Genomic DNA, 277,640 nt, shown 5'->3' with positions numbered 1-277,640 from the left:
CTGGGCAGGGCAGGCCGGAGGCCTCGCCCGGTCTGCACCCGAGCTGGGCTGTCCCTGACCCGGGCCTCCGCGCTCCCCGCTCCCTGCTCCCGAGGGTGGCTGCGGGGTCGATGGACGCCGGCGAGCGCGCAGCACCGCGCAGGGGCAGAAGTCCAAGTCTGCGCGCGCCCCGCCTGCAGCGGAGCGGGCCGGCCCGGCCGGATCTCCTCCGAGCCCCCCGTGACGGGCCGGGGCACCTGGGTGCCCCGAGCGCCGCCCTGCGCTCCAGAGGGCAGAGGGGCGCCGGTCAGAACGAGCGAGGGACGAGACCCCGCACACCCCCGCTGCCGCCACGCCCAGGGAAGCCCGGTCCGCGCAGGACTCCGCCCCTTCCGCCCGGCCTCTCCCATCTCCACAGCAACCGGCAGCGGTCCCGCCTCCTCCGGGTCCGTAAACAGGAAGTGGCCTGAGAGCCATCGCTTCCGGCGATCTAAAGTGGGAGGGACCGAACGGCGGCGGAACTAGGACGCAGCCAATCCTGGGACGCCGGGAGCGGGGTCGTGGGCGGGACTATCAGGATGCAGCCAATCGGGAGAGACCTCCAGCGAGGCGGGGCCGGGGGGCGCGGCCGGGCGGACGGCAGCGGGCGGTGGGCAGCGGCGGAGGCCGGGTCGGGGTCAGGCGGCGGCCGGCGCGGGGATGCTGCAGCTGCGGGACTCGGTGGATTCGGCGGGCACCAGCCCGACGGCGCTGCTGGCGGCGGGCGAGGAGGGGGCGGCGGGCGGCGGGGCCCGGCCGGGAGCCGGCGCGCCCCTGCGCCAGACGCTGTGGCCGCTCAGTGTTCACGACCCCACGCGCCGCGCCCGCGTCAAGGAGTACTTCGTGTTCCGGGTGAGGGCCGGGGAGCGGGCCGGGGCTCCGCGGGGGGGGGCGGGGGGGGGCCGGGGCTCCGCGGGGGGGAGGGACGGGGAGGGGGCTGGGGCTCCGCGGGGCGGGGCGGGGAGGAGGCCGGGCGGGGCTCCGCCGGGGGTGGGGTGGCTGGGAGGAGGCCGGGCCTCCGCGGGGGGGGGGGGTACGCGGGGAGGAGGCCGGGGCGGAGGCCGGGGCGGGCCCTGTGGTGACCTGCTGCCCGGCCGCACCCAGCCCGGCACTATCGAGCAGGCGGTGGAGGAGATCCGCGCAGTGGTCCGGCCGGTGGAGGACGGCGAGATCCAGGGGGTGTGGCTGCTGACGGAGTAAGCGGGGTGCGGTGTGAGCCCGGGTCGGTGGAGGCGTGGGCCTGGCAGAGCCAGGCGGGACACCTTGTTGGGTCCCCCAGAATGGCCTCCACGGCCTCCCCTGGTTCATGGTCTCAGGACGGCCCGCGCCGCGGTCCGGAAGGGTGGGAGGGCCAGCACAGAGGCCCCAGCTGACTGGTCTGGGCCTCCAGGGTGGACCACTGGAACAACGAGAAGGAAAGGCTGGTGCTGGTCACCGACCAGTCGCTGCTCATCTGTAAATACGACTTCATCAGCCTTCGGTGCCAGCAGGTGGTCAGAGTGGCGCTTGGGGCCGTGGACACCATCTCCCACGGGGAATTCCAGTTCCCCCCGAAGTCGCTCAACAAGTGAGTACATGCAGAGGGCCCAGTCACTGGGTGTCAGGGCAGTGGCCCACCCTGGTCTTGTGTCTACCCTTATGAAGTCCTCAGTTTCGTGGGGCAACGAAGCTGTCCTTTAAGTAGAGGTGAGTGACTCTAGGGCATCAGAGGGCCTCTTGGAGAAGGCTGCTGGCAGGAGACAGCTCTTAGGCCTGCAGTAGAAGCAGAGCTGGCATACTAAAAGCAAACTTGGAACTTTCTCAGATAAGTACAGTCTATCTCCAGCAAATTACATGGTAGTGCTGTAGCCCTTACTGTCTGATGTTCAAAAGAAAAAAAAATAAGGTGCTATTTTTAAATTTATAGATGTTGCTAAAACTTGGATACATCTGAAAATACCTCATGGCTGATTTTCAGGAGCTGATCAAGGCTTTAAGAGAAGTTTCTGAAATAAGAGAAATGTGGACATCAGTACATAGCCAAACTATAAAACTTAAGAGATTTGGAATTGGGGAGACTTAACCTGAGGAAAAGTTTTAGTCAACATTCACTAGGACATTACAGAAAAAAGGCTGGGCTCTAGTGGACCTCTCATGCTGTAATCCTGGCTACCCAGGAGGCTGAGATCTGAGGATCGTGGTTTGAAGCCAGCCTGGGCAGAAAATATGCATGAGACTCCAGTTGCCAACCAGAAAACCAGAAGTGATGCTATGGCTTGAAACAGTAGAGAGCTATCCTTGAGCAAAAGCAGCTCAGGAACAGTGCTCAGCCCCGAGTTTAAGCCCCCTGCCCACCACCACCACCACCACCAACAAAAACCAAAAACCCCCCAAAACTCCACATGGGTAGATTAATATGTTCCCATTCATTTGGGGTCCATGCGGGGAGGTAACCTCAACAGGGCCTTGCAATATAGTCCAGGCTGTCCTTGACCTCATGACCCTCCTCCCTCCCATCTCACCTCCCAAGTGGGGTTACAGGTATGGCCCGTTGTGCCTGGCTGTGATTTTTTATTTTTAACTATGGAATGATTCACAAAATTTTATGTGTCCTTGTACAGAGACCGTGCTAATTAATCTCTTTATATAGTTCTAATTTAATAGGCACATAAAGGTGAAGTTTAGTGTACCCAGACAGTAAATTTATAATTTGTTACACTTCAGAAGGTCTTAAAACAGTCCTTTGTGCAGATGGTAGTGGCCACCGAACTCCATTTGTTTCCTGTTGGGCCCGTGTGCAGGCCACTTCCGTGGCGCAGCCCTGGGTGCTCAGGGCACCGTTGACAGCCATTCTTCTCCTTTAGGCGAGAAGGCTTTGGGATTCGCATTCAGTGGGACAAGCAGAGCCGCCCATCTTTCATCAGCAGGTGGAACCCCTGGTCTACCAGCGTGCCCTACGCTACCTTCACAGAGCACCCGATGGCAGGGGTGGACGAGAAGACTGCGTCTCTGTGCCAAGTAAGCAGAGGACAGAGGCCCAGCGCGGCTCCCTCTCCTCACAGCACTGCCTCAGTGCCGCCCAGCGTGGTGCTCCACCGGCTGCTGAGTACTGAGTGCAGCTAGTAGTGAAGAAATGGCCTTGCGTTTTTAAGAGGTTCAGTCAGGATGCGGCCTGGGTGGTGGGGGCTCCCGCTGTCTTAGGGAAGGAGAGGCGAGTTTGCACTGCTCTGGGAGCTGAGCGCAGCAGTGAGATTCCAGTGGCTAGAGGGTCCCAGGGTCTGGCAGAGGCCACACACACAGGTGCTGAGGGACCATCCAGGGCAGTTATGCCTGTGCTGCTTCCGTTAGCATGGACGCGTGCACAGACGTGAGCAGCAGTCACAAGTCCTGTCAACGTGTGGCATCGTGCTTGTCTCAGGACATGTGGGAACACATTCCTCGATTGTGGGGGACCATGCTGGCCGAACAATCTTCACTGTCAATCCTATAAAATTCCGTACAGCTCCATGTTTAAACTCCAGGTTCAAGCCCTGGCACTACACAAAAGTAAAAATCCCCACAGCAGTGCAGTTACATACATATAGGAAGTATACTGGTCACGCTGCCCATGACTGGTTTATATGTTTACACCTGAAGACCACAGTATACTCCTTAGAACAAGAATTGCTTCATGCCCACCTGTTGTGCCTCTGCCTCCCAGGTCTCACTTACACCCAGTGTTTGCTCTGCACCACTTTCCTTCTGCCAGCTTGTCCTTTGGTGTGTGTGGGGGGGTGACCTTCTGTGATGCACTCCTCAGAACCTGCCTTTGTCCTGATGTCACGCGTGACTGTGTGGAGTTTGGAGGGGCCTAAATTCTCAAAACGCTTATTTTTTTTTTTCCAAGTAATGGGTTACTCTGGTATTACCAAAAGGTTAAAGCTCTGTTCTCCCCCCACCCCCCTTCTCTTTTTGAAGTTGGAAAGCTTCAAGGCTTTGTTAATCCAAGCTGTCAAAAAAGCCCAGAAAGAAAGTCCCTTGCCAGGACAAGGCAACGGCGTGCTGGTGTTGGAGCGCCCACTCTTCATCGAGACCTACGTGGGGCTGATGTCCTTCATCAACAACGAGGCCAAACTGGGCTACTCCATGACCAGAGGCAAGATAGGCTTCTGAACAGCAGCACAGGCCCACCCCAAGGCTGGCCGGTGGACTGGGTGTGGGGAGTGTGGCCTCATGCTGGCCCCACTGTGGGGTGGGTGTCACTGAGGGATCTGAGCAGAGTTAGAATAGTCAAGTGTATTCTATGTATTTAGTCAGATTTCGGGTGCCAGCTGATGTGAGCTTCCAAAAGCATAAAGACAAGCTGCCGTGCCGCTGGTGTTCCCCGAGTCCGATTCCACGAGTCTCTCCTGTGGACCTGTCTGGTCTCCCAGGTTCCTCCCAGTCCAGCCCTCCAGCACGCAGCCATCCACTCCCATGGTGCATTGTGCACACTGCACACTGCTGAAGGTGGGGCCCTACTGTCTCAGTGCCTGCACTACTGCACAGATGTTTACACTGGGCATGGAGTTTTGTATTAGAGATTCAATCCACGTTTAAGTTCAGTCCTCAACAGCCAGCAGACTGGTCACGAGCAAGATGCAGCCTGGGACTGCTTGGCTGTTGGTGAGCAGTGGCTCTTGTAAATATGTTCCACTAAAGTCATCCTCCTTCTAGAATCAGTCCAAATCCTGTTAATAATTGGCATCTTGCCCAGGCATGAAAAGATTAGTCCTTAACACGATTTGTAACTTGAGAAAGTTACCATTGATCGTTATTTGCACATAATTTTGACAGCTAGATGTATCCTAAGTTTACATTCTATTCATGTTTAAAGGGGGCTGAGGAGTTTGCTTATTAAAGATGCACTTTCAAAAAAGGGCCACATTAGATCCTCGTGTCATCCCCCCCAACCATTCCTGCAGCCCTTGCATGGCTCCTGGGCGGTATCCGAGGCTCTCTAAATGGGCCTGAGCTTTGGTGAGCCTCCCTGCATCCATAGCTTCCCACATCACTGAAGCACTTGGTAAACAGCCATCGCTGCTGTCAGTGTGGTCATCCCCAGTGCCGGGGCGGCTTGAGGCTGAGCGGCATGGGTGAGGAAGGCTTCCCCGCTGACTCGTGTCTCAGCGCGTGCTTCAGTCTTGTAGTAAAGACGTTTAGAACCACATGGACGTCGCTGTTGCCCTTTCTTGAAGTTATTGTGGTTAAAATGGCACACCAGCTTAGGAAGCAGCTCGAAGGAGTATGTGCACAACTGCAGGCCTGTCCACTCACTCTGGTGCTCCTGCTGGCTGCCTGGTAGGCACCGGCTGGAGATGCCCAGAGCTGCGCTGGACAGGCCAAGTGTGCCCTTGGGGTAGGCCAGCCTCCACCTGCTGCCCTTCAGGGTGTGTCTAAGGTGTTGGGGGCCCATGCCCCTCCCCACAGAAGCTCTGTCAAGAGCACTGTGCGATGGATGGCGTGGCTCTAGCTCTGGAGGAAGGGAGGGAGCTCCATGACCTGGGGCCCCCCACAACTTTCCAGGAAACAAGTGAATTGGCAAATGTTTATTTTAAATATGAAAATTACAGCAGTATACTATACATATTTACAGAAATCCTGGACTCCGGCCTGAGTGCTCCCAGTCTGCCCTCAGTGGGAGGCTGTGCAGCTCTGCCTGGGCAGGTCCTATGCATGGCCGTCCCTTTGTCCTGAGGCTGGGCTGACCCCCTCTGTGGTCTCCAGGAAACACAGACAGAAGTGGTCCTTACTGAGGAGGGCCAACGAGTCCCCACTTAAATGCCAGCACAGGGAGAGCACTGGAAAGTCACCTGGGGAGAGATGTGCATGGCCACAGATGAGCGCGGAGAAGTCAGGATCTGGGGGAGGTGTGGACTGGAGATGCCCATGGGAGGGCCGCCTGCCAGGGAGCGGGGTGCCCGGTTAAGAGGTGGGGTCAGGCAAAGCCCAGAGCCCCCTCTCGCCAGGAAAGCTTCAGGCAGCAGGTGCAAACACTGGGCGGGGCCTTGGGTGAAATACTGCTGCCACTGGGCCCCCTGGTGCCCACGGAGGGGAGGCAGCGGTGCCGCCCCACAGAGCTTACCTTCCCCGGGCACCTGCACGGACACACAGCCGGCAGGGGACCACAGGTAGACCTTGCTGCTCCCGGTGCAGAGGGCCAGCCTGGGCTGCTGCGGGTCCCACTGGAAGGCGCGCACAGGGGCCAGCTGCTCCAGCACCACGAACAGCCTCAGCCTCCGGATGTCCCACACCCAGACGGCATTGGGGATGTTGTCTGCAAGGGAGCAGGCGGCGGCACTGGGTCAGGCGGGGCAGCAGGGCCAGCAGTGGAACAGAGCACACGGGCTCCACAGGCTGTCCACTCGGGACACAGGCCCACAGGGGAAGCCTGCCCCAAGAGGAGCCAACAGGAGTGGGCAGGGCGGCGGGGCACTGAGCTGATGGCACAGCTGCTAGCCAGGGAAGGAGCTGTGCCCCGCATGGGGAGCCAATCATCTCCCGAGGACTAAGGACAGGGTGGACACAAGCTGGGGGCACCACACTGACCATTCCTCGTCGCCAGGAAGTAGCTGTCAGGGCTAAAAGCCAGCATCCCTATGCCCATCCTGGGGTTCGCTCTGTCGGCCAAGGGCTTGAGGGTCTGCAAGGCCACTGGCATAGAGGCGATCTCATCTGGGAGAAGAGAGGGAGCGAGGGAGGGAAGATGGCTAGGAGAAAGGGAGGGAGGGAAGGAGGCAGGGTAGTGGGAAGGCAGGGGGAATGGGAGGGAAGACTGCACTGCAGTATCTCTGAGGTTGCAGCCAGAGGATGGAACTCCCATTTCTTGTCCTAGGGAGCCCGGCCTGAACAGAAAGCATGGGGTTGACCTCCGCTGACACGGGCTCAACTGGGAGCCACAGTCCCTGGGGTACAGTGGTGCCACCACCTGCAGGGCCTGGAGCAGAAATGGGGCAAGAGGGTGCGGCAGTGTCTCACGTCCAGCTGTGCCCAACCAGCAGGAAGGCCACCAGCAGCTCCAGATCCGCTGTTCTAGCCATGGTGTCAGCTATTCCCACCCCTCCCAGCTGCTCAGCTCCCCACCTAGCTGAGCCCCAGCCTTAGCTGCAGGAAGGCTTAGTGGTGGCAGCAGGAGGTGCTTAGGTTTCCACAGGCCCAGGGGAATGCACTTTTTCCACTTCCCTGCAGAGCAGGCCCCAGGCCTGTGTCCAGCCCCTGCCCAGTCACCCTCTACTCTTTCATTCAGGGAGTTTAATTTTCACTTAACACTGGACGGGCTGAGCGACTACCTGGAGCCCATGCAGACAGTGGGGGGAGGACAGGCTGAGGCAGGCTGCAAAGGAGATGGACTGCCAGAGAACACTGACCTAGCACCCAGCGGCTCCAGAGCAGAGTGGACAGCAGTGCCAGCAGTGCCAGGCCACACTGGAAGTTCCCAAGACCCACAAAAGCAAAACAGCTAGGGCATAACTCAAGGGGCACAAGTGCCTGCCAGCATGAACAAACCAGGTCCTGGGTGCAACCTCTAGTACAGAAAACAACAAAAACTCTACAATTCACCTGGACAGAGGAACTGTCTATGTCATATCTAAGCACAGAGAAAAAGCACTTTCTCCCACACAGGAAGGGGCCTGGGCTGCTCACATTTGCTCTCGGAGAGGCGACTGGTCACGGGGAAAGCCAAGAGGTCCATCCCCAGCTGTGTGCTCTTCTTGGCTTCCTTATATACAACCTGAAAGACAAAAGGCCACCTACCGGTTTGTGACAGGAATGAGAAGCCCGGTGACCCGGGAAATGGCCCTGAGGGCCTGGCACACAGGCCTGACACAGCACCAAGATCTGTCCTCGCTGGGAGGGAGAGGTGGCAGTGCGGCTCCTGCTCGGCCCAGCACCTGCCCAGGTCCTCTGGCCAGCCCGCCCACCCTTCAACAAGTGGGCCCCAGTACATAGACATGCACTGTTTAGACAGGAATGTCACATGCACATACTGTCTCTCCTCCAGACTCTGCCTGAGACCCACCTGCCTGGTGCCTCGTACTCCCTGCTCCTCCTCCACATTCTGAGCAAGGGCAGCTCTCCTAGCCTTGCCATGCGGCCCCCAGACCACTGTCCCGGTCTGGGCTATCTTTGCATAGGTGCACTCCAAAAGGGAGGTAGCATTTGTCTTTGTTTGCTCCTGTCTCCCAATGACCAGCAGTCAGCAGGCCTGGTACTCTTGACACTGCTAGATGGATAACCAGGTACCTTCCCCTCCACTGTGGGTCCTCAGGCTCTCCCCACTGCAGCCCCCTCAAAGACGCCTAGCTCTCCAACCCTTCCCTGACGGTCCCTCTGCCCCCACTTTGCAGAGGCAGCGTTCTGTCTGCTCTTCTCTGCCTGAGTCAGAGAGCAGAGCCTGGCACAATGGATGTCTAGTACTTTCTGGCAGAGGAGGGTCCCCTCTGTGGAAAATAAGTATCTGTAACACGCCTGACCAAGCACAGGACTCCTGGCTGGGGCTGGCAGTAAAAGTCAGGCCTGTGGGTGATGAGGGAGCCTGGCACCAGGAGAATGTGCTGACACCAAGTGAAGGGGCAGCTCCTGCTCTGAAACCCCACTCTGCTTGAGCAAAGACCCGCATGGCAGACTCACTATCTTGGCATCGCTGAGGGCAGCAGGATGAGCAAACTCGGCGATCACCCTCCAGGTGACGTGATTAAGGAGGCGAACCTGGGGAAGGAACCACGGAGGGTGTGACTAGGTCCCTCCCCTCCACCCCTCCCCAGGCGTCCTGTGCCCTGCTCTGTCTCCCACCTTTCCATCGTAGCTGCCAACTGCCAGGAACTGACTGCTGGGGCTCCAGGCCACAGACTTGATGCCTAGGGACCATTCATAGGCACAGTACGAAGAAAGCAGCCGGCCGTCCAGGGAGTACAACAGAATCTTGTACTGCAGATGAAACAGTCAGATGTGCCAGGTGTGCCAGGGGCATGGCACTGCCACTGCTACAGGTGAAACCCCTACTGGCGGCAGCAGGGGTGGGACAGGGCCAGGCCTGGACCTCCAGATTGGGACGAGAGCAGAGGGAGGCACTGATGGCCTGTGAGGAGAGTGCCCTCAGTGCTGTCACCATGGAAGCCAGGTGGCAGCCCCCGCCCCCCACATCAAAGGCATCAGGTAAATGCACATGCAAGATGGAAGTTCTTGGTCGAGAACACATCCTGCCTCATACCTCCAGGCAGGAGTCCCACACTGCCAGCACACAGCCATTCGGGGCCCACTCGATTCCAGCTAGATCCTGGGTGTCTGTGTCGAAGTGCTTCCAAGGGAAAGGCAGGGCGACCGCTTGAGGACTTTCCAACACAGCACTGCCTTATATTACAACGGATGCTTCTAATGTTTTGCCTTCTTCCCGTGTCCCAGTCCTGCCCTTTACACAGGCGTCACTGGCAGTGCCAGCACGGGCCCTGCCTCTAGTGTCCACCAGACAAGACGCTCCGGTGTGTCCCCGTGTCCCTGTGAATCCACACCTTCCCCTGCCCGTGAGCCTCGCTCCTCTAAGACCAGTGCTGCTGGGGCCATCTCCCCTCCCTCCCTTTGCCCTTCCCAACATGTCTCTTAACTATTGCCCTTGTGCTCAGGCTCTGCCATCTGCAGATGCTCTGTGCTGCAGCCCCTGCCATGTTGCTCAGACCCAGCCGTGTCAGGGTTACACTCAGCCTCGTTCCTCCTGGTGAATGCTGTGCCTGATGGCTGCGCTCAGAGGACACCACACAGAGGGGTGCAGTGGTCAGTGCACAGCACTGACAGGCAGTCCTGGAATCCTGAGCCCCCCCCTCCCCTCCCCTGCCCTGCAGCCTTACCCGGAGGAGCTGCCAGTCACTGCACACAAAGATGCTCACATAGTCCCTGCAGTCTCGACGCTCAGCCAACGCCAGGTACCGGCCATCTCTGGTGAAACTTATTCCTGCCGAGAAAAGAAAAGCAAGGAGTGTCGAACAAGAGAAGGGTACAGCAGTACCTGCCAAGGAGGGGTACGGAAAACAGAGCAGAGGTCAAGAGAAGGAAGCACCAGGAGTGCAGGCTGCAAATGTGCCATCCAGCCACAGGGAAAACCCCTGCACTGGTGTCATCTCACAGCAGGAGATAGGTGGTGCTCTCTCTGTCTCTGTCTGTCTGTCTTTATCTGTCTGTCTCTCTCTGACATCACACACACACACACACACACACACACACACACACACACACACACACAGTAACACAGTACCACGCAGCACAGAATTTCTCTGAATTATATCACATGATCCTGAGGAATCTTCCAGAAAGAGCACAATGCCTTATGAATTGCCAACTTCTATTTTAAAAAAAATTTGGCACCTAGGCCAGTCTGGGGCAGGCAGGCTGTGGGTTTCAGGCCAGCCTGGGCAGCACAGCGAGACCTTGTCTCAAAGACAAAAGTCAACTTTGTATGGTATTTATTTTTGCTTTTAAGTTTAGTCATTTGGAAGAACTAATTCTTTGTGTGTGTGCCGTTTCTAGGACTTGAACTCAGTGCTGGGGTGCTGGCCCTGAATTTTTGTGCTCAAGGCCAGCACTCTACCATGGAGTCCAGTTCCATTTCCGGCTTTTTGGCGGTTGACTGGATATAGAGTCTCATGGACTTTCCTGCCCGGGCTGGCTTTGAACCACGATCCTCAGATCTCAGCCTCCTGAGTAGCTAGGATGACAGGCGTGAGCCACTGCCCCCCAGCCAGGAAAACTAAAAATTTAAGATACTTAGAGACACCAGCTGTCCCACTCTACAACCAAATAATACACCCCGTCCCCACAGTCTGGAGTCACTAGGTGTGCCTGGCCCAACCACGCCCTTCCACCCAGAGCAGGAGGCCAAGCAGCCCCATCACCCAGTCCTTTGTAAGGCCCCACTGGCTAAGAGCTTGGTTTTGCTCCAAGAAGAAACTGGGGAGTTAAAGCCAACAGCCAATCCCAGCTCTGCCTGAGCAAAGCACCTTGTACAATGAAGGCTGGGCACAGGATGCCTTTTGGAGGCCAGGTGCAGGCTCACGGCAGCCAGGAGCCCTAGGGCTCACCAAGGGCTAAGTGGCTGTGAATGCTACTGTTCGGAGCTTTCCACGTCAAAAGGGTGGAAGGTCCCAGAAGCATGACAGAGCCGCACACAGGAGGGCACACCACTCACCCTGCTGACAGGCTTTGGGGTACTTGATGTAAGATATGGACTTGGTGCACAGAGACCAGACGGTTGTCCGCAGCTGTGGGGAGGAAGAAAAAGGGCTCAGCATGTACTGAGAAGTTCCCTATTTATTTTTGAGACAATAGAGCCAGAATGTGGGAAAAAAAACCCTAAAAACTATAGTTAACTATAGGGATCGGCCACTCTATCAGCGCCTGCAAATGACTGGAAGAGCAGAGCTCACTGGGCCACGGTCGGCAGAGGATGGCTCACCACAGGACAAGGGCCTGTCAGGAGGGTTCAGAACACTGCTGAGGGCAGAGAAGGGCCCACCACACACGAAGCTCTGCATATGCAGCCAGCAGGATTCAAGGTGGAACAGCAGGCAGTGCAGGCAGGTGGGCAGGCTGGCTGCCAGAGGCTGCCCGTGTCGGGAAGCACAGAAGGGAATCAGCCCCAGGACACGAAGTACCCCTGGGCACGGTATAAAGGCTCAGTCCTGACCCTGGGGGAACTGTGAATGAAACAACCATGTGGTGGTGTTTACCTCATTGTTTTACCTTTCTGCAATGTTGGGGAACAACCCTGGGCCTTGTGCATATGAGGTGAGCACTCTACCACTGAGCTGCGACCGGTAAGACACCTGGCACAGGCTCTGGCGCCATGTCGGCATCACCAGTGCACTGACCACCAACCACCCCAAGATCAGGGCCTCCAGGAAGTTTCTATTAAAGCTCACTTCCTACTGCTGAACTAAAGAGACAGTTTAAATCCTTGAACAAGTTTTCGGTGTTTTATTTTTTTTTTTAAACTGGACAAGAATGTTACGCTGGGTATGTATTGAATAAAATGAATGCTCTCACTTATGGTGGGCAAGCTGCTCCACCCGCCTTTCATGTTCCCAGGCCATCTCAGGAGTGAGGTCAGATCACCTGGAGGGTAGGTGGGTGGAAGTGGAGAGCAAGGCTGATGGAAGATGAGGTGGGTGGAGGAAGAGGAGAGTGCTGCAGCATGAGGTGGGTGGAGGACAAGCACAGGTAGCAGATGAGGAGGGTGGAGGATGAGGAGTAGAGGATAAAGAGGAATGGAGATGAGGAGTAGAGGATAAGGAGGAGTGGCGGATGAGGAGTAGAGGATGAGGAGGAGTGGAAGATGACGAGGATGAGGTGGGTGGAGGATGAGGAGGAGTGGCAGATGAGGAGGATGAGGGGATGGAGGAGGAAGAGTGGAGGATAAGGACTGGAAGATGAGGAGGAGTGGAGGATGAGGAGGGTGGAGGACTACCAGGGGCTGGTGGAGGAAATGCATACTCACATGGAATTCGGTCGTATTCAGAATGTGGCGTCCATCTGGGCTCCAACAGGAAGCCACCAGCCCTGCAGAGCCTTCATCAATTTTGCAGTGCCATTCAGGCTGCTCCAGAGACCACACCTAGAGTCATGAGAGAGAAAGAAAACCTGGTTGCAAACTGGCCACCTCACCCCACCCAGCTCTGCAGGGCAGAGGGCAGCTTGAAGAGGGATAAAAGGAGAACCACCATGAACTTTCAGCACAAAACGCTGGTGCCCAATCCACTGGGACAGCAAAACACACTTCTTGGTAACCTCCTTCTGTGAGAATTTCCTTCAAAGCAGTGTATTTACGTTCCACGCTCTATCCCAGACCAGCACTGCAGCTAGTTAGGCTTTGGGTATGTAATGAAACATTGCCCTCTCTTAGTACCTTCTAGAGCACACAAGTCAAAGGTGCAGCCTCTGTTTAGTAAACACCTGCTGTTTGTATTTGTTGGCAAACTAAGAATATTTTGGCTTTTCTGATTTTTACAAGTGTTTCAATTCAACTATTAGAAGACTATAGCTCTAAATGAAAACTGATTGGAACTCACATTTTTCCAAAATTTTACTCAACAAAATCAGTGCTTCAAAGTACCACTTCCACAGAACATTTATCCACAACAGAGTACCTGTATGAGCCTCTGAAAACATGGCTCACATTACACACCTGCGTGAGTCTCCATCTGTGCATGGCACACACCCGCACAAACCCCACTGTACAGAGCACACTCCTCTGGACAACTCTCTGCCTGCATAAGGCACACGTACCTGGACAACTCCCCGTTTGTACATGGCACACAAGATGAAGAGGGAGTCTGCGGACCACTCTATGTGCTGGACCTGGTCCAAGCAGGTGTACAGCTGTAGGATCTGAAGGGTACTCACATCCCTGATCACTAACCGGTACTGGACACAGGAAGCCTAGGAAAAGAGAAGAGAGCAAGGCTTTGATACCTCTAATCTTCAGGGAGCTCCTTCCCCATCTCAGAGGCTTTATATCTACAGAGCTTTGTGCTCATCAACCACAACGCAAATCCCCCAAACAAGGTGAGTTATACAAAGATAATGCTGGAACCTGTAAACTGGGTTTTAAGACTACTACCAACTTGATCATCACACTGTGTACATGTATGTATTCAAGAATCACATGTACTCAGATCTCGGCCTCCTAAGTAGGTAGGATTATAGGGCTGAGCCACCGGCACCAGGCTTACTTATTTTATGATGATTATTTCAGTTGTACAAATTTAAGGAGTACATGTGTTTATTGGTTCAGAGCCAGCTTGGGCAGGGAAGTCTATGAGACTCTTAACCACCAAAAATGCCAGAAGTAGAGCTGTGGATCCAGAAGAGGGATGGCCTTGAGCACAAAAGCTCAGGGACAAGCCCCACACACAGGCCCTGAGTTCAAGCCTCAGAACCATTTATGTACAAGATTATAAAACCAGTGTACCACAATGCTGAGTACCAGCCCCTAAGCACCAAAATTACACACACATATAAAACCTCTCACAATCACTGAAACTTTCATAAACAATAAAAAAAAGTTATGAAGGGACACCTTGAAAAACATACTAATTTTGGGGGGTGCCACTTAAGTCAATTTTCTACTTTTTTAGCTAAATGTGGTTGTGATTTAGAATAGCACCTTTATAAACAAAGTAAACATGAAACTTGAGAGTGCAAAGGTAATAGGAATGACAAAGGCTCAAACTGGGAAAAAGAAAAAAAAAGCACTGGTTAACAGTAAAAAGTGGATAAACACTTTCCGTCTCTGGTATTGGGGATTGAACTCCTGAGTGTTTTGCTGGGTAACTAGAGATAAAGATTTTCCTAAATTTTGTCTGCTCTGGCTGGCTCTGAACCAAGATCTTCAGATCTCAGCCTCCTGGGTAGCTAAGATTACAGGAATGAGCCACCAGTGGCTGGCTTCAAGGCATACTTTCCATGAGTCTTTTCTCCCCCATTTAATGGCTTCCCGGGGTCACATATCCACCTCCCTCTTTCTCCCTCTTCTGAGGATTTACTACACTGGTCACATTGGTATTTCCTGAAACAAAGTAACTGCTCAATGTTTTCAACACTTTTCTGTCACTCCTGGAACGAGCAGTTTAAAAAAAAAAAATCTAGTCTTGCGTTGGACGGAACGCTTGTCCAACCATTTGTTCCCATGTGGCAAGGACACAGAGCAGGGCAGCCCCACCAGGGGTCCGTCTGTGACAAGGGAACGATCCATCTGCCTTTGTGACAGTAACAGTGGGCCTCCAGGGCGTACAAGCCGCACTTACTTATGCCTCTTGCCTCACTGACCTCACCGGGCTCGGGAAACCTGTGCAGGGGAGCTGGCAGCTGCCGGGCTGGCCCTCCTGCGCCGGGCCCCTTGACCCCTACCTGGGCAATCGGCCCTTGCCGGGTCTCACCCGGGCCGGGCGCCGGCTCAGGTTCCCGGCCTACCCCGGGCACTGGCCGAGTTGCACCTTCTTAGGGCACCTGCCCAGGCCGTGCTCCCACCTCGGGAGCCTCTGCAAGCCCCGTCACCTGTCCAGCTCCCACTCCTGCCCTAGACGTGCTCCATGGCTCTGCCTGCGTTTGCTGCTGCCCAGGGCCCCCGGGCCGCCGGGGTCCGCGCCGACCTGGGCCGCCCGCCCACCCGCCCGCCCGCGGCCCCAGGGCCCCCGGCCCGCCCCACGCCCCGGGCTCCGGAGAACTAGGCAGCCCGGCGCCTCCAGTCGCGTCCCCGCCCCGCCGCGGGTGCTGGCCGTGGGCGCCGCCGCTCACCAGGTACTTGCCGTTCGGGGAGAAGCTACACAACAGGTTGGAGAGCTTGAACACCTCGGAGAAGTTCATGGTTGCCGCCGCGCGGGCTCCGACCGCCGCCGGCCGCGGCCCCGGAAGTGAGGCGGCGGAAGTCAGCCGCAGCCAATGGGCACAGAGGGCGGCCGCGCTGCATTGTGGGTCGGGGAGTCCGCGTCGCGCTCGGGGCGTGGCCGGGCGGAGCCCCGCCCCGCCGGCTCGGCCCGCCGCGCAGCCCCGGGACCCCCGGCCTCCGCCCCGCCCCGCTCGTCCCCCGAGCTGGGACCGCAGGCTGGAGAGCGGGATGCGGAGCTAAACTGAACTTCCGCGGGACGGTGCAGCCTTTGGGCTGGGGCATGGTTTCCCCGGGCGTCCCCGCGTTCCCGGCACCGACAGCCAGGGCGCCCGGGAGCTGGTGGGCCCGGGCGTGCCCACGCGCGAACACGCGCGGTCCACAGCGTCGAAGCTGGAAGGGCGCTGTGGCTCCAGTGGCAGAGCACCAGCCTCGAGGGCAGCAGTCAGGGGCAGCGCCTAGGCCCCGAGGTCAAGTCCCGGGACGGTTAAATTCGTAAAGAAAGAAAAGCACCGTCTTTCCATCTGAGCCTCCAGAGTCGCCAGGACACCAGCTTGTGTTTGCTAGTGCGTGCGCGCGCGCGCGCGTGTGTGTGTGTGTGTGTGAGAGAGAGAGAGAGAGAGAGAGAGAGAGAGAGAGAGAGAGAGAGAGAGAGACAGAGACAGAGACAGAGAGAGGGAGAGGGAGGGAGAGACAGAGAGAGAGAGAGAGAGGGAGAGAGGGAGGGAGGGAGGCGGGCCGGGAGGTCGTCTTGCTCCCGTGTGTCCCAGGCCACGGATAGAAGGAATCTGACACGGGCGCCGCGCGGGTCATTCTCTCCCGCCTGCTGGTTCCTTGAGCGAATCTGGGCTCCAAAGCCCTCGAAGAACGGAGGCCCGTGGGCGCCCGCGGCTGGATCCCCGCTCCATGCTCGTGGACCTGGGACGGGGATCCTGCGCGGTGGCTTGGCTCCTTGTTGGAGGGCGAGTGCCTTGTTGGAGTGCCTTCCCGACACCTCGTCTTCCCTGGACAGGGCCTGGCCATTCCCGTGCCCAGGATACCCCCCGGTGTCCATGCAGCCTCTGTCTCCCGCAGACTGACCCGTGCCAGACGCTGCGTTCCGAAAGTCCAGCGATGCCCCCTCCCCCGGGAAGCTCCCCAGGGGTGTAACCAACACCCCCAAAGATGGGGGTGAGCACTCAGGGTGCCTGCAGGCGTCATGCGCGGGCACTATTAGCCTTTTCTGCCCCCAGGCCACGCCGCCCTCCGCCGTGGTATTGGTCTCTGCACCTGTAATGCCCAGAAACTTGAAGCAAACTGCAGCGAGTCGTTTATTGACGGGTTCGAGCCCGGGTCTCTGCGCACTGATAGTCGAGTGCAGACCAGAGGCCCCGAGCACGAAATTACAGCACCTTTAATACATTCTTTGGTAGGGGGAAGGTCCCAGCAAGCATTGGCAACAAATCAATACACCACACGGCAAATTCATACCACGATTCCATTAAATGATTGGCGCAATACAAAGAGGGAAGAGGGTCGTGACCAAAGGGTTTGTGACTAAGCATTGGTGGGTTTAGCGAGCTGTTGTGCTTTGAACTGATTGGCTAATGGGTGACCCAATATGGGGTCAGTGGAGAAAGACCTGACAACAGGCTAACAGTTGGCTGGCCCTCGCAAGTCCGGCCTTGTAACTTATGCTCCAGATCCGGGAGTGTCTGGGGCCCAGGGGCGAGTGCATGGTTGTAGATTAGCCACCAGACCTGCAGTTACATCCCTCAGGGTTTTAGCAAGCAGGTAGACAGAAGCAGAAAGGCAAGTTAAGAAAAGACAAGTATAAAAATACAAATGGCTAGCATAGGTTTATAGAAAATATATATTTTCTACGCTCCTCACACCCCCTCGCAGAACACACCATAGGTGAGCAAGAACTGTAGTAGGCTGAGGTGGGGCCCGGGGTTCGAGACAGCCCGCCTGGCCGGCCCTGCGTCGGGCAACCACTTTAAGGCAACCTCGGCGGCTCGGCGAGATGGCCTGGACAGGACGCCGCCGTGGAGCCTGGCCCTGGGTCTTGCGACCATCAGGTGCCCGGCGAAGGGCCAGCGGGATCCTCCAGCCGAGGCGCCGCCTCCCGGGATGAGGTCCCGGAGGCCCCGATCTCCCGGCAGGGAGAGAGCGGGGCGCCGCGGGGTCCGGTCGGGTGAGCCCTCGCTCAGCCCGAAAGCTCAGCTCCAGAGCGCCAGCGACGCCCCCCTCTGAATCGAGAACCGTGAGCCCCGGGTGTCCGGCGCACCGCCCGAGGGGGAAGCGGCTGGGTCCGCATGCAGAGAGGCGGAACCTGGGGGGCCGGGGCCGGGGCCGGGGCGCGCGGAGAGCGGCCCGCACGGGAAGGGCGCGGCCGACCCTCCCCGCTCCGTGCCGTCGGCCTCGGCCCCGCGGACCCAGATGCCCAGCGCTCTGCCGAGCGGGTCGCGGAAGGGCCCGGGGGTCGGAGGATGGGGCGTCCGGAGCCCAGAGAGAGCCGGGGAGAGGGGTCCCGGGCGTCGGGGCGCGGAGAGCGCGGCGGGGCCACCCCCTGGGCCCCTGCGCGCCCGGCTGCCGCCCTCAGACCTGCGGGCAGTGGCGCTCGCGTCCGGCCCGCTGCGGGGCTCGGCGCCCGGGCCGCTTCGAGCCTCGCTCGTTCCGGCGAACGCGACCCGGGCTCAGCAGGGGAGACGCGCGCCAAACCGCGGCGGGAAGCGGGCGGGGCGGAGCGGGCCCGGACCCCGACTCGGAGAGGGCCAGCTGGGGAGGCGGAGCGCGGGCAGGAGATCGGGGCCCCGGCGCGGCCCCTTCGCCGGGCTCTCCGCCTGCCTCGCTCGACTGCCCGCGCTGCCTTCCCGCCGCCGGGCCGCGAAGGGCGCTAACGCCCGCGGCCGCCTCCCTTCCCCGCGGCACCTCCCCTCCCCGCGCCCATATAACCCGCCTCGGGCCCGGCCGCCCGCCGCCCTGCCAGCCAGCGGAGCCCGTCCGCCCGCGCGTCCGCCCACCGAGGGGGCCGCCGCGAAGCCCGGGCCGGCGCCAGCGCGGCCCGGACGCCGATGCCCGGGGCTCCAGCCCCAGCAGGTAGGCAGCGCGGAAACCCGCTGAAGGCTTGGGGTCGGCCGGGCTCCGCTCTCGGGGGGATCTCGGGGGGCCCGGCCGGCTCGGGGCTGCGAAGCCGGGAGGTAGAGGTGATGGGCAGATCCTGCCGAGGCCCAGGGGCCCCGAGACCAGCCGGCGGCCGGGCGTCGGGGCGCGGCCCGCGGGGGTCCGGGCGCGTCTGTCCGCTCGCCCCGCGGCCGTCGGTGGAGCGGGGCGGCCTGCAGCGCATGGGCGGGCGAGGCCGGGTCTCGGGGCGGGGGTCGGGAGTTGCGGAGAGCCCGCAGGCTCCTCTCCGCCGCGCCCATCCCAGGCGTTCGCTCCCCGGAGCCCCGCGCCCAGAGGGCCGCCCGGGCCTCGCCCTGGGCCGGGGAGCGAAGCCCGCAGGGGCGCCGGGCTGCGGCGGCCGGGGCTCCGACCTTGCCAGGGCGTCCAGCCCGCCGCGGCTCCAGGTCCAGGGGGAGGGAAAGAAGTCGGCGACGAACTCAGGCTCGGGTTGGAGCGCGTTGGTTCTTTCCCAGCGCTCCCCCTTCCAGCCTGGGAAGCGGCTATTATTTTGCGTCTACTCAGCTGGCCATTTCTTAGGGGCCATGAGGAAGAAACGAGCCTGCACACACCTAGGTTCTCTAGGACACAGAGCGTGTCCATGTGTGTGGGGGGGTCCCACCATCTCGGGGTCAGGAAAGAGTGCACCTCTGACCCCAGCCCCCTGGGCTCCCTGTGTGCCGGGACCCTCGGGACCGCTGCCTCTCATTAACCCCTAATATCTGACTTTTTTGTGGTTGAGTTTTTAAAGTTACGATGATTGTGGTTGATTCGTCTCATCTTGATAATTCGCTTTAGAGGAAATGGAGTAAATGAAAACAAAATAAATTACCCCTTGGCTGTGTTCTGAAATTCGTGCCATCCATCCTTGGATTTATCCCATAAGAGACTTTAAAAATAACAATGATAATAGTAATCATAAAGCATTGCTTCGAGAAGAATGAGAAAGTTGTTAGGCGATTTGCTACACGAGATTTTCTGGATGTGATTTTTTAAAAAATAAGAAAAAGGCACTGAAAGCTTCAAAGTTGTTGCTCACCAGTCAGTTGGGGCTTCAGGTGGGCCTGGGAAGGAGGGCCTAACCCACCCGTGGCTAGCATCGGTAGAAAAACAAGTGGAGGCAACATCTGCCCTGTGGTCTTTCTGGTTAAGGTTGTGGAGAACACCTGTCTGTCTGCTAATTCTGCTGGCAGCCCCATGGAAAAGCCATTCTGGACTAAAGGTCAGAAGGCAGGAGTTCAAGTTCTTCTTTCTGTCCTTGGGCCATGAGCAAGTCACTTAACACCTCCAAGCCTCAGTTTGACCCTCCTACAAAGTAGGGTCAGGAGAGCAGTGAACAAGCTGTCATATCCAAAGTGCCCTGAAGAAAGCCTGGCACCCACTGGGTGGCCCCTAACACATTGGTGTGAGTCCTAGGTGCTGCCCCTCTGTTGGCGGGGGAAGCGCCAGCTCTCTGAGGCATCTGGGGCAGGGTGATGGCAGTGAGGCAGAAGCCTGCCCACAGCCTGGGTGGCATCTGGGGCTATTTATAGAGCAGGCCCCACCCAGGCCCAGGAATGGATTTACAATGCTGACCACAGGCAATCTCTGAGATGAAGAGAAAGGTTTAAGAGGAGAGGGGGGCCACGGGGCCCAGGGGAAGCCCTGTCTGTGCTCCCCCCAAACAGAACTCATTTTTATTAGGGCATAAATGTAAGTTGTATATTTATTTCAGTGGGAGATAGTTTTCTGTCACCTAGTTCAGGGATGAGTGACCTATAAGTGCCTACAAATGGCACTGTAGACATGGCAAAAAAAAAAAATCAGGAAAACATCATCTGTGTGGGTTGCCACCATTTTATGGCAGACTCATTTACAATTTGGTGGAGGCAGAGCCATTATTTTAAAACACGGTATTGCCTCACGGTCCTACTTCAACAGTAAAAGAGAAAGAAGAAAGGTTGGTGAGTAATTAAGTGATCATGTTTACGCCAACAGCGCACGCTGATCCTGAGGCTTGAACCTCAAGACCTAGCTGCTGCCCCTTAGCTTTCTTTGCTCAAAGTTTGTGCTCTACCATTTGGGCCACAGATCCATTTCTAGATTTTTGATGGCTCATTGGAGATAAAAGCCTCATGGGCTTTCCTGTTCGGGTTGATGTTGAACCATTACCCTGAGATCTCTGGCTCCTGCATAGCTGGGATTACAGGTGTGAGCCACTGGCCCCATGCTATGATTGCCTTTTCTTTTTTTTTTCTTTTGGGAATATTGGGGTTTGAATTCAAGGGCTCCCCTTGTTAGACAGTTGCTCTCTTGCTGAGCCACAACCGCAGCAAATTAGCCCTTTAAATGTGAAAATGGACAGACAGAAATTCCCTGGTGCACATCTGTAGGAGGACACAAGTCAACACTCTGGGTGTGGTAAAGGTGGCTGGTTCCCTTTGGGGGCTCAGGGGGAAAAGGCATTCCAGGCCCTTCTGCAGACCAGGGTCTGCGGGCCATTCTCACAGCTCACTGGCTTGTTGATGTACTCACCGTCTCTGTCTCTGTCACACACACCTTCTCCCCATCCCCACACCTACCTGATGAACCCAGGAAGATCTCCTCATGAGACCCTCACCTTAATCACATCTGTAGAGATTCAAATTCTGAATAAGATCACACTCTAAGATCCTGATGGATGTTTCTTTCAGGGAGAGACTGCCATTTATTCAGTGCATTCAGATAATTACAATTCAATCATTGGTGACGATTTTGCTTTAGGCATGTATAACCTTCTTCCCACAAGGAAGTGTTCCTGTGGTCTCCAGATACACACAGAGCGAGACACATCCCAGTTACTACAAGAGGACTGCGGGAAAGACTAGTGAGGGCATCCCAGCCTAGGTAGCAGGGCCAGAAGGTCCAGAAGGCAGTGGGGCAGGGGAGGGAAGACTGGCACCCCAGGGCAGCTCTACTGAACCCTGAGGAGGCCAGGTTGCAGGATGTACCCTGCTGGGGACAGAGCAAGTCAGGTCTTGGGGCAGTGGAGGAGATGGAGTGGGGAGAGGAGTGCGTGGGGACAGCTATAGTAGATTTCCTGTTGAGGTAGGCTCTCCAAGGAATGAGCTGTAAGGGAGAAAACCTTGCTTCCTTCCTGGTGTGTCAGGTAGGCTGTGACATAAATTGACATGACACAGATCCACAAGGGAAAAATAAATGTAGAGCTGAGCGTGATGGCAGAATCCCATCACTGTGGAGACTGAGGCAGGAGCAGCACAAGTTCAAGGCCAGTCTGGGTTACATAGCAAGACCTTATCTAAAAGGAACTTAAAAAAACAATTTTAGTGACACAAATATGAGACTTAAAGCATTGACAAGATGAGCACGATGTAGAATCAAGTGATGCAGAGCTATAGCAAGGGCCGAGTGCTTTAGGCTTCCCAGAAGGGAGCAGAACTGGGGAGGGTGGGGTATGCAGGAATCCGTGACTGGTGACAGGTGCCTGGGCTGCAGACGTGTGTTGCTCCGCTGATAAAAGTTGTCGTGGAGGGCCGGGAGTTTGGCGTAGTGGTTAAAGTGCTTGCCTAGCATGCATGAAGACCTGGGTTCGATTCCTCGGTACCACATACATAGAAAAAAGCCAGAAGTGGTGCTGAGGCTCAAGTGGTAGAGCTCTAGCATTGAGAAAGTCCAAGGACAGTGCTCAGGCCCTGAGCCCAAGCCCAGGACTGGCAAAAAAAAAAAAAAAAAAAAAAAAAGTTGTCGTGGAACAGCTCTCAGGACTGAAGGGCCGCCCTAAACAATCTGCTCAAAACAATCAACGTGTCAGTGTGGCATTCTGGGCTCCTTCAGTCCTGATCTGGGGTGGAACATATGAACCCCATGTAAAACTTCCCCAAGAGGGCATCCAGAGGAATTCAGTCAGGGCCAGTCCCTTGTGGAGACAGACAAGGACACCTAAACACAGAAAACTAGCGGCAGGTGCATTCAGGTTTCCTATAGAAATGCAATTTTTCTCTAGAGTCTTCCTTTCTCTATTCAAAATATTTACAATGGACTAATTCATCAATCGAAATGTCAAGTCTCCTTGTCCTTGGCCTGATGTGTGGAGGGCTGGGGAGAACACCTGCTCGGCGTGGGTTCCATTCCTGAAGAGAACCACGAATTTACCTGGATAGTTACCCTAGCTGTGACTGTGCAGGTTCTCTTCAAGTCAGCCTCGCTGGCCTTGGTAATAAGGAATCTCAGATTGGATTTTAAGTCTTTGGAGGCCAGGAAGCCAGGCTAGCACAGCCGGTTATCAGCACCTACCACCTATGCCTCACACTCTGGTGAATTTGCTTTTCAGAGGTACAGAAAAAAGTGTGTGTGTGCGTGTGTGCGTGTGCGTGCGTGTGTGCGTGCGTGTGTGTGCGCGTGTGTGTGTGTGTGCGTGTGCGTGTGTGTGCGTGTGTGTGTGTGTACTGGGCTTTCACCTACACTCTGTTCTTTTCTCCTCAAGGATGGCCCTCTACCACTTGACCCACAGCTCTACTTCCAACTTTTTTATGATTATTTAATTTCAGATAAGAATCTCATCGATTTTTTTTTTTTTGCCTCATCTGGCTTTGACCCTCGGATCTCAGCCTCCTGAGTAGTGAGGATTACAGGCGTGAGTGAGCCTCCAGGGTGCTAGTTCTCCCAAATATTCCTGTTTCTTGGTCCTCCCTGAAAGTGAGGGTCCTTATTCTGCCTATAAACTAAGTAACAAGCTACACTGATTTTTTGAATGTATGTAAATATTGATTTGAAAATATGAATTCTGGGAGAATCACATAGTTTCAATTCTGTCTACAAATTCTAATTTTTGCAGATGTTGTAAGCTATAGCTTCCTCATTAGCATTGTGGAGATTGGTACCCAGTTCAGTACTGTCATAGTAATCGTATCAGAAACCTGTGCCGGGCAGTGTTCTTCGAGTTCTCTTTGAAGATGGACACTCAGGATTAGACTTGTTTGGAAAAGCTTTCAGGAAAGCCTCAGAATGCAATTAACTTCAGATGACCAAGGGGAGGGAGGCGAGCTTTTATGCTGCTAAGAAATCTTGCCATTTGTCACACGGTAAGAAAATAATTCAAATTATAACCAATACAGGATATATAGATTTCTTGGAATCTTACATAGTTTTGACATGAAAGTATAATGTAAAGAAGGTTAAATACTTGATAATCCTTTCCATGCAAATAAATAGTTTAATATCCTCTAGAAGGAAAATTAGTGAATTCTTTTGAGATATTCTGGGAGAGAAGGGCATCTGAAAATTCCAGTGTTAGAAGCAAGAAAAGATTTAATTTATAATCTGATTTTTGGAACGCTACCAAAATTGCAAAAGTATTAAACTTGGTTAAGTAAAAATCACAGATCATTCTGAAATAGCAAGTATGTAATTTTATCAGGACAATAGTTAAATATTTCAAAGACAAATATAGAAGGTTATACAATTTGCAAAAAGCCAGAACATTAAATATTCAGAAGTTTTTTAAGCATAAGGATAAAATAAAGTTCAGAAAGGTACTTTCATAAAACACAGAATCTTCTTATTTTTTGGCAGATCAGCTAGAGTTTGAAGAAAAATTTCTTACAATCTTGTATCAAGATCAAGCCAATATGAATGTTGTAAGGGGTGACATTGATCCAGACACATTATACTCATAAACTGCTTTGTTGAATGGCAATATGTTTGTACAACTACTTAAAGATAATAAAATATATTTCTAAAAATTAAAAATAAGATCAAGCCAATCCTGTAGGAAAACTGTAAAAGGGAAGTAGAAATTCTAGCTTTGCATCCATTTACTTCTTACTCTTGTTTTTTGTTCATTTCAGAGCTGAGGCTAGAACTCAGGGTCCTGGGCAAGTATTTTACCACTTAATTAAGCCCAGCCCACATCAGTTTACTCTTGATGTCAGTGCCCTTTTGTGTGTGTTTTTTCTGCCCCCCATATTTATGTTTATACTGGGGCTTGAACTCTTAGCTTTTTCTGCTCAAGGCTGGTAGCCTACCACTTGAATTCTAGTTCCAGAATTACTGGTTCATTTGGAGATGAGAGTCTCATTGGCTTTCCTGCCTGAGCTGGCTTCAGATGGTGATGCTCAGATCTCAGCCTCCTTGGTAGTTACTAGGGTTATAGCTGTGAGCCTATGAATAGAATTCAGTTTTAGGAAACCTCACTACATAAGGTTTTTCATCTCCCTCTGTCTCTTGCTAGCTGTCTATGTCCATTTGGTTTTCTTTTTCCCTTCCCTTTTTTCCTTCCTTCCTACCTTGGAAGCAACCTTTATGTTAGATCCATGCATGACCTGTTCATTTTCCAGAACTAAAAAAAGCATTCCTGTGGCTGTTCTTACCCAAACCATGCCTTATGTTTCTTGTATGCTGAATAGTTTTACCTTTTTTTTTTCTATTTAGCTTTTCTTTTTTTTTTTGCCAGTCCTGGGCTTGAGCTCAGGGCACTGTCCTTGGACTTTCTCAAGGCTAGAGCTCTACCACTTGAGCCTCAGCACCACTTCTGGCTTTTTTCTATGTATGTGGTACCGAGGAATCGAACCCGGGTCTTCATGCATGCTAGGCAAGCACTTTAACCACTAGGCCAAACTCCCGGCCCCTAGTTTTACCTTTTTTAATAACACATATTAAACATTTAACTCTTCATTACTCTAATTTCCAGGGGGATATGAGGAAGCAAGCAAGAGCAAGCTATGACGCTAGCATTCTATCTATAGACAGGCAAAGCCTCACCATTTTTACAAATACGTGGCTCCTTGTAGTTCAGTTTTTCGATGTGGCACAGGTGTTTACTAATAGACACAAATACCTTTTGTGCTTTAGTAAGAAGCCAAAAGTCGGGTTGGGAGCATAGATCCGTGATAGGAAATTCACCTAGCATGCACAAACCCATCTATAAAAAGACACTATGCTGCCCTTGGGAAGATCTGCTGGGTGGGGGGACAGGGGAGAGAGGAGGGGGGAAGGGGAAGGAAAAGAAGACAAGAGAAGGGAAAAGAGGGGGAGGGAGAAAGGGAAATGGAAGGGAGAGAAGGGGAGAGGAAGAGAGGGGAGAGAAGGGAAGGGAGGAGAGGAAGGGTATGGAATAGGAGTGAAGCAGAGGAGGGAGGGGAGAAACGGGAGAAGGAAAAGATTCCTATTCTGTCTTATTTGGAAGTGATCTAGACATGCTATGAATAGATATTTACCTTAGTATACATAGCTTTTCAGGAGCAATCTACCCAAGATGTGTGGTGAACATTTGTTTTATGAATGGTAGTAGCATACATTAGTTACATAGGGGAGGGTTTTCTTTTTTTTCCTTTTCTTTTTGCCTGTGTGACATTTCCACACATGTGAACAATGGGTCTCCGTGAAGCTTGCACCCACCCCCTCACCCTTCCTCACTCCACTCCCCTTCTCAAAACACTTTCAGCTGGAATTTTATACATGGACAGCAATCACAGGGACTGTCTTTAGCCTCGTCATCCTCTTGGTCAACCGTTGCCATATGAGCGTGTTTTACATTCATTTTTAGGTATATTAATTGTACACAGGGGTTTCACCAAGCTATTTTAGACATGCGTACATCATGTTCCACTCAGAACGGGAAACTTTCTGAAGCAGACTTATTGTCAAACACAGCTGTTGATAAGTTTCTTCACCAAATTTTGTTCTACTGACATGTTTAGTGTTTGGTTTTTAACTATCACAAGTGCGTGCGTGCGTGTGTGTGTGTGTGTGTGTGTAAGAAAAATCTCATGAACATTTCATGATTTTAAACAGAGCTAATTATGATCTGAAGTTACTTTTCCCCTGCTGGATGGTTCACAGGAAGAGTCAGGAAAGCAGAAACCTGGCAGTTTTATGCTTATTTCCTGTTCCTTTTACTGCTATGCCTACATGTAAGGTGACAGGCAGGGGACCACTGTCCCCTGATTGAGCCCTCGTTAGGCATCCAGTGGAGAGAAGCAGCTCTTGACCAGGGACCGGCAGACGCAGGGAAAGCACACATGTGTTTCCACATTTTTTCTCGATACTGAAAACTGGGAAGATGTGAAGGTTTAAATTAACCCAGCAAAGTTAAATTATGTATCAAAGATTATTCCAGCTTACACGAACTGGGGTCAACCTTGGGTTCTTTTTCTACTTTCCTGGATTTTGAGGACTATTTAATCTAAGTGCTTATTTCTTTTTGAGCAGTTAAACAAGGCTCTTGTCTGATCATACAAAATATTTATTGAAATGAACTCTAGGAAAAGACAACAAGAAGTTTTTCCCCCTGCTTTTGCTGTTTTAGTGTTCATTCCTTTTTGTTCCGTGTCTGTTCATTTATCTATCTTTGGGAGGGGAAGAGGAGGCACAGAGGTGGAGGGACAAAGGGTTAACAAACACAGCCATGGTACTTACTGGACACTATGTTGAAAATGAACTATACAACTTATGAATGGGGATGGGAAGGAAAAACTGGGAGAGAGCCAAGGAAGGGGTAACATTGTCTCCAGAGAGACTTATGTAACTGTTACCCCTGTGTATATCACCTTTATAATAACAAATTTTTTTTTGCCTGTCCTGGGCTTGAACTCAGGGACTGAGCACTGTCCTTGGGCTTTCTCAAGGCTGGAGCTCTACCACTTGAGCCACAGTACCATTTCTAGCCTTTTCAATGTATGTGGTACGGAGGAATCAAACCTGGGTCTTTGTGCATGCTAGGGAAGCACTCTACCACTAGGCTAAACTCTCGGCCCCCTATGTATTTTTCTTTTTTTTGGTCAGTTGTGGGGCTTGAACTCTGGGCCTGGGCGCTATCCCTGAGCTCTTCAGCTCTAGGCTACTGCCCTACCTCTGGAGCCACAGCGCCACTTCCCAATTTTTTTTTTTTAAAGAAAAAAATTGGGTTCTCACACAAATGAATCTTGCAGTATAACTTGAGATTAAAAAAAAAAAAAAAACATGGTTTGAATTCTCTGCTCCTCTTTCTCGAACTCCCTGGCTAGTGACTCAGCACCCACACCAGTAACACCTTTATGACCACCACGGGCGTAAGACCCCTTCAAATGTGGGTCCCGAATACACAGCTCTCCACGGTCCTGCAAGTTCTTTTCCAGAAATGGGCTGGACAGGTGGCTTCAGCACCCCAGGTGGGCTGGGAAGGAGGGAGGAACCAGTCTGGTTGACCAGGGGTGCGGGGTGAGGCATGGGTCTGCTTGTCTGTGAGGCACGAGGCAGCTGCTGTGGGAGGGGGGTAGCTGGCTGGGACTGAGCAGACAGCCAGGGCCAAGAGGACCAGGCCGCTTCTGCCTCGGCTTCCTGTTTTGATGAACACCTAAGAAAGCGATGGCGGAAGATGACTGGTGCAATGGGTGATGACTGGGCCAATGGGGCCATGCGCTTGGGATGTGACACAGGTAAGAACCTCATCCCAGTTTAGACTGAAGGACCCTCAGCAAGGGCCACCACTGTTCCCATGAGAGCCCTGAACTTGCTCACGTGATGGAGCCCCACACAAGGGTGAGGCTCGGATAACGGCAGCTTACGGCCTCCGGAAGGATGGAGAGGGTTTGGGGCCTTTGGGGTGGAAGCGGGAATGAAGGGAGGGATGAAGATGCCTTGCTAGGTAGACACTTCAGAAGTGGGGCGCTCTCTCCCTGGAATAGAGCCTGGGTGGATGGGCACGCCCTTTGCCCATGTCACTGGACCCACAGATGGGCACTCATGGCTACCACATGTCTGCAGGCCTTTGGAGCAACCAGCTAGAAGTACCGCAGGTGTTTCTGGGCACGGGTGGGCACAGCTGTGATCCTAGTGGTTCCGGAGGCCTGAGGATTAGCGTTCAAAGCCAGCCCTGGCATAGAGAGGTCCGTGGCTCTTTCCTTTCTTTCTTTCTTTCTTCCTTTTTTTTTTCCCCCTCATCTGAGACCAGGTCTCAAAGTTGGTACCTGACATTGTCACTCATTTGCTGGTGTTCTACCAATGGAGCCACCGCCACCTCTCTCTCTCTCTCTCTCTCTCTCTCTCTCTCTCTCTCTCTCTCTCTCTTTCTCTCTCTCTCCCTCCCTCCCTCCCTCCCTCTCTCTCTCTGTCTCTCTCTGTCTCTCTCTCTGTCTCTCTCTCTCTCTGTCTCTCTCTCTCTCTGTCTCTCTCTCTCTCTGTCTCTCTCTGTCTCTCTCTGTCTCTCTCTCTCTCTCTCTCTCTCTCTCTCTCTCTCTCTCTCTCTCTCTCTCTCTCTCTCTCTCTCTCAATGTGCCCAACACATGTGTGTTAGGGTGGCCCACTCCAGTCTCTTACACTCACGTATTGGGGAAGGCTGACCCAGACTCCAGACTCTGACATAGGTCTCACTCAAGGCTTTGGAGAGGGCCGTAGGGGTTCTGGAGCTGCACACTCTGGGCCCTGAAGATGGCCTCAGTTTCTCTAAAGAGTCAGCATGAGATGGAAGCAGGCAGAGTTGGCCCAGGTCAGGCCTGACCCAAGGGCGGGGACAAAGGTTCTCAGAGAAAAACCCCTGCACAGAGGGAAATGTGCTTTGGTGTGCCCAGCTGTAGACTGAGTACATGAATGAGTAAGAACCAGGTCAGGAACCATCTTCTGGAACCACCTCTGCTTTGAGTATGCTGGTGGTTTGCTCATCTGTTCTGGGTTTGTTAACAACCCACCGAATTTCAAGATAGGGAGAGAGAAGCCCAGGAGATGAGGTCAGTGGTCGAGGTTGGAGACAGGTGTGGGCTGCAACTGCCGGCAGACAGCAGGGCCTCCGCCCATCCTAAGCTGTTGGAGGCCCCCAGGGCAAGAGGCAGCTAGGGAAAGCCCCAGCCTGAGTGAACTTGAGCATTACGTGACCTCCAGAAGTGAGGCCCCAAAGACAAGCAACGCTGCCTGGCTTCCTACGAGGTCAGTGCAGGCGTGCACAGAGTCAGTGTGGGGAAGAGCGTCGGGGCAGAGGTCCTGGTTGCCTGGGGGCCGTGTGACGCTCGATGACTTGGGCTCTACTCTGTGCCTGGGCACAGGAGCATCTCTCACTACCCAGAGGTAGACTTAATATTTTGTTCTTGTTGTTCTAGTATTGGGTCTTGTGGGTGCTATTGTAAGTTGTAGGCGCTGTGCCTTAGCATGTTTTGGGTTGCTAGCTCTCTACCACTGGAGCAACAGCTCCACTTCCAGCTTTCTGGCGGTGAATTGGAGATAAGAGTCTCACTGGCTTCCCTGTCCAAGCTGGCTTCCAGAGAGGCCCCGAGGACAACACAGGGCATAAGCATTTAGTGTCTCCTACCCTACCCTCTGGTCAGTCAGGCCAGGGCCTGAAGTGGGCAGGGCCTGGGCCGGGCCCCTACCTGGGCAGGCTTTGTCATTCTGCTCTGGGTGCTGCATCTGGGAAGGGTCTGGCACCCTCTTTGTGGCCCTGTGCCATGGCAGCTGGCAGGCCACTCCCCGGAGGACAGGCTGGGCTCTTAATTGCTTTCCTACTGCTCTGGGATAGCAGCCTGTGGGTACATCTGGTGTAGCCCCACTAATTGGGCAGGTGGCTTCTGCTGGGAGGGAGGCCTGCCTTTTAGTTCCTCCCGCCATGCCTTCTCCTCTCCTGGGCGGCTCCTGGACTTTGGAAGGCACTTCCTGGCGGCCCCATGCCCGCTCTTAACAAGACCAAAGGCCCTGGAGCCCACCTCCTGCCTTGCATACGCCTCTCAGGCCAACTGGCCTGGCCATGGTGAAGGCTTGGCTGTGGTGGGGGTCCAGGAGGGCAGCCCAAGGCCTGGTGAGGAGCTGCCTGCCTGTGAGGGATATGGGGGGGCTTGTGGCGGTGTGGCCCGGGGCTCACTTCCACTGAAAACCCAGCAGTTCCTGCAGGGCGCAGTGGGGCCCCAAAAGGAAGCTGAGCTCACCCCTTCTACCAAAACCCCATCTCTTGGATTCACTGCTGGTGTGTATCCGCTGCTAACACCACAAAAGGAGGACTCTGTAGGCACCTTCAGGCCTGGATTCCCCAACTCCAGGGAGAGGTGCCATCTTCAGGCCGCTGGCCCTCCTTTCCCTGGTCTCATCCTTCACCTCCTTTGGTCAAGGACTGTCAACCAAGCCCTGTAATTAGAGCAGCCTCCTGTCATTTCTTTCTTTTGGAGTCAGGCATGCTCCAGCTTGCTCCTGGGTCCTTAATTTTTGATCAGGGATGGCTGTTTGACTAATTATTTGGCAGTAATGAGGGAGGAGAGTTGAAGTTGAGAAAGTGTCCCTGAGCTTCAGAATGAAGCTGCAAATTAAAAAAATGAGGCATGGTAAACAGGACGCTAATTGGATTAATGTGAAAATGATGGATCCTGATTTAAAAAAAAAAGGGAGACAGGCCATTGAAAAATTGAGGTCAATGTAATTCCAAGAACATTATCCATCTCCAGTCTTCAGCTGGTTGATGTGATTTTTGAAAGTAGTAGAACCACGGAGAAGGCCTGTCCTTGACATCATAATAGCAGCTATTCGTGTAAAACGCTTTTGAACCAACAAATACTTGGGGCGGGGTGTGTGTGGGGGAACACATAGAAATCATTCTTTAGGTTTCTTCACTATCCAGCCTTGAGTTCTTCTGAGAGATGCCAGAAGTCTAACTTGAGCCAACTTTGTCTTCCTGCCCCAAATCATAATGTGAACTCCTCGTTCTCTCTTCTGTGTTTCAGCCAGCTCTATGAAGAGCTGCAGTAGGAGTGAGGTGGGAGGCTTGTTTCATGCTGGATGCTTTTTAAACTTTATTTATTTATTTTTGCATACTGGGGTTTGAACTCGGAGCGTTACACACTCTCTAGGGTAGCGCTCTTCCACTTGAGCCATATTTCCAGCCCTGCCTTTTGGAGATGGAGTCTGATGAACTTTTCTTTCCTGGGCTGGCCTCCAACCATGATTCTTGAGATCTTAGCTTCCTGAGTGGTGGTTGGATGCACTGGGCTGCTTTCATATTCTTTGGCAAAATATATGATTTTAATTGTTATTATTAAGATATTGTTGTAGGGGTGGGGAGTTTGGCCTAGTGGTAGAGTGCTTGCCTTGCATGCATGAAGACTCGGGTTCAATTCCTCGGTACCATGTACATAGAGAAAAGCTGGAAGTAGTGCTGAGGCTCAAGTGGTAGAGCTCTAGCCTTGAGAAAGTCCAAGGACAGTGCTCAGGCCCTGAGCTCAAGCCCAGGACTGGTCAAAAAAAAAAAAAAGATAATTGTTGTAAAGAGGGGTTACCATTTTTTTTTGTCCGCCATGGGGTTTGAACTTAAGGCTGGGGTGCTATCTTTGAGCTCTTCAGCTCTACCACTTTGAGCCACAGCACCACTTCCGGTTTTCTCATGGTTTATTGGAGATAAGGGTCTCACAGACCTCCCTGTCTGTGATCCTCAGACCTCAGCCTCCTGCGTAGCTAGGATTACAGGTGTGAGCCACCAGTGCCCAGCTGAGGGGTTATCATTTAAAAAATAAAACATGTGCACAAAACAGCACAGTTCTTCAATCATATCTTATAACCCACCGAGGAGCTGTGAAACAGCCACCATCCCGTGCATTCATGCTGCTGCTCAGATTACTTAGGGCCAGAATGAGGAAGGGTCTTGCCCAGGGGGGTGGGACAGGCTATGCTTGAACTTGAGATGTAGCCACCAGAAACTGCAGAAGCTGACAGGGAGTCTCCCAGGGTCTCCTCGCACCTACTCTCTGGGGCCATAGTCTCTTACTTTCCAAAAGCCACAGGCAAGGGTGAGTGGTAGGATAACCCATCAGATGTGAAAGGAGCACATGTATTTAGCTAAAAAAATCAGAGAGGAAAGATGCATTAACACAGCCCAAGGCCAGCAGGGTCCTGGATGTACCTCAGTGGGAGGGTGAGGGGACATGGGAACCATTTTCCTTAGTCCAGAGGACCAAGACCCTGCTACATCTTGACCTTAGTTCCAAGAGCCCCACTTTGTTTGGCAGACTGTTAAAAGTTATTACCTTTGCTACTGAAATCACAGGATCCTGGGACTGGGCTCATACGCGCACTGTTGTCTCCAGCTCTCACCCTGATGGAGAGAAACAAGAAGTCCTTTTCCTTGGAGTTTACCTGCTCCACTCATCTTAAGTAGGGTACTGGCTTGGGATCAGTGTGACAGTAATAGCTCTGTGTGTGTGTGTGTGTGTGTGTGTGTGTGTGTGTGTGTGTGTGAGAGACACACCCCAGTCCATTGGGCTTTGGAATCCTAAGGGCTAAGGACACACAAGGGGGGGACATTTGCTTAGTTCTGAGGGCCCCTCAGCCCCTTTCGCCCATTTCTGTCTGTCCACAGGGACCTTCAGCCTGTCCTCTGGACTTGATGAGGAGCACACTTCGTGTGGGAACAGGGCACCCACACTCCTGTCGCATGTCATGCTTTTAAACTTGAGTTTTTATGGATCTCTGCTCATTCCCCATGGCTGCTGAAACAAGTGGCCACACAAGTTGGTGGCTTATAATAACATTACCATGCTTTCATCCCCTCTGGAGGCCAGGTCTACACCTGTCCAGGTGTGGAAAGCCGGGTCTGTTCAGGAGGGTGGTCTGTGTCAAGGAAGAGCCCGCTTCCTGGCCTTGTCCCGCTGGGCTGGCCGCCTCTACCTTCAGAGCCAGCAGCTCCAGGAGCTCACCAGCTTCCCTCCTGGGAATTCCTCCACGTTCCATCAGGCCCTCTTGGATCACCAGAAGGAATTCTTCTGGAAATCTAATGTGGTCCCACCTGCAATGCCCCGAGGGTGGGGATGATGGGCAGAGGTATAGGGCAGGTCCCCAGACGGGAGTGGGGCGGCTAGCAGGGACACATGTGGGCCGGGGAAAGCATCTTAGGTGGCATTAGCGGAGCTTGCTGTGCGTGTGTGTAGGACCGAGTCAGCAGAACACCAGCACTATCCCCTGTGTAGCACCAAGCTGGTCCTCCTGTGGGAAGCCCGGGCAGACACGTGGCAGCTGAGGTGACTCAGGGGTGGAGAGGGGGCTTTCAAGCGGTCCTGGAACGGAAGACATACTGAGGCTGCCCTGCTGTCTTCTAGCGAGTGTGGGTGGGCATTTCTGCATGGGAGTCAGGCTCCGCTGACCCCCTGCCCTGTCGCCTGGACCTGGACTTGCTCATGCAGGAGCCTGTCCTGAGCCACAGAGGAGGGCAGGAATGGCACTCAGGCCAGCGCCTTCAGGTCCCCAGCCCCAGGGCTCCTGGCCTGGCCCCGCCCCCAGGCCGCCCTTTGGCTCCAAGCTGGTCACTGCCTCCTGCCTTCCGCAACTCCAATGTCATCACCTAGGCAACCAGGACGCTGCTGCCACTGCCCGCCTGCAAGCTGAGGGCCTCCAGCCACCTTTGCCTGGCCCCACCGGGCCGTCCCGGGCCCAGGCTCCACCAAGGTAGGCATGGGCTCTGCTGGCCTCTTCCCAGGCCCCAAAGCAAGGGTTCTTTTGACAGCCCCCAGGACAGGGGCCACTCAAGGGTACAGAGCCACCTCCCACTGGTGGCCAGCAGGCCAGCTGGTGGCCAGGCCAAGCTGAGGAGGACCCACCTGCTGTTTCCCTGGTGAGACAAGCCACTCTGGCATGGCGCCTTAGAAGGCCAACTATGTTCTGTGAGGGCAAAGCCAGGGACGGAAGTTGTTCTGTTGCAGCTGCCTCCACCCCCTCTCTCTACTTCCTGTGAAGGGGCACTAAGTGGCCTCCCAGGCCCTGGCCAGGGAGCGCACGGCCAGGGTTTGGCTTGGCTGGGGATCATTAATGCTCAGGTGTACCTGGACAGCCTAGACCTCACTGTCCGTCCCCTTTCAGCACTATTCCACCTGGCCTGGTCTCTGGGTACTCACCTGGTTGCCCACTGGCCAGCCTGAGTGGGGACAGCCAGCGGAGGAGCCAGCCACTCCCCTCTCTTTGCACAGCTAGCCTGCATTAGACTGGGCATCCTAGGTCAAGAAACTGTTGAGGGTCCTTCTGAGTCTGCAGGCAGAGAGCCCACCCCCGTGAGCGTGTGTGCACACCCATGCAGCCACATGCAGGTGCAGTGTTAGAGGTGAGGAGCAGACCAGGGCATGATATGGCAGTCCACCCTGGGTGTCCACAGAGCGTTGGGGCCACCGTCCTCTCCTCTACCCGGGTCCTCATCCCCCTGGGACCTGGCCTGCAGGAGTGAGGTCTGGAGGTCTTTCTGGCTTGCCCCCTTACTTCACCACCTTGGCGACACTTCTCACCGACTCCGGGACATTTGTCCCTCCAGCAGACACTGATGGGGCAGTGAGGGGACCCGCAGGGTGTGGGCTGACCTGGGCAGGCCCATCTCCTCTGCCTCCCCTCCCGCACGTGAGCTCTCAACAGACCAGAACCCGGGGGAGGGGCTCAGGTCCTTTCATGCCTTGGTGGAAGGAAGAGCAGATGGTCCTCCCCAACCCCAGGACCCCATGGCACATAGCTCACCTCTCATGAGAGCCTGCTGCCCCTCTGTCTGGTGCCAGCTGTGTGCTGAGGACTCCCTGGGAGGCACGGGCGGCAGTGCTACACAATGAGAGCAAGACAACCAGAGCTGGTTATCTGCATGACATGCAAATATGCAGGAACCCCTACCTAGCAGCAGGTGCCCTGAGCCCAGGAGCACAGGGTAGGGACGCTGAAGAGCAGACCCCACAGGCATTCCTGGTCCTGTGGATGACCAGTCCCTCTGAGTGTAGAAGCGCCTGCCCTGTTCATACAGTGGGCGGGGGGGGGGTTCAGGGCTGGCAGGGATTCAGGTGGGCTGGCACCCCTGCCCGGGTTCTATTAGGCTAAAGAATGGGCTCTTGAGACGCCAAGCACGGGGGAGTCTCAGAGAGTGTGGGGTGAGGGGCAGGACTGCCCAGCAGGAGTCACCTTTCCTCTGGAGGCTGGGCAGTGGCGGTACTGACGCTGGTGTGATGCTGGTGACGGTGATGATGAGCCTTGAGGCAGGAAACGAGCGTGATGATTGTATGTGTGGGTGTGTGTGCACATGCATACATGCATGTGTATGCGTGTGCATGCATGTGTGTGGTTTGTGGGCATTCCTGGCAGGTGTCTGGAAGGGCGTGGACGCGGGGACTGCAGGCCGGGGTTGACATGTAGGACATGTGGAGTGGAGGTAACCAGAGGCGGTGTCTGGATGGGAAGGAGAGCGTGAGAGCAATCTGTGGGCTGCTGTGGCAGGATGAGGAGCACTTGTCCGAGAAAAGAAGGTTCCAGAGGACTGTGCAGGTCCTGGTGGCTTGTAGGTTGTCAGCCCCCCCTTCTCCCTCCCCGCCCCCTCCCCCCGCCCATCTACTCTCCTGCTGCTCTAAGTCCATGGTGAGAGTGAGCAGAAGTACAGCCCCACACCGCTCCAGGCCACGGGTGAGGACAAAGATGAAAACCAAGGCTCCTCTGCTCCCAACCCCTTCCAATGGCCTCAGCTGAGGCAGAGGGCCGCGAAACTCAGTCCCAGAGATGGCAGCTTCACTGGGCTTCCAGCTGTTTCACATTTCCTATTCCACAGAGTTCACCCCACCCCAGAGTGGAATGGCTAAAATTGTCCTTCATGACCAGTGCTCGGCTCCCCTGGCTCCAGGGGACTGGACAGAGCGGGCATGCGGCCATCGTGAGGGCTGGCTGCCCCAGCACGCAGGTCTGGACGCTGGGATGGAGGTCCTCCATGGTGGGGCAGGGAGTGGGGGGCTGCGGCCATCTCCCCAGCTTGGCGGGAGGGTCACGTCCTGATGTCCTGCCCGGGCAGGGCTCTTCGGGGCACTGCCCATCCCCTCGAGGAAGGGCCATCGAGGGACTGAATGGCCTCCTCCTAAGGTGACCTGAGGTTTGTTTGGTATTTTGGTTTCGGTCACTGACATGAAAGTGGAAGACCACGGCAGGAAAGCAGCCACCAGAACAACGGAGAAGCTGCTCCCGGAGAGGAGCTTAGCTGAGGCGCAGCCCAGGCAGGGTTTTCCCCCACTGGCCTGGACAGAGGAGACCCCCACCCTGGAAAAGCTGGAGCTGTGGATTGCTGAGGCCGCTGGGGGCTTCTTCTTGGGCTAAATATGATCCGCTCTGCTTTGAGTTCTACGTGGGGTGCTTGGTAGCAGGGACACTGGGGCGGGGCCCTGGGGTGGCTGTGAGGGTCTTAGCTGACAGGACGTCATTGTGGAGTCTGTCCTTGGCCAGGGCTGGGGGATGAAGCCAGGGCAGGCAGCCCCACCTCCTATGTGAGCCTTCAGTGTGGCCACAGAGGACATATCCTGCCTCTTGTGTGTGAATGGGGACAGGAAGGGGGCTTGAGGTCCAGGTTTCCCAGATGACTGAGCCTGGCCTGACAAGGAGAAGTCACACAGGACAGGGGACAGAGGGGGCTTGCTTAAGGCTAGGGCAGAGGTAAGAGGATGGAGAGGGAGGTTGTTCCAGGGATGGCCAACCAGGATGGGTGGGTGAGTCAAGAAAGCTGGAGACCCCCTGGGGGACTGGGTCAGGAGGGGCCCTGGGGTGTGGGTGAGGCCCTCTGCTGGGGCCCGGAATACCCAGCCAGGGCTTGCTCACCCCTTCACTGGGTCAGAGGCTCCCCTGAAAGTGGTGAAAATCCTGGACACCCTGAAAACCACTCACTGGCCCCAGCCATCACAGGGGTTTTTGTGGGACCTTTGAGCAGCCCTCCCAGCCTCTCTCCTCTGCAAGTGGCTGCCCCTTTGCCCAGTCCACCCAGTGAGTCGAACAGAGAAAGCAGGGTGCCCGGGGTGGTGTGGGGGGCTTGTTCCTCAGGTTGGAGATTTCAGAGGCTGCAGCATCCCTGCATGCTCCCCTCCCTCCCCTCTGTGTTCTGGCCCAACCATGGTTTGGGGGCTCAACACTGTACCTCTGGGTCACAGGTGCTTGCCAGCTGCGATCACCAAGCTTGTGGACCCTGGAACGGAGGATGGAGAGCCGGGCAGTGGGGGGCAGGGGGCTGAGTCCTGCTTTTCTCACCAAGGGTCTCCAGGGCTTCTCTGGTCTGTGGGTCCCAGCAGTACTGGACTGGGAGCGGGTGGCCTGTGCAGCCCAGCAAGGTGGGAGGGAGCCCTCTGTGGGCTGGGATGCTGGCTTGGGAGGTCAGAGGCAATGGGGTCTGCTCACACACGGCTCGACCTGTAAGTCCCCACACAGCCCCCTCAGTTCCCTCACCTGACCTTGGGGTTGGAAGCCAGGACAGACACCAGGCCATGGTGAGCTCCCCAGACGGCTGGGTGGTCACCACACTGGGACCATGCCCTTCTGAATGGGAAGGTCTCCTCAGCAGGTGCTGGGTGGGTGAGGCTGGCCTCCAGCTTGCTCTTGGTTCCTTGGTCTTCGTGGGGAACCCTGCTGGTTGCGGCTTTGCATTTTACAGCAAATGCCATTACCTCTCCAAATGTCTCAGCATTGCCCCCCATCCCCTCGCAACATGACTTTTTTTTTTTTTTTTTTTTTTTTTGCCAGTCCTGGGCTTGAGCTCAGGGCCTGAGCACTGTCCATGGATTTTCTCAAGGCTAGAGCTCTACCACTTGAGCCTCAGCACCGGCTTTTTTCTATGTATGTGGTACCGAGGAATCGAACCCGGGTCTTCATGCATGCTAGGCAAGCACTTTAACCACTAGGCCAAACTCCCGGCCGCAACATGACTTTTAAAATGATCTGTGACATCAGGGAAATCAGTTTCCATGTTGTCTGTGGCTTTGCTCCTCTTGAGACTGCAGCTCTAAATGGAAAGAAGGACGGGTCACCGGGGAAATCGGATTTAACCTCGAGGATGTTGTTTTGGGGTTGATTTGCTCTTCTCACCCCTGAGATTGCCACGTGAGATGCTGGGGCGGGGGGGGGGGGGTGGCTGCTCCTCTGGCTGAGGTAGGGCCCTGTGCACACAGTGGGTGCAGAGAGAGTGTCCTTGTGTCCTGGTCTTGTCCCACTAGCCCCGAGGTCCCCGAGCCACAGGCATCAGTGGTGTGAACTGGCAGGGCTGGGCTCAGCCTCAGGAGACCTGGCCAGGACCTGTGCACAATGCCGGCACTTCCCAGTTGTGTGGGAAGCTTTTGTGTAATCTCCGTTCAGTTCTGCACACATGGATAGATGTCTGGATCCCCTTTGTCATGGAGGGAGCCTTCTCTTCTCTCAGAAGAGGCTGGTAGCTACCTACGTGACAAGGGTCAGCCCTGGGGAGCCCTGGGCTCCTTCACAAGGTCCTCCCACCCCCCACCCCCCACAGGGTCCTGTTAGGAGCCCCGCTCGCTCCCCTTCCTCGGGCCTGGCTGTCACAGAAGCTCCTGGAGGTGGCAGCAGAGGCCTGCGCTGAGGGCTGGAGACTGGGTGGGGATCTGGGGACAGGCAGGGAAGGGAAGGGAGCTGAATGAGCAGGGACGTCGCTGGCTGTAGGGGGACATAGCGGCCAGCCAAGGGCAGGGAGGCATAGAACTCCAGGGACCTGCCTCTACTTTTTCCTGTCCTTCAGAGTCTGTCTCCTTCTATCTCTGCCTCTACTTTTTCCTGTCCTTCAGACTGTCTCGTATCTCTGCCTCTGTCCCTCTGTCTTTCTGTCTCCTCTCTCTCCCCTCTGTCTGTCTGTCTGTCCCTCTCTCTGGCTTATGACCCCAGACTTGGGTTTTAACCAAGACTCGGAAGGCTCTGGGCAGGAGGGCATGCCTAGCTGGGGCGGGGGCAGCGGTGCAGAGCTCAGGACTGGGCAGGAGAGCCCCGTAAATTCCCCCCCCCAGGGTGGAGGGGCGGGGGGGGGCGCAGGGGGATGGTGGCCAGCAAAGGGGCTCAGGTTTGGTCCTGAGCATGAAGGGCACCTTGAGGGCAGCCGCTCTCCCTCCTCTCCTGTGTCAGGGTGGGTGCAGAGCCTGGCTGGGGTCTGAGGGACAGGTAGGGATGGGGGAGGGGCAGATGGCAGCATCTGCCACAGAACCCATAACACCATTTCCTCCTGCATCTCCTCACTAGAACCCTGGGCCTCTGCTCTTGCACCTACCATCTTCCAGTGTGGGGCTGCGGTGCCTCCAGGTGCCCATTCAGATGGCGTGGACTGGAGGGGAGAAGATGGGACCCCTCACCCCGTCCTAGATTCCTCAGAGGCCCCACGACCTGTACATTTGACCCCGGATGGAGCCAGCCTGAGGTCAAGGCAGGCACCATTAGGCCAGCAATGTGGCCTGGAGCCAGGGGCAGAATGAGGAAGCAGTGCTGAGGCTCTGCCCTGCCCGGGGTCTTGCTGCCCTGCCCCAGGCTGCCCCATGCATGGTGCAGAGGCTCAGGGATGGGTGTTGGGGGCCTTAGCCCAACAGAGCTCGCCAGCACCCCAGGGCGGCATGGCTATGCACGAAGCATGGTCAAGGGCAACCGTCCACCACAGCCTGTTCTCTAGGCAGCCGCTACCTCTACACAGTCACCAGATGAAGGCCCCTTCTCACGAGCACCACGCCTCTCACCTGCTGCTAGCCCCTGGCCCGCCTGCCTCATCTCTCCAGGTTTGCACACATCACAGGGTGGCTAGCCTCCTCTCTGGAGCCTGTGCTGTCGTCAAGGCCCACCCACACCAGGGTTTGAGTTGTCGTGACTGTGTTCTCTCTTCCTGTGGAGAGAGCAAAGTGACTGTCTCAAGTGACCGTCTCCCAGTGGAGCCCGATGCTTGCTCACATGGGCCACAGCCCACGAGACCCCCCAGGTCTCGCCCCACTCACCCCAAGAGGCCGAGCCCTGTCTGTCCCCGTGATGGACAGTCCAGCAGCAACGTGGAGGTCCACAGCCCAGTGATGCTCGGGGGTAGGACGTCCAGGGTTGTCATCTTGGATCTCAACCCAGCCCCTGCCGGCCATCGCTCCAACAACGGCACCCTGCCCGGCCTGTCCCCCCAGCTGGCTGGCCCCAGAGATGGCTCACAGGAAGTTGGCCAGTACAGGCTAGGCGAGTTCCTGCCAGCCGGGCACTAGTCGTAACCCTCGAACCATGCGGATGCCGGGCCAGGGCTGGGTTTGTCTCTGACTCCACGGAAGCCCGCTGGGTCACTCACTCCTGCCCTTCCAGCCGGATGATGTTGGACCAGCGGGGAGCGTGGTCCGTGCCAGGCAGCCCTGCAGAGTCTGAATGAGACTTGGCCTGTGGCCCGCAACTCTCCCTGCTGCTCATCCTGTGCCATCCTCAGCCACTGGCCGGGACACCACCCTCAGACTCCCCCTCTCTCATACCCGCCAGGTCCCACAGGGGCTGGCGAGTGCCACTCCTCTAGGGACCCACAGCCTGGCATGTGTCAGCCCCAGAAGCATGCCATGGGCTCTGCAGTCATCTGTGGACAGAAGCAACAGATGATAGGCTGTGCCCGCCTCCCTGCCAGTGGGCAGGTCTGGGCCTGTCTGCTTGGCACAGCAGGGTATGGCCAGGCTGATTTCTGAGAGGCCAGCAGGGGAGCCCAAGGGAGATGTTCACCTCAGCTTGGGTAGGCCCAGAGGGCAGGGGCTTGAGGTCCCTGCCCCTGCTGTCCTCTGTGGGCTACACCCCATCCTGCTGGCCGGGTCTTCTGTACCCTCCGGTGTGGTGTGCTATGGAGGAGGGCTCTGAGGAACCAGGCAGGGTCTGGGGTGAGGCTGCCTGAGAACCCACAGTGGGGGGAAGCTGGGTCTCAGGGCTAGGGTCTGGAGCCCAGTCCTCTGCATTCCGAGGTGCCGGCTCCAGGGCCAGAGCCTCCCTTCTGGATTTTTCCAGCTCCAGAGTGAGGCCGCCCCAGCCTCTCAACAACCTGGGCACAGCAGTGCCCAGCCATGAGCTCAGGGCTGTGGGCCCCCCACAGTGCTGGTACCAAGAGGGCAGGCGCCTTGCTGATCACGGCTCTTAATCCCACATTGCCATACTGGGAGATGCGGTACATGGTAGCCTGGGGTCTGTCCCCAGGGCATGCTGCTGTCACCCCACTTCCTGTCTCTGAGGAGCCTGGAGTCTGAGCTCAGCCTCCAGGGCAAAGTGGTGGGGGGTAGGCGAGTGGGGGCTGAACTCGGATGGGGGACCCTGACCAGTGCTCAGAAGTGGCCAGCGCCGGTCCACCTGCTTTGCGAGGAAGGCCATGGATTCACTGCCCTCAACTGTCGTGTTTCCTCCCTCCAGAGTGAGCAGCCCTTTGGGGGCCAGGGCAGGGATATGGCCCAGTCCAGCTCCCCGTCCCCTGACGAGGCGACCACGTTTGAGCACCTGTGGAGCTCCCTGTGAGTATGGCCTCCAACTCCATACCACTCCCTCCACGCTGCTCTCGGGCTGGCCTCCACCAGATGACAGCTGACAGGGGAAGGGCAGTGAGGGGCCAGGCAGGGCTGCCATTCTCCTGGGAACACTGCCCAGTGTCTGGGGTCTCCCCCCATGGCTAAGTCTCTAGAGAGTCCAGGCCAGCCTGGTACCCACCAGTCCTGAGGGGCAGGCAGAGGGTGGGAGGATGAGGGGATGGGGGAGGAAGGCTGGAGGAAGGTTCTGGTAGACTAGGGGCCCTCCTGGGACAGAACCATAGGTCTCACTGGTTGCCATGGGATAGCCTTGCACCCTGGGTCCAGTTGGTTTGGGGGCGATGCCCAGGCTGGACACTGATGGCCCCTCTCCCTCTCCCCCGACAGGGAGCCAGACAGCACCTACTTTGACCTTCCCCAGTCCAGCCGGGGGAACGCAGAGGCGGCAGGCAGCGCCGAGGCCAGCCCTCACGTCTTCCACCTGCAGGGCATGAGCACGTCTGTCTTGGTGAGTGAGACCTACAGGGACTGGACTGGCTGGGGGCAGCTGACGTGATGGAGGCAGGACTGGGAGGCAGCTCTTCACCACTTCTCATCTCAGGGGCTTTCCCTGCCCCCAGGGCCAGAAGAGGAGGAGGAGGGGAGGCGGCGGAAGGGGGGGAGGAAGAGGAGGAGGAGGAGGAGGAGGAGGAGGAAGAGGAGGAGGAAGGACCCATCCTGGCTCCTCTTGGCAGACAGTCAGGTGTGATGGCTGATGGGGTCTGTTCTGCTTTCCTCTCTGGCGACTGTTGCTGGGCTCTGGTGGAGCCAGGATGTGGGCAACAGAAGTGTGGTGTGTGCCAGAAGAGGCTGCAAAGACCTTTGACCTGGGGAGGCCTGTGAGGCCTGCTGTCTCCTCCGCCAGTGGACCACTGGACAGCTCCAATGGGGGCTTGATGGACGAGCTCTGGCTGGGTGTGTGTGGGAGGCCCTCCAGTGTAAGTGAGCCTCCAGGCACAGCTTTGTTACCTCATCTGCAAGGGACCTGTGTGCAGGGAGTGGGGAGTGCCTGAAACTCTGCCTGGCCTCCGCTTCCCAAAGCTGCCCAGGTAGCAATTGGAGCCCCTCTCTTTCCTCAGCGCACCCCTGTGCAGGTGGGTGGCCGGCCCCCTTGGGGCATCCAGCAAATTAAGGGCTCAGAGGCCCCATCCATGAGATGACAGAGTGTGTGTGTGTGTGTGTGTGTGTGTGTGTGTGTGTGTGTGTGTGTGTGCATGTGTGTGTGCGTATGTAGGTGTATATTTGCATGTGTGTGTGTGTGTGCGTGTGCGTGTAGACATGTGGGGAGGGGTGCGTGTACACATGTGGGGAGGGGCTATGTCTTCTATTCTCTCCATGGAGGTCACAGAGCCACAGGCCCATGTGTGGAAGTCACAGCCTGGTGCAAGAGTTTCTGGTGGGCAGTGCCTCATGACATCTGCTTCTCAAAGGTCTCATCTGTCCCTGCCATCTCTCCTGTCCCTGCTGTCCCTCCTGCTCCTCTCATGAGGTCATCTCAATGCAAACCTCAAGCTAGAGCTTGGCGCCTGTTAGATTCAGGCAGGTAGATGGCAGAGTATCCCTTAGGAAATGAGGCAATGAGGCTCTGTCCCCCACGTCTGCCCCCTTTGTGTTCTCTGCATCCCTGGTTGCCCCCAGAGACGGGGTCCTGGCCCTCCCGTCTAGAGCCGGGCCTCTTGCTGGCATGACCTGCTGGGCTCCTGAGAGGAAGGGCTTCTTGAGCGGAGTCCGGGAAGGTGTCTGTCTGTCTAGGAGGTCCTGGAAATGCCGTCCCAGCCCCAGCCACCCACCTCCGTGCTAGCCCCAGCAGCTGTCTTGGCATGGGATCTCAGTCCTGGAAATGCCGTCCCAGCCCCAGCCACCCACCTCCGTGCTAGCCCCAGCAGCTGTCTTGGCATGGGATCTCAGCGAGAGCCACTAGGGCCATTAGAGGACCTGCCATCCCATCGTGGCTCAGATGCCTGGTGCCGAGTGCGTCTGCCAGGGTGCTCACGAGCCTTGGCCTGCTGGGGCACGCGGCTCCAGGAAAGGGGGGGCCCACGCTCCACAAACAAGGGGCCCACGCTGTCAGGTAGCAGCATGCCTCACGCTGAAACCATGTATGAAATTCCTGGGTGCACAGCTCAGTTCTCAGACATGGGGATTCCCTGGGCCCAGACCTGGCGCCCCCCCAAAAGTCTCATCCTGACCTGTTCCCAGCTCCCCGATCTCCAACAGCTGCTGCTTACCAGCCCCCACAGCCCCAGGGTGGAAATGGAGGCTGAGATCCAGCAGTGACCACTTGGGTCTTCAGTACATGGGGTTCCTCCCCCCAAGATGGGCAGAGTAGGTGGGTTCAAGTCTCTGTGCCTCCATGACCTTGCTTGTGCAGTCATGATGATGAGGGTGGGTGAAGTCCGGAGCAGGGGATGCCAGCTCACCCAGCCCAAGGTGGGGGGCAGGGTTGATTCTCAGCCTCCTGCCACCTCCTGTCACGCTCACCCGGCTGAGCAATTAGGTTGTTGAAGAGAACGAGGTGGGCCAGGAATGTGGCTTGGTGGTAGCATGCTTACCCAGCATGCACGAAGCCCTGGATTCCACAGCACCGCATACACAGAAAAAGCTAGAAGTGGCGCTGTGGCTCCAGTGATGGAGTACTATGCAAAAGAAGCTCAGGGACAGTGTCTAGGCCCTGAGTTCAAGCCCTGGGACTGGGGGCGGGGTGGGGGGAGAAGAGAGGGAGAGAAAGAGAGAGAGGGGGGTGGGGAACAGGCTATACAGGACTAGCTGAGCCCCCAGCCTGCCCAGTTTTGAACTTCTTTGGCACCCTCTCTGCCCCCGAGGGCCTCAGCAGGAGTCAGACCAGCGGGGTTGCTGGCCAGGTGGCTGAGGGAGCCAGAGCCAGAGAGTGAGGAGGCTGGGGTGGGGTGGGTCTGAGGGAGGACTCAGGAGGGGATACTGGACAGTAGGTGGTGTCTGGTCCTCTGAGGGCTGTGGTAAATGACAGGCTTGGTGGTGAGGCCGGAGGGGGCCCTGTGTTGACCAAGCTCTGTTTCCTCAGAGTCCTTGGGCAGTTCAGGGAGAGGTCTGTTGGGGCTCCCCACCCTGGCCCCTGCATCAGGGCTCCTTGGCCTCAGTGCAGTCTGTCCTGGCAGAGCCTCAGGGACCCCACAATGATAACAGACCTGTGGCTGGGTATGGTCCATACCAGCCAAACCAGCACCGGTGACTGAGGCTGGGGAAATGGAGTCCAGTCCCAGGCCCCCTATACTGCAGAGCAAGGTTGCAGCTCAGGGGATAAATAAGCAAATCAGCCCAATTGGATGGATGGATGGATGGATGGATGGTGGATGAATGGGAGGATGGATGAATGGTGGGTAGATGGATGAATGATGGGTGGATGGATGGATGGATGGATGGGGGTGGTGGATGGATGGATGGATGGATGGTAGGTGGATGAATGGGAGGATGGATGAATGGTGGGTAGATGGATGAATGATGGATGGATGAATGGATGGTAGATGGATGGATGGATAGATGGATGGGTAGATGGATAGATGATGGATAGTTGATGGATGGATGGATGGATGGTGGGTGGGTGGGTGGATGGATGGATGGATGGATGGGGGCTGGTGGGTGGATGGGTGGATGGATGGTGGGTGGATGGATGGATGGGTGGGTGGGTGGTGGATGGATGGATGGGTAGATGGATTGATGATGGATGGTGGATGGACGGATGGTGAGTGGGTGGATGGATGGGGGTGGATGGATGGATGGATGGTGGGTGGATGGATGGGTGGGTGGGTGGTGGATGGATGGGTGGTGGATGGATGGATAGATGGGGATGGTAGATGGATGGATGATGGATGGTGGATGGATAGATGGATGGGTAGGTGGATGGATAGATGGATGAGTAGATGGATGGATGATTGCTGGTGGATGGGTTGATGGGGGATAGATGGATGGATGGATGGATGGGGGGTGGTGGGTAGATGGATGGGGGTGGTGGATGGATGGGGGGTGGTGGATGGATGGATGGATGGTGGGTGGATGGATGGGTGGGTGGGTGGTGGATGGATGGATGGATGGATGGGGGGTGGTGGATGGATGGATGGATGGTGGGTGGATGGATGGGTGGGTGGGTGGTGGATGGATGGATGGATGGATGGGGGTGGTGGATGGATGGGGGTGGTGAATGGATGGATGGATGAGTGGGTGGGTGGTGGATGGATGGATGGATGGATGGGGGTGGTGGATGGATGGGGGTGGTGGATGGATGGATGGATGGTGGGTGGATGGATGGGTGGGTGGTGGATGGATGGATGGATGGATGGATGGGGGGTGGTGGATGGATGGGGGGTGGTGGATGGATGATGGATGGTGGGTGGATGGATGGGTGGGTGGGTGGGTGGTGGATGGATGGATGGATGGATGGGGGTGGTGGATGGATGGGGGTGGTGGATGGATGGATGGATGGTGAGTGGATGGATGGGTGGGTGGGTGGTGGATGGATGGATGGATGGTGGATGGATGGATGGGTGGATGGGGTGGTGGATAGATTGATGGATGGTGGGTGGATGGATGGGTGGGTGGGTGGTGGATGGATGGATGGATGGATGGTAGGTGGATGGATGGGTGGGTGGATGGGGTGGTGGATGGATGGGGGGTGGTGGATGGATGGATGGATGGTGGGTGGATGGATTGGTGGGTGGGTGGTGGATGGATGGATGGATGGATGGGGGTGGTGGATGGATGGATGGATGGTAGGTGGATGGATGGGTGGGTGAGTGATGGATGGATGGATGGATGGTGGATGGATGGATAGTGGATGGATGGGTGGGTGGATGGGGTGGTAGATGGATGGATGGATGGTGGGTGGATGGATGGGTGGGTAGGTGGTGGATGGATGGATGGATGGGTGGTGGATGGATGGGTGGGTGGATGGGGTGGTGGATGGATGGGGGTGGTGGATGGATGGATGGATGGTGGGTGGATGGATGGGTGGGTGGGTGGTGGATGGATGGATGGATGGATGGGTGGTGGATGGATGGGTGGGTGGATGGGGTGGTGGATGGATGGGGGGTGGTGGATGGATGGATGGATGGTGGGCGGATGGATGGGTGGGTGGGTGGTGGATGGATGGATGGTGGATGGGTGGTGGATGGATGGATGGATGGTGGGTGGATGGATGGGTGGGTGGGTGGTGGATGGATGGATGGATGGATGGATGGTGGATGGATGGGTGGGTGGATGGGGTGGTGGATGGATGGGGGGTGGTGGATGGATGGATGGATGGTGGGTGGATGGATGGGTGGGTGGGTGGTGGATGGATGGATGGATGGATGGGTGGTGGATGGATGGGTGGGTGGATGGGGTGGTGGATGGATGGGGGGTGGTGGATGGATGGATGGATGGTGGGTGGATGGATGGGTGGGTGGGTGGTGGATGGATGGATGGATGGGTAATGGATGGTGGATGGGTGGATGGATGGATGGATGGATGGGGGTGGTGGATGGATGGATGGATGGATGGTGGATGGATGGGTGGGTGGATGGGGTGGTGGATGGATGGGGAGTGGATGGATGGGTGGGTGGGTGGTGGATGGATGGATGGATGGATGGTGGATGGATGGGTGGGTGGATGGGGTGGTGGATGGATGGATGGATGGTGGGTGGATGGATGGATGGGTGGGTGGTGGATGGATGGATGGATGGGTAATGGATGGTGGATGGGTGGATGGATGGATGGATGGATGGATGATGGATGGGGGTGGTGGATGGATGGGGGGTGGATGGATGGAATAAAGTTAGAGTCCTGTCTTCAGGAGGAGGCAGGGAAAGCCGTGGCTGGGGTGGGAGGAGGCCCCTGTACTCTAGATACCTGGGGGTGCCCTGCAGCGGGGGAAAGTTGGAGGCTCTGGATGCTGTCAGAGTGGGGATCCCTCTGGATCCCCACTGCCACACTGGCTGGGAGGAGCATGGAGAGGGAGGGTCTGCATCATGAACACCAGCTGTGCCAAGGGGGTGAAGGGCACAGCCTAGGGCCGGGCTCTGAGCTCTCAAGTGGGTCTGGGTTTGGGGTCCGTCTGTCCCCCTCTGAGCCTATGAGTCCCAGGGTCCCGGCACTGAAGCTGAGGCCTCTCCAGCTCTTAGGATGCAGGAAGCGGAGGAGGACCCAGAGGACGTCAGAACAGAGGCTGTGTGGCAGATGTCCCAGACCTGGGCACAGCTCTTCCTCCCCTGCACTCTCGCCCAACCTCCTCCAGGAGGCCCCCTCCCCTCTCAGAGTCCCTTCCCGCCTCTCCCAGCGCCTTTCTCTGATGACAGCTGTTGGGGGCAGGTGGGTCATGGGAGGGGGTGCTGCCGCAGGCCAGGGCAGAAGGTTCAGCTGGGCTCTGCCTTTGGCGGCAGGGGCTGAGCGAGGTGGAAACTCCTTGGGAAGCAGACAGCGTCCATGGCGTCCTCAGCTCTGGGTGGGCTGTGCAGTCCCACATGCACTGCCTTGTTCCCAGAAAGGGGCAGGTGGGCAAAAAGGACAGGCTTTCTTTGGGGGGGGGGGAACATGCCTCTTGAGCAGGGCGGGCTTGAACTTGAGGGGGCAGGAACTGGACATCCCAGCCACCCAGGAAGCCCTGTCCAGCCACAGCTGGTGGTGAAGGGTGACCTTGAACCAGAACGGACAGGTCACCCACAGGGGCCTGTCCCCCCTCCTTCGTGGGGGTACAGAGAGCCTCCCTCCCCCCCGCTGCAAGGATCATAGAGCCAGGCATAGAGAAGCCTGGGGAGGCAGCCAGGCCTCACCAGGAGGAAGGGAGGTTCTGCCCGTGATGGACTGGCAGCATGCAGGGTGGTCTCAGTGGATCCCAGCCCAGCCAGACCCTCCACCTGGGTCGAGCAGGCTGCATCCTTTCCTGGCTCCTGTGTGGACAGAAGACTATCCGGTGCCTTCCCCATCCCCAGCTCTTCTCTCCGCTGTCTCCTGTGGGGGGGCAGCATGACAGGAAGCTAGCCGCCCCAGGTCCATGCAGGGCTGACCTGTCCCCTTTGACACTTGAGGACATGGAGCGGCAGTGTGGACAGTTGAATCACCACGAGTCACCCTCTGCCTCTGGGAGGGGAGCAGGACCAGGCCCTTTCTGTCTCTGCAGCTAGGACAAGGAGCTGAGATCACTGTCTCCCTGGAGTTCTGGGGAGCATCCTCCCTGGGGTGTCATGGGGGGCTTGCAGGCCTCCTCCTTCCTCCCAAGAAAGGAGAAGCTTGCTAGTTCAGAATATCCTGCTGCGTCCCACATCAGGCATTCTAAGAAGAGATTTCCCCAACACCTCTTCCCAAAATCTGACCAGCCAGCAAAGTTTTAAGTTTTCTTTTTTTCTTCTCTTTTCTCCCTTCTTTCTTTTATTTTCTCCCCCTTTCTCCTCCCCTCTCCTTCTTTCTCTCCTTGTGCTGGTCCGAGAGTTTGAAGTCAGGGTCTTGGTGCTGTCTCTTTGCTTTTCTCCTCAAGGCTGGCGCACGGCCATTTGAGTCGCAGCAACACGTCTGGCTTTTTGGTAATTAGCTGGAGATGAGTCTCGTGGAGTTTCCTGTCTGGGCCGGCTTTGGATCATGATCCTCGGATCTCAGCCTCCTGTGTAGCTGGGAGTGTAGGCATGGGCCACCGGCTCTATTTTTCTGCATGGGCTGTGGTCACATTCGGGCCTGCTGGTTGGGTGCTCACAGACAAGGCCCCGTGCAGCCCTGGGGCAGAGCTGAGCCTTTATGGGCCTTGTGGACATAAGTCTCCAACGCCAGCCCCAGTGCACCAGTGAGGCTCCGGGTGATGCCACACCCGGCTGCCTCAGCTCTCTAGGAAGGCTGCAGGTGGGTAGGAATTCGCTAGGAAAAGTCCAGACGGAAAGGGTCCTCCAGCTCTTGCCGTGGGCTCCAGCTGTTCTGCTTTCGGGGCCCAGAAACTCCAAGTCCCACCATTCATTTCTGCGTGCATGAGTGTCCATGCTGGGTGTGCTGGCAGGGAGGGAACCAGCCCTCCACCAAGGGCAACTTTGTACCAGGGATGGTCACAGTGGAGCAGAAAGCCAGACATTCCTGAGCAAGGGCGTGCCAGGGACCCTCCTGAGGCGGGCTGCACCAGCTGCTGCTGCTGGGATGGGGGGACTGGGCCACCAGTCTGTGATGAGTAGGGTGTGCTGTCCCTGGGCCTGCCCTTTGGTGACCGTGGCCATGCTCTGCTTCCTAGGGCTTGGCAAAGGCAAGAAAAAGGGACCCCGGGTCAAACCGCGCTCTGGGTTCTGACCCCACCTGCTACGTGGGGCCTTGAGGGTACTGGACCACGCCCCGGTGCCCAAGAGTCCAGGGACTCCAGATTCCCCGTGTACCTCATCTGCTTGTGGGGCTCTCCCCATGGACGCCCCATTCCCGGGTGGGAGAGAGACTCGCCCGGCCTGAGTTGCCCGGTCTCGAGGTTGGCAGTGTTGGCGGTAGGTACCACCTTGCTCTTTGGGAGGCCTCAGGGCCCTGGGCTCACTCTGCATGCTCAGAGGTGGCGGCTGTTGGCGCAGTGAGCTGGTGGGCCCTCCATCCTCCCCGGGCGACGGTTGGTTCAGGAGGAGCAGGTGAGGGGTGAGCCCGCCACGATCGCCAGCTCCCCCCACGCCACCTCCGTGGTGTGGTCCAACACATCCCCGGGCAGGCCTTGGCTTGCCCGTGTGTGGATGAATACTCATGAGGGACGGAGGGAGGGGCGGGGCTTGGTTTTGTTGTTAGATGCAGCCAGTTGACAGAAATCAGGGAGATGGCAAAGGCAAAAATGCCAACAAACAGCCCACATGTTCTGGAGCAGCCTTGGCTCCTGCCTCCCTAGCCACAGAGCCTCGCCCCCTCAGTCCACCCCTCCGGGCCGCCCAGACTCTGCCCTCGCCCTCCCCGGCCACCCAGACCCATGCCTCCACCCACAGCACACCGGCTCCCCGGCGTGTGCGGACCCCTGAGCTCCTGCCATGCTGTACCTCGGTGACCCCAGGCGGCACCTCGCCACGGTAGGTGGGGTGCGCCCTGCACAGGACCCCCTAGGGGACCCGGGGCCATCTTTCTCGGGGGCTTCAGTAGAGGGCTGCTTGCTATTATGGTGGTGATTGAAAAGGGAATCTCTGTCTCTGTCTCTGTCTCTGTCTCTCTCTCTCTCTCTCTCCTCTCTCTCTCTCTCTCTCTCTCTGTCTCTCTCTCTCTCATCTTGCTGAGTGTCTGCTGCTGGCTGATGAGGCAGAAGCAGGATGGGAGGCAGCCAAGGGGAGCTGGAGGAAGCCCCGTCCCGGGCTGCAGGCCAGACAGATGCTGAAGATATGGAGATGCTTGTCCATATCTGAGGACCAGGGTCTAGAGAGCTGGGCCTGAGACCAGCCCTGGAGTTGGTGGCTCCCCATGTGTCTCAGCTTTGGGGTGGCAGCTCTGCCCAGGCTAGGGACTTCTGGAGCTGCCCTGCCCTGTGCTGCCAGACTCAGCTAGCCAGGGTTCAGAGTGCCTGGAGGTCATCTTTGCTCCTGGGCTCGGGCATGCCGAGGGCATCCTCACGTGGGAGTTGGTTCACTTGACAGCGGCGGCGGTGGTAGGGTTTCTTGTAGTGTGGGCTCTGCTTGGTTTGGGTGTGAGCTGCAGGTCAAAGTCGTGTAGCAGGCTGGCCATGGGGCCTCCTGTCCCTTCTCGTGCAGTGGCAGCTGGTGTGGCAAAGGGGACTGCAGCCAAGGCTTCGCCTGAGCCCTGGGGATCTGGGCTCATTTCCAGACTTGCCAGGTCCCTGGGGTCAGGCAGGCACCAGGCTGCTAATTGAGCAAGTTGAGAGCTGTTCCACAAAGGGCCACTTTCCCTGGGAGGGCTGCAGGTCCAGCGACGGGTGAGGAGCACTGGGCAGCTGGACAGATCCAGTTGAGCCCTGCTGACCGAGGCTGAGGACCAGAGGCCTCCGGAGAGCATGTGTGTGACAGTGTGTGCTTGTGAGCTGGGATGTGAGTGTGTGCTTGCATGTTCGTGTGTCAGAGTGTATACATGTGTACACATGCAGGGGGGAATGCATGCAACGTACATTGTCACATGTGTGTGCGTGTATAGGCTGCTGTAGGTGTATTTTGCTTGTGTGCTACAGGTATGAGTGTGCATGTGCATTATCAATATATGCACATGTGTGCAAACTGCTGTGGGTCTCGTGTGCAGCTGTGGCTGTGTGTGCATCTGTGTTACAAGTGTGTGTGTGTACAGGCTGCAGTAGGTGTCTTGTGCAGGTATGATATGGGTATCTGGGTGTATACATGTGTACCCACATGTGTGCAGGCTGCTGCAGCGGTGTTGTGCAGGTGTGCCTGTGTAGTGATAGTGTATGCGCATGTGTCAAGACTGGTATGTGTGCTTCTCTCTGCAGTAGAGATCACAACAGGATTGAGGGAATGGTGAGAGTGTGTGCAGCTCCATGTGGCTGCAAGGGAGTGACCTGAGCACACAGCTGGACCCCGGCATACTCCCCTCATCCGTGTGCACAGCCTTGGTACCTGAAACCCAGCAGAGAAGGGGTGCCCCCCGTCTGCCCCCCGCTCATTCATTCCCTTGTTTATCCAGCGCGTCGTGGTTGGGAGCACAGCGTGGGCTGGGCTCTCAGAGGTGGGTCTCAAGCCACAGGTGGCACCGCGGCCTCCTGGTCTCAGGGGATCTGGTTATCATTGCTGGAGGCTGAGCTGGAACTGGGGCGTGGCAGCCCGTGGCTGGCCAGCTGTGAAATCTGGAGCAGCAGCATGTGTGACTGTTTTGGTGTTTCCTTTCTTGGGGTGGGTGTTGCCTGATGCCGCACGCATGGGCCTTCCCAAGATCAGGAGGGAGGTCGAGGCTGGCTGTCCTGGGACCCTCCCCATTCCCCAGGAGCCACAGGCACCCATCTTTCCCCTGCTGTCCAGGCCCTACGACCCGCAGTGCCTTCCACGCCATTGCTCTGCTTTCCCTTCAGGGGTGGAGAATCTTCCCCTGCCGAGGGCCACTGGATGGTGTTAAGAGCCATATGAAATGACCAACCCAGGCAGCATCAAGAGGCCGCCAGAGAGCCAGCAGGAGCGTAGTTCTCCCACACGTACCAAGGCATTTCATGTTCTCTAGCTCTCTGTGGCTTGTTCATGCACTCATTCCTTCATTCACCCCATCAACAAGCATTCAGCAAGCACCCCTTATGTCTGGAGCCAAGCCTCCAGGGCAGATAGCAGTGGAGCCCAGCGTCCTCTCGGACTCCATGGCAGCTTCTCCCCAGGGGAGCCTTCCTGAGCTGGCTTGTCTTCATCTGGGCAGGTGACTCAGTTTCCCTGTTCCACTGAATGAACAGCTCAAGGTGAGTTAGACCTGAATGAACAAATAAGACTATTGATGAGGGTGACAGTATCTGCCATCCATCTTTGTTTCCTCAGTCTGAGTGCATTGGACACTGGAAGCCCATGAAGGAAGCCCAGCCCCGGGGAAGAAGGATCTGGTGCCTGGCTGGATTTCCTGCTGGATAAATGCGCCTCAGTGTGGCTCAGGGTTGATCTCAGACTCTGGCTCTGGCCTCGGCTAGCGGTGTTGGGGAACCCTGGTTTCTTCTGCCTAGCTGTGGGGTATCAGTGGCAGGTGCTGGTCATTGGCTGTGCCAATCCTGGCATCTACCGGTGGAGATGCAGAGAAGCCAGACCTGGGACCCTGATGCTTCTCTTTCCCGCTCTCTGTTTCCTCGTCTGTACCCTGCGGTGTCAGTTTAGAGCGGTGACGTGTCCTGCAGCGGGTTCCTGCAGGGCGTGGCCTGAGGCTGGCCTGGGATGGGGCTCAGGTTTTTCCTTCATGGTGGGTAACAGCCCCGCCACCTACAGTGGGGCTTTCTGTACAGATGAGGTGGACGTGGTGGCCGGCATGTCCTGTTCCGCTCCTCCGATTTCCTGAGCAAACTCTACCCGCCCACCAGGCTCCTCCTCCCTCAAGATGCGAAGGCTATGCTGTCGTTCAGAGCCTTAGCATCTCAGGAGGCAGACGAGGGAGCAGCAGGCTCTTCTGGGCCTTGAGTGGGGTGGGTTTGGCATCTTTGCAGATGGCTGCATGGGCACAGGTGGGCCCGGCTGCTTCCCCGCCTCTCTGGCATGGTGTGTGTCCATCAGCAGTGTTGTGTGGATGAAGCTAGACCCCCTGGAACCAGTCAGCATCAAAGGACAGGAGGTCACAGGGCGTACAGTCCTCCGAATGCTGTGTGCAGCCTCCTTGGGGACGTGAGGCGGCCTTGCCTCCGGGCTGGTGGGGTCCTGGGGATGGGCCCCAGGTGGGGAAGCAGTAAGCACTTATGCAGTGCCTACTGTGTGCAAGGGAGTAGTCACTATACAAAAGAGAGGAGCCATTATTGGCCTCCCGTGTATGAAGAGGTCTGGGTTCATATATTTGGTCCTTGAGTCTCTCGAGTGAGTAGAAGGAAGGACCGGTGCAGTGCTGGCAAATGACCACAGGAGGGCGGGGTGGACACCGGCAGCTGGGAAGGGGCTGGACTGGTCCAGGTGAGAGATGCCGGCACCTAGACCAGGTGAGGAGGGGTGTGAGGAGGTAGGGTGCCAGCAGGCTGGCTGTGGCCGGGAGGTGGGGGAGCAGAGGATGGTCTGAAAGTTTTGGTCTGAGATGGTGAGCACGGCAGGACTCCGCAGTGAGACCTGGGTGCCACCCTGGGCTCGGGGCACCGTGGCCTTCACCCAGTGAGAGAGCCGCACACAGGCAGAGAGGAAGAGAGCAGAGAGCGAGGGGTTCTGAGGCCCCGGGGGATGTGCAGGGGGCCCCGGGGGCCCCCAGTAAGCATCTACGGGGGGGGTGGAGAGGGGTGGGCTTGCAGGCACCTTTAGGAAAAAGGACAAGTGGGGTTTGGGGGAAAATGCCTGGTTTCCTTTGGAGGCGGCTGTGATATGGAGGAAGACTGTACAGGCACAGTGGAGGTGAGCATCCCAGCCACTCGTGTACTCAGGTGTGGTGGCACGTGTGCAGGAGGGCACGGGGATGCAGCCCTGGGCATGCACGGTGGCACTTAGACCTGAGGATGGGGGGGGGTGAGGGGGAAGCAGGAGAGAGCTGAGATGCAGAGGGTGTTGAGGAGACTGGGACAAGAGTTCTCTAGGATGACAGACAGGCGGAGAGGTGGGACACAAGGAGGGCAGGAAAGAGACCAACGCTGGCCTCGCAGAGGTGGCTGGGCCCCCTGCTACATGACTAGGCTTAGAGAGGACCAGGTTGCAGTGGGACGCTGCGGGCTGTCCAGCCAGGAGGCCCGCTGCTAGGGGCGGCCCCTGCTTCCGGCACCTAGGAAAGCTCAGGAAATGGGGTTGAAGACATGCGTGGCCTGACCTGGTAGGGAGCTGGCTCAGGTCCCAGGGCCACAGGGACTGGCTACTCTAGGGCCCCTGAATTTGCGGGGTGTGAGCAAAGACAGGCTGGCTGTATCTGAGGCTTGGGGCTCTGGCCTCAGCCTCGATGGCTGTCTCTCCCCCTCCCTGCAATCTGTCCTGGTCTGCCATTGCCATCTTTGGGTCCTGGTCCACATGTCACTTTGCTTCTCACTGCGGGCCATCACAATAGTCACGCCTGTGCCGGCCTGGCTCTCACCGTGCCGGTACTGTGTGTCTTCCTCACATCCCGGTTTCTCAGGTCTCTACCCCCTACTGAACTGGGCTGGGGCTGGGGGCCAGGGAGACCTTTCCAGCTGCCTCCGCCTGCCACATCCTCAGTGAAGACGCAGCCCCGTGAGCATCTAGACAAAGGACAGGCAGGTGGATTGGCCCTGTGGAATGGTGGGGCAGTGGGTGGGTAGGAAAGCACAAGTGGCCATGTCACCCCTGTGTTACTCCAGGGGACTACTCCCCTGTTTCCCTGCTCTGGGGCCCTCGGGACCTGTGTTCGCATGGTTAAATAAAGTTCTCTGGGCCACAGCCTGTCACAGGCAGCACCGGAGACTCCCAGGAGAGGCCAGCATGGAGGCCCTGCAGGGACCCTTTGTGCTGATGCTCTAGTGCCAGGCCCCGTGTGCCGTGTGGGCTGAGACAGGGCAGGGAAAGCAGTGGGGTCCCTGTGTGGTCCTGCACACACAGGGCTGGTGGCAGAGCTTCTGGGGGCATACTTCCCGGGCAGAGCAGAGGTGTGGAAAGTTCCACATGGCCTGGCATGGGGCTGGGCACAGCCTTGCCTTGGCGGGGAGAGGAGGGTGCTGTGTGCATACCTGCAGGGTGGCAGCCCTTCCCCCTCCACGCACAAGTCATGTCTTGCTGGCATTTCCATCTGTTTAATCACAGGCTCGGGGAGACTGTGGGAAACATAGGCGGGATGGAGGTCTCTGAGCGGGCGAGCGAGCGAGCGAGGGAGCGAGGGAGGAAGCGAGCAGGATGGCTTGTCTCCTGCAGGGCCGGGCTGGTGTCAGTCACTAACCCCAGGGTGAAGCTGGGTCTAGGCTCAGACATGCCCGCCGGAGAAGAGCGGGGATCTGAACACTCTCTTACTCCTAAAAGAATTCACCGCAGTCCGAGGCTGGTGTTGTGCAAGTGGGAAGGGGGGGAGGGGCTGATTCTCTGTCCAGAGTAGCTGTGACACCGGCCCAGAGTGAGGGGCAGAACCCCAAGACCAGACCTGTCCTTCCCCCAAGCCGACTGCGTCTGCAAATGTGGGGGAGTAATTGAAAGGGATACACGCAGGTAGGGGAGGCATGGCCTCACGTCATGGCTCCTACCCGGAGCTGCACCCCAGTCGGAAGCCCAACAAGCCAGAGGAAGAGCAGGGAAAGTGACCACTGCAGAGTGGGCAGTGCTGGGGCCGGAGTCTGGGACTAACCATGGCTGTGGAATGGAGCATGGGAGAGACCGACAGCGAATCCTCCATCCCTCATGAAGAAAGATGAGAAAGGAGGGAGGGGGAGGGAGGAAGGAGAGAGAGGAGAGGTGAGAAAAGAGGTGAGTGAGAGGAGAGGCAAGGAGGAAAAGGAAGCCCGGAAGCAGCTCTGTCTCAGGTGACAGGTGGATTTGGGGGGTACCGGGCTCATGACCAGCCTCTGCACTGTCAGCAGCTCCTCCATCTCCATGGACTAGCAGTTGCCACCGAGCAGCTTCCCCCTCGGGCACTAGGGCCCTTGTTAAGGCCCTGCGGAGGTCACGAGGGAAAAGAGCCAGCAGGACCCCGGATCTGTCAGGACTCTGGTGCAGCTGGGGTGTGGAGCTTACCTTCCAGAAAGCGTGGATTGAGTCTGGGGCATGACAGACTCTTGCTGGAGGCTTTGATCCAAGGGAGCCTCACTGCTTACTGTGGGCTTTATCTTCTTCTGTCTGCCCAGACCTCATGCTTCTGCAGGGAGCCCCTCTTACGAGCACACCGGGTCCACCCAGGGCCTGGGGTCCCCTGTGGTGGACACTAGGCTAAGAGGTCAGTGAAGACTCGGGACCTGTCTTGCATGGAGGGAGGGGGAGACAGCACAGGACCCTGCGGGGGTGCATGGTAGCCAGGGCCATGGGAGAGAAAGCCTCGGGACATTGGGACTGCTGGAGGATCTAGAAGCTTCCAGGGGGAGGAATCTTGGAGGCTGGGCTGGTGATGAGCTGGGCAGGCATTAGCCTGGAGTAGCAGGGAGGGAGATTTAGAGGAGGAATGACCAGAAACATTTTAAGTTGGACTGGAAGGCTTTTCCGTGACTATTTTCTTTAGAAAAGCAATCCTGTGGAGAAGACAGTGTATGATGCCGAAACACAGGCTGGTTCCATGTTGCCTGAGCTCAAGATGCAGCCGGGGTCCATTTGAGCACCTCAGACTCTGATAAAGGTTGCCACAGATGCCACGGAAGAGGTTAGAGGTTAGGGGAGGGGGACCATAGATTTGAAAAAGAAATTTACTTTCTTTCCACATCTAAACACAAGTAGTTTGAGATAATCTATTTATCTGAAACAGGGAACACATAAAATGTACATCGTGTGTGTGCGCGCGCACGCACTCATATGCATGCATGCACACACATCTGTTGGTACTGGGACTTGAACTCAGAGCCTGAGTGGTATCCCTTAACTTTTTCACTCAAGGCTGGTGCTTTACCACATGAGCCACAGCTCTGCTTCTGGCTTTTTGGTGGTTGATTGGAGATAAGACTCTCATGTACTTTCCTGCTAGGGTTGGTCTTGAAACGCCATCCTCAGATTCAGCCTCCTGAGTAGTGAGGATTGCAGGCGTGAGCCACCAGTGCCAGCCAGGAATCTGTTAAAACCACAGAATACAACTTCCTGTGGGAGGCCACGGCCCAGGTGGTAAGGCCAGGGCCCTGTGCCTAGTGATGCTTGTTTCTGGTCAGGATAGGTGAGTCCTGGGGAGGGAGGTAAGGATGGAAAGAAGACCCCCATCTTGTTCAGTCTTCTGCAGGAGAAGCCCGGGCCCTGGGCACCACTGGGGTGGGGGCTGGGACTGATCAGGACAGTGGCAGCATGCGGGTGGGCACTTCCACTAGAGGCTCCTAAAGGGCTGCTGTCTGCCCATTTTCTGATTCATTTGAGAGTTTCAAGGAAAGTCTCTGTCACTCAGGCAAGCATTTTTGAGCATCCAATTCGGTGCCGATGTCAGCAATGCCAGACATAGGAGGTAAGAGACCCTAGTTCCCACCCTAGGGCACACAGCCCAGGGACAGCAGTCCTGCCTCCATGGAGTCCTGGGCCTGGCAGTTGTCCTCTGATGTGGGGGTCTGTTTCCCTTGTGCCTGTCAGCCAAGATTCCCCCTCGGCCGAGCTTTTGTGACAGTAAGATGGGGTACTGTAGCCTCAGGAGAGGGTCTCTCTGAATCCCGGTCCTCCAAGAGTGAACAGGGCCATCCCTCCCCTTGGACAGCCACTGGGGACAGTATTTCTGGGCTCGTTGACCTCACAGCCAGGCAAGGAGATGATGAAGCCGGGTGATGTGGAGCTGGCTCTGTCCCGGGAGGCCTCTTTCTTGTTCCTCCTCGGCTTCTGCCATAGGATGTTGCTAGAGAGGGCAGTGCCCTCACTGGACCCAGACAGCAGGTCTTGAGGGTGCCCACCTCACAAGGACCCTGCCCACTATCTCCCTTTAGCCAGAGGACATCCTTGGACCAGGCTGCTCAACTCCAACCTAGGAGCTGAGCTCCAATCTCCCTCTGCTCCTGGGCAGACAGGGAAGAGGCAGGTGGCACCTTTGCTTAAAGGACTTTGGCACCTGGTCCTGGCTCCCTGTGGCCTGTTTCCTGGTTCTCTGAGAGGCCTGATCACCATCTGGCTGTCACTTGAGACACGGCATAGAACTGTCCACAGGGACAAGGTCTGAGAATAGAGCTGCATCTTGAAACTGGTCAAGGAACTAGAACGACTCTAATTTGTGGTGGCTGCTCCTGGCCCAGTGAGTTGGGAAACTTTGGCCAATCTTCAGGGACAAGAGAGGAGCCCCGAGGGCCTGGGGACTTGGAGATGGAGAGCCTGGTGTACCCGGCAGAGGAGGGGTCCCCAATCACGGGATCCCCAGATTGTTGCACCCTGACAGCAGATCTGATTTCCCTTGGCCCACACTGTGTCCTGCTGAGAAGAAAACCCTGGGTGTGCATTTGAGGAAACACCTTGGGGGTTTGGTGGCCTTCCCAGATGGCCTGCCCTGGGTGGACAGTATCTGGCGTGAGTCACCCGCTCCTCAAGCCCTGAACGCCGGCTAATGCGCTCATCCGCACCCTGGACAGAGGTCCCTGCAGGGCCTGGTGCACGCCCTGAAGGACCCGTGGCCTACAGGAAAGGCCACTGCTGGCTCCGTGGCTCGCTTTGCTCTTCTCTGCCTCCTTGGGCTGCGCCCAGGAGCCCTGCATACACATGTAGGCACTTGTGGGCCGGGCATGTCTTAATCAGCCCACTATCTTGGGAGTTCTCATTGAAAACAAAACAAACCAAAAAAGCCCTGGTTTTGCCCAGGTCTGTCACTGTTGCCAAGAGGGGTCTCACGGAAGCCTCTGGGTGGCCTCTGGCTCTGGGGGACCCCGAGGCTGCTGCAGGGGCCCGTCTAGGCCTCCCCACATGGTGTTCGTGTTCCAGCAGTTGCACTAGAGGTAGATTGGGGTCCTAGACAGAGTCTTGCAACCTAGGCGGGAAGAAGGTTCCAGAACGGGACCCAGGGGAGGGAAGAAAGGCCAGGTGGTGGGGAATGCAGAGTCACCTTCACCTCCTAATCAGTGCGTCTCCATCATCTTCCTGTGCCACAGATGACACGGTGGCCAGACATGGGAGTACGGGACATGTCTCTGGGAATGCAGTGACAGAGCAGACACGGAAGGGCCAAGGTCCACTAAGTACAGATGCTGGCCCAGCCCATGCCCCTTAGAAGGGTCTTCAGAGGGCCCCCGGCCAGGAATTGTCATGGAGTCTGCATTACAGAGGTGGGGAGGGGAGGAGGGGTGGGCAGGCTCCATGATGCTGCAGACGCAGGAACACCCGGCATGTCTCCACCCCTCAGAGCTCCCGGGCTGCTCTCTGGCCGCTCCATGCACCTCTCACAGCTCCCACTCTGGGCTCTGGGTTTCCTCCTGCCAGGCTGCTCCATGCAGATGCTATCGGCTCTCCCGTGAGTTCCATGACTAAGCCCTTGGCGCTACCCTCAGACCATTAAAGAATGTGGACAAGTTCAAATATGAACTTTGCTGTCGTGGGCCTGAACCTGCTTCTCCTGAGCAAGGGAGCCTGGGCTCTTTGCCCAGGCCCTTCCTGTTATCAGGATGGGGCAGGGATGGAGATTGTGGGGTCTTACCTTTGCTCACTTTCCTGACCTGAGAGGCCTCCTCTGGGCAGAGAGCCCAGCGATAGGCCACTCTTGCTTAGGGAGCTTGCATGGGTGCATGAGAGAGTGTCTCCAACCCTAATGTAGCCTGGATCCCAACAACAGGGAGGACTCTCAGGAAGGACCAGGGCTGTTCCTCCACAAGAGAATCTTCTCAATGTGTGTGTGGCGGGGAGGGCCTGGGTCATGCCCTGTCCTCTTTCCTGGTCAACTGTACCAAGAACCAAGGATACTGGCTGTCATCCCATAGATAGGATGTGGAGATACCTGTACATATTCCGGCTGTCATCTTATAGACAGGGCGTGGTAGATACCTGAATATGTATCTATTATCTTTTAGGACAGACATATCACTGAGCTGGGCGCGGTGGCTCACACCCGTCACCCTAGCTACCCAGGAGGCTGAGATCTGAGGATCACAGTTCAAAGCCAGTCCCAGCACGAAAGCACATGAGACTCTTATCTCCAATTAACCACTAGAAAATGGGAAGTGGGGCCGTAGCTCAAGGGGTAGGGTGGTAGCCTTGAGCTGAAGAGCTCAGGGACAGCGCCCAGGCCTAGAGTTCAAGCCCCATGACTGACAAAAAAGAAAAAAGAATGACATATCACCTTCAACATCTCTCTGTCCATCCATCCATCCATCCATCCATCAGTCCAACCAACCATCTGCCAATCTATTCACCCATTTTTCCATCCATCCCTCTCTTTTCTACTTTGCTCAGTCAACAACCTCTCCATCTCATGAAAATATGGAGGTCTCATCCAGTGTCATCCAGTAGAGATACAATGGATGGAACCTACTTATGTTTGTGGTTTCTGCTATGTCCGTGAAGAGAGATGTTCATCCAGAAATGGCTTATAGTCGAGGGGAGTATAGTTTGAGGGTCTATATAATGCCATACCATTTTATATATGAGATTTTCAATACCCATGAGCATCTAGGTCCATCCTGCATGCATACAGAGGGACAACTGTCTGTAGAATGGACACTACATGCGGAGTTCTGCACTTGTGAACAGCCACATGAGGTGAGCAGGGCAAGACTGGAGGTGTGGCTCTAGCACCTGTGAGCATATGCAAGGCTCCAGGCTTGATTCCTAGTACTGTAAACCAAGCAGACAAAGAAAATGAAAATGAACTGATGGGTATGATTTAATAGTTCACTCAGCCCAAGCTGAGATTGGTTGTAAACACAGGATGCCCAATGCTGGGGGTGGGGCCAGGGTTCCAACCTCACGTGTCCACTCCTGCTATGCTCAGCTCAGGGTCTCCTGGGCTCACAGTCCAGGAGATGTCTCTGAGGAATGGCCCGTGAGAGGACCTGGCACTGGACGTGCTGTCTGATGTAGCTGAGGATGGTTGCCCCCTTGGAGTAGAGGCCTCTGAGATATGGAGTCATGATGGGTGGGGGAGGTTGTGTCAAAGGCCAGCACAGGTCCATGAGTCTTTAGAAGCCCTAGGCACTGGGGAAGAGTCCAGGATTCTGAGCCAGGCCTGTCCTGCTTAGCCCTTCCTTCCCCTGGGTCACTCCATTGCCTGAAAGGGCAGCCAGCCTCCCTGCCAAGGTTCTGTTGGCATGTCCTCAGGGAGAGAGTATAGTGTCTCTGATTCGGAACCCCTCACAGGGCTCAGAGCTTGTTGTAGATCTTCGTGGTATGGGTAGCTCTCACGTAACCACGCCTAAGAGCTGGTGTCAGTAGGACCTGGCCCTTTCCGGCATGTTTGTGGGCTGTTGTTGCTGTTTTGACAGAGTCACAGCATAGATGTCCCAGGCTGGCCTTGACTTGGTGTCAATGGCTCCTTTTTCTCATAGCTGGGGAACTCCCAGCTTCTTTGTGCATTGGCCTGGGGTAGCCACTGGTGTCTCAGGAACCCCTGGCACAGGAAATTAGGAGGACTGTCATACCCCATCTAGACGGGTCAGTCGGCCCTCGGTGGCACCAGCTGGGTGGGCAGGACCTGGACCCATTGGTGAGTGGGCCCACCAAGCACCTGTTGTGCCTGCTGGGTGGTTCGATATGATGCCGGGATAGTTCAATTTCACCAGGTCCTCCTGCAAGGCCCTGCCAGCCATTCCCCATGTGGCACATGCCAGGCAAGGGCAGAGGCTAGCAAGAGCCAGAGTTTGTCCTTGCTTTGTCCTGGCATTGCCACATGAGCTGCCCCACCACTAGCCTTGAAAGCTAGTGTCACTTTCATGAAGAAACAAGGCCAAGAGACTAGTAGAAGGCTGTGATTCCTGTAGCCCACAATACACTGTAGAGCACTACCCACTTAACGTTCTCCATTAGCGTGGATTTCCCTGGCTAGTTCATGTTTGTTTAATCACCCTCGGATCCCTTTTAGAATTCCCAGTGTCTGCCTGAATTACTACGACCTCCTATCAGATCACAGATGTGCAGAAGATTCTGTTTTTGTCCTGATACTGGTGCTTGAGCTCAGGGCCTAGCTTTTTTTGCTCAAGGCTAGCACTCTATCACTTTGAACCACAGTTCCACGTCTAGGTTTTTGGTGGGTAATTGGAGATAAAAGTCTCAAGGACTTTCCTGTGAGTGCTAGCCTGAAATTGCTACTCTCAGATTTTAGCTTCCTGAGTAGCTAAGATTCCATGTGAGCCACTGGTGCTTGGGTTCTGTAAAAGAGTTCATTTTAATTAAGTTAATTAATCTTTTTTGTTTGGGGTTGTAGGCTTTAATTCCGGGCCTGGGCTCTGTCTCCCAACATTCTTACTCCAGGCTAGCGCTCTATCACTTTGAACCACAGCCCCACTTTTGGTTTTCGGGCGGTTAATTGGAAGTAAGAGTTTCCTGGGTTGGCTTTGAATTGCAATCCTCCTATATCAGCCTTCTCAGTAGCTAGGATGACAGGCATGAGCCACCAGTGCTTGGCTGTAAAAGAGTTAAGACAAGAGAGAGGAGCAGGGCTTGTCACTGTCCCTTCCTTGCCCCTGTGTCATCCCCTGGGGATGATCTCCCCATCAAGAGAGGACCCCATGTCTGTTCCCTTGGGAGGCCCAGCTGGGCCCCTGTGGCTTGGACTCTGCACCCAGCAGGACCAGAAGGGAGGGTGTCCCTGTTAGGCGACACGGTGGAAAGCTAGGGTACCAGGGGCCCTTGGTTGGAGGGCTGGGTTGCAAGAAGAGCTGAGCACAGGATTCTCAAGTCTCTGGGGCCCAACTGAGGGTCCAATATGGAATTCTGGCCAGACCCAGGTGTCAGGAAAACAGTTGCTTTTTTAGTTTAGATGAAACAGGCTGGCAGAAGGAGAGGTGCACACATAGATCCTAGGGTCCTGAGTCCTTCTTTACCAAGGCCTCAGGCTGTCAGCTTCTCCAGCACTGCTACGCCGTTGTCATTGGAGTAAGTGCCATGTATCCTCCAGCCTGGACAAGACCTGAGTGCAAGAAGGTCCCTAGCACAGGGGCAGAGAAAGAGCATCCCAGCGCCTGCAGTCAGGGCCCTCCCTGGTCAGCATGAGTCTTTCTGTACTGTCCCCTCAAGTCCTCCTCTTTTCAAAGCTGCAGGATGTAGACTCCAGGGCACCTCCAGCCCGAGATGCTACTGGGATACACAGTGTGAGCCAGGGTCCCCTTTAAGCTCCTGCTGCAGGCTGGCGCTTCCATGGAGCCCTGAGGCCCTGTGGAGGAATGCTGAGGAGGCCAGCAGGGTCTGCGGCGGGGGTAGGGGCTAGGGGGGACTGCCCATTCAGCTGTGGGGGGAAGGATCATTTCTAATGGAGGTGAAGCAAGCCAGCTTAAAGGAGCCTCTGGTGGGGTGCTACCACTCACCTGGAAGGTGAGACCTATGAGTCTGATTCGCTCCCCCACCCCCAGGATGCCACACAGCCCCAGCCACCAGAGCCTTCTGCCCCTGGCCAGCCCCCCTGGCCTGGCTCCTGGAGGCCAGGCCCGCCTCCCTTTGACCTGGGGCTGGGGTCGGGGGTGGGGAAGGCCGGCTAGTTCAGGATGGACGGTGTCTTCCCGAGTGTGGTGGAGCCCACGGGATGCCAGGAGCAGGAAGCCACCCCGAGAGGCAGCTCTGCTCTAGGTGTGGGAAGCTTGGATTCTACCTTGCTGGCAGTTGGGTGGATCCCCAGAAACCCTGGCACCCGGGGAGGCGGACGGAGAGGGGCGGGTGAGGTGAATGTGTTAGTTTATCCCAACACAAGTAGTGGCCTGTTGGAGTGGGGTGGGGGCCCGAGGAAATATTTGGGATGACTTAGAGCCGGCTGGCCCTTTAAAGCTCTGGTAACAAGACACCTCCCCAATGGGACAGCAGCTCAGGGCTGGGGCTTCCACCCTCAGCCCCACGGTGTGTGTGTGTGTGTCTCCCCTCCCTCCTCCCCCTTCCCTGACAGGCCCAGTTCAATTTGCTCAGCAGTACCATGGACCAGATGAGCAGCCGCCCGGCCCCGGCCAGCCCCTACACCCCGGAGCACGCCGCCAGTGTGCCCACCCACTCGCCCTACGCACAGCCCAGCTCCACCTTCGACACCATGTCACCAGCGCCCGTCATCCCCTCCAACACCGACTACCCAGGTCCCCACCACTTTGAAGTCACCTTCCAGCAGTCCAGCACAGCCAAGTCGGCCACCTGGACGGTGAGTTGCTCTTGGACTGCGTCCTCCTCGGGCACCCGCAGGGCTCCCCCTGGGGCTGGTGAGGCTGGGCCCTGGGCACTCAGGTCCTCTGAGTGGTTGAGCACACTTACTGTCCACAAGGGCGGGTCTCGGGGCTTGCCCACCCCACAGACGTGTGGCCAGAGCCAGACAGCCAGAGTCCCCCAGGGACCGAGAGAGGTGGATGTGTTTGTGCTGCTGCCAGCGTGGTCCAGGAGGCAGGGCAGGCTGTTCCCGCCAAGGCTGGCTGGCTTTCCTGGGCTCTGGTCCTGAGCAGGAGTGTGAGACTGCTGAGAATCCCCTGAGACTGGCTCTAGTCCAGAGGCCGAGTGGCTGCCTGCCAGGCAGGAGGACATGGGCTTTGTCCTCGCTGAGTGGGGGGTGTCGTCTCTAAGCACTGACAGGGGATGGGGTACAACCATGGCACTGAGGATTCTGGTCCTCAGTGAGGCTCCAAGTCAGGAATTTCCTGGGTTGCTAATAGCCCACGTGCACACTGCCGGCCTGCCCTGCTCATTGAAAACCACCAAGAATCCACAAGGTGGAATCTGTTATGGTTCCTGCTTTATAGCCAGGAGGCTGAGGCACTGGGTGAGGAAGTAGCTGGCTCAGAGCTGCACAGATGGTAGGTAAGTTGAGGCACTGGGGTAGGGCAGTGAGAGGAGAGAGGACTGCCAGGAGAGGCAGGCTGAGGGTTTAGGACCCAGTGTGAGGGGCACTGGGAGGAAAGGGCAGGCTGGATTCCTCCTGGTCTCCCTGTCTGGTTGAGGAGGGGAGGCTTGTGGGGAAGCGTGCCCTCAAGCTTGGGGAGCTGCAGCCCTGTACCCTTCTCCCTCCTGGAAATCAGACCCCAGGGGTAGAGATGATGTGCTTTCCCTCTGTCAGGGAGCTTGACATAGGGCCTCCTCTCCCAGGTCCCACTGTTGGGTTGTGTCTGTGCCCCCCAGATTTTCTATGCTCTTTGGGGGCCAGAGGACAGGGTAGAGCTCAGAAGGTTGACCTGGGTCTGCGTTCCGAGCCTACATTCCTACAGCTCTCTCTAGCTCCTGCTCGTGGGCTGTGTCGGATGGGATGTCACTATGTGAAGACCCCACCCAACTCCCAAGGCCCTGGTGGGCACAGAGGGGGTGGACGACTGTGGCTCTATCCAGGGCTCCCACCAAAGTGGGTTGGCAGCTTCCCGTAGCCCCTGGCCTTGTGCTCTGTGTCCCCATATTTCTAAGATTATTCCCTATTACCCCAGGGTGGTGACAAGGGCTGTGGGTAACAGTGCCTGCATGAGGGACAGCACAGAGGCCATGCCAGGCTGGGGTGACCAGCAACCATCTGCCTGGACTCTTGAAGGAGCACCTGCCAAAGGCCTCGCCCGTCAGACGATGGGAGGGGCTGGCCCCGCCCTCCACCCCAGCTCCCAGATCCAGCAGAGCACCTGTGCACCCTGTGACCGGAGGCTTCTTACAGCTCTGCTCTCAGGCTCCCTAAGTCCTGCCTCCCTGCCCCAGGGTGGGGGGTCCTGGTGATTTCTGGATAAAGCCCCCCCCCAGGAGTCCCGGTGGAGCTGGCTCCGATTCCCCCAGTGTTTGATGGTGTTTGGGGTCAGAGCCCTCAGACGGTCTGAGCAGTTCCCAGGAAGAAGCAGGAGCGGCCCCCGGGTGGGGGTTCTGCCGCCCTCTGCTACGGGTGTAGCGTCAGGACTGAGGAGACTCATGGCTTGTCCAAGGGCCCCACGCGTGACTCCCATGGGGTCATCTACAGAGGACCGAGGCAGCCCTTCTGGCTGGTCACACTGGAGGGCGGAGGAAGCTGGAGCCTCCAAGCGGGTCCCTGTCCCAGGGCCAAGCAGCGAAGCCCAGCACATGGGGGGGGGACAGGAGGGCAGCCAAGCCCAGCTTGTGGGGGGACAGGAGCTCGCTGCCGTCTGCTCCATGGCCCCCTCCCCTGTCCTACCCAAGAAGGGTGGAGGTGGAACCAACATTGATAATGAGATTTTGGCACCTCAGCTCTCTGGGAGCAGAACCCCCAGGGCATTTTTCTCCTTGCTCAGGGAGGGGCAGGCTGTGACCGCTCTCCATTCTTGGGGTCCGGCGTGGTGGCTGCTGCCCAGACTTGCAGCCCAGGTCTCCACTTTGTGCCTCCCTTGGCCTCCACCATACTACCACTGGTAACAGACAGATAATTCCTCTTTTTCTCAAGTCCACTTTCGCGGTTGCCTGCCTTCCTCCCGCCATCAGTGATTACACCCTCGCTAGCCCCCAAGTGGCTACAGCAGCCAGTGGGGTCTTGGACCTCTGTGTGGCTAAGGCCCACAGCGCGCACCCTGCAGACATGGCTTCGCTCTTCCTGCCCATCTTCCTTCAGCTGTGAGAACTGAGTGCCTACCACAAGCCTCGGCTCCCGTCACCTTGGCTCACACGCCTGCAGGCATGCACACTCACATACACACACAGGTGCACACGTGTCCAGCATGCACACATCCCATGTGAACACATAGGCACGGATGTGCCCTTGCACGCACACACACACACACACACACACACACACACACACACACACACACACACACACACACAGAGGTACACGTAAATACCCACGCTATGTGGCAGCCCCTGGCCCCACAGAAACCACAAAGTGAGTGAGTGGGACTGCCTGAGGAGGGCTTTGTGTTTGTGTGTGTGACCGGAGGGGACACACAGGGGGATGAGGTGGAGGCGAGCTGGGTGGTATCCCTGGTCCCACCTCTGCCCACGAATGAACCAGCTGCGCTCTTCCTCCCTGTCTGTCCATCCTCAGCTACTAAGGGAGGAAGAGAACCGAGGAAGGGGCTTCTTAGACCAGAGCCCCGTGCCTGGGACGTGCCTCACAGAGTCCGTTGTGTATGAGCCATCCTGTCCTGGGCCTGATCATAAACTGGACCATGTTTGGTCCATCGCGACACCCACTAGGGAGTGGGGGAGAGAGGGTCACTGGGGCTGGTCACAGAGGGAGGGGACTGGTGCACCAGGGACTCTGAGGCTTTGTAGGTGGGTGGATGACTGGGACCTGGGGAAGATGTGGCTTTGTCTGTCTCTCGACCTCCCTGGCACATTACTCAGTTATGGGAGCCTGGCCTTTGGCCTTGGTTGTCAGTGTTATAGTCCCAGGAATGACTGGATCCATGTCGTTGGTCCATCAGAGCAGCCGGATTCATGGGTGACTGGATGCTGTCCAGCTCAGTTCAGTCTTTCTACTTAGCTCTGATGTGTCTAGGGAATACGGCTGCCCTCAGTCTTTGGGGTCTGCAGTCAGGCACAAAGGCATCTGTGGGCACTTTGGGGGCAGGCTTTGTGGAGAGACAGCTACCAGGAAGACAATGGAGGGGATGCTACTGACTTCTGGAGGCCTCCATAGAGACACTTGGCCTGGCTAAGGCCCCCAGCTGCCCGGGGACTCTGTGCACATGTCTGGGGCAAGAGAGGGCAGGGAGCCCGAGGTTCCAGCAGGGATTCCTGGGGAGGCCGAGGTTGACTCAACGCTAATGGATTCGGAGCGAACTTTCCAGTCCCTCGGAGGTTTGCAAGCAGGAGAATAGCGGAGGTGTCCCAACACGACTGTGATATCAATTGCGTTATCCTGAGAGTTTATGGAATGCATAAGTGGAATTAATACCTTTTACTGGCACCAGGGGCAATTATGTGTATTTAAAGCAGAGGGAAGAGTTCTAACAATGTTCATTGTGGAGATGAAACGTGGGTTATTAGGGGAAACAAGGGCACTTAGGGAAAAATTACAGTGATCGCTTGTATTGTGTGCAGCTCTGCAGGGGGAGAGGAGCTCCCAGCACCAGCTCTGGCTGGGGTCAGGGCCTGAGACAGGTCCTCGCTCCTCTTTCTACCATGCTGGCAGCCTGGGAGGCTCCTAGAGGGTCCCTGGTTCTGGCCATAAATGGGCAGTCACTGACTGACCCCTGTAGCTACGGTGGCTGCAACTCAAGCCACCAGGATTGTAGCTGGGGAGGCAAGGCAGGACCCGTGAGTGACAGGGTGTTAGCGGCTGTGGAGGAGGAGGATGCCCCAAGTTACATGTCACATTCTGAACTAGAGATGGCTGCTTAGGCCGGATGCCTGGCTCTGTCTTTGCAATGGCCCCCTGAATGCACCCAAGCTGGTAATTGTGGCAGGGGAGCCCTGCAAACGCCCCTCTCACCAGTATTCCATTGTTGCAGCCAGTGACGTTGTCTTTACAAACACACCACCCAGGGTGGCCAAGAGAAAGACCTTAGCATGAACAGGAAGTCTCAATACATGCAACGGCTGTCACCGCAATCTTGTAGCACCCCCAGGCCCTGTGGGCAGGCAGGTGCACAGGGGATAGCCAAGGGCAGAATAGGACCCCCACCCGTCCTGGGCCTGCCCTCCCTCCACTCACCATAACTTCTAGCTCTGTGGATTGGGCTGGGACCCTGGGACCTCTGTAAGGAGGCTCTGGCCCCTTGGAGGTTCACCTGCTTGCCTCTGGGGGACAAAGGATTCTGGAAGGCCAGACTGTTCCCTGACCCCCAGCAAGCTTTTGTTGCTGTCTGGTAAAAGAGAGACCTGCCATGGGCCTTTGATGAGCAGGTGGAGTGGGTGCATGCACTGCTCCTAGGGCTTGAGCTCAAGGCCTGGACACTGTCCCTGAGCTGCTTTTGTTCGAGGCTAGCTGTCTACCACTCAAGTCACAGCTATTTTTTTTTGCCAGTTCTGGGGCTTGAACTCAGGGCATAGGCATTGTCCCTGAACTTCTTTCTACCACTCGAGCCACTGCTCCATTTTCCAGCTTTTTGTGGGTAGTTTATTGTTGATAAGAGTCTTATGGACTTTCTTGCCCAGGCTGGCATCAAACCACAATCCTCACATCTTGGCCACTTGAGTAGCTAGGGAGACAGGTGTGAGCCACTGGTGCCTGGCAGCCTTGGATGGTTTTAAGGGCAAATGGGAACTCCTCTGAGTGCTGACCAGGCTCTTTGGGAAGGAGTCAGATGAACCTCCTAGCCCTCTGCCCTCCCCCATCCCTGCCCATTGCTGGCCCCTGGGCCATCAGGAAGCTACAGGGCCCTGAGGGAAGGCATTGAATCATCCATGTCCACCTGTACCATCCATGGCCACCTGTACATCCATGTCCATTCTCACCAGGCCAAAGTCAGTATGTAGAAGAGTGATAGCCAGAAACCTCAGACTGTTCTGTGGATCCAGAGCTTCCTTCCAATCCTCACCCTGACAAATAGCTGCAACGAATCCTTTCTCGTGGGGGTCACAGTCAGGGGGCTGAGCCGATCAGGGTCCTCACTGCCACGGGCAGGGCAGACGACCACCAGAATCCTGCTGGCCCTGTGCTAAGAAGCACAGGGCCTTGTCTCCTTGCTCTCCTTGCAGGACCCATGCCTGCATATTTTCTCTGAGTCCAGTGTCTGGAGGCTGGTGAGGGGCTGCCCAGTATGGGATGTCCCCTCCAGGGCAGAACTGACCAGAGTGGCTCTCCAGCTGGCCAAGTCTGAAACCAGGTTGGTGGTAGAGAGGCTTATCTGGGCCCAGCTGTCCATGTACTCAGAATACTGTCTGATCCTCTCTCCCCTAAGGTCCAGAACGAGGGCAGGTGGAGTCCCCACACTGCCCAGGCTGAGGGAGCCAGGGGAAAGGACAGCAGCCTCTGACACCTCATGCAGTGCTTCAGAGAGCCCCCCTCTGATGGGACAGAGGCCTTGCATAGCTACCTGGGAGCCCCCAGACAGGCAGCTGTGTTTTCACACCCTGTTGTCAGGAAGATGACACCAGAGGACCAGGCCAAACCAGGCCCCTGTCTCCTCACCCCGTCAGGGATATGAGCCCAGCCCAGAGCCATGCATGCTGCCTGCCAGGCAACCTGACCGTCCACCTGCCTGTCCAGGCTTCACAGAGCCCAGAGGTGCCGAAGGGCAGATGCCCAGACCACAGCCTCAGGTCCCAGGACCCATCAGGCCTGGTGCTGATGGAGGCCAGGAGATGGAGCTTGGAGGGCTGACCATGAAAGAAAGAACCAAACTCAGACTCAGCCTCCAAGACTTCTGTGGCCCGACAAACCTCCCCACCACCCCGCCATCAGCAAGCCTGCCCTTCCCTGCCTCCCTGGGCACAGCCTTTTGGGAGCTCCTTCATGGAGGCTTCATTATGTTGTCTCAATTGATTAATCACTGACCTTTATCCCCGCCCCCCAAGGCTGTTGAGTCCCAGCCCTCCAATCCAGCCCTCGTCTTGTCCCGACCAGCCAGCTCTCGGCAGCCAGCCGTTAGCTAAATCATGAACCCATAAAGACACGATCATTTTGAAGAGTCTCAGGATTTGAGGTGCTGTACGCCAGGAACCAGATAAGTCCACCAAATGTATATTTCACAATATAAGGGCACACAGCCCTGACTCAACTGGCAGTTTGGGAAGCAAAGCTCTGCTTGCTGAAATAGGCCAGAGGTAGGGTGGAAGGTTGGGGTGGGCCCGGGAACTGTGGAAAGTGCAATTGTTCCTAGCTCCTGAGAGGGGCCACTGTCTCCCTGGTGCCTGTGCAAACCTGAGGTTTTACCTCACCACCTGCCTCCCCCCCAGGCCACTGGAGGAGGATCCGCATCTCCCAGGGGTCACCACCTTCTCTCCCCAGCAGGTGTCCCTCGCTGCCCAGAAGGACAACCCACTTCCCCCTCCAGCTCTGATCCTAGCCGAGGAATGAGGCAGCGCAGGCTTCTGGGCTGAGCAGGACAGAGCCCTGTGACCTGAGGGCCTGTGGGGAGGCATGGGGACGCCCCACATAGCTCCTGTTCTCCTTAGTACCTGGCTGGAGTCATGGTAGGACAGTCCTTGCTCATGAGACCCACCCCTTCACAGAGGGCAGTCTCTTGTCCCCAGTCTCCTGGACTCTGACACCCACTCTTAAGGACTTACAGTTGCCTTGTTTATCACTTAGCTGTGGCCTTGAAGCTCTCTTCTTGGCACACGGACCCTCACTGGCCTCCACTGACCTGATCCCAGGGTGTGCCAAAGCACACAGGGCACTGCCACATGTGACCCCTTCCCTCCCCAGAGCGAGGACTTCCCTGGAGCCGGAGCAGGCCTTCCTTCCCCTCGGCCCCTGAGCTAGGAGGGGTCTACCCCATGCCAGCTGGGACTGAGACACAGCTGCAAAGGGGCTGGCATCACCAGGAGACTGGAACTTGGGGGCCCTGGATCTGGAGACCCATTTGCACCCATTTGTATGTTCTATGGTTCATTCTGCCATCCGTGGTAGAGATAAAGAAGGCCTGGGGCCTGGGGTCCCACCTTTAAGGGGGGTCTCCAAACCCCACCTAGGGGTAAGAGGAAAGAGAAATGTGGCTTTCAACACACATACATGCACACACGTGTATACACGCATGCATGTATGGAAAACAGACAAAAGTGAGTTATGAAAAAAATCATTTTAAAAACTCAAAGCCCCCACGGCTCCCGTCTTCTAGAATCTGTTGTAACAGATTCACCCAAGCTGGTTAACGGTATTTGCGGTTTACAAGATTCAACATGTCCCGGGAAAATGACAGACAAGTTATTATCACCTCTCCGCTGTCCTCCTGCCCAAACCTGCCTGTGCCGGGCACCCAGCTGCCGGGAGCGGGTGCGAGGAAATTAACAGCCCTGTGCCGTGCCCGCCCTCCACCCGCCCTCTCATCGCCCCCCCCCCAGCCTTGCCAGGCCAGGGCTTCCAGCCAGGCCGGGGCCCATCTTGGATTGGAGTGGGGGAGGAAGGGGAGGAGGAGAGGCAGAGGCGCCACGCGGGGGGACGAGCTGCTCCAGTGTTTGGGCAAACCGTTTCCTGCAAGCACCGCAGAACACACGCATCCGAGCAGGCAAGTCTGGACCGCTCTGTGTCAACAGCCGAAGATAAATAAGATTTTATCGGCTCAGAATCTGTTGAAACACATCCATCTAGCGGTTCTAGGGGAGACAGGGGGTGGGGGGGCAGGCTGAGAGGAAGCATCTCCCGGTGACCTTGTGCAGAGGCCATGCCCACCCAGGGGCCCTGCCTTGCCCCTTTCTTCAGACCCTAGCCCTGAGGGCTGACCTCACAAGCTGTGCTAGGGCAGGGGCTGGAAGCCACACTTACCCCCACCCCCATGGCCCCTGCTTCCTCAGCTCCCATGTATGGGGACCCCAGGAACCTCTGCATCCTGAGGTTCCTTCATGGAGCCCAGGGCTGAGCTGTCCCAAAGGCCACTGTGAGGGGTGGCCCTGAGGGGAATGGGGCGGGTAGCCTTGCCCAGAGCATAGAAGGGAGAAGGGGTACTAGCCTCACCCCGGGGGCAGTAGGGCCCCTGTTGTCTGGCATCTCCTTCAACACTGGGGTTGTCCATACCAGAGCGGCCGGGAGCTCTTGGAGATGGTGGGTACCAGGGACAGCTCCCTGAGCTCAAGCTCCTCCCCTGGGCGGGGCGTCCACTGCCCTCCCAGCCCAGCCCTGCGGCAGGAGTTTGAGGGATATGTGTGGCCCTGAGAGTTCCTGGGATCTCAGATTGGGGGGCATCCCTCATGCGCCCGGGGCCAGGATGCATCTCCACACAACACAGGGCTGGGGTGGCCTCAGCTCCCGGAAGCCACAGGAATGCATGGCAGAGGGTAAGGCCCAGGCCTCTGGAGGAGAGGGGCTAGCGGGGCCGAGATCCCTGTGATCCCTGGGGGGCTGGGGTCTTGTGGTTTCCCAGGTTAAGTGCTGTGGTCCAGCAGGGCTGGCTGCCTGGGAGCTGTAGGGACCTCCTGAGCCCCCTCCAGAGGCTAGTAACACAGCTCCATCCCTGTCACAACTCAGCCAAGGAGTCCAGGCCCCGCCCTCTCTGTAGACATGTCGGGGCTGCCCAGGAATGTGGCCACCAGGCCCAGTCACACCTGGCCCAGCTAGCCGGCACTCTCAGGCTGTCTTAGCCCCAGCCTTGGTGAGCTTAGACCCAAGTCTCTGGCCATGACCAGGGCACTGGGCAGGTTGGAGCCCCTGGGTGGAGAGTGGCCCACCCTGGAAAGGCCTGCATGGCCCCTGGGGCCCACTTGGCTCCATCTCTCCCCCATCTCCTCCATCAGCTGCCCTTGCCCATTTTCCTTAGGCAGGCCCAGGCCTGGCAGACAATGGGCGCTCCTCACCCGCTTGCCAAGGGATGGATGTCCCATCCCTGGTAGCCCTCTGTGGCTACTGGAGGGGCTCTCCTCCACCAGGAAGCCCCCTCTGGCTTCCCCCAGGCCGAGCCTCTCCGCACTTGTCTGGGACTCACTAGGTGTTCCTGTGTGAGCAGAGGACTTGCCCTCAGCCTCGCCTGGGAGGCACAGGAGGGATGGGCCACATGGGGCCCCAGGTGTTGGCTTTGGGCTGGGTGTGGGTTTCCTGAATGCAGCGGGACTCTCGGTACTCTGTAAGCACTGCTTCACCCCAATACCTCTCCCAGGGCCAAGCGCCAATGCATTTGTTGAACACCAGCTGTACCCCTCCATCTGCTCTATGCTGTTGATAAGGGGGTCTGCCTCCCTCCGGATGCCTGCATTCCATGGGGGACGTGTGCATGGCAGAGAAGAGGCTCCTAGTGACAGCTAGCCTACACACAGAGTTCCCTGAGTCTCAGAGAAGCTCAGCCACCTCCTCCCCACTTGCCAGCCTCCTCACTTGCCTCCGGTGCTGGCACTCTGCTGAGCCTGCCACCACCCCACAGCCCCTGGCCTGCTCCTTTGTCCCCAGCCAGGAAACCGTGCTGCAGTGTGACAGCTCGTGGGGGCCTTGTGCAGAAAACCAGAGTGCAGACAACGCACTCAGAGGCCGGACGAGCCTCCCACCCCAACCCCGGGTCTGAGTCTGAGGAATGGTGATAGAGTCAGGACAACAGCATTGCCCAAAGGACTGCTTCGGGGAGCCCAGGGGCAGCATTCACAACGATGGGGATTCTGCACACAGCACACCCCTCAGGAAGCAAGACTGGCCTGCAGCCACACAGAGGCTGCTCTGTCACCACCTGAGTTAAGCCACAGAATGGGGGAGCTGCCTGCTTTTTTGGTGTCTCAGTCCTCCTGTGGGGCTGTGCATTCTGGGTTTTAACAGGACCCCAGGGGCACACCGTCCCTGCTGCACGGCGCTGGCACCAGGGTGATGTCCATCTGATCCTTCTTCCTTCCCTTCTGTGTCACCTGTGTCAGCTGGGTACATCGATTCCTGTAAACCCACTGGGGTTGGGGTGGGGGATCTATTGTCTGCAGGAGCTGCAGCCTCTGGAGTGTGCGAGCTCCACCTGAGCCTTCCTGGTTTGTCCAGCCAGCAGTTTCCTTTCTTTGTCCTCAGTTTCACAAACTGCACCATGGTGGACTTTTCTCAGGGCATGTAGCTAGTGTGAATCCCTATTCTGAGTCAATGCAGTGTGCCAAGAGTCGGGCACTGCATAGGGAGCACATGAGAGCCTCTGGTGCCAGGAACGAGCCGTGGGGGTCCACTATCCTAGAGCTGAGGGGCGCTCCTGATGAGTCGGGCTGCAGCAGTGCAGCCTGGCCACAGGGCAGAGGCAGGAGGTCCCACGGGAGGCTTGGTTAGGAAGGGCCTCTCATCGGCCCTTGCTGGCCCTGGATGGGCCTCCATTAGATCCCGGGCTTGGTGGTTTAGTGCCCCAAGAGTGGTGCAGACCAAGTGTCAGACCAAGCTGCCTAGACTTAGTCTAGAGAGAAAATGTCCAGGTTTCTAGCCAGCAGCCAGACCTTACTGGTTCAGGGAATTCTCCATCAAAGTGGAATGCATAAGGGGTCCAGCTCACCTGTGGCTGTTTCTTCTTTTTTGCTTCTGGGTTTTTTTTGTGCCAGTCCTGAGGCTTGATCTCAGAGCTTGGGCTCTGTCTCGGAGCCTTGTTGTGCTCAAGGCTGGCTCTTTACCACTTGAGCCACAGCATCACTTCTAGCGTTTTTGGAGTTCAGGATCTTATGGACTTTCCTGGCTGTGCTGCCCTCAAATATCATCCTCAGCTCTCGGGCCTCCTGAGTAGCTAGGATCACAGGCGTGAGCCACCTGTGTAAACCTCAGCATTGGGGACAGAGGTTTGGACCTGGAAAGCAAGGCCTGTTCCAAGCTGCCTCATTCCTAGCCTTCAGCCCTGCCTGGCTCTGCCTCCCCCCGCCAGCCTCTGCCTTCCACAGTCTGGTGTGGGGAAGTGCCACTGCAGCCGTGGGGCACAGGGGTGAATCACCAAACGAGTGCTGAGTGGGTGCCTGGGCAGCGGGGCCTGGCTCCAGGCCCCGAGGGGGGACTGCCAGGACGGCTTCAACAGGGAAGCAGCAGAGGGCTTTGGGAAGGTGTCCTGGGGGAGTGTGACACTTGAAAAAGTGGGTACCACCCGGGCAAAGGTATGAGCCGGATGTGGCCTCTCCCTGCCCAGTACTCCCCGCTGCTAAAGAAACTGTACTGCCAAATTGCCAAGACGTGCCCAATCCAGATCAAGGTGTCCACGCCGCCTCCCCCGGGCACTGCCATCAGAGCCATGCCTGTCTACAAGAAGGCGGAGCACGTGACCGACATCGTGAAGCGCTGCCCCAACCATGAACTTGGCCGGGACTTCAACGAAGGTGAGGCCCCACCAGTCCCCAGCTGCCTCCATCACCAGGGCCCGCAGCCAGGGCCTGGCGGAGGGAGAATTGGCTGGGAGCTGCCCAGCCAGTGGTGCAGGGGGGCGAGTGGGGGCCGAAGCCATCCCTTCTGGGGGGCTTTCCAGCAAGTGTCTCCAGAGCCCCCCAGATGGACTGGGGGTGATGCTTTAGCAGGGCAGGTGGCTGGGACAAGCCTCTCAGGGCCCTGGGAAGTCAGGGAGGGGCCCCTCCTGTGTGTGTTGAAGCCTGTACACCCAGAGAACAGGAGAAGTGGGGGGCAGAGTCCCTGGTTCTGGCTTGAGGGCACAGACAAGAAGGAGGTGTGAGCCCCATCTGGGAGGCCCTTGGGGCCATTTTGGGGGGAACCCAGCTCTGCAGCCAGCGGCTGGCTCAGGGGTAGTCTGGGCTGCCAGCTGGGCAGTCTCTGAAGCAGTGTCCCCTCCTGGCAGGACAGTCTGCTCCAGCCAGCCACCTCATCCGAGTGGAAGGCAACAACCTCTCACAGTACGTGGATGACCCGGTCACCGGCAGGCAGAGCGTGGTGGTGCCCTATGAACCCCCACAGGTAGGCTAGGGCCAGGCTGGGCCCAGGGCTCTGGAGCAGGCCCTGGGCTCACTTGGGTCCACTCCGATCTGGGTACAAGACCAGTACAGGGCTCGTCTTTACTCTCACTGACACGCTCATGACCTTCTGCTGTGCACAGTCAGGGCCTAGATTCCAACTCGGCCACTGTCTCAGCCTTAGTGTCCAGTCCTATAGTAAGGTTGGGCAAATAACCTTCAGGCCCTTAGCCCTGCCTTTCTGCAAGCTTTCCCTCTTCCAGCCAGCTCCTCTAAGGGCTGGTACTCCCCAGGAGCCCCTGGGCTTTGGATGAGAAAGCAGCAGGTTTCCGGCATCTTAGACTCTGACTGGCTGAGACAGAGCCAACCCATCAAGCGCTGGCGGGCGGGGGGAGAACAGTAAATTCTGTGCTGAGGACTACAGTTGTAGAAGGTTGTAGTTTAGGCAGTAATCTGGAAGGCAGCTAGTAAACTAGCACAGGATGGCAGGAAGAGGCAGAGACAGGTCTAAGAACCTCAGCCCTGCAGGGCCAGCTTGGTGTTCAGTGGATACTATGCCAGTTGGATGGCTGGATGAGGGGGTGGATGGCCCCTGTATCTGGCCTGAAACCACCCCACATGCTCTGCCCTCACTTACCAGGCCTGCCAGGGAAGCAGGACTTGGGGGATGGGTTGTGTGTGTGGCGGGGCGGAGGGGGGGGGTAGAGAGCCTTGGCAGGCACATGTATGTGCATGGCTCTGGAGTGGGGTGCAGGCCAGAGGGGATGTGAGCCTGGGGTGCATGTGGAGGCCACAGCTTCAGGGAGTTCAGGCTGCGGGTGAGGGTCACAGGCTAGTGGGAGTCACAGGCTGGAGCTGGAGAGCCCTGGGTATCGGTGATAGGTACAGCAGATGGTTGGCACACGCTGGAGATAGAGACCTGGGCTAGAGACAGGGGTGGAAGGGGTAGCCAGGTAAGGACAGACTGGGGCCAGGGACTGACCTTTGACTTAGGACAGCAGGAAGCTCTGGGGTTGAAAGGCTGGGTTGGAGGAAACCCGAGGGACGATGGAAGGATGGAGAGTCAGGACAAGAGGCTCTGACGGAGTGTGTGACAGCAAGGTGTCATGTCCACATCCAGTGTGAGACCAGACTCCCAGGCCCAGGCCAGCGGTGGACAGGGCTGGAAGGGTATGGTCAGCCTTCTGCACACTCTTTCCTCATCTGGCCAGCCTGCCCAGGAAGCAGGCTCTCCTGCCCCCTGGTGGCCACCAGATTCCAGCAGTTTGGTGACAGACGGCTGCTTCTCAGGTCTTCTCTTTTGTCCCCCAACCCAGGGAGACCATGAAAACCAATCATTTTGTGATCTCAGAATGTCCAGCGTGGTCATGAGATACAAGTCACATCTATTCCCCAAACGTCCCCAGAAAATAGGGGATGTCTTGGGGTAGAGGTTCACACATGACTACCACCCTTTCTACACAGCCACTCACGTACAACAAGCCCATAGGCTGTGTGCTTGTGTCAGGAGAAGCTTGGCCAGCCAGACTACAGGCTTTGCTTCCTTGAAAACAGAGACCAGGTCTAAAGTCTTAGCTATCCCAGCAGGAGCTTGGTATTCAGTGAACTATATGATGGGAAGGGAGGGATGGACAGACGATGGATGGATAGATGGATAGACAGACAGCCAGCCAGCCATGTGACTGTATGGATAGATGACTGGATGAGTGGGAGGATAAAGGGACAGACGGAGAGACAAAAATAGACAAAGGAAGGAAAGAAGGAAGAAGGACAAAGGAATGGACACGCTGATGTATGGATTGGCAGATGGAAAGATGGATGGGTGAATTAGAAAGTGGACAGTTATACGTGTGGGTAGGGAGACCCACGGCGGATGAGTGGACAAGTGGGTAGATGGACGGTTGTGCCCAAGGGTGAATGGGTGACAGGACCACAGGCCTGTGCTGGATGTGGAGTCCAGGGACCTCCCCCTCTAGTGAATGTCCCTCCCTGCGGACCCCAAGCCCTCTCCCTGCCTCTGCCGCCACAGGTGGGGACGGAATTCACCACCATCCTGTACAACTTCATGTGCAACAGCAGCTGCGTGGGGGGCATGAACCGGAGGCCCATCCTCATCATTATCACCCTGGAGACCCGGGAGTGAGTCTGCGGGGGGCTGAGCAGCACTGGGCAGGGAGGAGGAGGACGAGGGGGAGGAGGAGGAGGAGGAGGAGGAGGAGGAGGAGGAGGAGGAGGAGGAAGGCGTGTTATGGGCACAAGAAAGCCAAGGCCAATGGCTGGTGGTGCGTGCTGGGAGCCGCGGAGGGGGGAGTGGCTCTGTAGGTTGGCCCCGCCCCAGCCTGCAGTGATGCTTGGAAAGTTCTTGCTGCCCTTGACAGGTGTCAAGGCCTGCCCCACCGGGTTTGAAGGAGGTGTGCAGGAATCGGTGGGGCCCCACACTCACAGTTCTTCCGTGTCCCCGCCCCCATCCAGAGGACAGGTGCTAGGCCGCCGGTCCTTTGAGGGCCGGATCTGCGCCTGCCCTGGTCGTGACCGCAAGGCTGACGAGGACCACTACCGGGAGCAGCAGGCTCTGAATGAGAGCGCCACGAAGAGCGGGGCTGCCAGCAAACGCAGTGAGGGGGCTGCAGGTGGGGCGGTGGGTGGGCGGCAGGGCAGGACGGTGCGAACATGGCTCAGTGCGGGCTGGGACAGCACACTGGCAGACCCTGGTGAGCTCCCGCATCCAGAGCCCACTGACCTCCTTGGCCGAGTCCCTGGGCCTCTGGAACGAGGGACCTCAAAGGTCCAGGGCCCAAGTGGCACCCTGTGTCCAGCTCCAGCTGGCATGGGCAGTACTCAGGTTTACCCTGTGCCCGTGCTGTACCCAGGCATGGGTCAGCTCACATGGGGCCGGGGTGGGGGGCCGGGGGGGGGAGGTGGGTGTCCGCTACCTGGGAACCAGGCCTTGCCTACCACATGTGGCTTGGCTCACCTGGTCTCTCCTGCCCTCCAGACTTTAAGCAGAGCCCGCCTGCCATCCCTTCCCTGGGGGCCAATGTGAAGAAGAGGCGTCATGGGGATGAGGACATGTACTATATGCATGTGAGTCTGTGCCCCACGTGCACACACACACACACACATGCACACGCACGCACACGCGCACGCATGCATACACATACACGCACACACGCAGGGGCCTTCCTGGGCTGGGGAGTCCCAGAGGTGGCTGGGAGAGGGGAGACCCCAGCCCTGCAGGAGCAGGAGCTGAGAAATAGAACGAGCTCAGAGTTAGGCCCAACAGAGCCAGGCCACAGAGAGGACCAAAGGGCTGACCTGGGTCAGCCGCGGGGAATCAAAACCCCAACTGTGTAACAGTGCTTCATGCAATTGGCTGGCCAAGCTGTCCTGTCCCCTAGGGTACACTGCTATTGGCTGGCCAAGCTGCCCTGTCCACTAGGGTACACTGCTATTGGCTGGCCAAGCTGCCCTGTCCCCTAGGGTACACTGCTCCTCCGGAAGCCTAGCAGGCAGCATGGGACAGCCATGTCTATGACTGTCTGTGACCACTTGCCTGGTGAGCTCAGGTACCCTAGCCTCGGATAGAACTCCATGCCTGATGGAGAGTGTTTTCTCCTGAGCACTCTTCAAGAACAAGTCCCTTCTGCAAAACCCTGCGTCTGTTGCGTGGAAAGAAGAGGACCAGGGCCCAGGGCTGGAAGGAGTGGGTACAGTTCCCCTGCACAAGGCTTCACCACTGGGCAGGTCTGGGGACAGACAGAGAAAGGGCCAGAGGAACTGGGTGCAGCGGCTCAGGCCTGTAACCCAAACTATCCAAGAGGCTGAGATCTGAAGATTGCTGTTCAAAGCCAGCCCAGGCCCTCTTATTTCCAATTCACCACTACAAAACGAGAAGTGGGGCTGTGGCTCAAGGGGTAGGGGTAGCCTTGAGCTGTGGACAGTGCCCAGGCCCAGAGTTCAAGCCTCATGACCCACAAAAAAGCGGGGAGCAGAGGAGCTTTTATCTTTGGGGTTCTGGAGGACCAGCTTTGCCTTGCACCCCAGGTCCCATCAGGGGCAGGGCTGGCTGTGTCCTGTGTGCCCTTGGGCACAGAGCCTGCCTCTCTGTGCCCAGGTACGAGGCCGGGAGAACTTTGAGATCCTGATGAAGGTCAAGGAGAGTCTGGAACTGAAGGAGCTGGTGCCGCAGCCCCTGGTGGACTCCTATCGCCAGCAACAGCAGCAGCAGCTCCTGCAGAGGCCGTGAGTGAGCGGCGTTCAACCTGGCCCCCGGGCCCAGCCACAGCACTGGGTGGGGAAAGGGGGAAAGCCAGGAGCACTGAAGGTAGGACCGCCGGACAGGCCATGGGACTAGGGCAGCCTTCTGGAACTCCGGGCTGCCCTGGAGTCCCTAGTGCATCCCCACCCCCACCAGGAAGCTCAAGAGAAAGGGAGGCAGGCCTGGGAGGCCAGGATCCCGCACACATAGCTCCCCCACCCACAGGCTGAGCACCTTGTTGGAGATGCAGACAGGGTGGGGCAGTTGGAGGCTGGGCATGAGGCAGTTCTGAGGATTCGCTGTACCAAGGCACATCGTGTAGGCGCCAGACGGGGGCAGAGGTGCCCTTTGCTCTCTGCCCTTCTGTGAACATGCACTGTTGCTTCTCAAGCAGGAGCCACCTGCAGCCTCCGTCCTATGGGCCCGTTCTGTCCCCCATGAACAAGGTCCACGGTGGAGTCAGCAAGCTGCCCTCAGTCAACCAGCTGGTGGGCCAGCCTCCCCCACACAGTGCCACGGCTGGGGCCAACCTGGGGCCCATGGGTGAGTCCTTGGTCAGTGGAGGACCCGAGGGGTGGGGAGACCTGGGGAAGGGCGTCTCGCTGGCGGTCTTCCCCCAGGGCTCCGGCTTGCAGGTACCCAGGTGGTTTGTGCTGCCGGCTCCTGGCTGGGGAAGGGAGGGCGGTGTCTGGTGGAGGCAGAGGTGGTATGACTTAGGCACAACCATGAGTCTTCCCTGCCACCCGGCAGCCTAGGGAGCTGAAGGCTCTGAGCCTCACAGAGCTTTGGTTTCCCCATCAGCAAAACAGCAGCAACGCAAGTGCTAGGTTTCCTTGCTCCATGGATTCAATGCAAAGGCTTGTCCAGGGCCCAGACATGACAGGAATTGGACTGGGTAGCTGGGGCCTTGCCCAGAAGGCCCTTATGTGGGCACAGTGGCACGACCACGGTGCTGTGAGGCCTGGCACGAGAGCCCTTGGGACCCACTGCCACTCAAGTGCTTGAGGCAATCACTCACATCCTGCACACAGCCACCCTCCGCCCCTGCCTCACGGGGAGAGGAGACAAGACCCAGTGAGTCCTACCCTGCTCAGGATCCACTGGCAAGGCTGTCATTGCCAGTCCTGGGAGCCTCCATGGTGTCTACAGCCTGAGCAGGGCTAGCTCCCAGGAGCCAAGCCCAGCTTCCTCTGACAGCCCTCCCTGCCCTCGCCCAGGCCCTGGCATGCTCACCAGCCACAACCACAGTATGCCAGCCAGCGGGGAGATGAACGGTGGCCACAGTTCCCAGTCCATGGTCTCGGGGTCCCACTGCACCCCACCGCCTCCCTACCATGCAGATCCCAGCCTTGTCAGGTGAGTGGCCCCCAGCTCCTGACTGCCCCCTGTCCACTAACCACTCGTGGCTCCTGCTGTAGGGAGGGAGCGGTCATATTCACATACTGTCCCATCCTGTCCTGTCCCGTGCCACCCTGTGTTTTAACCAGGCGGCTGTTCTGAGGGCAGAGGGGTAAGAAGTGTCCTACTGGGGGCCATAACAGATGTGGGGAATGGTCACCTAGAAAGAAGAGCATGGTGAGCCACGGGGGCTAAGGCTTTGCAGGGTGGACATACCCAGGTCCCAAGGGCCCACCTGTGGGCAGTGGGCAGCAAGGGCTGCTCTTTAGGAGGCCCTGCTCACCCCAGCTGGGGTGAGGAAAGCACAGCGGGGAACTTGGAGTTAATGCCGCTTTGTTTCTCCAATTCTGTCTGCAGTTTTTTAACAGGATTGGGCTGTCCAAACTGCATCGAGTATTTCACGTCCCAAGGGTTACAGAACATTTATCACCTGCAGAACCTAACGATAGAGGTAACCACCGGCCCATCTGCCCAGCTATGGGCGGAGATCCTTTCTTTTGGCTGGGCAATTTGCAGACCTTTCCCTCAGTCAAGCAGAGATGTGCCACATACAGACTCCCCCCAGTCAGTGTTCCAGTCAGGAAGCCAGGTGGACACGACCTGGGCCTCTGAAAGCTGGGCTTGAGGGGTTTTCTTGTTCAAATCTCCTGTGCCCCAGAGGACCTGCTTTTGTTAGCTGGGCATGGGCCATTTCCAAGACATAAAAAATTGAACAATGAGGGTAGGGACTTTGGCCTAATGGAAGAGTGCTTGGCTAGCATGCACGAAGACAGGGGTTCGATTCCTTGGTACCATATACATAGAAAAGGCCAGAAGTGATGCTGTGGCTCAAGTGGTAGAGTTCTGGCCTTGAGAAAGTCCAAGGACAGTGCTCAGGTCCTGAGTTCAAGCTCCAAGACTGGCAAAAAAAAAAAACAAAAAACTGAACAATGCAGGAGCTAGAGGAAGCTGGTGGTAGTTCGGAGTTGTGTAAAAGTGGGGAAACTGAGGCCTAAAGCAGTCAATTAGCAGTCCAAAGCCACATTTCCCCTCTGGTACATGTGGCCACCAACCATTTTGGGTTGACCAGATAGCCAGGGCTCACCTTTGAGCTCCATGGAAACACTGGCAGGCGGCCTCGGGAGATTTGTCTGGAAGCTAGCACGCTGTTCTCCTTGAGAGGCCCATGTTCACGGCAGCTGGCCTCGTGTCCTGGGCCTCTGTTTTGTGCCTTGGAGCTCTGTGCATCCCCCGTTCTCCAGCCAGCTGGTCAGCCTAGGCCAGAGGCCAGCCCAAGTCCATCCGTAGCTCAGGGCCCTGGCTAGAGATATGGATGGCCAGGTGTGACTTGCCAGTCCCAACCCTTCTGTGTGTCCCTAACTCCCCCCGCCCCCGTGCCTCAGTGGTCCCTGCTTGGCAACTTTGAGGCCACACATTAACCCTTTCCTTACTAGTGTGCTTCATGTGCTTGTGGCTGAGCTGGGAGCTCAGGGATGAACTGGGATGGTTAACAAGGGAACCAGCCCAGAAGTCGGAAGGCAGGTGGTCCTTCAGGCCTCCATCTCCGCTCTGCGGTGGTCAGGGCCCCGGTTGCACACAGCACCAGGAGAGACCTCTCTGAAGTTCTAATATGGCCATATGCACCCTGCCTCTCAGCACACCCAAAACAGTGTGGGGAGGCACAGGTGCCCCCCACGGCTTCTGTCTCCCCACTCTGTCATATCCAGGACACAGTGGGCCCTGGGGCAGGGGCCTCCCAACAGGTGGGACACTCCTGGCTGGGGGGGAGGGGCGCTGGCCCTGGGCCACGTCCCCTTCCTCCCTCTAAGGCCAGGCTGTTCTCGCAGGACCTCGGGGCCCTCAAGATCCCAGACCAGTACCGCATGACCATCTGGAGAGGCCTGCAGGACTTGAAGCAGGGCCACGACTGTGGGCAGCAGCTGCTCCGGTCCAGCAGCAACGCGGCCACCATCTCCATTGGGGGCTCCGGCGAGCTGCAGCGCCAGCGGGTCATGGAGGCCGTGCATTTCCGCGTGCGCCACACCATCACCATCCCCAACCGCAGTGGCCCGGGCGCCGTGGCCGGCCCCGACGAGTGGGCAGACTTTGGTTTTGACCTGCCAGACTGCAAGTCCCGGAAGCAATCCATCAAAGAGGAGTTCACGGAGAGTGAGAGCCACTGAACCCGTCCCCGGAGTCCGGACCTGCCGGCCGTGTCCACGGGAAAGGCAAGGACCTTCCAGCAGGCGCCCTTCTCTAGGGGACGTGGAAAGACTTCACTGGTCCCCAGGGAACAGCCCAGGGGACACTTTTCGAGCTTTCCGACCTGGTTGTATGTGAAGCCCAGGTGTGCTCACACCGAGGCAGGGGCCGTCTCTGGGCCTCCATGCCATTGGGGACGGCACGAGACTCTTCTGTCGGGTGCCTATGGACTGCCAAAAAGTATTCTGTGAAGTCCTCCGCTTCCAGGTGGCAATGGACAGCCAGGGGACACACTTTCTCCCAAGTTCATTCCAAACGGCGTCTCCTCCACAGGGTGGCTCTGTCCCGAGCACGGGCCCATCCCTCCTGCTCCGAATCAAGTTGTCGGACTTGGAGAAGACGGTGGGTGGAGGAGGGCTAGGCCTCTCCCGGGACACGAGAGGGCTTCTGGCTCAGAACCCCACCAATGTGCTAAAAAGCATGCTGGCCTATAAGCTGTGCCATCTCCCTGTCAGCACAGAGGGGTGGCACGCCGCTTAGACTACTGGAAGTTGTCCATGTTTGATAAAATGATACTTTCTACATGGTGGGTCAGCTTTTTCTTTTTAAAAAAATTTCCCCACATTTCTTGCAAAGACCCACTTAGCACATTCCTGGATTTTTCATGTTGTCATCATAAGCTAGACTAAAAAACAAAAACCCTGAGTGGCAAGGCAGACAAAGCAGCCGCTTGTCCCCAGCATGACTGGATGGTGAAGAAACCCAGAGAGTGTGTCTGGGGAAGGGCTGCCTCTGCCCTCTGCCATGCTTCCTGCCAGCCTGGGAGGGAGGGAGTGCTGCAGGGGTCAGAAGTCTAGGGCCAGGGCTCAGGGGCCAGGGCTCAGAGGCCAGGGCTGTGCTGAGGGTGGTCTCCTGTCCTCGAAGGACAGCATGGGGGCAGATGCGGGGCCCAGGCCTTTAGGAGGAGGAGGTTAGGGAGACCACATCAGCACACACCCTCTGATAGAGCCCTCTGGGGCAGGGAGCCTGCAGGAAGCCAGGCTTCGGTCCACAGTGGGAGGGCACACCTGGTGGCACTTTCTCTTTCAGCCCACTCTCCTCTCCCTGATGTCATTTGGCAGAGGAAGCGGAGGCCTCAGGCAGAGGCTGGCATAGACAGCCCACCAGGACCAGCTTTCCTGCGGGGCCTCCTGGGAGTTGGCCAGTGTGCTGCCCCCAGTCTCAGCAGGTGCTGACCTGGGCTCAGAGACCCACAGCCCAGACACTGAGGAGGCCCCTGCAGGGGTCCAGGAGCCTCCAAGCAGAGGTCAGGCTTACTAGCTGGTGGGCCTTTCCAACCACAGGACACGGTCATGGCTGGGCCTCTGGGGGTCTCTGGGGAAACCCACACTGTGCCCCAGTGCCAGAGCAGACAGTGCTTCCTGGCTTGGGTGTGGCAGCCCTGGCTCATGTGACACAGCAAAGGCTAGATGGGTCCAGGCCTTCAGTGTTGGCTTGCAGTCCAGTTCCGCAGGGCCTACCTCAGAGGCCAGGCAGGTCCCTCCCGGGCCTGTGGGGCCCAGCTGTGTTCTCAGGCCCCTTCCCTGTCAGACTTCACCCCGGAAGGGCTGTCACAGGGGCTGTACGAGATAGGCTGGGGCCTCCAGCTGTCCCCAGAACCCCAGCCAGACCTCCAAAAAAGGAAGAGCCAGCTTCATGGCGACGGGGGCAAGGGGTAGCCCGCCCATGTCTCCTAGGACCCCGCCTGATCATAGAGCCACAGAACGAACCCCAGAAGTGGTACCACAGCTGGAGGAGCCGTGGGAGGAAGGGAGCTGCTGCCACGGAGAGGACACACAAAGAGCCAGGAACACGTATGCGCGCTGGTCTAAACCCTCCATTCTACAAAACTCAAGAGAAAGAAAATCTGTCAGGCATTGGGGCTCCATCAGTGTGGGGACAGTGGCCTGGAAGTGGTCAGTGGTGGCCGGAAAGCCACCTGCTTGGGGAAGATGGGGTAGGAGGGCTCTGTGTGCCCACTCACTGCTCCACCTTGGCCGCCCTCAGGGTCTCCACAGCCATGGCTCATCCCATGTCCCACCACGCCTCTACCCTGCTTTCCATGAGCTACAGCCTGTCAAGAGGTTTTCTCCAGGTCTGGGTCATGGAGAGGGAAGAGCCACCTCACTCTGCACGGCCAGCCCCAGACCCCCAACTGTGCAGGAATCTGGCATCCTTTAGAACACAGATGCAACTCGGCCTGTAATAGCACCCAGACGCTTTAACAAACAAACAACACGCATGTCCGAGTTTTCAATGTAATATAATGCTTCGTTGAGCAGTATTAATGGATTTATTCCAACTATATTAGTTCTTTTTGGTAATGTAATCTTAGAAAAATGTGTTATTTTTTTAGCTGTGTTTTGGTGGGAAATGTTGTTTTTGTAACATAATAAAGCACCCTTTCTGATGACTGAATCTCATGATTGAACTGTCCCTACATTTGTCCCTTGCTCAGAGGCAAGGACAAGGGACAAACAAAGTCTGGGTATGGCCAGAAAACCAGAAGCAGCGGGTGCTGGCAGCTCATGCCTGTAATCATAGCTACTAAGGAGACAGCTCTAAGGATGGTGGTTTAAGTCCAGCCGGGGTAGGAAAGTTTGTGAGACTCCTTATCGCCAAGAGTATTCAGGAAAAGCCGGAAGTGGTACTGTAGCTCAAGTGGTACAGCACTAGCCTTGAGCACAAAGAGGGGGGCTCAAGGACCCAGCCCAAGCTCCAAGATCTAGCCCCAGGCCTGACAAAAAAGGAAAAAAAGAAAGACAGCAGAAAATAGACTACCCCAACCCCAAATTGGAGGTTCAGCTGAATTTCTGCAGCCTTGGTGTGTCCCATGGGTCTGAGGGACTCAGAGAGTTCCTCTGGGACCCAAGGGCATCACAAAGTGTCTAGAGAGAATGGCTTAGAACAACCACAAACCCAACATGGAGGCTCAAGCACCAAGTTTTTCTCCTACTTGCCGTTAATTGTGTTTCTGTAGACTGTACACTCTGAACACTCTCAGGAGACTGGAGGTGGGCCGTCTGCAGGGTGAGTAACGAACGGTATTCGCTTAGGGTTTGAGGCCTTAGGGAGACTGCCTGTGATGAATGTCTGTCTGGGAAGGCTGGTCACCTGGGAAGTGGGAAGCTGAGCTACATTTAAGGTTGTTCTTGCATTTCCCATCACGCATAGCTAACTGCTCCTGATCAGCACTGTCTGAGGAGCTCTCAAAACAACCGCTGGCCCAGTCACCGATGGCGCAGGTCTGGGCACGGAGGGACAGGAAAGGGTCCTGTCCAGCGATCCCAAGACACTGGATTGTCAGCTGCAGCATCTTTGGAATCACACGCCCAAAGACTCGTGGCCAGCCTAGAGTCACACACACCAGCCACTAGAACTGGCCGGCGGCACAGTGAGACCCGTGTGGTGATAACTCGTGATTACAGACCGAGTGGTCATGTGACACTTTCCCAGACTGTTCCAACCCTCTGCCTCTGCACTCTGGGCCTTGGTTCTTCTCTTCTTGCTACCAAATAAAGAAATATGAGGTAGGGGAAGTGAGAACAGAGGAAAAATGAGAGTAAGATGCCAGGGAAACGGGGTCAGCCTCCTACCTACTGGTGGGTTGGTCCAAATCCCCAACCAGGATGCTTGGCTGTGAGTGGCACCTCATCTAGTAGGAGGCCCCATTACCTGGCTCCTGGGCAAGGCAAAGGAAGGGAGAGCACAGGAGAACAAGAAGGAAGCCCAGAAATCCATAGTCCACCAGCAGTGTTTATGGGCCGGTATTCTATAGTCCTTTGGGGTGAGCTAGCTGTTCTGGCATCTGGTTGTTCCACTGCCCATCTCTCCCCAAGAGCAGGGTGCCTTTCCGGCATGGCTCTGCTATCTCCGTTTCTGTCCTCAGGAAGAGGAGAGGGCATTGTCTCCCCCACGGGACAGCACACACTCTGGGTCCTGTCTGTACAGGACCTATGGGGTTTTTGTTGTTGCTGTTTGTGTTTATTTTTGGTTTTGCCAGTCCTAGGGCTTGAACTCATGGCCTGGGCACTGTCCTTGAGCTTTCTTAAGGCTAATGCTCTGCCACTTGAGCCACAGCACCACGTCTGGCCTTTTCCACTTATGTGGTACCAAGGAATCAAACCCAGGGCTTCATGCACCCTAGGCAAACACTCTACCACTAAGCCATGCTCCCAGCCCCTGTTCTGCTTTTCTTTAAGAGCAGTTACAGTCCCTTGTCATAAAGGTGTTGATTGGTCTCAGCTTTCCCAGGTTCCAAAGTGACTACAGAGTGCCTGCCGAGAGACTGGCCTAGACCAAGGACACAATGAAACCAGCAAAAGCACCTTTTAAACACCTCTTAGCCGTGAAGAACTGTGGCGTTCTCTGAAACAACATCCCTCTAAAGCAAGTCACCATCAAACAGCTCCTTCAAGCGGTGAGGCCAAAGGAAGAATGAATTCTCATCGGTGCACACTGGGAAATGGGCTCTTGCTGGGGAAGTTGAAATTCCTTTCGAAACAAACATAAATATTTATGGTGTTCTGTACAGGGACACTCTAGAAATGTCCTTGCTAGATTTTGGCTCCCACTCACCCTGTTCCACTCACAGATGGTTTCCTGTGATGGGCCTGGCTGTGTGTGCCATGCCACCTCTGTCCAGGCACCAGCTCTTCCTCTGGCCCTTTCCTGCACGGATGCCTGCATCTTCTCCGAGGCCACATTTAGGGAAGAGAAATTACAGATAAGAGTTTAGTTCAGGAAATTGTAAATTTGATACCCACTTGAGCCACAGCGCCACTTCTGTGTATATGGTACCTCGGAATTGAACCCAAGGCTTCATGCGTGCTAGGTGAACACTCTACCCCCAGGCCATGATCCTGGCCCAGCCTGTATGTTTTATTTAAAAGCATGGCACATGACTCAGGTATCGACAGCTCATGTCTGATTCTAGATATTCAGGAGGCTGAGATCTGAGGATCAGAATTTAAAGCCAGTCCCGATGGGAAAGTCCATGAGTCCTCAGTTAACCACCAAAAACGCTGGATGCAGAACTGTGTTAGCCTTGAGCAAAAGAGCTCAGGGACCGGGCCTAGGCCCTGAGTTCAAGTCCCAAGACAGGCAGGGAGAAAAGATCCATGGCATAGAGACAGTGAAAGGAGAATCAGTGCTGGGGAGTGTAAGGCGGGGAGCCAGACTGAAGTCGCAAAGTCATAAGAAGCACAGAGCGGTAGGCATTTCCTACCTCTGCACCCAAGAAGCAGCTGGGACACTCTGGGTGATAAACTCAGGGGAGACTTCAGCAGATCTGCATGGAGGTCCCCTGGAAAGTGGTGCCTGTGTGCATGCTCCTCGGTGAAACACTGCCTTCCACAGCCCATGGCATCTTCCTAGAACAGCAGCTCTGGCCCCGGAGTCCTCTGTGAAGTCTGAGACTACCTCATCCCACAAAGGTCCAGTCCACCTTCCATAGGAAGAGAAAGCCAGCAATGCCTCTTGGTGGTCCAGGGAAAGGAAAGCAAAAGGCCAGGGCCAGAATTAGAAAGGAGAGACAGCCAGAGACCCATAGCTCAAGCAGTTCTGCCCTGAGAAGAAAAGCAGCCAGCTGAGGCCAGAGTCAAGGCATCGGCATAAGTCCCGCTGCGTTCCCAGCCTCAACTCTGGCCAGGTCCACAATGCCTGTCCTTCCTACCTGTGCAACCCATGCCCAGCCAAGCCCAGACTGGACTTCCCTGTCCTCTCCTTGTCCCGAATGTCCACTCTGTATCCCTGCAGAGTCTATCCACTAAGTTGGGTTCCAGTGAGGCCCTTGGAGGGTCAGCCTTCTCCTTGTTCCTCTGAATAAGCCCCCTTCCGCTCATGCTGTGCTCAGGGGCGGCTTTCTCTGAGCCCACTCAGCCCACATCCCTCCTCCCTCAGCCCAAGCAGCAATTCCTGTGCATGCCTGGCCCACTGGGGACCCTGGCCAAATGGACCTCTTGTCCTCTGTCCCTTTGCAGTTCTTGAACAAGGTTGGGGCTGGACTGGGTAGCATCTCAGCCTCAGAACATTGTAGAAATGCTACCGCTTCAGGTCTGGAAAAGCCCTAAGAACAGGTAGATGTTTCATGAATGGGACTCCAGCTGCCCAAAACACAAGAGCAAGTGTCGACAAACAAGACTATCAAACTTAAAGGTCTTGGTGTGTCACCACCCAAACAGACAAGAACAATGATCAGAACCCAGAGCCAACCCACAGAATTCCAAAACTCTAAGTCAGGGTCTGCCCCAGGGGCCATGAAGTCTGTGACTGCCGAGTGCTGCCGAGAACTGCCGAGTGCCGCAGTCTTTCCCCAGCCACTGCTGCCACTGGGGAGATTTCCACTGGCAAGGAGCTCCCTCTCCTGCCAGGATGAGGTATTTAAGTGTACAGTCGTTTGAGCCCAGTAACTAACTTCACTGACGAGGCTGCTTTCAAGTTATCCATTTTAAAAGTTTTAAACAGACTGGTTTTTGTTTATTTTTTTGCAATTAAATAGTAGAGCTTGAACTCAAGGCCTGGCACGTGCTAAGCAGGCTTTCTCCCCTTGAACCAGCCTGCCAACCTACTTTTTTTTTTTTGCCAGTCCTGGGCTTAGACTCAGGGCCTGAGCACTGTCCTTGGGTTTTTCTCAAGGCTAGAGCTCTACCGCTTGAGCCACAGCACCACTTCTGGATTTTTTCTATGCATGTGGTACTGAGGAATTGAACCTGGGTCTTTGTGCATGCTAGGCAAGCACTCTACCACTAGGCCAAACTCCAGGCCGCCAAAACAGGCAAAAAAAAAAAGCCATGGTTCCCCCCCCTACCCCCCCGCCTCCTGCCTCATCTTTTCTCCCATTTCCCCAAGGGAGAAAATGCAAACATGTCCTCACAGCCCAGGCCAGGCCAGCATACACCTCTCCTTATCTTGCTTGCTGCCATAGAAGTGGCTGTAGAGACTAACACAGACCAGAACATGGAGTAAACAAGAGACCCAAGGCCTACATTGGGCCCAAAGTCTCACGTCTGGGCTTCCCTTTAAAAACCCATCCTCCATGATGCAAGACCATAGCTTCCTTTCTTTTTTTTTTGCCAGTCCTGGGGCTTGAACTCAGGGCCTGGGCACTGTCCTTGGGCTTTCTCAAGGCTAGCACTCTATCACTTGAGTCACAGCACCACTTCTGACTTTCTGTGTATGTGATACCAAGGAATCAAACCCAGGGCTTCCTGCGTGCTAGGCCAGCACTCTACCACCAGGCCACGCTCCCCAGGCAAGACCATAGCTTTCTAGAGAGCAACACTTTAGTCTCGCTTTGTCTGGACAAATTAACAAACCTTTACTTTCTTTTCCACACGAAGCCCTCCTGTCTCTTGTGAACTGGCACTTCATATGGAAGACCAGGATCTCTGGTACCAAGGGGACACAGACTCCCCCATCGTGCTGACTTGGGCAGGCCTAATGTGGTCCTGGCTGGCTAAGACTCCCGACAGCCTACCCACCTGCCTGTAGCTCAGGTCAGAGATTATCAGGATCCAGAAACTGCCTCCCTGGGGCCCAGCTGAGAGACAGGGCCCCAGGCCAGGGTGGGGCTCTGGAAATGGGCTGGGCTCTGGCTATGTGTGGGGCCGGTCATAGGACGTGGCCTTGATGGCTGAGCAGGGCCTGAGCCTGGTGGTGGGGGCAGAGGCTGGAGTAGAGACAGCTGGGTCCTGCCCCCGGCACAGCTGTGGCCTTCTCAGGGGCACCAGTCTCCAGGTGCCGTTCCTACCTGGGCACTGTTTCTCTGCCTGTTATCTCCTGGGTGTTGGGGCCCCTCCTCCCAGAGGAACCTCCTGCCCCACAAGGGAGCTTTCCTTACCCATTTCTACCTCTAGAAAAAACTGGCACTGCAATGACAAAGAAATGCAACAACAAAACTAGGTTTCTGGCCATCGGACTTTGCAGTTGATTGGGTTTTATGAATATAGATCCTCCAGGTGGTTGTCCCGTGAGGGACCAAGCTGAAAGTGAGGCACAGGACAGTGACACGCGCTCATCAAGGTCCCTGGGCCCCCGTGCCATAAGCACCTACTGGTAAACCCACACCACCAGCCCTTCATCACCTGCCCTCATCACAAGACCACTCCCTCTGTAGGGCCACCACAGCCTGTTGTTTACCTCCCCAACCCCCACCCCTGCGGCCCAACTTTCAGAGTCTCCCACTCCCTGAGTGTGTTTTCTGGAACCAACACGGGCATTGAAAACCCACTCCGAGCACATCACTGGCAGTGACAAGACCATCCTGTTTCCTGTTTGGTGATCATTGAACGGTGACAAGAGCCTCAGTTAACTGCACGGGGCATCTCCGTGAGTGACTGGAGAGACTGGGGTCCTTATGAGCTGACTTTGGAAGAGCAGTGTGGGAAGCAAAGGGAGGGAGATTTTCCAGAGGGCAGGAGCTGCCAGAGATGCTGCAAGAGCCTGTGGCTCATTCTTTAAAGGCTTAGCGTAGCAACTGTGAGTGTAAGCCAGGTGTTGTGGATGAGAAGATCTGAAGAGTGAGGTTCAAAGCCAGCCCTGGAAAAGATCCCCTTATCTCCTCTCCAATTAACCAGCAAAAAGTCAGAAGTGGAGCTGCAGTTCAAGTGGTAGAGTGCCAATCTTAAGGGGGGGAAAAAAAGGTCAAGGGAAAGGGCAAGGCCCTGCATTCAAGCTTGAGTACTGACAACACGGGAAGGAAGAGAGAACGAGAGAGAGGAGAGAGAGAGGAGAGAGAGAGAGAGAGAGAGAGAGAGAGAGAGAGAGAGAGAGAGAGAGAGAGAGGAGAGAGAGAGAGAGAGAGAGAGAGAGAGAGAGAGAGAGAGAGAGAGAGAGAGAGAGAGAGAGAGAGGTAATATCCAGTTACTTGGGATGACATGAACCCCCAACAATAGAGTCCCCACTAAGCTAGGAGTCATTTTAATTGCAGCACAGGGACCATACTCCACCTTCAGGCTGCTAGACAACAGCCCTAAGCTTCAGTGGAGCTGAGCATTTAAAGGTAACACTACACACCAGCGATCATAACCCCACACAGGTGATTGTCACCGTATGCCACCACCTTATGATGCCACAGTCAATAACCACAAGGTTGGAACCACACGCAGGTGATCAAACAGGTGAAGCATTTTTACAAAAAAAAAATTGGCAGCTATGCTTGACAGGAAGAAAAAAAGAAAGAAAGATGAAGGAAGGAAGGAAGGAAGGAAGGAAGGAAGGAAGGAAGGAAGGAAGGAAGGAAAATTACACTGGGGTGCTGGTGGCTCATGCCTGTAATCCTAGCTACTCAGGATCACAGTTCAAAGCCAGCCCTTGAGACTCTTATCTCTGATTAATCACAGAAAAAGCTGCAAGTGGCCCTGTGCCTCAAGGGGCAGAGTGCTAGCCTTGAGCAAAAGAAGCTCAGGGACAACGATCTAGCCTTGAGTTCAAGCCCCAGGACAGGCAAAGAAGGAGGAAGAAGAGGAAGAGGAGGAGGAGGAGGAGGAGGAGGAGGAGGAGGAGGAGGAGGAGGAGGAGGAGGAGGAGAAGGGGAGAGAAATTTCATGCACAAGATCACAAATAACTGGCAGAAAGGAATCTGTCAGATGAGAATCATTCCTTAAAATCCTAAAGGGATAAAACAGTTCCATGACTTACTAAAAGACTTGAAAGTTCACATGTGTAGGTTTGTTTATCAAGCTTATAGTTGACTGCAAAAATGAAGCTGGGCGTGGTGGCTCACGCCTGAAATCCTAGCTACTCAGGAGGCTGAGATCTGAGGATCACGGTTCAAAGCCAGCCAGGGCACTAAAGACCATGAGACTCTTATCTCCAATTAACCACTAAAAAACAAGAAATGACACTGTGGCTCAAAGGGTAGAGCAGTAGCCTTGAGCCGAAGAGCTCAGGGACAGTGCTCAGATCCAGAGTTCAAGCCCCAGAACTGACAAAAAAAAAACACACCAAAAGATGAAATTAAAAGTATTAGGGGCGATATGTTTTTAGACATTTCCGAATAGATGAGTTCATGAATCTCTTTGTAAGTGAAAAACATGATGAAGATGAGAAATGAAAACCCAGAGAGCCAATCATGGATGATGCCAGCTGCCAATCTTGGGCCACATCCCCGGGACTGTGACATTCTGAGATTTGGTTGTCAACAGATTCCCCAGGTCCCCTTTCCAGTTCTTTTTCATAATTGCAGGAAACGGAGGAGAATTGGACCCGCTCTGTTTCTATGGAGACATCTGTGATGCCACAGTGCTCCCAGCGCCCCCACCGGAAGGGAGTTTTCAAAGCTGGTCCACTCGGTGTGGATCTGACCGTGGGTCCAAGCTCACAGCCTTCGTGCCCTAGACAGCCCGAGCCAGGCAAAGAGCAGTCTTTGGGGGTGAAGGCCGGCCAAAGGAGAAGGCTCTGTCTTTCTCTCCTTCCTCCTGATGCTGCATAAGAAGAGCACCTCTTCTGAGAAGCGCAGCTTGTCCCTTCACCCCATTGCTAAGGGCATGAGGGTCCTTCAGAGCGTGGCCACTCGCGAGTTCCAGAACTTGGAAGGGAAGCATCTGCGGAGCCTGAACAGATCTGTCCACACCGTCACCAGCTACTACTCCAAGACGGTGAGGCCTGGGAGAGGTGCCGCCAGGCCCGGGGCCCTGGGGGGGCTGCACCATGCTTGGTGGTGGGCTGCCATAGCAGAAAGGATGGCGGCTACTGGTGGGGAGAACCTCAACCCCTCCTTCCCAAAGGGCTCTGGCCAGCATCCCGGGCTCCCAGACACCCTGGCAGTGGGGAGGCAGGGGCTCTGCCAGGCTTCACTCCCAGGATCTCAGAAGTAGAAGATGTCTTTAGCCATGATTTGGAAGGGAGGGGGAGGAGAAAGCCAGGACGGCCTCCTGCTCCCATCATGCACTGGGGAAGGGGAGTACGTATGTGCTGAGATGGTGGCCACGGATGGTGGGGCCTGAAGGCCAACTGAGCAGAGGGTCTTTGCTCAGGGTCCGAACCACCCTTGCAGGGCGTCCTAGCTTGCCGGTTGGTGGTGGGTAGAGGGGGGAGAAAAGGGGAGGCAGCCAGTTGCCATCTCTCAGTGATGGTGATCTCATTTCTTCTTCCCCATCTTCCCCCCGTCCCTGAATGAGCTAAAGGACATTCCCAGCCCCACTGGCTTCATGTCCAAAATGGAGGAACTAAGGAAAGTGTTTCTTATGCGGCCCGGATGCCCCCAGTTCAGTACCAAGGCTACATCCATGTTACACTTGGGTAAGAGTCACACTAAAGCTGGGGAACTTGCCACAGGGATGAATGACTTCAGCCCAGGCCAGGCCTTCCAGGCGGGCACAGGGGCGGAGCAGAAGCTTCAGGGGTGGCTGGAAAGGAGAGGGTGGATGGAACAGGGCTAAGGGCTCCCCTGAATCACTATTGTCGTGTGCAGTGCAATGCGGGGGAGGGGAGGTTTCTGGAGCTCCTCAAAGCTTCAGGAGAGGCGCCCTTGTGGCCTACAATGGCCTGGTGGGAAAAACATCCATAAGGAGCCCCGGAAGCCATGGCATCGAGTCCTCCCTGTCCTAAGGGAGCACAAGGCTCGGAGAAGGCGGCGCCATGTCTCCTACATGGCCAGAGTCCAAGCCCCATCCCAACCTCCCAGCTTCCCACACTGTCCCCGAGGCCGTGGGTCCCCCAAGGCCGTGGGTTACAGGAACGGGGGAGGAGGAGGCCCCACTGGACCCTAGGGGACAAAGTTCACCATGTCTTCAGACACCTCACCGTAGAGGCCAAGGCCCAGAAAGGGCAGACCGGGATGCAGGTGTCCTGGAGAGATGGCAGTGGGGTTAGGGGAAAACTCACCTTTTTGAGGGGCTCCCTGGGTCCCGAACACCTGAGCACTTGAGACATTCTGGCTGTTCCATTGTGTGCATGCTCATTTGGGTCCCCGCTCTGGGCTGTCTGCTGGGTCTGAGTCTCAGTGATCAAGATGCATGTTTAGCTGGCGCGTTGTTCTAAGACGTTCCTTTAAGTCAAGTGTCCCTCTGAAAGATGAGTATTTCTTTCCTAAATACTCTGTGCCAGTTCTGAAGCTTGAACTCAGGACTTGGGTCCCATAGCTTTTCTTAATCGAGGCTGGTGCTCTACCACTTGAGCCATAAGTAGAGCTCCACTTCCACTTGTTGTTGGTTTTCTGGCTAATTGGAGTTTCAGGTATTTCAGGCTGGCTTTGAAACCACAGGCCTCAGATCTTAGCCTCCTGAGTAGCAAGGACCAGAAGTGAGAGCCAGCGCTTTCTAAATGCTTCTCCCCAGGACAAATGTCTCTCTGGGTTTCCAGCATGCAGTCTTAGCTTGAGCTGGTGGGCAAGGTCAGAGGGAGAATGCTGCTCTCTCCCCCCCAACCCCAGTCCTGGGCTTGAGCTCAGGGCCTGAGCACTGTCCTTGGACTTTCTCAAGGTCAGAGCTCTACCACTTGAGCCTCAGCACCACGTCTGGCTTTTTTTCTATGTATGTGGTACCAAGGAATCGAACCCTGGTCTTTGTGCATGCGAGGCAAGGACTCTACCACTAGGCCAAACTCCCGCCCCGCCCTCCCCGCCCCGCTTTTTTTTAAAACTGGGTTTTTAGCTCAGTGAGGGTGAGTGGAGCTTAAAGCACAGGAAATAGAACTTGTGCTTTTCATCAAGCTATTGGTTAACACAGCACCAACCTGCATTCCCAGCCTGTGCCCCGAGCTGTCCTGTCCTGATGAGAAGGCCCTGGGGTGGAGGTACCCTGGCTGTAGGGGTCATGCAGGGCCTCACTGTTGGTCCATGTCTGTCACAGTCTGTCCACCTCCCTATACCTTGTGAGTAGCTTGGGCTCTCGTTATGAACCACCACGTCCAGCTTCTTGATTGAGATGGGGTCTCACGAACTTTTCCCCAAGGCGGAGCCTTGCAATCTCTCTGCCTCCTGAGTAGCTGGGATTCCAGGAGTGAACCAATGTGTCCTACCCTGCTCAGATGGCTGTCGTAACTGTCTCTGCCCCGCAGCTCTCGGGGAATTCAGATTCTCCGCTCACATGTGGCACCTTGTACTCTGTAGGCTCAGATAGCATGGTTACTCTGCCCGTGGTATGTAGCAGCTCTCCAACCTGGAAGGTGTCTGAGTCTCTCTTGGACAGGCAGAGTTTCAACATGAACGAATATGGTGAGGAAACCCTGGGCACCTGGGCTCCAGGCTTACTTCCCCAGGGACAGCTGTCCTGGTCTCGGGACCCCTGACCAGGCCCGGGCCACCCAGACCCCGCTGTGCATGCAACAAGGCTCTGCCTTCGCTGAGTTGTGGCAAAGCTGCAGTTGTGGAGGCTCTGACGGGGCTCCTCAAGTGACACTCGAAGCACACCGACAGTGACTTCTCCCATCGTGGCTCCTGTCTCAACTTGAAGAGACCTGGGGCCATGGGACTGTGCTCCTCTCAGACGTGAGAGAGTGGAGTCTAAGGACAGGGCCACAGATCCAGAGGTGTGGGGCCACCAGAAACACAGAGCCGCAGCAGGAAGACCCCTCCCCTGAGTCCCTTGTCCCCTGGACCACCCAGGCCACTGTGTGTCCTCTGGGCCAGGAGAGAGGCCCCTGTCCTTTTCATGTGGCTGCCTGCGGGTTAGGACATGGAAGATTTGGATGGCGGGATGGGGGCAGGGTTAAGAGACAGATGGGAGCCTTGAGTCACACACGGGTCTTGGGTCTCGGGAGGCCAGAAGAGCGGGTGTCTTCACAGAAGGGACCAGGAGGGCTGCTGGCCTGCTGTTCTCTGCTTCCTGGACAGGGTACCCCCTCAAGTTCAGCAAGAGTGCCTGCGAGCTCAGCCACCTGAGTAAGGAGAGCGAGAGCCCCACCCTGAGTCCTGACCCCTCGGCTTTCCTGGTCACTCCGGACCACAGGGCTCCCTGGTACATCTCTGTCATCCGTGAGAAGGTATCGGCCGCGGCCTGCCCCACGTGGCCTAAGATGACCCCAGGCTCCTACTTGGGCTGTTATGAATGAGCCAGAGGTTTAACCAGTCTCTTCATCCTCATTTGTCTCTGTTCCAGAGGGTGGCAGTTAAAGCTGGCATGAACTTGACTGGCAACCACCCTCTTACCCGTTGGCCCAGAAAGTCCCACTTTGGATTGAGTATTCTAAATAATAGGAATAGTACTTTTCAACCTGGTATGCAGTAGTTCATATGTGAGACAGCAACGTGTGCGATGGTAGCCTTTCATTTAGTTTTTTAAATCCATGTCAAGGAGAGAGACTGGCTTATAATTTACTCGTCTTATAATTCTTCTCCTCCTAAATTCTTGAGCTGGATATTCAGTCATTGATGTGTTCCATTCTCCGTGCATCGATGTAACTCAAGGCTATGAGTCTGAGTTTAACCTCAGCACTAGCTGCATCCTGCAGGTCTCGCTACATCCAGGCATCGCTATGCCCGATGTCGTTTAGTTCTAAATGCTTCCTCACTTCCCGTGTGACTTCTTTGATCTGTGAGCCACATGGAAGATAATTGCCTTCATTGTACACCCTTCTATTCTGCTGGGATCATTCCTCTTTTTTTTTTTCTTGTGGGTCATGGGGCTTGAACTTAGCCTGGGCACTGTCCCTGAGCTCTTCAGCTCAAGGCTACTGCCCTAGCCTTGAGCCAAGTCCCACTCCCTGTTTTCTTTTTTTTTTTTGCCAGTCCTGGGCTTGAGCTCAGGGTCTGAGCACTGTCTTTGAACTTTCTCAAGGCTAGAGCTCTAGCACTTGAGCCTCAGCACCACTTCCGGCTTTTTTCTATGTATGTGGTACCAAGGAATCGAACCCGGGTCTTCGTGCATGCTAGGCAAGCACTTTAACCACTAGGCCAAACTCCTGGCCCCCCACTTCCTGTTTTCTAGAGGTTAATTGTACGTAAGAGTCTCAGGTCCTTTTGTGCCTGGGCTGGCTTTGAATCTTGATCCGCAGACCTCAGCCTCCTGAGTAGCCAGGAGGACAGGCGTGAGCCACCTCGCCCAGCTAGAATCATTCCTCTTCCGATTGGAGAATTCCTTTTCAGAATTCCTCCAGGTCCAAAGACCATAGTTTAGACTTAGTTTCAGCCTCAATTTTCTTGAAGACATTATTTTGTCTTCAATTCTGAAGAGCTAGGGGAGTTGAAATTTTGAGAAATGAGCCCCAAGGATCTTGGAGGGGCTCCTCCTGAAATGTGAGGGCAGAGTAGAAGCCTGGCACCCACATTACAGTAGGGTGGGGCAGGTGGCATGCTGGGGTGCGGGAGTAAACATCCTGGATAGGATTTAGTGTCTGCTCTCAGACTAGGGCTGCAATGAAAGGCTACATATTTTGGCCTTGAGGTTGGGGTAAGGAACATGGCCGAGGCAGCTGGGCCACCCCTCCTGGGCTAGAAACTGATACCCTGCCAGCTGGGAAGATGGCCTGGAGGGGGTGGGCTGCCAAGCAAAAGCATCACCAGACTGGTGGTCCAGGCTTCGCCTGATCTTCTGCCAGGAGCACTCTCTCCTTATGATGGCAGAAGAAATGCAGCGCCTGCGGGAGCTGGAGGGCCTGGTGCAGAAGAAAGACCAGGAGATCCTGCTGCTCCGCAAGGAGAGGGAGGTCCTCAAGAAGCAGCTGAGAGCCCTCATCAGGAGCAAGAGCCAGGAGCTGCCCACGGGCTTTACCAGGAGGGTGAGCCAGCGCCCGCGGGCCGTGTGGGGGCTCGAAGAGCTCACACCTCCCAGGAGCTGTGGGCTCTGCTTCCAAAGTGCCCAGCCCACCCGCCCGAGGCCCACAGCCCCCTGGCAGGCCCCAAACCTCCTTTCCTGACCCCTAAAGGAAAGGCACAGCTCATCTGCGAGCCTGCAGGTGGACTGGAAGTGGAGACAGAGTGCAGGTCTGGAGAGAGGCCTGGGCTGAGACCCAGAGCAGGTCCCCTCCTTTTTCTAAGACTTGACTTCTTTCCCCAGAGGACACAGTCAGGACTTATGCTAGGCTGACTTGAGGGGCAGGGAGAGGGAAGACCCAGGGAGCTCTCTCCCCAGGGCCACTGGGTGGAGACTGTGTGTGTGTGGTTGTGTGTGATTGTGTATGTACGTGTGTGAGAGTGTGCGTTTGCACACATATGTGTGTGATTGTGTATGTACATGTGAACGTTTGAGTAAGAACGAGTGGATGTGTGCGTGTGTGTGATTGTGGGTTTCTGTGCGTGTGTATGAGGCTGGGCTCCCCCAACTCCTGCACCTGAGGACATGCTCACGGCATGGCTGCTCGCAAGGGGACTGCTCTCCTGGGGTCCGGGGCCTCCTGTCCTGCAGGGCTGGCCATCCCTGCTGTCCCCGCCCGCTCCGGGGTCGTGGGTGGCATCACGTGGGTGTCCTGTAGGAGTGGTCCCTGGGAAGGCTGAGCATCCTGAGGAACATCTACAAAGACGAGGAGGAGATGCAGCACTGGATCCAGGTATGGAACTGGCTTTGGGCCCAGCATCCTCTGGGGCAGTGCCAGCAGCCAGTGTCCCCAGGCTGCAGCCCACGTACAGGCGAGGGTGGTGGGGGTCAGATCAACCTTCACAAGGCACAGGCCAGGAGCCACACTGGGGCCTGGGCTGCCTGGGCTTGAGTTGGTGGCTCCCTCCCCTATGCTGGGGGCAGGGGCCACCCATCTCCCTGCCTGCCCTCCTTCTCCCCCTTCCCCAGATGCAAGAGGCATATATCACCATGGAGCCCGCCAAGGAGCAGCAGCAGGAGCTGGATAGCGTGGAGGAGGAAAAGAGCCTGGACGAGGCTGCCAAGGCTCAGGCAAAGGGCAGCGTGGGCAGGGAGGGGGCCACCCCTGAAGACACTGAAGAGAGGACAGAAGAGGAGCAGCCGGAGGAGCAGCAGCAGGCAGAGGAAGAGGAGGAGGAAGAGGAGGAGGAGGAGGACCAGGATGGGTGGGAACTGCCCGAGGAAGATGAGCACCCAGTCAGGAAGCTGTACTCCCTGACCGACTCCTTCGAGGAGGAGCTGCTGGCCCAGCTGGAGGAGTACGAGCGCATGCTGCTGGACTTCCAGAACGAGCTGGAACTCACCAGGACCAGGCACTCTCTGGCCGTAGGTGGGAGGCTGGCCCTGCAGGCCCTTCTCTGCCTGGTGGTCAGGAGGGGGCCCAGGGCATCCATGTCTCTGGGCCAGGGAGGGTGTCCTGGAGTCACACCTGACTCCTGCCCAGCTGGTTGGCCCTTGCCACCCTCTGGCTCCACCCATCTTTACATCCCTCCCTCCCTCCCTCCCTCCCTCCCTCCCGGCTCCTCTGCAGGAGCCATCACCTCCCTACACAGACAACTGGACTTTCAAGAATCCCAGCTACGCAAGGTCAACATGGAGAACGACCTGCTGAAACGAGAGCTCCGGGAGCGGAAGCAGCAGCTGCAGGCCATGTCTGACAAGGTGACAGCCACTTGAGCTCCCCAGGCCCCGGCAGCTCCCACAGGACGGGCCTGAGGGCAAGGCCTCAGGTTCAGAGTCTCTGAGCACCCGGCCCAGAGCTCCAGGGCTGACAGACAGAGCCAGGATTTCCCTGGGACCCAGAGGCCGCAAAGCCCCTCCTCCATTTCTTCCACCCCAGAACGTGTGTCCCCATTTCCTACAAAAGTCTCCTGGTCCACACCCACTCAGCCAGCTCTTGTTCTGTTACATACTTTCAGGTTTTTCTTATTTTAATCTGAATTACTCGTGCCTGTCACAGAATCCAATAGTTCCATGTTTTGTTTTGTTGTGTTTTTCTCATTTACCTTTGCCCCCAAAGCAAAGTCTTTAGAAAAAAAATCTTACATGGATGTGCTGGTCACTCACTCCGTTAATCCACGCTACTCCTGAGATCTGAGGACTGCAGTTTAAAGCCAGACTGGGTATAGACAAATCTGTGAGATTCTTATCACCCAAGAGCCAGGAAAAAAACCCAAAAAACCAAAAAAAACAAAAAAAAATGTATGGCTCAAGTGGTAAAGTGGTAGCCTTTCATGATAAAGTTGAGTAAAAAGATGAGCTGGGAGTGTGGCCTGCCTAGCACGCAAAACCCTGGGTCCAGTTCCCTGGTACCACATTCAGAGAAAAAGCCAGAAGTGGCGCCATGGTTCAAGTGGTAGAGTGCTAGCCTCGAGCAAAGCTCAAGGACAGTGCCCAGGCCCTGAGTTCAAGTCCCAGGACTAGAAAAAAAAAAGTTTGAAGCCCAGAGTTCAACCCCCAACACACACACACACACAGGCACACACACACACACAGACACACACACACAAACACAAATTTCTGTATCTTGAAAAGGCATGCTTTTAAATGGCCTTTATAGGGTTGTCTCTGTCATAACCTAATGCCCTCCTTTTTACCCCCACTGTCCCCACTCCCAGCACATGCCCCTTCACCTACCCACCCCCCTCCCTGCATCAACCCTGGTGGGGATCCAGCTATTCTAGCTTCATTCTCTCAAATGGCACAGCTCTGCGTGGCCGTGTGCCACTCCCTGAGAAGCTGGGAGAGCCTGACTTTGTTCAGGTGACCTGAAGCCTTACAAGGCTAGGCCTGATTGATTGAGCATGTGGTAGCAATTTGGAAACTTCTGTGTGTAGTTCTGGAACAATGTATGATTATTCTTTCTCCTCTTCTCTCCCCCGCCCCATCCCTTCTCTCTCCTCTTTCTTTTTCTTGTGCTGGTACTGGGGCTTGAACTCAGGATCTTGTGCTCTCCTCAGTTTTATTCTGCTCACAGTTGACCCTCCACGTAGAGTCATGCCTCTTACTCCTGGCCAGCCTGGGCTAGCTCCAAACTGCAGTCCTCAGATCTCAACCTCCTGAATGTGAGCCTGGAGTCTTTTATGGTTTCATTATTTGAACTTGTTGACCCTCTTTGTTTTGGCCTTCCATTGTGGTATAGCCGTGCTTCTACCTCTTGCACTTCTACACACTCCTTTCCAGTGTGTCTTGCTTCTGGTCATACCCGAAGGACATTCGCTGCAGTGCAGAGCTGCCTGGAGGCTCTGGGTGAACAAGTGACCACAGAATGCCCTGTGGCAAAGCAGTGTCCCCTGGAGGACAAATGCAAGTCTGTTGTGCGGGTCTTTCCTGTTGGTTTGGCTTCCCTCATAGAAGCTGGGAAACCTCAACTATGTCTGCCTGCAGACCAAGGCCTGGCTTGAGAGTGCTCAGGGCTGGTGGAGAGAGGGCAGGAGTTGTCCACACTCTGTCTGCATGCACTCATGGAGGGGCCCTGCAGGCCTGAGGCCTTGAGTTCAAATTCAGTATGAAACACAAAGCAGAGTCTGTGCCTGGCAGTCCCTCAAGGCAGGCGCCTGGGGCTCAAGGTCAGGGCTGAGTCTGGGGCGCTTTGAATGCCCAGACTTGTGACATAGCCGAGCACCAGAGTCAGGTGTTGCCACTTCTGAGACTCGTAGGAACTAGAGTATGAATCCAGCTGGGTGTCAGCTCTCCCCACAGGCAGTGAGGACTCCTTTGCTTTGATCTGTAGCATCAGACACAACCCAGGCCCACCCCACTTTCTGTGTTCCCCGGTTCAGTCTCCTGTGCAGTGACCCCCCACACTTGCACTTTGCGGGGGGCCCAGGTGGGAAGGCAGGGAGGCTGCTGAGCCCTCTGTCTGCCTTCCAGTTCTCCAATCTCCGAGAGAGTAAGAAGCACCAGGAGATGATGGGCCTTATCGAGAGGGAAAACCTCATCCTCAAACAGGTGAGTGCCGGGGGCCCTGGGGTCGGCGGGATGATGGCTGAGTCAGGATGCAGTGATGGACAAGGTGAGGCTGGGGCATCTTGGCACCTAGCCTGGGCCTCTTTATCCAGACACACTTGTGATGGGGGTGGGTGGGCTAAAAAAAAAACCCAGGAGAGAGGAAAGGACCTACACAGGAGAAGTTCTGGCCACATGGCTACTTTCCTGTCCTCTGGCTCGCCTTAGAAAATAGCAAACTTGGAGACAGATGTGGCAGAGCGCAACCTGGCCATCTCCCAGCTGGACAACAAGGTGACAGAACTGCAGGCTCAGGTGGACCAGAGCCAGAACCACCTGCAGCGGAGGAAGCAGCTGCACGAAGACCTGCAGATGAGGAATGAGATGATCCAGCAGGCAGAGCAGCAGGCTCGGGTGGCCCTGGAGAGCGCCCAGTCCAGGGTAGGACCAGCCCTACGTTCTGGGGGCCTCAGCCTGTGACAGGCAGGCACACAGCAGCTCCCCTGCTCACCAAGCATCTGGTCAGGCTGTACACTAGCCAAGTGGCTATAGCAGGCAGAGGTTCTGGCTCATATGGCCTGGGATCTCAGCATTCAGCATGGAGTTGACCCTCAAGAAATGTGGAGGTCTTCATTGGCATGGTAGTTCACACCCGGAGTCCCAGCTACTTAGGAGGTAGAGATCAACAGGACTGAGGTCTCAGGCCAGCTGTGGCAGAAAGTTAGCAAGATCTCATTTCAATTAATACCTATGCATGGTGGTGGTTGCCTATGGTCCCAGCTCTGTGGGAGACCATAGGAAGGGAAGGGTAGCACAGGGCCAAATTAATGTGTCGTCGTCGTCGTCGTCGTCGTCGTCGTCGTCGTAGTGAAGTAATATAAGCAAAAGGGGCTGGAGGTAGAGCTCAAAATGCCCGTCTGATAAGCCTAAGGCTTATTAGATCAAGTCCAAGTACTGTAAAAAAGGAAGCAATGAAGGAAGGATGAAAAGAAAGAAAGAAAGAAAGAAGCAAGAAAGATGGTGGAGTGAATCTTCCTTGTTAGTTCATGGAGGAATTGGGTCTTGGGTTGAACTGTCAAGATGCAAAAGGCCAGGAAGGAGAGAGGCTGAGCGGAGGAGCAGTAAGAGTGGCCCATTCCCATTTATAATTTGTAGTGGCTCCAGGCCAGCCACCATGGTGAGTGGGGCACAAAACCATCTCATTATCATTTCACCCTTGAACAAAGTGACAGAGCCAATTCTTTTTTTCTTTTTTTGCTGTTTTTGATGGTTATTTTTAAGGCTTATAACAACAACGTTGTTATCATTTCATAAGTCAGGAGATGAGCACAAGGCTTCTTGGGCAATATCACCCCTTCCTTCACCCCCACCCCCTCCACGAATGATATCGTGTCCATTTTCCACGATGCATATGGAATACAATGACCGCACCAGCTGGCTTTGCTCCTCAGTCCTCCCAGTCCCCTCCTGGGTAGCTGAGGTTACAGGCAGGAGCCACCACAGCCAGCTATTATTTTACTGATTATTTCTGTGGTGTTGCAGATACACTGCAGGGTCTGGTGCACTGTAGGCAAGCACTCTCCACGGAGCTACATCACACACACGCGTGTGCGCACACACACACACACACACACACACACACACACACGTGCAGATCCTCCTTCTCCAATGGTAAGAAGAACAGATGAATGAAAAGGAGCATGGCAAAGCTTCAGTGGTTGATTCTAAATTAACCTGGATCTGGGTTTTGGCCTGGACCCCTGACTGTGTCCCCCACCTTGCTTGCAGCTGGAGCGACTTCGGAATAAGGTCATCCAGGCTGCCTTCAGTGCCAGCGGGACCAAGGCCACCACAGAGATCTCTGACAACTCCATCCTGGAAACCCTGCAGGTGTGTCCTGGTGCTGGCTGCCCTGCCTCCCATCTACAGCTGGTGGGGGGGGGGGTGATGAGGAAGGCCCAGCCATGCTGGGGTGGGGGTGGGGTCAGCCGTGGCCGGGGTGTCCACCCCGTGGGAATGGGGGGGTATCCTGAGGAGAGCTCACTACAGCTGCAGGGCTGTTCTGGGGGGCTGGGAAGGCCACTGAGGGTGCTGCGGTGTTTCTGGGCCAGAAAATCATCTTGGAAAGGAATGAGTTCTACAACCAGCTGAAGCAGAAGGGAGTCAAGATCCCACCTCTGCAGCCTTCGGACAGCTCCCTGCCCACAAAGCCCAAGAAGGTTACTTCCAAGTAGGCCCGGCCTGGGACCTCAGCGGAAGGCTGGCCCAGCCTGGGACCCCGGGAAGGCGGCCCAGCCGGGGCCCCCGGGGCCTGGCCAGCCCAGAGACGGCCAGGCGCCGGCGGGGAGGGCGCCGATGGGGGGACCTCTGCCTGAGACGGAATTAAACCCTGGCGTCGGCTGTGGTCTTTGCTTCCCTGGCACCCACGCCCGTTCCAGAGCTCGGCCCTGGGGCCCGCACACTGGCAGCGGGCCGGAGCTCCCTCCTGGAGCCCACGCCACGCAGGGACCCTGGGCCTGCCGGCCCCCGGCTGGTGGACGCCCCTGCCCGCGCCTCCCCACCCGAGACCTCCCGCCGGGGCCTCGCCTACACTTTGTTTTCCGGGGCGGGCGGGGGGGTCCCCTCCCGGCTCTGCGCGCCGCCGATCGTCTTGACACCACGGGAATGCTGAGGACGGACTGTCGGCCGGTCCTCCCTGCTCCCGGCCGCGCCCGGCCCGCGCCCCTTCCCCCCGGGACGTGCCCAGCCCGCCCGCCGCCGCCCGGGTCCGCGTGCTCCAGGAGGCAGGCAGGCCACCGCCGGCCGGACCTCCCTTCGCCCGGACTCTGAACCTGCGCTGCCTCCCGGAACCTCCGCCGTGCTGGAGCGGCCCCCGCGGGGCCTGGGGAACCGGGCGCCGGCTGCACAGGGGCGGGGAGGGGGGGGGGTCCCGGCGCAGACCCCGCCCTCCGTTTCCTCGAACGCCCCGCCCACCGCGGCCTGACCCCGCCCCGGCCACGCCCCCGGACGGCCACGCCCCGGGCAGGCCACGCCTCCGCCCGCCCCGGTGCGCTGGAGAGGCGTCTGCAGCGCGCGCGCAGCGTCCCCGGTGGGCGGTGCAGGTGAGATCCCCACGACCCCTGCACGGAGGCTGTAACCTGCTCGGGAGGCCAGGGGAGGAGGTGGGCCTGGGCGCTCCACGCTGGGGCCCTCCAGAGCTTTCCGGGCGCAGGAGGATTGCCCCGGGTTAGGGAGGGCTGTCCAGGAGGCCCGGAACTGCCTGCCCACCCCCTCCAGGAGCCTGCGGACACCCTTGGCCAGCCTACGACGTCTCCCTTGGCCTTGTCCTTTATTTAAGGCTGAGCATCCTCAGGCACATCACACCCTGGCCTGGCCAGCTCAGAGAAGGTGGGAGCCCCCTCCCAGGCTCTAACTGCCTTCCTGGGCTCAAAGCCGCTGCTTCCAGACTTGACCTGTAAGTGCGGGGTCTCCAGAGGCACATGGGGGCCAGTGATTCCAATGGGCAGGGGCTGTATAGGATTTCTGGGCTCACATTCTCTCAAGTGGGGTGAGAGAGCTGGTTCTGAGGGCAGGGCCTGTAGCTGATCTGGGGTGAGGGGAGGCCTGGCTGAGGGCTCCTCACTGGCTCCTGGCGGCCTTGCCTCACTGGATAGCCTGGAAGCAAATAGCTGGATGCCACTGTCCAAGGCTGGAGACAGTTGGGGGTCACACTCTTCATACCACTCTTGCCTGTAGGTGGGCGACTTTGGAGGCAGCGCTAGCTGCGGCTGTGTTGCTCTTGTACCTGGCCGAAGGGAGGCTTCCAGCCAGGAAGAAGGAAGGAGTAGCTGTTAGAAAAGACCAAGCGGATGAAAGGAAAGAAAGTCAGTCAACAGATCAGACCAGTTTAATCCTTGCCGTAGAGGGGCACCAAGTACCCAGAGCAGAGGCAGAGACACAGGGGTGAGTGGGGGGGGGGGTCTGGAATCTAATTATAGCAAAATGAGGAAATTATTAGTTGTGAAACTGGGCAACTACCGCAGACAGTCTTCCCAGAGGCAATGTGCACTTTTAGAAAGGGCTGGGCTGATGTTTGTCCCAACACTGGCCCTAGTGGGTGGGGGTCAGTGGGCTGTACCAGTGTGGGGTTCTGAGCAGTGCAGTTCCATCACTGGCTGCTTCATGAAAGCACCATCTTCTGTGCACCCGGCACCTGGCCCACAGAGAGTGACTTGGGAAAGGAAACCAAAGGTATGGTGCTTAGCTTAGCCCAGGAGTAGCTGTCATGTGGTGTCAGCTCCCTACTGCCAGAGGCAAGATTGGAGATTCTGCCCACCTCGAGGGATGGGTGAGCAGGCAGCCAGCTCTCCAGAAACCTCTCTGCCCAGCACGCCCAGATGGTAGGGTCCACACACCAGGGACCACTTCAAGGCTGAGTATCAGCTACCAGCTCCCACCTGTGGCTGTGAAGCTGCACTTACAGTCCCTCCTCCTCCCAGCAGTCTGGCATTAGGGCAGGATGGGAAGTTAAGAGCAGGCACTCCCTTATCCTGAGTTTCAGGACTGCTTTCTCACAGAACAGTGGCCCGCTGTGCATTCAGGCCTGTGGGTGCAGGATTTCTCAGGAGAATCGGCAGCTCGGTTTCCAGGAGTGAGGGGCTGCTTGCCTAGGCCGCCCCTACAGGACTGGACACTATCAAGGGACATTGAGTACCTGACATGGGAGACCAGGGCCCCATCCCACAACTTAGGTGAGCTGTGGCTTTCTGTCTCATCTACACTCTGGGTACACAGGAGTCTGAACAGAGGTCAAGGGGTAAGGGAGTCAGGAGACCCCCTCCGCCCCCCGCATCAGGGGCAGGTAGATGTGGCAGCTCTAATGTGACTGACCCACATTCCAGTCCCAGCCTGGTCTCTGCTCTTGGGGCATCTGGCACTGAGCTGAGTCCCAGCACAGAGTCAGAGCCCAGCCCAGCCGGATCTGGTCTCACGGTGGGGTCCCCTGCCCTGGGCTGTGTGATCTCCTGGACCCCATGGGCTTCCCCAGGGGCCTGGCACAACCCCTGCAGATGGGATGAGACAGGGGGGCCGGGGGACAGCTGTGGGCCCCTCCCTGGCTGGCTGCACTGGCCGTACCAGCCGCTGCCTACTGCTTATCCCTTCCCTTGCCAGCCTCTGGAGAGCAGCCCTGGTCTTATCTTCAGGGCACAGGAGGAAGAGGTGTGGGTTGCAGAAGCTGAGCTTGGCCACTGGGTCCTAGTATCCGAGTTGTGCCAGCTGATCCTGATAAGTCCACCTAGAGGAGGCCCTGGGGCTGCTCCCATTCCTGAGGCCGGGCCTGGGCCTGAGTCCACGTGATCCTGAGAGCCTTACCACTCTGGTGAGTCACGTGTGCACAATCTTGGTTTCTCCCCCCCAGGCACCCCCTGGCTGGCCCCAGTCTCCCCACCAGGGGCAACATGCAGCCCCAGGAAAGAGGAGTCCACTACAGCAGGTGGGATGACAGCAGTCGGGACGAGGTCAGCATGACATCTGAGTCCAATGGGGAGGAGTCCTCCAGCAGGAGGTGAGAACCCTCAGGCTGCCGTGCAGACAGTCCTGGCCACCATGGCCCCTGCCCAGTGCTAGCAGCCAGCCCATGCCCAGCCCTTCCCTGGCTTCCGACCCTAGCAGGGGTCCCGGGCCTCCTGATCAGGCTGGCAGCCTCCCTTGAGGCCTGGGGCTGCTCGTGTCTACCCCAGCATGCTCTAGAGCTCTACCTGGGTCCGTGTCTTGGCCAGGCCTCACCTCTCGCTGCTTCTTGATCTAGGATCTTCCAGACGTTCTGCACAGGCAAGCTGGGGGTCGTCCTGAAAGTGCTGGGCACAATGACCCTTTTCTGGACCATCTTCACCCTGGGATATGTCACCGGCTACTACGTGCACAAATGCAAATAAACGCTCAGTTACATGTTCAAGGCTGGCCACCTGCTGGGGCACAGGGATGGAGGGACACTCGGCATGTCTAGATTCCCTTCGTGGATGTACTGTGGTCCCTGACGAGACAGTGCCCTGCACACAGGTGTTGGCACTGGCCCACCAGGTATGATGTGTATGGCTGGCTCAGACCCACATGAGAGCATGTAGGCACATACCTGCAGCGCATGGAAGGCCTTCACAGGACATGAGACGCAGCTGTGGCACAGCTGGCCCTTGGGGCACGGGTGGCTGCAGACCTGGACCGCACAATTTCTGGCCATCCTAGGCAAGGGATAAGGGGTTTAATGTAGACAACCCAAACCCACCTTTTCTTACGTAGTTGTGCGGGGTGGGCTCTGACACCAGTCCTGTGTTCTTGCACCCCTCCTTGGGTGGGGATGAGGCCTGGCTGATAGTTCCTGTGCCACGCAGAGGGCCACCTTCTCCCAGGGAGCACATTAAATCTTCCTGGCCACCTACTTCCTAGGGGTGGCCCACAGGAGGCCCGGAGCTGGCCTGTCAGCCACAGCATGTAGGCTCCAGGCTGAGCCTGTGCACGCTTGAGGGATCAATGAGGTTTGTTCAGGAACCAGGCACTCACCCCTCTGTGCCGCCCGGCTGGCTGGTGAGGTGTGATGCAAGGCCAGGCCTGTCCTTGCAGCCCTTCCTGTTTGACCCTGCCTTGGAATGTGCCCCTTCCTGTCTGGGCCCTCCTCCAGGGACATGGACAAGCCTGAGGGTCAGGATGTGCTGGGCCTGTCCCTCCCCACCCACCCATGTGTGGACCAGGCTGTGACTACTCTGGGGCTGCTGCAGCTAGCTTCCCTGGGGACTTTGGTCCCAGTTCTGCTCTGGGCTATTGTGATATAATCCAGGCCTCTAGGCCCTGGAAATATTTACCAGAAATACCACTCAGCAAATTCCCTCACCTGGGGTTGAGGGAGGGGTGGGGCAGCTGCTGGGCTCAGGCCTCAAGGAGGCTGGATGGCAGTTTCAGATGCTGCCAACTCAGGTGGTGCCTGGTTCCAGGGGAAGGAGGGGAGGGCGGCTCAGAGCTGGCCTCCCATTCCCAAGAGGCCTGTGGTGTCCACGCAGGGCCTTGTGGCCAGGCTGGGCAGAGGCTGAAACAAGGGGGGCCAAGACTCAACACTGCACAGGAGTCCCAGGGACTCCTAAGCCTCGGTCACGAGCAGCAGGAAGGTGGGACAGAGGGGAGACCACAGCATGGACTTAAAGGCAACCAGTTGCTCTTCTGACTGGCCCAGCACTTCAGCTAGTGCTGGAGTCTGCGCTACCTGGCCTACCTCACCCCACGCCTTAGCCCTCAGCCCTGGCGTTTCCTGGGGTCTCCAGCGTGATGCCTGGCTAGCACCCGGGTGGAGCTGAGGCCAGGGGAACGGGGTGGGCAGGCACTTCATTGCACTTCTTGGGCTACACGGCTCTTTCCCCACTGAAGACCCAGGAGCAGGACAGTGCACTAGACCAGCAGGAGTCATGGATGGAGTACAGATCTGGGCAGAGAGGGTAGGGGCAGTCAACAAAGACTACACAGGCCTGAGCCTGCGCCTCCCCCCCCCCCCCCCCCAAGCCATAGGCAGACCGGATAGACTCTATAGCTCTGTAGCAAAGCCTCTGGTAGTGCCAGGGGCACAGGTCACCGGTAGACAGGAGACATTTTCTATCAAATGCTTTTTTTATTAGAGAATTGATGGGCAAAAAGAACATCAAAGGAGCTTCTGCTGTAAGTTCAACCCTTCCCGGAATCCAGGCCACCTCAGAGAGAAGCACACGAGTTGGTTCATCACGGCAGTGTGCTGACGGCTGCTGGCTGTGGCTGGGCCCTGTTCTTGGGAGCCCAGGTTCTGCCCCATCCTCCATGGGAGCTGCAGCAGGTCCTGGCTGGAGGAAGTACCCACCACGGCAGCAGGGGCTTGAGGCTCAACAGCACGGGGGGACAGAACCACCCTTACACATAACATCTGGGTTTCTGGGAACTGGCTGGAGGAAAAGCAGTCGCCAGGCACGGCCACAGCAGCCTTGCACGCAGCAGGAGTGTTCAGCCCAGCATTCTCAGCCTCCAGGAAGGCCTGGGGGGACCTAGGGCCAGGCTGGGGAACAGAACAGCTGGCCTGTGTCTCCTGCAGCTTTTTGGAAAGTCACCCGGCTTAGGACTCTGGATCCCTGTGGGCTACTGGGCACTTGCACAGATCCAAAACAATCGTGTCTTCTATACAAGATAAAAATGGCCCACTCAGGTCAGAGACCACCAACGTGAAGACAGTGCCTTCAAGTCGGTCTCCTGCAGCCTGGTAGTAAGGCATGAGGTCAGGAGGGCTCTCTGCAGTGGACAGGTCCTCAGGACACAGCACTCCAGCCCCAGGGAGGGTGTGGCTCATGCTGCACATGCATGCACGAGTGTGCGTGCGTATGCGCACACACACACACATGTCTCCCAATGCAGTGCATGTAAAACAGAGGAGACACACCTGGCACCCATACTTTGTGATTTTTGGTTAGAAAGCCTGCCACCTCCCCCAGTCAGCCCTGGCACTTTGTTAACAGCCTTCTGTTTGCTCACAGAGAAGCATGCATCCTCTTAAGAGCAGGGCAGAGGGGTACCTACAAGGCTGATGTGTGAGCCACCCCCAGCACAGCCACGCCAGGCACGTCCTGCCTCTCCCTGCAGGACCCGGGCTGTTTTCTGGAAGGCCTTGTACAGCTACCTGCTGCCCCTTGAGTACTGACAGCCAAAGCCAAGAGGGTAACCCTGCCACCTCTAGGGTCATAGCTGGGGAGAGCGAGGGACACCACTGCAGTGCTACAGAATCCAGGTCCTCAGCTTTCCCAGGTCACAACTGCGCGTTCACACCACGGTCAGGGTCATTCTTTTCCGAAAGGAGTTACTTGCTGGGGCTACATGATCAGAACATCTTGAACAGTTAATCCTAGTATTTGGGAAATTCCACAGAAAACAGTAAGATGGGGTTAGTGACCACGTCACTTTACACCACAGCCACCTGGAAGCCAAACCAAGAATATAGACACCTTAACAATACCCAGGCAAAAAAGTACCCGATAACATATCACCACACACAAGCCTCTGCAAAACCACCACCAGCTCCTGTGCATGCCAGCCTGGGGCACCAAGGTTGTGGCTGTGTGTCAGCGAAGCACAGTCACGTGGGGAGGAGCCGCGGCCAGGTCGGCCTTGGATGGGTACACCACCTTTAGGGTCCCTTCCAGGTCCACCACTCGGACCTGCTCTACCACCAGGGCGCACGGTCCATCCTTCCCAGGGGTTGCGTTCTTCTGGGAATCTGAAGGTGGTTCAGAAAGTGTGTCAGCTTCTGTATCTGAGAGAGATCCTTCCTCCTTGTTTTCTAAAGTGTATCTGTTTAATTCTGCCATTTTCTGCAAAGGAAAAATTGCCTTTTAACTACATGAGTGGACAAGCCACTGCACATGTGCGGGGAGCAAGAGGCAGCCGTGGTCACTCACCAGTAACAGGGCGTCCATGATGTCCTTGCAGATCTGCAGACTGGTGGCACTGGTGACTTCCAAGAACAAGTCACAAGTTGTTTTCTTAATCTTAAGTTAGATTTCAGAAAAAAAGTCACAAAACGTAGACATCAGCAATTACAACACAAACCAAGACCAGGACTTCTAACGAGGTCTGGACGAGCCCAGCACCACCAGAACACACACAAGCACGCCCATCCTGTCACCCCACCTTTGTCTTTTCGCTGTTTGTTATTGGTGGGAAAGAAATCACATCTCCATCTGCATCCACGAGACACGGGTAATTCTCCTTCCCATCGAGTAAGTGCAGGTACCTGGGAGGGACAGGTTGAGAACAGGCTGAGGGCACACACACCAGCTAGCCTAAGCAGATGGAGGGGTGCCTGGCTGGAGCTGGCCCTGCCTCAAGGTCCAACTCATCAAGCTACCGCCTGTGCTGCCTGAGCCCCCCTGGTGCTGTCCTGAGGGCTAGCCTGCCTCTGAGAAGGGGGTGAAGTCTCCACGCAGTGCCACAGTTTCTCTGGGGAGGGCTTTCTCCTGCCCAGGCCCTTGAGAGCAGGCCACCATCTGCCTTTTGCAGGAGGTTTGGGGAGATTCCTGTCCCCTCGCAGACCCACCAGCTTCAGGGCCCGCAGGGCCAGCCAACCCACCTGTGCAGTCCTGACACTGTCTGCCTCTTCTTCTGCTTCCTTTGCTCCTCTGCTTCAAGCTGCAGCTGCCGCACTAGCTCCTTGGCCTTGGCTTCTTTCCGCCCCAAGGGGACGATCTGTCAGGATGGAAATCCAGACACTTGGCGACCACACAACCCCAAAAGCTCACTGTCCTACTGTTCCTGTCTGGATGCATTAAAGACATCGGCTCTGCACTCTCCCTACGACTAATCTCTAGACAGAGCCAGCACGTCTCAGAGCAGAAAGCCGGTAGCTGAGGACCCAGTGCTCTCCCACGGGATCACCGCTCACGGACGCTAGGCAGGCAGCGCCTTTAGAGGTGCCTCTAAATGCAAGCACTTCCAGAGCTCAGGGTTCACAGAGCTCAGAAGGCCGAGAAGACAGGTCTCAGCAGGCAGAGCTGGCCAGGCCAAAGGACTCACCCAAAGTCAACCCTGAGGTAGATGTTTTACAGTTGGTTAAAACTTAATGAGCAGGGGGTGCCAGTGGCTGACACCTGTATTCCTAGCTGAGGAGACTGAGAGCTGATGATTGTAGTTCAAAGCCCACACAGGTAGCAAAGTCTGTGAGACTCTTATCTCAATAAACTAACAAAACTCTGGAAGTGGTGCTATGGTAGAATGCTAGCCATAAACAAAAACAAGTTCCAGGACAGTACCCAGGTCCTGAGTTCAAGCCCCAGGTACATACATTTAAGTTAGTGAAGAAATGCAAGAGACGGCTTTTAAATTTTGCTGCAATGGGAATCAGACTGCAGAGGGGACGTGGCATCATTTCACCTGTGTACTTGCTAGAAGCACACCAGATGTTTTAGCACTTTGGAAAAACGGTAAGAGCCGAGGGACAGGGCAAGGCAGGCGGCACCTTCAGGTCCTGAGGTGGCCGTGCTGCGTAGAGCAGGGGGCCCCGCACGGCGAGGAGGTCGTGGGTTGCGATGGTGGCTGCTGTCCTCTTCTCACAGAGGTCCTCATGGAGCTTAGTCTACAACAAGGAGAGGAAGGTGGGCACAGTGAGACAACGCAGGCAATCCTCAGCCTGTGGACCCCACAGCCCTGCCTCCCCTGACCAAGTGCTCTCATCTGGGCACAGCAGCACTGGTTCTTTAATTCTAGAATTCTGGGTTTCAGGAAGAACCGGGCTGGGAATGTGGCCTAGTGGTAGGGTGCTTGTCTAGCAGCAGGTGAGGAAGCCCTGAGTTTGATTCCTCAATACTACCTACACAGAAAAAGCTGTGGCTCAAGTGGTAGAACAGTAGCCTTGAGCACAAAGCAGCTCAAGGACAGTGCCCAGATCCTGAGTTCAAGTCCCAAGACTGGCAAAAAAAGAAAAAAAAAAAAAAAAAAAAAAGAAACTTCCCAGTAGCTCTCCTACCACAGCACCCTGGCCAGCCACGGCAGGCTTCCTCCCCTGGGTCATGGCAGGCTGGGGGTGGGCAGAGTGAGCAGGATTCCAGGCAGATGGGAGGCCTGGCACTGCTGGGCTCACACACAAAGGTGGCTTTCTGTCTTAAGGAGCTGGTATCTCAGACAAACAACTTGGGATGAGCAAAGTCTACCCAGCTCAGTCGCTGCTAAGGGGGGGTGGGATTACCATGACCATTACCATTGTCTACAGAACAAAATGTGTGATTTACTATATGGTCGGAAAAATCCACCTGGAGCCCAGAACTGAGGTAGCTGGCATACATTTTTGGTGGTGATAAAGCCATTCAGAGTGCAGGGTAAAAAGTAGAAGCTGAGTATGAAAGAGCAAGGGCAGAGGCCAGGAGCCCATATGCTGTGCCCACCACAGGACTGAGCAGAGGGTGCTCTGGATACCAAAAAACAGGAGCTCCTTACCAATGCCCTGTGGACTGGGGCGTGCCGACCTATGAGCTGAGATGCAGGGCGGCACTGACTCTCTGACCACTGGCCCCAGCGTGTGCCCAGGACCTCGCCCTCCCCTGGCCAGGCTGCATCGTGCCCCACCTGAGAAGTGAGGAAGCGCCTGAGTGCATTTCCAGGTTCCAGGTTCATGCCTCTCACTACCGTGCCCACGAAGTACGGCCGGACCTCCCGGACCTCAGGGCTCACTCGGACGGTCAGGGGCGTGGGGTTCTCAGAGACATGCAGGACCCGGAGCAGCAGCTTGGCTGTGTCGGCGGCCTCTTCCTCCCCCTCGCCACTCTCCCGCCTCTGCTTCCGCTCCCTGCGCTTCTTCCGGCTGTCTTCCCTCTCGGAGCCGTCGGCTTTGCCCCTGCACCGGCCACCTCCTCGGCCGCCGGCACGGAGGTACTCCAGGATGGACTTGGTCTGGCAGCTGCTGACCATCTTCTCCAGGCGCTTGTCTCGGAGCTTGTTCCCTCGGAAGTGGATCTCCTTGAGCTTGGGGCAGTCGGCCAGCTCCGCGGGGATCTCACTCAGCTGGTTGTTAGCAAGGTCCAGCATCTGGGAAGAGAACGGAGCACAGGTCAAGGGACCCCCAGGGGCCGGGAGCGTGGCCTGGCGGTACAGCGCTTGCCTAGCATGCACAAAGCCCTGGGCTCGATTCCTTGGTACGACATACAGAGAAAAAAACCAGAAGTGGTGCTGTGGCTCAAGTGGAAGAGCTCTGGCCTTGAGAAAGCCCCAGGGCAGTGCTCAGGCCCTGAGCTCAAGCCCAGGACTGGCAGGCAGAGCAGGAACTCTACTGTGACTCTTGGGGAGCTGCAGCCACATGCAGCTATCCACCTGGATGCTAATCTCTACACATCTTTTTGCTTCTTTGTGATTCTTGGGCAGGAATTCAGGATCTGGCTAATGCCTTCACTGCCCTTGCCCTGCTTTTGCTTTTTTTTTTAATTTTTGAGACAGGGTCTAGACCTTGAACTTGTGATCTGCCTTTGCCTCTTGGGTAGCTGGGACTATAGCTATGCACCATGGCAGCTAAACACACCATCTCTATCCTGTCACCCACAGGAAGGAGCTGTCTGGGGGCCAGTCACCTCTGTAAAACCTTTTCTCTGACTCAAGCATCTCTCCTGCTTAAATCCTGGTTATGGCAACACCTCTACTTCTTTTAGGTTAGCCACTGAGCTAGAGCAGAGTAACTAGCAGGTGAAGAACATGAATGCCTCAGGAGCAGACCAGCACTTCTTCCATCTGGAACAAGTTCCCACATGGTACTGAGCAAAAAACGAGAAAATGGAGCAAAGGCTCCAGACAGCACTTTCTGCCCGTGTTCAGACTTGAAGCTGTAGGGATGTGGCCCATCTCTGCTCTTCCCTGTCACACAGTTGTGGGAACCCATGGTAAACACGAGGTCCGCCTCACACGGGGCCCTGCACAGCAGAAGTGAGCTCACACACGGCTGTAGTGACCAGCGTCGGAGGCCACCCAGCACATGAAGTCAGATGTGAAATTTTCTGCACCATGTCAGTGTTCGGAGGTTTCAATGGTGGGTATCTGGGTGAGGGATACTGAACCTCTTACTTCCTACCTCTCCAGATACCCTTACACTGGCGCACAAACCTGGGGGTGGAAGCCTTACCATTCACCACCAGCCTCTTCTATCAGAAGCAGAGTCTATGCTGACAATACCCCTCGCCAGCAGCATGGGAATCACCACTGGTTCGGAGCCAGAAAGAGCTCGGCATTAGAGCAAGCTGGGGCCAGTGCTGCAGAGGGGGCGGCCAGGTCACCAGTCCAGAGGATTTTGTGCCTGGGTGTAGCGTTGGATGTCAATACACAGTCCAAAGGGGCTTTGACTTGAAAGCTCCATTAAGACAAAAACTTTTATGTAACAGAAAATTCAGACAAGGGAAGATTTGTCTAAGATCTGCCAGGAGGTCTGTGAGACACAGAGGGGGAAAAGGGAGAGCCAGAGAAGAGAGCGAGACATAGAGAAGCACTTAGAATGGTATCATGCAGTATAAGACACAGCTCTGCAGGGCAGAGAGACTTTCCTCGAAAGCACACTCAGCGCATCCCTGGGTACCCACAGGAAGCAAGGTCATGGAAATGGAAGTAAAGCCTCAGGCTTCACCGTGGACAACCCCTGGTGGGAACCAGCAGCCTCCAACCTCCTGCACAGAGTCTGTGCCTCCAGACAATGCCAAGGGAGCTGTGAGGCTGAGCTGGAGCTGTACTTCAGCCTCCTGATGCCTGGCTGAGTGAGTTGAGCATCCTCGGCCCTCTGGCAGGGACAAGGCCTCCGTGGAAAGGAACTAGCTACGTGGCTGTGGCAGGAAGAAGAATGCACACATCACCACCGTGCTATTCTTCAGACCACACCCTGTCAACGGCTGTTGAAGAACCTGGGTTCTCCAGGCCCTGCAAATGCTTGGCCACCTCCCAGGAGCTGAGAAACGTGAGTGTAAGGGATGGTTAGTTCTTCCTGGCAGGAGACTTCAAGTCCAAAGCTGAGGTTCTCTGTGAAGCCTGGCCCTGGAGGAGTTCTTCTGAGCGGCAGGAAAGTCTGTTAACTAGCTGAGGTACTGTGCCACTCCTCTCAGCTGCCCCAGCAGGACAGCGCCATGGCCTGGGGGATGGGCACTACAGAGGCACGAAGGAGCAACTTGACATCCCTGCCTGTGCCACCACAGCCCTGGTGGCACTGCACCTGAACCTGGAAGATGGCAGGCTACTCCAGGGTCTCTCAGGTCTCTCCCAGAGGGAAGCCAAGCAAAGCAGATTCAAGACAGGACAATGAAGCCAACAACACTGGCAGGCAGAGGACAGGAGAGAGTTGCCAGCTCCTCAGGTTCCTTGTCCTTAGTGGCAAACAGGGTCCGGGACTTCCTGTTGCAGAGAAGTGGGCCCCAAAGCTAGGCCAAGGAGCTGGCCTGGAACTGCCTTCCTCTGGGAGGTCAGTGGGGAGGCAAAGGCCTCTGCTGGGACTCCTACCCTTGATCTACACGTCTCCTGAAGTCTGCCCAGTGTCTCTCCACACCTGAAGCCTGGGTTCTGCATGCTTCTATGACCGGATAAACTGGGAGATGTGGCAAAATGCTACAAGTCTGCACCTGAAGGGTTGGCAGCTTCTTTTGTGGTAAGAATGCCACACTGTCACCTGATGAGGTGATGGAGAGGTATCATGATGCCACACAGGGTAGCAACCAGGCAAGTGACTGGCAACATGAGCAACTACACTAACCAACTGAGCCTGGGCAGGCATGTGACTGTGAAAAGCAGTATAAGCTGAGTACGCACCTGGCTTAGGGGCCTTGTCAAGACCCACACTCAGCTCAACAGATTGCTGAGAAACCAAACCATGCACCGTGAGGACAGGCAGGATAGATACAGTTCTCTACCTTGGGTGGGTGGGGGGGGGGGAGTCCAGCCACAGCCTCTCCCTCTATTTTTAGTTGAAAGCTCTCTCTCCCTCTCCTCTCTCTCTCATGTACATGCACACAACACAAAAGCTTTGCAGATGCAGGCACATTTGCCAAATGAGTTGCACTCCCTCAGGGGCGACTTACTGCAAATTTGTTTGCTAAGCCATTTATTTTTATCTTCATAAGAAAAGCCTGTGTAGGGGCCGGGAGTTTGGCCTAGCATGCACGAAGACCCGGGTTCGATTTCTCGGTACCACATACATAGAAAAAAAAAAGCCAGAAGTGGTGCTGAGGCTCAAGTGGTAGAGCTCTGGCCTTGAGAAAGTCCAAGGACAGTGCTCAGGCCCTGAGCTCAAGCCCAGGACTGACACAAAATTAAAAAAAAAAAAAAAAAAAAAAAAAAAAAAAGCCTGTGTAAACTCGAGGCGGAGAAGCAGGGGGAAGAAAGCAGGACTGCCTGGGAGGGGTGGATGAAGAGAAGACTGGGAGAGAACTCGACTAGATAGATGCAGGTCCTGCCTCCGGTCCCCGGGACGCACGCCGCCCTGCTGGGGCCAGGCCAGTCACGATCAACGGACTCCCGACCCGGCACGCCTCGGCTCTTCGGGGATCAGGCGGAGACACCAGGACCCCGGGAGGCCCTCGGGCTCAAGGGCGCACCATGTAGGGGAAGCACCTTGCCTGGCGCCCTGCCGCTTCTAGGCTCGCTCCCCTTCACAGCCCCACACAACAACCAGAGCCGGGGTCCCCGCGGCCGCCTGGCGTCCCCGCGGCCGCCTGGCGTGGCGTCGGGAACCCGCGGGCAGGCCAGGGCGCCGCGAAGGGGCGCCGCCGTCCTCCGCCCGCGGCCCCCGCTGACCTTGAGCGCGGACAGGTGCGCGACGTCGGGGCTGAGCTCGCGCAGGCGGTTGTCGGCGGCCGCCAGCTCGCTGAGCAGCGGCAGCGCGCCGGGCCGGAAGAGCTCGGCGGGGAAGGCGTCCAGGCAGTTGCCGGTGAGGTTGAGGGTCTGCAGGCGCGGGGCGCAGCGGGCCAGGTCGGCGGGCAGCTCGCGCAGCCGGTTGCCGCTGAGGTTGAGGCTCTGCAGCTGCGGGAGGCCGGGGGGCTCGGCGGGGCCCAGGCCCGCGCCCGGCGGCAGCGCCTCCAGCGCGTTGCCGGACAGGTCGAGCACGCGCAGCGCGGGCAGCGGGCCCAGGCCGGGGCTCAGGCCCGGGCCCAGCGCGTTGCGCCGCAGCACGAGGCTGTGCAGGCGCGGCAGGCCCTCCGCCAGGCCGGGCCCCGGCGCGCGCAGGCTGCCGCAGCCGCTCACCTCCAGGTAGTGCAGCAGCGGCAGCGTGAAGAGCCGGGGCGGCAGCCGCCCGCCCGCCGCCCGCACCCGCTCCTCCAGCCCGGGCCCGGTCAGCAGCAGCTCGCGCCGCCGCTCGCGTTCCGCCAGGTCCAGCTCGGGCCAGGCCTCGGGCGCCGCGGCGGCCGCCGCCATCCCGCCGCCGCCGCCGCCGCCGCCGCCGCCGCCGCCGCCGCCGCCGCCGCCGCCGCCGCCGCCGCCGCCGCCTCCGCCGCCGCCGCCTCCGCCGCCTCGGAGCGGGGCTTCCGGCGCGCGCGCGCGCCACTTCCGGTCTGGCCGGCGAGCGGCCTCCGAGCGCGCGCGGGCGCGGGCGGGACGGCCCGGCCCCGGGGACGCGTCTCGGGAGCGCGCACGCAGGAGGCGTCTCGGGAGCGCGCACGCCGGGAGGCCGAGCCCTGAGCCTGGACCAGCGCTAGCCCGGCCCGGCCCGGCCCGGCCGGAGTCCGCAGCGGGGCTGCAGCGAGCCTTCCTTTCCGTCCCGGGCTGGAACTCAGGGCCCGAGCACTGTCCTTGGGTGTTTTTTTTCTTTTCTCCTCCAGGCAGCGCGTGCCAGGCCTTAGAGAAGAGCTGGGTCGCGGTGGGTGTGCTGGGCATTGAGACCCAGAGCCCGGCCTGGCTAGTCCAAGCCCCCTGGCGAGCTAGAGTCCCACCCTCTCAATCTGTCCCACGCCAGATCCCCTTCCGCGGGAGGGTGTGTGCCACCTGGCCCGCGCCAGGCCAGCCTGGCAGTGTGCATGCGACAAGAGGCCAAAAAAGCATTTATTCCTGTTCCATTTCAGGTTTCGGCAGAGTTGGGAGCCTGCTGGGAGACTTCCCCCTGGGCTTCTGTCCTCCTATTGGTCAGGGTGGGTCTGCCCTGTTAGGCCATGGGAAGTGCCCTGGTCAGGCCTGGCTGCTGGCCTTGTCACCAGGAGTGTTTTCCACAGCTGCTTCTGTCATGGACAGCAGTGGCCAATTGTTGTGGTGAGTACACAGGTAGCCAGGTGGACAGGCTCCGAGGGGCACTCCTTGGGGGTGCACTGGCACTGTCCAGTTCCCAGTCCCCCCCTCCACACACATACCACTGCGGGACACACATCTGAAGTAACCATACTGTTTAAATGCTGTGACTTCCAGCTGTAAGCTAGTCTGTCTGCGTGTAGATCAGGGCTTCAAAACAGGATCAAGTATAAAACCATAAAAACAGCACTCTGTGCATCCAGGGCATCCTTGGACTGCACACGGGCTGTATAGCCTGTCTGTCCAACAGAAATGCAGGCACTGAGACAGCCTTCTCCATCGCTGCTTAGAGCACTCTCAAGTTCCCTGCAATTTGCTCTGATCTACCCGTACCTTCAGATCTTTTAGGTAGGTACTTCAGCACCAGCTGCTCATTTCCATGACTGACCTCAGGGACCCAGCTAGGTCAGGGCAGTTTAACACTGACAGTTTCTTCCTGGCCACCCGTTTACCCTCTTAAAGGCCCAGCCACTCTCCATTTGTGTCTACTGATGTCACATTTACAAATTGCTTGTCTCACTGTAATCTTCAAATAAAAGTGACAAAACATCTTTAGTGATCCTTTTATTGTATTAATACACTTGAGATGAGTTCAATGCTTATGCCCTAAAACAGTAACAGTAAAAATATATTACTTATTTTATAATTCTGGTACCTGAAATAAAGACAAATAGAAAAGTATGTTAAGACATTAAAAACTTGCAAATTTTCATTAAAAGTATTTACATTTGTATTCTCATGTCAAATGTATAGATATACTTAATAAATATTCTAAGTTATGAAAGAATAACAATAAATATTAAATATCCGCAACATATGCATAAATGAAAACTCAGTTATTAGTGTCCATATTTATATATTTATTTATGAGTGGCCAATGGTCTTAGTACTTAAATTTTCTGTCTTTATCCATGCTCCCTGTGTGGGATTAAGCTCACACTAAGCACAAATGGCTGCCAGAATCATTCCAACAGTGGCACACAATTCCTCTGTAACTGACATGGCTAAGTCCAGCGAAATGAAGTATTTGGACAAATACTGTCTTGGAGCTACAGCAGATGAAAACCATGTAACTTTCTTCATTTCAGTCAGAGAAGAGAATAATTCCTTGATTGGCTCTTTCATTATTGTTTTATTTAAAGAGGTATTTTATGAAAAGCCGGTTAGGAGGTAACGGAGGGCCTGTCTGAAGAAGCTGCAGCATGTGTAAGGTTCGTGCCTTGCCAGCTTAATGAAGCTTTATGCCCTGCAGGTCCCGAACAGGTGGTCTGTGCTCGCCGACACATCCAAGGACTTCGCTCCTCAAGTCCCTATTACTGTTTAGTGTTCCTGTTCTACATGGTCATGATTGGGAGATAAAAAAAAGACACACTAATTATAGCACTAATTTCCTTGATCCCCCAACATTTCCAATGGCTTTTTGAAGGCCCGCCCAAGCAACCTTAGGAAGTGATCAGAGTCCTGGCCTCAGGGTGGACAGGGCGCTGGGGAAGGGCAGAGATGGGGACTGGAGGACGGACACACACTGCTTGGGAAAGGGCCCAGGCACCATGAAGGAGGAAGGATAGGGCGGCAGGGTTGGTAGGGAGGCTGGTGGAGGAGGCACGTGTGGGGTCCATGTCACCACAATGGTTTCGAATGTCAGATGACCAGGGCCATCAGAGACATCAGTGATACCTGACTTCCCAGGACTTCATCTCTGTGGAGAATTTGAACCCCTGAACAGAGGTGTGGGGGACCTCCAGTGTAGAACATGGCCAGGTAGAGTCCTAGGAGCCGCACTCAGGAGTGGGGTGCAGTGCACTGGGGACCATTCTCAGGGTGGCCTTCTTCTCGCTTCCTTTCCCACCCTGATTTCTTCTTCTGGTGGAAACATGAATCCTGCAGCTGCAGCTCCGCCTCCTGTGACCAAGGGCACTGCCCAGAGGCCTAGCAGACAGGCCGCAGGGGTCCAGGCACAGCTGACACTGCCGCCATTGGCCCAGGGTCACTGGGCTGGGCCTGGGCCAAGTGCAGAAAAGGAAGTGATGCTGGCTGCTGTAACCCTGGGCAGTGGGCACCTGGCCCTGTGGCGTTCCTGCCCATGCTCAGCCACAGTGTGGCCAGACCCTAGCCTTGGGTGGGCTCTTTGGTCAGATCTATGCCCTGTGTTTACGTGAAAGCAGACGCAACGAGCCGAAGGACAGAGCACAGGACTCTCAGCAAGAGAGTTTCAGATGTGGTTTAGAAGCAGGAAACGAAGACACAGGAGGCAGAGGACCTGTCACCGCTGGGTGTGCGTCCTGCGAGAGCTCTTACTCAGGCCTCCCCTGGGGGTGGGGATCTTGCTTCCGATCTTGGCCATGGACGAACATGATTTGGCTGCAGTGGGGCCTTTACCTAGAGTGAAGACAGGCATCGTGAACAGAGACTTCTCTGGGACAAGGGGAATGGCTGGAACAGACAGAGCTGTAGGGGCCTGGGGCTATTAGCTGTCTTCCAGCCTGGTGGATATGTGTAGTGGGCAGTGGTGACAGCCTGCAGGTGACAACCACAAGGAATTGGTGCCTGATGGAGATGCTTGCTGGGAAGCATGAGGACAACGGGCAAAGTCTTAAGAGGGAGGTCTTTTGCAGGGGCAAAAGAAGCCAAGATCTAGCTGTCAGCTCAAATACCCAGCAATGGAACATAGTAGCAGAATGGGTGCATGGCCAAGAGAAACTCAGGGCCAGGGAGCCTCAGCTTCTGTCACCTCAACAAGAGGCTGGACCAGGATGGCATTTGACCATGTGAACTTAGAGCACAGGCCCAGTGCAGTCTGAGCAGTGATAAGAGCTCTGGTCCCACCACAGGGGTATCACTCCTAAACAAAGGCACACTCCCTCATGAGGTGTTCTGTGCCTGAAACAAACCCTCTACAAGGATGGTTTATATAAGTAGTGCTACTTATGAGTCTATTTAGCTCCATGTTTCCAAGCCCTTGGAGTCCATATTGTAGGGAGAGCCATGGGCCATGTTTTGAGTCTGCCTTTGTCTCTAGAAGGGCTTCAGGCAGAGCAGCTATAGCCTGCTGCCCATCAAGAACCCGAATCAGTGCTGGGCGCGGTGGCGCACACCTAGCTACTCAACAGGCTGAGATCTGAGGATCGTAATTCAAAAGCCAGCCTGGCACTAAGCACTAGTCTCTTATCTCCAATTAACCGCCAGAAAACTGGAAGTGGCACTGTGGATCAAGGGGTAGGGTGTCAGCCTTGAGCTGAAGAACTCAAGGACAGTGCCCAGGCCCAGAGTTCAGTTCCCATCACTGACCAGTTAAAAAACAAACAAACAAACAAACAAACAACAACAACAAAAAAACCCCACACAGAATCTGGGTCATGACTGGCCTTCTGCTCGTTAAAGAACCAGAGTGTTGTGTTCAGGGATGTGGCTCTGAGCCCCTAGGGGACAAGCCTCACCTGGCTGTGGCGCCTGGGCCTTGTGCAGGATGTGGGTCTTGCGCAGGTTCTTCGTGCAGCCGGTGGGGCTCATCAGGTGGGCCTTCCAGGCCTGCAGAGGAAGAGGAGATGGTCAGCGCGGCCACTCACTAGGCTCAGGGGTGCAGAGCTCGGAGGCTTGAGACCTGGAGGACTTGGCAGACCTGGTATGCGGCTCCACCCCCCGCCAGCGCCACCTGCTGTGAACCAGGGCTGGGATGCAGGTCCAGCTGCAGGCCAGGTCCTGAGTGAGCACAGGTGATACGGGCTGAGCCAGAATCCCATGTGTGCCCACTCAGAAGTAGGGTCGGGTGAGATGGCAAATGGAGCTAGCCATCTATGTCCATCCGAATCACTGAGCGTGTGGCACTGTTCCCCAGCACAGACGCTGTAGCAGGCAGTGGTTCCCAGCACTGAGGTGTGAGTGGAGGGGCACAGGCCACCCGCGGATGGAGTGAGGGAAGCAGGCCAGGAAAGGGGAGCCCATGTGCACGTAAGTGCTGCTGGTGTCACAAAGCGAGTGGCTGTCTAGGCCAGGGCGGGGATGGGACAGCTCCGTGTGCTGACGTGGGATGGAAATCACACAAACTCCCCTAAGGCTTGAATGTAAAATACACAAATGCACCTAAGTGCGTTTACAGTTGGTGCATAGCCAGCTGAGCTGTGGAGGCAGAAGCAAGGGCTGTGGCTCCTGTCATCAGGGTGCCTGGGAGGGACAACACGAGGTCCCGAGTCCTCTCACTAGCCACGGTGGAGTGGAGGGCTTGTGCTGCTAGTTCTGCACCTCTGGGGTCTTAAGGAGTGAGTGAAGCCTGGGATGGAGGATGGGGCCCTGTGGAGAGCTCAGGAGCTCGAGGAGGCCTTGCAGCTGAGACCACGTTCAAGGTGAGAGAACCAACACGTCAGTGCTACGGGAGCAGCAAGGACCTGACCTTCACACGGAAGCAGCTGTCGAGTGGGGCAGGGGAGCCAGGATCCTCCAAGGTCCGGCCTGCACGAGGCTCAGCTGGACGCCTGAAACACCCAGGGCAGCGCTCGTGCGCTGTGCAGAGCCATGGACTGCTTGCCCCAGGGATCCGTGTGGCCTACGAGCGCTGCCTCCCCAGTGAGTCACCATGCGCCGGGGTAGGCAAGAACCACAACGGCCAAACTGCACGGGACAGGCTGCACTAACCCAAAGTGGCCACGATCTACAGATGACAGCCATGACCAGCCAGGCCATCCATCCTGACCTCCAGCAGAGCGGAGGCGCCCTGGGTGGACCTCCGATGAATGCTTGGAAGGGAACGGTGGGAGGGGCAGGAATGTGGCACCCACACAGGTCCCTCCTGACCCTTGGCCGTGGTCCAGCAAAGGTCAACATCCAGTTACTTCCATGTTTCCTCCAGACCCTCACTTACCTCTTCACCAGGGGTGAAATTTTCATGGCACAGAGGACACCGGTTTGCCAGCTTCTCTGATTTAGCAGCTGAAACGATTTTAGCAAAACTGACTTAGTTGAGCTGCAGGAGTGGCTCAGGTGGTAAAGTATCTGTCTAACAAGATCAAGGCCCTGAGTTCAAACACCAGTATGCCCCCTGCCAAATAATTTAGTCGCACACCCAAAAGTTAAACAAGGGACAGAAACAGAACACATGGATGGTCTGGCTGGCAGACAAGCTGCTAGAGCACCATTCCACGTCAAGCTGCCCAGGCCTGGGCCGGCCTGTGGGATGTGGGGTGCTCAGGGTCCCCCCTCCCTCATCCCCAGCTTCCCAGGCCCAGGCCCAGGCCACCCTGTGGGATTGGGGATGCTCACGGTGGCATTCTCTGGCTTTTATATGCCTGGGAAGGTCCTCCTTGGAAACAGCCTCGCTGCAGCGGTGGCACTTTCCAAACTCATCCCTTTTGTCACATTCTGTCAGCAGGTGCTCCGTCAGGCTTGAGATCTCGACCACCTGCACCGAGGAACCCAGGGCACACAGAGCTGCAGCAGCATCCTGGGGGGCCTGCACTGTACCCCCACACAGGAGGTTTGCCCACACCATCTTAAGCCCTCTGGCCCCATCGCACAAGGGAGCTGTGGGCCCGTGAAGCCCTCTCGTCACCGTAGACCCATGGAAGGCCCGGCTGATCTGCGTGCTCTGTCCGCCAGGGCTGGGGAGTTCATCAGTGATTCCGGGCGGGGCTCTGGATTTATGAACTCGGGGCCTGGGCACTGTCCTTGAGTTCCTTGAGCCACAGCACCATGTCTGGCTTTTTCTGTGATTCGCTGGAGTTTCCTGCTGGGGGCTGGCTTCTAACAGTGCTCCCCAGATCTCAATCTCTGGAGTATGTAGGGTTATAGGCATGACCACGGGTGCCTGACATTCCCTAGTGTTTCTCAGAACGGGCAGAGATGGGATTTGCTTGCCAATTCACACATGGGGCATCCTGAGCTCTGCCAGTGGACTCTACCCAGCTCTGGAGAGGACCATTGGGCCGGGGACAGACCTGGGTCTGTGTCTCAGAGAGCCCGAGGGAGGGAGAGAGGCGTCGCCTTCTCCTGTAAGAAGGAGGGTGGCTTTGTACAGCTACTTAAGGACGATAAAAAAAAAATCTACCATATATTTATACACAACAGAATTCTATGCTACTGTCAGAAAGAATGACATCACTTCATTTGTAAGCAAACGGAAAGACTTAGAAAAAAAATCATATTAAGTGAAGTAAGCCAGACCCAAAGAAACATAGGCTCAATGGTTTCTCTCATTTGTCATAATCAGTAGAAATCTTGGGCTCTCCTAGCAGAGATTTACAACAGAGCAAAACCTAGACACCTAAGCCCATATAGGATGATGCTAACTGGAAGGACCTCCAGGATACAGAAGGACCGTTGTCCTTAATGTACTGTTATCTTTCATCTCTTTTGCTATCCTTTGGTTATCTCATATTGTTACAGCATTTTACCTTGCTATCTGATATATTATATATATGTCTATCTGGTTATTTCAAACAGATTAGGGAAGGGGGGAAAACAAGATAAGGGGTGGGGGTGGGGGGGAGGAAATGGAGACTAAAACATGAGAAAGGGTATCAATGTTTGTGAAGTAATGCACCTTCTATCTGGTGAATATAATGTAACCCTTCTATTAATTACAATAAAAGTTATATGAAAAAAATCTACCATAAGACAAAGACAAGTTGGGAAGGTGGCTCAGTGGCAGAGTGCTCGCCTAGCATGCATGAAGCATGGGTTCAATTCCTCAGTACCACATACACAGAAAAAGCTGGAAATGGCACTGTGGCTCAAGTGGTAGTGCTAGACTTAAGCACAAAGAGCCTCAAGGACAGTGCCCAGACCCAGAGTTCAAGCCCCAGGACTGGCACACACACACACACACACACACAAAAAAAAAAAAAAGGAGCATGGCAGCATGTGGGAAATGAACTATGTGACTGTGGGCAGGGATGGGAGGGGAAACAAGGAAGCAAAGGATGGGGTGACATCTTCCAAAAAGAGAAATGTATTCATTACCCAACTTATAAAATGTAACCCTCCTGTACAACCCCGTACTAATAACAATAAAATTCTATGAAAGAAAAGGAGCATGGAGCAGGTACTGGTGGCTTACGCCTGTAATCCTAGCTGTTTAAGGTGAAGAGCTGAGCATCGCAGTTGGAAGCAGCCAGGCAGGGAAGTCTGTAAGACGCTCTCCAGCATACCAGTAAAAAGCCGGAGGTGGAGCTGTGGCTCTAATGGTGGAGAGTTACCCTTGAAACAAAAGCTTAGGGACAGAGCGCAGGCCCTGGGTTCATACACACACACACAGAGTGGGGCAGAAGGAGGCCAGTGTCTGCCCACGTCCAGCTAGCACACGGCCCTCAGTTCAAACCCCAGTGCTGCCAATACATAAGCAAAATAAGTAGATTTAGAAATTATGGTAGAGAAGAATTCTCAAGCAGCTCCTAAAAAGCATGCATCATAAAGAAGACTGGTGATGGCCGCACACGGCACAACTCCCCTCAAACGGCCCCAGCAACCAACACTGATGTGTGATGGCAGAAGGAAATGGGGATCCCTTCGGGGTGGGGACAGCCCACCAAACAGCACAGGGGCGGCAGTGGCCGCCTCTGCTGGGCTCAGTCTCTGCCCAGGCCTGACCTGCCGGCAGTGGCCGCATCTCGTCAGCATGAGGCAGTGCTTCCAGTAGTGCAGGTCCAGGCCCTCCTCGGTGAAGGACTCGCTCCTCTCCCCACAAAAAATGCAGAGACTGCAAAGGAGCACACGGGTCTCATGCCAAGGCCATTCCAGTCCCAGCCCACGTGGACGCTCCTAATGCATGTCCTGAACTGCCAGGCTTGCTCTGAGGGCCAGCTGGACCTCACTGGGAAGGGGGTAGGGCTGAGGGACGTCAGGTGCCAGGAGAGCCTTTCTGCCAGGAAGGTGGCTGGAGGCTCCTCTGAGTTTGGACTTTGTTGGTAATAGTCAACATGCAGGAGAGAACTTGGGCTTGGTGGAGCTGGTGATGTGTGCTGGGGTGGGGACGGGGACAGTGGCCCTGTCGACGTGTGCTGGGGTGGCGATAGGGAGAAGGGAGCTATTGACCCAAGCCAACTGCTTGCTGGTGCAGGGTGATTTCCATGCTTTACCATCATGGTGAAGAGCCCCCTAACTGGGGAATCCCAGTGACCCAGGGAGAAAACGTTCACTGCCATAGCAGTCACACGTGCGGTTTAAAGAGCTCGACTCACTTATCCAAGCAGTGGTCGTTGGGAATGTCAGCACCGGGGGCCTGGAGCGGGGCTGCTTTCCTTTCCTGCGGGTCTGGGAGATCAAAAGGGGACAATTTCACTCAGTTTTTGTAGAACCACTTCTTTTAGCAGCATTGGCTGTTGGTGCTGGAGAATGAACAGAAGCGGTTTCCAGGTGTCCATTTACCTACCCTGATCCCTTGGCATCACAGCTCCACTCTCCTTCTCCTGGGACACAAAACAGAGGCATCCATCAGTGTGAGTTTGGACTTCGCTGGCAATAATCAACAGGCAGTGCAGTTTCTATCACAAGGAAGGACCCCTGAGATCCCTGCAGCTTTGTCACAGCCACTGACTGCTGAACAGCGTTTTGTGTTATAAGAATGTGCAGCCGTCTGGGCTTGAGTTTTCCGCTGCGGCTTGAGTACAGCCAGGCTCAGCTCTGTGATCTCCTTATGCCTCGTACTCCTTGTGAATTTTCCTGACTCCTGGTCTCTGGGGGCAAGCTGCTGCGGCTGCTCTTTCCGGCACACTTTCTAATCTTCCCTGTGTGTGCTATAAGAGCATGCAGAGCTGGGCAGCTGCAGATGCCAGCAAGCACTGCGCTTTGCAGAAACATTTCTTCTTTGTTTTTCTTTGCCAATGCTAGAGCTTGGCCTCGGGGCCTGGGTGCTATCTCTGAGCTTCCTTGTTCAAGGCTAGTGCCCTGCCACTCAGCTCCGCTTTTGGCTTTTTGGCGGTTAATTGGTGATGAGTCACATGAGCTTTCCTGCCTGGGCTGGCTTTGAATCACACTCCTCAGATCTCAGCCTCTTGAGTTGCTAATGGTACAGGTATGAGCCACTACAGCCTGGCACATCCCTTTCTTCTTAAGGCGCTTTCTTTTAACTTAGGAACTTAATCACAACACACAAGTCTCATTCCACCCCAGGACACATTTCTATCCAGCCAAAGAGGGTCTGGTCCCATCACGGATGCTACGGCCACAGGATTTGGTGCAGAGCTCCAGTGAGGAGTATTTACAGACTGAGATCAGACCTTCCGTCAGGGGCGATAAACTGTACCCCTCCCCTCCACCTCCCTCGACATCCCTACTCCCTGATCTGGACCTCTTCTGTCTATCTGCAACTAATTCCCACAAGCCCCACAGCTGGAGGGGTGGGAGTTTTGACATTTGAGTCCAACTCCACAACCTAAACAAACTCAGAAGCAGCAAAGATACCATTGGTACCAAGCAGCAAAATAAAGTGCAATGGAAACACAGATCTAGGAAGCATGGACTTTCCCGACCTGGACTTCAGCCTGAATTTCCTTCAGGGCTGCCAGCTGCCCCTGCAGTACTTTGATTTCTTCTTTCTTTTGTTTTTCTGCTTCCTCTGTAGCTACTCTTTTCTGTGCCTGGAAAAGTAATTTTCCTGTGAAGAGGGCTTTCTCACTCTGGGAGACACCTGAGGTTTGTTTCTGACACATTATAATACATAGTGACAAGAATATAATTAGGATTAAGTAAATCCTATAGGTCAACGTCCTAAAGGCTTAACAGCAGACAAAAGTCCCATCCACTGGTCTTCCCGGGGTGGGGTGTAAAGGTCAACCTGGGTTGGCTTTGAACCGCAATCCTTAGATCTCAGCCTCCTGAATGGCTAGGATTACAGGCGTGAGCCAACAGTGCCCAGCTTTTTTTTTTTTTTGCCATTCCTGGGGCTTGAACTCAGGGCCTGGCCACTGTCCTTGGACACGTTTTGCTCAAGGCTAGCTCTCTGCCATTTGAACCACAGTACCACTTTGTCTTTTTGGTATACGTGGTACAGAGGAATCAAAACCAGGGGTTTGGTTTTATGCTCAAGGTTGGCACTGTACCACTAGTGCCACATGGTAGTTTATTGGAGATCAGAGTCTCCTGGACTTTCCTGCCTGAGCTGGCTTCAAACCACGAGTCTCAGATCTCGGCCTCCTGAGTCTAGGATTACAGCTGTGAGGCACGGCCACACAGCATCATCATTCGCGGTGTGGGAGCCAGTCCTGAACTAAGGGAAGCATCCACGTGAGCTGTTCCTCGACACCGCTTGCCCGGGCTTCCCGTGCATGGGGCTCTATCCATCTCCCACGGGGGCAAACTCACCCGAATTTCGGCATCTGTGGGCCTGCCATCTATTTTAGCAAATCCCTCAAAAATGGTCTTGTAGAGGAGATTGCGGCGTGTGCTGCTGTCGTCTGGAGGGAGGTACTCCAGGGTGAGAGCCTGATGCTGCCGGTACATGTCCAGAATCACCCGCACCGCCATTTCGCGAACCTCATACACCCTGTGCTCCAGGGCGCTCACTGCGAACTGAAAGGACGGTGGAGGCCACTCTGGTTGTTACCGATGCTCAGATTCATGAAGGGAAAATGTAGGTACATTCTACAAGTTTAGTAAGTAAAGAAGGCGCTCAGGCCCCCCGAGTGCATGTTGTTTTCTTGCACACACTGCACAGGTGGGCCTCGCGATCGCTCCACGCTGCACAGACTTCACGTGAACATCACAAAGGATTCCAGCCACTCAGAATTAGATACCACTGTGGTGGGCCTTTTTGTTTTAAGAAACAGGAGTAGGGCAGCGGGGCAAGCCCCTTCTTCGCCTCCCTGAGCCCACCCTCTTCCTGTGGCATCGCTTGAAGCTGATGTGCACGCACAGGGCGGCCTCTGGCCTATCCTGTGATAGGGACTGCACCCTGCTGGCCTGCCACCTTCCCTTGGAGCCCTGCTGGCCGGTGTCCAGCCTGTCACTGCGGTCGTCTCTGCTCTCAGGGACCCTGGTGCACTGTGACTCTTCCTTCCTCTGTGCCGTGAGCCCCAGGGAAATGTGACGCAGACACGAGGACTGCGTGGCTGAACACTCCAGACACAAGCCACACAGCGGGGCTATCCAGACTTCAACCTAACAGAACCTCACCCTCCATTCTCAGCCATGGCTGACCACCCTGTGGGCACAGCCCAGCCCTGGTCTTGTCTGAGGCCAGCTTGTCTTTATCACTTAGCCTGGCCTGGCCGCTCAGGCCCCTGTTCTACTGCTCCCTGGCCCGGCGTCCTGCTTTATCCAATGCCCTCCAGCCTTGTAAATGGCATGGGCCCACAGCCACAGAGCATGGTCAGCTTTTAGCTAGTGAAACCTAGTGTTTGCCACACACTCGCTCACTGCGACCAAGGCATAGTCTGCTCTGAAGTGGGGTGGTGTGGGGTGCCACTGCAGAAATCTGAATGTGTAGGCAACCTTTCTGGCCATGGAGAAATAAGGACTCAAACTTGGGGGGCAGGAAAGAGGATGAGACCAACCTAGGTGTACTGACACAAACCTGTTAGCCTAGCACTCTGATTAAAGCCCAGTTTGGGACCACATAATGAGAGAGCCTGTCTTAAGGCTCTGGGGAGCTGGTGGCGGTGACTCAGGCTAGAGAGACTGTACTGATACGTCTATTCACTGCGGCTGTCTCCTCTCTCATCTGCCCACTCTGATTTGTGCAAACAACACACCACTAATGGTAGGCAGACAGAAGACTCAAGGTGCTCTCAAACACAGGATAGACGTGGCTATTTTTCTAGCCATTCATTCACTCATTCATTCGTTCTTTCGACATTCCCCAAGCTGCCGGTCACACGGTGGTCACCACGGTGTGGTGGCCAGTGACCTGAGGCGGCCTACCTTCATCACATTGTCCACGGTGAAGCCGGAGTTCTCTGTGCCCAAGTCCCTCAGCAGGCGGGCCAGCAGGTCCACTTGGCTCATGGCCAGATGAACGGAAGTGTTGGGTCTCAGCGGCTGAACCAGGGATGGCGGGATGATCTGCAGACACCTGACCTCCTTAAACAAGGCCATTTCCTACAAAGCCAACAGCCACAAGCAACCTTCAAACCTAACGCCGATGTAAGTGAACGGCAGGTGAATCACGAATGGATAAACTCACATTTCTATCGGCCACATAAACGCCATGCACAAGAAATAAAGACATGGAGATTAATGGGGGCTTCAGGGAAAACCGTGGGGAATTTGCGTCTGAGTTGTCAGTATTCCTCTGCCTCATGGACAAGGTTAATCTGAGCCACACAGGAGGCACAGACTGGAGGCTCCTGATCTGAGGCCAGCCTAGGCAGAAAGCACAAGATCTATAGAAAAAATAACCTAAAGCACAAAGAGCTGGAGCAAGTACAAGGCCCTGGGTTTAAACCCAAGTATTATTTTAAAAAGTCTGTATGAAATTATATCTTCATATATAATAAATTAAAAAATCTTAAATGATGAAGCCATACATGTTTCCATCTCCAGTATATTCTTGGAAAAATGTCTTTTAATGATGACATTATAGAACACTAAAGCACTTAAATTACAATATGGGAATAAACCTATTTTTTTTTTTTTTTTTTGCTTTTGAGACAGGGTTTCACCATGTAGCCTAGGCTTGTCTTTAATTGTCAGCTCTCCCTCAGCTTTTGGAGCGTTGGGACTGCAGGTGTGAGCCACCATGTCTGGCTAATAGCTCCATGGATTACCTCATCTAAACCTCTCATTCTTCAGCACAATTAACTTTATGTTTGGGTCTCTGAGTTAACCGTACAAATACAAAACACCAAAGAAGAATAAAAAACTTGTTCAGAGAAGCATGGGCCCTCAGCAAACTTCTTAAGCAACAAGTAAGAGCTATAAATGTGTGGCTGCTCACTTGGCATGCTTGTGTGTGAGAACCCAGTCCCTGTGGCATTTCACTGCAAGGCCACCTGGACCACTCAGGATTTCATAAGACTTAAAGGAAACGAGGCGTGGCGCAGTCACACACCTGCAGTTCTGCTACTGGAGAGGTTGGAGCCTAGGAGTTCAAGGTCATTCAGGGCAAGAAAGAGACACATTGTCTCAAGGAAAAACAACACATCCTCAACATTTATGAAGCTTAAAAAAATTAAATGAAGATCAATACATGCTCCCATTGCCTTTCTTGAAAACTGACATTTTGTCGACGTTTTATACTATATAATTGAAAATATGGTGACACTTCAATATGGTTTTTTACATTCCTATTATTTTCCATAATTCATTTCACTTAAAATTTATTCAAATGGAGGAGATTTGAGGCTCTTCATGTATTAGGAAACGACCTTTTGAGACAGGAAACTATTAGATCCCTTACTTTGAAAAGATGTGCATACTCACAAGATTCTGCATAGAACTTTAAGAAAGCCTACACTGGAGTGGCCCTGTGGCTCAAGTGGGAGAGTATTAGCTTTGAGCTGAAGAGCTCAGGGACAGTGAAAGTGCCCAGGTCCAGAGTTCAAGCCCCATGACCCCCCCCCACCCGCAAAAAAAAAAAAACCCTACAGTGGCTAATTAGGGAGAATAAAGTATTTCTATAGTGTCAAGAATCTCTTATCTGCTCACATTTACTCACTTTTTCCTAAACACCCAGCCTGGAGATGGCATGTTTAGTCAAAGAATGAAAAATTAGATTAATTGGATTAAGAGTTATACATTATTTCTCTCCTCATATTCTCTAGTTTAATATAGGTGTGTGTGTGTATGTGTGTGTGTGTGTGTGTGTGTGTGTGTGTGTGTGTGTGTGTGTGTGTGTGTGTTTTGCCAGTAGTAAAGTTTGAACTCAGGGCCTGGGGGCCTGAATAGGGCTGGTCCTGTCCCTGAACTTGTGAACTCTATCACTTTGAGCAACAGAGCCACTTCTGGTTTTCTGCTAGTTAATTAGAGATAAAGAGTCTTCTGAATTTTCCTTCCTGGGTTGACTTTGAACTGTGATCTTTAGATCTTAGTCTCCTGAGTAGCTAGGTAGCTAGCTACTCACTGGCACTTGGTTTATTATAGGTCTCTCTCTCTCTCTCTCTCTCTCTCTCTCTCTCTCTCTCTCTCTCTCTCTCTCGCTCACTCGCTCTCTTGATCTCTCGCTCTCTCGTGCTCTGTGTTGGTCTTGAGGCTTAAACTTAGCCTGGCCACTGTCTCTGAGTTTTTGTGCCCAAGGTTAGAGCCCTTTCACTTGAGCCACCGCTCCACCTCTGGCTTCTTTGGTGGTTGATTGGAGATGCAAGTTTCACAGGCTTTCCTACCTGGGCTGGCTTCAAACTAGATCTTAGCCTCTTGAGTGGCTAGAACTACAGGCACGAGTCACTAGTGCCATGTCAGGTTTTTTTTTTTTTTAATTTAAAGAATAGTTAAGGGTTGGGAGTGTAGCCTAGTGGTAGAGTGCTTGCCTAGCATGCACAAATCTCTGGGCTCAATTCCCTGGTACCACATATACAGAAACAGCCAGAAGTGGTGCTGTGGCTCCCGTGGTAGAGGGCTAGCCCTGTGAAAGCCCATGGACAGTGCCCAGGTCCTGAGTTCAAGCTCCAGGACTAGGGGGAAAAAAAAGTTGATGTTGGATAAAAGAAAGATTGCAAAAAAACCACTCATTTTACTTAGTTTCCGTCTAAGTGAAAACTCCTCTCATGGGCACAGGGAACAGGAAGGTGGCTGGGGCCTGCAGGGTGCATGCATCGGGGTGAAGCTCAGACCTGTATGAAGTTGGAGGCCATGGCGCGCAGGCGCGCGGACGAGTCTCCGGTTCTGGTGAGCAGCGTGGGCAGCGTCCTCTCCACGCAGTGAGTCGTCTCGGCCTTGCTCAGCCTGTGCGTGGGGATGTACTGGGTGATGAGCATCTTCAGCAGCTTCAGAGACGCCTGGAAGACCTGAGAGGAAGCGGTGAGCCATGGCAGCGGCTGCATCGCACCTGCGGCAGACGTGGTGCTCTCCGTCACTCACGAGCACCAGCAGCACGGCCCGCGGGACGCGCTGCCTGAAGAGACTGCTTTCCCGACACTCCCTCCTGCCCCCACACAGCTCCTGTTCTTGTCCTGCTGTCAGGAAGGGTGCAACACACTGCTGAGACCTGCGGCGTCCAACACCGCTGCCCGCACACGGGCTCTCGCACCATGAGCCCGTCCAGGCCGAGGCACAGACTCTTCTTTGGTGGTGGGACCCGACCCATGTCATGTGCCAGGCAGATATGCTACCACCGAGCCACAGGCGTGTGCCTGTGCATGAAGGACACAGCATCACTTCAGGCCAACAGCTCATTTTGCTCACCAGCAGGAGTGCAGCGACTGCAGTCCTATCTCCCCGCCTGCCGAGGTGGCAGGCATGCATTCACAAGCTCCAGGTAAAGCCACTGCTTTCCTCCTCACCCCAGACCACAGAGAGGGAAGGGAAATTCAGGATAGCAGAGACGGTGCTCTGGACATGAGTGCCTTTAAACTAAGTTAATAGTAATGACAGTAGCACTGGCAGCTCCCGGGCTTCCAAGGTCTAATGAGAAAGTAAATGTGAGCTGAGGGATGGGCACGCGGAAAGGCAGGCCCCTGCACACGTCTGCCGAGGACCGTGGAGAAGACGCCACTGTGAGACACGGAGGGCCAGGCGTGGACAGCTGCACCTCCGGAGTGCAGCTCCTACTGGAGGCCATCAGGAATACGGTGATGGCCACTCAGGGCTGCACAGGGGCCAGGCTGTCCTATTGTCATTCTGGGCCACTGTGCAGCTGTGGGACCTGGGGAATGGAGGACCTACCGAGATCACAATATCCTTCATGGCTCTTCGGATGAGGAAGACGGAAGCCCTCACCATGTTCTTTAAGTCTTCCTTTGGGGTTCCCACAGGCAGCTCCATCAGCCTTTTACACAGAGCAAGCAACGCATCCTCTCGGCAGGACCACATCTTGGAGTAGGCCCCCGCCACCTGCCACAAACACGAGTCTGCCTGTGCTTCAGGTACCGTGGCCCCACCCCATACAATGGCCCCCGGACTGCACAACCCAGATGTGGTTCATGCTTTACATGAAGGAGACTCTGTTCTAGTATCAGACCCTCTGCAGGACAAGTTTGTGTGTCAGACACCATCTCCCTAACGAGGAGATTGCATGAGCATTAAAATTCGACGGGGAAAGCTGAGGCTGGGGAGAGCTGGGCAGTCCTCTGGGGCATTTTCACTGGACGCCGCTGTCTCAAGGGAGCTGATCTTCACCACGAGAAGCCTGGTCTTACGTAAATGCTCATGCAGAGAATCTGGTATTTTAGCTCCTATTTTCAGTGTCCATGGCTAATAATGAGGGGCTACCCCAGGGAAACCAGCAACATTCTAAAACAAAGCCTGGCTGTTCCCTCCCGTGTGCATGCCCAGGATACTTTGGGCTCTCCTCTTTACCAAGGTCTCTCCCAGCACGTCGATGGCGGAGCTGGCTTCTCGCAAGGCCTTTTCTGTCAAGGGCTCTGGCTCCACTGTGCCACCTCCCCTCTGAGCACCATGTGAGTTGGCCTCACTTATTTTAGGCTCCCCTGAGGCGTCTCCCTGTGGCTTGTGAGCAGCTGGGAGAGGCCGTTCGTCGTAGGGCAGAGTCTCTACCTGCAGTGGGAGGAGAGGAAGCAGTGAGGTTCTGGGGGTCTGAGTAGGGTTTCCCTCAGCAGGGCTTCCCCCAGTTTACCATCTTACAGGAAATGAGTAAATCTAACGGTCTGTTTTCTAAGACAGTAGTATCATCAGATTATTTATATTATATTATCACAGTATTTTATACTACAAATGGGATGTAAATGACAAAGTTGGACCAGGCTTGCCTGCTTGCCTGCCTGCCTCCCTTCCTTCCCTCTTCCCCCACCTGTGCCATGCATTTCCAGCTGCACTGCTGGATAAATGCAGGATGAATGAATGTATGTATTTGCAGCTTCCCTGCCAGGGCAAGTTGACAAACCTAGCTAACAGCTCCACCGAGAAGGTGTCATTTCACTTTAGTCACACAGGCTATGAACATGAAGGCTATTCTTTTTCTGACAAGGTCATTGATGTTTTCCTAATCCATTGCTTAGGATTAACTACCAAACTTGACTTTAATAGGCGTGCTCATTTCTGGTAGCTGACCTTTAACAAGCTCTCTCTGCCCTGCCTTGGCAGCTGCCATTCTATTTATTGCCCACCAGTCCAGTCAGCACTTATAGCACTGCTCCTGTCCCTCCCCCCCCCAGCCAATGAAGGAGATGGACTTCCTGCCCTCAGGGCTTGGTCCTGTCCCCGTGGGGACACAGACATACAACTAGACAAGCAAGCACAGAGCAGAACTTCAGGGGATGAGGTGAGACCAACCCATGCCCTGAGCAGGGGCCAGGGTGGTAGTGGAGCCGCCTCAGCACTCCTGGAGCCACGGCAGGGAGCATGCACCACGAGGCTCTGCTCCTGTTCTAACATCTGCTCAGTGGGCAGAGCCGAGGGGCGAACAACGACCACTGCAGGAGTCAACCTCGCAATGGTGGGGTGCTGGGGAGATGCTGGTGCTCCTCTCAGGGTGCCCCGGACCAAGATGGAGTCGAGGCTGTGGCTGTGGCTGTCCTTCTGCTCCCCCGTGGCTGCGGGGTGCCCTCTGCTCCCCTGTGCTCATGCTGTGGGGGTGCAGTGGCCCCTCCTCTCCTGGTGTGGTGCCTCAGATATCCCAGAAGGCCCTCCACATCTCTCCTCGGCTAGAGGCTGGTGAGGTGTGTGGCTGAGGCACCTCTGGAGATGACCTTGAGGATCCACTTAGCACGGGGCACATGCTCACCCCAGATAGTGTAAGTGGGAACCAAAGCGAGCCGAGTGCTAGGAAGAAACCGGCTTTCTGTGGACATGGCTGGCCTCGAGTCTAGCCCTAGACTCCACGTGATGGCTTACGCTTCTAGTTGTAGGAGCCAACACAACCCCTACTCCAGTCATGCTCGGTTATTTCTGACAAAGTAGTCAGGCAGTTCTGGGGTTTGAACTCAGGGCCTGATGCTCGTCAGGCAAGTGCTCTACCACTTGTGCCACGCCCTATCCCTGCCAACTGGCCCTTGCTTGTGCTCAGTGGGCCTGCCCCCGTCTTAGGACCTGGCATGGTACGTATCCTCCACAGACCACTGAGGATGGGCTGTGTGGCAAGCAGAGGGACTTACAGGGCTTCGTGACAGAGGGCCAGCAGCGGGCGGGGATGGGTCTGCTGCCAAGCCCCGTGAAGACGCTGCCAGGCTGTGTGGCGGGACTTTGTCTTGAAGAAAGGGGTCTGCAAGCAAGTTTTCTGGCACCGCCTCTTCTGGCTGTGGTGGCGAGGGTACTGGCTTCTGGTGGCGAGGACTGCTGGGATGTGGGAGCGGCTGGAGGGGCAGAGCGCAAGGCTTTCGCACCTGGAGGGGAGGAAAGGACGCTGCACTCAGGGCCTTGGCCAGTGCTGCACACCAACAAGCCTCGGAATAAAGCAGAGCTCCTACTGCCAGCGTCCTGCGCTGTCACCTGGCCCTCCCCACAGTCAGGATGGGGGCTGCAGAATCACTACCCACACCCAAATCCCGGGGTGAGCCCGGGCGTGTGCATGCAACACACACATATGTCCCAGGAAAAAGCAGGGCAGGGGCAGACGGTACTTGGGCTGGACTCGGTTCAAAACTGGGTCCCGCTATCCACTGTGTGTGTCAAGTGGTTTTGTGGGACGTGGTGGCCACTGTCTGGTGTGGCTCCCAGGCCTCACCAGGGTTCCTGGGATCTCTTGTCTCCAGTACTGGAGAGGTGGAGACACACCGCCAGTCCATCAGCCAGGAACCAGGGGCGGGGATGGAGGGCTGGGTGAGGCTGGTTCAGTGGGACTCCGGGCCCAAGCTTCCTTACTGCACAGGGCTTTGGTCACCCGCCTGTGGGAGCCATAGATCAGAAGGCCAGGACAGCATTGGTGGGCACCGAGGCTGTACAGGTGCTCCTCCACGATCCCACATGCCCCAAGGGAGCCCTGGACAGAAGTCATGTCTCATGTACTAGGCCCAGCGCTGGAAGGATGAGGAGCTCTGGATCAATGCTAGTGCCGCGGCCTCCTGACCCCCTTGTTCCCTTCCTTGTCCATTGTAAATGCTCAAACATCTCATCACAGCAGAACCTGCCAACCACATCCTGGGGGCCCCCAGCTCCCCTGCAGCGTCCCCCCTAGGCCTCCTCACCTCCAGCTCTCCCTGTAGGAGGCCATGCAGCTCCAGCTGCTCGTACACCTGGGCGCGGTAGCGTGCCATCTGCTGCTTCTTCTCCTTGGCCAGGTCGTAGTCCTCCTTCTCCACTGCACAGCGCTTCTCCACCTCGTACCGCCCCAGGCGCTCGCCCACCTGTGGCACAGAACAATCTCAAGAGTTCTGAGATACTGACTGCTGTGGAGCACCAGGGCAGAGCAGGGCCAAGCACAGGAGCACTGTAAGACGGGCTGTGTGTCTCCCTAAGGTCCTGCTGCGGTCCCAGCACCCATAAGCCAAGAACCTCACACAAAGTCTGGACACCCATCATCCCTGCTGCAGCGAGGACTGGGAGCCCTGGCTTTGGGCTGTCGTGATGGGAACCTGGGCCACACATGCCTGTGGGTGCTATCTCTACCACCGACGGACAGCCAGGACCTGGCCCCGCGCTAGCTCCTTGGCTTTCTGGACCCTGCACACTGCAGTCTATCCCTGGCAAAGGGGAAGGCTGCTCTTCACACGCAGCACCTTTTGCAAGTCGGCGATGGCCTGCTTTAGTTTCTTGGCGTGATCATAGCGCTCCTTCTGGACAGCTTCCCGTTTCCTCTCATCCAGCTTGCGTATGATCTGGGCCACTTCAGGATCTTGGTACATGTCAAAAGCCAGATCATCAAGTGGGGAGATGTAGTCAGATCTCCTGAGGGCAGAAAAGATCTCTTGGCTCTATATGCTCATGATCACTGCTGGGGAAAGGTGCTGGCTCTCCACAGTCCCTCCAGCAGGAAAGGCCAGGTAGCCTTCAGGCCATGGGCTCTAAGAGTGGCCTTTCTGCCTCTAATGCCTTGCTCCTGATGCTCAGCTGCCTGTGCAACAGGCCTCTGAGCTGAGGGTACATCCGTGCAGCCATCCATGCATCCAGCCATCATCCATCCACCCATCCATGCATCCATCCCATCTATCCATCCATCCATGCATTTGTCCATCCTTGTATGCCTCCATCCATGCAACAAACTTTCCAAGAACAGATCTAGGCCAAATGTGGAGTTAGATACAGATGGGGAAACAAAAGAATAGAACGGGTGACAGCACCCCCCCCCCATCCCTGCTCCAGCCCAGCTGATATAGGGCCAGCAGTCCAGTCCAGGCTCCACATCAAAATAATGCCACACTAACTCTAATGACATCCCTACCACTGGGCTGTATTCAAAGAGTTACACTGTATGATTTCACCATGGGTCTTCCATTAAGTTCTTCTAGGAATCATTTTTTTTTTCCTGGTGATACTAGAGTTTGAACTCAGGGCTTTGTGCTTACTAGGCTAGTGCTTTGCCAGTTGAGCCATGCTTCTAGCTTGCCTTTCCTAATTATTTGAGAGATGGAATCTAGTGAACTCTTCTGTCCAGGCTGACTTTCAGCCATGATCCCCCAAGTCTCAGCTTCCGAGTAGCTAGAATTATAGGTATGAGCTACTAGCACCTGAATATAAATGATTTTTTTGGTCAGTCCTGGGGCTTAAACTCAGGACCCGGATGCTGTGTTTTGCTTAAGACTAGTGCTCTACCATTTGAGCCACTAATGTGGTACCGAGGAATTAAACCCAGGACTTCATGCATGCCAGGCAAGCACTCTACCATTAAGCTACCTTCCCAGCCTTAAATGACCTTTTAAATTATCTGAATATCCTACTTCTGATTAAGAAGTGCCTTCATTCTTTGAAATTCTACAACAGGACAACCATCTTTCTTCTGAGGCAACAATGTAGGTCTAACTATTCAGCAGAGACTCAATATAGGACAGTTTTTCAGAGTCTCTGAGCCTACTGCATTAATGGCATGGGGTGAGTCAGGTCTTAACTGTGATATCATTACATATAGGCAAATTATAATAAAAACCATCATAAAAATTTGATTGGACCACAGGGTGCTGGTGGCTCATGACATAATCTTAGCTACTCAGAAGACTGAGATCTGAGGATCGAGGTTCAAAGCTAGCAAGGAGGAAGTCTATGAGACATTTATCTCTTAATTAAGCAGCAAAAAGCCAGACTTATAGGTATGGCTCAAGTAGAGCATCAGTTGCAAGAGAAAAAGACAGGTGAGAGAAAAGGTCCTGAGTTCAAGCCTCCAGTATCAGTGCACGTACACATGCATGTATGCGCTTTTTCTCTCGCTTGCGCGCGCTCTCTCTCTCTCTCCCCCTCTCTTTCCCATACGCCCTAGCAAAACAACAACAAAACAACAAAACAGTATTCCATGGCTTGGTATTCAGAATTGCAAAGACTACTGCTGGAAGCCATTGTGGAATCCCGGTGGTGACAGTAGATTCTAAAGTCCCGCACCCCTGCTTATGCTGGCTCTCCCTGGGGGAGAAGAGCCACATAGGCAGGGCAGGAAGACCACCTTGGGTGCACGCATGGCCATCCTAGGATGGGGCCTGTGCAGTCCTGCTGCATAGTGTGTCCCTTCTCGATTTGGCACTGGTGGCCGGGAGCTCAGGACTCTGTCTGTGGGTCCGAAGCATGTCCTTGGGAGAGAGTAGGTGAGGAAGGGTGAGGCCATTTGGCTCTTTAAGTTTCCCAACTCTTGACCTGACAAGGACACATAACACTGCAAGAAATGAGATTAAGAAGAGGCTGTAGTGGGCACCAGTGGCTCATGCCTTTTATCCCAGCTACTCGGGAGGGCCAGGTCTGGGGACTGCAATCCAAAACCAGCTTGGGCAGGAAAGCCTGGGAGACTCTCATGTCCAATTAAAACAAAACAAAACAACCAAGCCAGAAGTAGAGCTGTGTCTCCAGTGGTCCAGTGCTAGATTTGAGCAAAAAAAAAAAGCTCAGAAAGACTGCTCAGGCCCTGAGTTCAAGCACACGCATACGCTCACACACACGCAAACACACCCCCATACAGAGGCAGCAAAAAAAAGAAGTGTATTCAATGGTTACACAAAGAATGATTTAATGGGAAAGAGAAAAATGGGTTTTTAAGAATTTATGTGACATGCATCTATCTAACTTTAAAAGTAGCCATAAGGGTCGGGACTTTGGCCTAGTGGTGGAGTGCTTTGCCTAGCATGCACAAAGACTTGGATTTCATTCCTTGGTACCACATACATAGAAAAAGCCAGAAATGGTGCTGTGGCTCAAGTGGTAGAACTTTAGTCTTGAGAAAGTCCAAGGACAGTGCTCAGGCCCTGAGCTCAAGCCCAGGACTGGCCCGTGCCCCCCCCCCAAAAAAAAAGTAGCCATAATATGATCTTGTCCAACTGATCATTTGTGTCCAGCAAGACCTCTGAATTCTGCCTGTCCAAGGACATCTGACGGTTTTTTCCATTGGTACCTGAGGGACCAGGGATACCTCAATGCCAGAGTGAGGTAGCCTCTGAAAGACAAAGGCGCAGGCTGGCAAAGTCGGTCGCAGCGGCCTTAGTCTCTACGACTGGTGACACATTCTGATCAGTTGCTTATCGCCTCCATGTGCATCCAGAAACCCAAAACCCAGAACTCTGGACATGACGTGACACTGGTGACTCTGACGATGGCCATACAAATTTCTTGTGGCGTAGGGGAGAGGAGGGTCTTACCCAGCGTAAGTTCCTTCCAGAGCTGGGTCTTCAGGGTTGTGCCCAAGATAATGGTCGATGAGCTTCTCTCTGGAGGTCTGCAAGAGCAGATTATTGGCTTAGAATCTCAGCGAACAAGGGACAATACACAAGTGTCCTTTACATCTATTTGCTAGAAGGTTTTAGCGAGATTCAGTGATTCTGGTCTTTTGGTAGTTAAAATTCTTGAGTAGGGGGCCGGGAGTGTGGCCTAGTGGTAGAGTGCTTGCCTAGCATTGAACCCGGGTTCGATTCCTTGGTATCACATACATAGAAAAAGCTGGAAGTGGTGCTGTGGCTCAAGTAGTGGAGCTTTAGCTTTAAGGAAGCCCAATGCTCAGGCCCTGAGCCCAAACCCAGGACTGGGAAAAATAAAAAATAAAAAAATCTTGAGTAGAAGAAAAGTTATAGGTGCTAGAATAATTTGACAATTATTCATCAATCAGTTTTTCAAAGATGTTAAAAAAACCTTCTTGACGGTGTTAATGATACTTTTTGTGATGAGATAAATGACTTGGAAAGAGACTCCCAAACTTACAATATTGTTCTTGTCACCAAAGTCCGCAGGGTCTCCAATGATATTTATTGCAACCAAAGCAACCTAAGGAAGAGTTAAAATCAATGAACTATAATGCTTTCATAACTGACTGTGAGCTGCAGGGTGTGGTGACAGGGATGACATGTATGTATCAGAGTGCGTCAATGGTAAGTGTCATCAAAGTATATAGGATGAATTGTTTCAACACGAGTTGTGTGCAGGGTGCTGGTGGCTCATGCCTGTTATCCTGGCTACGCTCAGAAGGCTGAGATCTGAGGATTGTGGTCCAAAGCCAGCCTGGACAGGGAAGTCAATGATATTCTCATCTCCAGTTTTAAAAGTTGGAAGTGGAGCTGTGGCTCAAGTGGTAGAGCGCTAGACTTGTGCACAAAAGGTAAGGGTGGTGCCCAGGCCCTGAGTTCAAGCCCCAGGACTGGACACACACAAAATTATGAGAAGTAATAGTCTCATGCTGAACTGGCTATTCTAGCCATTTAAAACAAGGGAGGAACATTTTTCCTGCCACAGACTGTTTGTGTATTTGTAACTTCATTCATGAGGCATATAAAAGTGTCAACACACCAGACAGCCTCAGGCAGCTGAACAGAAGCAGGTGCCTGGTCCACCATGGACCAGATCATTTCTAGGGTCTTACATGGCCCGAGGCTCGATGCTCCCAGGCTTCGTTTAAAGGACATAAAAGAGCTGCAAGTATGGCCCTCAGTCTCCCTTTCTGCCCTGCATCTTAGAAGTCCTGTGCCCTGCTCTCAGGCGCACGGCTGCATCCCAGGGTGACCACAGGAAGACAGCCTGGCTGCAGCCAGGAGGAGTGGTGACCTACCCCCAAAGCTTCTTTGTGGCCAAGTCTTAACATGCACCTAAGAGAAAACATGCAGACACATCTAACGAGCGCGGGGCATTAGCCTCACCTGATTATATATGTTGTATTTGTTGACGTGGTTTTCATGAAAGATCAGCTTGAGAAACTGCCCTACTGCATCCACATAAACAGACTTCAGTTCCCGGGCTTTGCAACCTGTCTTTTCATTGTCACAGAGAGAGACATAGCTAAAATGAAGAAACAACATAAAAAGCACATGTAAAGAATATGTTGAAGACAAAAGTACAGTGTTTCTTACTGGAGTTGATAGGTTTAAATAAAAGCTCGGCCTGACAGAGAAGCCGAGGAAACCCCTCAAAGTCCAATTCTAAGCTATAGTCTTTCGTTACGGGAGTGGAGTTTGAACTCATGGCTTCACACTTGATTAGCAAGCACTCTACTACGTGAGTTAGCTTTTTTTTTTTCCTTTCAGTTTTTCAGGTGGGGTCTTGGACTTCTGCCTGGGCTTGAGTTGGTGTGCAATCCTTTTATCTCTGCCCGGTGAATAGCTGGGATTAGAGGCATGTCTCTCTAACTCCTATTCTTGAGAAAAGCTCTCTATGTGCTGGAAGCCGCAGATGGGAAAGTGCTATCTATGCACATGCCATATGAGTCGGTGCTGGTACCAAGACAGGGAATCCACTAACTCTTAAGAGACCCGAGGGGAATGTGGTCAGGCCAACCATCAACATTTTAAAATCCCATTCTTACCCAAGTCTGCGAAATCGCTCTGCTTGGTATGGTGCAAAATATTCCGGTAAGCTTTCACTAATGTAGAACTCGATTTTACTTGCAATCATGTACTGGTGGGCTAGTAACTGCAGCTTTCGTATTCGACATCGCTCCACCATCTGAAGAACAATTTCTTGTGGAAACTGGCAGAATCTGTAAGCCAACATATATATCCTGTTTTCCTAAGTAATGCTGGGCTGGGGTGGCAGAGGTGGTCACCTGTGCTTCTCAGAGGGACAGTTGAGCCTTGGACTGGACAGCGTTGACTGGACCTTCCAGCTGCCAGCACAAACCTTGCTTTAGGTAACTAGACAACCGTTTGAGGGGAGCCTGAAGTTATTATTGACAAGAATAAAGCAGGCTTACAAGGCTGAGCCAAGTGGACAAGGAGAGGCCAAGGCCTGTAGGGGCTCCTACCCAAGAAAAACACCCCACAGTGCAGTCACAGGACCTCACACCACACTGGTCGCTGGTGAACCTTGGAGGATGGTGTGACTGGCGATGGGGCAATCAGAAAGGCCTCTTCTACATTGCTGGGTAGGTGACCCTGGCCTCACTTCTCTCCAAGGCCCTGAGCAGCTTGGATGAAGCCTGCCCAGGCTCCGCCAGCAGACGGAACACCCTCCAGAGCTGGCCGGCCTGGACCCTCACCTCCCCTGGCCAGGCCTCTGCAGCATCTTCCTGCCTCTGTGCCTGGTCATTTCTGTCCCACACACATTCTGGACAATGTCATTTTAAAGCTACCCTTTGATGACCCTGTATTCCTCTTAGGTACCCCGCACTTCTCAGTAAATATCACTCTGCCTGCAGTCACACAGTGACTTCCTCAGGCCCCTTGCCCAACCCTTTCCAGGAGAGCCCCACAGTGGCCACCGTGTCTTGTTCTACGGTGCTTGTTGACTTGTGTCCCCCTGCCTTTCTGTCGGGAGACCCTCAGCGACAGCCCTGACTTTGCTGTACCTTCTGAAAGTACAGGGCCTCCTGCAGGAGGCCATGCCAATGCTCAAGAGGGCCAAGTCAGGGCTATTTTTACAAATGCCATCAAAGAATGGTCCCTGTGCTCTACGTAAGAGCCTTCTAATGGTGCACCGTCTCTGAAGAAATGAGGCCAGCATAGATCTCTGCTGAAGAAAAGGTTGCAGGGCGGCCTTTATGTGCTCAGTTTGAACCCTGGACCTTGCACGTGAGAGGCAAGTCCTCTGCCAATGAGGTACTTGCTTTTGGCCTTTCTGAGCCTGAGCCTAGCTTCACAGTCCAGGTTTTCACTGTGGGCTAAGCTGCCATCACTGCAGACATGTCTCCAGAGGGCTATGATTACAGGCATGCACCGTCACGCTCTGGTATGGTTTCTTGAATGTGGGCTTATTTTGTAAAGGAAACAGCTCATCGAATTTTCTTTAAAAAAAAAAAAAAGCCGGGGCTGGGAGTTTGGCCTAGTGGTAGAGTGCTTGCCTAGCATGCACGAAGACCCTGGTTCGATTCCTCGGTACCACATACATAGAAAAAAGCCAGAAGTGGTGCTGAGGCTCAAGTGGTAGAGCTCTAGCCTTGAGAAAGTCCAAGGACAGTGCTCAGGCCCTGAGCTCAAGCCCAGGACTGGCAAAAAACAAAACAAAACAAAACAAAACAAAACAAAAAGCCATTGAGATGATTGAGATGTATAACACTGAGGCACAGTTTGACAATCCTGTGGCTCAGGACATCCAAGTTATAGTATAGCAGACAGAGGAAAGGGAGTCATGTGACACTGTCTCCAGCCTCCCTCTCTCTTCACGTGACACTGTCTCTCCACCTCCCTCTCTCTCCATTCCGGCTTTACCTTGGTGACCTCCAGCCACTGATGGTGGGAGCGTGGATCATTAGTTCCCGGGCACTGAAGCCGTCTTCGTGTCCAGAGGAGCTGACCACCACGAATCCAATCTTGTGGGGCATTCTGCACACTTGGGCTGTGTATAAGAGCAGGGGCATTTTCTTTACAAGAATTTGCTAATCCAACACTGAAAGTGCTGGTTCATGCATGTCTAATAAACACAGTAGTTCACAAAGATTTCAGAATTTTCCATCACTTTTCACAGACATTTCTACTTGAAGTAGAACTTACCTTGATTTCCTCCCAAGTATTTGCTCAAATGTTTGGCTTGTGTTGTGAATGGACCCATGTCCCCAAAGATGTTCAGTTACTACCTTGGCACATGTGCATGTGACCTTACTTGAAAATGGGGCCCTTGCAGGTGTGAGCCAGTGAAAATGGAGTGCAATGGGAGGGCCTGATCCAACATGGCTGGAGTCCTGCTAGGAAGGGGGAGGAGCGGGCACAGCTCAGTACTTCAGAGGGAAGACGCTGGACTAGCACGTGTGAGGCCCGAGGTATAATCCCCAGAGCTGCATCAAAACAAAAACCAACCAAAGAAGAATCCAAACAACACAGCAACAAAATATGCACGCTAAAGAAGAGAGTAAGAAACAGACACATCTACACGTGGAGAACGCCTCATGATGAGGGAGGCAGAAATCGGAGCCCACGAGGAGTGCTGGGGGCTTACGTAAGCCTCTTGAAGCCAGGAATGGGGCAGAATGTCGGGGTCCTTCATCCCCAGTCCCACTGGACTAGTAGGAGGGATGGGGAAAAACCCGCCCCGACCAGGACTAGCCACGAGAGGCTCGGGCCCCCGTCCTCCCGCACTCAGCCTTCCTATCCCGGAGCACGAACAGAGACGCCACGCAGCTTCATCAAGGCAGGAAAATCTCTCTCTCTAATAAAAAAAAACCAACCCTCCCGAGGCAGTCCCTCCAGCTAATATCCCCTCACTCTAGGTCCCAGCAGAGAGTGATAAACAATAACACATAATAACCAAGCATAATCAAGTCTTGCGCCTGCCTCTCGCGCCTTGCCGTGCCTCAGCAGAAAGTTATTAGACATGGCGCTACTCAGCCCCCAACAGCAGAAGTCTCCCCTGGAGCATGCACAGAGGGGAGGGCCTGCCGGCATCCTGACTTCAGCCTTCCAGCTCCAGTTTGTGATGCTTTGTAATGGCAAAAACAAAGTGTTCTGCTAGGCTACAAAAAGCAAGTTTTTTTTCTGCATTAGTTGGGAAACTAACAGAACTGGTGTGTAAACTAGTAACCAATAGCAAGGAGACGTGGGGCAACTCACAAGTTTAACAGTGATGGATCACTGGTGTCCCAGAGTTGGTCAGTAGGTCAACAGCAATTTAAACACTAGGGTAAGTAACAGTAACCGATCACTGGGGTAGCAGTGATTGCTATGTGAGAATGATAGGTTATCCAGCACCAACTTGATGACTGAAGAGACTGGATGACTGGCAGACTCAGGAGGTATTTAAAATTCCACTAGACACTAGGTGTTGGGTGGCTGAAGCCTTTAATTCTAGCTACTCAGGAGGCTGAAGGGTAAGGGTTGAGGTTTGAAGCCGGCCCTGGCAGGAAAGTCTGTGAGACTTTTATCTCCAATAAACTATCAAAAAAGCTGGAAGCGGTGCTGTGGCTCAAGTGGTAGATGCTAGCCTTGAGTAAAAGAAGCTCAGGGACAGCGCCCAGGTTCTGAAATCAAGCCTTAGGATTGGCAACAAACAACAGCCCACTAGGAAAACACAATGTTGACAGAAAGTACATATCTGCATATAGGAGAACGAGAACAATGTCCATAGTTCTCTCCCTGTACAAAAATGAATTCCAGGGGGCCGGGAGTTTGGCCTAGTGGTTAAAGTGCTTGCCTAGCATACACGAAGACCCGGGTTTGATTCCTCGGTACCCCACATACATAGCAAAAAGCCGGAAATGGTGCTGAGGCTCAAGTGGTAGAGCTCTAGCCTTGAGAAAGTCCAAGGACAGTGCTCATGCCCTGAGCCCAAGCCCAGGACTGGCAAAAAAAAAAAAAAATGAATTCCAGATAGATCAAAGATCTGAACGTAAGACAAAAAAGAAAAGCTGAAACTTACTACATACTAACTATACAACTTGTGGGTGGGAGTGGCAGGGAAAAACTGGGGGAGAGCAAGGGAAGGGGGTGACATTGCCTAAAAAGAAATGCCCAAATTGGGGTCGGGAGTTTGGCCTAGTGGTAAAGTGCTTGCCTAGGACTCAGGTTCGATTCCTTGGTACCACATATATAGAAAAAAGCCGGAAGTGGGTGCTGAGGCTCAAGTGGTAGAGAGCTGGCCTTGAGAAAAATCCAAGGATAGTGCTCAGCCCTGAGCTCAAACCCAGGACTGGTAAAAAAAAAAGTACAAATTACCTGACTTATGTAACTGTAACTCCTCTGAACATCACCTTTACAATAATAATAAGAATTAAACAACAAATCATGTCATATCAGAAAAAAAAAGAAATGAAATGTTGAAACTGCTAGAGGCAAATAGGGAGAATTCTTGAAGGCACAGGTATTGTTTTTCTGAACAGAACCTCAATTCCTCAGAAAATGAGAGTAACAACTGAAAAATGAAATTACATCAAATTAAGAAACTTCTGTACAGTGAAGACCACTGTGACTAGAATCACAAGAAAGCCCACAGGCAAGGGGAGGGCCTTCAATTGTAAACAGCACACTAAAAGGCCAAAAAATCCAACCAATAAATGGACAAAGGGGCAGACAGTTCTCAAAACAAGTACAATTAAACACATAAAGAAACGCTCCATGTCAGCCATGAAGGATGTGCAAGACAGAACAACATGGAGATTCCATCTCACCAGTCAGATTGCGTGCCACCAAGAAAACAACACATCCTGGGCAAGAGAGGGCCATGTGAACTGTGGATGCATTTAATTAACCACTGTGGAAATCCCTGCAGGGGTTCCGGAGCTATGGAATGGTCCTGTTACAGCATTCCTGGTGAGTCACACCACGTAGCAGGGATTCCTGCACAGCCATACTTGTCCACAGTCAAAATACGGAGTAAGCCCTAGTGCCCATGGGCTGACAAAGGGGTAAAGAAAATGTGGTAAATGTACACAATGCAGTATTATTTAGCTGTACAAAAGAATGGAATTACATCCTCTGTAAAGACTGAGAAAGACAAATATTGCCTGTTCTCTTTCTTATGTGTACTCTAGTCTTTAACACCAGTGGCAGGCAGGTTGGAGGAGTGGCTCAAGTGGTAGAGTGCCAGCCAGTAAGGGAAGGCAGTGTCAAGAGATTTTTGAGGCTTAGTTTTGGCTAAAAAAAAAACAGTGAGAGGAAGGTAAACAGGTCTTCCTGGGGGCAGGTACCTGCAGGCGGGGAAGAGTGAACGGGAAGAGTGAACTCAGAGAATGGTGGGGGTGAATATGCTTGACACATTTTCTATCCACGCATGAAAACTTCAAATTATTTTTTAAAGTGGGGAAGTGGAGTGGTAGATGGAGTGAGTTTCATCGAAGTCCAGTTTGCATGTATGGAAATATCATGTTGAAACTCCTTTGGACATTTTGTAGTTACTATTTAAAAAACTCTCCTCTCTCCAGACGTCCCTTACACAACAAAAATGCCAGAATATAAAAAGTGAGACAAGGACATTCACTGCCTAAGTTTTCCACATTGTGACTTTGTCAGCAGGTGGGGGGTGGACTGGGGTGCCTACCGCTGAGCCTGGCACCCATGCCGTCCTTGCTGGCAACAGTGCTACACACTGGTTTTCCTTCGGTGCCAAGGTCTGTTCTCTGGCCCTGGTGGGCTGCCCACCGGCCCACCCAGGTCCTCAGGTGACCTGCACAGGGCCCATCTCAGGCTGGACTAGAACAGGAATCCCAGGTTCCTCCACAGGAAGGGGCTCTCACGGGAACACACATTTGTGGCCCAGATGACTCCATGCCAGCAGAAGGAGCTGCTGGACCACCTCTGGCGGAGGCTCAGGGCAGTGGCACCGACAAGGCAGAGGGCCCCTTGTGAGGTCTTCCATCTCCTGCCCTGCTGCCAGACTCTGGGTTACTTTTTCAGTTACCAGCCAATCAAAGCCCTGCTGAACAAACCACTGGAGCTAGGTTAAATCACACGGAAAACAGAAGAAAAAAAACTTAAACCATCGGTCACTAAGTCAGAGGGTTAAGAAAAGTCCATTAGAAATTTCGCGGAGATAAAGCACACTGGAGTTCTTTCAGAGGTTACATGAAACCTGGCTCATTTTAACATGCCTAATGTATAACCTCCCTCTCTCTCATGGGGCATCACTTTCATAAACCAATGACTGGCTGGCCTTGGTAATGTTTCTTGAAGTGTATGGGTAAAAACGCATTAAAAACAATAAGCCACTTTGCACTACATCTTGTGCAAAAGTACTTAAGAGGAAAACTCAGTTAAACTAACCCAGAAGATAACAAAAGGCAAGCACAAAACCAAAGTTGAGTGACATAATGCCTCACCTGCCCCCCCCCCCAGCCCCATCTGCACTCCAGGCCCCTATTCCCAGGAATGGCACAGCCTTCCCTGATGGGCAAGGTCACTGGGGCTGTGAGCCTGGAGCTTACCTCCCCCCCTTGGCCACACCCACCCTTACCACCCAAAGCCATGTGATGTGCTACAGCCCTTCTACCTTCTCCAAGCCCTTCTTTACTTGGATTCTAATGCTCAGCCAAATGTAACTGAAGCACACAGGTAGCATCCTTGCATACCGATTTTCTCATTCCTTTTATTACCTTTAAGGACAGGGCCTTGTCAGTCTCTGTCTATCATATTAATAGCTTTTGTTCTCAGGCAGCTAGGTTCACTCATCCATCAATATATAGTATAGCACAGATATACAATAGATATTGACGTCCAAATACAAAGGTGTCTCCCAGGCTACCCTCAATAAATTACAAAGTAATCAGCCTGAAGATCTGCAGGAGGATGATTGGCCACAATTTTTATTTTTATTTTTTTCTTTTGGTCTCAGTACTGGGGCCTGAGTGCTGTCCAGCTTTTTCTGTTCAAGGCTGGCACTTTAATACCTGAACCATAGGTCCACTTCCAGCTTTTTGTTAATTAACTGGAGGTAAGAAGTCTTTCTTTTTGGGGGGGCAGTCCTGGGGCTTGAACTCAGGGCCTGAGCACTGTCCTTGAGCTTTTCTCAAGGCTAGAGCTCTACCACTTGAGCCACAGCATCACTTCCAGCTTTTTCCATGTCTGTGGTGCTCAGGGATTGAACCTGGGTCTTCGAGAGTGCTAGGCAAGCACTCTACCACTAGACCAAACTCTCAATCCAAGATAAGAAGTCTTATGGACTTTCCTGCCCAGGCTGGCTTGGAACTGAGATCTTCAGATCTCAGCTTCCTGAGTAGCTAGGATGATCGGTGTGAATCACCAGCGCCAAGCTCCACTGTGGTACCGACATCTGACCATCATTCCCAAAGGCCTGGAGTCTTCCATTCCTAGGTGTCTTCTTCATGCACCTCCAGCCCGTCAGCTTCACTGACACGCTGGGAGTCCTGCCAGCCCGTCTTCACCAGGGGCTTGCGTGATCCAAGCTGCCACCCCACACCTGCAGCAGCCCCCCCCCTTCTCCCCCGGAGTGCAAATCACTTTTCTCCCTCGCCAAGCTTACTTCTTGCAACCAGAATACGCGACGCTAAAACTCAACAGTAGCAGCTTCCAGATACTTTGTTACACGATCCTGGCGCTAAAGTGGTTTAAGTCACGATTTCAGAGGTGGGGCGAGGTCATCCAAACAGACCGAGAGACTTCGGCGAAGCCCCAAACGTAACCGAAAACAGATCAAAGCCCAGCCTCCCGTCGTGTCTTGGTCACTAGTCCCCGCGCACTGCAGGGCAGGCGGGCAAGGACTAGCGTCCAACCAGAGCACGGGGTGCCGGGCCGGGCAGCGCGGCCGGAGCGCACGGGCGGCGCCAGGCCCCGCAGGCCCAGCGGGCAGGGCCGCGGGAGGGGCCGGGCCAGGCCGGGCCCGGCGATCTCACCATCGCTAGCACCACGCCACCCGCCCGCCGGGCCTCGGGTACCTGCTCAGCTCCGACGACTCGGGTGGAAGCGCGGGCGGTGGAGGAGCGCGGTGGGCGGGCGGCCCTGCGATGACCTCCGCCCTCTGGGCTCGGGGGTGGCTCCGCCGCCACCCCGGGCCGCCCGCACCCCGAGGCCGCCGCGGCGGCGGTGGCAGCCGTCGAGCAGCCCGGGCCACCTCCCGCCCGCCGCCCGGGCCGCGGCCGCGCTCTCATGACAACCGGGCCCGCCGGTGCCTCTGCGCCTGCGCGCAGCCCCGCGGACCCGGGATGCGCCTGCGCACGGGCGGCGAACGTTCCGACCTGCGCCTGCGCACAGGACGTGTGCTCCGGGACGCGCCTGCGCGTGAGGAGAGAGTCCGGAGCGCTCGCGATCGGAGGAAGCCGGGTGGGCTCGGCGCTCTCGGGGCCGCACTCGCCGCCGCCATGTGCGCGGTGCTCCGTCAGCCCAAGGCCGTCCGGATTCGGGCTTTGCACAGCTTGCAGAAGTTCGGTGTGGCGGCGCGGAGCTACGAGGAGCTGCTGCGCAAGAGCTGCCTCCGCTTCCAGGTCGGCCGGGAGGCTCCCGGGGTCGCGGTGGGGCGGCCGGGCCTTCGCGGGGTCCCCCCTGGCGCCCTCCCGACCCCCGGCCCCGCACGGGCTCGCGTGTTCCCCCGCCTCCGAGGAGCGCACCGCCGTCGCCCCCCGCCCCGGGCGGCGTGCGGGCCTCCGGGCGCCCCTTCCCGCCCACCGCAGGCGAGTCCGGGCCGCCCCTCCAGCCTCTGCCCTCCCCAGCTCCCCGAGGCCGGCTCCCGGCTGTGCCTGTACGAGGACGGCACCGAGGTGACCCAAGACTTCTTCCCCGGCATCCCCGACCACGCCGAGCTCCTGCTGCTCACCGCCGGCCAGGCCTGGCAGGGCTGTAAGTGCAGAGCCGATCGGGAGGGACGGCGGCTCGGGGGTCCTGGGGGCTTACGCCGGGGCGCAGTCAGGAGCCCCGGAGGCGGAGGCTGGGTGTGAGAGGGGCCAGCTTCCTGCCAGAGTTGGAGCCCAGTTGTTCAGTTATGTTTTGATTTTGTCGTTTTACTGACCAAGACAAAGGGGAGCACTGGTCAGTACAGGCTCTCCATGCTTTGCTCCTTTTTTGGGGGGGGGGGTTGTCCACACAGTTCCCAAGGCTGTAGGGAGGGGGCTGTCATACAGGTTGCTTGCTTTGGTGGATGGTTCTTTAAGGGTGTCTGTGTAGGAGACCCCCGATGGGAACCAGGTTCTTCACCTCCCTACACCCCTACACAGATCCTCTACCCATTTTGAATTCGATTTTCTTTTTATTATAGAGTACAAGAGTCTCTTGGATTTGTGCATCCAGGGTAGCTTTGAAACACAATCCTCATTTCAGCCTCCTGAGTAGCTAAGATTACAGGTGTGAGCCACAAGCACATGCTGTCTTGTTTGGACACAGAATCTGAGTGCTGTCCCTTACCACTTGAGCCACAGCTCTAGACCTGCCTTTTTGGTGGTTTCTTGGAAATAAGACTCTTATGGAATTTCCTGCTTGGGCCGACTTTGAACTGTGATCCTCGGATCTTAGCCTCCTGAGTAGCTAGGATCATAGGTGGGAGCCATAGTGCCTGGCCTGGCTGTGGTGACTCTTACAGGGTTTGGCCATGGATCTCTTTACATCCACTCTGGTCTTGTTATAGTTGTGAAGGGTTTTTTGCTGCTACTTTTGGTTGAGATCTTTAGGACACTGATTTCACTGGACATTAAGTGCTTTCTAGGGGAGCACAAAACTGTTGGAGAAGTGGAGTGGCCCCAGGAGAGCCGGAAGAAGTGGGGGATGGTGAGGGGGCACAAGGCCAAAGGAGGGGCAGATGTGCCTGGGTGGTACTGGTGTTCTCTGAGGTGCCAGGAAGAGGACTGGTGATGTGGTGTGTCTGGGAGCTGAGGGGCGAGACCTCTGTGCCTGTCCCCTGGACTGAGCAGGGTTCTGTTTGTTTCCTGTTGGCCACAGATGTGAGTGACCTCAGCCGCTTCCTCAGCATCTTTCAGGAGCCACACTTGGCTGTCGTTCAGGCAGCCCGGCAGCTGCTGGCTGACGAGCAGGCTCCGCTGCGGCAGAAGCTACTGGCCGACCTGCTGCACAATGCCAGCCAGAACATCGAGGCTGAGACCCGGGAACAGGACCCACCCTGGTTTGAAGGTGGGTAGGGAGGGGCCTCCTCAGCCGTGCCCTGGAGAAATGCCATCTGTCAGGTCCCCTCGGCCTCTTGGCTGGCCTGGCCTTAGGGAGGTCAGGACAGATGCTCACTGACAGCCTGGGCTGTGAGGCCAGAGCCTGAAAGGACTTGAAGACAGGTAGGGAAGCCTCCTGGGTACTTCTGGCTGGTCTTGATATGATTTTTAAAATTGGCTAATGCATGTAACATCAATTTACCATTTTAATCTTTTTTGGTGGTAGGGAGGTAAGGAGACTGGGTCTATGCTTTCTGTAGATAATTGGCTCTAGATTCCCCTGTTTGTTTCCCTAGATTATTTTTCTATTAGGTTTGTGTGTCCTCATCTGGTTTGTGTGTGTGTGTGTGTGTATGCACTTTTATATATATGCATCTGGTTCACATATATATATGTATGTCCTGGAGCTTGAACTCAGGGCCTGCACACTGTCCTTGGTCTTTCTCAAGGCTAGAGCTCTACCACTTGAGCCACAGCACCACTTCCAACTTTTTCTATGTATGTGGTACCGAGAAATGGAACCTGGGTTTCCTGCATGCTAGGCAAGAACTCTACCACTGGTCCAAACTCCTGGACCTATAAAACTTTTTCTTAGGTTTCATTCTATATACCGTATGTGGTTTTGGCCTATATAAATCTTATGTTACCTACATTTGGGACTGCTGGTCTTTGAGACAGGAGTCCACCAGCAGTCTTCTGGCTCTCCAATAATTTGGCCTCTTTATATGGTGGCTTCTCTGTTTTTTACAACTGAGTTTCCTTACAACAGTAGTGGGGTTTGAACTCTAGGCCTCCCACTTGCTGGGCAGGTGCTCATATCACTTGAGCCATGTGGGAACATGGCTGCCAGACCTCCCTTGCTTTAGTTATTTTGTAGATAAGGTCTTAGTTTTTGGCTAGGGTGAGCCCTGGACTGCAGTCCACCTCCCAATGCCTGCTGGGACACTGGTCTTGTCGATGTGGATGACCATATGTGGCTTGTTGCGATGGGGTCTTGTTAACTTTGCCTAGGCTGGCTTCAAACCTGGATCCTCTCAAGCATGTCTTCTGGGTCAGTAGGGTTACTGCCCTGAGCCACTCTGCCCAGCCACCTCAGCCATTTCTAAGAACTTTGTCCATTGGTACCTGAACAGGATCCACCCAGGGCGCCTCAGAGTACCACAGTCCACAGATTTAGGTTGAGTCCCTGTATGGAAGGTGCTCAGGTGACATCACACATTGCTGTATTGTTCAGAAAATGACAAAAACAGTCTGTATGTGTTGATTAGAGTTAAAGTCTGGCCAACAGAATCTCCTTGGGGGATTGAGTCTGCACTGAAGCCTGTAGGTACACAGCCCGGGGCCACCAAATCTGTTAGATATAAGAGGCTCCTGGATTTGTCTGCCTGGACTGCCTTTCAGCCTGGGTTCTCCGATCTCAACCTCCTGAGTAGCCAGGATCATAGGTGGAGGCTATTGCTGCCTGGTTTGCGCCCCTTATCTCCCTCCTAAATGGAGTCATACATATTTTATCTCTTGGTAATGGCCTGTCATGTGGCATGCTGCCCTGTCAGACTGTCCTTCTGTATTGAGGGCCACGTCCTGTTGCCTGAACAGGGCACATTTTATCAGTTATTTTCCCAAGGATACTGGTGTTGTTTGCATGGAGGGACTGGCTTCTGGGAGCTGGGAACCTGGGAGACAGTAGCTCTTCTGGGAAAGGAAGGCTGAAGGGGAGAAGCCAGGAGTATTTGAGGTGCTCCATAGCAAACCCCACATGGACCTTGAATGTCACTGTCAGGCGTTTCTCCAGGTAAAGCTGTCTGATCACAATGTTCTGCCCTCTGTCCTCATCCAGACTGCCCCGTGGGCTCAGGGGGTCTCTCTCCTTTGTAGGCTTGGAATCCCGGTTCAAGAGTAAGTCTGGCTACCTGAGGTACAGTTGCGAGAGCCGTATCCGAGGCTATCTGAGGGAGGTAAGCTCCTGTCATGGCCAGGTCTTCTTTCTGGGTGGGCTCTGTGGCTAAGGTGGGTGGCCACCCTTCTGCTGGTGTGTGCCTGTGTGGCTGCTGACCAGACCTTGCAAAGAACCATGAATGTAGAGAGGCAGTGACACCTTAGTCTCTGCCAGCTGCCTCAGCAGCACCAGAATCCAGGCCATGAGGCCTTGGCCTGTGCATTTCCTCTTGTTACAGAGGCGTCCAGGCCTGCAAGTGTCTGCTTGCCTGCTGGCTGGCAGCCTGTCTGAGATTCCTGGTCTTCATTGCATCTGTTCTCAGTGACGGACAGCATCACAGATGGACAGTGGCCTCTCCCCCAGCTTTTGCTCATTGAGTCACCGCTGCTGTGGGGCAGAGAATAAACCTGCGCAGGGCTGTTCTTCACGATCTAGGCTAAGCGGTCCCCGGTCTGCCTCCCTGATAGCTTGCTGGACACCTGGGCTTCTTGCCAGTGAAGTAGAGTGGAGGGTGGCCCTTGGGCCAGTGAGGCAGGCCTGAGTCTGGGGAAGAGGTATCTGTCACCAGTGTCTTTCACCAGGGAGGTCCTGTCCTTGAGGCCTTGCACCCACTGCACCTAGGTCCATTCAGCTTCCTCAGATCCTCTAGGCAGGACAGAGGTGGCTGTGGGGCAGCAGTTTGGCTGGGAGGGGCTTTGTGTCAGGCTCATCTCCCAGCCGGAGCCCAGCCATTGATGGAGCTGGTGGCCTCTGTCCCATCGCCTTGTTTTTGGTCTCTCATCCTTGTGGTATGGATGGAGGAGATCTGGAGGCTGTCTTGCACCCCTGCTTGAGTCTCCCTGTTGCTGTGAAGCCTGTACTAGATGTTAGTTCGCGTGGAAGCAAGGAGCTGTGTGCTCCTGGGCACCCTGCTGGGCTGAGGTTCCTGGCCTGTGTGGAGCCCTGCCTGGCCGCCTGGCCTTCAGCGTGGCTGGTCTCCAGGTTTCTCAGGATGGCATTCGTGAGCAGTGGCCAGACCCTCAGACCATATGACGCTAGCCAGAGTCCCTGAGGGCCTTGAATGGGACGCGGCCGTGGGCTTTGGAGCATTTCCCAGGCTCAGCAGTGCCCTGTGGCCTTTCCAGGTGAGCACTTACACCTCGGTGCTGGGTGGAGAGGCACAAGATGAATACAGGCGGATTTTGGACACCATGGGTCAGAAGCTGAAAGCTGCACAGTACCATGGCAGCTACTTTGATCGCAGAGCCCAGGCTGGAGGCCGACTCTGCACACCGGAAGGCTGGTTCTCCTGCCAGGTGAGCTGAGGACCTTTTATCCTGGGGTCACCTGGGTGGCAGAGCACAGCCCTCTTGGGGTGGCCAAGATGACATTCAGCTGTTGGCCTAGGAGGTGGTGTGAGCCTCATATTCAAAGTGGGCACCGACGTGAGGCCTCTGGTGTGGTCACAGTGGTGAGAGCACTGGCAGGAGCAGATGGTTCTCTCCAGTGTGGACACACCTAGGTTCCAGAGACGCCGGCCATTTCTGGGACAATGATAGCAACCTGCCTGCACCCTGGACCGGGGAATGCAAGGTTGATGTCATGAATAGAGAGAAAAAGTGAACAGTTCCTCAGACAGAAAGAATTTGCAGTTGCTCAAACAGCACACAACTATTTTGTTTTAAATCGAGTCTGTTTATGTAGCCCAGGCTGGCTTTGAACTCTGCTCCTTTTGATTCTGCTTCCTTTCCACTGGGTCTACAGGTGTGCCCACCATGCCTGGCTCAGATAACCCTTCAATGAGCAGTGAGGGGCCTCGGGTCTCCTGCCCTGTCCTTGTCCTTGCAGGGCCCTTTTGACCTGGATGACTGCACGTCTAAGCACTCTATCAACCCCTACGGCAGCAGGGAGAGTCGAGTTCTCTTCAGCACATGGAACCTGGACCACGTGTAAGTGCATGTGGGCCTGGACTTCCAGGAGTCTCTGTTGCTGAGACCCACTAGAAGGGCTGTCCTCCGAGCCTGTCTTCACCGAGGGAGCCTGACTGTCTTCGCTGCTGGCCGTTGGTGCTGCCCATGTGGTCCTGGCTGGAAGCTCTGATGTGCGTGGGGAGGGGGTGGCCGGACAGACATGCTTCCACTGCTGTCCAATCCTTGGTGCTGACCTTCTCCTCCTTGCTGTCCAGCCTCTGCCTGTGCTTGCTCAGCTCAGCCTCTGGCCCCTGGCTGCCAAGCACAGGCTGCCAGCGGTGGTGGGCTGCATGCTGGAGCTCTCCAGCCAGGAATGGAGCAGCTCTGGCAGTTACGGGGTGGGGAGTGTGTTCTCCAGGAGGCTGGGCTTTGCCCAGGATGGTCTCAGCTCTTGCTGAGCTAGGGCAGGGCGAAGGCTGCTTGGTCATCCTGGTCTTCGCTGTATGGGTTTTTGTTTTGTTTTGAACTCAGGGTCTGTGCTTGCTTGACTTAGTGGCTGGGCTGGCATTCTACCACTTAGGGAACCCTTCTGAGGCAGGGAAAGCCAAGAATGCAGAAACTCAGCTTAAAGCAAATACAGGAGAATTAGCTTCCCTTAAGATTCAGGGACCAAAGTTGTTTTAGAGAGAAATGAGTCAGGATAGACTAGGGGAAATAATGCAAGACATCAGAGAAGCAAATACTTGGGAAAACGGCTCCTTCCAGCACAGAGTGCTCACCTCAAAGGGTATATAACTGTGGTGGGATGCTTGCTTTATCTTGAGGATAAACACTACTTTTATTTATTTATTTATTTAGCCAGTCCTGGGCTTGAGCTCAGGGCCTGAGCACTGTCCTTGGACTTTCTCAAGGCTAGAGCTCTACCACTTGAGCCTCAGCACCACTTCTGGCTTTTTCTATATCTGTGGTACCAAGGAATCGAACCTGGGTTTTGTGCATGCTAGGCAAGCACTTTAACCATTAGGCCAAACTCCCGGCCCCTAAACACTACTTTTAAAACACATGGCAGAATATATTCCTAGAAGGGAAGCTCAAGCATAATGGTCATATATTTAAAGTGCAGTCTTTGAGCACCAGTGGTAAAGATAAATACGTGCCTGTATAACCTTATGTCAGACTCCACTTTTATCATAGAAGTGTCCTGCCATCAAAGAACTCATCATCTCTCCCTTTGAAAGCAGCCGTACTGTTAGAGTGGGCCTTTGTCCTTCTGCTTGCCTGTCAGATTGTCTGCTTGTCTGTTCACTTACTTAATAAAGTTCTGCCAGATTTTCATACTATTATGATTTGTCCAGAAATTCTTATTGTAAGTAAAGAGTCCCAACTTTTAGAGGGAAACTTCATAATTATTACAAACCCAGGGACACTTCCAAGCTAGCTTTTTATTTTTATTATTTTTCTTTTTTGAGATGAGATCACTTATTTTACTCAAGGCTAGCACTTTACCACTTAAGCCACAGCACCCCTACTGGCTTTTTCTGTTTATGTAGTACTGAAAAATCAAACCCAAGGCTACATGCATGCTATGCAATCATTCTACCGCCAAGCCACATTCCAAACCTGTTTGCAGACGTCTCTGCCCAGGTGGGCTTCATCTCTGCCTCCAAATTAGCTAGGATCGTAGGCGTCGTCCATGGGTACCTGGCCCTTGACTCTTGTTAGTTTCCGCCTTTTGTCTCTTTCTAACTGAGGCTTTGTCTTGATTTTGCCCTGGAATGTTAAAGCTGTGGGTCTCTTAGGTCCACATCTGGCCACCATAGCCATTCAGTAAATATTTGTGTCTCATTTCCTTTGGAGGGCAGGTGAAGGGCCGTCTGCTCTGGATGGCTCTGGGTTCCCAGGCCTTTGTCCTCCACCACTGTCTTCTGCCGTCTGCTTCTGTGGGCCACCTGAGATTCTGTGTTTTCAGTGGTAGTTTTCGGAAGTGATATACAGGTTGGCGTGGGTCTTCTCCATCCTGAGGAGGGCTTGTGTTCTCTGCTCTATGGCAGGTTTCCTTTGGGGTTGAGAGTGGCTTCCAAGCTTCTCGGGGCTCTCGTGGGCTGGCTGGCTGGCCTCATCTTGCCCTCGTGTGCCATGCCTTTCCACCGTCTTGCTCTGTGCTGCTGCTCCCTCTGGCTGACTGGCTGCGTAGGCTGAGCTGTGTCCCCAGCTCCACACTGAGACTGTCCCCATTGTGATATGCCTGGAGTCGTCTCTTGGGAAGGTATGTGGCACTGGATGGGGACTAATCTGCAGGACCGATTTTCCTCCCGCAGGGAGGGAGGAATCTCCCACTTGGTCCCACTGCCCCGGGTGGGTAACATGGCAGGCTGGCCACCTGCAAACCAGGAGGCAGGCTGTCATGATCTGACCATGCTGTCCCTTCACTGTGGACTTTAGGCTTCCACGCTCCCCTTGTTGTGCCCAAAGTTCCCAGTCCCCCTGAAAGACCACCAGTGTCCACGACCAATGCAAGCAACAAAGGCATTTATTAGCAAGCTCGAGCTTGGTCCTCCGCGCCTTGGAAACCAGTGACGCTTGGAGGCCCCGAGTACAGAATAAACAAGTTTTAGTGTTTGTTCTCCCAGTCTCATGTTTTAGTTAACCTTTCCATAGGGACATTCCACAATTTCTTACCAGTTCTGATGTTATGGTTTCCCGCAGAAGTTTAGTTTTAGGTGTCCTTGCTGGCTGTGGAACACGGCTGCTGCCCTCGAGACTAATTCTGGATGTCCTTTGCTGTCTGAGGGAAGAGCTGATGGAGCATCGTGCCGTTCCCCTGACAAGAGGCGGGTAGGGGATGTCTCAGAACTTAACTCTTACAGAATGGAGGCTGCTTGAACAAGACGGATTCAGTCTAGCTACATTCAGTTTAGGTCCCACTCCTCACCCTCATCTGCTTTGGTTTGGTTTTGGTTTGAGACCAGGACTCGGAACTTGGTGTCGGATGCGTTCATTGGCTGCTCCACTACCTGAGCCACACCTCCAACTCCCTCACACACCAATTATTGTGGCAGCACAGGGCCAGCACTCCCTGTGTGCTTGGCGGCTCTCGGGCTTCAGTATGCTTGCTCTGTCCGTGGAGTGTTAGCTCCCTATTTACACGTGTTTTTTGCATTCTTTTCAAAATAAGTCTGTTGTTCAAGGCTAGCCCTGGCAGAATTAGCAACACACCATCTTGGGCATGGAAAAGCTGGAGGTTGCACTGTGTGTGCCTGTGGTCCTGCCTGTGTTGGAGGCACAAGGAAGAGGATTGAGGTCTGCGTTTGACCCCGGGCACAATCACGTGACCCTGCCTGATAAAGCTAGAAAGGCCCTGTGATGTAGAGCGCCTGCCTCGCAAGGGAAAGGCCCTGAGTTCCAACCCCAGTAACATTTAAAAAAAATTAGAGTAGTCTGCTTTTCATTATTTCCATTTCTTTTTTTTTTTTTTTACCTTTTTATCATCCCGGTTAAGTTCTTTTACTTAGACCTTTGCGTGACTGCATGTATATTTACACAGATGTATGCGGCTCGAGGATCTAGCAGGCATCTGGACCCCTGAAGGTGGCCGCAAAACCCTTACAGTGCCCCACTGGTTCAGACCCGTTTCTGGGGCATGGGTCACTGCACAGGGCAGTGTGACGCAGGGTGTGGGCCTTGGGTCAGTCAGTGTGACTGTGGCCAGCCTCAGGAAGCTGACTCTGAAAGCAAGGACTGACGGCTTCCGCTCATGGAATCTCGGGCTTCCCTGGTGGCACCGAGTGCACGTGTGGTGTCTGTCTGCACAGGGAGGGAGGTCCAGCTCCACAGCTGGACCTGGCCCTGGTGCTCCTCCCCTCGCTGGCTTTGAGCCTGTACTACTCAAAACCACAGCTTTGTGTGGCGCTTTTCACAGGCAGCTGTCTTTTGTTATTGAGCTTGAGGGGGTTCTCAGGGACTCCAACCCCTGTTGTTGATGTTGGAAATGAGTCCTATGGTTGGTGTTGGAAGTGAGGGCCCTGTGGTTGGTGTTGAAAGTGAGAAGTTCTTAGCGGAGGTGCAGGGATTGGGGAGGAAATACTGGGACTTGGAACTTAGGGTCTGGATATTGCCCCTGAGTTTCTTCTTCTTTTTGCCAGTCCTGGGCTTGGGCTCAGGGCCTGAGCACTGTCCTTGGGCTTTCTTGAGGCTAGAGCTCTACCACTTGAGCCTCAGCACCACTTCCGGCTTTTTGCTATGTATGTGGGGTACCAAGGAATTGAACCCGGGTCTTCGTGCATGCTAGGCAAGCACTCTACCTCTAGGCCAAACTCCCGGCCCCATGCCCCTGAGTTTCTTGCACAAAGCTAGTTCTCTACCACTGAAGCCACAACTCCACTTTCTGGTGGTTAACTGGAGATGAATCGAACCCACGTTTCATACATGCTGAACAGTCCTGGCTTGCAGACAGCTACGTCACAATGAAGAATAGTGTGATAGTGTGTTAGCTCTTCCAGAGGCGCTGCAATTCCCCTCTTTTATTGCCACTTGGCTCTTCTTGATATTTCCAGCTATGGTTCCTTTAGAAATCTTAAAACCTCCCCAGTCGGCCTCCTCTAATGCGCTTCCCATGTGACTCTCTGGGCTGAGGAAGTGTGACTAGCAAGGACCCTGTGGACAGTTTCAACCTGGCTTTGCAGGATAGAGAAGAAACGCACCATTGTGCCCACGCTGGCCGCAGCAGTCCAGGAGCAGGGCGGACGGGAGGTGGCCTGGGAGTACTTCTATGGCCTGCTCTTCACCTTGGAGAACCTGAAACTAGTGCACATCGCCTGCCACAAGAAAACCATCCACAAACTGCAGTGTGACCGCAGCAGGATCTACAGAGCCAGGCTGGGGCCCAAGAGGCGGCAGCGGCGGCGGCGGCCTGCTCGGAAGCGCCAGTGACGGGCCCCGGCCCTGCAGGCCGCAGGACCTGTGCATTCTTGTGATGGGGGCTGTTTCACCACTTCAGTAGTTCTGGGGAAGACTTAGAAATCTTTCCTTCAGGGGCGAAGCCAGTACCGTTCTCAGCCTGTTTCTCACAGCTTCTGACAGCCCCTTGTCCAAGGGCAGCTCTGGATGAATTCTCAGTGGGCGGGGCAGTGTCTGAAGCTCAGGGTCCTCTGGTGCAGCTGCACCCGTAACTGGTGCAGGGCCTCGACATCGCTGGGACCCCAGGCCTGAGCTTGCTGGCTTGTGGGCCTCGAGTCTCTGCTGCTCCCTGCTCCACTGCTGGACTGTTTAGAATAGCAGTGTGGCAGGAATGTTCTGGATGTCTCAGTGGGAACAACTGATTGTGGCAATGTGTTGAGCCGTCTGAAATCCTGTTTTTGTGGCTAAATCATGGGATGGATATATTTAATTCAACCAAATACATGCTTATAAAGCAAAGCTGCAGTTTACACATTGGTGAGCTAGCGTTTCCTGTTGCTTGTGGAAGCAGAACTGTTAAGTACTCCAGTCTCAGCTGTGTGTCTGTGCCTGCTTTAGAATGTTTGGCAGTACTGGGATTTGAACTCAGGGCTGTGTGCTTATTAGACAGTGCTCTACCATAGGGATCACAGTCCCTTGGCTTTGAAAGCGTACCCGTGTGTGCAGAGACGGTTGTGAGGACCACGCCATACTGAACAGCACTCTTTAGGAGCTGGGCAAGTGAAGAATCATGTACTGTATTATACTTGAACTTTTTTTTTTAAATGAGTATGTCCTAACATTTCCTTATGTGGTTTTAAAGCCATACATTTTGTAATACTTGGAAAATACTCAGGAAAATAAAGTATCTTCGAAACAGACATGTCAAAATTTGCATTTATTGAATGGTAAAAATCAGGATAGAGGCAGAGGTCAGAAGTTGTTGGCTGAGTCCTGCTTCTCACCAGAGCCTCAGAGCCAGGAGCTGGGTGGAGTGGAGCCTTCACAGTTGTCACTGCCCCACTGCCCAGGCCTGGCTTGGCCTGTGTCTCTTCACATGCTTTTGTCAGGACCAGCCGTCCTTCGCCAACTCTGGCACCAGAGCCCCGCCCCCTCGGGAGCCTGATGCCCAGGACCATGGCTCTGCTGCCTCCTTCCCATGCTTGCCCGAGAGACTCAGGCACCAGCAGGCTGTGCAGAAAAAGCCAGCTTTGGGCCAGGGCTGCAGGCTGGCCAGGACTTTTGTTTGCTCTAGGGCCTTCAGCTGGGCAGGGCAGGGTTTTTTTTTGCCAGTCCTGGGCTTAAGCTCAGACACATACACACACACACACACACACACACACACACACACACACACACACACACACGGTGATTTTCAAAGCAGTACTAGCTTGTTGAGCTAGTCACAAACTCAAGAGCTGGCTCCCTTTCACCCCAGCTGAGGAACCCTGAGAAGCAGCAGTCAGTCCTAGTTTCCCTACCCAGGGGCCACAGGACACACTTTTGATAGAATACACTCACACTCTATGTGGTTTTGCCCTATGTGGGCTCTGTGCTAGCTGCATTTGAGGCTGCTGGCCTTTGAGTCCACCAGCAGTCCACTGGCTCTCCAATAAAGACTCTCAACTCGGCCTCCTAAGTGGTGCCTTCTGTTTCTTGAGACCAACGACGTTTGGTCTAGGGCCATGCTTTGGAGGCCATGAAGCTTCTCAAGGGTGGAGCCCGCTCTTCTGGCCAGCCCTCAGGATGGGGCATACCTAGCACATTCTTGGGTCATTTGTAAGCACTGCAGACAAGGGAAGCTCACAGGAGCTTGAGTGCCCCTGGAGACCTGTCCTGTAGTAGCTTATGGGTATCGGCTTTAATGACGTGTGGGCATGCAGTGAGGCTGGTCCCAGCTTCAGCAATGGGTATCCTCTGGTGGCACTAGTGGGTGGTGGTTGGTCCTGCAGGCCATCTTTGCTGGCCTGTGCCAAGCTCTCTCCAATCTGTAGTGAGTCTGACCTTGAGATTTTCAGCCCTCCTGTACCTGATGAGGTGGAGACAGAGGCTGGAGGAAGCCACAGAACTGAGCTATGGTGGGGCTTGGGGAAAGGCTCCTTGGCTGACAGGCAGTGAGTGAGAGAAGCATTGGAGGGACCTGGGAAGAGGGCCTGTCTTAACTTCTTTAATGCTGCTAGCCCTAAAGGGGCCTTCTTCAGGACAGCCTGCTTGGGGGAGGGGATGGAGCCCTCAGGTGCCCTGCCTGGAAGGTCAGGACCTGCAGTGGATTGTGAGCAGGACGGGTCCTCACTGGACACCCCAGGCCTTCCCAGTAATATCTAAGATCACCGATGTGCAGAGCTTCCTAGCTGGCCAGGACCAGAGGGTGGGGGGTGGGGGAAATGGCTCTGCAGCTCCCTGGGGACACCTGGAAGCTTGTGCTTGGCCTTGCCAGGCACTGGGCCTGTCACAGACTGTGTTCTCAGTGCTCCATGACCAGGTGAGTGGGGCCCGGGTTGGCTGTGGCCAAGGTCCTGTTTTGGTGTGTCTAGTTAATGCAGTTTGGCCTGGTGGGAGAGAGCTTGCCTAGTGTGCACAAAGACCCAGGTTTGATTCCTTGGTACTACATACATAGAAAAGCCAGAGCACTAGCCTTCAGGAAAAAGCCCAAGGACAGTGCTCAGGCCCTGAGTTAAGTCCCAGGACTGGCAAAAAAAAAAAAAAAAAAAAAAAGCAAGCATTTTTCACTACCGATGATGCTTTAGACATTCATGTGCTTACCAGGAACTGCTTCTCCAGGCTTGGTTCTGTGCGTTGCCACACTGACTTGGGAGCTGTCTGAGCACACGCAGGGCCACCTAGGTCTTTCACCCCTGCCTGGGCTGTTCTGATGGGATATTTGTGTTCCTATGGAGGGATCCACTGACCAAGTGATACCTCCGCTTAACTAGGGCTGGCTCTGGAGAGGCTGTATGGACAGCTAGGTGCTCATTGCTGCCCCAGCCACCCCAGCAGCAAGGACAGGGTGGCCCACAAAGGCACCAGCGGGGGTCTCCTCCATAGGCATAGTGGGGTTCCACCTCCCAGAGCTGTGTGCCCGAATTCCACCTATAGGACTGACAGAGTCACCAGTTCTCTACTCTGAGGAGCTGTCACCTTGCTGGCAGGCATGGCAACATTGTCCTTCACAGGAGGGCTTTGACAGGCAACAGCTTCAAGCTACAGATCATCAGTCAGTGACAACAAAATTATCCAGAGCGGGCAAGGGGACATGACTGCAGGGAGGGCAGTATTAGAGTTGAACTCAGGGCCTGTGCTTGCTAGGCGAGTGCTCTACCATTTGAGTCATGCCCCCAGCCCCCCTTTGCCTTATTTCTTAACACTCACTTATGCTCTAAGTGCTTGTGGTCTGGACCACAGTCCTCCCGTTTATACTTCCCAAGTAACTGGAATGACATGACAAGCACATGCCACAACATCCAGCTCTCTTACTGGCTGACATAAGGGCCTCCAAAACAGGCCTCAAACCTTGACCCTTCCAATCTCCATGTCTTCAGCTAGGATTTTAGGCTCGAGCCACTGCCCCTTACCTGAGGACAGGTTTCGAGCAGTGCTCAGGGTTAGGGAGTTTATGCTTCCACTCGATCGGCGTGAGAATGGCTTTCTGCGCCTCCGAGAACAGCTCAGAGCCAGCCGCAGTGGCCGAGTCCCCGTGAAGCTCCCGGAATGCCCGAGAAGCTGCGCATGCTCTCCTATGTGCAGGCCGTCTTTGTAACTGGCTCCCACGCACCAGGCTCCCTCATCTTGCACAGCTGGTGTCAGGGAGGGGTCTGCTGTCCTGTCCCAGAGGAGTCCACAAAGCAAGGAGGGGGCAAGGGAGCTGGGGGGTGTGGCACACTCCTGGCGGGCCAGCTGCCTCCTCACGAGAGCAGGGAAGCAATCCTGCCAGAACCTGCTCCAGGGCCTCACCTAAAAGCTGGTCCCAGCCTGTGGAAGGATTCGTGCCCTCCCTGGACCCTCAAACACTGGAGAATGGAATTACACTTTAGAGGGTCTAAAGCTTCACTAAGAGGACTTTCAAAATATATTTTATTTCTTACCCATATATATCTCGCAAAAAAATACTTTGAGGTAAATATTAGCTTCACATTCAGAAGAAAATGAGTCTTTTAAGAACCAGCTTTAAATTGGTCTCTAGAACGTCAGATTTTGATGACAGACAAAAGGTTTGTACAGTGTCAAAATCCATGAGCTCAGGTGAAGCCCACCTCCCCCTGGAGGAAACCTCAGGCACCCAGCCCTGCACACTGCACTTCCACACACCCATCTCAAGTTCCATAAAGAACACACTGTGTTGCAGATACACTTTATAAAAAATTTACACATTCCTGGCTCATGGCATTGTCAGCTGTGCCCAGCAAGCGGAGAGGTCACTGCTGGGGTCCCTGCCCGTCTGCCTCTGCCTCTGCCTCTGCCTCGTCCTCATCCTCGTCGTCTTTGGCTCTGAAATGCATTTTCCTGAATTCTCGTCTGCTCATTGACAGACAAGATGAAGAGGCCGGTGGCAGGTCCTTAGAGGAGAGAGAGAACAGACTTGAGTCCTACATGACACTGCACGGGCACCAAAGCCACCACGCAACTTGACCAGCCCTGGCTCAGCCCTGGTGGGTGGATGCCTTCAGACATGGGACCCACCAATCACGTGCTTGGCCTTCTACAAGAGACATGCTCCAGACAGCATGGGTGTCCCCAATCACCCCCAAGTCTTCATGATGGTGATGGCCTGGGGGGCTGGGCAAGTACCTCCAGCTGGCATCTTCCCTCCTCTTGGGCCCACATCATGAGTTCCCGTTTACTTCTGGGTGAGGCACCGACTGCGTGGCTGAGGCCTGGTCTGCGGCCTGAGCAGCCCAGGGGAGGGAATTACCTGCATGAGGTCCACGTTCCCGAAGAAGCGGCTCACTGGCATGGGCTGGTTACTGTCTTCGTCCAGGAGCACGCTGTCGTCCATCTCCAGCAGCTGTGCCCGCACTGCCCCGGCCTCCCTGTCAGACCCGCCACAGGATTCGGCGGCCACAGTGGCTGCGCCAGCGCTGAGCTCCTGAGTGGCCAGGCTCTCTTCAGTCTTTGTGGAGTGAGTGTCACTCTCGGCTTGGCCAGGGCTGTGGGCGGGGGCCACAGCTTCTGGATGCGGAGGGGCCGCTGTCTCACCAGCTGGGAGCACTGCGCGGCCTTCCTCGAGCTCCTTCTCTTGAGGGGCCTCGGGGGCCACCTTAGGCAAAGCGCCGCCACGTGGAGGCACTGGTTTCTGCAATTCTGCCTTCACAAGATGCCCTTTGTCATACTTGAACTTTTTGGAAGTTCTTCTGTCTAGGGCCTTGTGTGACGAGGTAATCTGCCAAGGGAGAGAGAAAGAACCCCAACATGGAGGCACACCGGATGTCTCTGCCCTGGAGGCTCTGGTCCTCCCACGGCTGAGCCGCCATATCTGCTCTGCCCTTTGTTCTGCCAGAGACTCCAGAGATGCCCACACCAGCACTCAGTCCTCCCAGGGCTGTGGCGTTGACTTCCATTTAAATTCTAGTCATACAGTGGCACAAGTATTTGCTTCATCACCAGGTAAGACCTGTTACCTGCCTCGGGTGAAACGTGACCAGCAGCTCTGTACACAAAAGTGTGGTATCAGCCGCTGGCTGGACAGAGAAGTGGACCCAGCTACCAGGCATAGGGATACAACTCCTCTAGCTCAGGAGCCACATTGCACTGCATGGCAGACTATGCAAGGCCTCAGCCCTGAGCTTCCCAGAGCTTTGGGTCGAGCCAGGTGCCTGTAAATCCTTGCTACTCAGGAGGCTGAAGTGTGAGGTTCACAGTTTGAAGCCAGTCCAGACAGGAAAGTCTTAAAAACTTTCATCTCCAATTATCCACCAAAAAGCTAGAAGTGGGAGTTGTAGCTTAAATGGTAGACTGATAACTTTGAGCCAAAAAGCAAAGAGACAATGCCCAGGCACTGAGTTCAAACCCCAGCATCAGCACACACACTCCTCGGGGTAAAGCAGGAAACACCTTCCAAGGGACACAGCTGGCCAGCATGTCACTGAGCCTCACGTGTGCCCCAATGGGCTATGCCAGGGAAGTTGCCCTGGACTGTGGAGCGGACTGCTGGAAGCAGGGACAGCACTGATGTACCATGTACACTTCTTGGAGTGACAACTGTTACAAGGGATCCCCAGGCCACGGTCCTGGCATTTTCCAGGGAACCAGGCTCACCAGACATGCTGCCTTGGCAGGCTTGGAGCCAACGATGTCATGGGCCGAGGCCAAGCTGGCTGCAGAGCAACTCCGGGCTCTCAGGCGTGCTGACGACCGCACTCCACCTGTGAGCTAGACAAGACCACAGCTCAGAGAACGTTCCCAAAGGAGCACACCCAGCTGTAAGCTTCCCAGACCAGGAGGATGACTCTTGACAATGGCCCCTGTCCCCCAGTCTCACCATCTTCATGGTAGGCAGCTACGGCCTCAACGTTCCCACCAAGACCTAGTTCCTCTGGGTGATATACAGGGTTTGACCATCCGTCCCCTTGTTCCTGTTCCTAGGAGCCAGTATTTGCATGTTAGCCATCCTGAACTCACCTCAGCGTGTTGACAATAAACAGTATGTACATCCCCCTTTTTAGGTGCCTCTCAAACTTTTATATGGTGACAAAATTCTTGATAGATGGTAACAAGAAATAGAAGAACCCTTCTCTGAGAGTCCCAATCCTACAGTTTAAAGCAGATAGCTTCCATATTATTATTAAATAATAATTATTAAACCATAATTATTATTCAGTGTTGGGGACTGAACCCAGGGCAGTGGTCTGACACTGAGCTCGAGTTGACAGCCTAGCTCCTGCCTCAGAAATCATAATGGTCAACAAACTAACTACTAACCTGAATGCAAAGGAGCTGTTTCCAAGACTACAAATCAGCGCAGCCCTGCTCCTAACTACAGGCCAGTGCAACCCTGACCTTGACTACAGAGCAGTGAAGAAAAATGGAGAGACCCTCAGAAACAGTGACACTATTACAGCACCAACATACATGTGAAAGAACTACCAGAAAGAGAGGGAGGAAACAGAAAATACATCCAAAGGGGCCGGGAGTTTGGCCTAGTGGTAGAGTGCTTTGCCTAGCATGCACAAAGACCCGGGTTTCATTCCTCGGTACCACATACATAGAAAAAGCTGGAAGTGGTGCTGTGGCTCAAGTGGTAGAGCTCTAGCCTTGAGAAAACCCCAAGAACAGTGCTCAGGCCCCGAGTTCAAGCCAGAGGAAAGAAAGAAAGAAAGAAAGAAAGAAAGAAAGAAAGAAAGAAAGAAAGAAAGAAAGAAAGAAAGAAAGGGGGGAAAGATCCAAAGAAATACTAACTGAAAACAGCCACTTACACATCTTGGAATAGAACTTCAAGTAAGACATATCCAGAGATGGACACATCTTACCTTGGAAGCCTGAGTCGGATGCAGTGGCTCACGCCTGTTATCCTAGCTACTCAGGAGGCTGAGATCTGAGGATCAAGGTTTAAAGCCTCCCTGGGCCCAAAAGAACCTGAGACTATCTCCAATTAACCTTGAGAAAATGGGAAGTGGGGCTGTGGCTTAAGGGTAGGGTGGTAGCCTAAAGCTGAAGAGCTCAGGGATAGCGTCCAGGCTGAGATCCAGCCCCATGACCCTCAAAAAAATAAAATAAAACATTGTCAAGACAATGACATCGTTTCTACGAGAGACTTGACATGAATTTCTCCTTTTGTGTCTCAATTGACAGAAAAGAAGTTGCATGCAACAATGTGCATATAATTTGTACAGCAACACCACATTTACAAATAACTGCAAAGTCTTATTGGACTAAAGGTACTAATATGAATAGATATACAAATTACACAAAAAGTGGATCTAGGTAGAAGAGTTAGTAACATTTCCGAGTCTCACTGGAATTAAGCTCCTACAACTCTGAAGTGGATGTGGTTAAAATGTATATGATCAAAGTTTCCCTGAAACTATACACTGGTTAACACTGAAGTAAAGTGTTAAGGAAATTCACTTATGCAAAGGAGGAACAGGGGAACTAAACAGGACACACAGAAAACTGGGAAAATGACCTGTGCTACAAAACTAAGTACAAATGGGTTAAAAAAATTCAGCCAAAAGGCAGTGACTGTCTGGGTTTAATGTCAACAGGAGCCACACGAGATTGAAAGGCCAGAGGTAAGGTGGGAAGTGACAAACTCCTGTGATCCCAGCACTCCAGAGATGCAGAAGAATGCAAATCGGAGGCCAGCCTGGACTCCAGAGTGGGTGAAAGGCCCATGGGTGGCCGGTGCTGCTCCCCAATTCTCCCTCCCTAACCAGCTCAGATGCAGCAGGCCAGGGGCATCATGACAGCTTGCGGGGGCTCCTCACCCCACTCCACCTGACAGGACAGGGGATTCCACAGCAGGTAGGGAGAAGAAGCCCCTTCCTGGTTGTCCTCTACCTCCTCACCATTCCCTGGGGAGGGCCATTCCCAATCATCCCCCGGGCGCAATGGACAATCCCCGTTCCTGGGGAGTGATGGGGGGGGGGACTCCCACTCAGGGGGTGGGGCCCGACTGGGAATCCCAGCTCCTAAGGCACAGCCTGGGAGCCCCCTTCCCGGGGACGCAGCCTGGGAGCATAGCCCGGGAGCCCCCTTCCCGGGGACGCAGCCCGGGAGCCCCCTTCCCCGGGGACGCAGCCCGGGAGCCCCCTTCCCCGGGGACGCAGCCCGGGAGCCCCCCTCCCCGGGGACGCAGACTACTGGGAGCCCCCTGCCCGGGGACGCAGCCCGGGAGCCCCCCTCCCCGGGGACGCAGCCTGGGAGCACAGCCCGGGAGCCCCCTTCCCGGGGACGCAGCCCGGGAGCCCCCTTCCCCGGGGACGCAGCCCGGCAGCCCCTCCCCGGGGACGCAGCCCGGGAGCCCCCCTCCCCGGGGACGCAGACTACTGGGAGCCCCCTGCCCGGGGACGCAGCCCGGGAGCCCCCCTCCCCGGGGACGCAGCCCGGCAGCCCCTCCCCGGGGACGCAGCCCGGGAGCCCCCGCCCGGGGCGGCCCACGGGGGGGCACCGGGGACTCCTCACCCCTGGGTGTGGGCCGGGAGCCCCCACGGTCGGGGCCGAGGCCGGCAGGCGGCCGCCCCTGGCGCAGGCGTCCCGGGCGCCTCTTCGCCGCCCCGGGCGGAGGGCGGAAGCCCGGCGCACGGCCTGCCGGCCTCGGCCCCTCACCTTCCGGCTCCTCATGAGTGCGCGCCGCGCCGCCGCGCCGCCGTCCCGCCGCGGACCCAACGCCTCCCAGCGGCGCCCCAGCCCCGCGGACCCGACGCGCCCCGCGCCGCGGCGGCGTTTGACGTCACCGCCGGCCGGCCAATCACCGCGCGGCGCGTGACCCCACAAAGCGGCTCTGGCCGACGCCGGAACCGGAAGTCCGGTGGGTGGTCGGCCATGTTTGGGAAGGGCGCGTCCGGGCCCGGCTCCGCGGCCGCCGTGTTTGGGCCGGTCGTCCCGAGCGTGGCCGGGTCTGCAGGCTGCCTCAGCCTCGCGCGGCCTCGCCGGCGGCTGCCTCCCGGGGCTCGAACCCCACTCCAGCGCCTTGCGCAGGCCACGCCGAGGCCGGGCCTCCCCGCCAGGCTCCGTCCCCGGCGTCCTCGGCCCCTGGGAAATGGGGCTTCTTGTGGAGTTGGCATTGCGTGAAGACGTTGGCAGACAGGCAGGCAGACACATAGACAGACAGGCAGACAGACAGACACACAGACAGACAGGCAGGCAGACAGACAGACACACAGACAGGCAGGCAGGCAGACAGACAGACAGACGGGCAGACAGACAGACCAGACAGTTAGACAGGCAGACAGACAGGCAGGCAGACCGACAGACAGGCAGGCAGACAGACCGACAGACAGACACACAGACAGACAGGCAGGCAGACAGATAGACAGACAGGCAGGCAGACAGACAGGCAGGCAGGCAGGCAGACAGACAGACCAGACAGACAGGCAGACAGACAGACCAGACAGACAGGCAGACAGACAGGCAGGCAGACAGACACACAGACAGACAGACACACAGACAGGCAGGCAGACAGACCGACAGACAGACACACAGACAGGCAGACAGACAGACAGACCAGACAGATAGACAGACAGGCAGACACACAGACAGACAGACACACAGGCAGGCAGACGCCCGCACTCCTTCACCCACGCGTGCCCCACCTCCGCCAGCTCGGAGCTGCTGGCGGGTGACATGGAGGGCACCGATGTACGCCAGCGCGGCGTGGGGCCCCCTGGGGTGGCGTGGACTCTCCCCAGGGGGCATCCGGAAGGCCCTTCTCCTCCGGATTCGTGGAGGAGGACGTGAACACACACAGTGTGTGAGGATTCGGTCCGCGCTGCGTCTTCCCAGGCCTTCCAGGCCAGCGCCCCAAGGCCTGTCCGTGGTCGTCCTTCTCAGTTGGGCCCAGTTGCTCCCCTTCCCTTCCTGGTCCGGGGATGGGAATGGTGTTTGCCACGCTGCAGCTCTGGGCCTTCTAGCACGGTGCTCCCCCACTTTCTTTGCTTGCCCCGCTGGCATAGCCGGCCAGCAGCACCTGTTGATGTTGGGTTCTAAGGCCTTGGAGCTGGTTTTCACGTTTCTACCACTAACCACGGATCCATGTCTCCCTGCTCAAGGAGCAAGGCTGCCCGCTAAAAGGGATCTACAAGCATCTGCATGCAGTAGACTGGCTGAATGCCTTCTGACAGTGAGGCCCCTTGGGTTCTAAGGGAGGCATTATCCGATTCCCCTTCCTCAAAGTCAATGGAAAATCTTTAGATTTCTTCCCTTTTCCATATGGTTCGTCTCTCCGATGCAGCCCAGAGCATGGGTCGTTCATTTATTCATTCGTTCATTCGATACTGGAGATTTAGTCTTCAGGTCCAGAGTCCAGAAATTCCACATGTTGGATCTGGCCGTTTCCTCTATACACCAAATAAAGAGAAGACAATGGTGAAGAACAGAGGAGATTTTAGCATGGCATGGACAGTTGTGGGAAACCTTTCAGTCCATCTTAAGCCATTTTCTCAGCATAGTCATGAACTTTTGGTTTAAATATACAAAGAAGTGGGGTGGAGAGGAGACAGAGAGGTGAGAGAGACAGTTGCATACTTGTTAAACAGTCCTGCTGTCCTGGTTAAAATATGGTCTCTTTGATCATTATTGGAGGGGTTCCTGAGAAATTGTTATCAAAATCTTCCCTGTGAGGCTCTGCTGTCCTCTCTTTTAAGGAAATTTCCTTCATCTCTCCTTGTAGACAAGTTATTGATTAGTTTTGTCTTTCCTGGAACCCAAGGTGATTGCAAAGTGACCACAGAGAGAAAAGATACCCAAAATGGAGGCAGAGATGTAAGCTTTTCTTGTGCTTTTGGTTAATTCTTGAGTCCAAGTAGGGAGTCAATGCTTTTCAGCTGCCAACTGCCAATTGTGGGCCCAGGTTGGGGCCAGGGATGGGTTACAGTGGTGGCAAGCTCAAGCAAGTCTCTCTGTGGGCCTTTTTAGAGCCTTGTTAGAGTCCAGTCAGGGAGACAGTCATGTAAAGAACTTTACCACTTTAGGGAGCCACAGAAGCAGCACTGCATGGGGGTAGATGAGGGATGAACTGTTGAGCTTCTTTCCTTCAGTCTCTTTCCTTCCACATTGCTAAGAGAGTTGCAGGAAATCCTGGAGGGAGCACAGAGCTATAAACAGAGAGTTTCCACCTCTTCCAGTCTCTTGTACTCCTCCTCTTTCATTTCCCATCAGCTGTGCCTCCTTCCCCCGACTTCCAGGATGAGGGGCCCCATCACCTTAGTGGCAGCATGAGGTGTTTGCATGGGGCTACAGGGAGATTGGTCTCCTATACAGGCTGTGGGCTCCTGAGGGCCCTGTTAGCAGCATTGTGTCTGGGACTTCCTTCTTTTCCTTTTCTAGTCTAGGACTGAAACCAGGACCTGGGCACTCGAAACAAATACTGTACCACTCAGCCATTCCCCAGTTTTGTTAAGTTGCCCAGGTGGGCCTTAAACTTGCTAGGGTCCTGCCTCAGCTTTGCTGGATTGCATCTGTAGAATGAATAGGGGTCCTCACCATCCACCAAAGGGAAGGAGGCCACAGAGTCCTAGAAAACTTGGTATGCTTAAACGCTGGCATGTTCACAGTGAAGGGGGTGATGAACTTTCGGCTGATCAGTGGTCAGCCATCTGTTTTTGTCTTCACTCCTCATGTGAGTTGATCCTGCACATTTTTGCCAGCGTCCTGAGAGGTGAACGGAGGCTCTTGAACAAGAAACAACTGGTGCAGTCAGAGCTCAGGAGAGCTTTCAAGAGCTGGCGGGTCTGGAGTTGGGCTTTATGAGTGAAGCAAGTGTCAGAGGAGGGGTGGGCAGAGCTGCTGGGGTGGGGTCACAGAGAGGCCCTTCCCCATCCTGGGGCTAAGCATTCATGCAAGTTTTGCAGCCTCCTCTGTAGATGAATCAGTAGTCTGACATTAAAATGTGGGTGTAGATATTCTCTGTGGTGATGTGATCAGGATGTGACTTTTGGTTGATTATGCCCCTCCTGTTAGAGCCCCTTCTCAGTCCAATGTGCTCCGCTGACAGGAAACACAGAACATTCTTCATTCAGCTTCTGTGTACTGTTTTCTTTCTCATTCACTTGTGTTTCCATTCTTGGCTTCTTCCCTAAATTGTGTATTCAAAAGTGCAGTTGTGCTTTTGTCACTCTTGGCAGCTCAGAATCCCCTTGCTGTCCGTCATCTGGACACTTCTTAGTATGTTCTGCCATCACAGACCTAGAGGAAGGATGCCAGAAAGACCCTGCTTGTCTCCCCAATGTCTCATCTTCCTGCAGCTGAAGCTGTTCTTGTTTCCTTCACCACACTTTCTCTGAGTGCTGGGTGAGAGCTTCAGTGTCGTGAGAAGCTTTATGCTCCACCGAAGGGCATGGCTGGGAGGTGGCAGGCACGGCTCTCGTCAACAGAGAGTCTGTCATCTGCTTGTTCAGTCTCAGTGCGCATGCCAGGCTGGCAGGAAACCCTGCAGAGCTTGCCCTGATACGCTGAGAACAGCCTTGCTTCTTCCAGATCCAAACCTGGTGTCCGTGTCGCAAACTCTGACATCACCTGGCTGCCAGCACTGAGCCACACCCATTGTCACAGCTCTGCCAGCTCTGAGGCAGGATCCCACTTGAAATGTCCATGGAATAAAAGGCTTGGGATTTGCAGAGCCTGGAAAAGGCCAGCTTTCTGGCTCCATGAACATACCATTCTTTGAGAGGCTTTGGGACAGTAGAAAAAGCAAACCTTATTAGGCAGCAACTTTGGGAGGCCAGGGAGGCAATGTGAAGCATGAGGTGAGGCCTGGACTGCAAGGCCAGAAGTGGGAATGAGCCTCTCTCCGTAGATGCATGGCTGCCTCCCACAGAGAGGTCCCTGCACCCCTTCCTTCCCTGTGGCCGTGCCAGCTGCACACAGGAAGAGTGAGTGCCTGGGCACCTGCCCGTGTCAAGGTCACCTTCATCAAGACCTGGCATGGTCCTCTCCTGCTCCTCTGAGGCAGGGGCAGGTGACCAGGGGAGCCAGGCGGTAGGATCTGCTTGCTTGCCTTGGTGTCTCATGTCGGCAGGATGTGCATGGCCCTGATTAGAACCAGGGACACCCGAGCTCAAGTCAGCCTCAGGCTCCATTGCCTCATGGCCAAATTTGAACTCACATGTATCTTCCAGGCCACAGTGTCCCCTACTCTAGCTGTCCAGAGGGACTGAGGTCCCCGAGGGGATGGTGAAGGACAAGCCTGGAAAGCAGTGTCTGCCCTGGGAGCCAGGCAGCACCAGGTGGCCTTTCTTCTACTCCCAGGAGCAGCCGTCGGCAAGCAGCCTGTTGCTCCCAGAGGTGAGGGATGGGGTTGGTACAGGCAGTATTGGCCCCAGGAACAAAAATATGGACATATTCCCATCTCCCACTACAATGTGGTGGACTCAGTGGAGGACAAGGACATCCAGAAAGAGAGTCCACTCACAAACGCCAGCCAGCATGCAAGGCAGAGGGAGAGCAGTTCTGAGAAAAACAGAGCCAGGTGGCAGGCCCAAGATGGCCTGCTTCCCTTTGCCAGTCAGGGCGAGGGCTGCCCTCCATGGCCCAGGACCAGAATGACAAACAGTCAGTTTCTTTCTCCTAGGTCCTCTGCATGGAGTGATCTCTGATTCCTTGATGGGCTTTGTCTGCCAGGGACACTGCAGTGGGCGCCATGTCCAGCTATTCCCTAAGAACCTGGAGTAAGTCTGGATCAGGGCGTTTGGTGGGAGCTAAGTATTGGATAAATGGCACTGTGTGCTAACATCAGCAGCCTAGCCAGGGCTACCTGGCACCTGTTCACAGCAGCTAACAGGTGTGAACCAAAGTCTCACATATAACTTTGCCTCTCAGGTCTGGCTTTGCCAAGGCTGGGTGCCCCCTGTCTGCTCCCAGCTATCTAATGAGATGTTTTCACCCTGTCTTGTGTGAGCATAAGCTTCTCCCCTGCCCCATTCCCCCCACCCTCTCCTCCTCCTTTGAGTCTGGCATAGAGCAAGAGGCAGGGACTGCTTCTTTATCTGGGTTCCACACACATCTCTGAGTTCATGGGGTGTCAGCTCATGCACTAGTTGCAGCTAACAAGGTTTCTGCATTGTTAAGGATTTTATGACAGAACCATTTGGAAGTTTTGGACATTCTCAAGCTAACTCAGTGTAAATTTAGAGACCAAGAGGTTGAGGGGTCATCTTTCCCCTGGAGGTGCCGATTCTGGAATGTGCATTGCTAGCATTCTACAGGAAAGAGTGACCCAGATCTGGAAGTCAGGGAAGCTCTTCCCTCTCTCCTCTCCATCTCTTGCACACACACACACACACACACACACACACACACGCACGCACACACACACACGGCAAGTGTTCAGGCCACCTGTGAGGGACACAGCTTGCACACACACACATGGCAAGTGTTCAGGCCACCTGTGAGGGACACAGCTTGCACAAGACAGTGTGTGTGACATCCCAGGACCCCCTGAGGTTCAGTCTTTCCTGCAGGATCTCAGAGCTGGCAATATCAGAGTGATGATGGGAAGGGACATAGGGTAAAACTAGCCAAAAGAACGGATGGGCGTGTCAGAGTCCAGGGATAGCACGGGAAACAGGGCGTTCCCTGCCTTCTCCCCAGGGGCTGCTCTCCCTCACAGACGTGTGACACACACATGAAGTCTCACCAGCCACCTCCACTTCCACCATCCTTATTGAGGGTCTGTTGCAAGGGCAAGCTCGATGGACTGATCACCCTCACAGCCAATCACAGTCCAAGTCGGCTCCACCCTAAGCTACTGGGTATTTCTGCCCCACCTGAAATGCCATGGACTATCCAGGGTGACCGAGGCCCCAGGGAAACAGCGACACTCAGGCAGGACATTTGAGAGGTCACCCCCTGCCTGGAAACTGAGGGCACGGGCCAGGCCTCCTCGGGGCAGGATTGAATGATTGGGCACACATGCTCTCGCAGCTGCTCCTGGGTGTACACACTTGTGGTGAGCTTCCCTGGCTGCTTCTCTCCCGATGTCTGTCTCTGTTTCTCTCTGAGTCCTGTTGACATTCCTTTGAACTACTGCCTATTGCTGGAGCCTGATGAAAAGCAAGCAAGAGGCCTCACACAACGCTGTCCTCAAGGAAAACACAGGCACCCTGCCTTTTTCTCAGTGAAGGAGAAATGTTCTTTGGAATAATATTTTAATTTACTAAAAATCCTCCAACTCGATTGCCAAGGGGAAGTACCCTTCCTGCAGAGAGGTGCACAGATAATGCCATTCACTGTTTGTGCGATGCCTCAGCCAGGCCCAAGACAGCCCAGGGTACCACACTGCTTAGATGGATTGACTCAGGAAGATGGAGATACACCCTGAAAGCCCAGGACCGAAAGCCCAGCCTTTTCCTCCCATGGTCACTGGCGCTGCCCTCTGCAGACTCCAGCCTCTTTCTAAACCTGAGGCCATCTTTTCGTGGTTTGTGCCAAATGCAGGATCACAACTCCTCATCAAATTGCTGCGTACTTGTTTTGGAGGTTCAAAGGCCACGTAGGCTTGTCTCAGCTGTCTGTTCACAGCAGCACGTGTGCCAGCAGCTCTTACAAGCCCCCACAGGCAGGGTACCATGCTGAGGAGAAGGGAGATTTTTCCAGCAAGTACCTTTTAAAATGTATGTCTAAAATCTCAATGTCAGGGACATCTTATGTCCTGAACCCCTTTACACCCAGGCCTTAATGCCCAGGGCACTGAAGGAGGGGTTGGGGGCGATAGGGCTGGCAGTGCTGACAGAGAGTCCCCCAGGGTCCCCAGAGCATGGCAGGGCAATCAGAAGCAGTGTGAATTCCAGCCTCCCCACCTCTTCAGGGAGCAGATGTCTACCTTGCCTAGCCTGGGGGGGTGGGCAGGCGTCCTGGGATGGAGCACCATGTCACCACACTGTTGACAGGACAGTCCAAGGCTTGACTCCCACGTGGCAGGCTGGGGATAACAGTCCACACATGCTGAAAACACCTCTGGCCAGGCTCAGGACTGTTCTAGCACCCTATTGTGTATGTCATGGGAGTCTGGACCCACTACCAGAGCCTCTCCTGGCCTTCATTTTTTCTTGGGGAAACAGGCCCAGAGGGTATGTAACTTGCTGAAGCTTGCACAGCAGGGCGATGCTAAGGCCACACTTTGAATATAGACTCCCCGACATGTCAGCACCATAGTCTCTGCAGACCAAACAAGAAACTTCAGACCCAGCGGAGCCTGGGTGTCTTAATCCTGACAGCAGGGGGCAGCATGAGACAGGAGAAGAGGCAGCTGATGAGGATTCAGGCAGGGCAAAGTGTGCAGCCCTTGTGTGCCCTGTAACTCAGTGCCCCTGCCCCAGGGCCTCAGTCCACTTGAGGCCTCGTGTGTGACAACATTGAGATCGTGGCTCCCCATCCGCTGACACATTTGCCTTATTTCTCACTTGGTCAGAACCTGGGTGGGAAGGAAGGTGACATGATTTGGGTCCCTCCAAGACCTTGGTGGGGGGCAGCTATGCCTCTCACCTGCACTGTGGCCAAGAGACAGTTAACTTCTGAATCTCTGGGCCTTTATAGGGAAATGAAGATGAATGTGCTTTTCACGGCCACGTTTGTAATGGAACGAGGGGGTTAATGAGTGCGCAGGTGTTCTTTGTGGCATGGGGTACCCAGGACACGCCGTGGCATATCCTCGGTGGTGGCAGGCGTGTGGTGTATGGTATCATATCGGGGAGCTTGCCTGCCATTGAGGAAGACCACGCATGCTGAGTGTAAAGACTTCAGTACTGTACTGCACAGGCTTTCTTTTACGTCATTCCTCTCACCCACGAAACTCAAGTCTAAACCTTCCACTTTAATCAAGCACATTCCCTTTAGTCTTGGTTTTTGTTTTTTGGGGGTGGTAGGTGTTCACAAAACTCAGAGCAGGGGGATAGAGGGCAGATCACATAACCATTTAAACACACTGGGTCATAAGGTTTTCAGTCTCACCTGAGCAGCATAACGCCTTCAGAGGAGTGAGCAGTTTTGTGCTGAGTACTTGGTGGCTCACACCTGTAATCCTAGCTATTCGGGGGACTGAGATGGAAAGCTTGTGGTTCACGGGTAACTTGGGGAGAAAGTTTACAAAATCTTTTCAAGAAATACCTGGGCGCGGCGGTCTGTACCTGTCATCCTAGTTATGTAAGAGGCTGAGATCAGAAGGATTGAGGCTCCAGGCTGCCTAGGCATGCTGAGAGTCAAAGATATGTCAAAAGTCTGAGACACTCCATGTCAGCAGAGGAAGCTGGGCTGGTTGATGCATGCCAATCACCCCAGCTATAGGGGGATTAAAAAAATTGGAAGATCACAGTCCAGGTGAATGTCTGGGTAGGAATAAAGACCTTATCTCGAAAGTAAGAAGCATAGAAAAGGACTGGAGGTGTGGCTCACTGGTACATTGCCTATCTGACAAGCACAAGGCTCTGAGTCTAAATCCCAGTATCAGTAAAAGTAGTTTTAAAATTCAATTTTATTTACCTATTCTGACCATTTTCATGTGAATAAGGAGGGGGTCTTACTGAATCTGTAACAGCCAGTGCAAGGGTGTTGTGTCCCGTTCTAGCACCTCTGAGTCACTCTCTCACTCTTGACCATGAGTTCCTACAGGCACATCTTTCAGCCTTGATACCCCGATTGACAGACCAGGGCAAAACTAGGGCTGCTGGTTGAGCAGAAAATTTTCTTTTGACTCCTAGAAAGCGCCAGCATGCAGACTTAGAATGCTAACCAGTTGCTCAGAAGAGAGGCTTCAGACACGGCAGCAGGCCTCTTTGTAGAAATCCTTTTCTCGTCACTCCTGGCAGTGGCCCAGCGATGACATTGTGGGAACCACAGACAGCCAGTCTGAGTCAGAAGGTGGCTGGGGAGTTCAGAGATAGCAGGAGCTAATTTGTTCTCCATAGATCTCCTTTTTCTGAATGAGTGCGAAGGAGATATATAAAAATCTCCGAAAACACCTAAAAATTTACTCCAAAGAGTCTAAAGTAAAACTATAAATGATAAGGAAAGCACTGTGTTAAGGGCAGCATTTTTCTTTTTGAGAATAACAAAAGAAATGACATCTACTATTACCTACTAGTATAATGTCAGATCAAATGTAATTTATTTCGGGCGGATTCAGATGCATCTGAGCTGAAATTCGAAGCTTAGCCTGCAATGCAGCACGATGTGAATCTGACCACATTACTTAAGCCTCTGACTGTCACTTTCCTTATCTGACTTGGGGACAACATGACTCTGGGTAGCAGGTGAAATAGAGAGACAGCCCAAATTGGCTCAAGTCAAAGAAAGGCCTAAGGGAGTATCTGCTCAGCTGCTGGCTCTGGTTTCCACCCGTGAATCCTTTCAACCTCTACTTCCATGAGGGTCTGGAGTTGGTAGAGGCTCAGGGCCCACCTCTCAGATTTCATCCTGGGCTGGCTGCGATCCTTGTATTCTGATTAGGCACTGCTGTGAGCCAATCATCACTGTCAGAGGACAGCTGAAGCTGATTGGTCAGACCCTGGTGGGTGGCCCATCCTAGGAAGGCCCAGAGCCTCCTGCATCTGCTTCCAAGTGGAGCCCAGGCACCTAGACGACTTGGAGGCACTGGACCATCACAGAGGCTCAGTAGATTGGATCCTCCTTTCTTCCTTTAGTTTAGGGTCATCCACCTTGGGGGCTAACCGAGACAGGTCAGAGGCTGGAAAGTTGAGCAGGGGTGCTGGTAGTTGGAAGTAGGACTCAGCCTCCTGTCTGCAGATGGATGCTCAGACGATATCCTGACTCCCCTCAGGGCAGCTTTCTTTGTGCAGAGCTGTGTGAAGGGCTTGGAAGGAATGAGATGACACCCAGATGGCATGGCCAGTCTTTTCCAGGAGGCATTTAACCTCCCTGTGTCAGGTGAGCTCTCCTGTTTCATGGAGAATGGCAATATACTTTTGAGGACACCTGCTCATTCATGTGTCCCACGGACAAGCTTCAGCTGCTTCCAGGACAAACCCAAATCCTTGCTGCCAGCAGCCCAGGGTGCCGGGCAGTAGCAGGGCACAGTCAGACAGATGAGAGACAGCTGTGCCCAGGGGCTCATGGGCTGGGGGCTTTGCTTTCAGGATTGCCAGCCCTGGGCTCAGCAGAGGAAGCAGCCCTGTTCTGCCCAGTGTGGAGGATACAGTGCCTGAGGGCTCCTTAGCTGCCCCGCAAGGTGCCCCCACCTGCCTGCCTGCCTGCCTCCCACCACTGGCCCCCGCCCTGACATTCACCAGCTACAAAAGGCTCGCCCTCTCGGTGCTATTTGTGGCTTCCTGGCTCACGTGGGTCTCCTACTCTGTTCAAGGGAAGCCTTTGTGTGCCAGGAAGGCCAGCACGGAGGCCAGCTCCTCCTGCCTTTTCCTCTCAGCCCACAGCAGCAGCTGCCTCTGCAAAGACCATCTGTTTTCTTCTGCAGGTAGGGACACACAGTCACCTGTGTCGACACTCAGGACCAGAGTGGCTGTGGTGATGCTGCTCCTGCTCCAGAACCATCTTTGGTTTTTTTTTTTCTTTTTTCCTGTCAGTCATGGGTTTGAACTCTGGGTCTGGGTGCTGTCCCTGAGCTCTTCTTCAGCTCAAGGCTAGCACTCTACCGCTTGAGCCACTGCCACTTCTGGTCTCACAGACTTTGCTGTGTGCGTGCATGTGTGTCTGGCAATACTGGGACTAAACAGTGCTCCCTTTTAGCTGGGTGCTCCCTTTTAGGTTTTTCACACAAGGCTAGTGCTCTACCATACGAGCCACAGCTCCACTTCTGGCTTTTTGGTAGTTATTTGGAGATAAAGAGTCTTTTCTGTCTAGGCTGGCTGCAAACCGATATCCTCAGACCTCAGCCTCTTGAGCAGCTAGAATTACAGGCATGCGCCAGGGGCACCTGGTTTAAGCAGTGGAGGGATGGGTTTGTTTGGGGCTCATGGCTTCCTTCAGGGCTCTGTACCGAGTGGCCAGGGCAAAGGCTGGCAGCGTGGTGGGCTGGGCCCTGGGGGGGCGGGAAGAGGGAGAGTAGCTGAGGTGGTTGGCTGCCCATTCAGGATCCAGATATAGAACACGATTGACAGAATCTGATCATCACAGCATGACCTTGGCACACTGCCAGTGGATCTCTGTAACCCCACGGAGTCCTGGACTCGACACGAAGGCTTGTGATTGCCTCCTCCTACAGGCACTTCTAGCTCCCTAGCAGGGCTCGCTCGCCCTTCCCTTACCAGCCCATGCTCCAGGCTGTCTTAGTTCCTGGGTCCTTTCGCAAGTGGAGTGAACACCGGCTGCTGAGAGCAAGGTCTGCTGGAGTGGGATGCCTCGCAGTGGGTGCACACGGGCTGGCTGTGTTCCCTGCCCCGTTGGGCGGGGTTGGGTGACACTGTAGCATGATGCTCCAGGAGCCTTGGTGGTGCCTCCCCCTCCCCCCCCCCCCCCCCCCCCCCCCGCTTCAGGGAAGCTGCAGCCACATGGTGACAAAGGGTTTCTTACTACTCCCTTGGTCAAGTTCCTCAGCAGAGGAGCCACGCCTGTGTAGAGATGCAGTGGCTGGAATGGGGTTCCAGAACTGTCTAGGGATGGAGTCTGGCTGGGTCTCTTTCTTTTGCATCAATCAAGATTACAACAGGCACAGAAATTGCCAAAAGTCATTGAAATGAGCACCCCAGAGTTGTGATTTGGGGTATGCAAATCATATATTGATTAGAAATGTTCCGTAACACCAGCTACTGGAAAGAGGGGATTGACGTGAGCTTTAAATGAGATAATCCATCTAAGCTCCTAGGAGAGGGCCTAAATCTGGCATTGATCAACAGAGGCTAACCATTACTCTGGTGTTCCGCTCATTCTTCCCATGCATGCAAACCCCATTCTCTCCTCAGCAGGAATGGAGAGTTCTCTTGGCTCAATATCCATCTGGGAAGGCCCCTGGGGGCTCCTGAGCTTCTGGGGTTTGCAGCCCTGGCCTGAGTGGAGTCTGCAGGAGGCCAAGGGTTAGGAGCAAGAGAGGCCCCTGTCCCAGCTGGCTTGTGGCTGGGGTCACTTGGGGACAGTCTTGCTCATTGTATGCCAAGCTTCCCTACTGATGGGTGGATGGCTTACGTAAGATAGCTGGAGTCAGAGGGATTAAGTAAGTTTGAAGCCATTTCAGGTACTCTGCCAGCTGCCAGCTGAGCCACTGCCTGGGCTCCTGTGAAGCCCTTTGAAGTGGGCCTCCCCAGGGCTGTGCTGGAGAGACTGACCTCAGGGCAGCTGGGAAGGAGGCGGCGAGGGAGGAGGGGAGGCCAGGCACCCGGCCTCAGGATGGCGGCACCTCGCCTCACTGACCCCTGCCAGGGGTTCCCATGAAGTCAGTGAACACTTTCTCCATCAGCCTCGCCCTGGCTGGCTTTGCCCTGCCAGGGTGGGCGAGGAGACACCAGGCCCTCCTCTGCCTGAGCAGAGGCCTCTGGGAGATCAGCAAGGGACCCTGGGTGAGCTGGAGAGGCCCGCGAGATCCACCCAGAAGAGGGGCAGTACTGGCGGCTGCAGTTCCTGTCCGGCCTTTTGTTGCTGTAGTTGCCTTGCAAGATTCCACATTACCCGTGCTTCCCCTCCATGCAGAGGCTTTGCCGGGACCCCAGGTTCATAGCCATAAGCCAGTCACCACGGGTTCCCGAAGCTCCCATCTGTGTGTTCCTCCGGCTGAGGGTGGCCTGGGCTGCTTCATCTTCCGTTTGCCCAGGCCACGTCCCGCAGAGCCACCCACAGTTCCCTGTCTGTCCTGGTTCTGCAGGGAGCGGAGTAGCTCTGGAGGAGGTTGTCCCTTCCCCCAGGTCCCCCTGGGCTGGGCTGTCCTCACCCTCTCCTGAGTCACAGTGTGACTGGCACGCATCTTCAATAGCTGGGTGACAGATACCTTTCTCAGATGGGGCCATCTGGACAGTTCTCCTAAGCTGTGGCAGTTAGTGACAGATGTGCATACCCAGCAGGTGCTTAATGTATACAGACATCCCCCCCATCCTCCCACTCCTGCCTGGGCTGCGTCCAGGAGAGCTGGCATCACTCCCCATCTTGGTGTCTTGCTGGGGTCGTTTCCTCCATCCAGGCTCAGGTCATTTCCTTCCACCCAGGAAGGCTGAGGCTCATTCTGCACATTCCCAGGCAGAAGGCCAGGGCCCACCACAGAAGGCCGACAGCATGAATCAGAACATGCCAGGAGCTCGGGTTCCATCTCCCTCAGGAGGGCTCTGGCGGTGGGAAGGAGCCGGAGGCCTTCCTATCTTCTTCTCACTCCTCCAAGGCCACTCTGCTGCTTGCCTTGCCACCTTCTTGCCTTGTGCCTTCTGGTGAAGACACATTGTGACCATACCTCAGCTAATCTAAGACAGAGAAATAGGGCCAATAGGATCTCTGTCTGTCTGTCTGTCTGTCTGTCTGTCTGTCTGTCTCTCTGTAATTGTCCATCAGTAACCATGAGAAGCTTCCTTCCAGGACTCACCATGAATACCCAGATTCTTCCATGCTCGAGTTTTTCCTATGGAACAGCACTGCATTTGCTTCGCGTCTCTACGTATCCCCCTCTAGACTGTAGATTGGAACATTTTGTGACAGTGCTAGGGCTGGAACCTGGGCCCTCAGGCATGGCCTGCCAGTGCTCTACTCTTGCCTGGACTGTGCTCCAGTCTTCCCACAGGCTATAAGTCATCTCTACATTACTTACCTCTAATTCAATGCAAATGCGATGTAAATCCGATGGAAATGCTATGTAAATAGTTGTTATACTGTATTGTTTAGGGAATAATGACTAGAAAAAGTGTATATGATCCGTACATATGCAATTTCTCTTCTTTTTAATTTTTTGGATTGATGTGGAATATTTGTACATATTTATGAGGCTCAGTGTGCTGTTTTGACTCATGTCTGCTTTGGGTACTGATCAACTTAAGGTAGTTAGCATATCTATCATCTAAACATTTGTGGCGAGTGCATTCAAATTCATGTAACTGCTCTGATATGGATGCTGCACCCACACTGCTGTGCTGCATTTCTCCTGTCATCCAGTGAGGCCGGCCGGGACCTGTCCACCTCCCTGTCCTGGGCACTCCCTGTGCTCTCCAACCTCTGGAAACCGCCCCCACCCCATTCTCATCCTAGAGGATATCAACTTTCTTAGATTATACTTAGTAGCAGATGCAAGCTTTTTGCTGAAAAAAATTTTATTTGAAGTTGGTTGAATCCATGGAGCATTGGAGGATTAAGTGTACACCTATATCCATTTCTGTCACCATCAACCTGTCATCTGTCTGTCTGCCTGTCTATCTATCTACTCTATCTATCTATCTATCTATCTATCTATCTACTCTGTCTATCTATCTATCTACTCTATCTATCTATCATATACCCATCATTATCTCTCTATCATCTGTCTATCTTTATCCATCTCTCATCTTTCTATATACCTAGCTCATCTATCTATCTGTATAATCTGCCTACATGCCATCTAGCTATCATCTATCATTACAAATGTCGATCTATGCAGAGAAGACTTATTATGGGAACTGGCTCACATAATTATGGAAATGAAACATTCCCCTGAGCTGCAGGTCTGTAAGGTGGAGACCTAGGAAAGCTGATGTGTGGAGTTTAGCCTGAAGCTAAGGGTCTGAGACCCAGGGAGACCATTGATATAAGTCACAGGACCAGAAGCTGTGGGGCCCAAGGGCAGGAGAAGACAGATGGCCCCCTCGAGGAGAGAGATCATCTGTTTCTGCCTCCACCGTCCTGTTGTTTGGCTGGATGACGCACACCTTTGTGGTTAGTATTCACTCTCATTGGCTCGTATTCCACTGGACAGTGAGATTCTTCACTCAGCTGTTGAGGTAACCGGTGGTCTCTTCTGGAAACACCTTCTCAAACACACCCCGAGCATTCTATCAGCTACGGGATTATCCCTGGCCCAGACACACATAATAAACCATTGCACTCTCCAGCCCCAGGGCTTCAGAACAGATGCCCAGCCCCTTCCTCCATACTGGCTAGTGTAGTCACAGAGGTGAGGGCGGGGACAGCCACCAACTCTAAGCCATGTCCAGTGTCCTTTGGCATTCAGAGATGAGGCGGGATGGGTGTGTGTGAGAAGCAAGCATGGTGCCCTCCTGGGTGCAGGCCCCATCTGCCCTTGCAGCCCCCAGCAAGGCTTTTGCCAACATGGTGCATTATTCAGCGTGGTGTGCAGAGATTAAAATTGCATCTGGCTGAGGAAGCTCCTGCCCCCGACACCTGCCTGTGACAGAGGCGGCTGCCTTACAGAGACTCATTAAAAATGAAAACATGATGTTGATTTCCAGCAAACCTAAATTACTTAAGCTGGTGTAAGTGGGTAAATATTTCATGTGGCAGTTTATTAACTTCCCACCAGCAGTAGGTCTGGTGACTTGGCCGTGGGGACTCGGCAGGACCCACCCAGCCCGCCCTTGTGCCCGCCTGGTCCTTAGCTGGGTCCATCTGCTGCTCACCTTTGGTGCAGTGGCCGGTGCAGGGAGCAATTACCAAAGAAACCAGAATTGCAGTGCAGGGAGGCGCTGCCTGTGGTTGGGCTTTCTTTCCTGGTGAGGGAAATGAGAACCGGGAGCTTCCGGGGGGTCCCTGCTGCCCTGCTCGTCTTTGGTGGATTTTGGAAGCTGATGGTATCACGGCTGCCAGGAGCGGGGCTGGCAGCCCAGGAGCCATGTGGGTCTCCTTCGTGACCTGTCTGGACCTGGTAGCTGAAGTGGTGCTTTAGCACCGGTTCCCCACGTCCTCCTCTCGGCCTCCCTTCTTCCCTCAGGAGAAAGGTGCAACCAGGTCCTAAAAAAGAAATTCTACCAAGGAGCAAAAAGGTCATAAGGACTGGCAAGGGGCAGCGGCCCCTGTGCCTACAGAGGTGACGGATGATGGCAACCTGGGGCAGACACTCTGTGTAGGCTCCGAGTCTCTGCTTTCTGGGTTCATCTCTGCACACAGGAGCCCAGCAGGTTCCCCTGGCTGTATCACCCTGTGAGTGGAGGCTTCCTGGGTGTTCTTTCTGTGTGGTGACAGCGCGGCCATGTGGCCTGTGACAGCAGCTGCCTCGGTTGTTTTCAGAAACACAAATGCTGGTTTGCTAGAAACACTAACTGCCTCTCCCCCTCCTCCCTGAGGCACTGGGGTTTTGAACTTGTCTGAACTCTAGGCAGGCACTCTGTAGCTTGAGCCCCGCTCCCAGCCCTATTTCCTCTGGATCTTGGTATGAATATTACGATTTCTGCTGGTCAGGGCCTCGGTGCTGTCCCTGAGTTTTTGTGCTCAAGGTTGGCACTCTACTACGTGTGCTTCATCTCCACCACTGACATTTGTGCTTACATGGAAATGAGTCTCATAGACTTTCCTGGCTGGGCTGGCTTTGAATCAAGATCTTCAGATCTCAGCCTCCTGGATAACTAGGATTACAGGTGTGAGCCACTCGTGCCTGGCTTGCCATGGTTATTTTTTGAGATGCAGGTCTTGGTTTCTGCCCACACTGTCCTGGACTCTGATCTCCCTCCCCAGATAGCCGAGCTGACAGGCACCTACTGTGTTGCGATCTGATTCTGCTGAGATGGAGTCTCAAGCTCAGGTGGCCCAGAGACACCTTCTGATCACTGCTTCTTGGTTTTCCGGGGTGACAGCAATGCACCACCTTGCCCCCTGTTGGTGGGGAAGGAGGCTCAGGAACTCTGTTCCCAGGCTGGTCTTGAACATGTATTTTCCTGATCTTTGCCTCATAAAATGGCTAGGATTACAGGTGTGTTGGAGACTGCCTCAGGCTCTCTTAACTTGTTGCTTAGGAGTTTTAATATGATGAGTTTAGTAAATAGTTTTTAGCTGCTTTACTCTGTGCTAGGAGACATCCGGACTGCTATCTTAACTTATAAGTCACTTTGCTCTGTGTTAAGAGACACCTGGACCTTTATCTTAACACCAGATTGCCCATGTCCTGTTCTCACAGACCCATTATCTTTCTCATAGATCCTTTATCTTAACGACCAAATTGCCTATGTCCTGTTCCCACGGACTCATGCTGAGGAAAATTTTTTCTACTGAGCCTAGCCCCTGCTTTAGAGCCCTCTATAAACCCCCTCTGACTTTCAATAAACAGACCTTGATCGGAACACTGTCTTGGTCTCATTCTTTGTGTTGGTCTGTCCCACTCATTTAGGTACGGTTCCCTCTCGGGTCTCAGTTGACTGAACCCCACGGGCTGGGGCACAGGTGCGAGCCACCACACCTGGAAAAATACAGACTCTTTACTGGAAACCACAAATAACTGAAGAATAAAATGTCACATAGTGTCTGAACCCTGTGGGTGTCTCAGTCTTTGAGTCAGACTCTTCTCAACTCTGCACACACATGTGAGCTTGCGGAAATGTTTTCTCAAGTGCACAGAGAGCTTGGCAGACCCAGGTCTCCTGTGCTGCTTTCTGAGCACAAGTGGGAAACCAGGATAGCTCACTCTTGCACTGTGACAGGTGACAGGTCAGACCAATTGCAGCTCTGGTCTCAGCCCCTAGAGGGCTGAGATAGAGTTCTGTTAGTGCCAGGGTGTTGGCTGTTGGGTTCAACGTGGCCCTCCACAGCTGTCTGTCACTGAAGGAGGGAGGACTGGGGCTGAGGGCTGAGGTGTTGAAGCAGTGAGCCTAGATGGTCTGTTTGGTCATCACTGTCTTCTAGATAGTCGATGAAAAGGTCATGGGGCTGCCCATAGCTGCTCTAGGGCTTTGAGAGGAGACTGACAGGGTCAGAAAGTTGTTGCTCTCCCCTTCATGCAGAAAGAACTGGGGGCAAGCAGCTTCTGCAGCTGGTGAGGAGTCTTCAGAGCAGTGGGACATGGATGGCTGAGCCGGGAGCAGCTCTGACAGCCCTGGTTCCATCGCCCTCTGGGACTGGGCTTCTGTGACTCGCTCGCCCTTCTCATCCTGATCTCAGCTGCTGTAAGAGTCAGGGGTGAGCGGTGAGAAGAAACCACAGTCCCTCCCCAGCCCATCATCCGAGAATGCTGCCGGCCTCAGCACATGACTCTCCCATGTCACCATTGCACGTGGTCCCAGGAGAGAAGAGACACTGAATGCTTGGGAACCTGAAGATGTTAGTTGATGTGGCTCAAAATGTAATCCCAACTGGGAGAGATTAGGAGGTAGGCACTTGATACGACCATGGCTTTAAGGCAGGGCCTGTGGAAAGGGCTTAGGGTCCAATGGGATGGAGCCCCACAGCTGAATGAAGGTGACTGTTCACAAAGAGAGAGATCAGAATAGGCCTGTGTATGCCCTCTCTGTCTCCTGCCCTGTGCCTCCCCAGGACTCTGCCAGCAATCGGGCCACCACGAGAACTGTGAGCCAGATACACCTCTTTTCTTTATAAAGCAACCTGCATCAGGAATGTCATTATAGCAGTGGAACACAAAGTAAGACCCTACTTTAAATTCTTTGTCACATGCATGCTTCCAGTATCTTCATCATCTTTTTACTGGCAATAAGCAATCCCCCCCCCCGCCGCACCATGTAAGTTGAGATTTGTTTGTTCTTTTGTCTGCTGTGTAATTTTGTATTGTATCCTGAACATCTTGAAATTCTCTGATGAGACTCTGCTTTGTTTAAACTTGAAAACATGTTGATATTTTCCTTTTAACAAGCAGCACACCTAGTTGAGATCAAATGACACATTCCAACCTGCTGGCTCCCCGTGGATTGCTCCAGTGTCGGCTCAGTTTGCGAAGCTTCTGCAGAGCTGTACAGGTCGGACCCACACACGTATCACCAGTGTCAGCCTTGGAACTTGAACGGGGGTCGGCTCAGGGCAGCTTGAGGAACTTGGGTCACAAATCAAGTATAGGATTGCTTTCTAAAGCTTTGCCACCTCTGCCGTTTCCCCCAGCTCTCTTAGGCCCACTGGGGTCCTTGGTCTGGCACAATGTGTTTGTGTGGATAGAAGGCAGATCTCAAGATTACACACTAGAGAGGGAGGTGCCCTGGCTCAGAGCCTCAGCCCCTTAAGCACCTGCTGGAAATGGCTAATCACATCGCAGGACTCAGGGTACGGGAGAAGAAAGAAGGGCACCCTTTCTCAGAGCAGCAGGAGACTGCTTTTCTACTCCTGGAGCCAGAATCAGAGGACTTTGATTTTTCTTGGGGTCGGTGCCCACTTGTGGCTGTCCCGGGACCGGGCCCTGCAATCCAGAGGAAAAAGGGAAAGGTGGCGGTCGCTGGCATCTGATGGATTAGTTCTGACATCTGACTTCCATCTCAGCCAAGAGTTCCTTTTTGGAGTCCTCCACGACCAACACACACACACACACACACACACACACACACACACACACACACACCCCGTGAGCTCATCAGTTGCGGGGATTTTCATCCATCATTTCTTTGAAGAGATTTTTGCATCTCTTCCTTCTCCTCCTGAGACTCCAGTCGCACAGATTTCAAGCTGCTTGAAGCGACCCCCGACACCCTTAGTTCTCGGCTGACTTTTACAAGTTTATTGCTTGTCTTCACGGTCACTGATCTTCTCTGCTGAAGCTTGGAGTCTGCTGTCAGCTCCATCCAGCCCAGCTCTCATCTCAGGTGCTGCACGTCTCATGTTTAGAAATTTAATCTGGGCATTTATTTGTTTCTTCTAAAATTCAATTAATGAACCATACAACTCGTGGGTGAGGCTAGGAGAGGAAAACTGGGAGACGGAGAGGGATGAGGTGACATTGGCCCCCAAAGAAATTGCGTTAAATTTATTTGCCCCCCTAAACTTTAGAAGGTTTTGTAAAGGGTTACAATTTAACATGTCCATCTAAGTGTCCAGTGAGTCTTGATCTGAATCACTCCTTCCCTTCTTCTGCCCCATCCATCTGTTCCTTCCTCCTACACTCATTTCCCATGTTCTACCTCATCACTTGTGCACACTGAGTTTTCTTGCTATGTTGGTCCCCTTTTCCTTTCTCATTCATCCATTCCCCAACAGCCCCTTTACAATCTTATTTCAGCTTCATGATATATAGCGATACATCTCTTTATACTCGTACATTTAGGTATAGTTTTTGTTAGTATATCATATTGTATATTATATGAATTATACAATATATCTGTATATTTATATATAGATAGTGCTTTTGTTAAACTGCCTATTAATTGCTCAAAGGCTTCTATCATTGCTTTTAAAATACTTTTTCATGCCTAACTTTATTTTTTTTTGCCAGTCGTGGGGCTTGAGCTCAGGGCCTGAGCACTGTCCTTGGGTTTTCTCAAGGCTAGAGCTCTACCACTTGAGCCTCAGCACCACTTCCATTTTTTTTCTATGTATGTGGTCCCGAGGAATCGAAACTGGGTCTCTGTGCATGCTAGGCAAGCACTCCACCAGTAGGCCAAACTCCCGGCCCGTCATGCCTAACTTTTTGAACACATGGATGCAGTTGTAGGACAGCAGGCACTCTACCACTTGAGCTACAACATCCCCCTCCTTCTCCTCCCAAGGCAATGAATATCTGTCAGTTTGCCTGTTCTGCCACCAGACTGAAGGGCCAGAAGGGTTTTGTTGTGTGGATTTCTATTCCTCTCCCCCAGGATGCCTGCCCGGTGTGGAGTTCTCACAGGTATCAGTGAATGAATCTCAGACTTCGCCAGAGAGGTCTCCATGGGCCATAAAGAGAACTGTCCCCGCATGTAAGCACCGCATCCGAGGCTGGGAAGGCTGCAGGCACAGCATAGTCAGGCTCTAGGTCCCTTTTCTTGGCTCTCTTCAGGTGGCCTCTCACATGGCTATCTGTGGTCAACCAGCTAGGCCAAGCTCCCATTCAGACCAGGTGGGAGAAGGAGAAATGGAGTCAAACTTCTTATCAACTCTGATTGGCTGGTGGAGGTCATGTGCCCACTCCTGAACCTATTATATGTGGATTTGATTCTGGGTGCTGATTGGTGAAACAGTCTCTGACAAAGGCAATGTCACTTGTGATTGGCTAACTGGGATCCTTCCAAAATGAGAGGTGGAATAACCTCTGGGGCTGGGGGGCAGTGCAGAGATGGCTGGGTGCCACTGGGGAGGAGATGGGAAAGCTGGCCTGGATGGCTTATGTTCCAGGCAGAGCAGGACGAGGGGGTAAACAGAGCAGTGGGTGGAGTCCAGTCTCCATGGAGCAGGGAGAAGTGGCACATTCCTGGGCTCTTTTTGCTCCCTTGCAGAATGGGCAGGCCAGGGAGGGATCGCTACTACACCGTTGGTGGGAATGTAAACTCGTTCACAGCTCTGGAAAGCAGTATGGCGATTCCTCAAAAGACTAAACATAGAACTCCCCTATGACCCAGCAATCCCACTTCTTGGCATTTACCCAAATATCCAGAAACAAGGACATACTAAAGCCACTAGCACAAGGATGTTCTTTGCAGCACTATTTACTAGAGCTAAGATATGGAACCAACCCAGATGCCCCCAGTAGATGAATGGATCAAGAAGATGTGGTATTTACACACAATGGAATTCTATGCTGCTGTCAGAAAGAGTGATACTGCCCTACACGTAAGGAAATGGAAAGACTTGGAAAAAATCCTATTAAGTGAAGTTGACCAGACTCAAAGGAACATAGGCTCAATGGTTTCCCTCATTTGTAATAATTAGTACACATCTAGGAGTCTCCTAGCAGAAGATTCCAATAGTCCAAAACCTAGATACATGAGGTTATATAGGATGAAACTAAATGAAAGAATCTCTAGGATATGGAAACAAGAGCTTTATCTTGTGTGATTGTTGTTCTTAATGTACTATGTATCTCTCTTCTCTTTGTTTGCCCTTATGGTTAATTTCATGTTGTTACTGTATCTGACTTTGTTACCTGGCATAATATATATATATATATATATATATGTTTATTTATTTGAAATAGGAAAGGGAAGGGGAAAAAACAAGATGACTGGGAGGGGGTGGGTGGAGGGAAACGGGAACAATAACACGGGAAGGGGTATCAGTGTCCGAGAAGTAATGTGCCCACTACCTGATGAATGTAACTGTGACCCCTCTATACATTATGCCGACAATAAACAGAAAAGAATGGGCAGGCCATGTGGGACAAGGACCATTCCTGAATACACGGTGGCATCACCTCATGAGGTGGCATCACCTCAGCTCTGGCCAGGGCTACAGGTGTGTCCCACTGGGGAGCCGCCAGCTTTCCCTGCAGGATGTAGAGGGGAGGAAGTAGAGCCATAGAGACGCTAAGAAGTGTGTCCAAAGATCAACAGCTAGCCAGCCATGGAGCTGGGACGGATGCTGTGTTGCTAGGCATGCTGTGTTGACGGCCAGGGTCTTTTCAGGGTGGGATGTTCTCTGTGACTCCAGCGCCCCAGGCGTCATCTCTCCCATCTTTTCCCTGTCAGCATCACTGCTGAGCTCCTGCCCTGGGCTTTCCTTTCCTTTCCACCTGGATGAGTGTCTTCAGTGGTCAGAAAACGAGAGGGCTTCAGCCAGGAGTTCTCAAACCGTAGATGTCCCACAGTCCAGACCCAGTCCCTGGGACTGAGTGACTCTGGAGGAGGAGAGACGAAACAGGAAGACGACATTGGAACTGCAGGTGCATGAGTCTCCAGTGGCGAGTGTGGATGCTGGGTCCTGGGGCCCTGCACCTCTCCCAGTGCCATGAAGATGGTGACATCAAAGGTGACAGCCTGCAGGTGCCAGGCTCCCCCAGGCTCTGGGGTGCATGTGTCTGTGCTGCTGTCACCCAGCGTTGGCTGGTCTGAGTGATGGCATCACATCTCAGGATGACGCCCAGCGTGGTGAGACTTCTTTCTATCCTTTCACAAGTAAGGACAGTGGAAGCTCAGACATGTTGAGTAACATCTGGAAGAAGGAGCCAAGTCAGGGACTCCTCTCCGAGGCTGAGTAACTGGGGGTCTCAAGCCTCTTGCAGAGTCTGCAAATTCGTTGTTCTCTACTTCTCTCAGCCCTGGCTCAGGTCAGGCAACGGCCTAGAAACCAGGCAGCTTCTTCCCTCCTTCCCTCCCTCCCACCTTCCCTTTGTCTGGAGCCAGTAGTAGCAGCTACATTTGCTCCCTGGCCTCTCAAATCCATTACCCGCCAATGCCTGGAAAGATGCAAATAAAAGCAAGATTATGATATTTTTCGTAAATAAGCAGTGTAGCAACTCAAATCTGGTTCAGGCCGTCAGCCGAATCCACTGGAGAGATATTGATGTTGAAATATTTGCCTGTGTTCTCATGGAACATTTATTGTAGGACACTGGGCTCCAGTAAAGCTTTTATATAAATTATTCATTATGGAATTCAGATGAAACGCCAAAAGCCCTCCCGCCAAGGGATGCCTCTTCCACTATTTTTATTTTATTATGACTGCTGAAGAGGTGGTCTTAGTTAGCATCCAGTGCCATCAGCCAGGCAGTCTGTGTAATTAACAGGCTTAGATGGTGAGACTTCTCTGACCTTATGCTCTCATCCCTTCAAAGAAACATGGCTTTTCTTAAAGGCTTTTCTTTTGGTAGACATGCCAATGCCCTTTCCTGTCCAGGAGGGTTCAGTGGGCCGCCGGGCCCTGGGAAGTCCTGTCTCTCTTCTTGTATTTGGAGAGAAGATGACCATGAGCTCAGCCCTTTATAGCTTAGGCTAGGAAGCTCCCCAGATCTCTCCTAGTAGGTCTACTCTGGGACTTAGGGCAGATGTTCTCATTTCTTTTTTGCTTGAATTCAGGGGTGGAGGAGGCTACAGCCCAAGTCAGCGGCCCAAGAAGGCTGTGAGCTTAAGACTCCAAATCAAGGCTTATATACTTTCTTGAAACCAGGGAACTGCCAGGGGTTGCATTCATATGGTAAATCAGGGAACTGTTGGGGGTTACATCCTTGCAACGTGTTAGATCTCAGATCAGAGAAGCAGGACAGGCCAAAAAACAATAAAGCAATAAATCAATAAATCAAAGAGATCAAAGTTTACAATACAGACAATGTAGCTTTAGAAGTTCCTGGGCATGGCACCAGCTCCCTTCTTAGTGTGGTTATCTTACTCTGATGTGCAGATTCAAGGGGCAGCCTGGCTCCACAATCTGGCTCCCAGCAGGCAAGCGCTCTACCACTAGGCCAAACTGCCGGCCCTCCCACATGGGTTTTTTATTTTTATTTATTTATTTTTTTTACCAGAGGAGATGAGACTTAGAGATTGTTATGGGCTAAGCTGTGTCTCCCTTTCCACTCATTCACTCTGTGAGCTTGTTTGAAGAAGTCATCAAGTTACCATGAAGACACTGGATGGGCCTTAATCCAGTCTGATAGGTGTCTTTGTAAGAAGAGGAGACTTAGAGGATTGAGGTTCAAAGCCAGGCCAGGTAGAAAAGTCCTCAAGGCTTCATCTCCTAGTAACCAGCCGAATGCCAGGCTGGTGGCATGGCTCAAGTGGGGCACCGTGATGGTAGAGTAGGCAAGCTGAGCAAATGTGAGGCCTCGAGCTCGAGCTCCCATACCAGCATTCACACACACACACACACACACACACACACACACACTCACAGGTACACACACAGATGCACACACTCACACTCACACGCACACACTCATAAGCACACACACTCATGCACACATACATGCTCACAAACACACGTAACTCATATGTACACATTCACACACACTCACGCCCATGCCCGCACTCACCTGCACACACTCACATACACACCCACACACGTATGGTCACATACAGTCACACATACACACTCACACGCACACACTCACGCACACACACACATACACACACAAGATCTGTGTGCACCTGTAAAGAGGCATTTGAGGAGCTGAGGCAGGGGGATGGCAGGCAGGGGATTGGGAGGCAGGGGGCAGGGGGGATGGGAGGCAGGGGGGATGGGAGACAGGTGGGGTGGGAGACGAAACGGGCTGCCGTATTAGAACCTGCCTCAGAGGGAAGAGAAGAGAGCCATGCACGCAGGATGTTGAGAGGGGAGAGGGCGATGGCCCATCTGCAAGGCAAGGGCCGAGTGCTGCTTCTGGGACAGACCCACATGAGTTTTCTGTTGCTCAGGTCACACAGTCTGTAGTCCTGTTGCCTCTGCCCCAGGAAACAAGTACGCCAGTGAAGCAGCTCGCCGCAGCTCCACAGGAGCCACACGGGAAGCGAGACCCCCAGTCGTGAACCAGGACCCAGCGTCTGCTGTGGGAACCAGGACCTCTCCGGAGCCAGCCGGGCATGAGAGGGAGGCTGGGATGGGAACTTGGCCGCCTCTTCACTCTTTCCCTTGAAAGCGCTCTGTAAATATTTGTGGGATTAACTTCTCCATTCACAAATGAATGCTGGCACAGGCGAGCAGTGAGCCCCCTTGCTCAGGACCACACAGCGCACCACACGGCGCTAAGCTCGGCGCTGGCAGGCCCGAGTGCTCACCTTGAACACAGGGCTGGCCCAGACCCCTTGGCCCTTTGGCCTCACCAAGGGCCTAGAGGCAGTAGACACCTCTGAGAGGCAGGCAGCCTGGACCTCTCTGCCCATAGAGCTGTGTCTTCCTGCGCCTCGGGGGACAGGCAGAGTCTGCCCACTTAGACACCTGGGGCTCTGGGGTGAGAGGTCAGGGGAGACATTGGCCAGTGTGCAGCTGGCCAGCAACCCTGGCCTTACTTTTTCTTTCCAATGCCTTCCCTGTGGAGAAGAGCTCATTGGCAGGCTCACAGTTAGGTCGGCTTTTTACCTGTCTTTCAGGTGGTCTTTTAGAAAGAAAGAAAAGGGTTTTTTTTGGGGGGGTAGGGTCAGTAAAGGGATGTGAACTCAGGGCCTAGTGCTTCCTAAGCAAGATCTCTACCACTTGAAACATGCGCCGTCCTCTTTCTTGAACTTTCAGTTTCTCAGTTTTCACCATTCTTTATCATTTTCCCCGTTAGGGAAAAAAAAATTCATGGTACAAAATATTGAAATGTATTGGACTTAGGCTGAAAGCATTGATCAGTTCACAGGGGACATTGGTGGCCCAGGGGCTTTGAGGGACTGGGGGCCTGGGGGACACCTCCCTCTCCTCTCTCCCTTCCTTCCTCCCTCTTCCCTCCCTCTACCCCTTTCTTTTCAGCCAGCACCCCACGCCAGTGCCTTTGTAGGTAATTTTAATTGACCCTGGAACTCCATCCCACTAAAGGCTTCCAAGTGGCACCAGGACCCAGCCAGGTCCCCTGCTGCCCCGCCTATCCAGCTGCACTGCGCTCCTATCCTGGAAGCATCTTCTGTAGAAAGCCCCAGCCCAAGGCCTCTGTGACCCAGGCTGTGAGCCTCTGCCTGGCTGTGTCCTTGTCCTTCCCCCTCGCCTGGACACCTCCCTGCCTGTAAACTCGTCACAGAGTGCTGCTTGACCTCTCTCATTCCTGAGGTCCTGGTCCCCGCCTTCTGACCCTCCTCTGAGGGTCTGTCCTGCACTCTGCCTCAGCCATAGGTCTTTGCCTGCGTCAGGCCCTCAAGTAGCCATGAAGATGATGGGGCTTGGGAGGTTAAAAGCACGGGTTCCTTCATTCATTGACCAGCTGCAAAATGGGCCTCTTTCCTTTCCTGACAGGAACAGCACATGGGAACCTTGCCAGTGGCCTTGGTGAGACGAGGAAGTTGAGGCAGGCTCCCAGCACACCAGCATTCATCAGCATGAGGCTGAGGCCTTGAGCTCCTCCTCCTCCTCCTCCTGCTCCTCCTCCTCCTCCTCTTCCTGCTCCTCCTCCTTGTCCTCCTCCTCCTCTCTGTGCTGTCATGCCCTCCCCTCAAACCTCCCACCTCAAGGGGCTCTCTTCACTATGACACATACCTGAGTGAGTTCTGGCACACAGCCTGGTCTTGCATGTCCTTCCTTTACTAAGTCAGAGAGGGTTCTGTCCCCACCCCGCCACCATGGCTGCAGGACTCTGAGTGCACACGTCTGTAGCTACTGGCCTCTGGGCCCTGGCCATACAGCAGTGTGAGAGTGGAGGCAGTTGGGATGGTGAGAAGATGGGAGGGAGGTGGCAGGGCCCCTGTGGCCCTGTGGCCCAGCACCCCAGGAGCCCCTCAAGGTCAGAAGGGCAGACAGCACCTGCTGAAGCCCCCTCTGCTGCTCAGCCAGGGGTCCCAATGCTTCCTTGGAACGAAGCCTCCCCATCTGTCTCCTGAGCTGGATTAGTGCCAGCTGGGAGAGAGGAGCTCCAATTTGCAACTGTAAATTATCTTTTTGCTTCCTTTTTCAGTGCATGCAGTGCACATGCGGTGGCTCTGATGACCTGAACGGGCTGTCATGGTCTGCAGTATATGTGGCTTCTTTCCCATATGGCAGGAAACACTCATCCACTGGAGCCCTGGAGGGGCTTGTGGGCGTGGAGCCTGGTGGGCAGTAAGCCACAGGCATATGTCCTTGTTCCAAGTGGACTCTGTCTTTGAGCCGGCCCTGATAAGCCCACAGGTGTGAAGCAGTATGTCCTGCCCACAGAAACACCGGAACTCCAGGCCTCCGCCTGCCCTCCAGGGCTCTGCCTGCCCTCCAGCCTCCGCCTGACCTCTAGGGCTCTGCCTGCCCTCCTGCCTCCACCTGCCGTCTAGGGCTCTGCCTGCCCTCCAGCCCTCTGCCTGACCTCCAGGCCTCTGTCTGCCCTCCAGCCTCCGCCTGCCCTCCAGATCTCTGCCTGACCTCCAGGCCTCTGCCTGCCCTCCTGCCTCCACCTGCCCTCCAGCCCCCTGCCCTGCCTTCCAGGCGTCTGCCTGACCTCCAGCCTCTGCCTGCCCTCCAGATCTCTGCCTGCCCTCCAGGCCTCTGCCTACCCTCCAGCTCTCTGCCTGATCTCCAGGCCTCTGCCTGCCCTCCAGCCTGTGCCTGCCCTCCAGATCTCTACCTGCCCTCCAAGCCTCTGCTCTGCCCTCCAGATCTCTGCCTGACCTCCAGGCCTGTACCTGACCTCTAGGCCTCTGCCCTGACCTCCAGAATTCTCCCTGCCCTCCAGGCCTCTGCCCTGACCTCCAGATCTCTGCCTGCCCTCCAGGCCTCTGCCTTGACCTCCAGCCCTCTGCCCTGACCTTCAGGCCTCTGCTTGCCCTCCAGGCCTCTGCCCTGACCTCCAGGCCTGTGCCTGACATCCAGGCCTCTTCCTGCCCTCCAGATCTCCGCCTGCCCACCAGACCTCTGCCTGCCTTCCAGATCTCTGCCTGACCTCCAGTCCTCTGCCTGCCTTCCAGATCTCTGCCTGACCTCCAGATCTCTGCCTGACCTCCAGGCTTCTGCCTGACCTCTAGCCCTCTGCCCTGCCTCCAGGCCTCTGCCCTGCCCTCCAGATCTCTGTTTTCAGTATTAGAAGGCCACACAACATGGTAGCTCCTTCATCACACGGGCATCCTGCCACCTGCACCATGTTCATGTGTGATGCCTGGGCTGCAGGGCCCTGCCCAGGCTGCTGCTCCAGACTTCCCTCTCCTCTTCTCCCCACCAGGGACGCTGACCACATGACTGGGTCTGCCAGCACCTCGAAAATCAGGCAAAGAGAGGCCACATGTGGTGGCTGATACCTGCAATCCCAGCTCCACCAAAGGCAGAGGGAGGAGGGTCTGTGGCCTTGTTCCATCCCCGGCACACAAGAACCAGACCTGGGTGCACGCATGGTTCAGGAACAGTCTGGGCAAATGCAGGGCAAGTGCAGGAAAGGCAAAAGGCTCTTGGGGTGTGCTGTGATTTGGACCTGAGGTGTCCCCATCGCGTGCTGAGGGCTTGTTCTGCAGGCGGCGGTGGGGTTGAGAGCTGATAAGATCATCATGGTGCCACTTCACCAGTGGATCAGGATTACCTCGTTCATTAACGCATTGCTGGATGGGCTGTTGAGGTGGGATCCAGTTGGAGGAGTCCAGTGTTGGCGGCTGGGTCTTCTCCCCGGCCCTGCCCCACCTCTCCTGCTTCCTAGCTGCCATGAGGTGAGCAGCTCGCTCTCTTCATGCTCTTTCGCTGTGAGGCTTCCAGCCTTGCTGCAGGTTTAAATACAGAGGAGGCAGCCAGCTCTGGACTGACATCTTGTTGACTATCGAGGGTTAGTCAGACCCTGGCCTTTCCTGGAGCTCCCCTGGAGAATGGGGGAAGGGTGGTAGCAGGCAGAGGAAGGCTCCCTGGGACAAGGCCAGCCTGATGGGGGGGGGGCGCTGAGATGGGGGCCACCTCCCCACAGACAACCAGACCTCAAAGGACGGCTTGGAGACATAAAGTGACTATTGAGTCCCGTCTGGGAATGGAGACTTGAGTCACTGCTCTGCCTCCTTCCAGGTCTTGTTATTCCCACAACGCCATCCTTGGCTACCACACTGTATGCTAAGCGGTGCCTGTGGCCTCGCCGATTTTCTTTCCCATTTTTTATTCCTTCCAACATAACAAAACAGGAGCCAGGACCAGTCCCATGAAACATGTCTGAGCTGGGGATCTTTGTTGCCTCTGCCTAGAATTTCTTTGCTCCCTATCTGCTGGAAAGACATGTATGCTCTGGCTTGCAACATCGCTTCTAATTGGCCTTCCTCGACTCTTTTCCCTTTGACTTACCCTCATGGAGGCTAGGACTGGGCCAGCAGTTAGGCTGCCTGCTGACACAGCTCAGGGCAGGGCTGTGTTTTCGGTAGGAGCCATGTGAGTGTGTTTCTGTTTGATCAGGACACCTCTGCTCTGGGAGCTACAAGAAGGAGGTGCAGGGTAAGCCTGCAGGAGGGAAGGCTGTCCAGGGGGGAGTCCTGGGGGCTGCTGCCAAGCAGGAGAGCACTCACTCTGGTCATGTGTTCTAGCAGAATGTGGCAAGGGTGCTATCCTTTTCCCTCTCTCTGTAGGTGCAGCGACCTGGAGACACAGGTGCTGTGGAGGAGGTGCCCCTGGCAGCACTGCACCCCCAGAGCTGGGTCCGGTACCACATCTCCCTCAGCTGTACTCCAGAAAGTGCTCATGCTCAGGCAGTAACAAGTCCTCTCCTGTTGCAGGGGACGTAGTTCCCTCAGTGTGGTGGGCAGTTCCCCACTGAAGTAGAAGGCCATGGAGAGAGAAGGGGCCCTGGGACCAGTGTCCTGCCTGCCAGTTGTGTTGTTGCTTGAAGTGGTAGAGCTGGGAGATGCCCTCGCCTGCCGCGCCTGGGTGCCGCTGGGTTTCCATCTGTGCAGCCCCGGGGTCAGAGGCCCACGAGGTTTGGATCTTGTACAGAGCCCCTTGGCTTATGCACGTCGGCACGAGGCTCGGGACCCTCTTGTCTCTGGAAGCTTCTGAGTGTGAGCATGCGTATGTGTGAACACGGGACATGCATCAGGACCTTGTGCATTGCACACTGGCCGCTGTGTGGGTATGTGTGTTTAACCACGCTGCCTTCCAGCGGCTGCCTGGCTCCCCGGACTGGGTCACCCCAGGGTACCGGGGTGTGGAAGCAGGTGATGCTGGCCCTGGACTGGGCCATGCTGACTGCCTGGTCCTGATCTGTGGCTGACCTGCTTTCCATGCCGCATGGTTTATGCCCTGGACCATCCCTTCCACCTGCGTGTCTGGCTGGCAGTCCGCGCCTGTTGGAGCTGTTTTCTCCAGATGTCAGGGAGAAAGCCTGTCCTCTGGCTGGTCTGTGACTGCCGTCTCTTCCCCCTGAACATTTTAAATGACTTGTGGGTAATCAATGTGGTTAATTTAGGAAGAAAGGCAGCGGCAATTGGCTCACATCGCACGGTCTCCGGAAGTGACTTTAGCAGCCAGGTAAACTCCAGATCACACAATTGCGGTCTTAAACTCTTCCCCTTCAATTAGTACAGATAGTTGAACGTAGTCTCCTTTCAATGAATCTCCTAACAATAGTCCTAGGAATACAAGCCAACTGCTGTCCTCTCCAGTGAGGAGCTCTGGGTGTGAGGAGCTCTGAGTTGGACCCCACACTGGAACTTAGGCTCCTCTATACCGAGGTTCCGCACAGAATGCCACATGATGGATACCAGGCCACGAATTCCACAGCAAGGGCCCCATGCTCCTGATTTCCCACCGAGGGCTGCACACTGAGGATTGTACACCGGGGTTCTGAATCTAGGCTTCTACCCCAGAGATTCCACTCCATTGAGGATCCCACACTATGTCACACCAGGAATTACACACGACAGGTGTTTCCACACTGAGCCTTCTGTAGCTTGCACTGTGTAGTAAGGATTCCATGCCTGGTGCTTCATGCTGAGGACTGTGGGCTGAGGGCCCCTTTCACAGGGAGGGCGGGGCCTCACACAGGGATTTCACCACCCCCACTTGAACAGGAGGTGATTCCAGGGAGTGGAAGCAGCGGTGGGGAAGGTGGCATAAAGCAGAAACAAAATGACATGGCCAAACATTTTGGTTGAGATGACTGGTGACAGATGTGTTTGCTGATGTTCATTTCGGCTGGGGTCCCTCGGGCCCTGTGTGAGATGCCTTTCATTGCTGTGCCTCTGAGGGAGGTGGTCATTCTTCCATCTGCTCCCTCCCTTACCCTTTCCAGGTATCCTTGATATGATCTTCCCCTTCCCCTGGGCCTTTGCCAGTCCAAGGCAGAGCCTGGCTTCCTTTCCTTCCCCTGCCTGCCCAGTCACGCAGTGTCGTTAGGCGGTTAAACATCTAATTGTTGTGGCCTGGGTCGGGTGGGTTGAGGAGTGAGGAGCTGGCAGGCCACGTTCCCACGTTCACACTGGTGAACTCACAGGATGCAGGTTGACATCCAGAATGCTTCCCGAACGCTTCCCCCTCCTCTGCACCCTGTCCGCATCCTCGTTCCTCTCACCGTGGTCCTGGCACTCCTGTTTCACTCTGAGATCTTTATGTCTGCTTTTCTCTTTTCTGGATTTCGGTGTGGGAAGCACACAGAAGTGGTAAGAGGGAGGCCTGCCGGCCTGCCACCTGCATGTAATCTACTTGTCAGTTCCTGCCTGTGTGGGAGCCAACAGCTGGCCAGCTGTGTCACCGTGTGCCCAGAGAGCCTCCTGTTGACTCCTGTTTTGTATTTCGAGTGAGTAGCACGGCAGGACCCCTGGGCCCATCTGGCCAGGGTGCTGTCATCTCAGGATTGGAAAAGCAGTGCCTGCCCCAGTTTTGTTTTTGTTTGGGCTCCTGGAGAGACCAAAGTCAGCTGCTTCATTGAAAAACAAAGTGTTTTCTGAGGGGCCAGCAGAGCCACTCACCTGCGGGGTGGGGAGGGGGGTGTAGGGAGCGCTTTTACTTGTTGCTCTCAAAAGCTTGCCCCAGTTTTCCTGTCTGTTGACATCACCCTTGAGTTCTAGGTATTCCCAGCCTACCAGAGAGACAAAAAGTGCACCCTCTGTGCAGGATGGCCCTGGGAACGCTTGCTGGGTGACACGCAGGCTCTCTGAGCTATGTGCAGTATGGTAGGGACCCAGTAGCCTGGATGAAGGAGGCAGGAAAGCTGTGGGGCGGGGTCTCCTGGCCCTCACTGCAGTAGGGGTGGGGGGGCAATTCTGCTCTCTGCCTGGGACCCCCAAGGAGTGGACTAGGGGGATGCAATTCCCAGGCTGTCTTTGAATTGTCTGAGAGCTCAGGGAGGGGCGAGAGAGAGAGAGAGAGAGAGAGAGAGAGAGAGAGAGAGAGAGAGAGAGAGAGAGAGAGAGAGAGAGAGGAAGCGCAGATATGAATTGGGATAGATGTTGATTTGAATCCTGAATGTCTGCTTGTGCAGTGAGCAAATTTTTGGGTGTCTCTACGCCTGGGTTTTCTGTTTGAAAGCAGGCCTTCACTGAATCTGGAGCAACATGCTGGCTCCTTAAGGCCTCCCTGGCCCTCCGTGGGAGGCAGCTCCCCTCTCTCCCCATTGCAGGTGCCAGGACATCTCCAGGTGTGGTATATGTGGTGGTGGGGGGAGGATGATTTAAGGCAGGAAGCTCCAGGGTTGTCTCCGTCTTTGATCCGAGAAAATTCTGTCTCTGCAGAAGCCTAACTCTCAGCCTTTCAGGATCTTCCTTTCAATAAAGATCAAAAGGAGCCGGCTCCAGGCTTAGGCTTTCTTTACGCCTGGAGAGCTTTGGCTTGGAAGTCCTGGAGAATGACTCTGACGACAGAGAACAATAGATCCTGGGCTCTAAACCCCTGAGACCTTGGTCCCTGGCTCTCCTCCAGAGCTGCTGAGCAGCAGGTGTCCCGCTCCCTGCTCGGCATAGGAACCTGGGCTCCGATGTCCCCAGCATGAAGACCCCAACGCCTGCCTTCCCCACCTCGTCCCCGCCGTGGTCTGCACAGTCAGTGGTCACCATATTCCCATTTCCGTCTTTGAAAGCTGATCTCGGAGAGGGGAAGGCACTTGGAGTTCACACAGAGTCCGCTGCTGGGCTGGGGTTTGGACTCCAGAGCCCATGGCTCTCATCACTCCGCACTCCCCGGGACTCAGCTGAAGGGAAGTTCCGCACCAAGTCTGGCTCTGTTCCCCACCTGCGGATACAGGGTTACCTGGGTCTTGGGATGGCCGGCTCACCCACGGCCAGGGACCACGGCCAGGGACCACGGCCCCCACGGAGCACAGGGGATTCATCGTTAGCCAAGCGCCCCTGACCACTGGTGATTGTGCCCAGAGGAAGAAGACAAGGCTGCGAGTAGAACCCCAGCTGAGCAGAACCCAGAGGCGTTTTCTTTACTGATTTTTAAAGTAAGGATGGAAAGATTGAGTTGTGCTGGGCTGCCCAGCCTGCTTTCTCCTGTCCAGGAGGAAGCTGAGGGCCTCTCACCTGGCCACGTGGTGAGCGGGGGCTCAGGATGGAAGGGCCGGCTTTACTGGGAAAGACGACTCCATGCAAGGGGCCTGTGAGCAGGCGGGAGCGGTGTGCTCAGCAGGCCCAGGGCTGCGTCCGGTGGGCCGCTGCTCTCGAGGCTGTCTCCTGAGGTGAGGGGTGGGTCACTCTGGGGTCTATCCCTTCCATCACATGGGGCCTGTGGACCCCAGAGGGTGAGGACCCGAGACAGACCCCACTGTGCAGGCTGTCATCCACGCCCACGCCTGTGCACACTCACGTGTGCAGACCCTCCCCCACACGCATGTGCACGCATGTATCCTGTCACACATGCACCGATACAGCGCTCTCACCGCGCACCATGGAAACACAACTAGGCACACTCATATGTGCATTCTTTTATCCATAGGCATGCCTGTACATCTTCACCCGTGTGTGCTCTTAAACACGTACATTTTTCACACATGCACTTTTTATAATACCTGAACACACAGCTCATGCACTCTCATCCAAGGACACTAACGTGCACACACACACACACACACACACGTACACATCTCGGCACCCTCATACATGCACATGTTACACATGATCAGTCTCCCACACATACACTTTCACAGATGTAAACTCTTGCTCACACACTTACTGATGCCCTCTCTCATGCACGCACATTCAGACTCAGGTACACCCTAATACATGTGTGTTCCACACAGGCGTGAGCACTGACACATGCCCACTCTCACCATGCATATTCCCGTAATGCACACTGTCCTCTGTGTACTCTCTCACACACGCACCCACATCTGTGTACTGGGTACTGTGCATGCACACTCATCTATGTGTATTCACACGTGCATAGTGCCAGAGTGTGTACTCTCATCCCTGCATATTCTCACAATGCACATCTTATACATGCACGAGGGCACACACTCATATATAGTCATACATGTATGCACTCACTCCCCACACACTCACACATGCATGAACACACATCCCCGGATACACACTCATCGGCACTCTCACACGTGCATGAATACACATCCCTGATACACACTCATCGGCACTCTCACACATGCATGCTCTCACACACAAGCACATGAACGCATGTATGAACACACTTGCATGCACAGCACACACATATACACAAGTGTTAAATGCATGCTCACCATCACACAAGTGAGTACACATGCACACCATAGCCACACACATGTGTCCACATGAGCCCAGACTCCAGAGCATGAAGGCCCTAAGCCCCCAGGACAGGAAGGTTCTAGAAGTCCAGGAGAGGGAGATGAGCCTTTTTCTTTAAACTGGCGTCCTTGCTCAGGTGCTGACCACACCGCTGACACCCGCCCGGAGCTCAGAGGGTCACAAGCAGATGCCTTCCCCTGCCATGACTGCCTTCAGCTTGCAGGAAGGTAAGACTGTGCAACAGAGAGAGGCTGCCAGAACCTCCAACATGCAGCCACTGGGGGTGATGCAGGGCCAGGACGCTTCAGGTGTGACAAGTTACACACACACACACTCACTTGATCACACATTCTCCAGGATTCATTGGGCAGTGATCACGTGCTGCCTAGACATAATAATGAGCAAAACAAGCAGACGCCTGGCCGGCCCCGCTGACATCCTGGGAGGGGACAACCCTGCCCTCCGCCCGGCCCCCAGCAGGTCACGGGATCTCCGTCCTGGGCACATCTTTGATCCCAAGGGAATGCGAATCACCCAGTGGAAATCCTGCATGTTCTCCTTGTCTGTGCTGATGGACGAGGGCTACCTGGAGAGGAAGGAAGGAAGGTGCCAGATAGAGATTCAGACTCGCCTGCAGCGAGCAGCCGGCCCTCATGGCACTCATCTTGGAGGTGGAGAGGCCTTGCATGCTCCGACTTGCAGGCTCTTTAGCATGGGGGCTGGCTATTCTTAGGTTTCTAGCCCACTTTACACCTTACTGATGGATGCTCCCTGGCGGGCCATTGCAAGGTGTTTTTCTGGGAAGGTGGAGCACCTGCGCAGAGCCTGCAATGCGCCGCCTCTGTGTGCAGCGGCGAGGCGGTGACCAGCAGCACTGTCCTGCCTTCAGGATCTTCTGTCCTCAGTGTTGAGACTGTTCCCGCCCCACAGAAGAGGCCCCTCCTGGAACCAGCTCCTCGCTCAGCCCCACCCCGGGTCCTTCTGGTCCACAGGCACAGGAGGACACAGAGGCCCAGCGGACTCACATGCCAAGGGCTCAGAACCCGGAGGTAACGTTTCCTGGAGTCTCACAGCCCTCCTTGGCTGAACAACAAACGTGGGACTTGTCAGCCAACAAGTCACCTCAGAATCAATGCCCCGCCCAACCCGAGGCAACTGACTCTCAGAAAGCACCAGTGCTTTGTTTACTATGGACTGGGAGCTGTTGACTTTCTGCCTTCTAGCTGGACTGCATGGTTGAGATTTTTTTTTTTTGCCAGTGGTGGGCTTGAGCTCAGGGCCTGAGCACTGTCCTTGGACTTTCTCAAGGCTAGAGCTCTACCACTTGAGCCTCAGCACCACTTCTGGCTTTTTTCTATGTATGTGGTAGCGAGGAATTGAACCCGGGTCCTTGTGCATGCTAGGCAAGCACTCCACCACTAGGCCAAACTCCCAGCCCCTGGTTGAGATTTTTTGCTACTGCAGGAGACAGGTGCTGCATTTTATTGAAGCGTATTTGTTTGAAGAGCAGCGTGGTAGGCCAGAGAGATTCCTGAACTTCCATCTATCTTTCCATCCATCCCTCATCTGCCTGTCCATCCTCCCTTCCATCCATCATCTGTCAGTCCATCCATCCTTCCTTCCTTCCATCCATCATCTGCCTAGCCATCCTCCCTTCTATCCATCATCTCTCAGTCCACCCCTCCTTCCTTCCATCCATTGTCTGTCAAGCCCTCCGTCCTCCCTTCCATCTACCCATCATCTGTCAGTCCATCAGCCATACCGTTCATCATCTTCCTTCTAGCTGAGGCAGGGAAGGCTCCCCATAGGGGGAACAAAAAGCAAATAAGGGCTGGGAATGTGGCTTGGTGGTAGCGTGCTTGCTTGCCTAGCATGCTTGAAGCCCTGAGTTTGATTCCTCAGTATCGCATAAACAGAAAAAGCCAGCAGTGGTGCTGTGGTTCAAGTGATAGAATGCTAGCTTTGAGCAAAAGAAGCTCAGGGACAGCGCCTGGGCCCCAATTTCAAACCCCAGGACTGCCCCCCCCCACAGAAAGGAAATAAATGCTTGAGTTCTTACCTATTACCCTTTATAAGCATTTTTCAACAGCTTTGTCATAAAATGCCAGATTAGGCCAGCAGGACAGAATGTTGACAGACCAGGAGCTCCTTATAATCCAGCCAAGCTGAACCTGGTGGGTGGGTTTGTAATGACAACACAAATCACGAACAAGGACAAGGGAGACAAGAAGCCCTCCATGTCCCTTGCTCTTAGTCAACCTACAGGAGTAATTGTGGAGGCCACACAGTGGAGTGTTACATTGCAAGCTTGTTGGAAGACTTGGGGTTTAGGTAACAGTTACCTAGGTTGCTTTCCAGAAACATGGAGGTGCTTTTCCTAAATACACAGACTCTTCTCTGGAGCCTACAGACATCTGATGTGTGGCTAAAATGGGACAGAAGGCTTGGCATGTCCACCTTATCTGTCCCCTTTGCTGCGTCCACCCTTGTGTCAACTCCACAGGTGGATAGGTCCTCTGAGAGACATTTTGTCTGGGACTGTAACACAGAGCCACCTACTCTGTGCTTTCTCAGAAACTCAGTACCCACCGTCCCTCTGCCTTATCCCAATGCCCAGTCCAAACCACAAGGCTAGGACATTTATTTCAGATAACCATGCCAGCAACAGGCAGGGCTCAGAGGTTCCTGGCTAAAGTCACCAACCTCTGTCCAGCAAACCTCGACCAGGAGCTTGGGCACAAGGAAGCCATCTTCAGATACCATGCACATGGATGATGAAAGGACTTACTAAACCTTAGCCTTGTCCAGAAAACCAATGAAAGCTTGCTATGACTTTCATTCAGCAAGTGCCAACAATCCCATTCTTGGTCACTGTAAGGAGCTTGATGTCTCCCCCAAAAGAGCCTTGTCTATCTCATTCATAATACAGAGCTTTGTTTCATTTCCACTACCCTCATCTGTCCATCATTCCATCTATCACCTATCAATCCTTCCAATCCATCTTTCATCTCAGCTACCCATCCATCATCCATCCTTTCTAGCCATCCACACTTTCTTTCACAGGCCATCATCCACTCACACATCCTCCCTTAATCTATTTCTCATCCACCCACCCATCCATCCATCCATCCATCCATCCATCCTTCATCCACCAGCCTCCCATCCATCTCTTCTCCACCCATCCACCCATCCATCGTCTGTCAATCCATCCATCCATCAGTCTTCCTATCCATTCTTCACCCACCCATCCACTCTTCCTTGCATAATCCATCATTCACCTGCTCATCTTTACTTCTGTACATTCATCACTTACCCATCCATCCATCTATCCATTCATCATCCATTCACCATCACAGACTGCTCGTGCAGGGTGGGTGTGCTGGTGGAGGAGGTTGAGGGTTTGGCTGCACAGTGGGAGATTGAGGGTGGGTTCTTTGTCAGGATGCTAAGGGAGGTTGCTTCTCTAGTCAAGTGCTCAATCCGTCCTGAAGAAACAAGGAGGTGTTGGCCACTGGAGAAAAAGGGAAGCCTAGCATGTTATTTCTGGATCCACATTTTGGAAAACCTTTTTTTTGGGGGGCCAGTCTTGGGGCTTGAACTCAGGCCTTGAGCACTATCCTTGGGCTTTCCTCAAGGCGAGAGCTCTACCACAGCACTACTTCCAGCTTTTTTCTATGTATGCAGTACTGAGGAATCAAACCCAGGGCTTCGTGCATGCTAGGCAAGCACTCTACCACTAAGCCAAACTCCTGGCCCCAGAAGACCATTTTTGTAGGCCCTTCTCCCCTCCTTGCCTTTGATGTTGCTTTTTGTGTTAATGTCCTCTCTCTGCCCTTCCTTGCTTGCCCTTAAATCTTTGTGACAAGATAGCCAGGGAAAAACTGGTGCAGGGCTGGGATGTCAGACAGGCTTCTTCTATTTTTCTGTTTTATCCTCATAGTAGACATCTTATTCCCTCTGGACTGCAAGATGGCTGCACAGGGTCCAGGCACTGTATATCCATCCCAGGCAGGGATACAGCAGAAAGAGCAAAAGTCACTTCCTTAGCAGTCCACCCGGCTCAGCCCCTGCTGGGACAAGCCCAGCAGAGCAGAGCACGGAGACCTTTCTGCCTGGGTCTGAGCTCTCTTCTCCAGAGCTGAGGATCCTCTAGTCCCAGAAGGGGTCTGGCTGTGGGAGGGAACGTGCACCCAGCACTGACTGGTGCTGTGGGGGTCCAGGCAGTGTGCAGGGTGGGGAGGACGAGATGGGGCGGTGTGACACTTTCAGTGAATAAGATAATAATAATAATAATAATAATAATACTATTGAATAATAATTCAAAAGTATCTTAAATGCTGGTTGCCAGCGCTGGTTTTTCTCAGGCGATCAATCACGAACAGCACAGCTCTTTGGAGCTAGAGTTTCTGTCAAAGATGGCACCCATACCGTGGCACATGACCAGCCATCAAGGTCAGACTCAGCCACACTCGGAATCTCTACAGCTTCCCAGAAACTGAGCAACAGATTTCTGCTGGCCAATTGCAGTGCAGTGGGCGCTGAGAAACGGGGTGAAGTAGAAGATGGTAGGCCCAGGGTGTAACTCCGTGCAGAACACCTGCTTTGCATGTACGAGGCCCTGGGTGCCAGTTCTAGCCCTTCCCTCCTTCCTTCTCTCCCTCCCTCCCCTTCTACCCAGCTCTACCTCGGTCTGGTTCTAGGCCTAGAAGCCGGGCCAGCAGCATGGCCGGGTGAGGGCCAGTCCAAGAAGCCACAGGACTTTGGCAGCATCTGAAGACTCCACGTGCACGTGGGAACCCAAGGCAGCTCCTTCCTGTCTCACTAGTGGGATAGGGGGCCGGACATTCAAATCCACATGGGTTCCGGAGGCTGGAGAAGAGGTGGGACTGGACTGCACAAAAGAGCACTAGGCCCGGGGGCAGGTTCTCTTGAGTCTTCAAGAACCCTTCCGCCCCCTAAGATGGAGCTGGCGTTCCTTTCGCCTGGCACTGCCACTGTGGACAGCATTTGAAAGGAAGTCTATCACGTGTTGAGCTGTGAACCAGTGGCCAGTACTGCAGATGTCCAACTTTTTATAATGGTCTGATGTCAGTCACACATGGCTCCCAAGTCATTGTTCCTAGGTTTGAAAGAAACCTCCAGAAAACAGCTGTGTGATAGGTGGAAACCCAGAGCTCAGGAGCTCAGGAGCTCAGGCGCTGTCGATTGCCGGCACAGGCCACCTGGGCACTGCCTCTTCGGCTGGAGGCTGCCAGGAGGACAGCACTTCATCTATTTCCCCCCAGGTGAGTAAATGGGCCTGTGTGGGGATTTAGAAGAAAATAAACTGCAGATGGAAAATCAAATACTCAGAAAAATCATTTAAGGTTTTTATTTACACCCTACGCGAAGTACCAGCTTGGGCTGGCATAGGAGCTGTTACATAATTTACAGCCTGGAAGTCAATTCTTAACGTGCCTGTGCTCCTCAGTTTTGCGGGTCCCGGAGGCGCCCCATTTATATTGGGTTGGATTGTGGAGAGGATGAATGGCAGAAGGGAGCAGGAGGGGAGTGGTGAGAGGCCAGGGAGGGAGGGAGGCAGACGTGGGGGCGCGTGGGGGAAGGCAGAGCTTTATACAAGAGAAGGATTGCCAGGTACGGTGACATACAACGTGCCTTAAGCAGCTGGAGTAAAAAAGCTTATGAGCCAGAAAAAATGATGCCTTCTTCCCGCCCACCCAATGCCGCCTGCAGCTCAGTGGCGATAGCAGGATAGCAGTGGAGGGATCAAATCCTGCATCAGGAAGTTGCCACCTCTCAGGAGTGTTTGCTCTGTGAGTGAAATGTCTCTCAGCACTGGGGCTTGGAGCTCACCAAAGGGGAGGCTGTGCACCCATCTCCCAGGTGGGATCTAGAGTGGGGGGGTCTCCTACGATCATTCATTCATGCAGCCATTGTCTCACCTTCCCATCCATCCATCCATCCATCCATCCATCCATCCATCCATTTATTCTTATATCCATCTATCCATCCACACATTTATTTCTGTATCTATCCACCCAGCCATTTATCTACCAATCCATCCACCTATCTAGCCATCCATCCATTTATCCATCCATCCATCCATCCATCCACCCATCCATTTATTCATGTATCCATCTATCTATACACACATTTATTCCTGTATCTATCCACCCACCCATTTATCCATCTATCAACCCACCCATTTATCCACCCATCCATCCACATATCTAGCCATCCATCCATCCACCCACCCATCCATTGCTCTCTCCTGCCCCAGTTCTGTCCCCACCTCACAATTCCATAACATAATTGAGGCCCTGAGGCTGGGGAAATGGCAGTTAGCATGAATACTGTGGGTACAGCATGAGCCCGTGACCCCCATCCTCTAACATGAGCCTCCAGCTTGCGCCTGTGACCCCAGCCTCTAGCCTGGCTCAGCCTCTCCTTCCTGCTTCCTGTGTGGGTGAGTGGTACCATCCCACAGCAAATGCAAGCCTTCCTGGAACTTCACAGCGTGGGCTTCTTTGGGACGAGGACCTCTGTGATCCAATGTGCCATGATGGGGTCATGGGATGAGATTGGGGTGGCCTCTGAGTCCTGTGTCTAGTGTCCTTAGAACAGAAGATGCATGCCCGGAACCCTGTATGCCAGTGAAACCTGAGGCCAGCCTCTGCAAAAGGCTCAGGAGTCCCATCTCAGGTGTTTGGCCAGTCTGGGTACAAACACATTTCCCTATCTCAAAATAAGTCCGGTCCTGTGCATAGACTGTAAGAATCAGGCCACCATTCAGCCTGCTAGCCAGTGGGTTTCAGTTTGACGAACTGCTAAGGGCCTTTGTCCATCAACAGACCCTGAGCGGTGCCCGAGTTTCCCCAGTGGTACTGCTCATTTTGCACAGGTACACACACACTCCACACACACACACACTCACACACACACACTCGGCCCTTCAGCTTCAAGATCCGTCTGCAAAGGAAGACAAGGCAACCACAGCAAAAGGGAACCACAGTATTTTGTTATTAAAAGTAATAGACAAATTTATCTTGGTGGTTCTGGGAATTTGAGCTCAAGGATTCACTCTTCTCCTCCTCCCCCTCCTCCTCTTTCTCCTCCTCCCTCTTCCTTTTCCTCCTCTTCCTCCTCCTTGTCGTCATCATCATTGTCCTCTTCCTCCTTCTCCTCCTCCACCTTCTCCTCCTCTTCTTCATTTTTTTTGGTCGATTGAACCCAGGACATTGCAATTTCTAGGCAAGTGCTTTGCCACTGAGCTCCAGTTCAGCCCATCCTTCTTGCTAGGCAGATGCTATACCATTTGAGTCTCATCTCCAGCCTTTTTTGCTCTGGGTATTTTAAAGATTCAGTCTTGTATTTTTGTGTTTCCTCCTCCTCTCCCCCCCCCCCCACTCCCTCCTGCACCAGCTTTGGCCATAATTTCCTTGCACTTTTGATGATAGGATCTTGCTATTACTCCCAGTCTTTCCTGCTGAGATGGGGACCTTGTGTATTTTTATGTATTTTTATTTTCTGCTGAGCTGGCCTTGAGTGGCGATCTCTGCCTGAGGATAACAGGAGTAGGGAGGATTACAGGAACAATCTGCCAGTATCCAGCCACAAACTTGATATTTTGGAAAACAGTTTTAGGTCCATGTCAACATGGTGGCAGAAGGACAGAGAGTGACAGGCCTTGCTTCTTCCATTGTTGAAAAAAGGTTTGACTGTGGCAAGCCCAGAGTTTGGGGGTGACACCAGCCCTCACAGAGCTGGGAGGAGAGCTTCTCTGGAGTCCTCTCCATCCCTGAATTAGGGGCGGGTGTCCTGGCCAGCTGAGGACACCTAGCTCTTCCTCCATTTTCTCCCCAACAACATCCTAGGAAGAAAATTCTAGAACTAGTGGTGGAGGCTGCTGACCTCTGGGGGACAGGATGGGTGGGCAGCTTGTCCCATCAATCATTGCAGCTTTCTAGGAGGCAGCAACAGCTTCGTTTTTCCCTTCCATGTTCTCTGAGGTGAGTTCTCAGGTCGGGGGACCCTCAGGCCGGCCAGCACAGGCCTTAGTGGAAGCAGTAAGGAAGACTCAGATGTCTCTGTGAGCAGGTTTGAGGGCACCTTCCCCACATTCTCTGCTCCTCTCTGTCTTTTCACAGCCTCACGGCTGTGATGCTCAGGATGAATCAAAGTCTAATTAAGGTAAAGGAGCCCCTTCCCTAGGCATAAAAGGAAATTGGAAGCTACGAGGAGGTCCCGTGTTGGTGGAATAGGCGCCGTTTTTCTTTCTTAGTAGTCTATAAAATAAAGGAGCATTTGCAACCAGTGGTGTCTGAAACTCCAGAACCATTCGAGGCAGAATGCAACACAGAATGGCAGCAATGTGCCAGGCAGGGTCGCATGTGCACTGTCTGGGTGCAGCCCTCTACCTCTCTGTTGGACTTTGCAGAAAGCAGGCATGGAGCTGTGCCCAGAGGCCCTGGGGCGTGAACGAGCAAGTTTCACATCCAGGTGGGTGAGAGGGGCCACCTTCTAGGTCAGTGCTCACCTGCTGGCATGCCCTAATCCCAGGACTGAGGGAAACTCCCTCCTAGGTTGAGGGCCTGAGCTGGCATAGGCACCTGGCTTCTGGGAGCCTTGCCTCTCCCAGATCTGCCCTCCTTGGCCTGGCTGGCCACTGGTGCCCACTGACGGCCCAGGGCTGGCTCTCTGGAGCCCCTTTGGGACCCTTCCTGGTGCCCGCTGCTCACCGCTCCAGCAGCTGGAAATATTAATGCTCTATTGACTCAAGTTTCTTTTGGCATCTCAAATTAATTTCATTTTATTTGGATCCTGATGGATTTTAATGTAAGATAACAGCAAACCTTTGCCAACCTCAGGCAGTTTAATAACTGAAACCTTTGATTAAAAGTTTTAATGGTCTAGAATGATGGAATTGTACAAGGCTGAGACAAATTGAGCCTCTGCCATTCACACCAACTACAGAGGATTTTCTGGGGGGAGATCTGGAATAGAGAAATCTATTTTCCTTCTTCCCCTGCCCCCAAAGGGAGCCAAAGGGGGCAAAATACCTTAAACTCTCTTTAAAATAAGATTTTTTTTCCTTACAAAATTAGCCCCATTTTCTCTGCCGTGGGCTTCTTTTCTTGGCTTTAATCATGCAGAGAGACCCCAGGCTGGGATCTCTAGGGGTCAGGCAGAGAGGCCCATGGCTGAATCTGTTTATGGTTTATGGGAGTTGGCACAAGCGATTCCCATAAACTAGTTGTTTTAATATAATCCAATTTCATTTTCTCAAATAAAATTATGTCATCTGCAGGGAAACAGGTGGCACTGGAAATCCACAAGATGGTCTCCTGTATGGAGGTTGGCCTGTGATGATGATGACAAGGGAGGTGATGGTGGTGCTAACAGACAGGAGGACCATGTAGGGGAGGGACAGCAGGAGGGGAGGGGAGGTAAGCATGCTGATGGTGAAGAGGACTGAGGTGCATTGCGTATGTACGAAGACAGTATAGTGACACCCACAAACGCTGAGAGAAGAAAAGGAGGGGAGTGGGACTATGATGAAGAGGTGAACTTGGATCAAACCACGCTGTGTATGTATGGAATTATCACCATGACCTTGCTTCCTGCTCCCTTTCCTGGGCCCCAGGGAAAGCCTTTGCCTCTTGGAGCGGTCATAGGTTCAAGGCCACCCAGGCCATTTCAGGTGGTTTCTTCTTAGGATTTGAAGTGTAGAACATGGTCACATTTTCCAAGTCAGAAAATCATGTCCTCAGCTTTCAGAGATGAGGCTATTTGAGAGCTATTGTTCTTCCCCTTAAAATCCTTCTGCCCTTAGTTAAATAGAAAGCCCACAGAGTGGGAGAGGATCTTTACTAGCCATGCAACAGACAAAGGCTTCATATCTAAAGTATATCTACAGCTCAAAAAATTGAATCTCTCCAAAACAAAACTTCAAAGAAACAACCATCCCATTAAAAGATGGGCTAGAGACTTAGATACTTCTTTGAAGAGGAAATAGGAATGGCCTATAGACACATGAAGAAATGTTCAACATCTCTGGCCATAAAAGAAATGCAAATCAAAACAACTTTGAGATTCCACCTCACTCCAGTTAGAAAGGGCATGATCAAGAAATCTAACAATAACAGATGCTGGCGGGGATGTGGCCAGGAGGGATCACTACCACACTGTTGGTGGGAGTGCAAACTCATTCAACCACTATGGAAAGCAGTATGGCAGTTCCTCAAAAGACTAAACATAGAACTCTCCTATGACCTAGAAATTCCATTCCTTGGCATTTACCCAAACGTCCAGAAACAAGGACATACTAAAGCCACTAGCAAAATGATGTTCATTGCAGCACTGTTGACCATAGCGAAGATATGGAACCAACCCAGATGCCCCTCAAAGATGATTAAATAAGAAGAGGTGGTACCTATATACAATGGAATTCTATGCTGCCTTCAGAAAGAATGATATCACCCTACTCATAAGGAAATGGAAAGACTTGGAAAAAAATCCTAGTAAGTGAAGTAGGCCAGACCCAAAGGAAGATAGGTTCAATGGTTTCCCTCATTTGTAATAATTAGTAGACATCTAAGACTCTCCTAGCAGAGGATTACAATAACTCAAAAACCTAATACATAAGGTCATGGAGGATGAGACTAAATGAAAGGATCTCTAGCATATGGAAACAAGAGCTTTATCTTGTGTGATTGTTGTTCTTAATGTACTATGTTATTTCTCTTCTCTTTTTTTTTTGCCCTTATGGTTAATTCCATGTTATTACTGTATCTGACTTTGTTACCTGGTATATTGTATATATGTTTATTTGAAATAGGAAAGGGAAGGAGGGAAAACAAGATGATTGGGAGGGGGTTGGGGGAGGGAAACGGGGACAATAACATGAGAAGGGGTATCAATGTATGAGAAGCAATGCATCTACTATCTGGCAAATGTAACTGTAACCCCTCTCTACATTACCCTAACAATAAAAAATAAAATAAACGAAATCCTTCTGCCCTGGAGAGGAAGGTTATAAGGGAAGGGGCTATCCCCAGACGGGCAGAGTTCCTTGAGTGGACGCTGCTGAGGGCAGACCCTGTCCAGGCCAGGGGGCACGGGGGTGGGGGGTGTGCTCACCCCGGTGTGATGGGATTTGGTTGGACGGAGGGAGCCTTTGGGTTATCTGAGGTCTGAAAGTGGAGCCTGTGATGGGATTAGGGTCTTGCAGGTTGAGACATCAGGTCCTAGCCCTCCTTTCTTTCTACAGTGTGCGGACACAGCGAGGGGCAACAGTAGCAGGCAGGAAGAGCTCTTGCTGAGACTGATCTGTCGGCGTCTTGATCCAGGCTCCAGAGCTTGAGGGGAAGGCATGTCTGCTTTCGAATCCCCACCATCTGTGTATTTTATTACAGAAGCCAAGCCAGCCATGCAGCGGGGTCCTCTAACCACCCTGAAGATGTGGGGAGTGCCTCCAGCACCTTCATTCTCTATCATCTATCTATCCATCCATCCATCTACTATCAACTTTCTATCTGTCCCTGATCTCTATCTACCATCTCTCATCTCTTATCTATCTAACATCTCTATCTTCTTATCATCTGTCTATCATCTCTCTGTCTGTCATCTCTGTACCTGTGTGTCTATTGATATGTATGTATGTATGTATGTATGTATGTATGTATGTATGATCTATCTCCCCCTTCTTTCTTCCTTGTTCTATTCCTTGAAAGTATCTTACACCCAGAAGTTTGCCCCTCTCCCAGCAGTCAGCTTACCCTAAGGCACCCTGAGCAGGTTTCCCCCTCCCCATTTACCGCCCCTCCCCCCCCGCCCACCCCATGCTGGCTAAAAAATACCTAAAAGTAGCAAAGGAACAAAGCCTCCAAGATAGAGAGAGACCTTGTTAGACAAAGGAATTGGGTAGCTGTGAAATCATATAACATTACAGAGAACAGACAGCAGGGCAGCAGTCAAGGAGAGGAGGAGGGGCAGGACAGACCTGGAGGCCCATTCCCAGGGGTGGGGCCAGGGTAACTGTCAGGAATTGGTGTTCTCTCCAGTTTCCATTTTCTGTGTCTCACAGGAGACACTGACTGGAATGCTGAGATCTTCTGCCGCTGGGGTAGCAGATGCAGAGTCTAGTCTGATCACAAAGCTGAAGCAGAGGTGGGGGGGGCTGGATGTCCTGCAGCCTTGGCGTGGCAGTGGGCGGATCCTTGGTGGGCTGGGCTGGCCTGGGCGGCACTCTGAGGGCTGGGGTGGGGCTGGAGGCCAAGACAGACAGTTTTGGAGAGGCTGGAAGTGATCTGGGTCAGCCAGGCTGGGACTGTGGTGGGGTTTGGTTTAACAACATCTGCCTGTGGTTAAGGCGTCCAGTGTGATGTGTTGATGCAATGGAATGGTTATTGCCACCAAATTAATGCACCCAGCACCTCAGTTTGTGGCAACATGGCTGCCTGGGAAAGAGAGTACAGCGGTGTTATGTATACAGCCTGGAGGGCTCGTTCTGTCTCTGTAACCAGGCTTTGTTCAGGCCCTGTCTCTGTGCCCCTTGGTGTGCCCAGCGAAGCTCTTGGCCATGGTCTCGATGTGGGTTGGTTTTTCATGGGGGCCCATGGAGAGTCAGATGGGTTTGCGGATTGCATTTTTGTAGATGAGTCTTGAGAGAGATGACTGAGCGCCGCACAGAGCAGAGGCTGGGCGGCGAGGGGTCTGGAACCTTCCTTCCCCGGTTGGGCTACACATTACTTGTCTAGTTCCCAGCTCTCACCTGGAGGACAGGGTGTTTTCTCCTGAAATACAACAAAAATTTCCAGGCTGTGCCCTGGGGACATGCCCGGGGTGCTGGCTCCCGCTGCTGACATGGATGCCAATACACTTTTCCTCAGCCGTGGTGGCACACGGCCTCTGCCCACTCCTGTGGATTAGCACACTGCGCAGAGATGAACTGCACAAAGCCAGTGCTGTGGGTGGGGGTGAGGGGGGCAGAGCTGCTTCCTCCAACTCCAAAACTCCCTCTCCAGCTCAGCAAATGGGTTCAGGGACCCGGTGAACTGAAATCACCCTCAGCTCTTGTTGAGAAAAATCATTTCCCGCCAGCAGTCAGAGCTGCATGCTGGACTTTATTACTGTGCCCCAGCAAGAGGAACCTGGTGGGTACGGGGGGGGGGGAGGTGGAGGAAAAGAGCTTAATCAAGCCGAGCTTGGCCTGGGGAACAGCTGTGAAGCTGGCTGGGAAATGTCTGTTTCTGGGGTGCCAGCCCCCTGCCCTCTTCAGGAGAGCCGAGTTGAAGAGGTCCCTGGGCAGTTCCTGTTTTCTGGCCTCTCCTGGTTGAGCAGAGGAGGCCCTGTCCCATGAGCAGCCCCTCCACGCCTTGTCCAGTGGGGTGCTGGGAGACGCTGGGACGGGGCCAGGACGAGGCGGGGAGGAGGCCCTCTTAGGCCTTCAGGTAAGGGCAGCTGTGTATTGTTGGGTCTGGAAGCTGCTGGGTGGGGCTGGGCTGGTGAAGAGGTGGAGGGTCGGGATCCTGGCTGGTCTCTCTGTTCAGAGCCTGGCCTGGTTTCTCTCCCCCGGCATGAAGCCTGGGCTTGCAGGGCTTCACCGGAAACCAGCCCAATAAGCTGGGCTCCAAACTTGAGACTTGGGGGCCGCGTGTGTGTGTGATTACCAGGAGTCAAGCTGACAGGAGCGGCTGTGTGGTACTGAGCAGGAGGCATGGAGGGGAAGGAGGCAGCCTGGAGTCACCTCCGGGTGGCACTCCAGCCACCTCCACGGGGACCCCTGGCCCTGAACCTGCTGGCTCTCTGGCCTCTGGTAGTATGGCCCTCCTCTACCTCCAAGCTGTAGGAATGGCTGCCCCAGCCCCCTCTGGGGAGCACTTGACACACCCGGGGCAGCTCTGAAGGGCACCCAAGGTGCTGGCTTCTGCGCTGGAGCCTGGGAAACAGGAAATTGCATTTTGTTAGAGACTGAGGAACTTTTGCCCCAGGGCTCCTTGCAGAGCCCTGCAGGGGCGATCCATCCAGCTTACAGCTGCGCAAAGGGGGAGCTGTTTGGGAGGCAGCCCACTGCCTGCCAGGGATGGCGGCCACCCAGGGCCTTCAAGTGTGCCACAGCCGGGGCATCTGGAAGAGCAGAGGCCCAGATGTGGCCACCTCTCTCTCAGGTGCTTTAAATGGTCACAGGGCAAAGGGTGGCCTCCCTCCTTCTCTCCCCCCCACCATCCTTTCTCAGGAGGGAGGCAGAGGGCTTTGTGAGACCTCTGGAGTCCAGCAGATGAGGCCATGGGACATGGGATCCTTGAGAGCTGCCAGAGAAGCCAGTGCTCAGGGGTCCTGAGCTGTGCCCACACAGCGCTCCTGTGTCCCCATCAGGCTCCGTGGCCCCGTGAACAGGGTGAGACACTGACCAGGCCTTCCTGTCGCGACTGATGACCCTGATGGGCCAGCGTGTCTTGATGACGACTTTCTGAGCACCTCTGGTGTTGGTCCAGGCAGCTCAGAGGTGGTGGGCCTGGCCCGGCCCTGCCTAGGTCCTGTTCCAGGAGCCTGGATGTGTGCAGAATGGGGAAGCATCCTTTCGTTGCTATGTTAGTTATATATTCACAGACACAGGACATTTGCTATTACCCTGTGCTGGAATCTATGTGGACCCAATCTCTCATCACATGGGGTTCTTGTGGGAGCCTGGCTTCCAGTCAGGGTGCCCACTCACAGACACAGAATCACCCAGGCAGCTGGCAGATGCTCCCCTGTGGCCACTTGTGTGTGTGGTTGCCCTGGGGACCTCAGAGGACAGAGGTGACAGCAGAGAGTATGGGTGCCCCTGCAGACTGATAAAGAGGGAGAGAGAAAAAGAAAGGGAGAGAGACTGAGAAGAAGAAGACTAGCAGGAGAGATGGAAGGAGGTGGGGAGAGAGGAAATGGGGAGGGAGCTGAGAAACAAAGATATTTTGGTGGGTGAGGATCTCTCAGCTTGGCCACCTACTTTTGTAGCCAGACTTCCCCGCTGAGAATTTCCCCCAGGAGAGCCCCATGGAGAGGGCTCCCTACAGAGAACTCTTGGAAATCAAAACAAAATGAAAGCAAACACTCGTTTTGTTCTTTGATTGTCTGAGTCACTCTTTCAGGGCTGTTCTGAGCACTTGGCTATTACGTGCCAGGTACCATGTGAAGCTTTAGGTATGAGCTAGGATGGTGTGTGTGCAGGAAGAATTGAGAGAGGAGAACATGGAGACGGCCCAGGCAGGGCTGGGGAGGTGGGGAGCCCCTGAATCCCCGGGCTGGGGTGTTTGGGGTTGGCATCTCCAGCTGAGCACTGGATGAGCGTCCCTTTCTGCAGTGCTGCTGGGAGGATTCTTGGTTTCACTGGCCCGGGAATGCTGACCTCTCCTGTGTGACCTGGGCCTTAGGAACGCCCCCCCCCCATCCCCGTCAAGGGCTGGTGTCTGCATCCAACCCCCAACTTCCTGGGTCCACAGTTTGGTTTTGCCAGTGAGGGACCCCCAAGTCCCCTCTGAATTCCTCAAGGAGGGAACCCCCACATCCTCTCTGCATTCCCCCAATGGAAGACCCCTACATCCCTTTGATTCCCCAAGGAGGGAACCCCTCCCAGTCCCCTCTGAGTTTCCCAAGGAGAGCTGAGCCTCTGCAGTAAAGGCTTGGAGCCCAGCCCGGGAGGATGTGAGGCTTCTTTACCACTCAAGTGACTTAAAGATGAATCCAGTTGGAAGTAATTGTTTAGATTAAACTCCATTACGCTTAATAAATAATTAACCTGTCAGATGGAGGCACTTTCCAGAGAGCACATTGTTCCGTACAGGGGGAATGAGCTCAGAACAAAGTCTTGACTCTTCTCCCAGCAGCTTCTAAACCACCAATTAAGTTCAGACAGCTTTGGCGGGGGAGCGGCCAGAGCCTGCAGGTGGCACTGGATCACCTCAGGGAGAGTCCCAGGCAAGGGAGGTGGCCTTCCCTGGGGCCTGGGGGCCAAGTCCTTTCTTCCTGGAGCAGACAGCAGGAGCCTCCGCTGCCAGTTCTCTGTAGCTGGGCAGAGGGCAAAGGTGAAGGCTCCAGTGTTTCCTTAGTCTTCCCTACCTTGGTTCCTGTATGCTTTATCACACACCCACTGTCCAGAAGGTCCTTGGGTCCTGCTCAGTAGAGCAGGTGACCCCTGTGGAACCCAGCCCAAGAGACAGGCTCTCCAGCCTCATGGTGGAGACAGAGGCCTGGAGGCCAGTACCTGGCAAACCCTTGTTCTGTGCTTATTTGCTGCTGGCCCCTCCCAAATGGCTGCCAGCAGGACATAGGTGGCCCCCAAGAAGGGCTCAGCTGGAGGCAGTGGGAACTCACCAGGCAGACTCTACCAGCTCCTCCAAACTTCCTCGTGGTTGAAGACAGTAGGAATGAGGGAGTTACCTCACTCTAGGCCTTGGGATGGTGGGTGGAGACTGTATAGGGTGGGTGGGGGTCCTGACTCCTGGTTCTACCCTCTCGTGTCCCTCTTTGTGACCACAGCCCTGATGTATGTGTGGGGGGAGAGGGGGAGACAGACTCCTTCAGGAATTCAGAAGGTGGGCCCTGCCTCCTCCCAGGCAAGCAGGTTGCCCAGGCAGGGCTTGGCTTGTCAGAGGTACCTTAGGGTGTTGGTTACCTGGCAATGCATTAGGGGTGGTGGTAATTTGCATATGCAAATTAGACAGGGCCAAGACAAGTGATGGCACTGCAGAGCTTTGTTTGCATTTCTCCATTCCTTGAATAGGGACCACGATGGTCGTATAAGATGGGTAGCAGATCAATGGTGACGAGAAGACCGTACCTGTACCGGAGTCCATCATGGTTCACTTTGAGAGGAGCAGCAGATGCCTACACCCATTGTTGTCCACCCTCCAGGTGCCCAGAGCCTCCCAGGGCCCTTCTGGGGGGCCTCCCTTGCCAGTCTCTCACCTGCTGCCCCGGTCAGCCATGCTGGGGCGGGGGGAGCTCTTGCTCCCACTTTCCTGGGCTGCTTTTCAGCAGAAACAAACAGGGGAGTAAATCAGAAGCATAATGTAGCTGCCAGATCTTCCATGCCAAAGCACTCGCAAGGCAATTAACTTGGAAATGGAATTGATGTGCATTGATTTCTTTAATAAAGTTATTGTAATATATTCACTCGTTAGGATCTGGAGCTGAAAATAGACATTTTGTTTCTGATTACGACTGTCCCCATAAATCATCAGGGGACAGAAGGCACAGCTCATCCCTTTCATTTCCTGTTAGAGCCACCTGCCCGCCACCCAGCTGTGCTTCTTCTCCAGTGTAGGTTCCTTAGCTTCCAGGACCTCGAGGCCCTTCTTCAGAGCATGGGCTGTGGGCCATGAGGCTGGGCAAGGCCGCAATGGACAGCCGGAACTGCAGGCTGAAGCAGCCCAGCCCAGTTCCCTTCCTCCACGTGCTGCTGTGGTGTCCCCTGGGTTGGGGATGAGAAGTGAAGTCAGACTGTCTGTTGGCTCTGTCCTTCTTTTCTTCCCTGCCTCCTGAGATATGAAGTCCTCTCTGAGAGAGAGAACCATCAGGCACTGGTTCCAAGATCCCTTGTGGGGACCCAATACTTTGGCTCCTCAGTTCCTTGTGTAATGTGGTGCAGTATTTCCACAGAGCATATGCGCCCTCTCCTATGGTCACTGTGCTTGCTAGGCAGATGCTTTGCCTCTGCGTCATGCTCCTGGTTCTTGTCTGAGTGACTTTTCCAGTTTCATAGTTAAGCCCTGTCTGGCCTAGATGGCTATTCTCCTATCTGTGCTTTCTTTCCATGTAGCTGGAATGAAAGTTGTGCGCTACCGTGTCCAGCCTTTTATTGGTTGAAATGAGGTTTAACCAACTGTTTTGCTTGGGTTGGCTGGATCCTCAGTCCTCCCAGCCAGTCTCTGCCTCCTATGTCGCTAGGCCTCCAAGCATGATCTTTTTTTGTTTTAGAAAGGATTTTGCCTTGCTATCCAGAGTGGCCTGGAGTTCCTAACTCCTGCCTCTGCCTCCTGAGCAGCTGAGATTCCAGGAGTGTCAACCACCCCCAGCCCATCCTATAAGTATACATCATCTTTGGATGGCTCACAGTGACTGAAACAATGCAAATGCTGTGGAAATAGTTGTCCTGCCACATCGTTTAAGGAATGGTGACCAGAAAGAAGTGTGTGTGTCTGGTACGGAAGCGTTTTTCCTCCCGAACATTGGTTGGTAGAATCCCCAGATGGAGAAACCTCAGGCTGTGGAGGGCTTATGCAGTTTGTTTCATCATTCCCAGGCCCTCCCTCATTCACTCATTCACTCATTCATTCCCTCCCTCCCTCATGTCTTTTGCCTCTTGTGCTGCAGGGCGCAGCCCGGTGCCAGGGAGGGCCTGTCTCCAGACTTCATCCATGTGTCCTGGCTACCTGCCGCCCGGCCTTTCTCCAGGCTGCTAATTGCTGCTCAGCACTCAGGAGAAGGCTCCTGATGTGGGCGCACCGTGAACCACACGTCACAGAAGAGCCTTTCATTAGCAGTGACAGCCACTAATGTGAGGTGGATGGGGACTGTGCGGCCTGACAGGGCCTCACAAATTGCAGGGTGTCACCCGGTGACACGGCAGGGCGCGCTGCATGTCAGCGCTGGATGTCACTATTCCGCTGCAGCCGTGGCACAACTCCTCCGAGGGCAGCTTGCAGGGCCAGGGCACTCTCCAACCTGGGGCCTCAGGGCTCCCTGGCCAGAACAGAAGTTAGGAGAGGGAGGAGGAGCGTCTAGCTCAGGGATCTTCTGACCGTGGTCCAGGCTGGGCAGCCGCTGGAGGGTCTTCCTGCAGTAACTCAGCACAGGCTGTTCCCACCATCTCCATCTCTGTCTCTCCCTCCATCTCATCCCATGCCCTGCATCTATCTCACTCTCCCTTTCTCTTCCTGCTCCTTCTGTCTGTCTGTCTGTCTCTCCAGCATGAAGCCAATGGGTGGAGGCCAAGCCCAGGTTCTTGCCTATTAGGTGACAGAATGGAGAACTGAGGGCTTCTCAAAATGAAAATGGGGGGAGCTGGGCGCGTGGGCTCACGCCTGTCATCCTAGCTACTCAGGAGGCTGAGATCTGAGGATCAGCCCGGGCACTGAAAAACCTGAGACTCCTATCTCCAATTACCCTCTAGAAAATGGGAAGTGGGCTTGGCTTAAGGGTAGGGTGGTAGGTAGCCTTGAAAAGCTGAAGAGCTCAGGGACAAAGCCCAGGCCCAGCCATAGTGGTAGCCTTGAGCTGAAGAGCTCAGGGACAATGTCCAGGCCGAGTTCAAGCCCCATGATCCCCCCCAAAAAGAAAATGGAGGTGCTATCTGTGGGAGCTCAAGTGAGGCCGATGTGGACCCGTGTTGCATTGGGCATTCATTCATTCATTCTTTCATTCTTGGAACAGGAGTGCTGACCTAGAGCCGGCTCTGCGGATGGGATCCAGCTAGCACCAGGCAGGCTCCTGAGAATCGCGAAGGGGAGTGGCTGGCATGGGTGATGGAAGCTCCTCTTTATGAGGGGAAAGTTCTCCTATTGAGAAGTGCGGGTGCTATCCCCTCTTGCGGTTATGTGACAGCAGGTGGCAGTGCAGGCCCGGGGCTCTTCACAGTGGTCACATAGATTGCGGGATACAGGACAGGATGCAGACACAGCTTTGTATGAGGATGACAACTCCCCGCAAGCAGCCTAGGGGACCGTCAGCTTTGCCAGCTGAGCCTCTGTGTTCTGGCGTGGTGGCTGCTAAGACAGAAAACCCAGAGGCCGCACAAGAATTCTGTGGGAAGCACACACACAGTCAGCACGAGAATGCATAGAAGATCTCAGGAAGGCTTTCTGAAAGTTATGCAAAAAAATTTAAAAAAAATGGAGCATTGTGAAGCATGAAAGCATCTGGTGTCACCAGTAGGGCTGGAAGCAGTGCCAGGGCTTGTGGGAACATCTTGGGCTCCAGGTCCCCAGTCCAGGGCCCAGGACCGAGGGCTCCCCGGGGCCAGGGCATGGACAGGGTCTTCCTGGACCGGGATGTTCTTTCCTCCTGGGCCTTCTCTATTTCTATCTTCCTGTGGGTGCCATGCGGATGGAATCTGACCATGGAGCCTAGATTAAAAAAAAATAGAGTGGGCCCGGGCTCTCTATTTATCTTAGGAAAGGAGCCCCTTGTTCTTGACATGTTGTGTAGGACACATTTTTTTAAATGAAAACAAGGCTTTGAGCAAAAAACCCAATTTGTTTAAAACAACCTGTGGCGTTATGACAGATGTGATTTTGACTAATGAGCGCTAACTTGACGGAGCGGGGTGTTCCATTATGGATGAGCTAATTATACAAGAGCGTGGCATTCAGATGGCGGAGACGGCTCCTCTTCCCTTTCCTCCGACCAGGGTTGGCCCACTCGTTAGGATAATTAATGAGAACTTGTCTTGCATTATTGTTACCGGGCACAAATGACTGCTTACTTTCGGGATTCCATATCCATCCGCCTGTGGACATGTCGCCCCATCTATGGCCAGTAGAAGACTTCCCGACACTCGGGAGCTGGGTGAGCCGCCAGGCGTGGCTTTGGGGTTTGGTAGATGGTTGTGCAGATGGCAGAGTTCCTACTTTTCTCATGTTGCAGCCCAGCATTGCAGCCGCTGTAGCATCCCAGCTGCAGAAGCAAGCTAGACTGCTTCAGGACCTACGTGCTTCGGGACCGTGGCCACCGTGCAGACTGCTGGCCTGCGCTTCCAGCTGCTCCAGCACGTGCCCTTCCGAACCATCTTTCACCTCCTTTAGCTCTTTTTTCTTTTGCCTGCTTTTCGTTCTTTACAAGTCTTCGCTATGTATAGCAACAGCAGCTAGTTACCTTGCCGGTTTGTTTACTATGGGCCTTGAGCTACTTTGCATAAATAGTCTATTTTAATCCTTAGCACATCCATGTGAGGTCATATGCAAAAAAACAGATTGTGGCAGAGAGGAGAGGAATAATGTTTCCAGCCTCCTGGAAGCATCGAGCTGGCGTGGACTGGAGACTGTCAAGAGTTCAAAGCCCGCTGTTCTAGCCATCCCATGATGCCACATGCAGAGCAGTTCAGAACCCACTGGGGAGCAGGCTGTGTGCGAAGTAACACAGATCTTTCTTCCTTCAAGTCATATGCATGTGCGTATGTAGGCGCATGTGTGTGCGTGTGTGTGTGTGTGTGTGTGTGTGTGTGTGTGTGTGATGAGGAGCTTTGGGAAGCTCTCAAACCCAGCTAGGTGTACTTAACTCATCAGGGCATTCATTATTGTAGGTCCATCCTTACAGAAAGAGCTATTAGCATCCTGTCTGCTCTTGTTTGCATCTATACAAACACTTCACAACTACAAAGTGTATGGGCCACATATGTACGTATTCCCTGTGTAGAATCTTGGATCTCCTAATGCCTTCTGGTTTTCTCGAGCATGCCTTGGCTTTCCCCAGCCTCTCTGCACTAAGACCATCTGGACAGTGAAAACAATGTGGTCTCCAGTTCTACCAGGCTTGCAGCAAATGATAAAGTGGCATTCTTTCTTTTTTTTGTGGCTTAGTAGTATTCCATCGAGCATGTGTGCCACATTTTACTTGCTCATTTGTCCATGGACATCTGGGTTGAGTCTGTATGTTGGGAGCAGGACTTCTGGGTGGAGGAGCATGGCGGGGGTGTGTGTGCCCTTTTTCAGGGTCACCTGCTCTCTGCAGGACTCCTGGGTCCTGAAGACAGCTCCATTGCCCTGAAGAAGGCTTGCTCAGTGTCATTGTTGTAAGATCCTTCTGGTCTCTGTGTCACCCTTATTCTGGCCCTTTGGTGACTATTTGTAGATTTCTTTTTTTGGGGGGGGGGCAGTACTGAGGTTTTAAACTCAGGGCCTTGAACTTGCTAGCCAGGCACTCTACCATTCGAGCAACACTTCTGGTCCTTTAATGAATATTTTTTTGGGGAGACCTTTTGTCCTAGCTGGCCTGACCACAATTCCCTCATACTTCTTACATAGCTAAGGTAATAGGTGAATACCACTCTGCACCCACTTTTTTATTTATTGAGATGGAGTCTTAAAAATTCTTCCTAGGTTGGCTTTGAACTGCAATCTCCTTGGATCTACAGTCTTCTAGATCTCTCTGCCTCTTGAGTGGCTAGGATCATCGACAAGAGTCACCAATGCCTGGAAGACCTTTTCCTTCAGGAGGATGGAGCTGGGTCTTCGTGCATGCTAGGCAAGCACTCTACCACTAGGCCACGCTCTCGGCCCCTTTAAGACCAGTTAATCCACCCTCATCTCAGTGGGCTTTGAGTCCTTCCTCCTTGCGTCTCTTGGCTGTCAAGTTCCCCTCTTGGATTCTGAGTGTCCCCAGCCTCTGGGTGGATGTATGAGACAGCGGCTCCTGCCCAGGGGAGGAGCTGCTCATGTGACTTTGGGGCATTATTTATTCCACCTGCCATTATCGACACGCCGAATGCCTAAGTTGTGGCCATCTGGTCACTGCCAGTACAAACAGCAGAACCAGCAAACTCTGCCAGCCCATGAGGCCAGGAGCAGCTGCTGGGCTGTGCACAGGATTTCTCTCCAGTCCCTCCCCCGGCTTCCAGAAAGTGCTTTCCAGGCTGGACGCAGGCCTCGCTCCCGGCAGAGGCACTTGTGCTGCGAATCCATGGGGAGGCTGTGTGTGTGTGGGGGTCTGGCTGTGTTCTGGAAGGAGGTACTGAGGCTCCCACCCTGCCTGGGGATGCAGATGGGTTTCTTCTTGGTGCCAGTCTCATGGCGCCATTAGAGCCTTCTGCTGCTGAGCCCAGAGGCGCCCCGCACTTCCCAGTGTGTCCTCTGGGCCTGAGGTCTTAGTTCCATTTCTGGGAGGGACACTGAGGCCTCGAGTGGAAGGGGGGCTGTCCAGGGGCCGCTGTGCTCCACTTGGGGAGCATGGGCTGCGCCAGCTCCTCGCATCTCCTCGCGTCCCCGTCCTGACCTCTGAGAATCCCTCACCACCGAGTAGTGATGGGGCTGTGGGGGCCTCACTGCTCAGCGTGGGCCTCGACATGTATGAAGTGCTCCAGGTGAGCTGGTCTATCCCTGTGCCGGAAGGCCGGCCACGGGGCTCCTCCTGGAGCTGGGTGCTCCTGCAACGCCCCCTTCCCCGTCCTGGATGCACTCACCGGGGCCCCAGGGAGCAGAAGAGAAGTCAGTGGGCTGCACTCACCGGGGCCCCAGGGAGCAGAAGAGAAGTCAGATCGGGTGGAAGGGGAGAGGGATGCTGATGGCTCTGCCATGGTGGTGGACAATATGGTTAAATAGGGCAGAGCGTCAGGATGACAAATGCCTGGGAAAGAGCTGCGTGGCTTCTGGGGTTTCGAGGCTGGGCTAAGCCACGCGGGAGGCAGCGTGGAGGCTTCCTGCAAATGCTGGGTACGGACACACCAGAGGTGTGCTGACAGACACAATGGCAGCAAGGCCAGGCTGCAAGTTCTCAGCCAGGGACGGCTCTAAGCAGCAGGGGGCTGAGGGTGGGAGAGCAGATCAAGCCCCCCCAGACCCTCCCCAGAGGCAGGCAAGGACCGTGAGGGCAGAGACGCTGCCTGCTTCTAGGAAGACAGTAGGTCAGGGGGCCCATGCTCCGCTCAGGAGGAAGGATGCAGCTCCTGAGATGCAAACGTAAATGACAGAGAGAGAGAGAGTCAGAGGGAGACAGAGAGAGAGAGAGAGAGAGAGAGAGAGAGACAGACAGACAGACAGACAGACAGACAGACAGACAGACAGAGGATCCCTCCTTCTCCTGGGACTCTGAGTGGCTGAGACAGCCCTGCCTTCCACACAGCGGCATGTGGGTTGAAGTAAGGTCACACACACTAGGACTTGGGTTGTGATAACTTGTGAAACTTAGCTTCCAGATTGTTTTTGTAAAAGGGCTTAACCAGCTCAACCACCTGGATGTTGTGGTCCTCGTCCACTTTGGGCTTTATACAGTGACATCCTGTGGGGATGACCACAGGCCGTGGTATCACCTTTAAAAGCTCAGCCCCACTGAAGCTCAGGGTTGCTGTCTACCAGCCCGAAGGTGGAGGGCAGCCGCTCCCCAGCTAGCTCGGATGCTGAGTGCTGTGGGTTCAAGTCTCACCAGAGTGGCTGGGATACCACAGTGCGAGTCCTGGCTGCTCATCCACTGCTTGGCTATCTCTGGAAGCTTCTGCCCCACCCCGGTTCCCATCTGGCGGCCCAGCCCCCCTCCCAGCACCTCCTTCTTCCACACCCACCTGGCTCATCACCAGAAGCCCATGGAATTGTGTTCCCCCACCCGCATTTTCATGGCCACTGTTGTCGGCAGTAGGAGGCAGGCAATAAAAACAATTTATTGGGGGGCTGTTGATAAAGCCTGCTTATTGCGCACAGTAAATTAGAAGTGAACACTCCACCTTCGCTTGCCACCCAGGGAACAAAAACACCCGCAGTGAACCCGCAGGAGAAGGAGGACTGGATGCAGGACGGACGTCCAACCTCACCCGTCCTTCCGACAGCCTCATAAAAATTAAGGAATAATTTTTCAAAGAGATAAGGGCTTTGGGGACACGAAAATCAAAACAACCAAATTGTTGCTGCCCCGAGGAGGTACATGCAGGATGGGAAGGGATTTCTTTTCCCATTTTTAATTTACAAGGAACCTTGTAAACTACAAATTAGAGGAGCAATAGCAATTCAGAAGGCTTGATTCATTAAGCCTTTATTTACCCTTAATGCCTCCAAAGAAAAATAATTTGCCTACTCAACATGAGCTATGAGCTCAGAGCTGACATCTTGCTACATGAATTCCTAGCCCCTGCCCAGGGAGATGCTGTGTGCCAGGTGTGGTGACACCTAATAGATGTGTGAGTCCCTGTCCTGGAGGGAGAAGCAAAGTAAGACGGCAACTCCAGATCCAGAGATCACTGGTTCATTCTAGCCTTGTATCAGTCACAGCCTTGACCCAACTGGCACAGTGTTACCATCTCTTCTCCCCCCAGGCCTCTTGGCTTAAACCTGATTTTGTTTTCTAAGTTTTCAGTTATCTGGAGTAAACTTTGGACCAAAATTATTATAAGGAAAATTCCAGAAGTAAACTGTTGAGAGTTGTACCCTGTCCCTGTTCTGGGACTTTGGAAAGTGATATAAAATCTTGTCCCTCCAGGTCCAGGTCCTCTGGGACATGGCTGATGTGTCCCCACCCATTAGCGGCATTAGAGGTCTGTTTAACTCAGCAGACAGACTGGCATAGCACCACAGGCTCGCGTCCAGACAGCCCTTAGTTTACTCAGTGACCATCTCAAAGCACGAGGGTAAGTGGTGCTGGTAGGTGTATGACTGTGTAGCACAGAAATTGATTTCTTTAAGTAGTTGTACAAAGGGGTTGCCATTTAACAAATCAGTTTGTGAATCTTGATCAATGTCACCCTTTCAACCTTCTCACCCGTCCCTCCCAACCCACCCCTTCTCTTTCTTTCTTTCTTTTTTTCTTTCTTTTTTTCTTTCTTTCTTTCTTTCTTTCTTTCTTTCTTTCTTCCTTCCTTCCTTTCTTTCTTTCTTTCTTTCTTTCTTTCTTTCTTTCTTTCTTTCTTTCTTTCTTTCTTTCTTTCTTTCCATCATAGGGCTTGAACTCTGGGCCTGACCACTGTCCCTGAGCTCTTTTGGTCAAGGCTAGTGCTCTACCACTTTGAGCCACAGTACCACTTCCAGTTTTTGGGTGGCTAATTGGAGATAAGAGTCTCATGGAATTTCCTGCCTAGGCTGGCTTTGAACTGGGATCCTAAGATCACAGCCTCTCAAGTAGCTAGGTTACAGCCGTGGGCCACTAGTGCCCAGTTTATTCAAGGCTAGAGCTCTACCACTTGAGCCACAGCACCACTTTGGCTTTTTTCTATGTATGTGGACAGAGGAATCGAACCTGGGTCTTCGTGCATGCTAGGCAAGCACTCCACCACTAGGCAACACTCCTGGCCCCCTTCTTCTTCTCTTTATTTGTCCCTCCCCCACTGTCTTTAACCCTATCCTGCTCCTTTTGAATACTTGCTCCTTGGTGGGTTTTTTTTGCTGACTTTGCCTTTCTAAGGGATTACCCTATTTGAAGCCCCCCCCTGGAATGACTGTATTTCAGTTAATTTGTTGGTGTCCCCTGAACTTACCACATTTCAGTTAATACGTAGATGTCGACTTGCACACCACCTGGCTTACCTACTTATAAGTTTATCAGCTAAAATCCCAGCTTCCATGTGACTTTGTCTCAACAGGACTGACTTACTGCACTCGACTTTCCCCCTAGCTCCTTCCATTTCTTTGTAAGAGACTATCATTCTTCAACTGAGGACATCTACAAAGAGGCTAGTCTAAATAAGATCTTATTCACAGGTGCTGGGGTCAGGGCTTCAACTCCCCTTCCCTCTCCTTCCCTCCCCTTCCCTCCCTCCCCTCCCTTCCCCTCCTCTGTCTTCCCTTGCCTGCCCTCCCCTCCCTTCCCCTCTCCCTCCTTCCTTCTCTTACCTCCCCTCTGTCTGTCGCCATCTGTCTCTGTCAGTACTGAGACGTGACTTTCTCCTCTCCATTGCCTATGATGCACTCTAGCCTTCCTCACCTCAGAATGTGACAGCATTTGAGGACAAGCTTTGCAGGAAGGTCACTAAGGTCAAATGAAGTCTCTAGGGTGTCCCCCTTGCCTGGTGTGACCAGTGTCCTTGTAAGAGGAGATTGGGCACAGAGAAGGGACAGGACAGATGCAGCAAGATGTCCTGGAAGCTGAGGGGACCCCCCAGCCCGCCCTGGGCGTTCACCTCCACAGCTGTGTGGCAGTGCTCTCCAGAGGACCCCCGTCTGCACCCCAAGCTCTAGCGACCCTTCTAGTGAGCCAGCACTCCTTCCCTGTCCTCCTCTCTCTCCTCTCCTTTTCTTCTTCTCTCCCTTTCTCTCTCCTCACCTCTCCCACTCTCCTTTCCATTCTTTTTTCTCTCCTTTCTTCCCCTCCCTCTTCCCCTTCCTCTCCCTTTCCTCCTCCTCTTCTTCCTCTTCCTCCCCCTCTTCTCTTGCTGCCTCTTCCTCTGTTTCTCTGTAGTACCCAAACTTAAACTCAGAGTTTCCTCCTTGTTGAATGAGTGGTCTATTACTGAAACCCCATCCAGACTCTCTTTTTGCTTGTACTTTGTTTTTCAGCTAGGCTCTAGTGCTAACTTTGCTCAGGCTGGCCTTGAACTACAATCTTCTTCCGGCCGCCACCTCTCTAACAGGGGATTGCAGGCGAGAGTGGCCACATGGCCTCCAGGTGGCGTGTCTGTGGATCTCTCAGTGATCATTGTGACCCTGGATGCCAGAGATTTTTTTATGGACACGGGATACACTGAGGGAATTGATCCTGGCCGCAGAGTCAGACAGAGCCAGAGCCGTCCTCCCTGGGTGGGCCCTGAGCTTGGGCTGCCCTATCTGGAAGCTGTCTCCTCCCTCCCAGGTCTGTGATGTGACAGCTGAGTCTCAGGCTGGGCGTACTCAGGGCCCCTCCTTTCTTAGCTCTGGGCCAGAGAGCTTCCAGTTCCCACAGAGCCGCCTTGGCTGTCGCCAGCATTGTCCTCAGGCGTCTGCCTTACATGTGATTAAGTTATTACCCCATTTGTTTTAAAGACTTGTCTTATCACCTATTTACAAGACTTATGGATTTCCTATTACTTCCTTTGATGGAACTCAAGCAAAAGAGCTTTCTGCTCACTCACTCTATTCCAGCTCAGCCTATACCACACCAGAGTGGTAACCGCTGTGTGTGTGTGTGTGTGTGTGTGTGTGTGTGTGCGTGTGTGTGTGTGTGCGCACGCGCGCGCGCATGTGCACCTGCGTGCGTGTGTGTGTGTGTGCGTGCGTGCGTGCATGTGTGCTTGGTGGTGGGCCTTGGGGGCCAGGTGGGCCGTGTGTGAGCCGTGCGTGGTTCTGGGGTGTTACTGCAGCTGTGAGTCCAGACACTCGCCCTCCTGAAGGCGCCAGCCAGAGACTGCAGGCAGAGGAACCTGCCCATCGGGTTCAGGAAACGCCTCCAAGACCACACGCCCTTCTGACCCAGACACACAACTGAGGGTCTGTGGGGCGAGCCCAGGCTTGAGCATTCACAGGAAGAACTTAACAGAACTCGTGAATGCCATCACTCACAGCCACGGCTTGTCACCGTGTAAGGTCAGAGATGACCACCGGCCCAGGAAGGATGAGCAGGCAGTCTGGGAAGGTCCACACGTGGCCTTTTGCCATTTCCCTGCTGTCGAGTCCCGGACAGGGTCTTCTCCCGGTGGTGGCCTGTGACACTGAGGTGGATCACTATCAGTGCGTTGTGCTGTCCACGCCCCGGCTGCCGTCCATGGCTGTGGCTCACTGGGGGTGGACAGTGGTGGCCAAGGCCTCCTGGATGCCCTTCCTGCTGTTTATAGTGTTGAACTCACACACGGATGCCACATCCCTGTTGCACTCTAGACTGTACGTGTGTCTGACTTCACCCCTCGTCATCTTCTGTGGTTGAGGCCAGACACAGACCCCAGGAGGGTCTCTCCAGGTCTTCCTTGCTCATGTGAGTGGAAAAGACGGGTGCGCCCTTGACGCCCTAGGCTGGATTTGGGGGTCAAGGGTCACCATATCTGTGATAATGGGAGTCTGTTCTCCTTCTTTTCACCTTGGCCTCGGCCAAACTCCATCTCACAGTTTGCACAGGGCTTTGTGCCCAAGCTCTTGGAGGGGTGGGGACCCCAGGATTGGGGGATTCTGCTTCTCCATTGTCCTCAAGGCTCTTTCTGAACCTCCCGCCAATGGGGAGGCGGGCTGGCAGGCGGCTACACACAGACCGGTCCATGCATCTCGTCTGGGGTCTCCCATCCGTGACTCTGTCCAGAGCGTGAGAACCTCAGCAGCTTCTTTCCCAGGAAGCCTCAGTGAAGCGCGAAGAGCCTGCGATCACTGATCAATTATTCTTTATTAAGTGTGTTTCCTTCATTAGTCATTCCCTTACCGTTTCATTAGCCCCTGCTCAGGTTTTGGTGGGTTTCAGGCACCATTGAGTACAAGATAATTCATTTTATTAGACAATTTATTTTCTGGGTACATTTTTAAAGGTCAATTCATCAATTTAGACGGAGGGGTGAAGGGTGAAGATGCGAATGCTCCCCCCATTAAAGTGGCACCTGGTGGGTGTTGTTGCTCTCCCAGTCCTATCTTGAAAGATGGAAAGGGTGGTGGGTGCAACCGGGACTGGGGGCCTTGGCGTGGAGGACACAGAGGCCCCTGGGGGCCCCAGAAAGGGGAGGCTACAGCAGTGTGGCGAGGGAAGGTGAGGACCGAGGAGAAGAGGGCAGGGGCGGCCGGGGTGGTACCCAGTCCGCAGTCACGAGAGGCGGTGCCTCCCCGGCTGAGACAGAATCCACGCAGTTCATCGCATCCTGGAAACTGAAATCGACTCGCAGCCTCCCTTGTGCCTTGTAAATAATAAATAAAACACATGGTAAATATTTAACCTGAAAGCAACACACTCCCAGCCAAGAGAGAACTGTTGACGACTCGTTTCATCCGCCACAAACAGCAAATTGCCTTTGTACCCAGGTTTTTAAGCGGGCCAGGCAGGGGGATGGCTGGAGGAAGTCCGAGTCACCCCGACCCCAGGCAGGCGCCACAGCCCCACCCCACTCTCTACCTTCCCAGCTTGTGGCTTTGGAGGGAACAGTCCAGGATCATGCCAGGCAGGCAGTCTTCTCTCAAGATGAATTTCTGGGGGACGCATTGCAATAGTTCATGATTAGTATTATTACTAATAGTAATAAGACGATTATACTTGCTAATTACTAGTAAATGGTGACCGTTATTTGTAATAGCAATAATGCTGTTGCTATTAGTAAATAGTAAGTGACCATCACTGCCGAGAGCAGACGCTTGCGCTCTGCGTGGAAGGTTAAATGTGTGATCGCATTACATCGTTGCAAGCAGAAAGCCCGAGGATTTCCGTTGTGCAGCAGAGGAGGTAACCTTGAACTCAGCTCTCTTGCCTCGTGGGCATGGCCAGTCTATGATGCTGGTACTTGATCATGTACCAACCTGTTATTTCTTCAGTGACAAGGTTTGGCCCACACTGGGAAGCTCTTGTCTGCCAATCCTAGATGTCACGTTTCATTCAGTCCTTGTAGGCATTTGTTTTGGAGGTGGGGGAAAACTCCTCTGAAATAATTTTGTTCACATATGCATCCCTGAGAGGGGGTATGGTTTACAATAACTGCCATGTCACTAAAGGTTGGGCAGGAGCCCTTAGTTTTGGCTGGCTCCCTTGAGCTGGAATGCCTGGGGTCCATTTGATATTAATTTAGCCCATTTAAGATTAATTGGCCTGTGATTGGTCACATTGGCAAATGCTTTTGCCTTTTCTTCCTCGTGTTGGTGGAATGAATGTGTTCCAGGTTCACAAAGCTGTACTTGTTGTTCAAAAGTGGTTCATCAGAGTAGAGCAGTAGAGGTAGAAATGGAAACAAAGTAGCACAGCTCAGATAACTCAGACTGTAATTACAGTGGCTCTGTTTAAAGCCACCTGTGTGCTGGGGCAGATCTGGGAGTGGAAAGCTCTGGGTTTTACCCCCTAGCAGGACAAAACGTAACCATTAATTTTTAAAAATGCTGCAATGGCTCACGCCTGTAATCCCAGCTACTCAGGAAGCTGAGATCTGAGGATCACAGTTCGAAGCCAGCCAGGGAAGGACATTCTGTGAGACTCTTATCTCTCCGGATAACCACCAAAAAGGCAGAAGTGGATCTGTGGCTTAAGTGGTACAGAGCTAGACTTGAGCAAAAGAAGCTCAGGGACGGAGTCCAAGCCCCAGGACTGGCAACAAAGAAAAAGAAACGCTTAAGACCATGCCGTGGAAGATTCTGGAAGCTGGAGTGGGGGCTGGATTTCTCCTCAGCCCGCAGCTCCCTCCCCAGACTCTGACAAAGCCACGCTTGGTGGTGGAAAGTTTTCAGATCATTTCTCAGAAGGGCAGAGTGACAGCTCTGGTCAAGTGTGTGAGCTGTTTTTGACAAATCCTAAATTATGTTTCCTAGCACAAAATTGATACGTGATACGCAATGTCCCTGTGCACAGGAAGGGAGGGGGCGAGGAGGACATCTGCAGACCTGTGTACGGGTAAGAGGCCTTGAGTAAGGGGCTGCCAAGAGGCTCGGGAAACCCCACTGCAAAGCTCAAGGGCCCAGTGGTCCCTGGGGAGGACAGAACAGATTTGGGGTGCCGGCCCCGCCGTCCTAGCCCCCAGCGCAGGGCCCTCACAGAGCTCGGAATGTCTTTCTGCTGTGTTCACACAGCCACCCTCTCACCCAGGGGCTGGATCAGGCCACGGATGTGAGCATTTCACGTGGACAGCGCTGGTGGATTCCAGGTCCAAGTGGCAGGCAGTGAGTTTTGCGCAGCAATGATGACTAGCCGAGCTAAGCCTGGTGCCAGTTCTGGGCGGTGCCAGCCACCTGTTTCCACAGGTAGACCAGGCATCTGAGGGCCAAGAGCTGACTCCACAGGGCTGGAGGGCAGCACAGGGCTGGACAGCCGGCTCTCTGGCCAAGCCATGTCATGAGAGGAAGTGGGTAGAGCGGACCTGAGGTTGGTGCCCAGACGCACATTTCCTGAAATGAGAGATGTGTTGCTAATGGCTCTTCAGGGTTCTTCCCTTACCAGGAAAAGGCCAGTCCCATCCACGGCCAGCTGCATGGCGTAAGACCCAGGCAGGCATTTCCCTGGACAAATGGCCTCATGTCTCAGAGTTTGCTTTCTCTGTCTTGAGATGATGCTCCTTGCTGGTTGAAGCAGGAAATTGATAATGCAGCTGGGAAATATTTTAGAACTCCATCCAATATAGCAATCCAGTGCAGAGGTCCCCGGGAGCCCAATGGAAGGTAGATAGAGGTGGCCCCGGGTGGGATGGCTCTTGCCCTGTGTGCCAAGGCATACCCCTTTTGGTTTCCAACAGCCAGTCTAGGGCTCCTGCATCAGAGAGGGTCCCCAGCCTTGTGCTCAGATGCCAGCTTGCTGCAGCGGGAAGGAGCCCAGGGAGGAGGGGCTCCACCTTAGCCTGGCTGTGATGAGTGTTCTTCCTGAACCCAGCTCCTGTCTGGCAAATGGAGGACCCCAGCATCTGCAGTGATTGGCTGGGGTGGTGCAGAGGGAGGAGAGCTGTCAGAGCAGCCCTGGCTCCAGAGGAAGGGCAGTAGTGGGCAGGCTGGGATGAAGCCCAGCCTTTGTCCTTTACGCACTGCCAGATCCCTGCTCTGTATCAGCCCTGTGTTTCCCACACCACCCTGTGCAGTACAGGGACAGAAGACCTTGCGATAACGTGTCCCCAGGACAGCTGGGGATGCAGGAGCTAGGCACACACAGGGTGGTGTTCTGCAGGGAGGTGTATTCTGCTGGAGTTTCCTCAAGGGCCTTGGAGGTGCTACAGCTTGGTCAGGGCTGGCCAAGCAATCCTGAAGTAATTAGCTTCAATCTATATTAATGACATTTTAGATTAGCTATGACCGAGCCCGGCTTGTGCCCTGAGCTTTGGGAATCCACATGTGAAGGGACATGTGAAAATGGAAAGGGAAAGAGAGCAGGATAAGCAGAATGGCACAGAGGGGTAAGAGGGAGAGGCAAGGAGGCAGGAGAGGATGGAGTCCAGCCACCGGCCTCCAGCAGTCTCTGCGGCCATCAGCCAGCTCCGCTCGACACAAGACTGAGCGGGTGGCAGGGTGCCTCACTCTGCCACACCCCAGCCACGGCCCCTTCAGCACTCTCTTGAGATGCTCACAGAACTTGAAAGATCCTTTTCCTAGCATTAAAAGCATAACCATAGGTCTATATTAAGAACCAGATACAACGGGCCATTTGAGTGGAGGGAAGTCAGACTTCTGACAGCACCCCGGATCCCCCGGCCTTGAGAGCATGAAATGGGAGCTCAGAAGCTATAATTTCACACTAATTGACACTGTGTGGCCCACTGGCCAGTCATGCTGTCCCTTTACTCCTGAAGAAAGGCCTGGAGGAGACGGCTAATGGCTGAGGGGTAGGGCAGTAAGACTTGCTGCCGTGCTGTGCAGGTGAAAAGGAAAAGAAAATGAGACTCTAAGTCTTCCCTTTTCACCATCTCTCCCTCTTTTTCTCCCTCCCTCCCTCCCTCCCTCCCTCCCTCCCTCCCTCCCTCCCTCCCTCCCTCCCTCTCTTCCTCTGTCTGTCCATCTGTTCATCCATCCAGCAGTCTCGGTCTGCCCCTTCTCTTCCTCTCAGACATTTTCATGAGCTCACAGTCCACCAGCCAGTGAGGAACACAGCTTTGCGTGGCGGGTCCTTTGATGGACTGCACTAGTCTGCATTGCTTCCTGTCTCCTGACCTCAGGGTCAGGCTGGAGAAGGGGCACACTCAGCTGGTGGGAACCTCTGCCCACCTGCTCCCTTTCTGAGGCTGGCTTGGGAATTGGCTTCCTTCCCTGCAGAGACTTCCTCCTCCTCTTCTTCCTCCCTTTCCTCCTCCTCCGCGCCCTCTTCCATCCCCTTCCTCCCCTATCCCCTTCCTCTTCTTTGTCCTCCTCCTCCACTTCCCTCTGTCCCCTCTCTGGGCAATGTCCCAAGGGTTAGTGGCAGAGCCTACTTCCCTAGGTTAATAGCTACAGGCCCTAGAAAATAACCTCATCTATAGAGAGGAAAGTTGGTCCTCAGTGAGAAATAACCAAGACACCTCGATGAGGGAAGCCTCAGCCTCACTGCGTGCTCACAGTTCTCCTGGGTCAGTGGGTTATAGCACCCTTACCCTTCCTTGCCTCCAGCAGGCTCTTCCTATTCTGACGGCTTTTCCAGGAGCAAGCTGGGCCACAGGCAATGTCTGCAGAGCTCTGGGCACAGTGGGGGGCCACGGAGAGCAGTGCTGCATTTTATCCAGGGCCCCATCATGAGATCGTGGGCAAAGATGGCCATGCCCCAGGGCCATGGGCAGTTTATCAGCTCCAAGGAGCCGGACACACCCTCAGCTGGATGCATCCTGCTGCTCAGAGACCAGCCTGCTCTCCAGGGGTCACCTGAGCTCTCAGATGCGGAGCAGGGCCTCTGCTAGGGGCTTTCGGGATGCTTCGGGTCGGGAGGACAAGGGACCACCCCTTGAGGCCCTCTGTGCCTCTCTGCCAGAGACTGTCAGAACCCCTCCTTCCTCCAACTCCATGATGGCTGGTGCTCTGGACCAGCCACTTAGAAACACGGCTCAGTGCTTGGGAAGGGCAGAGCCTGCCACGGGCACGCGAGAGCTCCCAGGGCCATGGAGAGGATGCGAGTAGAATGTCACCGTAATGATGATCCATACTTCCTGCATCCTCACCCTGAGAACCGCGAGCTCCTCTGGTGTGTGGGGATGTTGTGCTCTTCCGCTCGGCGACAGATGGATGAGCAGCCGAGGAATGCATCGCAGAAACATCCGGAAACATCGAGTAAAAGACCTGGCAGGAGAAAGACACAGCTGCTTTAGAAGTAAGCCAAGGGGAAAACAGAATTCAATCAAGAGGCAAAAACATGGATGAGAAAGTGTCCGTCAGCGTGGCTCGAGTGTTTCCTGAGTCCTGATGCAAAAGGTCCCTGGGGAGCCTGGTGGATAAATTCTGCGGCAGGAAGAGGACCTCTGGGTGGCCAGGAATGGCTTTGTGCAGGTGGAGGGACAAGGGGAGGGGAAGGCATCTAACGAGGATATCTGTTGGCAGGAAGGATGAGCTGGACTTATGGCCTGCTTGGAGCCCCAGAGAGGAATCACAGCTTCAGGCTGAGGACTGATTGGGATGGGAGACCCTGCTTTATAGTGGTAGATGGTGTAGGAGGCTACGTGACCTCCAAAGGCCATGAAATCTCTAGAATCCTTGCTTTGGGATTGGAATTAAAGCTGAATCGACTATTGTCATGACCTATTTGGTGGAAAAGCTTGCAAGGAGAGGCCAGAGGATGAGGCCACAGGCATTGTGACTTAGCTCGAAGAAGTCTTGTAACTTCAGCCTCGGACTTTCACTAGAAACATGAAGGGACTGTGAGCTGTTTACGGAAGGTGAGTGCTCTCAGGGATGTTTAGTGACTCTTCGTGGGGTTCCACGGATGCACAGACCCACCATCAACAGCTTCCTTGAAGCAAATCTCCAGGTTAACTTGAGGTGGGGGTGGGCAGGACTCTGACACTGTGGCTGAGCAGGTGGGAGCAGAGGAACAGGGAAAGAGCTGAAAATTCAAAGCACGGAGTGTTTCAGGGCTGCCAGAGGCGTCTTGGGCACACTTGGAAGAGGCAGGAGGCCAGGGGAGAAAATGGATTATGCTGAGCAAATCCCTGCAGTGTGAAATGTGTTCAGGAACAGAGAACGTGCTGAGCTCGTGCTGAAAGGCTGGAGGGAGCCCCGGGGAAAGACAGGGCTCAGGAGGCCTGGGGCGCCTAGCCTTGTGAGCTGATTGGCAGTCGGCAACTGAACAGTTCCCCCCACCCTTCCCCCAGGAAGTTGAGAACGGGAGTCCTTTGTGGCCAGAGCAGGGGATGACCTCACAGAGGACATAGTCCAGTTTTATCTAGTAATCTCTCCAGTTTTATAGTTGAGAATGCTTGGAGGAGAGAGGGGGCAGGGAACTCCTGCTGGGTTGTGCCATTACTGTCTGGTGCTGTTTTTTAAAGATTTCCCACAATCCTTCCTCTCATTAGGATAAACTGAAGGGACCCACTGTCCCCACCCCACAGCCCCTGGAGAGCAGTCACGGGGGGGGGGGGTGAGCACGCTGTGATTGGTGCTCAGATTGAGAACTGCCAGCATCACTTAGCGGAATGGAGGTTTTGATTTCTTCTGGCCTTCCTCTTAGGTGGTGGCCGGAAGGTGATCTGTACCCACGCAAGATGGCTGCTATAAACATTGAATGAGAACGTCACCTCTCCTTCAAAGAAGAGGAGAGAGAGGTGGAGGGGAATCTGACGGCTTCCCGAGGACGCTGTGCTGGTCAGAGGCGGGAGCGGGGTTTGTGGTCAGTACTCAGGCCCTGAGTCCTGTTCCATTGCTTCCATCTTATCTCTCTGCTGCCCAGACTGGACAATTCCTGCTGAGGTGGCTTCCTATCTACCGGATCTATCTATCCACTGTCACCCTCCTTCAGTGTCATTCATCGACTTCCATCAATGGCTTCCTCCCTCCCTCCCTCCCTCCCTCCCTCCCTCCCTCCCTCCCTCATTTCTTTCTTTCTTTCTTTCTTTCTTTCTTTCTTTCTTTCTTTCTTTCTTTCTTTCTTTCTTCTTTTCTTCCTTTCTTCCTTTCTTCCTTTCTTTCCTTTGCCAGTCCTGGGCTTGAGCTCAGGGCCTGAGCACTGTCCTTGGACTTTCTCAAGGCTAGAGCTCTACCACTTGAGGCTCAGCACCACTTCCGACTTTTTTCTATGTATGTGGTACTGAGGAATCGAACCTGGGTCTTCGTGCATGCTAGGCAAGCACTCTACCACTAGGCCAAACTCCCGACCCCAATGGCATTATTTTTATTGCAGTGGTTGTATGTTTTTTTTAAACTCTTCTATTTCCTTACTGACAGTTCCTTAATATCCGTTAGTTTCTAGAGTTTTCTTCTGGGTGAAAGGAGAAGGTGTGGGGTGGAGGGAATGTCGGGGTTTTTAGCATTCTTTGCCTCCTGACCAGCAGGAAGGGCAAAGAGAACACGCACCAGGGAGAATGTCACAGCAGACTCGTTTAATGGGAAGATACCAGGGGCTAAAGTAAGAAGCAGGAGTCTATCAGCTTAAAGGTGGGCAGGACGGGGGTGGGGGGTAGGTGCGGTCAGAGAGGGCGGCGGGGCCAATCCATGGGTTCGAGGTAGCCTTATTTTACATCACAAACCACAGCCAAACCTCCCAACCAGGAGACAGGCAGGTTGCATCTCCAAAACCAGGAAGTGAGCACTGGGCCACGAGGTAGGCCCTTTACCCTTGATGTGACGTGCCCCACAGAGGGAGAATATGCTGGAGTAACTTTATTTACCTGTGAGATGACAGAGCAGTGCAACTTGTTGAACTTCCTGTTCCAGGAAGTGGGGAGGGTTGACAGGGCACATTGCATGCATAGATGGGGACATTACAACGAATCTCCTTTGTACAATTAATATATGCTATCAAAAATGGAAAAACAGTAAGCAAAAAACAATTAGGGATTACAATTAAATGATTCAAAATAAAACCAACCAACCATGATTTTGACATCCAGTACAAATGTTCTTAAAAATCAGAGTTGACGCCAGGCATGGTGGTTCACGCCTGTAACCTTAGCTACTCAGGAGGCTGAGATCTGAGGATCAAGGTTCAAAGCCAGCCTGGGCACAAAAGACCTGAGACTCTTACCAATTAACTTTTAGAAAACAGGAGGTGGGGCTTGGCTCAAGGGTAGGGTGGTAGCCTTGAGCTGAAGAGCTCAGGGACAGTGCCCAGGCTGAGTTCAAGCCCCATGAACCCCCCCCCCCAGCCCACAGATCAATGGTGAAATAAAGGCATCTTCTTACAGAAAAACAGACTAAGAGAGTGTGCCCCCTTCCTCAATGATTCCTACGTGTATTGTGAGGCCTGCTGAGCAACAGGTCACCTGGCCATTCATGTCTGTTTTGCTCTTGGCCTTCACAGAGCAGATGTTTCCCTGTCTCCTATGCTGGGCGATCAGAGGTTCAACCTCCTATTGGAGTGTCGTGTGGCAGGTCTGTGGTTCTGATTAGAGCTTACTTGGAATGCTGTTACTTTCCTTAGTGTCCAGGCCATGTGACATTCAGCCACCTGGGTGCTGGGTTTCAATACTGCTTTTATTATCAAAGTACCCCCCCCCCCTTTGCTTTTGGCTATGCTGGGTTTAAACTGAGGACCCTGTGTTTATCTGGTGGAGCTCTACCACTTGAGTCATAGCTGCAGTCTGGCTTTTTGCTGGTGTCATGTTGGAGATGGAGTCTAGCAAACGTTTCTACCCAGGCTAGCCTCTAATTGGAACCATCCAGACCTCTCAGCCTCCCGAGGAGGTAGGCTCACATGTGAGCCATCAGTGCCTGTCCTGTTATTAAAACGCCTTTGCATTTGCTGCTTTTAAATCTGCCTTGCCTGTCTACCCTTGCCTGGGACCAGGGAGACAGCCGTGTCTCAGCTCAGTTCTTCGCAGGGTGGAATCGTATCTATAAGCACACAGCTTAGGACAAGCTCAGAACTTTCCCACGTGCTCCTCCTGTGCTGTCTTCCCAGGCTTTGGATTCCTCGGGGCTTTATGATTCAGTTGCTAGAAAGCCAGAGCTTTATTTAAACCCCACTCTGCGGAGTGCTTCCTACCATCGAGCCTGCCTGGGGCTCGAGTGAAAGGATAAGGAGTAGGAAGAGCTGGGCCCACGCCCCTCTCCAGGACCACTGCAGCTCCATCACAGAGGCAGCCTCTCCTGCCTTGGAATTTGGGCTCCTATTCTTCCTGTTGTGCTGGGGATGGAGGGTTGCCGGGAAGGGAATGGGGATCCTGAGAGAAGAGAGGGGACGGAAGAGCAGGGCACTTCCTGCTCTCACAGAGCCTAAGCCAGGCTCCTCCAGGAACTCTCTGTCCACCCCAGTACCGGGGGGGGGGGGGGGGGGGGGGCTGGGCTGAGTCAAGCCCAAGGGATTCTGGAGGACAAGGAATAGGGAAACTCACATTGGCCTGGCGGTACTGGGACATCTGTCCCTCTTCTCCAGCTGCCCACTGTTGGCCTCAGGAGTGCCCGTGGAGCCACCCCCAGCTCTCTGGCCTGGGCTATCCGCTGCCTTCTGGGAGGAACAGGGTGGAGGTGGCTTCCTCAGTCCACAGAGGTGGAGGGTGCTGGTCACGTGCTCTTACGGGAATTTTGCCTCATGGGTGATTCCAGCATGTCCCTCCCTCACTGCTGAGGCTCAAGGTGTCCCCAGAGGGATCGCATCTGATCCTAAGCTCAATCACCAAACATCTGCAACAGCATGCTGGGGTCTCTCCTGTGGCTGAGCTCCAGGCTGTGAGCTCCAACGTTGGCGAGCCAGTTGTGGGGAAAGTCCACTGCCTGCCCTATAGGTGGCAGCATGGAGGCCGGGGGAGGTGGCCTCCACGGTAGTCTGTTGTCTCACTGTCCCGATTGTGCATCGGTTCCTGTATTAGTCTGTTGAGCTACCACAGCAAAGTACCAGAAACTGGGCGGCTCAGACAACGGGAAGCTGCTGTTTCATGGGTTAGCAGCTCAACGTGGAGGTAAGGCTGGGCCAGTTCCTTTGGAGGTGTGTGTCGAATCTGGGCTGCTGCCTCTGTTCCGGCTGCTGGTGGCTGCAGGGGCTCCTTCTGGAAACCTTACCAGGCTTTGGCCTCCACCTTCTCCTGCCCGCCTCCGTGTGGCAAGGCTCAAGTCTCTTCTTCAAAGGCGGAGTGATGTCGGAGGTAGGATCACCTCTTCTCCATCAATGCCTCCAGCAGTGGCCCGGGTTCCAGGGACGGTTATGTTGTGAGGAGCTGGGAGCCAGAACTCTACCTCCAGTGGTCTCTGGAGGCTTCTGACTTTGGGTTTGTCCCTGGGACTTGCATTGGCCATGGAATGTGAGTGGAAGGGGACATGGCCCACCCTCATCCTTTCGTGTGGGCCTCTCCCTACTACAAGAACAAGAAGAGTATGTCCCAGGCTTGAGTTCACCTTCAGCATGGGTCCTGGGGCTGGGAAGCAAACCACAGCCAATCCGCAGCCCTCATGCTTACGAGAAGAAAAGAGCTGCAGTGCTGTGTGCTTCTGAGAAACTGGCCTCATTCATGGCCAGAGGCAGCCACAGACTCCCTGGAAACTGCCTTGACAAAAGTACTTACAGAGTCCATCCCACATCATGAAAATAATCTGTTATTTTAAATACTATTACAGCTCACAAGAACTCAGCAGCATCAACGTCTCCATAATTTGATTAGAGATGCATATGGAGTTAGGTGTGTGAGATCTGACTTAATAAAGCCGATAAATTATGCAAAGAAATTCCACGGCGGGTGCCAAGAGGCAGGGCCAGCCAGGTGTTCTGCAGGGCGCCTCACCCAGGCCTGGAGACCATCTGGGATTTTAAAGAATTAGCGAGGTGCCAGCTAGTGTTGGCCCTTCAGAGCCCAGGGTGGAGCCGTGCCCCGTCCTATGGAGCCATCCACATATCTAGCCTCTACTGAATCCCACTCAGTCTTCCCAAGCCGTGGGGGTCATTTACGTCTAAAGAAGATTTATCTCTTATTCCTTGTGTCTGGATTTCATTAGGAATCTAGACTTTTGGCTCCCAGTGGGAAGAAGCATCTAGAGGGTGTTAATCAGGATAGGGCACCTGGGGAGAGGAACTTCCATTCCAGGCCTGAGTCTAAGCCATACTGCAGCCTCACTGACGCCCAAGAAAGGCTTGGGGGCAGAAGTGCTCTCAGACCTGAGCCCTCAGTGAGAGCAGAGAGGGCAGTGGGTGACTGTGAGAGCTGCTCAGCTGAGCAAGCCACCAGCCCCTCCTCCCCCGGAGAGGCAGTCAGGAAAAAGGGTGATCTGAACTCAGATCTCCCTCCCAAGTCCTCAGCCTGCTGTGTGTGAGATGAACAGATGCCGGCGAGGCTTCCAGGGCTGGAGGAGGCCTTTCCGCCCGTGATGCTCTGCCTCAGTGACAGGGACTTCCCAGCTTGGGCTTGTGGCCTCGCTGTTCCTGGTCATTTGGGGCAGGTGGGCTGGTCTGAGGAGATGTGCCCCACCCTGTGGGCTGGAAGCTGAGGCCAAGGTGTCTGCAGGGCTGGGTCCTCTGAGACCAGAGGGGACGTTTGTCACTCCGTATTTCCTGTGGCTGTCAATAGTCCTCATTGCTCCTTGGCTTGTAAACCGTCGATGTTTCACCCTGACCTCTGTCCCCTCTGTAACCTGTGACTTGTGCCCTGTGGCCTCCTGCATCTTTTCAGGAACTCACCAGTTGAGCCTCATCTCACTTAACTAGCAGCACTTGCAAAGGCCCTGGTCCAGCCCAAGGTCACGTTCTGAGCTTCTGGACAGTCATGGACCTGGCAGGAGCCCTCTTCAAACCCCCGAGGGAGCAGGAAAGGACATGGGGTTTGGAGGAATAGCTGGGATTAGAGTCTGTTCCGTGTGGCCCTTCCCTGCTCCCCAGGCTGGGTGCTGGCGTGGGAAATCTCACCCGGGGCCTCTTTGATGAAATATCCCTACCCAGAAGCCTCAGGTGTGCAAACAGCTTGGGGGGGGGCTGGTCCCCTTCCTGGGGCGATGAAATCTGACTCTGGGCTGTCAGCCGGCCTGCAGATTCCCTCACTGAAGGCTCTTCGGTGGCAAGTCTCCGAGGACATCAATGGCTCATTCTCACACGAAAGCTGCCCTCGCTAAAACCACATGTGGAGCGTTATAGATCTCCACTTTGGCTTTTATGATCCAGATTAGTTTTCTTGAACCAGGGACTACAGATCAATACATTTCAGGGAGCTGCAGCCCGGAGGGGCCCCTCGACCAGGCAGTTCCTGGAGTGCTGCTCCACTATTTTAGACACTTAACAAGCTGCTGGTGCCTGGAGGGCCCTCAGTGAGGCCGACTGACAGGGCCTGAGAGCTGCAGAGGCGGCCGAGGGAAGAAAAGCTATCTTCAACTTTTAATTGAGAAAGGGTCTAGCTCCAGTTTTCGCAGGGTGGCTGTCTTTCCATTTAGCTGGAGATCTCGCTCCTGAAGGCACAGTACAGGGAGGGGCTAGATTCACTGGTAATGTCTTTGATGGTTTGTGCCTGTGTGTGTGCACGTGTGTGCACGTGCACACACACCCTCAAGAGATGAGGCTTGAACTCAGGCCCAGGTGCTTTATCATGGAAGGCTAGCACTCTACTACTTAAGCTACAGCTCCATGTTCAGCTTTTTGCTGATTAATTGCAGATAAGAATCTCACAAACTTTCTGCCCACCAGTGAGATTTGAGTCATGAGCCTCAGATCTTAGCCTCCCGAGTAGCCATGATTGATTACAGGCACGAGCCACCAATGCCTGGCAAGTAGCATCTTTGAAATGAAGAGATGGATGTTAGGGTCCAGTCCCCCAATATTAGGGTCCGTGATCAAAGGAATGAGTCTGACGTAAAAGTGGAAGTTAAACAGAGTTTTATTCCACGCCTAGCATCGAGAATCACACTGACCGGTGAGGGCCGTCTCTAAGATGTGAGTGAGAGAGCGACCCCATCATAGCTCACAGGCTACTTTTATAGGCCACCAGCCATGTGGTTGGGCTTGGCCATACACAGGTGGCCAATGGAATCTCAACATACTTGAGTGACGGCTGGGGCAACCACTGACACCTTTGCTGTTTAGGCTGACCTATCATCTCAGCAGGCTTCTGGCACACTGCTCTGATGACAAAGGAAAGGGGAAGGAGCTTCCTGGCAGGTGAAGGGGGGAGGGTGGGGAGGAATTCTGGTAATGCCACCTGGTTAAGCTGTTCTTGTAATCTGAGCTCTGGTATCAGGGAATTTACAGCCCCCAGCTTGAGTCAAGTACTCCTTTGTCGTGAAGACGGGAAATGCCTATAGGGGATGGAAGAGAGGTCTCAAGGGGTCTCCATATTTTAAAGGGAAATCTAGAGAGGGGTCCCTTCAATGAACTCTCCCTCTCTCATGTGTTTCAAGGCAGCATCCTTCCTGGGAATGCTGGGTAGCGGGCAGGGAGGAGGAGCCCCCATAGGTGTCTGGCTCGAGGGTGGGGCGGGGTGTACCCTTCTCCATATCTTAGCAGTGTGAAAGGAGCTGGAACAGAGAGGACGATCTGAGCAGAGTAGTCTTCCCGGGTCTCAGTTTGGAGCCTCCATACGTGGACATGCATCTAGCTCTTGAATACCATCTCCAGTCCAGTGCTTTCCCCGAGCAGGGGCTTCCACGGGAATGTTCTAGAAAGCAACTCTGGGTTCTCACTCTGCAAATGACTCAGAGGACGTCCAATAAATCACCTGTCTCTTGGAGGAGGCTCCCTGGCAGTAGAGCAGGCAGGATAGTGGTGCTTACAGAACCTAGCTCTACTCTCCTAGTTAGCTGGCGACCCCTGCAAATAACTCAGACTCCTCCTGCCTGCCCACCCCAGCATCTGTAAAATGGAGATGGGAATACGGCTCTCTTCCTGTCCCTGGGGCGTGCAGCTCATGTGACAGGACAGCAGGGTCATAGCAGCTGTGGCGTTTTGAGGTTCACTGGAGCGAGGCCTGTGATTTCTGTTTCCTGCGTGACCAATGGCCCATGTGTTGCTGGAAATGTTGATTTGACTGTGACAGCCATGTCTCAGCTGCAGCAAGTCACCACTGAAGACGAGGCCAGAGAAAAAGTGGAAATTCCAGAGAGCGAGCCATCACGGCTCAGGGCTCACTTGCTCAAATGGGCAGGAGAGACAGGTCCTGGGACTTCATTTAGGGAAGACTCACAGAGCCATTTTTGAGTCAGGCTCAGAGTTTTTGTCACTAGAATGGACACAACAGCACACATTGGCAAAGCACCTACTGTGTGCTAGGCATAGGTGCCCCCTTCTGCCTGTTGTGTTCCAGATGGCTGGCAGTGAGGCAACATTAGCTTTCTCTAGTCAAAACAGAGATTCTAATATAGGATGAGACTAAATGAAAGGAACTCTAGGATGAAACAAGAGCTTTATCTTGTGTGATTGTTGTTCTTAAAGTACTATGTTAATGGGGACCAAAACATGAGGAAGGGTATCGATGTTTGTGAAGTAATGCACCTTCTATCTGGTGAATATAATGTAACCCTTCTATTAATTACAATAAAAATATATGAAAAAGAGAAAGCACTATGTTGTTAAAAAAAAAACCCACAAAACCCCAGAGATGCTAAGGAATCAGAGCTAGTGGGAGTGGTGGCCTTCTGAAGCCATGTACCTGGTCCCCTGGGGCCTCCATCAGGCCCTTCCTTTCCCCCGCTGGGAAGGGTCCAGGCTGGAGCTGAGGGTGGGTGTTTGGAGGCAGGGAATCTAGATGCAGCCTGGCAGCCACTGCTCCTGATACCAAGGACACCAGGGAGCCCTTGGTGGGCTGACAACTGGCCCAGCAAGTCCCCCGGCTCTGCAGCGTGGGGGAGCTGAGGTAGAGGACCAACCTTGCCCGGGACTCTGTCCCTTCTGCCTGGTCTTCCCCAGTGGACCTGGCTGGCTGTCATCTGGGTAGGTGTTGCCTGTGTGTGGGGCCATGATTGTGAAGGTCTCCGGGAGGGCTGGAGGCTTCTATCTTTGCTGAGGCTGCACCTGCCGGTGTGAGGCCTGGTGCCCATTCCAGACGCAGGCAGTGGTGGGAGATGGAGCAGCCCAGGTGATGTGACCTCTTCCAGCCTCTCTGACGTGGAAACTCTACTTCCTGCCTGGAGCTCACACAGCGTGGGTGCAGGCCCTGCCCCAGCCTGTGGACTCCGCCTCTGTGTTTGGAAGTGTCCTGTCAGGCCCTGGCCGGAGGGAGAATGCGGACAGTGAAAGATGTCTCTGGCCATCAAGCGCACTGTTCCTGATTGTGTGTGCCAAACAGGGAAACATTGTCACTGCAATGCCCTCCCGGGACTGTCTGGGGGCCAGTGAGTGGCTTCCTTTCCTCCTGGATCTTCCAGGTTTCTCATTGGAGAATGTGGTGGGGTTTCCCAGCCTGCCTCAAGGGCAGAAGGCTCTCATTGAACAGGTGAACAGAGGGCAAGTGCTGACCTGGCCGGGCCTCCTTTTGGTTTTTATTTATTCATTCAGTTCTCCCCAAGAGATTTTTTGAGGCACTCCTGGAAGGCAGGAGTTCTCTGTGCAGGGTCCTGTGCTGACACCGTCAGCTGGGGCTGAGGGGGGAGTGTGTACACATGCACGCATGCACACACAACACACACACGATGCACACACAGCACAACCCACACACACACAGCTCCATTTAGGTGGCTACAGGAGAAGGTCAGCTGCTAAACTTGGGGGCAGGGCTGGGGGCTGCCCAGGCGGCTGCGTTAGACTTGGTGGCAGAGACTCGTGGTCTGTGTGAGGTGGAAGAGCAGATCTGAGAAGGCAGCAAGGCAGGGGGCAGTGGTGACAACAGTGCCAGCCAGGGAGAGAGGCTAAGGGCAGCTACTTCAGAGCGTGTGAGGTGCGATGGGGCGGCTGTGGGGTGCAATGTGCGTATGTGAAGTGGGAGACACATCCAGGGTCTGTCATGGCAGTCAGAGCCGGAATTCCCGTGTGTTGAGAGCCCTGAAAGAATTTTGAGCTAGGAAGGGACTGGGTCTGATTTGTGCTTAAAAACCTGTCTTGGCCACCGGGTGGTGCTGTTTGTCCCCAGATATCCGGTCTTTAGAAAGGGCTTTGACCTTGACCCTCCTCTCCAGGAATTTTGGGCTTGCGTGTGCTAGGTAACTTGACCCGCTCTCCACGGGATTAGGGTATGCACGGGCTAGATTATGTGTCTGGGGCCGGCCACAGGTCCCCACCTAGAGAACGCCCCAAATGCCTGGAGGGTCTGGGTTTTGAGCTGTACACAGCAATCAGATGGGGGCCTCTGGGTGTTCACAGTGAGAGACCAGGGAAGTGAGAAGAGGCACATGGTTTTCACAAGAAGACTACATTTCCAGCCTCCCTCGCTACATGTCTGGGATTATGTAACTGAGTCTGACCCATGGGAAGCAGATGTACAGGGTAAGAGCATCAGAGAGTTGAGTCTCAGGACTGTGGGAACCCACGTTCAGAGGCACCTGTCAAGGACAGCTGCCCTTCTCTGAGATGCTCTGGCCACCAAGAAGTGCCTTCTGATTTGGTCCTGTTTGTTACAGCAGCTAGAGAGCTCCATCCTGACTGATACCTCTCTCTGACTTTTCCAGAGGAACAACAGGAGAGGAAGAGGATAAGCTGACCCGTCTCCAGCACTCAGAGGTCAGAAGAGAGACTGCTTCTCATGATTCCCCAGACTGGGGGGACTCGGCCAGCTTTAGCTTGCCATGTTTCGAGTCACGCTGCTCTGATCCTTGAATTGAGGACAGGGTCACAGCTGTCCCCTCAGGGGTTGGGTCAGGGCCAATGTGGATACTAAAATCTGAAGACGTTCAAGTCCCTTCTGTAAAATGGCATAGTATTGCCACATAATGCGGCACATCCTGCCATAGAATTTCAATCATCTACAGATGCTTTGCAGTATCCAGCACAAGGAAAAGCCATGCAAACAGTGGCTGCCCTGCATTGCCTCAGGAGGGATGGAAGTCCCACAGGTTGGGTGCCTGCTGTGGCCCAACTTCAATGCTCAAACATCAAGGGCTGGGGCCCCTGAGAGGGCCTGTGAGGAGCAAGAACCTCAGCAAGGTACTCCCACGCGTGACGTCCCTGCATGAGACTCACTGTGTGGTGTGCGACAAGCCCTGCTCCCAGGGGATTTTGGGCCTGTGTTTGGAATATTCCTGAACCAAGATTGGTTGGATTCCTGGAGGTGAAGCTCAGGAGAATGAAGGGCTGAGGCGTGCCTGTCTCGTTTGCTTTGTCTCAGGGAAGTTAGTGGGCAGAAGAAGGGAAGCGAGCAGTCAGGAGAGCCCAAGACTGTTCTGGAGATTGTGGGCTACCGTAGCAAGCCATCTTCCTTCCGTGGTGGTGGCAGTCTGGGCCGAGGGGAAGGCGGCCTGCTGAGGCCCACCCCTTGGGTCTCGGGGACATGTGTCGCAGGCTATAGCAGAAAATCTTTCATTTGTTCCTTACTGTTCTGCCAGTCATATGTAACTAAGCTTATTCCAGATCAGTTAAATCCCGCTTGGACTTTAATGTCTTTAATGTAGTCATTTAGTTCAACGTTTTGCTTTCATTTTGGTCGTGGAGCTTGAACTCTGGGTCTGGGCTCTGGCCCTGAGCTCTTCAGCTCATGGCTACCACCCTACCCCTGGAGCCACAGTGCCACTTCAGGTTTTCTGGTGGTTAATTGGAGATAAAAGTCTCATGGACTTTAGTGCCCGGGCTGGCTTTGAACCTCGATCCTTAGATTTCAGCCTCCTGAGTAGCTAGGATTCCAGGCGTAAGCTACTGCGCCCGGCTTCAATATTCTTAATTACTTTTCAAAATTTTAAAGCACATCGATGATTTATGATTGATTCTGATGAAGAAGCATGGTGCCAGGGGTCACCTGTTTGGTGACCCAGCTGGCTGTGTTGCTCTGGGGCTGTTGGCATCCTGAAGAAGGAGGTGGGTGCCGGGTGTGGCTCTTTCTAGCTGGCCTGGAGAGAACCAAACACTGCCAAGGATCCTGAAGGCAGTGGCTGAGAATCGGGTCTTTCTGCCAGTGGAGAGACCTGTGCCTATCTTGTTCTCGGGAATTCTAATGCGGTGTCCACCAGGCTGGGTCCTGGTGGATGTAGGCCGTGTGGAGGGCGGGCACTCCCTGGTGGGCATTTCCTGGGGCTGCTTTGAGAAGCAGGTAAGGCCCACGTGCCAAGTTCACCAGCACACCTTCCTGGGCTCTTTGTGAGGTACGGTGATGGGCGCAGCAAGGTGTTCCAGGGCGGAGGGGACGGTGGTCTGGAGAGCCTGGGGGAGTGGTTTTAGGGGCTGAGGCCTGAGCCGGCCTGTGTGCATGTGTGTGTGTGTGGGGGGGACTGTCTGGGGATGGGCTCTGCACCCTGGAAGGCTGGTGTTGGTCCTACCTTAGACAGGATGGGCAGGTGTTCCAGGGTCTCAGAAACTCTTTGTGTTGTTCATTTCCTTTTTATTAACACATAATAAATGTTATATTAAGGGAACTCAGCATGCTATTTCCACACATGTATCACAACCTGCTTTGACTACAGGCCAAGCACACCCTGAACCTGGAAGGTGAGTGGGCCCCTACCGAGCTCTAGCTCCTTCTCACACCGCTTCTCTATGAATATTGCCTCATTCAGGACAAAAAACCTGAGGAATTTAAAGCATACGTGTTTATTACTTCAGTTGAAAACGACAAAACTGGGTCTTGTGGTTAATGCCTTTATTCCTGCCTACTTCCTCCTGGAAAGTAGAGATCGGGAGAATCACAGTTAAATGCCACACTAGCCAAAATGTTCCCGAGACTCCAGTGGAACCTAGACATGACGGCACACCCCTGGGGCATGCAAATAGGAGGATCGCAATCCAGACTGGCCTGTGTATAAATGCAAAGCCTTATTTGAGAAATACCAAGCAGCAAGGGTTTGGGGGTGGGGCCCGGAGAATGGCTCAAATGGTAGAGTGCCTGTCTGGCAAGCACAAGTTCCTGAGCTCAAATCCCAGTATTGCCAAATAAAACCCCACTGTGAGAAGTCCCACTTCTATGTTAAGATAAATAGCATGCCTTAAGAAAGAATAGTGTTGCAGAGCCCCCAGCCCAGACTGTGGGAAGTGTGGTAAGGCTGTGTCTCCTGGCAGGGGTCCCCGGTACTCAGCTCTGGGGGATAGCCAGGCTTCAGAGCCACTTCTCTATCCAATCTGTCATAGCGTGTTGTCGTGTTTGAAATACATGAAGAAAATATGGATCCACACAGACGTGCCTTTGGGAAGGAGTGTTTGGAATGCTTTTTTTCGATGATTTTCTGCTCTGATGCTAAACTGAAAGACAACACAGGGCAGACTTTTAAAGGCTAGTGGTTGTGTGAAGCTGGAAACAGTGTATCTTTGTGTTGTGCTCTGCTGCATGACAGCCCGCTCTTCAGAGGGAATTCTTTTAACCCATATGTGATTTTTGCCACGTCCCACTCTGGCATTAAGAAAATAATGTGTAGTTAGATGCCAGTGGCTCATGCCTGTAATCCTAGCTCTTCAAGAGTCTGAGATCTGTGGATCATGGCTCAAAGCCCGCCTTCCACTTCTAGAGTGGCCATCAGTCAGTCTTATGGGCTGGGTACCGGTCCGCCGATGATCTAACCATTGGCACTCAAGCACCAGCAACAAGCACTGATGGGATTGGTTCCCTGAGGTTGCTGCCTCACTTGATGTACTTTGTGACAAGTTCTGCGGAATCTCTGAGTCCGTGTGGCCACAGCCACTTGTGCATCCAGGCACAAATGGCTCCTTGAGGGAGGGACTCAATTCGGCTGCCGGCTCGAGTGCTTTCCCCTTATGTGCTCATTCTCTTTGTGCCAGGGTTGTCTCAGGCACAGTTCATACTGAGTCACCCGGGAGAGTAAAATACATCTATAAACCTGCGATGTCATGGGATGAGCAGCGTGAGATGGTTCTGTCCAGTGTGCTTACCACTCACAGACTGTCCCCACGGGGAAGGGTACTCTGCCCGCCAGGCCCAGGGGAGCAGGAGGGGGAGGCGGACAGCCTGGGCTCCCCCACTAAGACCAGTGACTCTCGAGGCTGTGCTTGCTTCGGTGAGTGCTTGCTTGGTGTCTGCCTGCCTCCCTCTTTTTATCTACCTCTGTCTACCTTGTGTGTGTCACTTCTGTGAGCCTTCTGTGAACACTCCTTCCCCTGGGTATGTCTAGACACAGGACTGAGAGGGACAGGCTTCAAGACAGGGGCGTTCCTGCAGGAGACAGGCCTGTGGCATCCTACATGGTGTCTGCACCATTGCAGACTAGGCAGGGGTGCCTGCCTGCGGGGGTCAGGGAGTGGCGGCTGAGCGGGGGCTGCCTGTGTTTTAGCACCAAGGCTGAGGCTCCCGCCCTGACTCTCCTGGTGACTCTGCCATGGGACAGTCCTCTAGGGATCTGTCTTGCTTATAGACCCCTGGCAGGTGCTGAGGCTCTGGGGGTCTATTCATTGCTTGTCCCGGGGTCCTCTGAGCCTGTTCTGTGCTCTTCTCCTGTCCCATCCCCTGCCCCGGGGCCATGGTGGGTTTTCTCTGTGTGGTTTGGCTCCGTGATACCCAGCAGGGGTGGGTGGTTTCTGAGGCCAAAGGGCCCATTCTCTAGGGAGCTCTCAATTCCACTCTCAAGGAAGGAGAGTGCCTACCTTCACTGTATAATAAACATATACTGGTGGTGCAGCACCCCAAATCTTCCATCCCTCACATGGCTACGTACATGCCTCACATCTGGGAGATCCAGTGTTGAGAGTGAGTGGGGGCTTTGTTCCCATTGAAGGGGGAAAACGTGCTGGGGCCTGGGCTAGGTCTCTGCGCTGTCCCAGTGCTGCTCAGGCCGTTCTCACGTCTCCTGCGTTCACTTCTGTGCAGGATCCAGCTGTGTCTGGATCTTTTGCTACCTCGGAAGAGGTGAGGCTGGAGACCTGGAGGGACTCTTGGGTAGAGTCTGAGTGTCTGTCCAGGATTGTGGATTTAGTGTTGTGTGTCTGAGCCTGGGGGTTGGCCTCTTGCTTCTGCAGTCTGCAGTCATTGTGTCTGTCTCTCACATACACCATGGCAGCCAGAGCGAGGCAGTCCCACTTCCCATCACTCACTCTGACAGAATACCTGAGAAAGCCACCCAGGGCAGGATATGGCGTGATCACGGTTCACAGTTGCAGAGGTTCCAGTCCGTCATGGAAGAAGAGGCCATGTCAGAACAGAGCAGTCAGTGGGAAAAGGATGGGGAGAGGGAGACCGAATTTGTTTTTTGCCAAACAAAAATGCTGAGTGGCTCAGCCTAGAAGTTCTATAATTTTGGGTGTGTTTGAGAGGAAACAGAAGCACACATACGAACAAGTGTGAGAGGAGACATCTGACTCAGTTTCCTGCTCTGAAACCTGCCTTCAAAAACGACTGATCTTGCTCTACACCTTGGGAAAACTTGGAATGAGGAAATGTGTATGTGTGTGTGTGTGTGTGTGTGTGTCTGTGTGTGTGTCTGTGTGTATGTGTGGTATGTACACACTCAGGGGCTTGGACTCATGTCCTGGGCACTGTCGATGTACTTTTTTTTTTGTCGGTCATGGGGCTTGAACTCTGGGCCTGGGCTCTGTCCCTGAGCTCTTCAGCTCAAGGCTACCCCCCTACCCCCACAGCCACAGCCCCACTTCTCTTTTTCTAGTGCTTAACTGGAGATAAGACTCTCACATTCATTAGTGCCTGGGCTGGCTTTGAACCACGATCCTCAGATCTCAGCCTCCTGAGTAGCTGGGATGACGGGCGTGAGCCACCGCGCCCAGCTTCCATTACCTCTTTGTAGCCGCAAGGCTAGGACACCACCACGCAAGCTCCAACTTTACTTCTGGCTTTTTGCTGATTGATTGGAGATAAGAGTGTCACGTACTTCCCCGCCTGGTCTAGTTTTGAACCGCAACCCTCAGATCTCAGAGTCCTGAGGAGCTGGGATTCCAGGTTTGATCCCCCGTGGCCAGCCCTCCCCATGCAACTGGTCCATGCTGCTGCTGGGGACACCAAGGCCGCATAAGTCCCATGGCACTGAAAGTTGATGGTGCCAAGTGACCAAGGGCCAGCACTGCTCAGGAAGCTCCAGAATGAGCTTCCCTGGTGTGGCAAAGCTGGCTGTTCCAGATCTCACGGCTTCCCCCTCCCTTCCTGCCCTGCTCCTCTCCTGGCCTCTGTTCTTCCTCCTTTCCTTTGCTAGTCCGTTCTCAAGGCTTCTCTCCCCTCCTACCCCTGAGCCATCGTCCCCCCTGACGGTGTACTTCGGTCAGGCTAATGGGATTTGGGAAAAAATGGTGTCTAACTGAAAAATAAGTGACCTCCATTGCTGAGCAGGCCTGGGGATGTTCAGGCCGCAGAACAAGTGTCCGCTGTCCCCCAGCTCTGCAAGTGGCTGCTGACCCCAATTCTTGGAGTTCCATCAGAAGGAAGTGCACACAGCCGCACACTCTTTTGTTGCCTGGCGCTTAGCTAACCAGGGGCCACGTAGCCCCTCTCTGCCCATTTGCAGCCTTCAGGGTTCCGGGGTGTGGACCACAGCCTCATGAATTAACTAACAGCGACCCATGGCGCCGAGTCCTTTCCCGTGGCTGAGCAGGACCTTGGAGCTAGGGAAGGGGCATCAATCCTCATTTTATGTGGGGGAGACGGCCAGGAAGAAAGGCACACTTGCAATTTAATGTAACTAAATGTCATTCCACGCCCCCTGCATTGCTGCTCTGTGGAAAGCAGTGGGCACGGGGCTGGAAGGGGGGGCGCAGAATGCGGTTCCATAACCTGATTCATAACCCTCAGCTTCTATTTATCATAAAATCATTTACAGCTCCATAAAATGTGTTAATTTGGCGGCTGGTGATGTATGTCTTTGATTTAGGAGCTGACATTTGTGCCCAGTGGCTGCTCAGTGGGTTCTGAGGCCGATCGTGAGCAGGGACGGGCGCTGTCCTGATGCTCATTGTTGATGGTGGTGTGCAGGGGAGACGCAGGAGGCCTGGGAAGTGGGGAGCAGATTTGATGCAATCGTACCCCAAGGCGAAGGGACAGGCTGAGCAGCGTGCTAGCTGATGTCCATTCCCGTCCCAGAACTCTGCGGTATATTTGACATTGTTACCATGACTCCTTTCCACGTGTCCTTTGTAGTCTCACAGAGGACTTACTGAGCACCTACTATGTGCCAGCGCTGGGCGAGGGGTTAGGGGAGGATGTCATGTGTAGGACAGGTTGGGATTTGATGAGCGGATCTTTCCTCAGCGTCCTGAGCATGTTGAGGTTCTACTGAGGGCGGAGGAGAGAAGAAAGGAAGAGGAGGTACTGTGGGTACTTCCCGTCCACCCTCTTCCCCGTGTCCATCCTGAGTCCTGAATGGGGAGGCCGTCCAGCTACTTGACTCCTGGACAACATTGTTCTATATATGGCAGGAGGAATGAGTGTGGAAATAGCTGGGGCGTTGTGGGGAGAGGAAACCAAAGCTAGCCTGTACAGTGGGATGCCCACTTCTCCCATTTGCCCTGCTCCCCACACCGTGCCCAGCTCCCCTTCCTCTCCGTGGACTTCTTGTTTTATTAACTCAAAAGGTAGAATGCCAGTGCTGCTCAGATCTTCATTCCACTGTAGTTTATTAAAAAACAAAATGCACAGCAAATCACTTTTATGAGCAATTAAGCGCCCCACTAATGTGTACGTGGGGGCCCAGCTGCCAAATTGATGGGTGCCAGCCTGGGGGCTGAGCTGATTTCGTTGGCTCTGGCCCTCACTCCCCCTCCCCACCCCTTCCTTGGCTTAAGCTCCAGCCTCTACTCCCCTCAGTGAACAAGGTAAACGTTTCCATTTGCCAGTCTCAGGAGGAAGAGTGGTTTATATTCTGGGCACCAAGCATTTTTATTTGCCAATATTTTCTCCTCTCTGTAAGAACTGTTGGTTCATAACTTTTGTTATTGCAGAATATTATTTACAGATTTCCACGTAAGGGGAACCAGCTGGGGGAATATTTGTTGGCATGGCCCTGGGTCTCTCTCCTCCACCCCCAAACTCCTCCCCCTGCCAAGTCTCTAAATAAACCCTTCCCTCCATTCTGAAGGGTCACATCCATCAGCCTTAGCCACGGATGCAGGGTGGACAAGCTGATTTCATTCTGTTTTCAGAACATTTACTCTTCATGTTGCTGCCTGGAATGAAGCATTGGTCGCTGGTGCCCTGGACAACTGCAGGACCCACTTGGGTTCATGGAGAAGGTAGCTGGAGTCCAGCTCTCTTGGGCACCGGTGGGCCTTCTATCTGGCCTGGAGCTCCTGAGCAGTCTGGTCAACTTTTATTCAGCAGGTTCCTGCTTTGAAAAGTCATGAGCATCAAGGTGGCAGCCACTGTCCTTCTAACAGCAGACATCAAAGCCTGGGTGGAGTTCCCTGATGTTTAAACGTATGCATACCAGCCGTACACAGGGGCCAGAGCATATCAGTCTGTGGGACTGTTGGCTTTCTATGGGTTGTTTTTTTGGAGATAAGAGTCTCACAGACTTTCCTGCCCTGGCCGGCTTTGAACCATGATCCTCAGATCTCAGCCTCTTGGGTACCTAGAATTGCAGTTGTCAGCATGGCCTGATCATTGTTAATTCAGCCTTTTTGGTCTTTGAATCCCAGAATCCTATTTTTCCCCACTAACAGTGGGGACAGAGAGATGGATTGCTAGCGGAGACTGATTGCGTGGCCTGTGACCTTCCCCCGTGGACGAACGTGTCTTGCCCAGGAGTGACATGTCCGCTCTCCTTAGCACTCCTCACACCCACGTCCAGGCTCTGTGAGACCTGGGAGGGTTCTCTGTTCTTCTGCTGCCCTGGCTCAGAATGGGGGGAAGCAAACCCACCTCCAGGGAAGGCGAGCATCGAGTGGGTAAGTCTGGGGCCTGGCAGACAGCAGAATAAACAGATTCTCAGCAGTGCTGTCACAGCGTGGGGCACCATGGTTGAGTGACCTCGGGCATGGCCTCCTCCCTGACCCATCCCTGGTCCTCAAATGATTCCTGTTTTCTATCCATAGTGTGATAAGGGCACAATGTCCATTCTGTTTCTTTCCCACTCCATCTGAGCTCCTGCAAAGGCTGGGTTTTGCTCTCTTGGCTCAAGTTCTGTGTGGGGCTGGTGTCAAGCGTGGGTTCTGAGGACCCCAGAGCAAAGTGTCTCCATGATAAGGTGGTTACTCCCCACCTTAGACTCTAGTTGAGCCTTTCTGCCATTTGAATCCTGTCCCTTTGTAAATTCCCCAGGAACTGACATGAATGAATGAATGAATTGACTAGAAGGATAAATCGAGAGATACAGGGAGGTGGGGTAGCAGGCAGGGCCCTGGTCACATATCCTCCAGATGTGCACTGGGCTGGGTGCCAGGCTTTGACTCCCTTCCCGGAGGAGGCACCTCTCCTACCGGGATGAGGTTTGGTGTCACTGGTGGTTTTTGGTTTCGTACGGAAGTGTCTCCAGCGGAGTGTGATGACTCAGCCACGCCCACTCAGGAGAATGGCAGTGAGCACACTGCCCGGGCGAACATTCCTGAGACCCCTCGAGTCCTCTCGATGCTGAGGTGAGGTTTGGGGCTGTAAGGGGTTGGGAGTCAACAAGAGAGGCAGACATCAGAGGACGGCCAGCTCAGCACAGCGCTGTGCAGAGAAATACCAAGGATGGGAGCCAAAACCCACACCAAAGAGAGCCAGGACTGGATGGAAGGTGGCAGTGGTGGCTTCCCTCCCTTCTTTCCCCCTTTTTATTTGATTTCGGCGGCACCGCTCATGAGTTTGCCAGGCCTGAGCACTGTCCTTGGGCTTTCTCAAGGCTAGAGCTCTACCACTTGAGCCTCAGCACCACTTTCGGCTTTTTTTCTATATGTGGTGCCAGGATGGTGAAGAGCTGGGAGAAATAGAGAGCAACAGCAACAGGTGTGTGGTGTCTTTGGGGGGGGGGTAAGGAGAATGTTTAAAGATGGATTTTGGTGACAGTTCTACCCTTCTGGATCTGCTACCGACTCATGGATTGTGTACTTTAAATGGGCATTCGGTATGGCGTGTGAATATATCTCAATAAAGCCGCCGAAATCGGCCCCCATCATGTGGGAGGACCTGAAGGAAAGGAGACCCCGGTTCTCCTAGGCCCCTCCCTCCTTAAGATGGCAGTGACCTGGGGGCCCAGGCCCTTGCCCATCCCAGGGAGACGGGGACCCCCAGAACGGCTTCGTTTTCTCAGCTCCCAGTTCTGCAGTGGTAAATGGCCTCTCACTCATCTCCCAGCCTTTCCCTGACAATGGCGTCCTGAGCATCTTCTGACATCTTGTTTTTTTGGTTTTATTGGCTTGAACTCTGGGCGCTGGGCACTGTCTGACATGATCCTGTCTCTCCTCCCCCAGCCTCGGCATCAGGGTCTTCGGGATCGAATCCATCACGATGACTGCTGGGGCCAGGCTTCCTCAGCGCCCCCCCACCCGCCTGTGGACTGTCTGCACTCATTCGGAGTGTGCATGTTGCTTTTTTTTTTTTGCCAGTCCTGGGCTTGAGCTCGGGGCCTGAGCACTGTCCTTGGGCTTTCTCAAGGCTAGAGCTCTACCACTTGAGCCTCAGCACCACTTTCGGATTTTTTTCTATATGTGGTACTGAGGAATTGAACCCGGGTCTTCGTGCATGCTAGGCAAGCACTCTACCACTAGGTCAAACTCCAGGCCCCAGTATGTTGCTTTTTTAATGTGGGGAAGTATATTCTTCTCTGAATCACGCTCTCATTCTTTTTTTTTTTTCCAGGCCTGGTCTTGAGCTCAGGGCCTGAGCCCTGTCCTTGGACTTTCTCAAGGATAGCACTCTACCACTTGAACCTCAGCACCACTTCCAGCTTTTTGCTATGTATGTGGGGTACCGAGGAATCGAACCCAGGTCTTCGTGCATGCTAGGCAAGCACTCTACCACTAGGCCAAACTCCCGGCCCCACGCTCTCATTCTTGTTTAAGACGTCACGGTTGTGAAAAGGAAAGAGCACATCTTGCAGGACTCCCTTCATATGAAATGACACTAAGGTTTGGATGTTGCTGCCCGCCCATTCGTAAATGGGAGTCTAATTTCCAGGGCAGCAACACTGAGGGGCCTCGGGGAGGTGAGGAAGTCATGTGATCACCAAAGGCTCTTGTGAAAGACGCAGGCCTAGCCTGGGTCAGGACTCAGTGAGAAAGACCCAACCTCAGGGTGGAATTTGTTGTCTCAGCCACACGATGGGGGCCGAGGACGCAGGCTGTGGGGGACCTGGGGTCCTTCTCCACAGCTCTGCTGAGCCCTCGCTGTGGCCTTGGATCATTCGTGGTCCTGCTCCTGGGCTCCTGGGGGCTGTGTGTGTGTGTGTGTGTGTGTGTGTGTGTGTGCACACGTGCACGCTCAGCTCCCTCTCCCTGCCTGCTAATGGCTGGGTCCCTGAGACCTCTAGCTACCTCATTTTGAAGCTCTCTTTCAGGAGGGAGACGGGACCCCAGGGCCCCGAGGGCAGCTCAGTTCCTCTGAGCAGGACGCTTCCACCTTGCAGAGAAGGTCTGCCTGCAGCCTGAGGAGACCGTGCAGGTGGGGCTGGGTGCCATTGCCTCAGCTTTGGGTCCTATCTGCCACTAGGGCCTCTGGGTCTACCACCCCAGCTCTAGGTCCACTCCCACACTCGGGGGTCTCCGTCCCTCCTCTCTAGGGTCTCAGCCCCGACCCAGGCATCCACACCTGACACCTCAGGCGTCCACTTCTGATACCTCAGGCCCATACTGGGGATGCTTTCAAAGCCAGACTGTGCTGTTACATCACAGCAGACCCCACAGCCACACCCGACCCCTGGAGCCTGCAAACAGGCTGCCTGCATGGCAAGAGGGATTGTGCAAGCGGGATTGGAGGAAGATAGGGAGCATCTTGGCTCCCCAGGTGGGCCCGGGGTGGACACTGGTGTCCGGTCAGGAAGGAGAGGCTGTGGAGCAGAGGCTGGGCAGATTGTGGAGGGATGGGTGGCATGAGAAGTGGCACCAGGCAGGCTCACGTCCCTGGACTCTGCCAGCTGTCTCCTGCACCTGAGATTGGCTTCTGGTTCCTGGGGGCCGGGGGTGTTACTGCTGTGGAGCTGCTGGGGGACCAACGAGTCTTGCTTGGGCAGGATGCAGGGTTTAGAAGCTTCTGTTTAACGCAGGAGCCATCCGTTTCCTCTCAGAGAAGGGGCCCGTTGGCGCCTTCACGTCATTGCTGTTCTGCACAGGGGAGCCCTTTTGCTCCCCATTGGCTGACAGGAGTGGGGTGTTGGGGAGTCTCTCACTCAGCCAACTCCCACCTCATGTCCAGGCATTTGAAGCAGAAGTGTGTGTCGATGGTTCCCTGCATGCGTCGTGCGAGCACGCCTCTGCTTATGCCTGGTGGGGAAGGCTGGACACGACCCTCCCCTCAGTTCTGAGACTGCGGCAGAATGAATGCTGCCTCCTGGGTTGAGAGCCACGAGGTCCACAGCTCCTTGGGCTCCCGCACGAGGCTGCTCGGTGTCAAGGAGTCCCAGCCCAGCTGAAGGCTGCCGAGGGTCACATGCTAAATGTGGTGATTCAGAAATACCGCAGGGAAGACTTATCTTACAACCCCACCACCCACAGGCTACCGCAGAGACAAGCCAAATCCATCTTCTGCTCCCCATTAGCTGTGAGACACGTGGATGCTGCTCTCGAGGTTCACGGTTCAAGGAGATTTACATCCAAATCCTTTTAGAGACTCTAGAAGCGGTCTTTACGTAACAGAAAGCGGACCTCAAAGAATGGTGTCTGCAACTGCACCACTTAAAATGTCCACTTAAGGGCTGAACCTAAAATCCCTGGGCTTACAGCATCTAGCCTCCCCCCCCTCCTCCCCCTCCTCCTCCTCACCATCACCTTTCCAAACACATCACCACCGTCACTATCATCACAATCCCTATCATGATGGTTATCTTCACCTTCGTCACCTCTGTTCTCATCATCATCATCATCATCATCACCATGGCCTATGGGATGCATCTCGGTTTGATGAATTATGGGATGGAAGGCTGGCTGCCCTGGGAAAGCATAAAGGATGTCTTTGTCAGATGATTCTATGCTGTTTACCTTCCAGTTGCTAGAAAGCCAAAATACAGAGGTCTGTGGAACCTGTCTAGTGCCACACAGAGGACCCGAAGCTGGGGGGTCGTGGTGGAGCTTCCATCCCTGGAAATGTCTAATTCCTGGAAGGAGGAGGGTGTCACAAGGCAACTAAGAGGCTCAGGATTAGTGCCATGTGTCAGGTAGGTGGCTTCAAGTCTGGCAAGGGGATGGGACCTGTTTATCAGGAGATAAGTTTCCAATCTTAGAGTGAATTGGGTCAAATACGTCACCACGCATGCACTCATTAGGAAACATAGAGCAGAAGGCTCCGGGGAAAGACCTGAGTATGAGAAGGTCACATCGGAAAGCAGTTGGTGGCCGGGCAAGTCCTCTTCTTCTTCCCCTGAACAGGCACCGGCCTGTTAGCCACCGCCAATGCAGGTCTACGTGTTTCCCATCTACTCCTTCCCTTACTGGAGCCCCACGGCACGTGACACGCCGCCACAGCTTCCAGACAGGCAGCCGACTCCAGGAAAGTGAGACAGCAATCCTATCCTCATCTTGGATGCAGGGTGAATCCTTCCTTCCCTCATTACAAAATACCTATTATCTCACTTTATCTCCAAGTGAGAGCATCCTTTCAATTTAACAGTGCATGAAAAACGCACGTCCACAAAACAAAAGGACCAGGGAGGCTCTATTTAATGTCAGGATGACAGATGCTTCAATTAGGCAGACAGGACTATTTCTCCCCCAAACAGAGAAAGATGAAATTTTTATAAGATTGTGCTGTTTGTGTTTATGGTACAGTATGGCTAGAAGCTGGCATGATTAAGAGAAAATTAAAGTTATTACCAACCATCTTGGTAATAATTGTGCAACTGAGAGCCACAGTTTTTGAAGGTCCTGCGTCCCCTCACCCAGAAAGGGGCTGGTGACTGAGCCAGTCATTAGGGTACGGAGACATTCCATCAGGGAGTGCTCTACCTCTTGAGCCACAGGACCACTCAAAAAGGCTCTGTCTGTTTTTTTTTTTTTTGCCAGTCCTGGGCTTAAGCTCAGGCCTGAGCACTGTCCTTGGACTTTCTCAAGGCTAGAGCTCTACCACTTGCGCCTCAGCACCACTTCCGGCTTTTTCTAAGTATGTGGTACCGAGGAATCGAACCCGGGTCTTTGTGCATGCTAGGCAAGCACTCTACCACTAGGCCAAACTCCAGGCCCAAAAAGGCTCTGTCTTTTGTTAAAGTAGTTTATCTCTATTTTTTGACATGTAGTGCTTCCTTTCCTGCCTGGTGCAGAGGTCATGGCAACAGCATGGATGCTCCTCAGCTGGTTTCGGGGAGCAGGGTAGGGCCCCAGAAGTTTGCTGAGGTTTGGCTGCTGTCTGTCCCTGCCTCACGTTCGTCCTGCATCCACACACATCCCATTGCTCAAAGGCTGTTAACGACCTCACTCAGCCCCGGTGAGGAAGCCTGGTGGCGGCTGGGGGCTTAGCTCCTGCAGCTTTCTTTCCTATGGCTTCTCTGTTACCCACTGAGGATTTTACGTTCTCCTAACAGAATAGAAACACATTGTTTTCTGTAATTGGAAAACCCACACCAGCACTGTAAAAAACACTTGGAATTAAACAACCAGCAGAATGATTCAGAAAAAGAAGGGAGACTGGACTTGTAAAAGTCTGTGAGAAGGTCATGAATGTGCCAGGGCCGGGGTGGGGGGCGGGTGGGGAGGGGGGACACGGGGGGGGGAGAGAATTGTTTGGGGGGGGAGAGAATTGTTAATTGGGGACATAAATTTGAGTCCCAGGGGCATGGATGTAGAACTCTCCTGGGTGTGGATGGATCTGGAGGCCTGGTGTTCATTTGTAACTTTTCACCTGGCTCCCTGGACCAGCTCTGCAGGGCCTCCCTGCCAATCCCTCCCCCTCCCAGGCTCCCCCCTTCCCCACAGTTCCCCTTCTCTGCCTGTACTCCAGACTTGGAGTAGAGACCACCTTTGGTGAATTAAACCATCGTGAGGCATGAATGCAGAGGGAACACCTTTCATCTGGTAAAAAACATGTCTCCACTGTATAGCTGTTTTAAGACATGATGCGCCACAGCCAAGCTGTCTCTCTCTCTCTGGCTTTAGGCCAGAGAGAGAGTTCCAAGGATAGTATGATTTTGCCTTGTCCCACCAGCAGTGAGAGGACACCCACAAAAGCCAAGAGCCCCCGTGCCATCTGCCACAACTCCCGCAGGAGGCATGGGGGAGCTGGTGGAGTCCCCATCTCCCTACGTGTTCCTCATGAGCGTTTCATTCTGCTGTGAGGCACCTGCTTGCCTCCCTCCATTGCAGGTGTGATGACAGGTGATTGCCACCTGGAATGAGAGCGGAAGTGCAGGTGTCCAGAGAGGGGCAGAAGCAGCCTCAGGTCTCACAGCCCTCACATGGCCTCGGGCTTGCGCTGCAGGGCAGTCCCTGCCAGGCCTCTCATTTCCTATGTCCCAACAGTCGCTGGGCCAGCAGCCATTCCCGGGGAGAAGAAGGAGCCAGGGCCCGGCAGCAGGCTGGACAGAATGGCCGCCAATGGAGTGCAGCCCGAGCTGTAGCCAGAGCCCCTCTGCCACCCCTGTCAGCTCCCAGCCGGGACAGGGTCTCACCCTGCAACTTTTTACAAGATGCCCCAGTCACCCAGGCCTGGGTGGCGGCGATGGCACTGGAATGCAGACTGCAAGACTTTGGGGTTAAAAGAGAAACTCTCTTGGGAAGTGGAGGTGAATTTGCGGAGTGAGTATGAGGCCTGCAAAGCTGCTGGAAGACCCTGGGAGGAGGGTGGAGGACAGAGGCTGGACTGAGAGGACAACGGGAGTGGGACGCTGGAGCTCACACCCCCTGACTATGGGCACATTTGAGGGGACATGTCACTCAAAGGTCAAAGCATCAGGACAAGGATGCAGGGCTGCCAGGGCCCTTCTGGGAGCAAACCTGTGAATGACCCGGAGGCCTGGGGCAGCTGGTGGGAGAGGTCACCACTGGATCCCTGGGAGTGACCGGGGCCTGTGACTGTGCCACAGGCCAGGACTGTTCTCGAGTCCTGAGGATGGGGTGGTGGCAGAGAAGTAGGCAGCTTGTCGGTGACCTGCTGGATCTGTCCTTCTGCAGGACAGCTGGTCGCTGAGGGGAGCTGCAGCCTGATGAGGGGCAGAGGACGGGGCCTGGCCCAGCAGGTGGCCCTGGACCCCCGACAGCTCCCTGGGTACCCGGATGCTGGGAGGCCTGTCCTTTAGCTGCCGTGCACCCCGGGAAGGAAGGCTGGTTGTTTAGGAATGCTTCCAAGTGCCTGCCACGACTTCTATTTAGCTGTGTTTGCCTCCAAATCAAATCTAACGATATTCTATTTAATTTCTCCCTCTCTCTCTCAAATAGCACGAGGCTTAATGTAAACCAATTACTACGATTTTGCTTTCTAAGAAATCAGGAAATGTAATCAAGGCAATGTATTCTGTTGCTTTCCATAAAATACTCTGCTGGGTTGGGGGGGCACAGAGGTTGGGGGTGGTCGTGGGGGATGGGAACTCATGAGCATGGGCAGGGTGATGTGCACATCATGGATTCCAGGCCTGCTGTGAAGTTGCACACGCATTTCTGTGTGCTCTTATCCCGAGTCCATGCCACGAGGGTGGCAGGGTCTGGGTGGGGGTTTCTGTCCATGGACAGAGGCAGGAAACAGAGACAGACTGTGGGCCCAGACACACTGCAAAGAGAGGGTCCCCAAAGGTCCCAGAGGTCAGGGAAGCTCTGGACACACCCTCTGCACACTGCCACTGCTGGGCCCCTGGCCACGTGCAGCCACACAAGTGAGAAACGTTCTTTCTAGCAAGTTGATTCCCCCTAACTCCGGGCTCTGATGTTCTTGGTACTAGGAAGTAAGGAGATGCCAGGAGAGATGAGAGGTGTGGGAGTCCTGTGTGGATGGGTGAACTGCAGGGAGGGGGTGATGGAGCCAGGAGGGAGGGAAGGGCGGGCAGGAGAGGCAGGGGTGAGAATGTTGGAAGGGCTGACATTGATCAAGATGCATTGGGCTCAGAAACTGCCTTTTCAATGGCAGCTCCTCTGTACATCTACTAAAAGATAATAAAAACTAAGGAGTAGGGTTTTGTGCTTTTACCTCATTCCCTTTGCCTGACATCTGCACCTCTTCTCCCTCCTCACAAACCACACGTGTGGACTGCGCCCATTCCCGCAGCCTCTCCTGGTATTGCTGAAGGCAGTTTCCTTCCGTGACGACTCCTCCAGCCTCTACTCTTCCAGAACCTCCCAGGCCCTGGCCTGTGTGCCCTGTCTGGCCCTATGTCCGGCCTGGCCTTTGTGTCCTGCCTGCCCTCCATGTGTTGGGGCCCAGTGGGCCTCTCCAGGCCCCCGCCCACAAGGAGGGGCACTGGGCTCTGCCATTGGGGCCCACGTGAGGGAAATGCCCTTGAGGACTGCGGTTTCTCCCACCTCCGTCTCTCCCACTTCTCAGAAGCCGTTAATTTCCTAACATTTCCTGACACTAGAAACTTCTTTGTGCAAGTTTGTGCATTCGATGAAAATCTATGTCCTTGAGCAACGATAAAAACTCTTCTGGGGGAGCGGGGCACCGTGGGCTCACTGGACTGTGGGGTCTTCCACAGAGCTCTCTCACCTCCCTGTCACAGCCTCCAGAGAGGAGGAAGACCCTCCTCCCCTCTGGATGATGGACGTCCTTAGCAGAGCCCCTGCAGAAGCCCCTCCCTCCTGCTGGGGCAGCACCCACCTGCCCTGCTTCCCCAGGGCCCAGCCTTTCATCTTCAGTAAGTCTGCAGACACTTTAGCCCCAGGCACAGGAGTAGCCAGTGAAAGCCGGTTTGTTCCTCCGACACTTTGGTTGCATTGTTCGTGGACAAGAACTCTGAAGGCACACAGCCTGCATCCACTGGGGCGTGATCTGGGAAGGTTTGGTAACAGAGACCATGCCAGGAGGCCTGGCCAGTGCGGCTGCCCTTCTGGAGGTTTCCCTCAAGGTGTGGGCCAGGCTGTATCTCCTGAGAGCCTTTAAAGCGGGCCTGCGTCTGGGGAAGGGCCCCAGCTCCGGGCACGGCTCTAGGCTGACCGGCTGCTTCCAGCCCTAACTCTGCTCTGAGCCCGGGCCTAGCCCACCTACTGGAGGAGGGGCCCTTACGTCTCAGTGATCCTCCCCCTCCCGTGTCCAGCGTGGTCCTGAAACTGCAGCAGCATCTCCAGCCCCAGCTGTCGGCCCAGGCTTGCGGCTGTCTTGCTGGCCACTGGGCACTCTGTCTAGACCTAACAGTGATTTCTCCCTTCCCCGCGAGTCCCCCTTTCTCCCTAGGACTTTCTCCTCCTGCCCCAGTTGGGTGGCTCCGCTCCCAAAGTCACTCAAGGTCACAGTTATAGGTGCTCACCTTCCCCTTCACTTCATTCCACAGGGGCCCCCTGGAAGGCCAGGGATCTGCCCCACCTGCCCCCAGCCCCAGAAATCTCTGCTTCCTACACGAAAACCATGCCCTTCACCCCTGCCACAACTTGCAGACCCAGGCTGCCAGCCTGCAAAGCCGGCACACCATGCAGAGTGTGTCAAGGCTGGTGTGAATCCAGAGTGCTGGTGTGGGTCACACTTCTGTGCAGCTCTGTCCTGAGGCAAGGAAGGGCAGGTGTGTGTGTGTGGGGGAAGTAGCCAAAGGAAAAGTTACTGAGAACCAAGCTCAAAGAAAATAATTAGGCCTGGTGGCATGCTTTTACACACACACACACACACACACACACACACTCCCAGCTGCATGAGAATCTTGCTACCTTCCCTTCACTTTAAAATACACTTATTCTGTGTTAAATACCTCCCTGCCTTTTAATTCTTGACTGGGGGGAGAAAACAAGCCCACATCCCCTAGACGGCATTAGAGTCAGGAATAGAAGCCGGTCCCCTTGGGTGGTTTGAGTCACAGGATCCAGGGGGTAGGGAAGGCCAACAGAACATTGCCAGTGGCTTATGGCACCCTACAACACCAGCAGACAGTCCTTGGTCAGGAGCAGACCTGTGGAATCACGGGAAAGGGGTTCCAGGAGGGAGCCAGGGCTGGCAGGGGGCGGGCAGGGGGTCTTCTAGCAGCCGGATGCACTGTTACTTTATTTTTGGAGGGGGACGTACAGGCCCTCAGTTCCCAGGGTGTTGGGGGTCCGGAGGCGGTCAGCTGCCACTACCCTGTGTGCTCCTTCACCTGAAGCCTCCCAGGTCCACGCAGCCTTGCTCCAGGGCCATCTGCACCAGGGTGGGGAAGGCCCATGGGGCCAGGCCCACATCCTCTGCACTCCGCTCTCCCTCCAAGCCTGTGTCCTCTCAATTCAGTGTCCCGGAAAGGGGCAGCTGTGTGCTGTGTGCCTCGGGAGGGGAGGCGGGGGGGGGGGGCGTCTCATGTTGGCTGCTTGCAGGACAGCAGCCTGGTGAGAAGAGCTGGCTTGAGGAAGACGCAGAGACTGTGTGGTCCCAGTGTGTGTGCGAGGCCCTGTCCTAGGTTCAGATGGGAGGGGAAAAACAATTGAGCAGAATCGTCCCCACGTGTCTGTCATTCCACACTCAACTGGCCCCCAATCTGCCTGCCTTAGAGCAGCAAAGAGCTGGCACAGGGACCCACTCTGGTGAACATGGGCAGGGTTGCTCATCCTGGGCAGACCCAGGCCTGTGCAGGGGCCAGGGAGCCACCCATGTGTCCCCTGTTGTGGAAGGCATGCCTGGCCCCTCCTCGGCCAGCAGCAGCCTATCTGCCCGGGTGGGGGGGGAGCAGGCTCTGGGCCCCCCTCTCTTGTGTCTCCTTCCCTTGAGTACCATCGTCACCCTGCAATCACTCCACTAAGCCCAACACCTCTGAGTCTGGCTCATTCTGCAGCCATTCGTTTTAATCATGGAAAGGTCAGCTGTCAGTGCACAAATGTTAGACTTAATTTGTTTGCTTGATGCACACCCGATCGGTGATAATTTGGCCCAATTTTCAGTTATTTGCCGATGGGAGCTGTTGTGGGGAAGGGGAGGGGGCCACAGATGGCAGATTCTGGGACCACAGCAACCTAACCTGCCTCTGGGCAATGCCAGGGCTCGATTTGGAGCAGGGATATGGGTGACACGGAGGCACACACATTCAGAATGTCACACACACATTCTGATACCTGATGGCCTGTGGCCAGAACCAGGCACCATGGGTTTGAGGCCTCATGGATTGATATTTTAGGCTTCAGTTTCCCCAGATGCAAGCATCCAGAGATCTTTGTGTCTTCTCTTCTCTTTTATTTTATTTTATTTTATTTTTGCCAGACCTGGGCCTTGAACTCAGGGCCTGAGCACTTTCCTTGGACTTTCTCAAGGCTAGAGCTCTACCATTTGAGCCTCAGCACCACTTCTGGCTTTTTTCTATGTATGTGGTACTGAGGAATGGAACCTGGGACTTCGTGCATGCTAGGCAAGCACTCTACCACAAGGCCAAAGTCCCAGCCCCTGTGTCTTCTCTTTTAAGCCGACCTCACACTTTGAGGGTCTTCTTTGCCTTGTAGGGGATGGGAAAACCCCAAGAGGCCATGTCTCCTGTTCATTGCCCTTTCTCCTGGTTCTTCTCTCTGAGCCCCTGCAACCGGCACTTCTGAGCCTGTGTCTGCCGTGGAGACACCGCAGTGGTGGCTCTGCTTGAATGATTTCCCAGGGAGGTGGAAGGGCCCCGGAAAGGCCAGGGCTTCTGGGGAAGTGGAATTCTCCTATCTGCCTTCCCCATGGAGTTACGTCACTTGCAGCGCACTCCAAAGCCTGGCCGAGAAATGGATGCGGACCCAACTGGACGCTCAGAGCTGCTGAGCCCTCTCAAGCCCGGTACACATGGCTTGGGACAGGGTTGGAACGGGCCAGGATTTCTCTTCCTGATCAAATGCACAGCTGTAATCCTAGCCATTCAGGAGGGAAGGGTCGGGAGGATCATAGCTTGGGGCCAACACAGGCAAAAACTTCGAGAGACTCCATTTCAATCAATAAAATGCTGGATGTGGTGGCACAAACTGGTCATCCTAGCTGCTCAGAAAGTGTAAAGAGGAGATCTTGGTCCAGGCCCCTCTCAGGCTCAGTTTCACAGACAAAGGGAAATGGGATGGGGCTGTCGTTCAGGTGTTACAGCACCTGCCTGCCCAGCTCCAGGAAGGTTCAGGGAAGCCATCAGTGAGCACGCCCACTGTTTAGAACAGGCCCGGGGTGGGGAGGGGACTGTAACTCAGAGTGACTGCCTTGTGGCAATGCCCTCTTAAGCCAATGTTAGCCTCTTTTCCCTTGTG

General features: G+C 54.5%; 9 protein-coding genes across 12 annotated transcripts; 5 read left to right on the top strand and 4 right to left on the bottom strand.

Annotated features, from left to right (window-relative positions):
- The first annotated feature begins 620 nt into the window (after positions 1-620).
- On the top strand, positions 621-5,185 carry Tprg1l (tumor protein p63 regulated 1 like). Its single transcript, XM_090335974.1, has 5 exons — positions 621-870; positions 1,123-1,214; positions 1,409-1,585; positions 2,862-3,015; positions 3,955-5,185. Exons 1-5 carry the CDS (start codon positions 679-681, stop codon positions 4,147-4,149), a joined length of 810 nt encoding a protein of 269 aa, XP_090192100.1. The 5' UTR covers positions 621-678; the 3' UTR covers positions 4,150-5,185.
- A 364-nt stretch (positions 5,186-5,549) lies between these two features.
- Wrap73 (WD repeat containing, antisense to TP73) lies at positions 5,550-15,396 on the bottom strand. Its single transcript, XM_090333934.1, has 12 exons — positions 15,298-15,396; positions 13,288-13,440; positions 12,500-12,616; positions 11,192-11,264; positions 9,858-9,961; positions 9,227-9,313; positions 8,809-8,943; positions 8,647-8,724; positions 7,660-7,747; positions 6,565-6,690; positions 6,101-6,292; positions 5,550-5,828 (listed from the first exon to the last, which is right to left on the bottom strand). Exons 1-12 carry the CDS (start codon positions 15,364-15,366, stop codon positions 5,686-5,688), a joined length of 1,365 nt encoding a protein of 454 aa, XP_090190060.1. The 5' UTR covers positions 15,367-15,396; the 3' UTR covers positions 5,550-5,685.
- A 26,221-nt stretch (positions 15,397-41,617) lies between these two features.
- Tp73 (tumor protein p73) lies at positions 41,618-85,990 on the top strand. Its single transcript, XM_090333933.1, has 13 exons — positions 41,618-41,691; positions 42,091-42,211; positions 64,882-65,124; positions 76,544-76,730; positions 77,201-77,316; positions 79,342-79,451; positions 79,785-79,927; positions 80,308-80,396; positions 81,427-81,554; positions 81,965-82,113; positions 82,788-82,926; positions 83,326-83,419; positions 84,795-85,990. The coding sequence occupies exons 1-13, from the start codon at positions 41,627-41,629 to the stop codon at positions 85,128-85,130; spliced, it is 1,920 nt and encodes a 639-aa protein (XP_090190059.1). The 5' UTR covers positions 41,618-41,626; the 3' UTR covers positions 85,131-85,990.
- A 9,502-nt stretch (positions 85,991-95,492) lies between these two features.
- On the top strand, positions 95,493-107,128 carry Ccdc27 (coiled-coil domain containing 27). The gene is made up of 12 exons (XM_090335973.1): positions 95,493-95,786; positions 96,315-96,429; positions 98,240-98,344; positions 98,963-99,111; positions 100,666-100,845; positions 101,539-101,613; positions 101,850-102,249; positions 102,451-102,581; positions 104,793-104,870; positions 105,096-105,308; positions 106,656-106,757; positions 106,979-107,128. The coding sequence occupies exons 1-12, from the start codon at positions 95,610-95,612 to the stop codon at positions 107,099-107,101; spliced, it is 1,848 nt and encodes a 615-aa protein (XP_090192099.1). The 5' UTR covers positions 95,493-95,609; the 3' UTR covers positions 107,102-107,128.
- A 760-nt stretch (positions 107,129-107,888) lies between these two features.
- Smim1 (small integral membrane protein 1 (Vel blood group)) lies at positions 107,889-110,788 on the top strand. 3 transcript variants are annotated; one of them, XM_090335970.1, is made up of 4 exons: positions 107,953-107,968; positions 109,424-109,597; positions 110,266-110,412; positions 110,656-110,788. In XM_090335970.1, exons 2-4 carry the CDS (start codon positions 109,566-109,568, stop codon positions 110,780-110,782), a joined length of 306 nt encoding a protein of 101 aa, XP_090192096.1. In that variant the 5' UTR covers positions 107,953-107,968; positions 109,424-109,565; the 3' UTR covers positions 110,783-110,788. The 3 variants fall into 3 exon arrangements, with proteins under 3 accessions (XP_090192098.1, XP_090192096.1, XP_090192097.1); XM_090335972.1 differs by lacking the exon at positions 109,424-109,597 and having other exon boundaries at positions 107,889-107,968; XM_090335971.1 differs by lacking the exons at positions 107,953-107,968; positions 109,424-109,597 and adding an exon at positions 108,245-108,321.
- Positions 110,789-113,242: 2,454 nt separating this feature from the next.
- Positions 113,243-121,777, bottom strand: Lrrc47 (leucine rich repeat containing 47). Its single transcript, XM_090335968.1, has 7 exons — positions 121,146-121,777; positions 116,961-117,419; positions 115,858-115,974; positions 114,973-115,088; positions 114,534-114,636; positions 114,302-114,391; positions 113,243-114,214 (listed from the first exon to the last, which is right to left on the bottom strand). Exons 1-7 carry the CDS (start codon positions 121,761-121,763, stop codon positions 113,966-113,968), a joined length of 1,752 nt encoding a protein of 583 aa, XP_090192094.1. The 5' UTR covers positions 121,764-121,777; the 3' UTR covers positions 113,243-113,965.
- Positions 121,778-123,746: 1,969 nt separating this feature from the next.
- On the bottom strand, positions 123,747-155,682 carry Cep104 (centrosomal protein 104). The gene is made up of 22 exons (XM_090335967.1): positions 155,464-155,682; positions 149,357-149,483; positions 147,517-147,690; positions 146,855-146,993; positions 145,926-145,988; positions 145,370-145,446; positions 142,319-142,487; positions 141,788-141,946; positions 140,759-140,986; positions 139,005-139,202; positions 138,372-138,539; positions 137,321-137,494; positions 134,475-134,651; positions 132,918-133,124; positions 132,086-132,193; positions 130,987-131,023; positions 130,796-130,868; positions 130,206-130,314; positions 127,881-128,019; positions 127,483-127,550; positions 126,065-126,155; positions 123,747-125,006 (listed from the first exon to the last, which is right to left on the bottom strand). The coding sequence occupies exons 2-22, from the start codon at positions 149,467-149,469 to the stop codon at positions 124,891-124,893; spliced, it is 2,787 nt and encodes a 928-aa protein (XP_090192093.1). The 5' UTR covers positions 149,470-149,483; positions 155,464-155,682; the 3' UTR covers positions 123,747-124,890.
- A 122-nt stretch (positions 155,683-155,804) lies between these two features.
- On the top strand, positions 155,805-167,315 carry Dffb (DNA fragmentation factor subunit beta). 2 transcript variants are annotated; one of them, XR_016536022.1, is made up of 8 exons: positions 155,805-156,009; positions 156,235-156,361; positions 157,454-157,642; positions 159,550-159,629; positions 160,735-160,905; positions 161,438-161,538; positions 163,551-163,765; positions 166,182-166,258. XR_016536022.1 is itself a non-coding variant. In XM_090335966.1 (7 exons), exons 1-7 carry the CDS (start codon positions 155,887-155,889, stop codon positions 166,426-166,428), a joined length of 1,038 nt encoding a protein of 345 aa, XP_090192092.1. In that variant the 5' UTR covers positions 155,805-155,886; the 3' UTR covers positions 166,429-167,315. The 2 variants fall into 2 exon arrangements, 1 of the variants encoding a protein (XP_090192092.1); XM_090335966.1 differs by lacking the exon at positions 163,551-163,765 and having other exon boundaries at positions 166,182-167,315.
- A 3,451-nt stretch (positions 167,316-170,766) lies between these two features.
- Positions 170,767-175,710, bottom strand: C6H1orf174 (chromosome 6 C1orf174 homolog). Its single transcript, XM_090334033.1, has 4 exons — positions 175,552-175,710; positions 172,687-172,800; positions 171,344-171,811; positions 170,767-170,987 (listed from the first exon to the last, which is right to left on the bottom strand). Exons 1-4 carry the CDS (start codon positions 175,708-175,710, stop codon positions 170,847-170,849), a joined length of 882 nt encoding a protein of 293 aa, XP_090190159.1. The 3' UTR covers positions 170,767-170,846.
- Between the last annotated feature and the right edge of the window lie 101,930 nt (positions 175,711-277,640).

This window comes from Megascapheus bottae, chromosome 6, assembly GCF_031878675.1.
Source record: "Megascapheus bottae isolate mThoBot1 chromosome 6, mThoBot2.hap1, whole genome shotgun sequence".
NCBI lineage: Eukaryota > Metazoa > Chordata > Mammalia > Rodentia > Geomyidae > Megascapheus > Megascapheus bottae.
The sequence above is the reverse complement of the archived record's forward strand: the minus strand, read 5'-3'. Positions and strand labels throughout refer to the sequence as shown.

What these genes read in the sequence shown, in the direction of transcription:
- Cep104 (XM_090335967.1), bottom strand. Translation starts at nt 149,469, where the DNA reads ATGCCCCACAAGATTGGATTCGTGGTGGTCAGCTCCTCTGGACACGAA. An exon ending in TTGGTGACAAGAACAATATT is followed by an intron (nt 145,447 to 145,925) that starts GTAAGTTTGGGA and finishes CTGCTCTTGCAG; the next exon opens with ACCTCCAGAGAGAAGCTCAT. An exon ending in ATTTCACCCCTGGTGAAGAG is followed by an intron (nt 126,156 to 127,482) that starts GTAAGTGAGGGT and finishes CTTCCTCTGCAG; the next exon opens with GCCTGGAAGGCCCACCTGAT.
- Wrap73 (XM_090333934.1), bottom strand. Translation starts at nt 15,366, where the DNA reads ATGAACTTCTCCGAGGTGTTCAAGCTCTCCAACCTGTTGTGTAGCTTC. An exon ending in CCCCGAACGGCAAGTACCTG is followed by an intron (nt 13,441 to 15,297) that starts GTGAGCGGCGGC and finishes CTCTTTTCCTAG; the next exon opens with GCTTCCTGTGTCCAGTACCG. An exon ending in CGTGCAGGTGCCCGGGGAAG is followed by an intron (nt 5,829 to 6,100) that starts GTAAGCTCTGTG and finishes ATCTCTCCCCAG; the next exon opens with GTGACTTTCCAGTGCTCTCC.
- C6H1orf174 (XM_090334033.1), bottom strand. Translation starts at nt 175,710, where the DNA reads ATGAGGAGCCGGAAGGTGAGGGGCCGAGGCCGGCAGGCCGTGCGCCGG. An exon ending in CTGCCAAGGCAGCATGTCTG is followed by an intron (nt 171,812 to 172,686) that starts GTGAGCCTGGTT and finishes CTCCCTTGGCAG; the next exon opens with ATTACCTCGTCACACAAGGC. An exon ending in GGAACGTGGACCTCATGCAG is followed by an intron (nt 170,988 to 171,343) that starts GTAATTCCCTCC and finishes CTCTCCTCTAAG; the next exon opens with GACCTGCCACCGGCCTCTTC.
- Tp73 (XM_090333933.1), top strand. Translation starts at nt 41,627, where the DNA reads ATGGCCCAGTCCAGCTCCCCGTCCCCTGACGAGGCGACCACGTTTGAG. An exon ending in GAGCACCTGTGGAGCTCCCT is followed by an intron (nt 41,692 to 42,090) that starts GTGAGTATGGCC and finishes CTCCCCCGACAG; the next exon opens with GGAGCCAGACAGCACCTACT. An exon ending in GCAGATCCCAGCCTTGTCAG is followed by an intron (nt 82,927 to 83,325) that starts GTGAGTGGCCCC and finishes TTCTGTCTGCAG; the next exon opens with TTTTTTAACAGGATTGGGCT.
- Lrrc47 (XM_090335968.1), bottom strand. Translation starts at nt 121,763, where the DNA reads ATGGCGGCGGCCGCCGCGGCGCCCGAGGCCTGGCCCGAGCTGGACCTG. An exon ending in CGCACCTGTCCGCGCTCAAG is followed by an intron (nt 117,420 to 121,145) that starts GTCAGCGGGGGC and finishes TTCTCTTCCCAG; the next exon opens with ATGCTGGACCTTGCTAACAA. An exon ending in GGCCACCTCAGGACCTGAAG is followed by an intron (nt 115,089 to 115,857) that starts GTGCCGCCTGCC and finishes CCATCCTGACAG; the next exon opens with ATCGTCCCCTTGGGGCGGAA.
- Dffb (XM_090335966.1), top strand. Translation starts at nt 155,887, where the DNA reads ATGTGCGCGGTGCTCCGTCAGCCCAAGGCCGTCCGGATTCGGGCTTTG. An exon ending in CGGCCAGGCCTGGCAGGGCT is followed by an intron (nt 156,362 to 157,453) that starts GTAAGTGCAGAG and finishes TGTTGGCCACAG; the next exon opens with ATGTGAGTGACCTCAGCCGC. An exon ending in ACATGGAACCTGGACCACGT is followed by an intron (nt 161,539 to 166,181) that starts GTAAGTGCATGT and finishes CTGGCTTTGCAG; the next exon opens with GATAGAGAAGAAACGCACCA.
- Tprg1l (XM_090335974.1), top strand. Translation starts at nt 679, where the DNA reads ATGCTGCAGCTGCGGGACTCGGTGGATTCGGCGGGCACCAGCCCGACG. An exon ending in CCCCCGAAGTCGCTCAACAA is followed by an intron (nt 1,586 to 2,861) that starts GTGAGTACATGC and finishes CTTCTCCTTTAG; the next exon opens with GCGAGAAGGCTTTGGGATTC. An exon ending in AGACTGCGTCTCTGTGCCAA is followed by an intron (nt 3,016 to 3,954) that starts GTAAGCAGAGGA and finishes CTCTTTTTGAAG; the next exon opens with TTGGAAAGCTTCAAGGCTTT.
- Ccdc27 (XM_090335973.1), top strand. Translation starts at nt 95,610, where the DNA reads ATGCTGCATAAGAAGAGCACCTCTTCTGAGAAGCGCAGCTTGTCCCTT. An exon ending in TTTCAACATGAACGAATATG is followed by an intron (nt 98,345 to 98,962) that starts GTGAGGAAACCC and finishes CTTCCTGGACAG; the next exon opens with GGTACCCCCTCAAGTTCAGC. An exon ending in TCTCTGTCATCCGTGAGAAG is followed by an intron (nt 99,112 to 100,665) that starts GTATCGGCCGCG and finishes ATCTTCTGCCAG; the next exon opens with GAGCACTCTCTCCTTATGAT.
- Smim1 (XM_090335970.1), top strand. Translation starts at nt 109,566, where the DNA reads ATGGGAGACCAGGGCCCCATCCCACAACTTAG. An exon ending in GGCCCCATCCCACAACTTAG is followed by an intron (nt 109,598 to 110,265) that starts GTGAGCTGTGGC and finishes TCTCCCCCCCAG; the next exon opens with GCACCCCCTGGCTGGCCCCA. An exon ending in GAGGAGTCCTCCAGCAGGAG is followed by an intron (nt 110,413 to 110,655) that starts GTGAGAACCCTC and finishes TTCTTGATCTAG; the next exon opens with GATCTTCCAGACGTTCTGCA.